The following is a 284,482-nucleotide window of genomic DNA, read 5'->3' as shown; positions in this document are numbered from 1 at the left end:
CCCTGGGCTACAACGTCTACATGGAGAAACTGGTACTGCTCCCCCATACTCCCGTGTGGGGCTCGGATGGGAGTGGGGAAGCCAGGTGTGCTGGGCGCCTGGCTTCCCAGATGCCATTTCAGCCCCACACCACCATCCCCATCTGAGCCTCGTGCTGTGGCGAGGCAGCTGCCCTGAGGCGGTGTGGGGCTGAGGCGGCATCAGAGAGGCCTGGCCCCCAGGACCCCTGGCTTCCCCACCCCAGTCTGAGCCCCGTGCCGGCATCTACCTTCTCCGAGGCACCCCCCCCTTTTTTGTTTTGTTAAAGCACTCCTCTGTTGTAATGCAACCACTCTGGTTTTCTAAAGCAAAAAACAAAGAACCTTGCGGTGGAAGGGGGCAGCAGATCAAGGTGACATGGAATGAAATGGGAGGTGGGGTGGGGTGGGTGAGGACACAGGGCATAGGGAGGAGCTTAGTGCTAGGACTAAGGAGGGGGGAGGATGGTGACGTGGGAAGGGGTGGGCACACACACACACACACAAATTGGTGGGCGCTGTGAAAACTCGTGGGAGTTTTCAGTTCCTGTCCTTCGGCCATCCTGTGGGCATACCACTTCTGGGGGCACGGCGGGGGGGGGGAGCGGGGCAACTCTCCTGCAGCTAAAGACCAGGGGGCAGCCTGGCAGAATGCCTCCTGTGCAGTAAACATGCCGGAGGGCAGCCAGGGCTGGAGGGGAGGCTGAGAGTGCGTCAGTGGCCAAGGGCACCCGGGATTCCTGGACCTCAACCGCGCATTGCACGGGCTCCGTCTGCGCAGGGCTTCTGGCTTCTGGCTGCCAATGCCAATGCCAGCGGAGGCTTGACTCCTGCCCTGAGCGCTGACAGAGGCCTGCTTCATTATAAAATAATAATGTTATTATAATATGTGCGGGCAACAGATTCCGCGATGGCTTCGTCTGTTGGTTTTTGGAGACCTCCCAGGGAACTGTTATTGCTGCCTGCCATGTGGTGGGTGCTTTCACAATGGCCTGGAAGAATAAACACGGCCATAATCATCAGCGCTCCTCATTCCTGGCACTTGGAGGCTTCCATCGCTTTTCACGGCTTTTGAAAGCGGCCTCTGAACAGGAGCCCTTGAGCCCTGAGGAGGCCTGGCTAGGCGGCCGCTTGGATCCGGCCTCATCTCGGGGAAAAGCACACGTGGGCGAGCCAAGCGAGGGGGCAGCCATTCCGCCAAGGCCTCCAGCCTCCCCTGCGGCTCTGGAGGGCAAGTCAGTCTTGTTCCCATTTTACAGAGGCAAACCCCTGCAAATCCAGGGTTGGGCATATATTACAATGGCCACTTGCCAAGGCCCCTCCCGATGAACTGGGGGCCTCCCTTCAAAAGGGATGTGGATACAGTTGAGAGGGGGCAAAGGAGAGTGACGAGGAGGATCCAGGGCCTGGGGACCAAGCCCCAGGAGGAAAGGCGGAGGGGCTTGGGAATGTTCAGCCTGGAGGAGAGGAGGCTGAGGGGGGACAGGAGGGCTCTCTTGAAGGATCTGACAGGCTGTCACTTAGAGGAGGGAACAGAGTGGTTCCTATTGCCAGGAGAGGAGACGACCTGCAGTAATGGCTTTAAAATATGTGGAAAACAATATTGGCTAGATAGCAGGATTTCCCCCCCCCCCACAGTCAGAGTAGTTCAGCAGAGGAATGGGCTTCCTGAGGAGGTGGGGAGCTCCCCCTTAAAAAGGTAAAGGTATCCCCTGTGCAAGCACCGAGTCATGTCTGACCCTTGGGGTGACGCCCTCCAGCGTTTTCATGGCAGACTCAATACGGGGTGGTTTGCCAGTGCCTTCCCCAGTCATTACCGTTTACCCCCCAGCAAGCAAGCTGGGTACTCATTTTACCGACCTCGGAAGGAAGGAAGGCTGAGTCAACCTTGAGCCGGCTGCTGGGATCAAACTCCCAGCCTCATGGGCAGAGCTTTCAGACTGCTGCCTTACCACTGTGCGCCACAAGAGGCTCCCCCTTGCTGGCCATTTTAAAACAGCGGCTGGACAGGTCCTTCTCCTGGATGCTGGAGGCTGATCCTGCACAGAGCAGGGGGTGGACTAGATGGCCTGCATGGCCCCTTCCCACTCTAGGATTCTATATGCACATTAAAAAAACAAATCAATCTTAGGAATGCAAAATATGTGCACTCTGCAAGAATCCTCACCATGGATCCGAGTGCGGAGGCTGCATTTTTTCACCAGAATTGCCTTTTACCTTGTTGTTCAACTTCTGCAGTGTTTAGAGCAATACTTTGCTTCAGGCTGTTTGATGTTCACATTGTTCTCTCATCCTGTAATTCTGGCCCTATTGCATTGTTCCCCCAGCTACTCTGTGCTACCTGATTAGACATTTTCATACGCTGTCCTCTGCCTTGAGTCTCACTGAGAAATGCTGACTTATAAAGCAAGCAAGCAAGATGATAAGTAAATAGCTCTCAATTGCCCTGCATGAAAAACACAAACAATTCACATAATACTTAAAACAGGCATTGAGTGGCACAAATGGAATCTATTCCAGCATAAACTTGAGTGAATCAGAGCTCACTTCTTCAGGAGAACAGCCCTGTTCACATATAACGGTGGAGCACGGACAAGCTGCACAAATGTGCCCCTGCCAGCTTGGAATACAGTATTCACTGTACCAGGGCTGAGTCCCTGCCTAAACCGGGAGATCTTGCATGTCCATGATTGCGGTACCCACGCTGGTATTGCAGCCCCGTGCTCTCAGTGGCTGGGCGCTCAGCCTCCTGTCCTTCCCTTCAGCATCCACCTGCCATGCTTCTTGGTGCCTGGCTGCTCCAGATGGCTAGCCCGGAGGCCGAGCTTTTGACGACAGGTGGCTGAGCCAGCACCAAAGCTTGGATAGGTTGGTGGGAGAAGGAAGGTTATGCGGGCCGACCAAGGGCAGAGGCACCAAGGGGAGCAGACAGCAGGGCCCAGGTGCAGCCTGCTCTCTTAAGGCAAGTTGTCGTATGTACCAGCGGCACAACACCCAAGAGCAGAATCCTGACTGTCCTTCTCTCAGGATCTCAGAGCAGGTGAAGGTTGGGGGCCAGGCTGGGAGAAGAAAGGGCAAAGGGCATTAACCCCTGCACAGACAGAGAGACCAGTGCGAAGTTCATTCATTTCAGAATATTTCTTCTAGGACTTGCGTGGGGAAAAGTCAGGGCTTCAGACGGCAGAGCACAGCCAGTGTCAATAAGCCAAGGGAGGAGGGGGGCTACATACTCTTTTGCTTATCTCACCTCCTTTTTGTGTGACACAAAGGAAAGTCCCCTCACCACCCCAACTGCAGAGGAGGAGGTGTGGAGCTGGGGACTGTGGCGGAATCGGCTGCCTGCTTGACAGATGCCAAGCCCTCCCCCCCTTCCCTGGGTGGGGCCTGCCTCTTCGGGTCTGTCGCTGCCACCACTCACTGACTGCAACACCCCTTCCCGTGGGGTACACAGTGAGACCCCTCGGCTGGGCTCCTGGGTCAAACACCATCCATCTTCGTGTCCCGCCTGGAGAGTTGCCAACCACTGGTTTTGCCTGGTTTCCCTCCCCTGGGCCCTCCCAAGCAGGGGAGACTAGGTGGTCCAGAGCACCAGCCCCCTGGTTATATGGAAAACTCAGGTTTCTTGAGCTATTTACAGCCAGACAGATCAATGCACACTCCCTCCAGCCCACCCCGTGGACTCCAGCCACAGCAGGAACTTAAAGGGACGAGTCAACTCTCTCCCTCCACTGCCTGCTGAAGAGGGCAGAGGCTCCTGGGGACCCCTGCCTGCCTGCCTGCCAGGCTCCCTGCCCACCGGCTTGGTGGCTGCTTCTCCTGGGGTCAGGCCAGGCCCTGTCCCTCTGCCCTCTCTGCAGAGCAGATCTGCCCCCTTCTCCCTTGGGGACCCTGGAGAGACTGTCCCCCCCCTCCCAGGAGGTATGGAGGCTAAATACCCACAGGCTCCTCCCCCTGGTGGAGCCTGACTCCGCCCTTCCATTGGGGCATGTGACCCTCTCCCTTCCCTGAGGCAATTGTAGGCAATCACAGCCTCTCTCTCCCCCCCCCCCCCCGCCCAGCACCCTTTTGAACCAGCAGGCCCAGGGCAGCCATTTTAGGGCACCCATCCCCCTCTAGGCCTCCTTTTGCCACAGGGATAAGGCGACCAGATTTTAACATTGGTAAAGCGGGACACCATTGACCGGGGAGTTTCTTGATTAAAATTTGATCCATGGACGTGAATGCTGGACGAACCTTGAAAAAAAAGAGAGATTTACGCGTTTAAATGTATATGTGCTTATTCATGGATGCGTAGGGCTCCTTTCACTGCAAGCCCTTTTGCCATCCGGAGCTTTGAAGCTTGAAAAAAAACCTGGCGATATTTTTGGGAGGTTGGGAAGAGGCATGCTTTATGGGCAAACTGGCGGGGAAAAGCATATTTTATGCTCTGCTTGGGCGGTTGTGCCCCTATTAGTTGCTCCAGGCAGGTTTTTCTTTTTTAAAAAAGAAAGCCCGTTCTGGGATAAGAGAGAGGGAAGCGTGCTAGAGCAGTGGTCCCCAACCTTTTCATCACCGGGGACCACTCAACGCCGGGGACCACTCAACGCCTTTTACTGAGGCCCGGTGGGGGGGGGGTAGTTTACTCCTCTACTCTCAACCACTGCCCTAGCGCTCTCTGATCGCTACGGTAACGTTTAAACATCCCTTCAAAATAAGATACAGACACGCCACAACAATGAACATAAGGAACATTTTATTTTCACTCATGAAAATATTCACTATTTTAACTCATCATCATGATCATCATCATGATCATGATCATGATCATGATCATGATCATGATCATGATCATCATCATCATGATCATCATCATCATGATCATCATCATCATCATCATCATCATCATCATCATCATCATCATCATCATCATCATTATTATTATTATTATTATTATTATTATTATTTAATTTTTAGACCGCGGTTCTCCAAATAGGTCTCAGGGCGGTTTACAATATAAACAGTTAAAACACCATAAAACCCCCATAAAAACCCCAATTAACATCAACAAAAGTTACATATAACATATAAGTGGCGGAGGTCACAATTCTGATCGTAGTTACCCGACTTCCCCCCAAGTTCAGCCTGGTGGAGAGAATAATATTCAGAAGAGGGTGGCACCAATACAATAGATCTAACAATGATCTCGATGTTAGAGATCTCAATATTGGAGGGGATCCTCTGATGGATTTGTGGAAGAGCTGCCCTGGCCTCAGCCATATGCCTGGCGGAAGAGCTCCGTCTTACAGGCCCTGCGGAAAGCTGGTAGATCCCGCAGGGCTCTTAGCTCTTCCGGGAGCTCATTCCACCAGGTTGGGGCCAGGACTGAAAAGGCCCTGGCCCGGGTCAAGGCCAGGTGAACATCCCGTGGGCCTGGGACAACCAGTAAATTCATACCCACAGAGCGGAGTGCCCTGCGGGGGGCATAAGCAACCAAGCGGTCCCGCAGGTAGACGGGACCCAGGCTGTGTATAGCCTTAAAGGTCAATACCAATACCTTGAATCTGATTTGGAAACAGACTGGTAACCAGTGCAGATGACGAAGCACCGGCTGAATGTGGGCCCTCAAAGGTGTTCTAGTGAGGACCCTGGCAGCCGCATTTTGGACCAGCTGTAACATCTGAGTCAAAAACAAGGGAAGACCTGTGTAGAGTGAGTTACAGAAGTCTAATCTGGAAGTGACCATTGCATGGATCACGGTGGCCAGGTGTTCCGAGGATAGGTAGGGCACTAGAAGCCGAGCTTGGCGAAGATGGAAAAATGCCGTCCGAGCTGCATTGGTGACCTGAGCCTCCATAGAGAGGGAGACATCAAATGTCACCCCCAAATTCCTGGCAACTGGTGCAGGTGTTAATTGCACCCCGTTCAGGCATGGGAGGTGCTCTTCCTGGTCCTGCCCTCTTCTGCCCAGCCGCAGGACCTCCGTCTTAGAGGGGTTGAGTTTCAGGCGACTCTGCCTGAGCCATCCAGCTACCGCTTCCAAACAACTGGCAAATGTATCCAGGGTGGAGTCTGGCCGGCCGTCCATTAGGAAGGAGAGCTGGGTGTCATCCACATATTGGTGGCATCCCAATCCATAGCCCTGGACCAGCTGGGCTAGAGGGAGCATATAGATGTTAAAAAGTGTGGGGGAGAGTATCACCCCCTGCGGAACCCCACAAGGGAGCTCACAAGGGCTCGACATACTCTCCCCCATCGCAACCCTCTGCGTCCGGTTCTGGAGAAAGAAGACCAGCCATTCAATCGCAGTCCCCCTTATTCCAGCTCCGGCGAGGCAGTGTACCAATAACTCGTAGTTGACTTCATCAAATGCGGCCGACAGGTCTAGAATCACGAGAATGGCGGAGCCGCCCCGATCCAGCTGGCGCCGGATATCATCCATGAGGACGACCAGCACGGTCTCCACCCTTTGGCCAGAGCGGAAGCCAGACTGGTATGGGTCTAGGGCCGAAGTTTCATCCAAGAAACCTAGGAGTTGGTCTGCCGCGGCCCGCTCTATCACCTTACCCAGGAAAGTCCAGTGCGAAACTGGGCAGTAACTGGCGGGGTTCTGCGGGTCCTATGATGGCTTTTTCAGTAAAGGGCGTACCACTGCTTCCTTGAGCCCCTTAGTAAACTCTCCTGATGTTAAGGAGAGGTTGACAATCTCCCTCAAGGGACCTCCTATCTGCTGGTCGCCCGATTTGAGCAACCAGGATAGACGGGGATCCAAGGGGCAAGTGGTCGCCCTCACTGAACCCAGTAACTTGTCCGGTTACAGAGAACCGCCTGAAGCCATCAAACACTAACCCCCTTGACGGCCATGGAGCTTCCAGTTCACTAACTGTATCAATCGTGGCAGGTAGGTCACGGCGGAGCGACAGGACTTTGTCCGCAAAATAGCTCGATAATGCCACACAGCTCAATTCCAATTCCCTTATCGTTTGTTGCCCTTCCTCGAGGGCGGTAAGTGATCTGATTACCTTAAATAATTGTGCTGGGCGAGAGCTTGCGGACGCGATTTCTGCGGCGTAGAAGTCTCGTTTCGCTGCTTTCACTGCATTCTCATACGCCTTCATAAGCGTGCAATGAGATGTCCTTGTAGCTTCGTCGCGAGTCTTCCTCCACACTCGCTCAAGCCGTCTCACTTCCTTCTTCCTCTCCCGAAGCTCCTGGGAGTACCATGGAGCCTGTTTGAGGCAAAGGCGGAGAGGGCGCCTAGGAGCAATCTGGTCATTTGCAGCCGTAAGTCGGGACTGCCAGTCCTATACCAAGGCCATCAACGAGGTGCCGAAGGGCATCAGGTCCTGCAGAGCATTCAGGAATCTCTCGGATTCCATGAGTCTCCGTGGGTAGACTTGAATACGTCCGTCACCCAAATGGAGAGGGGGTGGTATCCTCAGTCGAGCCTTCAAGGCATGGTGGTCTGACCATGGAACGATGTTATTCGCCACCAGATCTACCGCTACACCTGCAGCAAAGATCAAATCGAGGGTGTGACCAGCCTGATGGGTGTGACCAGCAACAATCTGCGAGAACCCTAGTGTCTCCATGGCTGACACTAGATCCAGGCCAAGTCCTGAAGACGGTGCATCCACGTGAACGTTGAAGTCCCCAAAAACTAAAAGTTTTGGGTACTGCAATGTCCAGGCAGCCACCGCCTCCAGCAGGCCTGGCAGGGAATCTGGAGGGGCAGTGGGTGATCGATACACCAACCAGAACGCCACGTTCTCAACCGATTCCCACCCAAGACCAACACAATCCCTGGAATCGTTGGCGCAGGGAGAGCCCTGAAGGAGAAGGTCTCTCTGACCAGAATTACCACCCCCCCCTACCCTCCCATGGAGCCGGGGTTGATGCAGGACGGAAAACCCAGGCGGTGCCAGATCTTTCAAGGCGACAGTCTCACCTTCGCGCACCCAGCTTTCCGTCACGCAAGCCAGGTCAGCCTCATGCCTTACAAAGTAATCCTGCAGGGTTGAGGACTTGTTGTTTATTGACCTGGCACTGCATAGGATCAACACCGGTTCCACCCTAGCCCTCTCCCCCATGAACCTGGGGATGGGACGAAGATTTGAAGGGCAACGTCCATATCGATCAGGCCACCGACTGCGGAAATTCCTTCTTGGACCTACGTACGTCGTTGCCCCCCTATTATTGAATCTCCTCCCACCGCTATGTTTGCCTTGGCCCAGAAGAACTGGAATTATAGTCCCGGGCCGGATCCCCATCTCAATAACCACACTCTCCTCCCTAGGCCACCATGTAGGGCAGTCGTTCATCTAACAATCTAATAGCTGTCTAAAAACCTCCCATCCCAATCCCATCCCAAACCCTCCCTCAAAAAACCTTCCCTCAGAACCCACCCTCAACTAACTACAGCTATACTGGTCCTACCCACTAGCTATCCAGGGTGTTATACCGAGGATCCAGCTGAATACCCAGCTGCTCTCCTCATGACAATGACAAATCAATGGGAACCCTGAGCTTGTTTCTCTGCAACGAGATAGTCCCATTTGGGAGTGATGGGAGACAAGTGTGTTGTAAAGGGCTGGGGGGGGGATGAAGTAAAGGGCCGGGGGGGGAGAAGGCATCCTTCGGGGCCCACCTCCAATTAGTCGAAGGACCACATGTGGTCCGCAGCCCACAGGTTGGGGATTGCTATGCTAGAGGGAAGGCCCTGGAGCGGAACATCTTGCTACTTCGGCCACTTTGATAAGGCACGTGTCTTTTGCAAGTGGCTTGCTGGCTGCTCTCCTCCATGGCAGGGGGAGTACAGTTTATGCGATTCCCCTGCAAGTGCTTTAAAATGGAGGATGTGGCTTGAGGATTGCTGCTGGAATGCAGGATGTTCACGATGTCATGCAAAGCACCGAAAATACGGGGCTTACAAAAGGTAAGAATTTCACTATTTTTATCGGATGCAGAATGGCTCAGAGAAATTCTGAGAGAGAACAGAGAGAAAGCAGAAAGGCTTTCTATTTGGCCTGTTTTCTCCCAGAAGAATATGGGCACACCTAGGGATGGTAGAGCCTCTTGTAGAGCCTCTTGTGGTGCAGAGCAGTAAGGCAGCAGATATGCTGTCTGAAGGTCTGCCCATGAGGCTGGGAGTTCAATCCCAGCAGCTGGCTCAAGGTTGACTCAGCCTTCCATCCTTCCGAGGTCGGTAAAATGAGGACCCAGCTTGCTTGCTGGGGGGTAAACGGTAATGACTGGGGAAGGCACTGGCAAACCACCCCGTATTGAGTCTGCCATGAAAACGCTAGAGGGCGTCACCCCAAGGGTCAGACATGCTCTGGGTGCTTGCACAGGGGATACCTTTACCTTTAGGGATGGTAGTAGGCAGGGTACAGTGTCTGGCTGGCAGGTTGACATGGACAGAAAGGTTGTCAAGATGCATTCAAATCCCCTGGGCTGGATAGTGTGCACCCCATAGTGCTCAAGAACTTTCTGAAGAGTTTGCGGAAACATTGTCCATCATCTTCAGGACCTCCTGGAGGACTTGAGAGGTGCCAGAAGACTGGACTGAATGTTATCCCAATCTTCAAGGGAGGAAAGATGACCTGGGAAACCACAGGGCAGTGAGTCTGACCTCAATTGCAGGGAGGATAATGGAGCAGACTTTAAAGTCTCTCTCTTGCCCCAGAGGGACAGACCAGAATGAATGGGATGAAATTAATTCAAAAGAAATTCCATCTAAACATCCAGAAGAAGTTCCTGACAGAGTGGTTTCTCAGTGGAACAGGCTTCCTCAGGAGGTGGTGGGTTCTCCATCTTTGGAATTTTTTAAACAGAGGCTAGATAGCCATCTGACGGAGAGGCTGATTCTGTGAAGGCAAAGGGGTGGTAGGTCACAGTAGTCAAGAGCGATTGGGATGTGAGTATCCTGCATAGTGCAGGGGGTTAGACTAGATAACCCTGGAGGTCCCTTCCAACTCTATGATTCTATGATTCTAAAGGGGTTGAGAGGGGACATTACTGTGCTCATTAAGGATCTGAAATGTTGTGACTTGGAGGAGGGCAGGTTAAGGTTTCGGATGCTTTAGGATGCTTAGGGCTGATCCTGCGTTGAGGAGGGTGTTGGCCTGTATGGCCCCTTCCAACTCTGTGATTCTGTGATTCTGTGAAGGTTCCTGTGGGCAGCAGAGGATCGGACCCACAGGATTTAACCTTCGTGGAGAACAATACCGGCTGGATATTAGGAAATTTCAAAACAGCCGTTTTCTCCAGGGGAACTTCTCTGTTACCTGGAGATCAGCTGTAATCCCAGTAGCTCTCCAGTCACCACCTGGGGGTTGGCAACACTAGGGATTTCTAGAGAGTCACTTGACAAGGTGACAGCAGTTCTGGGTCTGCGCCTGGAAGTGACTTCTTCCCCGGAAGGGCCAATTCAGTGGAGTCGCCCTCAATGATTACTGGGTCTCATTAGCTGATTAAGGGATCTTGATGCTAAGTTTAGGTAGATCCTGCCCTGAGCAGGAGGTTGGACTAGATGGCAATGGCTTGTTCACCCCAGTTGTGGCCGTGGAATCTGGCCCACCTCCGTCTGGCTTAATTCTGCCCTGTTCTGTTGGTTTCCAGAGAGAGATCTGAGGGATTTGGACCCCCCCCCCTTTGGACTGTGGGAGCTCCTGTAGAATGGCGGGCTAGCTGTGGGGTGCCATCCTCCAGGTGGGGCCTGGAGTTCTCCCCGGAGGACATCTGAACTCCAGCGGTCAGTTCCCTTGAAAGAAACCGCTCCTTCGCAATGTGCCCTGCTGAGGTCCCTCCCACCCCTGCCCCCCAGGCCCAACTGCCACATCTCCAGGAGTTGGCAAATGGGACCCTGGCTGGGACCATAAAGGGGGTTTCTCTCTGGCGTCCTCTGCCATGTCCAGGGAGCCCCCCAGCTTGTGGGAGGGGAGGAAGGAGACTAGAGAGAAGGCTCTGGGGGACTCTGACCCATCATCCCCCAGCGCCTGTTGGCTTGCCTGGTGGCGGAGCTGAAGGAGGGTGGCCTGTGAAACTGGTGCTCCTGAACGGTGTCTATCCTGCCCTTCAAACTACTGCTAGGAAAGGGTGTTGAAACGCTGGGTTAAAATTGTCTGATGTTCCACAGAGGCAGGAGGCCTTCCCTAGGCCAGCTCTGCTCTAAAAACCTTTATTGGCTAAGGCTGAGGAGGCGCCCGATTGAAGGCTGATCCCCAATTGACCTTCTCAGGGGACGGTGAGAGGGTGGTGGTGGCGGGGGGGGGGGGGGAGCAAGCAGCTCCATCCATTCCCGGAGGCCACATCTGCCCTTGACCTATTTCTACCTGGTGGTGTCTGGCCTGGGTCTGGCATGGAGGGGACTTTGGTTGCACTGCTGGATTTCCATTTTAAGAGGGACAGTGAGCAGTTTCCAGTTTATCTTTCCACACCCTTTGATATAGCCTGCCTGCTCCCTTCTTATTGGAATACGGAGATGGCATTTTGGTGGCTTCTGTCTAACCAGAAGGAAAGAGTGGAACCCCCTGGGTGGGATTTCTCTTGGGCCGTGCCACCAGGTTCTGTCCTCTCTCAGGGGGGACGCCTCTGCCTGGGCTCCGAACCGGGAAGCCTGATCCAGTCAAGACACAGATGCTGCTGCTGGTCGGGAAGGAGCGAGATTCATGGGCACTGGAGTGGTGGGGCCTTGGCAGCCCCAGTGCAGAGTCTGGACCCCCAGCCGTGCCATCTGCACAGTGGCCAAGGATGCTTCCTGCCAGCAGCACTAGGTGGCCAGTTTGAAGGGGCCAGGCCGCTCCCCGCTTGTGCAACCTCACAGACTACTGCAAGGGGCTTGGCTGCCCTCGAGGACAACCTGGAAACTAAGTTCTTGCCAGGGGCGAGTGGGTGGAAACACAGCAGCCGACCTTAAAGCAGCTCCGCTGGCTGATGGTTTTTTAAAATCCAAATGCGTCTTCAGCTGCTTATGATCTTTAAAGCGCTGTGTGGCCTGGGCCAGCATCTCTCCCAGGGAGGAACTGTGGCTCGTGGCCGGTCGGCTCTCAGCCAGGTCCCAAAGGTGCCTTCACTCCGTGGCTCCCGGGGGGGGGGGGGAGGCGGAAGGCCACCCTTAGGCTTTTGAGGAGGTGCCTCAAGGGCATTTTGTTTGCTCGGGGAAGGGGAGCTCTTGGCAGGCTTTCGTTTGTTGTTTTTGCATTATTGTGTTCTCAGGTTTGTGAACCTCCTGGAGCTGCAGGGAAAGCCAGGATATAAACATTTTAGTTACAGCAAGTGAATGAATGAATGAATGAATGAATGAATGAATGAATGAATGAATGAAGGGGTTTTAAACCGTTCTTTGCCATTGCCAGCTTGAGGCTCATTTTTTTTGCTCGGTTGTGAGAGTGTGGCTGCCCAGCACAGTCAAGGCTGTGCACGTGAGAGCAGAGGTCAACCACGGCAAAAAGCAAGACTGCTGTGAGGAGAGCACACCTGGCTGCCTCTGCGGGGGGGGGGGGTGGCAGTGCCTGACTGAGGCTCTCGCGCCCCTCCCTGCAGGTCTGGAGATGCCGCCTCCTGGGCCTAGATGGTACTTTCTGGACTCTGGTGCCATGAGCAGATTCTGCCAACAAGCAGGCCTGATGTGCTGACCTGTGTGAATGCAGCCAGGCACAGGAGGCGTCGGTCAGGAGAGTGTTGGACGAAGACCTAAGAGAGCCGGGAGCCAAAAGAATCTTGCTCCAGCTCCCACATACCTCTGCGCATGTGTGTGCGCATGCCTGCCTGAGGGGGACCTGGCCAGTCTGCCCTCCTGTGTGGATGTGGACTCCAGCCCACCGTGGGCCCAGAGGCTGCCTCTTGGCCTTCTCTCTGTGCAGGAGAGCCCTCCTTCCCGCCAAGTGGCCACCGCCTCCTCCGCCTCCTCCTCCTCCTCCTCCTCCTCCTCTGGCCCTGCCAGCAAAGCACATGAAATGCATCCCTTCCCGCTGCCGCCGGTCCCCTCCTCCCCTGAGTGTGCCTCTGTGCTGGTGAGAGAGAGCCGGCAGTGGTGAGCGCTCCTGCGGAGGATCTGTGGGGCCAGAAGACACAATGGGCTCGGTTCGAGGGTCTGAAACAGTAGACTTTAATAAAGCCACTGACAGCAACTAAGAGCCTGACCTGTGACTCCGATTACCCACAACAAGGGCTGCTTTGTGGCTCCATCTGCACCCTCATCGGGTCCCATGCGCCAGCGGCTGAAAGAACAGAGCGATCTCTGGCGGCCTTCGGTAAACACAGGAGTGGCACAAAGGCAGCCACACAGACCGGGCTTGTGCAGCTTTTCTTCCACAGAGCCGCCCTCCCACCTTTCTGTGCCCTCCCCTTCCCCCTCCACTGTCTTGGATCCTGCCTTTCCCCTGGGAGGGAAAGTCTACCTCTCGGGTCCCCAATCTTTGTGAGCCTGTAGACATCTGTAGAAATCCCATACGGGCGGTTCGCTTGATGACAAAAATGGCCGCTGCAGGAGGAGGAGCTAACCACAAAATGGTTGTGGCAGGAGGTGGAGTCACGTGCGGAGAGGGGCCCAAGTGCAGGAGATGAGTCATTTTGAGAAAGACACTGGAAAAGAGGAGCGAAAGAGGGTAGAACCAACCCCATGACGCCATTTGCTGCTGAAAGGACAGTATGTTTATCCACACAGGCCATTGGATCTACAGTGACCAATCAGAAGCCCTGCTGGACAAGGGCCCTACCTGGCCCCACCCACTTCTGGAAAAACTTGGTGGGCTCCAGGAGCCACTGGGCACCCAAGAGTCCCTTGCTGGGGGGCTGGTCTGGCCTGGCGATCCATCACACGCAGACGTCTCCAGCCAGCTTCTTTCCAGAATGGGAGGAAGTCAGGTTGCCAGCTTCCAGGTTCGGGCTGGTGCTGTCTAGTTACTAGAACTGATTTCTGTTTTGCAGAGATCAGTTTCCCTGGAGAAATGGCAGCGGGGGGGGGGGGGGCTCTCTGTCAGGACACCAAACCCTGCCCTCCTCAGGCTCCGTGTCCAGATCCAGGCTCCACTCCAGCCCTGAGTTGGCAACATTACATGAGGGCAGCTGCCTTTGGGGCCCAGAATCAGTGCTCCTGATTCAGAGCAGGGTGGTGGTGGTTCTGCCCTGGGGCAGGGAAGAGAGAGGGCCTGGAGGGGAGCAGAAGTCTTGGAGGCTTCCAGTGCAGGCAGAGCCCTGTTGCCCCCCCCTCCCCGCATACACCAGGGGCTGGCCATTCCCCTGCTGAAAGGTGGGCCAGCCCAGCCCAGCCCATCAATTAAGAGAACACAGAGCAATCTGTGAGTGCTGAAAGGGATCCCTGCAGCCTGCTCCGGGGTGGAGAGACAGGCCTTTTGTCTGCCTGTGCGTCTCAAATAGTTTCAGGGCCCGATAAGAAGACATCCCATAATGAAAGGCTGGACTTCTATGGCTGCTCCCTCGTCTGGGGGCACAGGAGGTGGTGGGAGCAGAGAGACCAGTGGCCCATTGTGCGCTAGGAGGCAAGGTAGTGACAGATGTCCGACTTGGTGGTCCCCAAGTGAAACCCACCAGCGCAAATTCCTGTTGATGGACACAGGAACTCAGCCCTCCCGGCTCTTGTGGGGTTCCCCGATCGTCTGGGGCTTTGTGGCCGTGGAGAGCAGAGCAGCAGGCCAGGCCTTTCCACAGGTGCCAGAGCGGCAAAAGACGCGCCTATCGGGGAGCTGGGAGGACCGCCATTGCTCTGAAAGAAAGAAGCGGAAGGTTAACCTAAGTCCTCTGTGGCCTGAGCAACATGAGCAACCCCCCCCCCCCCCCCGTACATCACTTAGTCCCAGGGAGTCTTCTGGTTTCTGATACTTTGGGGCTGACTGCATCTGAGCCAGTCCTGCTGCATCTGAATAAAAATTGGTCCAGAGCAAAAGATCCCCCCCCCACCCCCCCACCCCATGTTCGATGGTCAGTCGGTCTCACTTGGTTCCAATTCACTGGGGATCCATCGGCTTGTTCTGAGGCGGGACTTCCCAGGGTCAGTGTTTAAACTCTAAAAGGCAACTATGAGGCTTTTGCACACCTTTGACCTGGGATTTCCTTCGCAGTCAGTCTGCGAGCATTGGAATCAATTTGGGCACAGTTCACGGCTTTCTTTTTAAAGAAGGCACGTTTCTTTCTCCTCGGGGAGATACAAGGCCATCTCTCCACAGGAGTAGGGGAGAGAGACTAACATTTGGGGGGGGGGGAAGAAAGCTGGAAATTCAGAGCACCTGCTTAACCGATTATTACAACACTAGAATTAAAGCCCGTTGTAAATCCAGTGGGTGCAAGCATAAATGGCACCACAGTCTGGAGCCACCTGCAGGGCCTGTCTGAGGCAGGGCTCAGTCTCCAAAACAGAATGCACCCAATGGTCCATACCGGCACAAAGCTTTTTAGTCATCCCCCTATCCTGGCATCAGGCAGGGGGCTTCCTCTCATGTTGTCTATTGCTTGAGAAATTCTGTTGTTGGATCTTTGACTGGTAGGAGAAGGAGCAATCACCCCTGCATCTCTATAGGAACACAGGGACTGAAATTGCTTTCTTTTGTATTTCTTTTTTTCTGTTTGCTGATGAGGTTTGCATCACTTTCTTCTCCTTAGTCTTGACTAGCAGTTTGTCCAGTGCCTTCTCACTCCGATCTTCAATAGAGGGAGGAAGGATGACCCGGGAAACTACAGACCAATGAGTCTGTTGTGGGTAAGATAATGGAGCAGATATTAAAGGGAATGATCTGCAAACATCTGGAGGACAATTTGGTGATCCAAGGAAGTCAGCATGGATTTATCTCCAACAGGTCCTGCCAGACCAACCTGGTTTCCTTTGGGGGTCGAAAGACCCTTTCACAGGGGTCACGGCAGGGCAAGCAGCTTGCTCGGTAGGTCACCATCCAAACAACAGCTTTGCGGGGTAGATCTAGATGGAGCGTTCCTCTGTCTGGAGCAGCAGAAAAGAGCAAGATCTGCATGGTGGGACAAGAGGCAGAGCTGAACTGAGAAACCCCAGGAAATTATTCCGATCTTCAAAAAAGGGAGGAAGGATGACCCGGGAAACTACAGACCAGTGAGTCTGACCTCTGTTGTGGGGAAGATAATGGAGCAGATATTAAAGGGAGCGATCTGCAAACATCTGGAGGACAATTTGGTGATCCAAGGAGGTCAGCATGGATTTGTCTCCAACAGGTCCTGTCAGACCAACCTGGTTTCCTTTTTTGACCAAGTAACAGTTTTGCTGGATTGTGGAAATTCGGTTGATGTTGTTTACTTGGAGTTTAGTAAAGCTTTTTGATAAGGTTCCCCATGATGTTCTGATGGATAAATTGAAGGACTGCAATCTGGATTTTCAGATAGTCAGGTGGATAGGGAATTGGTTAGAGAACCGCACTCAAAGAGTTGTTGTCAATGGTGTTTCATCAGACTGGAGGGAGGTGAGTAGCGGGGTACCTCAGGGCTCGGTGCTCGGCCCGGTACTTTTTAACATATTTATAAATGATCTAGATGAGGGGGTGGAAGGACTACTCATCAAGTTTGCAGATGACACCAAATTGGGAGGACTGGCAAATACTCCGGAAGATAGAGACAGAGTTCAACGAGATCTGAACACAATGAAAAAATGGGCAAATGAGAACAAGATGCAATTTAATAAAGATAAGTGTAAAGTTCTGCATCTGGGTCAGAAAAATGAAAAGCATGCCTACTGGATGGGGGATACGCTTCTAGGTAACACTGTGTGTGAACGAGACCTTGGGGTACTTGTGGATTGTAAACTAAACATGAACAGGCAGTGTCATGCAGCGGTAAAAAAGGCGAATGCCATTTTGGGCTGTATCAACAGGGGCATCACATCAAAATCACAAGATGTCATAGTCCCATTGTATACGGCACTGGTCAGACCACACCTGGAGTACTGTGTGCAGTTCTGGAGGCCTCACTTCAAGAAGGATGTAGATAAAATTGAAAGGGTGCAGAGGAGAACAACGAGGATGATCTGGGGCCAAGGGACCAAGCCCTATGAAGATAGGTTGAGGGACTTGGGAATGTTCAGCCTGGAGAAAAGGAGGTTGAGAGGGGACATGATAGCCCTCTTTAAGTATTTGAAAGGTTGTCACTTGGAGGAGGGCAGGATGCTGTTCCCATTGACTGCAGAGGAAAGGACGCGCAGTGATGGGTTTAAACTACAAGTACAACGATATAGGCTAGATATCAGGAAAAATTTTTTTTACAGTAGTTCAGCAGTGGAATAGGCTGCCTATCTTCAAGCAAAGGTTGGATACACACTTTTCTTGGATGCTTTAGGATGCTTTGGGCTGATCCTGCGTTGAGCAGGGGGTTGGACTAAATGGCCTGTATGGCCCCTTCCAACTCTATGATTCTGTGATTCTATGAAAAAAAAAACAATTTATATACAATCATGAACAATGGATCTTCACACCACTGGTCCATTTCTATTTAATTTCCATGAAAGAACACTGGCATAATTTGATGGATGGGTGTCACCACAACATGAGGAACTGGATTAAAGGGTCGTGGCATCAGGAAGGTTGAGAACCACTGGTCTACAGAATCTTTGATGACAGTATCTCCATCTTTTGACAGAACCGGACCAAGAGTGACTACATATGACTGCAGGTGTGTCTGCCAGTAGAACTCCCAAATCTTTCATAACTTTCTCTGGAATATAGGATTCTCCTCAACAGAGCTCTGGGATGGTACACAAGCTGGGGTTGCTTGATCACTAGGCATCAAAATCCTCCCGAAAATGGCACACAGTCAATAATATGTGTTTTTTTTTTGAGGGGGGGATCCAGGGTCAAAGTATCCAGGGCAGTGCACGGGGCAGGAGAATCCCACCACCCTGCTTGGGTGGATGTGTCTCGCAGGAGAAATCAAGGGTCGGTTCCAGATGGTGGAAATGGTGGAGGCTCGGCAGGCTGGAGAGGCAGCAGGGAGATGGGTCGGTGTGGATCAGAAAACTAAACCTTGGAGTCCTCCTCCTTCTGACACAATGGTGCGCAGCCATTCCCGAGAGGAAGGCCTATGTTCGGGATGTGGAGGAGCTGGCCACTTCCTTGCTGATTGCCCCTCAAAGAAAGAGGCAAGACTGCTCCCGCAATGAGCTCCTCATCAGGATCAGGGCAACTGGCTGTCCCGACCAGGGGCTCAGAAGCCCCACGCAAAGCCGTTCGTGCAGTCTTCATGCCCTTGGTGGAGCATCTAATGCCACCTTCCTCAGGGGAGTCAGAAGAGGAGGCAAGTGAGACCCGCAAGTGTGCAGGAAATGGGGCCAGCCTGCTGTGAGACAACCCCGTCGGCAGCTCCTAGCGGCGTGAGATCAGTAAGTCCCACCCTTCTATTAATCCTCGTGACTCTTCCTGATCCACAGACAGGAGTAGGGATCCGAGTACAAGGGGTACAGTTATGTGGGTGCACCCGGATATTACCCAACCCTGAGAGGGTCCCAGCCTTGGGAGTGGGCCTGGAGGAGCTGGCAGGATGGGCATTTTTCCAAGGGAGGGGCAGCATCCCATAGCATGCCCCCCCTTCATTTAGACATTGAAGAGCATGGGGAAAAGATCCAGCCTATGATGGCCCCAGGAGTGGCTTCTCCATTTGTTTTGAGTCTGGACTGTTTGCATTGGCATGCCTCAATCAGGCACTGGCGATCCTGTGCATTGACTTTCCGTTACCCTGGTTGCTGGGACCACGGCCGCTCAGCAGCTCCAACTGAGGTTTTCTCCAGTCAGCTACTTCACACATGGCTGCTCCTGTGCTGTTGGAAAGGGGAAAGTCTTGGTCCCTATGGTTGTGCACTGACTATCGGGGTCTCAGTGTGGTTTCCACCTCCAATGTCTAACCCCTTCCCCTAACGAAGGACCTTTTGGGACCATTGGGGTCAGGTAGGGTATTCACAAAGCTCGATCTACTGGGTGTGGTATTATGATGCAGGTCTGCTATAGACCACCAGGTCAGGCAGAGGACATGGATAAGATGCTCCTAGAGCAGATTACAAAGTTCTCAGAGAGAACTTTGAAGGCAAAGGGGTGGCAGGTTGCAGTAGATGAGCGATTGGGATGTGAGTGTCCTGCATAGTGCAGGGGGTTGGACTAGATGACCCATGAGGTACCTTCCAACTCTATTATTTGATGATTCGATGATTCTAAGTGGTCATGAAGAGCCTCTTGTGGCGCAGAGTGGTAAGGCAGCCGTCTGAAAGCTCTGCCCATGAGGCTGGAAGTTCAATCCCAGCAGCCGGCTCAAGGTTGACTCAGCCTTCCATCCTTCCGAGGTCGGTAAAATGAGTACCCAGCTTGCTGGGGGGTAAACGGTAATGTCTGGGGAAGGCACTGGCAAACCACCCCGTATTGAATCTGCCATGAAAACGCTAGAGGGCGTCACCCCAAGGGTCAGACATGACTCGGTGCTTGCACAGGGGATACCTTTACCATTACCATTAAGTGGTCATGGGAAATTTCAATTACCCAGATATGTGTTGGAAGACCAGCTCTGCTAAAAATGAAAAGTCCAATAAATTCTTCGCTTGTCTTGCCTACCATTTCCCAGAAAGAGGAAGGGGCAACCAGGGGGTCTGCTGTTTTAGACTTGATCCTCCCAATAAGGAAGAACTGGTTGAGGAGGTAAAAGTTGTGGGCATGTTTGGTGGTAGTGACCATGTGATTTTGGACTTTTCCCTTGGAAATTGTATGGGGTCCCCATAACAGCTGTGGTTCCCTCCCAGCAGACTGCCTTGTCCCAGTGCTTAACCCCAACATCCATCCCCCGCTCACTCCCTTGTCTTCAGGGTCCGAGTCCACTGCTGAGTTTCCTATTAAAATTCCACTGTGACAGCCCTGCGGATGCTTTCACCTTTAAGAGCAACAAAGCAGTTTCATTCAAGGTAGGAGCTTTCATGCGCATGCTCACGTTCTCAGGTACTGGACTCTAAATTTGTTCTGAATAGAACTGTGTGAGTCTTAAAGGTCTGGACTCTAAATTTGTTCCGCCACTTCAGACCAACATGGCTACCCACTTGAGCCCAAAAATGGAAGTCACATCTAATACTAATCTTGTGGTGGCCTCGGTGGGCAGCTTCTCCACTGTTGTATGATCACGACACTTTGTTCTGTAGTACTTCTCTACCCCTTGGGGCTCTCCCCCTTTTCTTCTTTCTCAGGGTGTTTACTGGAATCCGTTTCCCTGTCTCCATGCAACAAATTAGGGCACATTACTGGCATTTCTTTGATTAGAGACATGGTTGCAGTTGCATTCTGGAAGTAATTATTTAAAAACCTGGATTGGGTGTTTGCAAGACGGACACCCTGTTGCTTCTTGTGACAGCTCCTGGATATGAGGCAGCCAATGGCCAGCATGGAACTCAAGGGTGGTGGTAGGTTTTGGCAGCGAACTGGGTTGAAAAGCAAGCCCCTCTGGATGGCCGTTCTGGGTTAGTCCCACCGCATTAGTGACTCCCTCTCTGTATTGGGGATCCAGGGATTGTGCCCCTTGGGGGTCCTCGTGAGCCCCCCCACCCCCAGCTACTCATCCTTGATTTCTAATGAGCTTCCAGAGTCAAGCAAGTGAAGTCACGAGGCCGCCATTTGCTTTCCCATTATTTTCCCCGGCTGCCTCCTTCTGTGCAAAGAGCCGGATTTCATGAGAGAACAAGAGGCAGGGAGAAGGGGGGGGGGGAGGGAGAGAGGCGCTAAAAGCTCATTTCCCTGGTAATTTACTCTTTTCTTCAGTTGGGCCCTGCTGCTCAGAAGCCTATTCCTGTTACAATATTAGATATAAACAAGTAAACTGTGTAATGGATCACATTAAGCAGCCCCTGCATCTTGAGGCAGGATTTAATTTGCATGGCAGATTATCTTGTCTGCAGTAAGAGAGACACCCTGGGGCACTGGCTGCATTAATAGGATCTAGTCTCTTAAAATCCATTAACTCAATTGAGTGGACCACTCCATAATCTCATTTCAGATACAGCATGAAAATTCTTAAACGCCGGCCCTCTGACATTGATTGCAGCCGGTAAGTGGCTCAAGGGAGGCTGGAGACCTCACTGTACCATATTGCTGCCCTGCCTGCGGCGAGGGGGAGGGGAGCCTCCCCCCCCCCTGGTAGGGAACGCCATTTGAAAAGCGCCTGACAGCAGGAGGAAGAAGGGCCCAGAGCAGGAGGCAGGAGGGAGGCAGCGAATGAGCCTGGGATGTGTTCCAAGTCCTGGAGAGCAGCTGCAATGGAAGCATCTCGCTGTGCGGAGGACTTAGGACTAGAAAAAGAAAGTTGTGGCAGAGATGGCTGCCGACTTCCTCCCTTTCCCCGCTTTCTTCTGGAGTAATTACACTTCTGCATTGATTCCTGTGCAGAGCTACTTGGCTTCTGCTTGGCCGGTACACCAGAGCTGCTTCAACATCACGGCTCTTCGTCTGCAGCGGGTTCTCCCGCACTTCTTTCTGGGACTCCAGATGCCCCACGCTGGCAGGAGGGAGGAGCCTTTGGGGGGGTAACACCCAGGGGTGGCTTCCAGACCAACAGCCGTTCACGGGGCAACAGTTTTCATGAGCCAGATGCCGGTGCAGAAAGAGCCCTCTGCTAACTCACAAGTGCTCTCAGCCGTGGCCGTTCGCCTCCATGCGTCTGGCGGAGGGAGCTCTGTCTCTAGGGTTGCCGGCCTCCAGGAGGGGGCCGCAGAACTGGAATTTTAACTGGTCTTCAGGTGGCAGAGATCAGTTCCCTTGGAGTTTGCTGCCCGGGGCTCATGGGAATTGTACTCCATGGACATCTGGAGGACCACAGGTTGGCTACTCCTGACATGGGTCACATGGAACCAGAGGCTTCAGATGCCTCTATACCTACTCCTGGAGCGTGGGCAATAAGAAGGAAGAGCTTGAGCTTCTCTCTGTGGGTTAATAGGCGCTACAGAGACTTGGTGGAATGATTCCCATGGTTGGAATACAGTAGTGCGTGGATTGTTGTTGTTAGGTGTGAAGTCATGTCTGTTAATAGTCTGTTATCCCAGTTATCTTTTGGCTTCCTACTTTAGCATTCCAATCCCCCATGATGATAAGCACATCATTTTTTGGCGTTGCTTCTAGAAGGTGTTGTAGGGCTTCATAGAACTGATCATCCTCTTCAGCAGCAGTGGTTGGGGCATAGACCTGGATCACTGTGATGTTGAATGGTTTGCCTTGGATTCGAACTGAGATCATTCTGTCATTTTGGGGATTGTATCCCAAGACTGCTTTTCCTACTCTCTTATTGATTATGAAGGCTACTCCATTTCTTCTGTGAGATTCTTGTCCACAGTACTATACCTGATGGAGTGGGTGGATATGAATGGTTAAAAAAAACAAACAGAAAAAGTTGAAAAGGTGGTGGAGTGATGCTGTATGTGGGGAGAGGGCATGCCTGTCAAGAAATACTAGAGGAGGAGGATGACAATCCAGTGGAAAATATCTGGGTGAAGATAAGGGAGGAAAAAACAAACCGTAAAATAGTTGGCATCTGCTAAGATCGCCTGACCAGGGGGAGGAAGAGGATGCTGCCCTGCTTGAGCTGCTTTGTATAATATAAGGTACATAAATGAGGCTGACTGTTGGGCGAAGACTGATTGACTCCTTGATTATTCAATTTCTAGGCTGCTGCTCCCGGCCAGCCAGCTCGTGGTGGCTTGCAACAAAAATAATAATACAGCAATAAAAATACATAAAATGCCCACTCTCCACCCCTCATCCATCATCCCAATGGAGAGATGGAGAGACTCTGACAGAGAAAAAGCAAAAAGGCTCAGAACCTATTTTGTGTCTGTGTTTTCCCAGAATAATTGTATGGACACATCTGGGGATGGTAGTAGGCGAGGTATCGTGTCTGGCTGGTGGTTGACATGGACAGAGAGGTTGTCGAGAGGCACCCGGCTGCACTGGATGACTTCAGATCCCCTGGGCCAGATGGTGTGTGCCCAAGAGGGCTCAAAGGACTTTCTGGGGAGCTTGTGGAACCCTTGTGGAACCCTCATCTTTAGGACCTCTTGGAAGACTGGAGAGGCGCCAGAAGACTGGAGGAGAGTGAATGTTATCCCAATCTTTAAAAAAGGGAGGAGCGAGGACTTGGGAAACTACATGAATCTGACTTCAGTTGGAGAGAAGATAATGAAGCAGATTTTAAAGGATGATTTGTTTATCCAGGGAAGTCAGCATGGATTTGTCTCCAATGGGTCTTGACAGACCAACCTGGTTTCCTTCTTTGACTGAGTTATGGGCTTGTTAGATCTTGAAAACTCAGTTAATGTTGTTTAACTGGATTATAGTCAGGCTTTAGACAAGGTTCCCCATGAGGTCCTGATGAGAAAACTGAGGAGTGCAGACTGGATTTTTGGGTAGTTAGGTAGTTAGGATGGGAACTGGTTAGAAAACCACAGTCAAAGAGTAGTTGTCAATGGCATCTCACTGGATTGGAGGGAGGTGAGCAGACCACTTTGGTCTGACCACACCTGGACCTTTTCACATGAGGAATATGGCCTGGGCCAGCGCTCATCTGGTTACGGGATTAATGCCCGCTTCCAGATGATGTTGGCACTAGCCCCGGGGCGTTCCTGGACCTGGAGCGACTCAGGTCCCTGGTTGGCTCATGGCAAGGGGACATGGGTTCTTCTGCATTTGCTTCCTTACTGTGGCCATCGTTAGGCCTAGGCTGGGCCAGAGCCATCTGGCAGGGAAGAGCTGGGTCCTCCCAACCTACGCCCAAGTACAGCATCCTGAAAAGGCCACAAAAATAAATAAATGTCCCAGACGGCTCTTAAAGAACGAGGTATTGCATTGCAGTGCTTGAAAATCAAAATCCCATTCTTAAAAATCAAAAACTGGCCCCCACCACCCTGGAGTGTGGTGGAACCTCACCATCCCAGCTGCCTTTTGGGCACAAATTCAGATTGGACTGGGTCCATCGGGGAAAATGCTGATTTTTGGAACCCGTTCTGGAACCCAGAATGATCGAGGCAACCTGCCCTGAATTGGACACCTGTTGGCAGCCCTGTGCAGCATCGCTGGTGCAAAATAGTTCCTGGAGTCCTGTGTGCATTTCTAGAGGTCCCACTTCAAAAAGGACATGGAGAAAATTGAGAGGGTTCAGAGGAGAAGAATGAGGAGGATCCAGGGCCTGGGGGCCAAGCCCTGTGAGGAAAGGCCGAGGGACTTGGGAATCTTCAGCCTGGAGAAGAGGAGGCTGAGAGGGGACAGGATGGCTCTCTTGAAGTACTGGAAAGGTTGTCAGAGGAGGGCAGGAAAAGGTTCCTGTTGGCAGCAGTGGATATGATCTGCAGTAATGGGTTTAAACTACAAGGAGAATGGTACCGATTAGATATGTAATGGTACCTATATTAGATATAGGGTAGTTCAGCAGGAAAATTGGGTGCCTCAGGAAGTGGTGAGTTCCCTCTCACTGCAGTGGCAGGACAGATAGTTATCCTGGATCCTTTAGGCTGATCTTGCCTTCAGCAGGGTGTTGGACTAGATGGCCTCTGTGACTCCTTCCATGGTTCTATCTGTAACTGTTAAAAAGATCTAATGACCTTTGGGCCTCACAATGACCTTTTGGGCCTTACAATTTAAGGGCCATGAATGCTCCTGCCTGCATCATCCGGCCGCCCTATCAGGCTATGTCTCCTGCCCCTTTGCCTCAGACCATGGACAGAACCGGCAGGTGCCTGGGGAATGCGCTCCCAGGGGCCAGGGGCTGCGGCCTCCCTGCAACAAAGGGTGACCACAGCCAGTGGGAATGTGGGGAAAAGAGAGTCAGTCAGTCGGAGAAAGAGACCTCTAAGGCCCGACCTCCATGTGCCATGGGAATTGTGAGGGGAAATCCCTCAATTTGGGGGAGGCTTGCAAATTCCTTGCCAAAGATTTAAATGTTGGACCTATTTTGGCAGGATGAAACAGCTGGGGGAGGGAGAAGAGCAAGTCTAGCATTGGTCTCTGAGAGCCTTTTGTGGGGTAACTTTTAAAGAACAGTGGCCTCTACCTGCAAGGAGAACTTATTATCATCACTGATCAAGTTCCCCCAGATGAGGTTACCTTTACTGAAAAGACATATCTCAAAGCGGAAGCACAAAAGAATCAGCCTTTTGGCATGGTACAAAAATCTAGCTCTTATTCTAAGGAGCAACTGTGAAAGAAGCATGTGGGCACATAACATTTTATCAACAGTAAAAAAATGGAGACAGAAGGAGCAGGGTGGACACCTGTGTACTGTGACTACCCCATGTGGATTAGGGCAGGGGGCCATTTCGGTGTCTCGGGGGGACACGCAGAACTGGGAGGAATTGATTGCCATGTAATCTCCCCCTAAGAAGAGTCTCCAGTCTGATTTTCCCTTCACATATCTGAGGACATGGCTCTGGAAAGCTCATCGGTAACCACTATGCCACAATTCCCAAAGGTCAGTCCTCTCCCACACTCGATGAACATTCCACACCACAGGTTCTTGACACCCATCTCTCCACACCCATGCCCTCATTTGTCACCACACCACCACAACCTCCCACACACCACACCACATTCAACCCCATGCCCTTGCAGACTGGACCACTCCTCCCCTTCCTCTTCCCACTGCCAAGCTCTAGCACCTGTTGTTCTAAAACCTACAAAGACTCCTGAGTGACTGTCCGTGCCACAACCCTCTGCAATCACACACCCTCTTGCCCAGCCATGCAACCACAACCCAAACAATGCACCCATGCATTCACATGTCCTTCCAGAATCAACAACTCCTGACTCACTTTTAACCACACTCTAACGCACGTTGTATTCCTGGATACAACGGGCTTGGCCCCTAGTTATTCTCTAAAGCCAGGAGTACCAGGAAAGCCTTCTTTCCTCCTCCCATCTTGTGCTGCCTGGGAGGTTTAGGGAAACAGGCTCAGATTTAAGCCCCAATGAAATACCAGTTTGAGGAAAATATCTGTGTGTTTCACTAATACTTTTAAAGCTGCTGGTGGGGGGGGGAGGGGAGGGGATGTCATTTATTATTAAAGACTGCTAAGAACACGAGGGAAGTAGGTGAGCAGGTCAGACTTACATCTCTTTGCAAAAGGTGCTGAGACCAAACACGGGAACTACAGATCTCAATGAAGCTCACACCTGTGGCAGGAAAAGTAGCTCAGGAGATCATGAAAGGCATCTAAATGCATAGAATCCTACAGTGGGAAGGGTCCTCCAGGGTCACCCTAGTCCAACCCCCCGGGTAGAGCAGGGACTCACAACGACCTGCCCACCCACCCACCCACGGTGACCCAGATTTCCTGCCCAAGTGATCCCTCCGCCAAAAATCTCCAGGATTGACTCTCTAGGATTTATTCTGGGGAGCCTCTAGGTCCTGGCTCTGATAAAATTCTTGGAAAACTGCAACAAAAAAATATGAAATGGGGATCTGAAAGGTCCTCTGAAGATGGCCATTTATATCATGGGTCCAACTCAGCATCCAACATCCTGCACAACACTAAGGTGTGTCGTGATGCTGCCCTGAGTTGTAGAAGACCTACAATTGCTAGTATTAAGTCTGCGGGTCCAGTGATCTCAGCCTCCAAGTCTTCAGAGCAGCTCTTTTTATTTAGCAACTCCAGCAACAAACTCCAAATACTGAACACAGGAAAACAGGCAAACTCAGGCACTTTTATGCCTTTCAGGCAGCCTGCTGCTGCCTCTGATTGGCTCTAAACAGAGCAATCCGATTGGCTCTAAGCAGAGCAATCTGCTTAACAGGTTCTTTTGATTGGTTAGTTCCTTTGGTGGCAGAAGCCCTCATTTGCATCAGTGGCCAAATGCCCACAGACATAACAGCTACGCTTTGGACAAAAATTAAAAATAGAATGGGCCAGAAAAAGTCAAGGGACAGCTGCATCAGAAGGAAGCTCCTGAAGAGATGTTTAGGCGGAAGGGCTGGGGCAGAGAGCCAGAGCTGTAGGGGGAAAGGGCCGGGTTTGATTCTGTGTTCCCCCACATGCAGCCAGCTGGGTGACCTTGGGCTCTCCACAGCACTGATAAAACTGTTCTGACCAAGCAGGAATATCAGGGCTCTCTCAGCCTCACCCACCCCACAGGGTGGCTGTTGTGGGGAGAGGAAAGGGAAGGCGATTGTAGGACACTTTGAGACTCCTTCGGGTAGAGAAAAGCGGCATATAAGAACCAACTCTTCTTCTTCTTCTGCAAGAGACAAACCGGGCGACCGGGGGGTGTCCCTGAAGACAGCAGCAGCTCCCGAGGAAGAAGACGGGTGCTCCACCCCCTTCGCAGCCCCCCCCCCCCCAACTACTGGAGTTTCAGTCGCCCTGCAGCAAGTCCAGAAACCTCCTCCCCCCCTCGCTTTTCAGCACGCCAGCAGCCCACAGTTTGCAAGGGGATCTTTCCCAGTCAGCGTGCTTGTTTTTATTTTATTTTATTTTATTTTATTTTATTTTATTTTATTTTATTTTATTTTATTTTATTTTATTTTATTTTATTTTTATACCACCCTTCCCTACGGCACTGCGCGGTTTACATAAAACATTTTTGAACATTCACATAGAACATTATCAAAATCAATATAACAGTATAACAATAACAACAACACATCAACTGGAACAATTAGAACGGCACTTCAACAATAACTTGACAATCCCTCAGTAGGTTCGGTCCCTCAGTCTGGGGGGGGACGGGACCTGTAGGTGTTATGGCTCAGTTGGCTCCACCAAATGCCTGGTGGAAGAGCTCCTTTTTGCAGGCCCTGCGGAACTGTGTAAGTTCTGGCAGGGCCCTGATCTCATCGGGGAGCTCATTCCACCAGGTGGGAGCCAGGACCGAGAAGGCTCTGGCCCTTGTTGAGGCCCGACGTGCCTCTTTAGGGCCAGGGATCCGTAGCCAGTTGGAGGTGGCGGAGCGTAGAGCTCTTCTGGGGGTATAGGCAGGGAGGCGGTCTCTCAGGTACACTGAGCCCAGACAGCATATGGCCTTGAAGGTGATTACCAAAACCTTAAGCTTAATCCGGAATTCAACTGGGAGCCAACCGAGTTCTTGGTGTACCGGCCAGATATGAGATCTCCATGATGTCTTAGTGAGAATCCTGGCTGCAGCATTCTACACCAGTTGTAGTTTCCAGATCAAGGATAAGGGTAGGCCTGTGTAGAGCGAGTTGCAGAAGTCCAGTCTGGAGGTGACCATTGCATGGATCACTGGGGCTGGGTGTTCTGGGTCCAGGTAGGGCGCGAGTAGTTTGGCTTGGTGGAGGTGGTAAAATGCCAGCCGTGCTACCTTGGTGACCTGGGCCTCCATTGTAAGGGAAGCATCCAGGATCGCGCCCAGGTTCCTGGCGGAGTAAAAGGGAGAGGTTGATTATTTCCCGGAGAGGGGCTCCTATTCTTATGCCTTTTTTTTTAAGGAGCCACGATGGACACGGGTCTAGTGGGGAAGTGGTTGGCCTCGTTGTTTAAAATGCCCAAAATCAAAGTGGAAATCAAATTCAGCGTAGATGGCAGGGATTCATTCGAACTGGGAGTGAGTAAAAAGCCGGCCACACAGGCTCAGCCTCACGTGTTGCACAAGACTGTAGAAAAGGTGAAGCAGAGGAGGAGAGGAGAGAACTACGTCAACCACCCGTAGCCCCTTGGAGGAGTGGTAAGATGCACTAAACAATGCCCTAAGAAAAAGGGGACATGGTTAGCCACACGAGGAGGCCGGCAGTTCCTCTGCCAAGAGTTCCTCCTGGCTCAGCTCACGTGCCAATCTTTGACCACCCAAAGTGCTGTTTTATTTATATGCAAATTGATGCAGATTTAAGCCATTCCATGGATTGATTAAGACCCCCATGCTTAATTGGCTGCAGTGTTTTTAACCAGATGAGCTCCCTCCTGCCAGCTCCAGAAGTCTGAGTCGGCCCTCCTGCTTTCCTCCCTGTTGCTGAGAGAGGGGCAGGCAGGGCTGTGACTGAACGGCCAGGCCCTTCCCGAGGTCTGGTCAGGGGGTCAGCCCCACACTTGGCCCCACATTGTGGACTGAGGCAAGCGTCTTCTGGGGCAAACTCGGCCTTGGCCACGATTATGAATACCTTTCCTAGGCGCAGGGCACATTTGGCCAGGCAGGAGAGATCGCGCTTGGGCAGTTTGTAACAGGCAATGCTCCCCTAACCTCAAAATAACATAGAAATAAAAGAAACATGTCCACAAATGTGCATTCCAAGTAAGTTACTTGTGCAGGAGAGTCCCCAGAGGGCTTGAAGTGTGGTCAGGAGGGAGCAGGGGTGATTTTGCAGCTGCATTTCAAAATCGAGGCTAAAAGGACCCCCAGGTACTGGCTCCTCTGCCTGAAGATGACAAAGCGCTAAATCTGGATTTCCTAATGCTGAGAACTGCGCTCTCAAAAAGCCCTCGGATGACCCAGTGTTGGCAGTGAACGTGCTGTCGTGCTTGTGGAGTTCCCCAAGCAAATGTGGGGATGGGTTGCTTTGCGACTGATCTCTCCTGGGCCTCTGGGGCAGAGCGATGGAGGGGGGAAGCCATGAGTCTGGGCCTTTGCAACATAGCAAGGGGGTGGAATACAATTGCACAAAATGCATTTTCAAAACAAAATGATTCCTGAAGCCAACATTTAGTTAGCAGAGAGGAGACAGAGAATTTAGGGATGAAGCTACCACTCTGTCTAAAGAGACCCCGTTTTTAAGCTCCACATAAAGCTGTTTCTATGGGATGCGAGTCCCTATAGGTGGGCAAAGAGGAGGGAAAGGAGAGAAGCGTGGGTCAAGGGGCGGGGAGAAGAGAGAGGAAAGCGGCAACTGCTGTGCTGTGTGCCTTGTGTGGGCATGGCAGAGATTTGTGTGTGTTTGTGTGGAGCAGGGACTGTTTAGATAAACAGATGGCAACAAATGGCATAAAATTATATACCCATAATGTCAGTTCATAACATTTTGTTCGACATACTTGATTTAATCGCCTAGCTGACGATTTTGCTTTTGGGCCCATATGGTGGCAAATGGCAAATGAACACTTTCACACAGCAGCTCCAATCTGGCACTTTTATCACGGAGACTTGGGGAAGAATCCAGGAAGGGAGATGCAGATGGCAGCGGAACGAGAGACTCTGTGTGTGTGTGTGTGTGTGTGAGAGAGAGAGCATTGTGTGCGTGTGGGTGTGGGTGTGTGCTGGCAGGCATATGTGCTGCTGGTAGCAGTAGGTTAGGAAAAGAGGAGACACTCTGGAGGGAGGAAGCCACAGAGAGGGAAGATCAGGAGTGTCCCTCGAGTAGCAGAGGGGGAACGAAAACTGCCAAATCAGCCTGGAAGAGAGGTCTGGCATAGCTTTAAAAGGAGGGGGAAAGAAAGTCACTTGGCATGGGGCGGGATGGAATTCAGGAAGGGGGGAAACAACGAGCGTAGCACAATGTTTTCCAAGCTGGAGAGTGAACCACTAATTTATGACCAATGTCCAACCTGCCAATTAGTCATAGAATCATAGAGTTGGGAGGGACCTCCAGGGTCATCTAGTCCAACCCCCTGCACAATGCAGGAACTCACCTGCCCACCCACAGTGACCCCAATCTCATGCCCAAGTGATTTCTCCCCCCACCAAAAATCTCCAGAATCCCGCCTGGCCTGGAGGGAATTCACCTCCCATCCCACAGTGGCAAGCAGCAATTCTCTGGGAATGCAAGGAAGAGCCACAAGAGACAAACACCGGCACCTCCCTTCCTGCCCACCCACGCACCATCTGCCTCAGTTCATAAAATCAGCATTTCTGTCAGATGGCTATCTAGCCTCTGCTTTAAAAATCTGAAAGAATCTACCACCTCTCAAGGAAACCTGTTCCAATTAGGAACCAATTCTGTCAAAATATTCCAGATATTTAGCCAAAAATCCTTGTTTTGTATTTGAAGGTGGTTATCATATCAACTCTTAGTCGTCTTCTCTCCAGGCTAAACAGACCAAGCTTCCCTCAACCGTTCCTCATAGGACTCCATCTCCAAAACCTTCAGCTTCTTCGTAGCCCTCCTTTGGGGATGGTCCAGTTTCTCTATATCTTTCTTCAGTTGTGGTGCCCAAAACTGAACACAGGACTCCAAGGGAGGTCTTTCCAGAGTGGAATAGTGGTAATATCACCTCATAGAGGTGACAAATAGATTTAAGGAATTAGATCTGATTGACAGAGTGCCTGAAGAACTATGGACGGAGGTTCGCAACATTGTACAAGAGGTAGCAACTAAAACCATCCAAAAGAAAAAGAAATACAAGTAATCAAAATGGCTGTCTGAGGAAGCTTTACAAATAGCTAAGGAGAGAAGGGAAATGAAAGGCAAGGGAGAAAGAGAAAGATACACCCAATTGAATGCAGAATTCCAGAGAAAAGCTAGAAGAGATAAGAATGCCTTCTTAAATTAACAGTGCAAACAAATAGAAGAAAACAATAGAATGGGGAGGACCAGAGATCTTTTCAAGAAAATTGGAGATATGAAGAGAACGTTTTATGCAAAGATGGGTATGATAAGGGACCAAAATGGTAGGGACCTCACAAAAGCAGAACAGATTTTTAAAAGGTGGCAAAATTATACAGAGGAACTATATAAGAGTGAGCTTAACATCCCTGATAACCACGATGGGGCAGTCACTGACCTGGAACCAGACATCCTGGAATGTGAAGTCAAATGGGCCTTAGGAAGTCTGAGCAACAATAAAGCTAGTGGTGGTGACAGCATTCCAGTTGAACTATTCAAAATCTTAAAAGACGATGCAGTAAAAGTGCTACACTCAATATGCCAGCAAATTTGGAAAACTCAACAATGGCCACAGGATTGGAAAAGGTCAGTTTACATTCCAGTCCCAAAGAAGGGCAATGCCAAAGAATATTTCAACTGCACCATTGCACTCATTTCTCATGCTAGCAAAGTTATGCTCAAAATTTTACAAGCTAGGCTCCAGCAATATGTGGACCGAGAACTTCCAGAAGTACAGGCAGGATTTCAAAAAGGCAGAGGAATGAGAGATCAAATTGCCAACATACGCTGGATCATGGAGAAAGCTAGGGAGTTCCAGAAGAACATCTACTTCTGCTTCATTGACTATGCTAAAGCCTTTGACTGTGTGGAGCACAACAAATTGTGGCAAGTTCTTAAAGAGATGGGAATACCAGAGCATCTTATTTGTCTCTTGAGAAACCTATATGAAGGTCAAGAAGCAACAGTGAGAACCGAGCATGGAATCACTGATTGGTTCAAAATTGAGAAAGGAGTTCGGCAAGGCTGTCTACTGTTGCCTTGCCTATTTAACTTGTATGCGGAGCACATCATGAGAAAGGCGGAATTAGAGGAGTCACAAATTGGGATCAAGATTACAGGGAGAAATATCAAGAACCTCAGATATGCAGATGATACCACTCTAATGGCAGAAAGTGAAGAGGAACTAAAGAGCCTGTTGATGCAGGTGAAGGAGGAGAGTGCAAAAGTTGGCTTGGAACTCAACATAAAGAAAACAAAGATCATGGCATCTGGCCCTCTCAATTCCTGGCAAATAGATGGGGAAGAAATGGAGACAGTGACAGATTTTATTTTCCTGGGCTCCAAGATAACTGCAGATACGGACTGCAGCAAAGAAATTAAAAGACGCTTGCTCCTGGGGAGGAAAGTTATGGCAAATCTAGACGGCATCCTAAAAAGCAGAGACATCACCCTGCCAACAAAAGTGTGTTTAGTCAAGGCTATGGTATTCCCAGTTGCAATGTATGGCTGCGAAAGTTGGACCATAAGGAAGGCCGAGCGTCAAAGAATTGAGGCTTTTGAACTCTGGTGCTGGAGAAGACTCTTGCGAGTCCCTTGGACTGCAAGGCGAACAAACCGGTCAGTCCTAGAGGAGATCAGCCCTGACTGCTCCTTAGAAGGTCAGATCCTGAAGATGAAACTCATGAGAAGGAAGGACTCCCTAGAGAAGAGCCTAATGCTGGGAGCGATCGAGGGCAAAAGAAGAAGGGGACGACAGAGAATGAGGTGGCTGGATGGAGTCACTGAAGCAGTCGGTGCAAACTTAAATGGACTCTGGGGAACGGTAGAGGACAGGAAGGCCTGGGGGACGCGATGGGGACGCGATGGGTCGGACACAAATTCACACCTAACAACAACAATAACAACACCTCGTGTGATCTATACCTCTTTTAATACAGCCCAAAATCTTGTTTGCCTTTTTAGCTACTGAGTCACACTCCTGTCTCAAGTTCAGTGTCTGGTTTATAAAGACCCCCAATTCCTTTTCACACACACTACTGTCAAGACAAGTCTCCCCCATCCTATAGTGATGCATGCTGTTTTTCCTACCTAAATGAAGAATGTTACATTTATCCCTTCTGAAACTCATTTTATTCATTTTCGCCCAGTTTTCTAGCCTGTCAGAAGACTTTCCTGTTTCAATGGGGGGGAAAGAGGAAGATCCGAGTTCAAAGCAATCTGAATTCAACAGGATTGACAATGGAATAAAGAAAGAAAGTGCAGACTCTGCCCCCCCCTACTCCCCATTGAAACAGGAAAGTCTTCTGCACCTTAAGGTAGTTCAGAAGGTGGGGGGGGGGGGAGCCAAGCCTCTTTCTTTCTTGTCTTGAAGGGGGGGAGAGGAGCCAGGGAGGGAGCCTCTTTCTTTTCTTGGAGGGGAGGGGGAGAGGATCGAAAAAGGCAGAGGAGGGAGGAAAAATCCAGGACCGACAGAAGTTAGAAATTAGGGGCTTCTCCTTTAAGGCAAGCGTGTCACATGACCAGGTGTGGCCTATCAGAGGTTCTCTACCACGGAGCTTTCTTTCCCAAATGGATATTGAGGATTAAAAGCACTCTGAAATATGGCACAATAAAGGTAGGGTCACTCCGGATCAATCCTTCTTGCTGCAGAAGGAAAATTAAAATCGCCCCAAATCCAAACGGAAATTGCATTCTGTGTAGAGGGCAGGGACTGAATCAATCTGGGGTTGGAATAAAAACTCCCTGCAGTTTGCACCCAGGTTGGAAGGGAACAAAACAATTTGCCTCATCTAGGAAGGCTTGAAGTCGTCCAGCCGTGTCCAAATCAGTCACCTTGCTCAAAACTGGAATGTTTGAGAGTGGCTGGAAGTTATTGAGATCGGTCATTCATTCTTCTTCTCCTTCTCCTTCTTCTCCTTCTTCTTCTTCTCTCTCTCTCTCTGTCTCTCTCTGTGGGACCTCATTTTTGCAATCTGTAGATCTTTTAAACAAAGTCACTAATATCAAGATCTTTCCTGTTTCCTCTTGCCAGCGATACAAATTCTTGCAAGCAGAGAGCACTTCAGAAGCTTCAGTGCTGCCCGTCAAATAATTCACAAATTAAATAATTGGTTCTTTGGCAGTTCGCATCCCAATAACTTTTTAATTAATTCTGAGTTTCTTCCAATAAATTTGACTATTTTCCCACTGCTCCTAGAAATGCACAAGATCTGCTTGTTCTTTTTTACGCCTGTAACATTTTGCAAATCTTAATATTCAGATTTAGCTTTTAAGATATGTTTACACTTTTAATGAATTCTGTTGAAATCTAATTTTATAAAGGTTTTCCCTTCATGTTATTCATTTCAGTGGGATATTTAGGCCTGACCAAGTTTCTATCTGTCTTGTCCAACATTGTAATTTAAATCTCTCCCCGTTTGTCCTGATAGGAGTGCCTTGCTAGGAAGTAATAATCCAGTGTCCCATGACACTAACAATCCCCTTATCATTTGCTTGGAGCAAAAGCATCTCAAAGGTTAACCAATATAAATTTCAGAATTCACACGGTGGCAGTAGATCTCACTTAATTCCTTATATGGACAAGGTTTCCCTTCTTGCATTTTAGTTCCTGCCCTGGCCTTGGCTGAGGTCAGTAAGCCAGAATCTGGTTGTTAATAAGACACATTTGAATTTTAGTGAGTTTGGCTCTACAGTTTGATTACTGCACAATGTTGATGCTAAAAATAATGTCAAAAGTTTTGCACTCAACTTTTTGATCAGTACAATGTCTATTGTTATCACTGTATTGTTGGTATTGTTATTGGTGGATGAGGGGAAGAAGAAGAAGAAGAAGAAGAAGAAGAAGAAGAGTTGGTTCTTATATGCCGCTTTTCCCTACCCGAAGGAGGCTCAAAGCGGCTTACAGTTGCCTTCCCTTTCCTCTCCCCACAACAGACACCCTGTGAGGTGGGTGAGGCTGAGAGAGCCCTGATATCACTGCCCGGTCAGAACAGTTTTTTATCAGTGCCGTGGCGAGCCCAAGGTCACCCAGCTGGTTGCATGTGGGGGAGTGCAGAATCGAACCTGGCGTGCCAGATTAGAAGTCCACACTCCTAACCACTACACCAAACTGGAGGTGGGGACCCTAGGGGGAAGTGACCATGTCCTCATAGAATTCCTTTTGAGATGGGGAGCCAAGGAAGCTGGTAGCCAGACGCGGATGTTGGATTTTCGTAGGGCAAATTTTAATAAACTCAGAGACATGATGAGTGTCATACCATGGATGCGAATGCTGGAAGGGAGGGGGGGGAATGTGAAGGGTGGGCACTACTCAAACAAGAGCTATTGCATGCTCAATCAATGACTATCCCAGAAAGACGAAAACACTGCAGGAGCTCTAAGAAGCCTATTTGGATGAACAGAGAACTTCAAGAGGAACAAGGAAAGAAAAGGGAAATGTTCAGGAAATGGAGGGAAGGACAGAGCTCTAAAGAAGAGTACCTACAGGTTGGTAGGCACTGTAGATCAATCATCAGAAAGGCCAAAGCTGAGAGTGAGCTAAGATTGGCCAGGGAAGCCCATTGTAACAAGAAATTTTTTTTCAGTTATGTGAGGAGCAAACGTAAAGGAGGCAATAGGCCCACTGTTGGGTGCAGATGGACAAACTCTAACGGAGGATGCAGAGAAAGCAGAAAGGCTCAGCGCCTATTTTACATCTGTTTTTTTCCCTCAGGTCAAAGGGTTTAGGCACAACTAGAGTTGGCTGTAGCCAAGGGATAGAGTCTGGTGGCAGGTTGACATGGACAGAGAGGTTGTTGAGAGGCATTTAGCTGTACTGGATTTCAGATCCCCTGGGCCGGATGAAATGCACCTGAGAGTGCTCAAAGAACTTTCTGGAGAACTTGCAGAACCCTTGTCCATCATCTTCAGGACCTCTTTAAGGACTGGAGATGTCCTGAAGGACTGGAAGAGAGCAAACGTTATTCTGATCTTCAAAAAAGGGAGGAAGGATGACCCGGGAAACTACAGACCAGTGAGTCTGACCTCTGTTGTGGGGAAGATAATGGAGCAGATATTAAAGGGAGCGATCTGCAAACATCTGGAGGACAATTTGGTGATCCAAGGAAGTCAGCATGGATTTGTCTCCAACAGGTCCTGCCAGACCAACCTGATTTCCTTTTCTGACCAAGTAACAGGTTTGCTGGATCGTGGAAATTCGGTTGATGCCATTTACTTGGATTTTAGTAAAGCTTTTGATAAGGTTCCCCATGATGTTCTGATGGATAAATTGAAGGACTGCAATCTGGATTTTCAGATAGTTAAGTGGATAGGGAATTGGTTAGAGAACCGCACTCAAAGAGTTGTTATCGTGAATTATCGTGGGGGTCTGCCGTATTCCCCCAGGGCAGGCAGAGGACTTGGATGAGATGCTCCTAGACCGGATTAGGGAGCTCTGAAATGGGCAGGACCTCGTGGTCATGAGTGATTCTGTTGGAAGACCAGCTCTGCTAAAAATGAAAAGTCCAATAAATCCTTGACTTATCTTGCTGAGAACTTTTTCCCAAGAAGGTGGAAGGGGCAACTAGGGGGTCTGCAATTTTAGACTAGATTCTCACCAATAGGGAGGACCTGGTTGATGAGGAGAAGGGAGTGGGCACACTTGGTAGTAGTGACCAGGTGATTTTGGAATTTGCATTCTTTGGAAAGAGAAAAAACTTACATAGACAAATATGCTGGACTTCAGGAAAACAAATGTTAACAACCGTCAAGTATTATGGGTATTACTAGCTGCAAAGGCTGTTCATAAGAACGGGCTTTGAAAAGGCCCCCTCCCAGTCCCCCGGGGGCCGGGATGCACAGCCATGTCCCTGGGGCCTGGCAAGCGCTCTCACCACCTCGCAGAGAGCACTTGGTGGGCCCTAGGGGAGGGAACTCTCCCCCCTCCCCTGCGGCCGCTTCCCAGGGGCCTGCCAGGCACTCTTGCTGTGAGGTGGCGGAAGCGCTTGCCCAGCCCCAGGGGAGGGGTCTGCTCGGCAGGTGCATGCGTGGAGTCGCGGAGAGTTGCAGATGTGGTGCCTCAAACAGCCAGGCGAGGGGTAAGCACTCGGAGAGGGAGGGTGGGAGCCGCAGGGGCTGGGCCAATCAGGGTGTCACTGGCCACACCCTGATTGGCCCTATTCTAACTCGGACAGCCGGACTCCCTCCTCCCTGAATCTGGTTTCAGAAATATAAAGAGGAGGAACCATGGATAAGGATTAAACACATTAAAGGATTTGGGGGAATTATCTGGTTTCAAAGTTAATAAACAAAAAACTAATATGTTGACTTGGAACATCTGCTGATCCCCCCCCCCTCCGGATGCCCTTTAATGACTGACCAATCTGACCTGCCCAGGGATGGTCGTTCTTCTGCCAGTAATCCTGTTCGGGCTGTCATGTTATGTGACGACTATGTTATGCCACCTGATGTTATTATTGTTATGCTTTGTTACACTATTCCAGGTAAGCATTCCACAACGTTCAATGTAAACCGCCCAGAGCCGTAGGGAAGGGTGATATAGAAATATAAACAGACAGACAGAGAGACATTTCTAAGTAACAGTGTGAGGACTTAAAAACTGTAACAGCAGTGAAAATTCAAAAAAGGTTAAATATTTGAGTGTATTTATCAAGCAAAAATCATTCTCTTTGAATTAAATTACTTAAAAACATGGGATGAAATAAAAAATTCTCTGAAAAAATGTGAGAACCTTCAACTTTCTTCTTCAGTAGAATTGCAACAGTTAAGATGATGATATTGCCCAAAATGGATAATATTAAAGGATAAGTATTTACTGGGAAGGTCATGATTTACGTCTTGGATGGGATGCATATATAGACTATGGGTGAGGTAAAACTGATAGAGAATTTAGAAACCAGTATGTAAGGGATGGCTTATATAAGGTATGGATGAAATATAAGAAAATATTTTTTGAAAAGATCCCAAAATGGTTTCCCCCCCATTAGGCTCTCATTAATAAACAATCTCTGGGACATAAAGAATTTGTAACTTATGGAGACATTCTAGATTATAGTTCTCACCAAATAAAATTAAAAAGAAGAGAATAAATATTAGTGGGAGGAGAATTCCATGGTTGGTATTAGTAGTTACAATTGGCAGTAAGAGTGAAAGTGGATTTGTTTCTCTACCAATTTGAAGTCCAAGAGAGCGTATGGGAGAAAAACGTTTGTAATAAGGAAGATCACTTGATTAAAGATATTAGATTATGACATTCAACCTGAACAAATCAAAGAAGTGTTGATCAGCTGGGCTAAAGATGTAGGACATAACATGAATAACGTTGATTTTGATGAATGGGAAAGAACTTGGGCTGAAGGAGTTAGGTTCTCCTCAAAGGTTAGGCTGAAAGAAAATGTTTACAAAATGGGGTATAGATTGTATCTAACTCCAAAATTCTATCACTTGCGTACAAATAAGTCTCTCCAAATTATTGGAAGTCTAAGGGTGGTTTTTTCTACCACACTTGGTGGACGTGCGGATATGCTAAAAGGTTCTGGTTGCCGGGAGAGGCGGGGTATAAATATAAATATAAATATAAATATAAATATAAATATAAATATAAATATAAATATAAATATAAATATAAATATAAATATAAATATAAATATAAATATAAATATAAATATAAATATAAAATGATAAGATCTATAATCAAGCTGGTGATTTGCTTAACTCCTGAAATGTGTTTCTCTGGTAAACACAAATAATCAAAAATTAGACAAATTATTATTATATATATGGTTACAGCTGCTAGACCACCAAAAATCACCAGTATCCAGCCTGGCCTGGTGGACATTCTCCTACCATCCCACCGTGGCCATTTTTAACCCCCTGGGCCCTGAGCAAAAGAGGAGGTTCGGCGGCCCACCCCACGTCTTCATGGGCTTTGCTGCATTTCCTTTCTGGCCATTCTGCTGTCACAGAAGTTGGTGTAGTTGGGTCTTTGCTATCTTAATTGTTCTGGCACCCCCCTCCTTCCCCAGGCAATGCAAAGGCACCACCAAAAACAAGGAGGCAAGGAAGCCTAAAAGGGTGAAGAAGGATTTTCATTATGAAGTTAATTAGCTTCTGAGCCAAGCTGCACCTTTTCAAGAGGAGGAATTGGAGGCATTTAATTGCTTTATCAGCCTTCTCTTTGATTTTCAGCAATCAGGCTGATTCCATTTAATTTAACTGCCACAGATGAGAAGAAAATTGATGCCCTCACCTGCCTTGGAGCAGAAAAGAGAGAGAGGGAGAGAGAGAGAGAGAGAGAGGGAGGAAAGAAAAGAGAGTCAAGAAATTGGCAGATTAATGAAAACCAGCAGTGTTTGCTCCCCATTGGTAATGATGTGCCTTGCCTGGAGGGGTCGGGATCCGTGCGTGTGCTGCCGCAGTGAGGTGCACAGTGATGCGAGACCCATCTTAATGGTGGCACTGGGGAGAAGCAGGGAGTTGCTGTGCCCTCAGGAAGTAGGGAAATGTATTCTCAAGAAGGTCGGAGACCAATTAATGAATCTCTACAAGGGTGGGGAGGAGCAGCAGTGCCTTTTGCAGGCCTGCCAATGAGGGGGCCCCCAGCCCACCCCCCAGGGCTCAGCTTTGGCTGGTTTGCCATTGGTAGGTTCTCCATCTTTCCCCACCTCAGACCTTTGACGAACACCAGGAAAATTGGGATCTTGACCCCCAACTGTATCTTGGGCAGCTGACTTAGACTTATGGCTCCCCCACTGCAAGGACTTGTCCACTTCCATTCACAGGGTCACATGAACACATGAAGCTGTCTTCTACTGAACTGGAGCACCAATTGAACTACTCAGACGGGCCGTGGCTCTCCAGCATCTCAGGCAGAAAATGGTCTTTCGCATAATCTGCTCCCTGGCTCTTTCCACTGCTGGAGGCCGCTGCTGGAGATTGAAGCTGGGACCTTCTGCCTACAAAGCAGAGCCTCTGCCCTGACCCACAGCTGCTCTTCTGAGGAATCCTTGTCGGGGGACTGAAGTGAGAGGGCCAAAGGTTATCCACTCCACATGGCCCTTGGCCATCCATTTCCATCCCCTTCTTCCTGAGCCTTTTATTTCCCTTAGACACAGGGACTCCATCTACCCATAATAGTGCTAGATAGTTAGCCAGTTGTTAAAGAATCATGTGCAGAGAGACATATCTTCACAACAGAATAATCTTACTATTCCTCTGAAACATGGAGATCCAGAGAATGTTTCAGGCTTCCTGGAAAGACAGGGCCCTGAGTGAAATGGAGGGGCCAGACTGGCCAGGGATTCTGGTTTTATTGGGGAGGGGGGCATCATCAGGGCACGGAATTGGGGTCACTGCAGGGGGCAGGTAGTTGTGAATTTCTTGCATTCTGCAGGGGATTGGACTCGATCAGCCTGAAGTTCCCTTCCATCTCTATGATTCTATGATTCTGGCAAGGCTATGGGATCACCTGTGCTCTTTGCCCAACATCCTCTTGCATTGGCCTATCATGATAAGGTGGACCACCTTTATCTCTAAGGGGTCCCTTGTTCACTCAGATGCACCCCAATGGAACCATTGTCAAACAAACAAAGCTTCTGGAGAGCTTGCAGAACTCTTGCCGATCATCTTAAGGACCTCTTGGAGATGTCCATCATCTTTAGGACCTTGGAGGACCTCCTCCAGCAAGAAGATTGGAGGAAAGAAAATGTTATCCCAATCATCAAAAAAGGGAGGAGGGATGACTCAGGAAACTATAGGCCAGTAAGTCTTACTTCAATTGCAGGGAAGATAATGGAGCAACTTTTAAAGGGAACGATCTACAGTCATCTGAGGGACAATTGGTTGATCTGGGGAAGTCAGCACAGATTTGTCTCCAGCAGGTCCTGCCAGACCAATCTGGTTTCCTCCTTTGACCGAGTGATAGGCTTACTAGCTCATGGAAACTCAGTGGATTTTGCTTACCTGGATTTCAGTAAGACTTTTGACAAGGTTCCCCATGATGTTCTGATGGGCCAACTAGAGCGGTGGTCCCCAACCACCGGGCCGGGCAATCGCCCTCCCCGCTGGTCCACAGCCTCAAGAAGTTTGCGGACCACTGAACTAGAGGACTGCAGACTGGGTTTTCGAATGATGAGGTAGACAGGGAACTGGCTAGAAAACTACACCCAAAGAGTGTTTGTCAATGGTGTTTCATCAGAGTAGAGGGAGGTGAACTGGGGGCTGCCACGGGGCTCAGTACTGGGTCTGGTGCTTTTCGACATTTTTATCAATTATCTAGAGAAGGCGATAGGTGGACTCATTAAATGTATGGATGACACCAAATTGGGAGGAGTAGCGAACACCCAGAAGAGTTCAAGAAAAGTGGGCAAATGACAACAAGATGCAATTTGTTGAGAAGTGTAGAGTTCTACATATGGGTCACAAAATGAGAAGCATGCATACTGAATGGGAGATAACAGTGTGTGTCAACATGAACTTGGAGTACTTGTGGACTGTAAGCTAAATATAAGCAGATAGTGTAAATGCAGATAATACAAATGCAGCCTTGGGCTGTATCAACAGAGGCATCACAGCAAAAGCCCCACTGTATAGCACATTTGTCCGACCCCACCTGGAGTTCTGGGTGCAGTTCTGGAGGCCTCGCTTCAAAAAGGATATAAACAAGATTGAGAAGGTTCAGAGGAGTGGGATGAGGATGATCCAGGGCCCGGGGCCCAAGCCCTATGAGGAAAGGCTGAGGGACTTGGGAATGTTCAGCCTGGAGAAGAGGAGGCTGAGAGGGGACAGGATGGCTCTCTTGAAGTAATGGGTTTTCACTATGTGAAGAATGGTACCAGCTAGATATCAGGGGAGAAATTTCACAGTCTGAGTTGTTTAGCAGTGGAATGAGCTGCCTTGGGAGGTGGGGAGCTCCCCCTCACTGGCCATCTTTAAGCAGCAGTTGGACAGATCCTTCTCCTGGATGCTGGAGGCTGATCCTGCACTGAGCAGGGGATTGGACTAGATGGCCTGGATGGCCCCTTCCCACTCTAGGGTTCTAAATGGAATTCCACCTGGTCGACCACGTTTAACACGTCATGTATAAGAGCAAGAACTCACCCTCCCAGGCCCAGGGATAGAAGGCCTCTTGTCTAGAACCCCCATCAGGAATGGTCCCAATTGACATACAGAAAAACTGCACGATCTCTCCTGCTCTCCAGAGCATTCCTCTGCTTCGTGATGCCCTCTGTTCTGAATATTGCACCATAGACACGCTACATTAAACAGCATGCACAAACGGGGCATCAGAGTTTACAAGGCTTTATTATCATCATTGGTGAAAACGCCCTGTGAAAGGAGATTACATTAATCCACCCTAAAATAAGAGGAATGATTTCATTTTAGGGATTTATATTAATGAACTATTCAAGTGGTTTGCAAAATAGATTGTTCAGAGACCCAGCTAAAATATTTAAATAATTGATATAAACAATTCTTTGAAGCAAAATAAAACTTCAGTGCCACATAGCCAACAGATGAAGAGTGAACTCCAACGGCAGCACAAGCACCCAGGGCCCACAAACAACAACAACAACATGAATTGAAGATGGTGGGAGGGGGATGGATCTCAACAGCAGCTACAGGGTTTGCTATTGTGGCCTTTTTGTTCTTTATAGTGTTAAGTGAGAGGTTCTCGCATGCACTGTATGAACACCAGCTCCCCTTGTCAGACGGTGTGTGCACTTGGGAGGGCTCAAAGAACTTTCCAGAAAGCTTGCTGAGCCTTCCTCCAATATCTTCAAGAACTCTTGGAGGACAGGAGACATGCCACAAAACTGGAGGTGGACATTATTCCAATCTTCAAAAAAAAAAAAAAAAAAGATGACCCAGGAAATGGGAGGCCAATTGGTCTGACTTCTGTTCCAGGGAAGAGTCTGGAGCAGATTTTAAAGGGGTTCATCTGCAAGCATCTGAAGGACAATTTCACCAAGTTGTCAGCCATCCTCCTCAGGCTTCTCTACCCCCCCCCCCCCCAATTCACCAGATATATCCCAACCCAGAGCTGGCAACTCTGTCAGACCAACCTCATTTTCTTCTTCAATTAGACGATGGGTTTACTGGATCATGGGAATGCCATTGGCAAGATCCTGTTGTCACAAGTTCTTGCCATGATGCTTTCATGATCTGTGCCACATTTATCCTGTGTGTTAATGTACCATTTATGTGCTGTTTTATTTCGCTGTGCTTGCCCAAGGAATGCCCAAGGAATAGAGGCTGTTGGGAAACATCTTGTGAACCTTGCAGTTAATCTCCAGGGTGTCTCTTGGCCTTAGGGAGCAGGGACTAAACTCTTGGTATGCCTTGTGCATACTTGTGGCATGGGAATATTGAGTTACAGCATCTGGTGTTTTGGCCAAAAGGGTGCTTAGGGCAGCCCTATAGATAGGCTGGCTTGTGCTAAGTTTAGTTTTGGAAAAGAGCATCATGCACCTGTTTTGCTGTCCTTATCAGTAAAGAGATTTCTTCAACCAAGAATCTGCTTTTTGGGGAAGTCAACTGGGCACTGACTTGCTTACCTCAGTTTCAGCAAGGCCTTTGACAGGGTTCCCCATGATGTTCTGATGGGCAAGCTGGAGGACGGAGGGCTGGACTTGAGGATAGCGAGATGTAAAGGGAACTATTTATTATTTATTGTTATTTATTGCTTTGATTTATATCCCACAACTCCCCATGTACCTGTGGTGGGTTACACAATAGATTCTAATCCCCATAAAATCAATAACAAGTCCCTTAAAACCATTAAAACCCATAAAACAGTGGTATAATCTCCAATCCTCCCTGATCGACAGTCAATCATCACAGGTATGGGATTCGCAGAATAACATAATCTTGTCCGGAGGAAGGGCCCTAGTTGTCCCTGAAGCCCAGCCTCAACCAACCTGAAACCCAGCCTCAACCTGGTGGAAAAGCTCCATTTTGCAGGCCCTGCGGAAATGAGAAAGCTCCTTCAGGGCTCTCAGCTCTTCCAGAACCTCATTACACCAGTTGAGGGGAGAGGAATGGGAAGGTGACTGTAAGCCGCTTTGAGCCTCCTTCGGGTAGGGAAAAGCAGCATAGAAGAACCAACTCTTCTTCTTCTTCTTCAGTTCAGGGCCAGGACAAAAAAAAAAAAGCCCTGGGCTGGGTCAAGGCCAGGCATGCTTCTCTGGGGCCCGAGACCACAAGCAGATTCATACCCGAAGAGACAAGAACCCGCCTAAGCAGACAAGGGGTCCCTCAGATAGGCAGGGCCCAAGCTGCAGATGGCCTTAAAGGTCACCTGATTCAAAATCTTGAATCTGATTCAGGCCACAACTGGCAACCAGGCTGAATATGGGCCCTCAAAGTTGTGCCAGTGAGGACCCTAGCAGTTGCATTTCGTACCAGCTGTAATTTCTGGGTAGGCACGCATAAAGTGAACCACAGAGATCTAACCTGGAGGTGACTGTTGTGTGGATCTGTCATGCTGTCTCCCGTTTTCCCTGGGAGCTTGCACTCTTCTAACCTGGTCCTCTGATTCCTGTTTTTGGTCAGTGCCTCTAGGCATTCCTCTGAAGCTCCCAGTGAGCACTGGCTCACTTCTGCTTATGTTTCCTATAGCCTTGAAGAGTGTGAAGGCTCACAGCTCAAGCAGTCTCGCAGCTGTGTAAGAGCTTGGGAACTAGATAGCTATTCTCTGTGTTTCAGGCCCTTATAGACCAAAGGGGCAGTTTCTGAGAACTAGTTTCCCCACGTTTAGATGAGGGTGGGACCCCAAGTATATAGAAGGCCGGTTCTCCTATTGTTCCCTGCCTTCGCCAATATCCTTGTACTGTGTGTCTCCTGAATATGCCTTCTCTTCTGTAATCCTCAATAAAGACTGAATCTGTTTTGGTCCTCATGGCGTGGTCTCCAGAGAGTTGCTTTCCCAGGTTCCTGACAGGATCACTGTAGCCAGACAGTCTGAGGGCAGGTAGGGTGCTAGGAGCCTCGCCTGGCAAAGAGGGTAGAATGCCGTACAGGCTACACCTACGACATGGGTCTCCACTGAAAAGGAATCACACCTAGATTTCTGGCTGAGGGTATGATGTCAAGTTGGACCCCCCGCCGGAGTGGAGAAGCCCACTTCCTGTCCTGCCTCCTTTCTGCCCAGCCATAGGACCTCTCCCTTGGAGGGGTTGAGTGTCAGGTGACTCTGCTCTAACCATCCAGTGACTGCTTCCAAATATCAGGTGGAACTGCCAGTCCCCTACTAGTGCCACCAACTAGCTGGAGAGGCATACCCAGGGAGTTGTTTTCAATGGCATTCCAACAGATTGGAAGGAGGCAATCAGTTGGATGCCTCGGGGACTCAGTTCTAGACACGGGGCTTTCCAATGTTTTTATAAATTATCTGGGCAAGGGAGTGGAGGGACTACTAATTATATTTGCAGGTGACACCAGATTTGGAGGAATAGCAAACACTCCAGAAGACATAGAATTCAATAAATGGGCACACAGTGGGAAATTGGAAAGAGGTGAATAAGAGGCAATTCAGCATGGATAAGTGCAGACTTCTACATCTGGTTAACTAAACTGGCAAGTGTTCATACTGGGTGGGAGACACATTTCTGGGCAGCAGTGTGCACGGACAAGATCTTAGGGTACTGGTGGACTGCAAGCTAAATATGAGCGGTCAGTGGGAGAGAGCAACAAAAACGCGAATGCACTATTGACAAGGGGCCTCCCATCCAAATCACAAGTGGGCCTGCTGCACAATGCTCTGGGCCAGCTGTACCAGGGGTCCTGTGAACAGTCCTGGAGGCCTCACTTCAGAAAGAATGTGAACAGAATGGGGCACGTGCAGAGGAGAGTGAGGAGCATCATCTGGGACCAACAAAGAAATGGACTGCAAAATGGAGCTCTTCCACAAGATCTTCGGCTGAGGCCAGGGTGCGGGAGATCCAGGGGGGCCCTTAGAGTGCGGTCAGTGTTAAGCGGTTAAGGGCAAAACCGGGTGCAAAACTGTCAAAGTTGAGTTCCACATAGAAAGCCTAGATTGCCTGGGGTGCCGAATAACACCTCAGGGATTGAGCACGGACCCCAACAAATTCAAGGATTTGCTTAGCTGGGCACCCCTTATAGCCAGAAGCCGTTGCAAAGTTTCTTGGGGTTTGCAAACTTCTGTAGAACTTTCATTCCTCATTATGCCCAAGTAGTCCCCCTCACAGACCTCTTGAAAATCAAGGTGTAGGGGGCTAGTGGGAAATGACCCGGGGCTCTGCTCAGATGGACAGGTGAGTTCCAGCATGCCTTTCATGAGTTGAAGGGACTGTTCACATCCAAACCAATCTTGCAGCACACTGACCCAACATGGCCCTTCACCCCCAGGTCGATTCTAGCAATGTACAAATGGGCTCCATGATCCTCCAGGCAACTCCACCCACTAGCTTGTAGTTCAAAGAAATTTACGGAGACGGAGGAAAACTCAGCTGTTTGGCAGAGAGAGGAGGCAGTGGCCCTCAAACTGGCATTGCTCACCGGGCAACATTGGTTAAAAGGTGTTGAGCCATCACAAAAACCTGCAAGCGCTATGGCACCCATGAAAACTGAATGCAGAACAGATGCAGTGAGCAGAATTTTCCCCATGCTTCTCGTTCACATTAAAGCACCTCCCAGGGAAACTGAGATTCCTGTCTGATGACCTCTCCTGCCCACCTCAATATGAAAGTAAGGCAGACCCGGTGGTGGATTCATCTTCTGTCCCTCCCATCAGGGGCTGGCCACCGTGACACATAGCAAGGCAGCACAGTCAGTCTCCACCTGGAGGGGTTTGCTTGGCCTGGCCCTGACCACCCCCGCCCCAGGGTCCCTGCTGCTTCCTTCCCTTACTCATCATCCGGGCCACTGCTGCCCACCCTCCGCTGAGGCCTGGCTTCAAATTCAGCCTTCGTGGCAGATGCCGGTGGGGCGACGTGGCACTTGGAGCTGGGCCACTAATTTTGGTGTACGGTTTGGGTGACACGATTGTGGTGCTCTTTCAGAGAGGTCTTCCCTGTAGGCTGGGTGGGGGGGCTTCCTCCCCTCTCCCCCCAACTCACAGGAGGCGAGAAGTCATCCGGCCTCCCTCTCTGAAGTCCCAGGAGAGCGGGGCGAGTGGGGGGGGGCTGAACCCCAGTCTTGGTCCTGGGGAAGCAGGAACCAGCTGTGATGATGGAGACCTTCCTTGACAGACTGGAAGTGAGCTGAGAAGCTGGGAATGGTGCTCAGCCAGGTGGTGTGGTGAGAACGTCGGGGAAGGAAGGAGCACAGCAGGGCTCCCCAGAAGAGGCCATCTAATTAACTGCCTGTGCTCTTTTCATTTCCTTCAATCTCTTTGCTCTTGCATCATTTGTTTCCTTGTTTCAGTGAAACAGCAAGATACTTTTGAAAAGTTTAATTCTGAGAGGGTGTGCTTGGGCCCTGTTGGGTGCCGTGTCCTGCGGCTCCACTTTTGTTGGACTTCTTGGGGTTGGCAAAACTCGGCAGGTTTGGGGGTGGATCTAGAGGGGTCTCCTGATGTCCCGAAGGGCTGCCTTGCCCAGCCCGCCCTGCAGCAGTTCCCCACCGCAGGCTGTGTGTTCATTCATACCCAAGCGAAACCAATACAAGAGAAGGGAACGTAATGCGCAGATGCTGCACAAATTAAGTCATCTATTTTACCCTCTATATTTCTTCTGAGTGAATTTCTCCTGTTCTTCTGAGTGAATTAAAGTCCTCATCACAGGTGGCCTTGAGTAAGTTGCGAAATATAAACTCATCCAAGCAGATTCTGGCAAGCTTTGGGGTTTGTTCTTCCCATTTTGCAAAAGCTTCTTCGTACAAAGCTTGATATGTCACATCACTCAACATGCAGCCTTAGTCTCCGGTCAGACTCATCTGGCAGCCTGGCTCTTTCTTTTATCAGAGGAAGGGACAACCCTTCAAAGCAGTCCTAAGTGCTGCCTATGGAAGCTCTCTGAAGAGAAGTCACGTGTTAAGTGTTGGCACTTTATTTGTGAAGCATCTATGCATTGTACAACCCCCCCCCCCTTCTTAGGTAGTCTTGCACTGAGTCTTGTTTCTACTTGCGTGTTGTTCCAGTGCTGTGCTTGTGTTTGTTCAGCCAGGCTGACTTTCTGACTTTGCTTTGCAGGGATCAGCTTTTTTCCTGGCAGAACACTGCAGGCAGAGACTGAACAGAGAAATGAAGTGTCAGGCAAACTACTCCTGTTGAATATCTGCCTGTCAAACCGGGGAATGGTAAGTCTCCTACAAACTCCAAACTCACCTTGGGGGGGGGACTTCAAAAATATACTTTACAATGTATAGGAAAGTTATACTGGTAGACGACATGAATGGGGACGGTTGTGAATTTGGAAATCACTATCACTAAACATCACTAAACTAAACTTTTAAAAGGATGACTGACACCATACCTGATTTCCCCCCCTCCCCAGTAGTACTCCCCCAATAGGAAATGGCCCTTGGCCAGGAATGGCCCTCCCTGGTAGTTTGCCCCAAATCAGGAGGGAGCCCTCGGCCAGGAAGAGCTAATAGTAGCTCAACTGTCTGTCCCCAACTTCCTGCCGGTTTATTAGTTTGCTGGGTGGAAGAGGAGCCGGCCTCAGTGCATGCCTCGCTGTGACTGTGGCTCATTGGGGGGGGGGGGGTGCAAGTCAGTAGGACAGCAGCCTTGGCATACTTTCTAGAGGGAGAGGCTATGGGAGTCCCAGAAATGGCTTCGCCCGAGCCCCCTGGGATGCAGGGTAGCAGGGAGAAGCCTCAGATTGGGGCCATAAATGGCCCCTGCTGGCCCTCTGGGACACGGGGCAGCCAGAAGAAGCCTCTGCACAGTATGTCCTGGATCATGGTTGCCATGCAAGGCCCAACAATGGCTTTTCAGTCCTGGCCCCAGCCTTGGGGAATGAGCTCCCGGAAGAGCTGAGAGCCCTGCCAGAGTTGCCATTTTTCTGCAGGGCCTTCAAGACGGAGCTCTTCCGCCAAGCTTATGGTTAGGGCCAGGGCAACACCTGGGTGTTTTCATCAGAGGATCCCCCCCTTCATCTGGATTAGATCTGGCCCCCGCTCCTACTATACTATAAGCGAACTGACCCTTGGGCTGAACGGGGGGGGGGGGTGAGGGTTAGAGCTCCTATAGGATTAATTCACCATCTGTCTAATTGGGATAGTTTGTAATTGTTCTTATGAGATGGGTTTTATTGTATTTACTGATGTTGGAAACCGGTGCAAGGCCGCTAGGGAATGGCAGTATATAAATCTAAAAATAAATAAATAAATAAATAATACAAAATAATAAGAACAGTTGGTTCTTATATGCCACTTTTCTCTACCCGAAGGAGTCAAATTCCAATTTATTTAATACAGCACTGCAGCCAGATAAAACAGATGGCAAAAAAAACAACAACAACAAACAAAAAACATTTCACAGCAGAAATTACATAATCAGGGAACCAATACAAAATTTAAAATATTTAAAATTGCATAATTGATAGGTACATTATAAAAAATGCATAGTAAAATTCCTCTAAAACTTACCCGAAGGAGTCTCAAAGCGGCTTACAGTCGCCTTCCCATTCCTCTCCCCACAACAGACACCCTGTGGGGTGGGTGAGGCTGAGAAAGCCCTGAGATTACTGCTCAGTCAGAACAACTTTATCAGTGCCGTGGCGAGCCCCAGGTCACCCAGCTGGCTGCATGTGGGGGAGTGCAGAATCGAACCCGGCATGCCAGATTAGAAGTCCACACTCCTAACTTCCACACCAAAATAAGCATACCAAGCTCCTTCATATGACTTGGTTTCCAAGCCCTTCAGCACCTCTGTAGTCCTCCTCTGGACACGATCTAGTTTCTGTACATCTTTCTTCTCGGTACCAAATGCGGCTGCCAGGGTCCTCACTAGGACACCTTGGAGGGCCCATATTTTGCCGGTGCTTCGCCATCTGCACTGGTTACTAGTCTGTTTCTGAGTCAAGTTTAAGGTATTGCTATTAACCTTCAAGGCCATATGCGGCCAGGGTCCTGCCTACCTGTGGGACCGCTTGGTATGCCCCCTGTAGAGCTCTTTGCTCTGTGGGTATGAATTTACTGGTTATCCTGGGCCCCCGGGATGTTCACCTGGCCTCGACCCGGGCCAGGGCTTTTTTGGTCCTGGCTCCAACCTGGTGGAATGAGCTCCTGGAAGAGCTGAGGGCTCTGCTGGAGTTGCCAGCTTTCCGCAGGGCCTGCAAGACGGAGCTCTTCCGCCAGGCGTACGGTTGAGGCCGGGGCAGAGTCCGAGCATTTTAACTTGAATCCCCCAGCTCGATCAGACCAGCCTCCACTCTCACTGGAAGAGGACGTGACCTCTGGCAGACCGAGGTGGGTCAGGACTGGGTACGGAGGATATGACCGCTGCTGCCTTACTGTCTAATTGCTAATTGAGTAATTTATGGGGTTTTATTGTATTTTGATGTCTTATTGTGTGAACTGCCGTGAGACTTATCAGGGAGCTGCGGTATATAAATTTAAATAAACAAATAAATAAAGAGATAAGGTTAGTCTAACATGACTTGTTCTTGAGACAGCCATGCTGGCTCTTAGGAATTGCAGCCATCCATTCTAGCCGCTCAAGGACCAACTGTCTGGTGACTTGTTCTAAAGTTTTGCCAGCTATAGACATCAAGCTGGGTCAGTAGTTACCTGGATCCTCCTTTTCCCCCTTCTTGAAGATGGGGACAACATTTGTCCGCCTCCAATCTTCTGTCACTTCACTTGTTCTCCATGAATATTCGGGGGATTCCCCCCCCCCCCGAATACATTTGCCAGTTGTTTGAAAGCAATGGCTGGATGGCTCAGGCAGAGTCGCCTGAAACTCAACCCCTCCAAGACGGAGGTCCTGTGGCTGGGCAGAATAGAGCAGGACCAGGAAGCCCGTCTCCCATGCCTGGATGGGGTGCAATTAAACACCTGCACCGGTTGCCAGGAATCTGGAAGTGACCTTTGATGCCTCCCTTTCCATGGAGGCTCAGGTCACCAAAGTAGCCCGGATGGCATTTTTCCATCTTTGCAAGCTCTGCTACTAGCGCCCTGCCTGTCCTCGGACCACTTGGCTACAGTGATCCATGCAACGGTCACTTCCAGATTCAGTCTACGTGAGCCTGCTCTTGTCTTTGATCCTGAATTTATAGCTGGGTTAAAATGCGGCTGCCAGGATCCTCACGGGGACTTCATGGAGGACCCATATTCAGCCGCTGCTTCGACATCTGCACCAGTCTGTTTCCAGATCAAGTTCAAGGGTTTGGTCTTGACCCTACGTGGTCAGGGTCCTGTTTACTTGTGGGACCACCTGGTTGCTTATGCCCCCCCGCAGGGCTCTTTGCTCTGTGGGTATGAACTTGCCTGGCCTTAACCCGGGCCAGGGCCTTTTCAGTCCTGGCCCCAACCTGGTGGAATGAGCTCCCACAAGACCTAAAGGCCCTGCCGGATCTGCCCACTTTCGGCAGGGCCTGCAAGACGGAGCTCTTCCGCCAGGTCTATGGCTGAGGCCAGGGCAGAGTCCCGCTATTCCATCTGGGGTCCCCTTGTCTATTGTTTCCACCTCTCGATCTGTTCCCCACTCTCGTCAGTAGGACAGTAAGAATGTTGGCCCTGGCTGGTCGAGGGGGTGAGTTGCTGGTGGGTTTACTTTCGTCTGCCATCTTATTGTTTAACTAGAAATAAAGCAAATTTTATTTTTTAATAAAATGGGCACTAGGGGCCATTCCCCAGGGAAGCCCTCGAAGGGCGAAGGCTTCCTGGGGGTCTGGGATGCAGGGGAGACTGGGCCGCGACCTGGGGCATTCTCCCGGCTGCGGGCTGGTCTCCTGGGGCCGGGAGAAGGCAGGGGCCCACCCCCCTCACCCCGCATCGTCCCGGGACCTTCTCCCGGCCCCAGGAGCAGCCTCGCTGTGTCTGCGATGCGGCAAGGCTGCTGCTGGGGCTGGGAGAAGGTGTCGGCCCACCCCCCCACCGTGGCTCGTCCCAGGGCTTGTTCCGGGGCCTTCGCAGACGCGGTGAGGCTGTTCCTTAGGCCGGGAGAACACCTCCACTGACGGCGCCCCCCTCGCCAGGGTTCCCAGGGCGGGACAGGAGCTCCTTTCTGACGGGGGAGGAGGACCCAGGCTGGAGGACTCATCGTGCGGGCTGCCAGCTCAATCTCCACGGTGAGTTCCCGGCCAGGCCAGGCGAGGCCCGGCCAAGCAGCCAATGGGGAGCCGCATGAAGCTTGGCCCTGGATGGACACTCGGAGGGCCCAATCAGGAGCCGCGAAGCGGCTCCTGATTGGGCCCTCTGAATTTTTATCCCGGACAGGGCCCGCCCTAACTCCTCCCCAACAGCCCTTACCCTTTTATTTTATCCGCTCCGCAGGAACGGTTTAAGATAATAATGTCTTAAGGGCATTATGAGGTTTTTATTGTGTTTTTATTCTTTGAATATGTAAACTGCCATGAGCCCAATTGGGAACGGTGGTATGAAAATTCAATAAACAAACAAATAAATGGTAAAAAATAATGGACAGAGGATCAGAAATTACATCTGCAAGTTCTTTTAGTAACCGTGGATGCAGTTCAACTGGCCCAGAGGATTCGGTTTTGTTTAAAGTAACTGGATGTTTATGGAGTACCCCCACAGTGATCCTAGGCCACAGCTCCCCTCCCTCATCATGTTAAATGATTTTGGCAAGTTGAGCACATTTCCTTTCCCAAGAGAACACTGAGGAAAAGTAGGAATTGAGCAGTTCATCCCCCTCTTCATCACCTCTTACAATATCAGTTTCTTATCCTAATGTATTTCAGAGGTTCAGAATCATACAGAGCTGGAAGTGACCACAGAGGGCCTGCAGTCCAGCCCCCCACCTTCTCAGAGACATACAGATTACACCCTCCTGACTCATCCAATCTCCTCCTAAAGACCTCCAGTGAAGGAGACTCCGCTGCCCTCTGAGGCAGCATAGTCCATCCACAAACAGTGCTCCCCGTCAGAAAATGGTCTCTAATATTTCAGTCGAACCTCCTTTCTCCTCACTTGAACCCGTTGCTCCTAGTCCTCGTGTCTAGAGCTGCAGTAAACAAACCGGCCTCCTTTTCAACATGTCTATTGTTGTGCATGCAGGTCAGTGGGCCCAAAGAGCAGAAACCGTTATTCAAACATTGTAATGACATTGGCTAGTGTGCAGGATCTACTGGATCATTTAAATGATCTTGGGGAACTGGCACTTGGCCAGTTACAGGAACCCGTCACTGTATATAAGATTGGGTGGTGGGCCATGTGATTTTAATAAAGAGCGGATGTTTCACTCCCTGACTGAGTCCGTGTCTTCTTGAACTTAGTGCTCAATACTGCCGACGGGAGCTGGGAAGCTGAGCTAGGTGCGCAGCCCCCACGAGCATCATCCAAATCACTGGGTTTCGACACTCCAAGGTGGAATTGCTGAAACAACTTCTCCACTTCCCGCATTCTGAGGGGGGATTGCAGAGGTCACTCTGTCCTGCCTTCTGGACACTGCTCCTCCGGCCAAGGTGGTCAGCTCAGTCGCTTTGGGCCATGCTGCCTCCTGAGGAGAGAGGAACCAGTCCATCCTGTCTGCCTGCCATGGGACCTGCACAAGGTCATCATGGCAACCAGAGGCCATACCGAAGAGTTTAACCCCGCCTTCCCAGGCAGGTGGGAATCCTACGCCACCTTTTGGCCAATGACATCACTGCTGCAGACTAGAAGCGTGACACATCCTTGAGTGTCTGTGGGCCTGCGACCTTCAAGCTGGCATAGGACCTAATGGTGCCCACCAAGGGCACCACACCATCATTTCACGATGTCACGGAGTACTTCATGCCCCAGCCAGCCGAGACTGTACACTGCCATGCGTTCTACATTCGGAACCTGCACGAGGGTGAGTCAGTGTGGGAATCTGTCACTGTCCTGCACCAGGCTTCTCAGCACTTCAACTTCGCAGACCTCAAAACCATGCTGTGGGATGGACTTGTCTGTGGCCTGAGGGATGAATAGATCCAGCAACACCTACTATGAGGGACTTGACCTTCCACTTGGCCCTTGAGGCCACCATCACAGCAGAGATAGCAGTCAGGAGTACACAAGAGGTCTATGGAATCTGCCAGATCTCCAGGCATTTCTGTTCTGCAGAATGCATGAACCATGAGGAGTTGGAGGAAGAAAACAAGGTAGACCGAATGCATACCATTGCAGCCATGTTCTCCACCCCGCACTATTGCACTACAAACCTCTGCATCAGGTGTGGTGGTGACCACATGCAGAATCACTGCAAGTTCAGGGACACCAAATGCCTAAACTGTGGCAAGGTAAGGGCTGCCATTCACCGGGGGCTGACATTCCTGTGTTCCGCTCCAAACCCAGGCTAATAAAACAACAACAATAAGAAGGAAGAGCTGGAACTTCTCAGGCTGATGGAAAGGTATGATCTAGTAGGCATCACAGAAACTTGGTGGAATGATTCATGACTGGAATGTAATGGTGGATGAATATGAACTGTTCAGAAAAAACAGAATAGATCGAAGAGGTAGAGGAGTGGCACTGTATGTGAGGAAAGGGCTTACCTGTCAGGAAATTCTAGTGAAGGAGAGCATATCTACAGTGGAAAGCATCTGGGTGAAAATAAGCGAGGGGAAAACAAACAGTGTGGTGGTTGGTGTCTGCTACCGACCGCCTGACCAACGAGAGGATGTGGATGCTGCACTTTGTGAGCAGCTTGAGACAATATCCAAGCGGCAGGACATTGTCATCATGGGTGACTTCAATTTCCCAGATGTGTGCTGGGAAACAAACTCTGCAAAGCGTCCTCATTCATTCAAGTTTCTGACCTACATGGCTGACAATTTCATGTATCAAATGGTAGATGAACCCACAAGAGGTTCAGCCATACTGGACTTAATACTGACCAACAGGCAAGAGTTGGTGGATGAGGTGAAGGAGGTGGGGACCCTAGGGGGAAGTGACCATGTCCTCATAGAATTCCTTTTGAGATGGGGAGCCAAGGAAGCTTGTAGCCAGACGCAAATGTTGGATTTTCGTAGGGCAAGCTTTAATAAACTCAGAGACATGATGAGTGTCATACCATGGACGAGAATGCTGGAAGGGAAGGGAGCATGTGAAGGGTGGGCGCTACTCAAACAGGAGCTATTGCATGCTCAATCAATGACTATCCCAGAAAGACGAAAACACTGCAGGAGCTCTAAGAAGCCTATTTGGATGAACAGAGAACTTCAAGAGGAACTAAGAAAGAAAAGAAAAATGTTCAGGAAATGGAGGGAAGAACAGAGCTCTAAAGAAGAGTACCTACAGGTTACTAGGCACTGTAGATCAATCATCAGAAAGGCCAAAGCTGAGAGTGAGCTAAGATTGGCCAGGGAAGCCCATTGTAACAAGAAAAGATTTTTCAGTTATGTGAGGAGCAAACGTAAAGGAGGCAAGAGGCCCACTGTTGGGTGCAGATGGACAAACTCTAACGGAAGATGCAGAGAAAGCAGAAAGGCTTTTTTCCCATAGGTCAAAGGGTTTAGGCACATCTAGATGGCCGTAGCCAAAGGATAGTGTCTGGGTGGCAGGTTAACATGAATAGAGAGGTTGTCGAGAGACATTTAGCATCACTGGATGAGTTCAAATCCCCTGGGCCGGATGAAATGCACCCGAGAGTGCTCAAAGAACTTTCCGGAGAACTTGCAGAACCCTTGTCCATCATCTTTGGGACCTCTTGAGGAACTGGAGATGTCCCAGAGGACTGAAAGAGAGCCAATGTTATTCTGATCTTCAAAAAAAGGAGGAAGGATGACCCGGGAAACTACAGACCAGTGAGTCTGACCTCTGTTGTGGGGAAGATAATAGAGCAGATATTAAAGGGAGCGATCTGCAAACATCTGGAGGACAATTTGGTGATCCAAGGAAGTCAGCATGGATTTGTCTCCAACAGGTCCTGCCAGACCAACCTGGTTTCCTTTTTTGACCAAGTAACAGGTTTGCTGGATCGTGGAAATTCGGTTGATGTCATTTACTTGGATTTTAGTAAAGCTTTTGACAAGGTTCCCCATGATGTCCTGATGGATAAGTTGAAGGACTGCGATCTGGATTTTCAGATAGTCAGGTGGATAGGGAATTGGTTAGAAAACCGCACTCAAAGAGTTGTTGTCAATGGTGTTTCATCAGACTGGAGAGAGGTGAGTAGCGCGGTACCTCAGGGCTCGGTGCTCGGCCCGGTACTTTTTAACATTTTTATTTATGATCTAGATGAGGGGGTGGAGGGACTACTCATCAAGTTTGCAGATGACACCAAATTGGGAGGACTGGCAAATACTCCGGAAGATAGAGACAGAGTTCAACGAGATCTGAACACAATGGAAAAAATGAGCAAATGAGAACAAGAGCAATTTAATAAAGATAAGTGTAAAGTTCTGCATCTGGGTCAGAAAAATGAAAAGCATGCCTATTGGATGGGGGATACGCTTCTAGGTAACACTGTGTGTGAATGAGACCTTGGGGTACTTGTGGATTGTAAACTAGACATGAGCAGGCAGTGTGATGCAGCAGTAAAAAAGGCAAATGCCATTTTGGGCTGTATCAACAGGGGCATCACATCAAAATCACAAGATGTCATAGTCCCATTGTATACAGCACTGGTCAGACCACACCTGGAGTACTGTGTGCAGTTCTGGAGGCCTCACTTCAAGAAGGACGTAGATAAAATTGAAAGGGTACAGAGGAGAGCGACGAAGATGATCTGGGGCCAAGGGACCAAGCCCTATGAAGATAGATTGAGGGACTTGGGAATGTTCAAGCTGGAGAAAAGGAGGTTGAGAGGGGACATGATAGCCCTCTTTAAGTATTTGAAAGGTTGTCACTTGGAGGAGGGCAGGATGCTGTTTCCGTTGGCTGCAGAGGAAAGGACACACAATAATGGGTTTAAACTACAAGTACAATGATATAGGCTAGATATCAGGAAAAAAATTTTCACAGTCAGAGTAGTTCAGCAGTGGAATAGGCTGCCTAAGGAGGTGGTGAGCTCCCCCTCACTGGCAGTCTTCAAGCAAAGGTTGGATACACACTTTTCTTGGATGCTTTAGGATGCTTAGGGCTGATCCTGCGTTGAGCAGGGGGTTGGACTAGATGGCCTGTATGGCCCCTTCCAACTCTATGATTCTATGATTCTTCACACAAGTTAGCACCAGACACTGGATGTGTGAAGACAATCCGTGAGTCTTCTAGGTTGGCATTCACCAGTACCCTCATCTGCACCTCCACTGATTCTACGGTCCAAGAAATCCAGTTCCCAGTTCAGTCCCAATTCAAGGAGACTGCCTGGATCCAGGGTTGTCCATGCACAATGGAATTCGAATTGGGGTCAATACATCATCTCCCATGACGATTCAAGAACTTGTGCTCCAGAAAGACTCTACTGCTGCAGTTGCATCTTCCAAGGGAAGCAAGTTCCCGTTCACAGCATGGCTACCATAAGGACTTTATTGGCAAACTCTGACCATTGGTTGTCAGTGGGTCCTGCACCAGTCTCCTAGGCTTGGACTGGTTTGAACCTTTGGGTCTCTGCGTGTCTGGCATTTATCATGTTCATTCAGATTTTTCCGAAGATGTGTGCCCTGAGTTCCTGAGTAGAAGAAGAGTTGGTTCTTATACGCTGCTTTTTCTCTACCAGAAGGAGGTTCAAAGCAACGTAAAATTGCCTTCTCTTTCCTCTACCCACAACAGGTAGGTGATGTAGGTGAGGCTGAGAGAGCCCTGATATTAGTGCTCAATCAGAACAGCCCAAGGTCACCAAACTGGCTGCATGTTTGGGAGCACGGAATCAAACCCGGCTCACCAGATTTGAAGCCAGTACTTCTAACCACTACACCAAGTGGGGTGACGTGTCTTTGACCAATCTCTTATTTGCTATATCAGGTTACCTGTGTGTTTGGCCCTAGACCCTGGCTGCCTCAAGACCTACCATGTCCTATTTGCGTAGAAGCCCAAGATGGATATGGAACTTGACCATTTCATTGATCAGGGCGGGTTGGGAACCAGTTCTACATGCCAAGTGGGAAACCCCCATTGTCATGTCGCTCAAGCCCAACTATGATTTGCAGATCTCTGTAACCTATAAGTTTATAATTAATAAGATTCTCCAGCATCACTTGTATCTAGTGCCTGTTATCAGCCATCTTTTTAAATCCCTAGCTGGTGGCAAGATCTTTGTGAAGCTCAACCTCACCAAGGCTTATTAATTGCTGCCAGTGGATTACACGACAGCAGAGGCCCAGGCAATTGTTACCCATGGAGGTGCCAACTGGGTCCATCAGCTGCAGTTCAGTGTTAGCACGACCCCCGGCCTTCTTTCTCGAGGGGTTACCAGGTGTCAGATGATATTCTGGTCTTGCAACCTCAGCATAGGAGCTCGCTGTTTGTCTCCGTAATGTCTTGTGCAGATTACAAGACATCAGGCTCAAAGTGAAGAGATATAAGTGTCACCTTGGTGTGCCCTCAATGGAGTTCCTGGGATTCCAGATTGATGCAGACAGTGTCCACCCCACTGCCATAAAAGTCAAGGCTATCCAGCAGGCACCGACACACTCATCCAGGTTGGAATTACAGATGTCCCTTGGAATCCGCAATTTTTATCACAGTTTCCTTCCCAACAAGAATTTGCCTTCCCAGCAAACGTAAAGTAAAGGAGGTAATAGGCCCGCTGTTGGGTGCGGATGGACAAACTCTAACAGAAGATGCAGAGAAAGCAGAAAGGCTTAGTGCCTATTTTACATCTGTTTTTTCCCACAGGTCAAAGTGTTTAGGCATATCTAGAGATGGCCATAGCCAAAGGACAGTGTCTGGGTGGCAGGTTAACATGGATAGAGAGGTTGTCGAGAGGCATTTAGCTGCACTGGATGAGTTCAAATCCCCTGGTCTGGATGAAATGCACCCGAGAGTGCTCAAAGAACTTTCCAGAGAACTTGCACAGCCCTTGTCCATCATCTTCGGGACCTCTTTAAGGACTGGAGATGTCCCGGAGGACTGGAAGAGAGCAAACGTTATTCCGATCTTCAAAAAAGGGAGGAAGGATGACCCGGGAAACTACAGACCAGTGAGTCTGACCTCTGTTGTGGGGAAGATAATGGAGCAGATATTAAAGGGAGCGATCTGCAAACATCTGGAGGACAATTTGGTGATCCAAGGAAGTCAGCATGGATTTGTCTCCAACAGGTCCTGCCAGACCAACCTGGTTTCCTTTTTTGACCAAGTAACAGGTTTGCTGGATCGGGGAAATTCGGTTGATGTCATTTACTTGGATTTTAGTAAAGCTTTTGACAAGGTTCCCCATGATGTCCTGATGGATAAGTTGAAGGACTGCAATCTGGATTTTCAGATAGTCAGGTGGATAGGGAATTGGTTAGAGAACCGCACTCAAAGAGTTGTTGTCAATGGTGTTTCATCAGACTGGAGAGAGGTGAGTAGTGGGGTACCTCAGGGCTCGGTGCTCGGCCCAGTACTTTTTAACATATTTATTAATGATCTAGATGAGGGGTGGAGGGACTACTCATCAAGTTTGCAGATGACACCAAATTGGGAGGACTGGCAAATACTCCGGAAGATAGAGACAGAGTTCAACGAGATCTGAACACAATGGAAAAATGGGCATATGAGAACAAGATGCAATTTAATAAAGATAAGTGTAAAGTTCTGCATCTTGGTCAAAAAAATGAAAAGCATGCCTACTGGATGGGGGATACGCTTCTAGGTAGCACTGTGTGTGAACGAGACCTTGGGGTACTTGTGGATTGTAAACTAAACATGAGCAGGCAGTGTGATGCAGCGGTAAAAAAGGCAAATGCCATTTTGGGCTGTATCAACAGAGGCATCACATCAAAATCACAATATGTCATAGTCCCATTGTATATGGCACTGGTCAGATCACACTTGGAGTACTGTGTGCAGTTCTGGAGGCCTCACTTCAAGAAGGACGTAGATAAAATTGAAAGGGTACAGAGGAGAGCAACGAAGATGATCTGGGGCCAAGGGACCAAGCCCTATGAAGATAGGTTGAGGGACTTGGGAATGTTCAGCCTGGAGAAAAGGAGGTTGAGAGGGGACATGATAGCCCTCTTTAAGTATTTGAAAGGTTGTCACTTGAAGGAGGGCAGGATGCTGTTTCTGTGGGCTGCAGAGGAGAGGACACGCAGTAATGGGTTTAAACTTCAAGTACAACGATATAGGAAAAAAAAATATAGGAAAAAAATATATCAGGAAACCGCCCTGAGCCTCCGGGGAGGGCGGTATATAAGTATGATAAATAAATAAATAAATTAAAAAAAAATTCACAGTCAGAGTAGTTCAGCAGTGGAATAGGCTGCCTAAGGAGGTGGTGAGCTCCCCCTCACTGGCAGTCTTCAAGCAAAGGTTGGATACACACTTTTCTTGGATGCTTTAGGATGCTCTGGGCTGATCCTGCGTTGAGCAGGGGGTTGGACTAGATGGCCTATATGGCCCCTTCCAACTCTATGATTCTATGATTCTATGATTCTGTGAAGAATAACATTGTGGAACCTCTCCATTGCTTTCTCAACAAGAAGGCACATGGATCTGGGGCAGGGCTCAACAGGATGTGTTCACTGCTGTGAAGGGCCTCCTGTCTTCCTTTATTGTCTTGGCCCACTTCGATGAGTTGCAGCCTGTTATGCTTCCCCACATAGACTTGAAGCTGTCCTCACCCACCAGTTGCCTGAAGGCTGGAAGGCTTCTATCACCTTCTACTCCTGGACCCTGTGGTCAGTAGAGTGGAACTACTTACACCCAGATAGACAAGGAGGATCTCGCCATTGTTGCTGGGTTAAGAAGTTCCATGATAATGTCTTTGGACATAGGTTCACAATCTTCACGGATCACAAGTTTCTGCTGGGACTCTTTGCGCCTGACTGGGAGACGCCTACAATCTTGTCTCTGCGGTTGCTGTGGTGGTACATTTTCTCTAATGGATATGACTACTGGCTGCTGCACTGGTCTGGTTGGGGTATGCGTAATGCTGACACCCTCACTCCTCTGCCTCAACTGTCCATCAAGGCAGATCCATCTCCTGCCCACAGGATCCTGCTCATTGAGCCTCTGCCTCAGCCCCCACTCTACACATCAGACTTTGCTGTCTTCTCTGCTAAGGGGTGCTCCCTCTCTCATGCTCTCACCTGGGTGTGGAGGGGGTGGCCTGAAGGGCAACAGGATGCCGTTTGCATGGCCTTCGCATCCCAACAGAATGAGCTGTTGGTGCACAAAAGCTTCTTGCTGTGAGGAAACCATGTAATCTTCCCCATGAAACTGAGGCTCCAGGGACACGAGGCTTTTCACAAGTGCCACACACGCATCGTGCACATGAGAACTCTTGCATGCAGCTACATCTGGTGCCTGGGCATGGGCAAGGAAACTGAGGACTGGGTCACACATCGCCAGATGTGCCATCCTGAAATGCCTCAAGCTGCGATTCAGCAGGGAGAGTCAACATGTTTGCCATGGCTCAGGCTCCACTTAGAATTTGCTGGACCCTTCTAGGGTCAAACATTCTTGATAGTGGTGGACTCATACTCCAAATGGCTGGAGGTCATACTTGTCACCAGAGTCCTCCGCTGCTGTTTGCAACCCATGGGCTGCCGGATACTACTGTGATGGAGCCCAGTTCACATTGGTTGAGTTCAGGGAATTTTTGGATGCCCAGCACCCTTTGACCAAATGGACAGGCCAAGCAGATGGCCCAGAGCATGAAGGAATGGGGTCCAGGGTGAATAGTCCAGGGTGAGTGGTTGCAGAAGCTCCAACATCCCACTCCTTCACACCTGAAGACTTAGCATCCATCCACAATTATGCAAGAGGTCCTGACTGGGTTCCAGCACTGGTCACCTGGGCTATGGGTCTGGTGTCATATCAAGGGCAGTCTGTGGATAGCCACCCTTTAGGCTGGCAAGTGGACCAGGTACAGTGACACTTGCTGGCTGCAGGGGACTCTAGCGCAGGCACTGCAGTGGTTCCTGAATCAGAAGTCCCTGAGCCTGCAATTCTGGAGCCACAACTACCTGTCCCAATCTTAGAACTGATGGAGCCAGCAGCAGCGCCTGAGACCGTCTCTCCAGTCCCGGCAACCCCACCTCCTCTGCTCTCCATGGATCCAGATCCAGCCCCAGTATCTGCAGGACCATCTGCCATTTGACAGAAGGGGTGTTGTGTAGGCAGTTCAGTGTGAACCGTGATTCACACAGTGTGGACCTATAATGGCATTGGCCAGTGGGCAGGATCTGTCTGCTGCTATTGGATCATTTGGCCCATTTGGCCCATTTGGTTTTGAACTTGGGGAACTTGTACTGGGCCAGTCACAGGCTTGGGTGGGAACCCAGCCCTGTAGAGAAGTGCAGGTGGTGGGCTGTGCTATTAGCTTAGTCTGGTGTGATCTTAAGGAGGAGCTGAGGTTTCACTCTACGAGCAACCTCATTGAACCCAATATTCAATATCTACCTTTTCATTCCATGTGAAAGCCACCGTATCATTTCCTGGGCACAAACCTCCCCCTTCTTTTGTTGGCCCCAGAAGGGTAAAATATTGGGGTCGGTGAAACATTCTACTCCCTACTCAGCCACCTCCTCTTGATTCTGGAGCTTTTTTCTTGGCTTACATGCGGAAAGTCAGCTGGGCTGGGAGAAAGTATTGGGTTCAACGGAATGCAGTCAGTCTCCCCCCCCCCCCCGCCAGTGTTGCTGAGGAAGGGACTACTAGGGCCCATTCCGCACACAGAGGATAATGCACTTTCACTGTGCTTTGGAAGCTGAATGTTCTTGTGCGGAACAGGAAAATCAACTTCTACAGTGCATTGAAAGTGCATTATCCTATGTGTGCAGAATAGGCCCTAGACTAAGAGTGAAAGAAGAGGGCTTTTCTGGATTCCCAGTCTTGCATTTCTCCCCATTCTTGGGAAGTGGGCTGGGGTATTTTATTTATTTATTTATTTGTTTGTTTGTTTGTTTGTTTATTTATCGCATTTATATACCGCCCTCCCCAAAGGCTCAGGGCTATGAGTCTGTTTCCTAGGAGGTAGATTCAGGGTGGGAGCTGTGTTGGTTTGAAAGAACACGACAAAGTTAATTGAACTATGTTGGCCAAAAAAGTGCCTCTGGACTCAAGCTTTGTTCCTTAGGAGATGATACGGTGAGCTTTGGGATCGGGTGATCTATGAATCAGACAAACTAAACCGTTTCCCATGGGAATGTCGGCTTGCTCAGTGAAACTGTCCGGGCTTTCTCTGCTAAAGGGCACCTAAGGGCCGGTCAGAGGTCTTGTGCACACCCATCACCTCTCCCTCTGGCGCAGGGGCTGGACGCAGCCCCACCTGCTAGTGGTGTGGGCCCGGGAGAGACCGCCCATCCCTCTCCGTGATTCCCCTGAAGGCCGGGACCCTGAGGGGCCGCGGCACCCTCCCTCCTGCTCTCTTGGCTGCTGAAAGGGACGGGGTGGCTGGGCACGCCTGTCTTCTGCCTTCCACTCTCCTGTCTGCGTTGGATGCTTCTTGATTAAAATGTTGACTTTAACTTGGAATTAACCTGATTAATGTAATTGAAAGTAAAACTCTGCTGCTCAGCACTTTGGGTGATGAGTGGGGATGGATTGGGAAAGAAAGCTTTCAGATTGAATCTCCTTCTCTCCCCTGGCTGTTAATTGCTCCGTTTACTGGTACCTGCCTCACTGACCGTCACTGTTTAGGCCCGTTAATGATGATACACAGGCCCTACTTTCCAGAGATAATTAAAGAGCCGTTCAGCCCGGACCGTACCGCAGCACAGAGTCTGCCCCTCTGTCGCAGGCAGAGGGGGTAAGAAGACAGCCTTCCTCTTTGGAGACAGGAGGAGCCGTGCTCATCGTCCTGTTAAAGAGAGGCTTGCCAACCTCCTCGTGTTGCCTGGAGACTGCAGGGCCTTTTCGGTCCTGGTCCCTACCTGGAGGAGCTGGGGGTCCTGGGAGAGCTCTCACCTTTCTGCAGGGCCTGAAAAACGGGCCTCTTCCACCAGGTCTCTGGTTGAGGTCACTGCGAGCAGAAGATCCGATGGGGCTCTACTCCCACACTGGTCCATTGGCATGGCGGATTGTCTCAGCCCTCTCCTAGCTGCCCTGGCTGTTAGTGGGGGCTGGGGTTGGGCGCTTCTTAGCAGACATGGTGGTCCGTGACTCGGAGTGTTGGTGTCCTTGGAGTCCATGCGGCCCCTGGGTCAAGTGGGGCTGGCCCCTTCCCCTTCTGGCCGGGGGCTGCTGCTTCCATTCTGCCCCCTCCGCTGCCAGAGAGTCAGCGAAAGAGCGTCAGAAGAGCATCGAGAGGACTCGACAGTGCTTGCCACAGCCCCCACGGCCATGTCGAGCAGCTCCGTGAGTGGGGGGGGGAGCAGTGGTCTGAAGCAGCCCCCCCACTGAGGCAGCGTCTCAGCTGCCGGCACACAGAGAGCCCTCCCGCGGAGGGGCTGGCCCATTGGCTTTTAATGGGCCCACCCTGTGGCACGGCAAGCTGGGTGCAGTTCTGCCTCACGCCCATCGTCAAAGGCGAGATCGCGGTTCCAGCAGTAAAGCCGGAATTGCAGGTGATGATGGGCAAAGAGTGGAGAAGCCAGCTGGAGAGTCTCCTCTCAGGGGCCCTGCTCAGTCTGCAGGAGGCCGCCCGTCTGGCTGCAGCTTCACTGGCAGGGCCCAGGGGGTGGGGTGGGGTGGGGTGGGGTGGGCCTTGGGCAGCTCCACCTTGACCCCCCCCCTTCAGGCTCCATGATGCCCGGCCACCAGGGACACTCTGCAGGAGAGGAGACTGCCCACGGGGAGTTGGCAGAGACCCTGGAAACATTCAGCGTGAAAAGTCGGATTGCCAGCTCTGGGTTAGGAATCTCTGATACTTTGGGGGGTGGAGATGGGGAGGGTGGGAGTTTGGCACCCAGGCCATAGAGACCCTTTCTCCAGGGGCACGGATGCCTGCAGCCCGGTGATCAGTTGTGATCTGGAGCCATCTCCAGAACCCACCAGGAAGCTGGTGAGCCTACGTGTTTTGCAGTGACTCAGCTGGCTCCCACCCATCCGTGGCCCAGGAGGAGTCTGGAAGTGCCACCTGGGTATGTACTTCTGCTATCCAGGTCCAAGGCCAGTTGTAGCTGGGGACGGCGAGGGACAGAGAGCACCTGGCGTGGGGCAGAATCAAAGCTCTGGAATGGGCCCTGCCATCTCGCAGACCTCGCCATCGCTCGGCACAGGAGCAGCAAACCTGGGAAGCAGAGTGAGCCCTGTGCCTCTGGGAAGCTCCTGCTTTTCCTTTTGGACTCGGCCACCAGCTGTAGGACTGGCCTTGTCTCTACAGGTACTTCAGCTTGTCTTCAGTCCCTGTGGGGTTAAAGCAGGGAAGGAAGGCAGCAAGAGTGAGCTTCCTGAAAATGGAGTAGAAGGGGAGAAAGAGTATTGTGGTGCCCCCCCCACAAGCAGGCCTTCTGCCTTCTCCTTCAGGGAGGGGAGTTCTCCAAGACCGGTCCGTTCACACCCCCACTCACTCCAGGCAGGGCTATGCAACTGAGTGTGCCTCTCCAGGCTGAGAGTGGACTGTCCCTTCCAGCCTCAATAGCCCCACAGCTCTAGCAGGATATTCAGAGCAAAGCTCTTCAGTACTTCAGTAAACTATTCAGTTTTCATCAAGTCAAAATTGACCACTGAGGAATCCAAGAAGCAAATTGTACAAAGGAAGCTGCATCTCCTGGGACGAATATTTATTTATTTAGTATTTATTACAGTTGGAGACAGAAACAGAGCAGGTGAAGGCCTGCATGATAAAACCAATGCAAAATTTTGGCACAAACATTTCATTTGATGAATGGGAACAATTGAATGTTAAGATGAACAAAAGAATGTTAAGATGACAAAATGTCAGATATTGCAAGAAAATTGGTATAAAATGTTTTATAGATAGCACCTTAACAGCTAATGTAATTTGTAGAATGTCAAGTCAATGTGATATGAGTGGGAGATGCCGTGATACCATGGGGTCTTTTATCATATGTGGTGGCCTGTAAAATCATAAGAAAGTTTTGGATAAAAGTCAATGATAGATTACAAATTATTCTTAGATTTAAGTTTCCTTTTGATCCAAAATTATGTTAAGTTTTCCCCCTGCAGATATACCAAACAAGCCAAAGAATTCTTTCACTCAACCCCCCCTGCCAGGCTCCAGATTGCATTGAGGCTAGATGGTCATCTGACACAAATGCTGATTTTATGAACCGAGGCAGATGGTGAGTGGGTGGGCAGGGAGGGATGTGCCAGGATTTGGCTCCTGTGGCCCTTCCTTGCAGACCCAGGGAATTGCTGATTGCCACTGTGGGATGGCAGGTGAATTCCCTCCAGGCCAGGCTGGATTCTGGAGATTTTTGGTGTGAGGGGATCATTTGGGCCTGAAATTGGAGTCACTGTGGGTGGGCAGGTAGTTGTGAGTTCCTGCACTGTGCAGGGGGCTGGAGCAGACGAACCTGCAGGTCCCTTCCAACTCTATGATTCTGTGATTCTATGACTTGAAGTAATGGGTTTAAACTACATTTAGAATGATGTAGAATGATAGAGGCTAGGTATCAGGAGAAAAAATTTCAGCCAGAGTAGTTCAGCAGTGGAATTGACTGCCTAAAGAGATGGTGACCCCCCCCCCCCCCACTGGCAATCTCCAAGCAGCAGGAGGACAGATATTTATCCTGGATTCTTTTAGGCTGATCCTGCATTAAGCAGGGGGTTGGACTAGATGACCTCCATGGCCCCTTTCACCACTATGATTCTATGAACTGGGAAACCCCTCAAGAAGTCCAACATATATACACTCATGAGCAATGGATCTTCCTGCCAGTGCAAGCTATTGGTCAGTGTCAGTTTAAGCTGACTGGATCCTGAAACCCAGACCTAACAGCACGTTGGTCAATGACCTTGCCTGCTTCAATCCTGCCTCAGCCCTCAGGCTTGGTCCTAGGCAGAATCATCAACAGGACCACCAACACAGTACCCCTTCCTCCATTGGAAGTCACTATGCAGGTGAGGAGCAAAGTCCAACAAGTACCGGGGTGCCGAATGGCTTATGGATCATGGTCGGAGCTCAGGAGCTGGGGCTGGTGTCTTACGGTCTGCCATGGCTGGCTGAGGGGCTGGCTCCTTGGGCTCAGCCTCCCTGGTCAGCTGCACCAGCTGGGCACCAGCAGGTGCCGATGGTGGTAGAGTTAGCACTTCTTCCGGAACAGCCAGGTATGATGAGGTCAAGCTGGAAGGTTCCTCGGGAATGACGCATCCTGAGTCACAGTGGCACACCTGGTTTACGGCCAGCATAGAATGTGGCCTGCCAGTGTCTCCGCCTGGTAAGACACCAGTCCCGCCACTTGGGTGATGGTTGCGGGAACCCATTGGCCAGCCCCGTCGTTCCAGATGCAGACGGGGTCATCTGTAATGAAGGAGTGAGGGGCGGCTCTTTCATGCTGGCTGGAATCCTGGGCCCATTCCACACATTAGACGATGCCCTTTCAGTGTGCTTTGGCAGCTGGATTTTCCAGGAAAATCTACTTTGAAAGTGCATTGAAAGCACACTGTCTAGCATGTGCGGAATGGGCCATGGACTGCATCGTGGTCAGGGTGCAGGCAGTTCAGTTCAGTCCAGCCCAGATTCTCTGGCCCACCAGTAGCTCGGTAGGGCTCTTTTCTGTGGCTAATGTTGGCATGACATGTTGGCACACTGATAGCCCTGCAGTCGAATCAGGGTTCCTTTGCCCAGTGTATTGCTCCCAATTAATTACACTGAGAGGAAAGCCTTTTTCATATTCGTTTTACTGCAGCAAAATAGACACAGGGTTTCCCAAATCTGCACGCAGAACAATATGATCACATGGTGTTAAATACCCTTTCCTTGGAGGCTGGGAAAGTGTGAAGATCTTCAGTTACCCAGGGAAGCAAACCCTTGACTTGAAGCAAGAGATTTCTTTTACTGAGTGAGCCAGTACTCTCAGGCAGGCATGGGATGCAATGTCTAACTCCAGACACTGCAAGCACGTGCACACGCACACACCATGGGAACCCAGGGAAAGCAGGAAGACTTCAAACAGTCTCAACAACCAAGTGGAATGGAGGTGGGTGGGGGAAGAGATGGAAGACGCAAGGGGGGGGAGGAATGCAGGGAGGAGCATCAGGGTAGTAAATGAACATCAGGGCAATAAAACATGGTGAACTGGTCAGATCAACTACAGACTCCACATAGCTGCAACTTAAATAAACCATCTAGAATCTACAGGATTCTGACAGAAAGATGATGCCTTGCAGGATGAGCCAATAGCCTGGGGTCTCTACCTCCCCACTCCACCTCCCAGGAACGGCCTCCAGCCCTCAGGCCAGCCTCCCAGGCAAGTCAGCCCTCACTAAAGCGAAGTTTTTCTCCTCTAGGGGAGGATACTCTGTCCTAGCGGCACTTAGGTTGTTTCCAGCCCAATCCTTGGCTCAACCTGCTTTACAGGCCCCTCTTTGGTTTCCTGAATCCTGTCTCAAGTCCCTCGAGAAAGTTCAGTCTAAGTTCCTGGGAGCTGCAGAGGTGTCTCAAATGCTAGGATCAGACTCATGATAAGGGTTGGGGCAAGGGTCCATCTTAGTTCACTCTACATCTGGGATGAAATTAAGGCAAAAGAAATTCCATCTCAACATCCAGAAGAAGTTCCTGACAGTCAGAGCGGTTTCTCATTGGAACAGGCTTCCTCGGGAGGTGGCGGATTCTCCATCTTTGGAGATTTTTAAACAAAGGCTGGAGAGCCATCTGACGGAGAGGCTGATTCTGTGAAGGTTCAAGGGGGTAGCAGGTGACAGTGGATGAGCGGGAGGGTGATGAGTGTCCTGCATAGTGCAGGGGGTTGGACTAGATGACCCAGGAGGTCCCTTCCCACTCTATGATTCTATTATTTTAAAGGCATTATTAAAGTATCAGCTGCTGCATCCAGGCATTGCAATTGTTTTACTGACAGTGGATTTCTAACCTCCTGTTTCGTACTACTTTTCCTTATTGTAAGCTGAATTCATTTATAAGTGTATTCGAATTTTGGTCTAAAGGACCATAAAATAAAGACATTGTCAACTTGGTCTGAATGACTGTAATAAAGTTTGAACTGAACCGACTGATTTGTAGGTCCTATGTAATTTTATTTAGGCTTCTACCTATGTGGGTCTGTCATATCATCACAGAATCATAGTGTTGGAAGGGGCCATCAGGCCATCCAGTCCCACCCCCTGCTCAGTGCAGGATCAGCATCCAGCACCCAGGAGAAGGATCTGTCCAGCCGCTGCTTGAAGACGGCCAGTGAGGGGGAGCTCCCCATCTCCTTAGGCAGCTCCTTCCCCTGCTGAACTAGACTCCTAGAATCCTAGAGTGGGAAGGGGCCATGCAGGCCATCTAGTCCCACCCCCTGCTCAAGGCAGAATCAGCCCAAAGCATCCAGGAGAAGGACCTGTCCAGCCGCTGCTTGAAGACGGCCAGTGAGGGGGAGCTCCCCACCTCCTTAGGCAGCCCATCCCACTGCTGAAATTTCCCCCCTGATATCTCTAGCTGAAACAATTATACACATAGTTTAAAGCCATTACTGTAGGTCCTGTCCTCTGCTGCCAAACATTCCCTGACCTTCTTGAAGCGACAACCTTTCAAATACTGAACCATCCCAAGTCCCTCAGCCTTTCCTCATGGCCCCCTACCCCTGGATCATCCTTGTTGCTCTCCTCTGGACCCTCTCAATTTTATCCACATCCTGTTTTGAAGTGAGGCCTCCAGAACTGCACACAGGACTCCAGGTATGGTCAGACCAATGCAGACCAATTATGACATTGTGTGATTTTGATGTGAAGCCCCTGTTGTTACAGCCCAAGACCGCATTTGCCTTCTTGACCACCGCATCACACTGTCTGCTCCTACTGAGCTTGGAGTCCACCAAGATCTCTTTCATACCGACTGCTGCCCAGGAGTGTCTCTCCCATCCAGTCTGCCTGCTTCTCATTTGTGTGACTCAGGTGTAGAACTCTGCCCTTCTCCTTATTGAATGGCATCTTGTTCTCCTTTGCCCCCTTTTCCAGTTTATTTAGATCTCGTTGAACTCTGTCTCTATCTGCTGCTCTTCCCAATTTGTTGTCACCAGCAAATTTAATGAGGAATCCCCCCACCCCCTCATCTAAATCATTGATCAAAACATGTTGGAAAGTGCCAGGCCCGGGCCAGAGCTCTTTTGCACCCCACTGCTCACCTCCCTCCAGTCCAGTGAAACACTGTTGACAACTTCTCTTTCAGGGCAATCTTCTAACCAGGCCCCTCTCCACCGGACCATCCAGTTTACCCACCAGCACCTCATGGGGAACCTTCTCCGAAGCCTTTCTGAAACTGCTTCCTTCCCTTCCCAGGGCTCCTTCTGGGGCCCAAACGCCTGCTTGGGACAGCCCAGCAAAGAAGACGCTGATGCTCTCCTGCAGCAGCCTGGTCGCCCTCAGTGCTCCCTGGGCCCGTGAGCATTCCCTGGGACAGTGGGAAGTAGAGGCGACAAGTCCAGAGCACGACAGTGACGTGTCCCCCTCGCTCTTCCACGGAATTAATAAATAAAGCGCAGGGGGACTTCTTACCCTGTGCTCAGTGCTATGACAGGGGCTGTCTCCAGTGCACTTAAGCATTAAATGACCAATTTCTGTCAGACTAACTTCCCAAGTCTCTTCTCCCTCCCTGCCTCCCGCTGGCTCTCCCTGTTCTCCTCCTCCTCCCGTTTGCTTTCTCCAGTGCAGCCCCTGCTTCCCCTCGCTCTGGGCTTGGAGTTTTTCAGCAACTGATGGCTCCTGGTTCATTTCTGTGGCATTAATTGGTCCCCAAATGAATTCTTTTGACAGGGCAATTTATCATGTGTTTGGGTTGACAGTGCCGTGTACCAGGAGGGCTGGGAGGAGGGGAGGTGCGCAGGGTGTGTAGCTGTGCGTGTGCCGTGGGGCCGTGGAGAGAGGAGGGCATCGGAGGGCGTGGAGAGAGTCTGGCAAAGGCCACTCTTTGGGCATCCTGTGCCGTCTCCACTCTTCGGAGGAGGGGTCCTGCCTGGCTGTTCTCCTCCGATTGGCCAAGATTCTCGCCAAGGGTGAAGTTCTTTCCTGACACTCCGACAGGCACTAGGCTGGGAAGAGGTCTACAGAGCCTTGATTTGTGCGTCTTGTGTGTCTTGTCTCCTCAGAGCAGCAGTGTTTCTGGGGATTGAACCAGGGACCTTGTATGTGCCAAGCGGGGGCTCTTCCCCTGAGCCCCCTCCCCGCCCCTCAAAGTCACTTTCAAGCCAAAGGGAGGAGAGCTCTCCCTGAATCATAGAATCACAGAATCATAGAGTTGGAAGGGGCCACAGAGGCCATCTAGTCCAACCCCCTGCTCAACGCAGGATCAGCCCAGAGCATCCTAAAGCATTCTGAGTTCAGCCCTCGTCTCTCCAGCGAGTCCCAGAGAGATGATCCTGCGGTTCTGCAGGCCCAAGAAGGGAAATGGGGGCAGCCTGGCCCTTGCCCCACAATGGACCCTTGCCCTGCAGCTTCCATGGCTCATTCCACACACATTGGATAAGGTACGTTCGGTGTGCTTTTGCAGCTGGATTCTCATAGAATCATAGAGTTGGAAGGGACCTCATGGGTCATCTAGTCCAACCCCCTGCACTGTGCAGGACACTCACTTCCCTCTCGCTCATCCACTGTCACTTGCCATCCCCTTGAGCCTTCACAGAATCAGCACATGCTACTGCCAAGGCATGTCTCCCCCATCCTATGTTGGTGAATTTGGTTTTTCCTACCTATATGCAGAACTTGACATTTGTCCCTATTGAACTTCATTTTATTCAGTTTAGCCCACTTCTCGAGCCTATCAAGATCATCCTGTATTCTGTTGCTGTCTTCAGTTGTGTTTGCTACCCCTCCCAGTTTAGTATTGTCTGCAAATTTAATAAGTATCCCCTCTAATCCCTCATCCAAATCATTTATAAATGTGTTGAACAACACAGGCCCCTGGACAGATCCCGGGGGAACTCCACTTGTCCCTCTTCTGCTAGAGGAGGCTGGGCCATTGACAAGCACCCTTTGTTTCATCTTATTTTTATTTTTATTTTATTTTTCATCTTCATTTTTATTATCAGGCAGCTACATATTGTCTGATGATTTCTATTATTATTTTACAGGTAAATCACTGAAAAGGATTTCTCCAAAAACGTGGTGTTAACTCAGGGACCCATTTTGGTGACCTGGCATTGCTGTAAGAAGTTTGCTAACCAGCTTTAAGGAATTGATTTGAAGACAAATTTTGAACATTAAAATTGCTTTATTGAAGAGACACGGTTGGTTCTTCTATCAGTATGAGGATCTTCTATTACCCCCAAAAGTAAACTTTTGATCTGAAAGAAAGGATTTCATGTATTGAGTAAGTAAGGTCAGTCTCCTCCTACAATCTCCTTTGAATTTGTCTTCGCCGGCCTGGTGCCTGCTCTGATCTGGAGAACCAGGTTTGATTTTCCACTCCTTCTCCGCAGGAAGCCAGCTGGGTGACCCTGGGACATTCTCAGTTCTCTCCCTCAGCCCTACCTGCCTCACAGGGAGCCTGTTGTGGGGAGAGGGAAGGCAGGCAGGCAGGTTTTCAGAATTATGAATTATGTCATAACTATGCACCCTTCCTGTCCTGCTGCTAATTCCTCAGGGAAGGGGGGGGGCTGCTCATCTGATCTTGAAAACGAGGCAGGTCTTGGCAAACCACCTCTGGGTCTTCCTTGCCAGGACAGCCCCTTGCTGTTGGTGGCCACAAGGCAGCTGCAGCCTGGCTGTGAAAGACCCACCTCCCAGCTGTACTTCCAAAGGGGCGGCTTCCCAGGCTTTGATAGGCAGGCCTGTGGCTCTTGTGCATGGGGCAGCTGCTTTTGAAAATAGACTCAAGTGGGTGGCCATGTTGGTCTGAAGTTGCACAACAAAAATGCAGTCCAATCAGGTACCTTTAAGACCAACAAAGATGTATTCAAGGTGCAAGCTTTCGAGTGCAGGCACTCTTCCTCAGACTAATGGACAGCCATCATCAGTTTGGAGATATAAGGCAAAAGCAAATTGTGACAAATTAGTAAACTCTGTCATAATATCCCTATGATACCATAGGATAATTCTTTGCTAAAACAGCTAAGCAATCCTTTTGAGTTCAATTGCAGTTCACAAAACAAAGCTGTGCCCATGTGCTCACTAGAGACACCAGGTGGTCACTGCTGGGATTGCAGCCAATATTTTAAACCATGCTTGGAATTTTCCACTCCATGTGGCTTGGAAATTCAGTTTAATCTGGGGCCTCCCTTCACATCTTGCTCTCCAGGAACAGGAGGATCTTTGCTTTGGAAAGAGGAAGGATCCTCCATTGTTCTTTGAGTTCTCTCCATCTACTTTAGTTTGGCATGTAGTTCTGCAAGCAAGCAAGCTTGGAGGGTTTTTCTTCTGTGGGTTTCTGTAAACTGCTTCAGTGAGGAGACTGAAACAGAGGAATATGATACATATTTGTATAATCTTTCCTAGTAAAGATTATTCCTTTTAGGCTTGAGATCTGGTCTAAACTGAATAAAATGAAATTCAAGAGAGACAAATGTAAAGTTCTGCATTTAAGTAGAAAAAACCATCTACATCAATAATATAGGATGGGGGAGACTTGTCTTGGCAGTAGCAAGTGCGAAAAGGATCTAGGAATCTTAGTAGACCACGCATTGAACATGAACCAGCCGTATGACTCAGTGGCAAATGGGATTTTGGGCTGTATCAAATGGAATATCGTGTCCATGTCACGGGAGGTGAGGGTACCACTTTACTTTGCTCTGGTTCGGCCTCACTTGGAGTCCTGTGTTCAGGTTTGGGCACCCCAGTTGAAGAGGGATTTAGACAAACTGGACGTGTCCAGAGGAGGGCAACAAAGATGGTGAGAGGTTTGCAGACCAAGACCTATGAGGAAAAGTTGGGGGAGCTTGGTCTGTTTAACCTGGAGAGGAGGCGACTGAGAGGGGATTGGATAAACATCTTCAAGTATTTAAAAGGCTGCCGTGTAGAGCAGAGGTTGCCAATCCCTGGGCTGCGGACCGGTACTGGGCTGCGAAACCCTTGGTACCGGCCCATAGGGGGGAGGCAGGTGCCTCCCTCTGCCCCCCACAGCGTGGTGCTCGGTGCAATCGGCCGACTGCCTCAGTGAGTGCCGCACTACAGAGGGGGGGGAGAGGGAGGCGAAACGCAGAGGCCCAGCAACTCCGTGCCTGTGCGTTTGCGGGGTAGCTCCGCGCATGCTCATTTGGCCCCACTGACACGCAGCCACCCGGGCCTCCCTCTCCCCCCCCTCCCACGGACCAGTCCCCAGCCCGAAAAAGGTTTGGGGCCACTGATGTAGAGGACGGAGCAGAGTTGTTATTAAGTCATTGGCTCCCACCAAAAGCTTCGTGGAAGAGCTCCATCTTGCAGGCCCTGCAGAACTGAACCAGCTTGGACAGGGCCCAGAACTCCTGTGGGAGCCCATTCCACCAAAGACGGGCCAGGACTTAAAACATCCTGGCCCCCACTGAGGCCAAACATACTTCTTTGGAGCCAGGCATCACCAACTGGTTGGAATGGGCAGAGTGGAGTGCTCTTCCGGGGACATAGGCAATGAGGTGGTCCCTCAGGTATGCCGGGCCCAGACTGCAAATGGCCTTAACCAACTAGGGTTGTGTGCGGCAGCCAAATTGGCAGTTCCAGCTGACACCAGTGCCGCGCCGTGGGGGGTGGGGAGGGGATGTGCGGGCGCCAGTACATCAGTTGGTTCTTTCTTATATGCTGTTTTTCTCTATCCAAAGGAGTCTCAGAGCAGCTTCCAGTCGCCTCCCCTTTCCTCTCCCCACAACAGACACCCTGTGAGGGAGGGGAGGCTGAGAGAGCCCTGAGATTAAGAAGAAGAGGAAGTGTTGGTTCATATATGCTGCTTTTCTCTACCTGAAGGAGTCTCAAAGTAGCTTACAATTGCCTTCTCTTTCCTCTCCCCACAACAGATAACATGAGGTGAGTGAGCCTGAGAGAGCCCTGGTATTCCTGCTCAGTCAGAACAGCTTTCTCAGTGCTGTGGCAAGCCAAAATTCACCCAGCTGGCTGCATGTGGGGGAGCGCAGAATCAAACTGGATTCATCAGATTAGAAATCTGCACTCCTAACCACTATCATAGAATCACAGAATATGATTCTGTGTTGGAAGGGGCCATACAGGCCATCTAGTCCAACCCCCTGCTCAACACAGGATCAGCCCAGAGCATCCTAAAGCATCCAAGAAAAGTGTGTATCCAACCTTTGCTTGAAGACTTCCAGTGAGGGGGAGCTCACCACCTCCTTAGGCAGCCTATTCCATGGATGAACTATACCAAGCTGGCTCTTCGCATTCGCATGTTGGTGCCAGCCCAGCCCAAAACTTCGGCCCACCTGTGCTGGAGGGTGCATCTAGATGTTGAGCAGCGTGGAGGAGCACAAAGGGAGCACCCACAAGGGAGCACAAAGGGGTAGGACCATTCTTCCCCCAGCCACCCTGTGTCCGGTTCTGGAGAAAGGAGATCGCCCACTGTGAGGCTGCCTTCTGAATCCTGGTGAGGCTAATGACTCCTGGTCGACCCCTTCCAACATGCCCAAAAGATCTAGAAGCACAAGGATACCTGAGCTGCACCAGTCCAGGTGGCACCGGACGTCATTCATCAAGGCGACCGGCACAGTCTTCACCCCGTGGCCGGGACGGAAGCCTGACTGATTGATGTCAGACTCACTGGTCATCTCTCCTCCCTTTTTTGAAGATTGGGATAATATCCAGTCTCCTCCTGGCACCTCTCCAGTCCTCCAAGAGGTCCTATGATGCTGGATGAGGGTTCTGCAGCCTCTCCAGAAAGGTCTTTGAGCCGTCTCGGGTGCACACCTTCCAGTTCTGGGACTGAAACCTCCAGGGCTATGTAGTCCATCCCTCTGCAGAATGCAGGAAATTTACAACTACCTGCCCTCCGAATTCCATACCCAGATGATGCCCCCCACACCCCCGAATCCCTGGCCAATCTGGCTGTAGGAAAGTTGTCTCCGGAATAGGTCTTGAGGTTTTCTGCTTTCTCTCTGTCTTCTGTCTTTCCTTCTTCAGCCAACAGTGGGCCTACTGCCTTGTTTCCCTTACATTTGCTCCTCCCGTATCTGAAGAAGCTTTTTTGATTATAGTGTGCTTCCTTGGCCGGTCTCAGCTCACTCCCAGTTTTGGCCTCTCTGATGACTGACCTACAGTGCCCAGTAACTGGTCTGTCCTTCCCTCCGTCTCTTGAACATTTCCCTTTTCTGCCTTAGCTCCTCCTGAAGTTCTCTGTTCATCCCAGTAGGCTTCTTGGATCTCTTACCATGTTTCCGCCTTGCTAGAACAGTCATGGCCTGAGCCTGCAAGAGCTCCTGTTTGAGGAGACCCACCCGTCACTTGCTCCTTTCTCGTCCAGCATTCTGGTCCACGGGATGACTCTCATTATGCCTCTGAGTTTATTAACGTCCACCCAATGGAAGTCTGACTATGAACATCTGACTATGAACTTCTTTGTTTCCCCCCCCCCACCCTTCTTATAAGAAATTCTAGGGGGACATGGTCACTCTCCCCTCTCCCAATAAAATTGTCAGCCAGACTCTGGATGCTTAGCTGAGTTTGTTTCATAGAATCCTAGAATCCTAGAGTTGGAGGGTACCTCCAGAGTCATCTAGTCCAACCCCCTGCACAATGCAGGAAATAACAACTACCTGATACCCCACAGTGACCCTATTTTCATGCCCAAGTGATTCTGCCCACCAAAAATCTCCAGAATCCAGCCTGGCCTGGAGGAAATTCACCTATGATGCCACAGTGGCGATCAGCAGTTCCCTGGGTATACCAGGAAGGGCCACAAGAGAGCCAGTTTGGTGCCGTGGTTAGGTGTCTGGACTTCTAATCTGGCATGCCAGGTTTGATTCTGCGCTCCCCCACATGCAGCCAGCTGGGTGACCTTGAGATTGCCACAGCACTGATAAAACTGTGCAGACTGAGCAGGAAAACCAGGGCTCTCTCAGCCTCGCCTCCCTCACAGGGTGTCTGTAGTGGGGAGAGGAAAGGGGACTGTAAGCCGCTTTGAGACTCCTTCTGGTAGAGAAAAGCGGCATATAAGAACCAACTCTTCTTCTTCTCCTTCTTCTTCTCCTTCTTCTTCTTCTTCTTCTTCTTCTTCTTCTTCTTCTTCTTCTTCTTCTTCTTCTTCTTCTTCTTCTTCTTCTTCTTCTTCTTCTTCTTCTTCTTCTTCTTCTTCTTCTTCTTCTTCTTCAGTAATCTCAGGGCTCTCTCTGCCTCACCCACCTCACAGGGTGTCTGTTGTGGGGAGAGGAAAGGGAAGGTGACTGTAAGCCACTTTGAGACTCCTTCGGGTAGAGAAAAGCGACATATAAGAACCAACTCTTCTTCTTCTTCAGTAATCTCAGGGCTCTCTCAGCCTCACCCACCTCACAGGGTGTCTGTTGTGGGGAGAGGAAAGGGAAGGCAATTGGAAGCCTCTTTGAGACTCCTTCGGGTAGAGAAAAGCGACATATAAGAACCAACTCTTCTTCTTCTTCAGTAATCTCAGGGCTCTCTCAGCCTCACCCACCTCACAGGGTGTCTGTTGTGGGGAGAGGAAAGGGAAGGCAATTGGAAGCCTCTTTGAGACTCCTTCGGGTAGAGAAAAGCGACATATAAGAACCAACTCTTCTTCTTCTTCAGTAATCTCAGGGCTCTCTCAGCCTCCCCTCCCTCACAGGGTGTCTGTTGTGGGGAGAGGAAAGGGAAGGCAATTGGAAGCCTCTTTGAGACTCCTTCGGGTAGAGAAAAGCGACATATAAGAACCAACTCTTCTTCTTCTTCAGTAATCTCAGGGCTCTCTCAGCCTCACCCACCTCACAGGGTGTCTCTTGTGGGGAGAGGAAAGGGAAGGGGATTGGAAGCCGCTTTGAGCCTCCTTCGGGTAGAGAAAAGCGACATCTAAGAACCAACTCTTCTTCTTCTTCTACAAGAGTCAACCCTGGCCCATCCCTTCCTGCCCCCCACTCGCAATCTGCCTAAGTTCATAACATCAGCGTTTCTGCCAGAGGACTATCAGTGTGGGCTTAGTGAGCAGGGCTGGTCCACAAGCCCTGAGATGTGTCTTTTTACTTGGGTAAAAGGGTTTTTAAAAACCTGTTTTGCGGAAGAGTGGGAATGTAACCTGGCCCCATACCGAATCCGACCACGGGTCCCTCAAGGACACTGTTGCTTACTCTCGCCAGGGTGAGACGTCTTTCACATCACCCACGGCCTGAGACTAAAAGCCACAAGAACGGGAGATGCCAGGCAGGGACGGAGTCTACGAGCCCCTTCTGCATGCCAAGCAGATTCTCTGTCACTGAACCCTGGCTTCTGCTCTGGAGAACTGGGCTTGCTTTCCCACTCCTCTTCCACATGCAGCCCCCTGGGGGACCTTGGGCTAGTGACAGTTCTCTCAGAGCTCTTTCAGCCCCACCTCCCATACAATAACTGCCCTCCCCTGACAGAGCCCCCATGGCTTCTGCTCTGGAGAACTGGGCTTGCTTTCCCACTCCTCTTCCACATGCAGCCCCCTGGGGGACCTTGGGCTAGTGACAGTTCTCTCAGAGCTCTTTCAGCCCCACCTCCCATACAATAACTGCCCTCCCCTGACAGAGCCCCCATGGCTTCTGCTCTGGAGAACTGGGCTTGCTTTCCCACTCCTCTTCCACATGCAGCCCCCTGGGGGACCTTGGGCTAGTGACAGTTCTCTCAGAGCTCTTTCAGCCCCACCTCCCATACAATAACTGCCCTCCCCTGTCAGAGCCCCCATGGCTTCTGCTCTGGAGAACTGGGCTTGCTTTCCCACTCCTCTTCCACATGCAGCCCCCTGGGGGACCTTGGGCTAGTGACAGTTCTCTCAGAGCTCTTTCAGCCCCACCTCCCATACAATAACTGCCCTCCCCTGACAGAGCCCCCATGGCTTCTGCTCTGGAGAACTGGGCTTGCTTTCCCACTCCTCTTCCACATGCAGCCCCCTGGGGGACCTTGGGCTAGTGACAGTTCTCTCAGAGCTCTTTCAGCCCCACCTCCCATACAATAACTGCCCTCCCCTGACAGAGCCCCCATGGCTTCTGCTCTGGAGAACTGGGCTTGCTTTCCCACTCCTCTTCCACATGCAGCCCCCTGGGGGACCTTGGGCTAGTGACAGTTCTCTCAGAGCTCTTTCAGCCCCACCTCCCATACAATAACTGCCCTCCCCTGACAGAGCCCCCATGGCTTCTGCTCTGGAGAACTGGGCTTGCTTTCCCACTCCTCTTCCACATGCAGCCCCCTGGGGGACCTTGGGCTAGTGACAGTTCTCTCAGAGCTCTTTCAGCCCCACCTCCCATACAATAACTGCCCTCCCCTGACAGAGCCCCCATGGCTTCTGCTCTGGAGAACTGGGCTTGTTTTCCCACTCCTCTTCCACATGCAGCCCCCTGGGGGACCTTGGGCTAGTGACAGTTCTCTCAGAGCTCTTTCAGCCCCACCTCCCATACAATAACTGCCCTCCCCTGACAGAGCCCCCATGGCTTCTGCTCTGGAGAACTGGGCTTGCTTTCCCACTCCTCTTCCACATGCAGCCCCCTGGGGGACCTTGGGCTAGTGACAGTTCTCTCAGAGCTCTTTCAGCCCCACCTCCCATACAATAACTGCCCTCCCCTGACAGAGCCCCCATGGCTTCTGCTCTGGAGAACTGGGCTTGCTTTCCCACTCCTCTTCCACATGCAGCCCCCTGGGGGACCTTGGGCTAGTGACAGTTCTCTCAGAGCTCTTTCAGCCCCACCTCCCATACAATAACTGCCCTCCCCTGACAGAGCCCCCATGGCTTCTGCTCTGGAGAACTGGGCTTGCTTTCCCACTCCTCTTCCACATGCAGCCCCCTGGGGGACCTTGGGCTAGTGACAGTTCTCTCAGAGCTCTTTCAGCCCCACCTCCCATACAATAACTGCCCTCCCCTGACAGAGCCCCCAAAGCAGCTCTAGGCCCACGGGCAGGAGAGCCCCTGGGCAGGAGAGCACACAGGAGGAGGAGGAGGGGGAGTGGCGTCTGCCCTGGCGATGTGCCTAAATGAGAAGATCCAATCAGAGGAGTCCATTCCCCGTTCTCTTGTCAACCGGCTGTTGCTTGCAAAAGATGACTTGGATTGGCAGGTGCATCAAAGTTCACAGTTTATTAGTTTTTGCAAAGGACCCAGATCTGCCAATTTAGACGGGGGAGTGACACAAAACCTTCCATCTAAATGGACTAATTTCCCCACAGGGGACTCCCCATTGGAGGCTGCCAAGGCGGAGGCGGCCCTGGCTTCCTTTCCTAACAAGGGCCGAACGGCAGAGACAACCGGCAGGTCAGGGCCCATGGAACGCCAGCCGTTGATGCCTCGCAGGGGAGCGTGGCAGGAACGGCAGGCAGGCAGGGGGGGGTCCTTGGAACCAGCTGAGCCTCGGAAGACGGGGGCTAAAGGGGTTCTCGTGTGAGTCTTTTCGGATCCTGTACTTCAGGGATCCCACAGAGGGGCTCCTGGCCCCCCAGGCGGTGGGTCCAAACACAAAGGCTCCGTCAAAGTCATAAGAGCTTTGCAGAACTCTTCCTCTGGCTGCCTGCCTTACAAAGAATGCCAAGGGCCAGAATTTCAGGCCATGCCCTGCATAGGATGCTCAACGGGCAGGCAAAGATCAAGCGGAAACGGTGTTGGGCTGCCCCTTTGATCTTCTCCAAAGAGGAAGCCCAAATGCACAAGACGGCCTTTCTCCAGGAAGCTGGTCCAGAGCTGATCTCTCTCTCGTGGGCTGATGTGGGCAGCTGGACAAGGCCTTCCGCTGGCTGCGCTTTCCACCTCAGGGGCCCATGGCTACCCTCTCTGGCAGGAGCAGGTTGGCCTCCAGAATGACTAGTGGGTACGGCCGCCCTCCTCACATCTGGATCCATGCTGAGCCACGACTTGGAAGCGTAGCCCTGCCGGGAACCCTGCCGGCATCCATGCAGGGCCTGGGGCTGAAGCTACCAAAGGTGAGACTGTTTGCAGGTCGTTTTAATGTTTTGCAGAAGGGCTTTGCCCAGAACTGTCCAGAGGCAGCCTTAAGCACTCCCTGCCAGCTGCACAGGTGACAGTTTAGCGTGGATGGAGGCCTGAGCAGTCTGGGGTGGGCCGGGCGTGGCGGTGGTGGGCCCAGTGGGCCGGGGGGGGGTGGGCGTTGATGACCTCCTAGCGCAGAGAGGCTCGTTGTGGCACCTTGGTGTGTGTGTGGGGGGGGGTGGGCAATGTGGCTCAGCACGGCTGCCAGCAGCCTGGGCGCAGTGGCGGTGCTGGTCCGGTGGGGCTCTCTGTGGGCAGTCGGAGTGGGTTTGGTGCTGGGCTTGCTTTCCTTTCTTTGTTCTTTCTTCGTGTCGTGTTTTTCTTATGGATCTTCTTCTATAGCATACTTTCCTTCTTGGGTAGTGTCCTGGTGGTATCTGGGTTTTGAGCATTGTTGTTTTGGTTTGCTTCAGTTTCTGGTGTGTTCTTCTGTAGTTGGGTCCGTTTGGTATTTAATTTATTCTTTTTTTGGTTGGTTCTGGCCAGCTTTCCAGCCAGCTGACCCATGCACGGTTGTAGCTAGAATTAAGCCACCGACCCCTTGTTTTTGCATGGCCGCCCTTTCTCAGGAATTTGTGTCCTCAGATTGCTTAGAGCAAATCAAAAGGTGCTTGTTGGAGCTGACTCGAGCTTCAGACCTGCTGTTGGGAGTGAGTGGGAAAGCAACCAGCTGAGGCAGCAGCCCTCATGTTTACCGTGATGGAGATTGTGTCATGTCCATGCCTCTCTCTCTAAGTGGCTGCTCTTCTCTTCCCCCCACCCACCGCTTTAAAGCCACGAGTGAAGACTACAGACTTCTGGAAAGCATGAACAAACCCACGGGTCTGAAATCCCTGGAAATCAGACTGGCTGCCTGAACACCAGCAGTCGTGTTGCGCTATCGAACTAAGGCCAAACTGTATGCCATGTGCCCTAGGGGCAGGGGGAGTCAACCTGTGGTCCTTCAGATGTCCATGGACTACAATTCCCATGAGCCCCTGCCAGAAAACGCTGGCAGGGGCTCGTGGGAACTGTAGTCCATGGACATCTGGAGGGCCACAGGTTGACTCCACCTGCCTTAGGGAGATGGAGGAGCTGAGGAGGCTCCTGAACGAGTTCTGCCCAGGGTTTCATTCATCCCGCCACCTGCAGTATTGCTGCCCTGGTCTTAGTTGCATTAAAAAAAAGGACGGGGCTCTGAGACTGACTCCTGGGGGCGAAATGCTGTGTCCCCCACGAGCGCCTGGCCCCTTCCCCTCATAAAGGACTTCCTCGGGCACTTGGGGAAGGGGCACATTTTTATCAAAGTTGACCGGATCGGGGCGTATTACAGGGTGAGAATAAAATGGGGTCACAAATGGAAGACAGCTTTGAATACCCCCTTGGGGCAAACCGAGTACCTCGTTATGCCGTTTCGGCTCAGTAGCATTCCGGAATCAAACTGGACTTGATTCCCCACAGTTCTCCCAGAGTTCTCTCAGCCCCACCTACCTCTGCTGTGGGGAGAGGAAGAGAAAGTGATTGTAAGCCACTTTGACTGTTTACACACTGCAGGTTTCATGCTGGGCTGCAGGCTGGAGATTTAGTCGTGGCAGGTGGCCCCACCTCTTCCTGCACCCACATAGAATCATAGAATCATAGAATCATAGAGTTGGAAGGGTCCATAGAGGCCATCTAGTCCAACCCCCTGCTCAACGCAGGATTAGCCCTAAGCATCCTAAAGCATCCAAGAAAAGTGTGTATCCAACCTTTGCTTGAAGACTGCCAGTGAGGGGGAGCTCACCACCTCCTTAGGCAGCCTATTCCACTGCTGAACTACTCTGACTGTGAAAAACGTTTTCCTGATATCTAGCCTATATCGTTGTACTTGAAGTTTAAACCCATTACTGCGTGTCCTCTCCTCTGCAGCCAGCAGAAACAGCACCCTGCCCTCCTCCAAGTGACAACCTTTCAAATACTTAAAGAGGGCTATCATGTCCCCTCTCAACCTCCTTTTCTCCAGGCTGAACATTCCCAAGTCCCTCAACCTATCTTCATAGGGCTTGGTCCCTTGGCCCCAGATCATCTTCGTCGCTCTCCTCTGTACCCTTTCAATTTTATCTACGTCTTGAAGTGAGGCCTCCAGAACTGCACACAGTACTCCAGGTGCGGTCTGACCAGTGCCGTATACAATGGGACTATGACATCTTGTGGGGGAGCCACATCTTGTGGGGGAGCCTTTGGCCCCATGTGCCTCATCTGCCCCCGATTTGTGCTCCTGCAGGGGAGCTGGGGCAGTGAAGTTCCCAGAGCATAAACGGCCTTTGAGACTCCTTCAGGCAGCAAAAAGCATGAGGGAGAACCATCTCTTCTTCTTCTTCTTCTTCCCTAAATTGTGATTTTATATTTTGGTTTCACCTATTTGATGTTTAGTATTTATTTTGTGAGTTGCCTTGAGCTCCACAAGGAAGAAAGGTGGGCTATAAGTGTCTCCAGCCAACCGACCACGGTAGAAGAACTCTGAACTCCTTTTTCTTCCTCTTTACGGAGTCAGTCTGGTGAAGGGAGCCGTGACTCCCAGGAGCTGTCACCCTCAACATCTTGGGTGGCTCCCAGGTGCTGCTGTGCTCCAAGCCAGCAAACCTTCCTGCCTCCCTGCAGGGGAGGCCCAAGCCCTTTCTCCCTTCTGGGGAGGTCTTGGGCCCTGGATGCTGGGCTTGGAACAGGGATTGACTTCATGAGACCAAAGAGCCACCCTGACAGCCCCCCCCCCCCACACGCCTGGCCCAGGAGAAGCTGCCCAGGTCCTCTGTCCCCTCCTGGCCACTGGAGGAAGGGGAAGCAAAGTAGGGGGGGGGGCTGCAGGAGGAAAGCTGAGTGTGTGGGGGAGGCAGGCCTTGAGGAAGCCCCCTCTTAGGCTGGCCTGGGTTGGGTCAGGGCAGAAGAGCTAGGACTCTCCCACGCTGTCAGGGGAGAGGAGGGAGGACCCAGGGGTGCTGTGGGCCCCTCCCCTGCACCACAGTCTGCTGAAGCCCCCACCCAAGCCCCCTGGCAGCCCCCACCCCAGGGCAGAGGCAGGAGAACCAACACGGCCGTTTTAATTCCCCAGAGAAGGAAAGTCCCCTGGCCAAGAAGCGGCAGAGCAACCAAGAAGAAGAAGAAGAAGAAGAGTTTGTTCTTTTATGCCACTTTTCTCTAACCCGAAGGAGTCTCAAAGCGGCTTCCATTCGCCTTCCCTTCCTCTCCCCACAACAGACACCCTGCGAGGGAGGGAGGGGAGGCTGAGAGAGCCCTGAGATTCCTGCTTGGTCAGAGCAGTTTTCTCAGAGCCTTGGGGAGCCTAAAGCCACCCAGCTGGCTGCATGTGGGGGAGCGGGGAATCGAACCCGGCTCGCCAGACCAAGAGCCTCAGGAAGCACCCAGTCGGTCAGCCAGAGGTTTGCCTGTCGCTTCCTGACTGAGTTGCTGCACCCAACAGCCCCGCTGAGACACAGCCTATTCTATTGGCTCCTCTGGAGATCCGTTTCACTTGGTCCCGTTTTCCGATGGGATCGGCATGTGCAGCCATGAGTGTGCCGGGGCCTCTGCTCTGCTTGCCGTGGGGCTGGTCTTTCTCCTGCTGCTTAGCCAAAGCTCCCGAAACAGGAACGCCAAACACCACCTGTGTGTGTGTGTGTGTGTAGTTTTCGAGAAGCCAGCTTTGCTTCCTGTTAATTTGTGCATTGGCCAGTCCTGAGTGGCCTTCTACAGCGGACAAGTCCTGACAAGTTGGCGGTGTGGCTTGCCTTCCTGAACAAGCCATTCACGGAGGGTGGCAGCAGGGACTGAGCAAACGGCCCCCAGCCTGCCCGCCCCCACACCCTGGGCCCGCTGTCCTGCTGAGGGCTCATAGGAAGGGGATACGAAGCCAGAGGCTGGGCCTTTGGAGATGCCTCCCTGACACTTTCCGATTGCCATTTTGTGGCCTCCGCCAGCATCCCCATGGGGTCTGCACGTTCAAGAAGGTTGGGCACTCCAGGGCTAGGCCTTCTGGGGGCTGCCCTTTGGGGGCTCGCATGGGTCAGGGTTCCCTCTACTCTGTGTGTCTGTATCAGGGGAGGGAGCCGAGACGCTTGGGCTGAGATTTAGGAGGATGCTGGAGACACAAAGGTTTCTTCTTCTGCCGGCTTGGGAACACAAGTTTCAAAGCTGTGTGTGTCGACATGTGTTTGAATCAGAGAATCAGAGAATTGGGACCTGCAGGGTCATCTAGCACAACCCCTGCACAAGGCAGGAACTCACTGCCCACCTTCAGTGATCCCCGTTTCAGGACCAAGTGATCCCTCCAGATTTGGAGCTGTCCAAGAGCAGATTCCTAGAGTGTTCCCTCCCCCTGCCCATCTCACAGGCCTCTGGTCAAAATGGAGTCGGGAAAAGATTCCTCTACTCCTTCCCCAAGCAGCCCATCCTTATAAAAGTGGGATGCCCCTTCGTGCCATCTGCACAAATGCAAGTACCAAGAGTGTGAACGTGGAGAAGGCCAAGCCAGTCAAGTACAAGTTCTCACAAAATCGCCTTTGTGTGTTTCCTCTCCCATCACCCGGTGAGTGTGGCGTCCTGAGCTTTCGGGTGTTCCACAAAGAGCAAATAGCTCAAACTTTTAGAGAGGAGATGACATGTAATTCTGGTTCTTTTGTCCATATGTTTAGTATCTTTGCCTCCCAGTGCAATGACCCTTGGGGGTTTCCTGTCACTGTCCACATGTGGGGAACAGGCTGGAGCCCAACACCAAAGCTGAGGGTGGGTTGCCCCGAAAGGCACGCTTTGCTGAAAGAACAACTGTGGCTCACCAAAAGTGCCCCTTGTGACCAAGACCTTGGTGTAGTCTGCACGGAGCTTTCTGCCCACTACTAGCTCAAATAAATCCCTCCCATCTACACTGAATTCAATTTCCACTTTGATTTGGGGTGCTTTAAATTTCCCCCCTGCAACATGCATGATTGATGTGGAGTGACCCTACCTTTCCCCTGCGATATTCAGGAGTGGATATAACCCTTAATATTTGAAAAATTGCCATCAGTAAGTGTGCAGATTTCTGCTTTTTGTGAATTAACTTATTTCTTCATTCCCCATAGCACAGCAGTCTTCCCTGGTTGGCCAATGTGTCAGTTCAAAGACTTCCTGGTTCCCGGTTGCAAGGCTAGTCTTAAAGTGACTTAAAGTGGGATTTATTCCCCCCTCCTCCCCGCCCCCTTCAAGATAAGAAAGAAGGAGCCTCCTGCTACACTTGGCTCCCGTCCCCACTCTGAGCTTCCCCAATCAAGTGCAGAACACTTTCTGTTTCAATGGGGGGGGGGAACAGAGGAAGACCCGAGTTCAAATTGATCTGAATTCAGCAGGATCCACAATGGAAAAAAACAAAATAAGTGCAGAATCAACCTTTCTCCTCCTGGCCTGTCACCCTCTGAGGGGCAGGCAGTGGTTCTGGCCAGTGGGGAAGGCTGTTGGTCCTGTCCCTCGTAGGCGGCAAGAGCCGGCAGGGTCTTCTCCCCACCAGGGAGTGACAACATAGACTTTCTACTGATTCGGAACTGAGCCGCAGAACAATACAGTGGATTGGGGGAGGAAATGAGGGAGGGGGCCAGTACAGTGAAGGGGGAGGGGAAGAGGCCGAGTCAGGAACCAAAAAGAGGGAAAAGGGGGGATGAGACAGCCCTTACCCTCATTAGGGTTCTTCCCCAAAGGCCTCCAGACACTCAGCCAAGGCTAGGAAGTGAAGAATCACAATACCCCCACCAGGTAAGGGTGTCTTTTTATTCCCATCATACAGCTGGGGAAAAACAGAAAGCACAAATTGGAGAGGCCTGCCCAAAGAAAGCCAAGAAAAGAACCGTGGAGCCTTGATCCACCTATTTCTGATGGCCGTCGGACAGCCCAGTGCGGAAGGGCAGAGAAAGCAAAGGGACAGCAGCGGAGGGAGACATCGGGGCAGCCAGAGAGGAAGGGGCTGGGCTTAGGGGCACAGATGGAAAAGACACCTCCCCCCCCCCTTTTGCATAGAGATTTTTCCATCCAATTTTTTTTTGCATTTTTCTTTCCCTGTATTTTAACTTTTCTTTTGTCATTCAGATTTTAAAAAAAAAAGAGAGAGAAAACGGCGAACCACTTTGGGTGGGGCTGCTGGAGGAGCCCAGGGAGGAAAAGGCCTCGTCGGCTGGGCTGTTCCCCCGGGGCCTGAATGGGTGCTGTGCTTTATTGGACACCGAGCTGCGTTTCCAGCGGACACAATGAGGTGTGAACAGTACAGACAGAGCGTTCCTTATCTACATGACGAGGCGAGCCTGTTATTGTTAATCACTACCATGAGGATGGCGAATGGGCTTATATACAAGAGGAATTGCCGTCACAGAACACACAGGAGTCTTCCTACAAACCAGCCCTTCCCCCCTGCAAGTAACAAAATATTAAATAAGGGGTGGGGTCCCCACATTTCCTGCCTTGTCAGTCCAAGGGAATTGACATGATCATTGGGGGCTGCTGGCGATCAGCACGCGAACCCCCCCTCCCCCCCTCCCTCCCTCCCTCCCCCCCATAATACTGCTTGACAAGGCAGCCCGCCAGCTGCAATTCAAACCAGCCCACAGAAGAAACTTTTTTGGCCAATGCAAGGCAAACATTTGCAGGGGGCTCTGGAGAGGCGGTGGTGGGAAGGCCGCTGGGCAGCCGCATCTGGGTGGAGCCGCACGCTCTCTTCGGAAGCCGGACAGCCTCGGATGGAGGAGTGACGCCAGCGGCAGCAGGAAAGCCAGGCCCGGCCGTCCCTTCCCGTGCGCCCCTAAATGTTTTCCCCAAGGGAAGGATTCTAAATGTGTCGTGCCGGTCTTCTGGGGCCCCCTCGGCCGGGGAGATGGGCTGCCCCTTGGGCCTTCACAGACGGCCGGCCACCGGCCACTGGCCCTGGCGGGGAAGGGCTTCCCAATCTCCTGGCAGCTCACGTTTACTGAAAGCCAGTGGGCCACCTTAAACTGTTCTCTTTTTAAGGGGAGTCTTTAGCTAGGATCCTTTTCTAAACTCTCAAGAGGGAAGCAGCAGTCCTAGCCAGGCAGGGAGGGTACAGGACCCATTTCAAGTGGCCTGATATTTCAGTGTGTGCCTCCCCCCCCCCCCGGAAGAGACCCAAAAGCAGATTTAGACAATGATTTTCCACTTGGAGGCCTTTGTGACATGCACAGCACTGGGGTGACGTCTGCAGGCCCTGGAACACACCAGCACGTCCCGGGGGGGCTCCTTGGCCAGAGCAGACAACTGTTGGGGGTCTTCTCTTCAAGCACAACCCAATGATTTTTAGAAGCTGGTTTGCCCACCTGGAATGAGCAGGTTACAGAGAAGGGAGGCTGTGGGGCTCCTGACAATCAGCAGGCTTTGCAAGCCCCACAGAATGGGGTCCATTACGGAAAAGGCAGAGCCCACCTACAGGGGCCTCTGGCTGCGACATGGCCCGGGCATTCTGGTGCGTAACAGAACCCGGCTGTAACCTGGGGCCAAGGGGAACTTTATTCTCCAGAAGGATAGGCCTGCCTTTTGGCATTGGGGGGGGGGATCTGCTGGGTCTTATTGCCTTTTGGGAAATGGGGGTGTCATTCTCTCTCTCTCTCTCCCTTCTTACAGACCTTCAGGACTGAACATTACAAACAGTTATATTTATAGAGCTATTTATATAGACCTCCTTTCTGCCTGGGGCTTGGCTGTTTGGTGTCCCTCTCTCCTGCTGCCGGGCTGGACCGTGGGTCTGGAGGTCTGGGGGGGGGGGGGCTGTTGGGGACCGGCTGCCAGTCGCTGGTCGGCCAGGCTCTATAACAGAACATGACGTCAGTCTTCAGGGGAAAGTGGCTCGACCCACCTCAGGGACCGCAGCACGCGAAGAGACCCTTGTGGGGCACGCACCACGCGGCAGAGGTGTCCCCCCACCCACCCCACCCCCGGCCAGACTGCCCCACACGGTCCCCTCTCTGGCTTCCTGAAATGGGGCTGCTCATTATTTTGAGGTGCTTTCGCACTGAACCTCCAGAGGGAACCAGGAATGATGGGTGGCCTTCCCCTTTGGCCACTCCTGTCGGTACCCTTTCAGAAGAAGATGGCGCAGGTTGGGTTGCTCCGATTCCTCCTGTCAAAGGACCTGGAGCCAGAAGAGCGCAGGAGCAGGCCACGGGGCCCGCCCAGTCAGTCTGTGGTGGTGCTGGAGACTGCCAGAGAGGCCGGAGCACTGGCCCACGGGGGAGCAGCTGGCTGGATGGCAAGGGTCCCACACTTCTCAGTCTGGGGGCAGGGGGGCGGCGAGGGCGCACATCCCTGTGGGGTCTGTAGTCCTAAGGAGGAGGGCGGAGGGCGGGGTGGGCAGGTGAGGGGCGTGGAGAGAGTCTCTTTGTCCTTCCCAGTGGCGGAGGAATGTCCATCAGACAGGTACAATATGGAGGCCTAGGCTGTCGCCCCGCAGCTTGACGTGGTTTCCTTGGAAACTAGTGGCGGTCATAGGCAGCGGCAGCAGCGGGAGGTGCGGAGCCCCGGGATGTGGCACTATAATAATAAGGGGAACCTGAAAGTTAACACAGGAGAAGAATGGACTGGTTGAAAGGACGAACAGGAAAACAAAATAAGAAAGAGAGAGAGAGAGAGAGAGAGAGGAATTAAAAGAAGATTGAGGGGATATTAAAAGGACTCAGGGCGGGGAGGGGATTCAACGGTGCACAGTTGTTGATCCTGTGGCCAGTCGGGGAATTGTGAGGCTACGGCCTGTGTGCCACCCCCAGGTTGCCGCCATGGTCTGTGAGCCCAAATACTGGCAGGATCCCCCCCCCCCCCAGCATGGTTGGTTTTGTACAGGTGGGTGAATGTTGGCCTCTCCTGGAGCACCTCTGGCTCCACAGAGAGGAAGCCAAGGACAAGCTCTTTGCTTTGTGAAAGAAAGATGGGGCTGCTAGAGGACATCTTGGCCACCCCAGGGCACCACGTCAATGGCTCCTAGACAGCGCAGAGATGGCCGCATAGTCTGTGCCTAGGCAGTGACTGAACGGAACACTGCTGGGTTCGCTGGCCCTGCTCCATAGTGGAAGGCCGGGGGGGGGGGCCTGAGAGCCTGCCCAGGGAGTGTTTGGGCCTTTCCCGCCAGGTCCACTCCACGCGCTCTCGGGCTGAGGCATCATGCCCCCCTGGAGCTGGGCCTGGCTCAGGGCCAATGTGCAGGTTGAATGCTCAACTCCCTCCCTGTCCACAGGGTTGAAAGTACCCGATTACCCAAGGGATGGCTCCCAGGCTAGTCAGGACCAGGGAAGAAACACGTGTCTCATTCCTGTGCGGAAGACCTGCTCCTCTCCCAAGCCTTGATTAATAGCCAGGGCTGCACACACTCTGGGAGGCCACAGACTCAAAAGGATGTCTTGGGGAGGGGACAACAACCAGGCCGTGGGAAGCAGGCCATGGAAGCGGCTGATCTGGCAGGCGGGCAGGCGGCGGAATGGAACTGGCACAGCACATGCTCTCAGGGCCTCTGCCACTGGCATCGAGGAGCTGGGCAGCGTTTATTTGGGGCAGTACCAAGAAAGGCCCTGAAATCACGGGGAGGGGAGGGGGGTGGAGGGGAGGGGGGGGGCATGGCACGGCCCAGTCGAGTTGGATCTTGGAAGCCGTGCAGGGCCTGCCTTTGGAAGGGGGACCGTCCAGGAAGGTTCTGCAGGAGACAGCGATGGCTCCTGCCCCCTGGCCTTGCTGGGGTGGCCAGAGGTTGGCTGCCACTGGATGGTGGTTCTGTACCCCTGGAAGCTCTGGGTGCACCCTGGCAAGGCAACAGAGCCATCTCTATGGCAAACCCTGCAGTGCTGGAGGGTCCAAACCAATGGCTGGCCGTTGCTCCACCAGCTTCTTTCAAGGGCCTTCAGATGGTGGTTCAAAGCCTTGGGAGGAGGAAGCATGGTCCTGCCACACGTGGCCATCCTCACAAACAAAGTGACACCCATCGTACTTTCAGCACTGGACATACCTCATAGCCCTCATTCCCTCGACTGGCAAATGAGCATTTCTGCCGGAAAAACGTTTGAACTGCAGCAAAAGGCTGAGCCACGGAGGGGCCTGGCTGGACAGGGCCTGTCTCCCTGCCTGCCTGCCTGCCTGCCTGCCTGCCTGCCTGCCTGCCTGCCTGCCTGCCTGCCTGCCTGCCTCCACGGTCAGGGTTCGCCCTGCTACGTTTGGGCTGCAAAAGTGCTTGTCGCCTGCAGTGGGTCAGAGGATGCCTGGAAAGGAAGCGCTGAGAAAGGGCATCCCATAATAGCAATACCAATGAATTAGCAATGCAGCTCTCTGGAGATTGATTCCAGTGGGCAGCTGGGTTGGCCTGGAGCAGCAGAGCAGATTTCGAGACCGGTGGCACCTTTAAGGCCAACACAGTTTCACTCAAGGTCTGGCGGGGGGGGGGGGGGGTGGCGAGAGAGGCTGTTAGAATGAGATGCTACTTCTGGCCTCAAGTGCAGCCCCAGCAGGACAGCTCTGTAGGCAGGGAGGCCCCCAAAGCCACACCCAGGCTCTTGAAGGGGGCCTTGACCCAGTGCCAGCCAAGCGCCTGACTTCCCACCGCCCAGGACGCCAGTCTCTCCAAAGTGGCACCATGCACACTTCCTAAGCTGCCATTCCTGTAACTGGGTCTTGTGGTCGCAGCTGAACGGTTCCTGGATCGGGAAGGTCACGGTTGTGGCCACAGATGCACCACCCTGCAGCTGGCTCCGGTGCCACGCCCGTCCAGTGCTGCGGGAATGCCTCCTTCTCGCTCTTCAGCGAGCAACTGCCCCTGCAGCACATGGCCTTCTCCCACAGACATGCCCTCCGCCCCGTGTGCGCACGTGCATTTGGTGTAGGGATGTGCGGCTCGGCTCGGCTCGGCTGCCCTGGAGGTCACCGAGGCCCCAGGTGGTGGGTAGGTGGCCAGCACCATGGGGCGGAGAGGAGGGGCGGCCGTGCCATGATGCTGCCCTCCTGCCTACCTGCCGCCTCAGGCTTCGGTGATTGCCGAGGCAGCCAAACTGAGGTGCACATCCCTGTTTTGGTGCTTTTCAAGAAAGAAGAAGAGCCACAACTGGGGCGAGACCCAAGTTCCTAAGAAAACTGAAGATTGTATGAGGAGGGGAGGGGGGGGGGGGCTTCCCCACAAGCGCACCCTGAATGGCCTTCTTGCCTAATCAGTTATGTGGGGTTTTGAAACCCTACAAAAAACGTGCCAAGTGTGTTTATCCTCAGTGGTTGTGGCCCGAGAGTGCCCACTGCAGGCCACTGTGCCTGTTCAGGTCACCTGCCGGGCTTGTTGAAACGAGGCCGTCTGTTTCTAGCCTCCACCAAGCGTGGCCTTTCCCAAGCTGCTCCTCCCGGTGGGCTTCCAGCACTGGCTCGACAGCCGCTTCCCATGGATGCTTGAGGTGGATCCTGCGTTGAGCAGGAGGTGGGACTAGATGGCCTCTGTGAGACCCCGACTCTTCTGTGAGTCTGTGATTAAGCTGGTGAGGAGGGGCTTTCAACAGCTCTGTTTGTACTCAGTACCCAAACGTGGACAATGCTGGAAGAAAATATCAGCCAAACACTCAAGGCTTTAGCAGGGAGGCTTTGTTTGCTTCCCGCCTGACCATCCCCTGCCCATTGTCCTGCCAAGGCCTGCCCCTGGAAGCAGCCCTTCTCCTGCCACGTCCTCCTGGCAGGCAGCCCCTTTGGGGAGGGCACCAGGTGGCCCAAGGGGGCACTCAAGGGGGACTCAGGCATCCCTCCCCAATGATGACCACCGCAGCAGGGGGGCAAGGGGGGCCTGAGCAGCAGCGAAAGTCTGGGGCGGCCATGCTGTGCGTGCATGGTGCTTTTGTGTCTGTAAGTCCGCGGGGGCTCATGGGGTGGGCAGCAGGGTCCCGCCTGAGGGGCCCATCCAGTGTCTCTGGAAGTGGCCGAGGGGAGATGCTGCTGCTGCTGGGGGGGGGGGGGGGGCTGCCAGGGGAAAATGTGTTTGAGTGTCCTGGGTCCACTGCAAAGGAAACAATGGCTCTCAGGGCACACTCAGATTCCAGGGGAAATAAGCCGCAGGGATGCGTGAGTGCTCTCAGCCCACGTCAGATGGGCTCTCTGGATGACCCTCGAAGAAGGGCAGGCCAGCCTGTGCCCCTCCAGTGGCCAAGGGGAAGAGCAAGGGGGAGGAAGGGGGCTCCTTCTCGCAAGCTAGAAACAAATAAGGAGACAAGCAGAAAGGAGAGAAAGAGAAAGAGAGAGAGAGAGAGAGAGAGAGAGATATATGGGGGGGGGGGCCAGGGGAGAGCAGCAGGTCTCAGCGGATACTCACTTAGTAAGGCAGGGTTGCTGAACCTCCAAGCCTCATTGTAGGTCGTGTACTGAGGGTGGCTGTAGGGATTTCCGGAGAATTCACTCCCTGGGAAGAGCAAGGGGAGGGGGGGGGTCATTCATTCATATAGCGCCCAATGAAGCAAGGGAACGAAGGGAGAGCAGTGAAATTCTGCAGTTGGCACGGAAGAAATAGGACCCCCCCCCCACGTCTGTATTTCTCTGGACCCAGGAAGGGAATCTCCTTTGCTGGAAGTTTTCAGGAGGAGATAGGATGAGCCCCTGTCAGGAGGGTGCGGGGGGGGGGCCCTTGGGGTGATCCTGATTCTACACTGGCCCCACGGAGGCGTGGGCCTACACAGGCTCCTTCCAGGTCCTGTCAGGGATGGCTGGCCAATGGCTTGCTGGCCCCATGGGTGCCACTTCCGCCTGCGGTGATGACCTCGCGGGAGAAGGCCCAAGGGGCCCGTGGGCCCTCCCTCAAGAGGGGCAGGGGCCTCAGCCCTCGCCATGCTGGACACAGCCTGCCCCTTCTAGATGGGGGGAGGTGAACCTGGTGGAGGTGGTGGAGGCTTGGGCAGGGGCTGCCCCTCAGGGCGGAATAACGCCGCAGAGCTCACCCGCCGGAGCTGCCATTGGCCCCCGAGGGACTGATTCTGATTTCATAAAGGATCATGCCAATTTCAGGAACACTCCAGGCAGCACCTGGAGGTTAGCAACCCCACGCCACTCTACACCAATGGGGGCCCCACTTGGTGGGCGGCAGGTGTGACAGGCTGTGTGTGTGTGTGTGGGGGGGGGGTCAGACCTCTTCCCTCCTTCTGCCCCACTGAGATTTCCCCCCAGAAGCGATGCTGACTGCCTCCATTTCGGGGCTCAGTTCTCCGGGGGGGGGCTGGGGGGGGTTGAAGCAGAGGGTGGCAGTTGCCCTCTAGGAGCAAAAGGTTGTCAGAGGACGGCTCACAAGGGACGGTTTCAGGACCATGGACTGACCCGTCCTTTGGGCTGTCCAGGTGCTTCCATCACAGGAAAGCCACAGACGCGCCTGTCGCCAGTGGTGTGGGGGGCAACTGAGTGGGTTTTTTGACCAGGTGAGCCACTGGGGAAGGAGCTCAGCTGTGACCAAGAGGAACTCAGCAATCTCCTTCCCCAGTCCCAAATGGAACACGTGCAGTTCCCTCATTGGGCCTGGATTCCCTTCAGTTCTCTTGCAGCTGGCTCTTTTTGGGGGGCCCGTTCTTGTCTGTCTTTCTGTCTATATCTTTTTCGAGGTAAGGGCCATCCCTCTCCTCACCGTCTTGGGGCAGCTGATGCAATAAAATAAGCCCAATAGAATAGATTTAGGTTTTGGAATGCATTTAGAACGATCTACCCGCATCATGGCTGCTCCTGCATGCCCTCTGCTCCATCGCCACAAAATGGACCCTGCTAAGATCCAGGATGTGCCAGGAAAATTCCCAAGGAGGAGAGAGTGGCAGGGGGATGAGAAGGGCCAGCCACAACAAGACCCCTGGCTACTGTGGGCCCAGGCAGAGCCCCAGCTATTGTGGGCCTGGTTTCTAAGGCATAACAAAAGGAAGAGCCCCTAGCCCCTCCTACGCAATCCAGGTTTAGAGCGGGTACCCCACCCGACTGGCCAACTGGGCTCCCCAGGGACGTCCCCGTTCCTCAGGATTGGTCCAATGGCCAGGCTGTCCCCAAGACCAGAGACCCGGCCATGGTGAGGGAGGACAAACCACAGGGGTAAAAATCAGAGACGGGGACTGGAATGAGGAGAGCCCTCCTAGCACACCCACATGGACAACCTCCTCACGGAAGATGGTCTCCCGTCTGCAAGAATCTGCTTTCCTTTGATTACATCCTAGCGACTTATAGCCAGTCCAAGAGCTTTTGTTTGCACAACTTGAAGCAAAATGGACTCAAAGTTTAGAACGTGTTTCCAGGCTGTTTTGGACATGTCAACATCTGACTCTCACCCTCTGACTCCTCTACAATAACCTTTCTGTGCACAGCTGTTTTTGGCATTCAGTGCATTAAGAATGTCCATGTGACAGTTTTGCTTTGTGGAAGGGCCTCCCCCAGCCGTGGATTGGAAGCAACAGCAGCAGGGAAGTCAGAGGAAGGAGCAAATGGGGGAGCCACACTGGGTGGCAAACTAGGCCCTGTCTTGGTGGTGGTGGTGGGGGGGGCCCATAAAGCCAGGAGCCTCAGCAGCACCGGGGGCTCATCTGGCTTCTAGCCTGACCCTGGCTGGAGCTGCTGCAAGGGCATCAAGCAAGGAGGGACTTACCAGGCACCATTCCGGCCAGAGTGGAGGTGGGGTAGCTGCCCTGTCCAGTTGGTGGGACGTGGGGTGGGTAGCCAGGCAGGGTGGTGCTGGCCATGTCACGACCTATCAAGGAAAAAAGGAGGGGGTTGTAAGCTGTGACTTCTTCGGGTAGTTAAAGGGGAAAAAGAGGGAGAGCTCGTTGTGGCAGAAGCACAGTGAAAAAGAGGGGCAAGCCAGGAGGCCTCCCGTCAGAGCTGACATCTGCCAAGCCACGGGGTTCGCTACTTCAGGCCGTGCTCACAACCATCATCTCCCGACGTTCCTCCAAAGCGCTCCCTTTTCCTGCCTCATCCTTGCAACAGACTTGTGAGGTTGAACACATGGGGGGGGGGGGTGACTGGCCCAAGCCCCAGCCCCAGCCCCACCACAACCACAACCCCCTGGCAGCAGGTGGCTGTTTGGCGGAACACATCTGGATAAACACCTGCACCTCCTTCAAGGGAAGAGTTACCCATTCACCACTTGACTCCATAAACACGCCAATGGGAAAGCCGGCCGTATGCGTGTTTGCCCTGAAACAAGTCAAATTCAGTTCAGCTGCTTCCCCAAGTCAGCGTGGTATAGAGCTTAAGTGGTATAGAGCGTGGTATAGAGTTTGGGCCCCCTCCTCCTCACCTCTCTCGGGGCCCGCTCAGCCTCACCCACTTCGAAGGGTGTCGGTTGTGGGGAGAGGAAGGGAAGGCGACTGTAAGCCACTTTGAGACTCCTTCGGGTAGTTAAAAACGGGATGCAAAATACGAGCTCCCAATGGCATTCATGTCCAGGAAAGTTTGCCTAGACTTAATTTATATGCCCTATCCTCAGGGCAAGACTCATATTTAGGGAAATGGTCTGCCTCTCTTTAGCCAAAAGTTGAATCAAAGAGTCCATCTATTTAAAAAAACAATTCTATGCACCCCTTCTAGCCAGGTGACTGTTTTATGAATTTCATTTCAAGCTACTCAGTGATATTTTTATGGCTTGTTTTAATATTGATGATTTTGTGAAAGTTGTTTTAATGTGTTTACTGTGAGACTTGTTTCAAACAGGCCTTTGGTGAAGCAGCACATACATTTTCTAAATAAATACCGAGACCTGCCTTAGAAGAAGAAGAAGAGTTGGTTCTTATATGCCACTTTTCTCTACCCAAAGGAGTCTCAAAGCAGCCTACATTCGCCTTCCCTTTCCTCTCCCCACAACAGACACCCTGTTTGGGAGGTGAGGCTGAGAGAGCCCTGAGATTACTGAAGAAGAAGAGTTGGTTCTTATATGCCACTTTTCTCTACCTGAAGGAGACTCAAAGCGGCTTACACTTGCCTTCCCTTTCCTCTCCCCACAACAGACACCCTGTGAAGGAGGGGAGGCTGAGAGAGCCCTGAGATTACTGAAGAAGCTGGTTCTACTGACACCAAGCTGGCTCTACCATTTTACCATCCATCCTGAGCACTACAGCGCATAAAGTCTGATATGGCAAAACCAGAATACTCCAGCTCAGTTCCTTTGGCCATCTCAAGTGATCCTACTCAATGGAGAAAGCAGTCATGCTAGGACGGGTCAGTGGAAAAAGGAAACCAGGCCGGCAAAGAACACGGTGGTTGGACACGATCAAGAGGGACCCCGGCCAGAGCACTAATCAACTAAAATAAGTGGTGCAAGATCGAAAAAATGTCGCAACAGTTGAGCCATGGGATTGTCAAAAGTCAAACACGACTGAATGGCTGACATCATCATCATCATCATCATCATCATCATCACAGCTAGACAAAATTGGCAAAAATTTACAAACTTCCTATCACTAATATAAAGTGGGGATTTTCAGGCCGCAGAATTATTGGCTCCGGAACATGTGGGTGGACCAGGATACCTTGCGCTTGGGGGCATCAGAATCCCGACGTCACCTGTCATCCCACATGCAAACACACCCTTTAAGCACCCGGGTGTCTGAGGGGGGCACAGAGGGGCAGAAGGGAGCTGGACACACAGAAAGCTCCCCTCGACTCGTTCACCTTTTTGCCCTCAAGCAGTCGTCAGCAACAGATGGGAAACCGACCTGAGTGGAACCAGACCAAGGGGGAGAAAGAACAAACTGGGTAAGAGATGGCCGTCACTTCCCAGAGGAAAACCAGGACACAAATGCACAAAACACCCTCTCCACTGTACTGAACACCCGCCTTGCGCTGAGCATCACTCTCCTTCCTGGAGCAGGAGGAAGCCCAAATTCTCCCTGCTGGAACCGGAGGCAGGTGGTGTGTTTGTCCAGAACAGCTGCAGATTCAGTGGCCTGGGATGATGGGGACACGGCTGCTATGGCTGTTGTGTTCATCTCTTGCCTACGAGTCTCATGGAGAGCCTCACTGTGGCATTGCCAGTCCTGTGCATTCGTCATTCGCTCGCTCATTCGTTCACCCGAAGGCTCATAAAACGGAAAGGATACATCCTGCAGGAGGCTGGGTCTCCCGAAATCTTTTGGGACATTGTCTTCTTCTGTAATCTTGTCGTCTCCTCCATTAAAAACAAAAACCTGTTCCCTGCTAACATCATGCTGTCTCTGCAGAAGGGACCTGCTTCACTGGCCAGAGATGTGGCTGAAGGTGGGAGACTCAGGGGGGCTCCAAGCAAACGCCTCCCCTGCTGAGAAGAGGGCCACTGAACTGGCATCGAGGCCAGCCCCCCCCCCTCCCCACAGCCAGGTTGACAGCAAGGGAGGCTTGCAGTCCCTGGAGACTTGGGGGCCAAGACGGGAGGGTGGAGGTTGGGGAGGGAGGGAGCTCATGCCACAGTGTGTGTGTGTGTGTGTGTGTGTGTGTGTGTGTGTCCCCACCCCAACAACCGACCCCCGTCGTCTGGAGACTGGCTGTGATTCTGGGGAGATTCAGCTGGTGACCCGGCCCGGGACCCCTCTCTGGGCAGGCCCCAGGAAAGGCAGAGCCCCTCTCTCAGCCCCGAGGCCCCCAGCTCCCCAATTCTCTTTGACAGCCCCACATTCTTCCTCCCTGCTATCCCTAATCCCTTCTATCCTGCAGCATTTGTCAGGCCCCTGTATAAGTGAAGCGATAATCTCCGGCAGAACAGGCTGCTTAAGCTGCTGGACCATTAGCCCACTTCAGTCCGCGGCCTGGATTTCCTCTCTGCCCACCGCCGGAGAGAGGATTTCCTCCTGAAAGGCCGTCTAAAGCCCTCCCGATGGGCCCGGCTGGGCCCAGCAAAGCCCAGGAGGCTTAAGAGACCAGCCAGCTATTTGTCCTGAGCAGCCGGAGCCTCGTTAAGGCTGATCTTCCTTGGCAGCATCTCTGGGGTGACCCGCCCGCCCAGGCCTGGCAAGGAAGGCTCTCTGGCGCTCCTCGGAGGCTTGTGGCGCGGAGGAAGCGGACAAGGGCAGGCGGGGGGTGGGCAGACCCCCAGGAACGAGTCTCGGGGGGCAAAGGACAAGCACTCGAGAGCAGGGCGATCTGGGAGGAGGGCTCTGTCCATCCAGCAGCCTGGCAGTGGAACTCCTCTCAAATCACAGGCCATCTCTGCCAACCCCTCAGAGGCTTTTCTGGAAGAAGCTACACACAGGTAGTTTGCCGCTGCCGACTCTGCATGGCGGCCCGGGGCTTCCCTGGGGGTCTCCCGTCCAAGGACCCTCCAGGATTAGCTTCCGAGACCCGATGAAACCATTCTCGCCTGGGCCGGCCAAGCTTCTGCCTCTCGGCCTGGCCTGAGAACGGCTCGGTGGCCCCCGGGCACAGGCATCCCGGCTCGAGAACCCGTCGGCTGGCTCAGTGCTTCAGACATGAAATGAGGCCTATGCAAGAAAACTCCTGTTCAAGAATCATAGAATCATAGAATCATAGAATCATAGAGTTGGAAGGGGCCATACAGGCCATCTAGTCCAACCCCCTGCTCAACGCAGGATTAGCCCTAAGCATCCTAAAGCATCCAAGAAAAGTGTGTATCCAACCTTTGCTTGAAGATTTCCAGTGAGGGGGAGCTCACCACCTCCTTAGGCAGCCTATTCTACTGCTGGACTACTCTGACTGTGGAAAACTTTTTCCTGATATCTAGCCTATATCGTTGTACTTGAAGTTTAAACCCATTACTGCACGTCCTTTCCTCTGCAGCCAGCAGAAACAGCATCCTGCCCTCCTCCAAGTGACAACCTTTCAAATACTTAAAGAGGGCTATCATGTCCCCTCTCAACCTCCTTTTCTCAAGGCTGAACATTCCCAAGTCCCTCAACCTATCTTCATAGGGCTTGGTCCCTTGGCCCCAGATCATCTTCGTCGCTCTCCTCTGTACCCTTTCAATTTTATCGATGTCCTTCTTGAAGTGAGGCCTCCAGAACTGCACACAGTACTCCAGGTGTGGTCTGACCAGTGCCGTATACAATGGGACTATGACATCTTGTGATTTTGATGTGATGCCTCTGTTGATACAGCCCAAAATGACATTTGCCTTTTTTACCGCTGCATCACACTGCCTGCTCATGTTTAGTTTACAATCCACAAGTACCCCAAGGTCTCATTCACACACAGTGCTACCTAGAAGCGTATCCCCCATCCAGTAGGCATGCTTTTCATTTTTCTGACCCAGATGCAGAACTTTACACTTATCTTTATTAAATTGCATCTTGTTCTCATTTGCCCATTTTTCCATTGTGTTCAGATCTCGTTGAACTCTGTCTCTATCTTCCGGAGTATTTGCCAGTCCTCCCAATTTGGTGTCATCTGCAAACTTGATGAGTAGTCCCTCCACCCCCTTATCTAGATCATTAATGAATATGTTAAAAAGTACCGGGCCGAGCACCAAGCCCTGAGGTACCCCGCTACTCACCTCCCTCCAGTCTGATGAAACACCATTGACAATAACTCTTTGAGTGCGGTTCTCTAATCAATTCCCTATCCGCCTAACTATCTGAAAATCCAGATTGCAGTCCTTCAACTTATCCATCAGAACATCATGGGGAACCTTATCAAAAGCTTTACTAAAATCCAAGTAAATGACATCAACCAAATTTCCCCGATCCAGCAAACCTGTTACTTGGTCAAAAAAGGAAACTAGGTTGGTCTGGCAGGACCTGTTGGAGACAAATCCATGCTGACTTCCTTGGATCACCAAATTGTCCTCCAGATGTTTGCAGATCGCTCCCTTTAATATCTGCTCCATTATCTTCCCCACAACAGAGGTCAGACTCACTGGTCTGTAGTTTCCCGGGTCATCCTTCCTCCCTTTTTTGAAGATCGGAATAACGTTTGCTCTTTTCCAGTCCTCCGGGACATCTCCAGTCCTTAAAGAGGTCCCGAAGATGATGGACAAGGGCTGTGCCAGTTCTCTGGAAAGTTCTTTGAGTACTCTCGGGTGCATTTCATCTGGACCAGGGGATTTGAACTCATCCAGTGCAGCTAAATGCCTCTCGACAACCTCTCTATCCATGTTAACCTGCCACCCAGACACTGTCCTTTGGCTATGGCCATCTCTAGATGTGCCTAAACACTTTGACCTGTGAACAAGAAGGCCTGTTTCTAAAACCACACTCAGTTAAGATGACGGCCGTTAAGCACATTTCAACCTTTCGTGATTGCTACCGATGGCCCCCAGGTCAGACCACCCGAAGTCTTCTTGCCAGGGGCCAAATCCCACCCCAGGTGGGTCCCCAGAACGGACCAATGGGAGCTCTGAAACCTCCCCAGCCAATAATGCGATTTCACCTGCATCGCCTGGTCCTCTTGAATGTCAGACATACTAATGTCCAGCGCTCCTTCCTCATTCCCAAAAAAGAGCCGTTCTTTTCCTCACTGTGGGAGGTCCCAAATCACAGCCTTTTAAAGCGTGTGTGTGAATCCTGCTAGCCTTTTTGATGTAAATGCTCCAGAAAGATTGCGTATGCTCTGGGTGCAGGCAGAACTGACTTAAAAAAAACAAGGTCATGTTCTGGCCCATAAGACACTCCTTTCAGCCAAGAACAAGGGCGTGTGAGTGACAGGCGACTCCGGGATCCACCAGGCCATGTGAGGGAGGGGTGGGGGTGGGGGCCTGGGGCAGCCGATGTTGGCGGCACCCCTACGTCGCTTCTGGGGAACGTGTCAGCGCCTGCAAGAGGTTCTGCAAAGCAGCAGCAGCAGCAGCAGCGTTGGCTCCATCGCTCCCGGGGAAAGCCCAGGGAGTCCTAGAGCATCCTGGGTCACTGCTGGGTTTCCCCTCAGAAGTGATGTAGCCATTCAGCCAACGCTGCTGTTTCCCCCCTCAAAGCTCCTCTTGCAGGAGGCCCCCCTCCCCCGCCCAGGCCTGGCAGCCCCAGTCCACACAGGCCAGAAGGGGGCGCGGGGGGGGGGGGGAGGCCCTGGCCCACCAAGCCCACCCCTCTGCCAGAAGCCTCACACCAAGATTCCATCCAGGTGCCCCCGGGAGACCCCTGCCCAAATTGCCCCGCCGTGGCCAAAATGAAGCTTCCGGCCCTTGCAAAAGGCACCGTCAGGAGGAGGAGAGCAGAGTTGAGGGGGGAGCAGGAAATGGCAGCTCCTCTTTCCTTCCTCCTCCGCCTTTCTTCGGCCTTGGCCGTTCAGAGTTTGTGCTCACAGACCCGCCTGCTGCTTCTCACAGGTCCCTCCAGCTCCTTTTCCATTCCTACGATTCCACAGGGGGCTTGTCCTTTGCCCCCCCTTCCCCCCCAATCCTTCTGCTTTGGTCTCTTCTTTCCCTCTGGCCCATTACTTTTCGACAGGTGAACGCTCCACTTTGGAAAAGGGACCGGCCGGGGCAGGGTTTTGTTCCTGCTCCAAGAGAGTAAGGTGACCAGATTTTAACATTGGCAAAGCGGGACACAATAGACCCCGGGGGGGGGGGGGGTCTGAATTAAAAATTTGGTCTATCTACATGGAGCAACAGAAAGTTTCATAGAACACAAAAATAGTATTGTAATATAAGTACTATTTGCCAGGTGCCCCCAGATGTCCCTCCAAAAGTGGGACCATCTGGTCACCTTATCCAAGATGGGGCTGCATACTTTGGGAGAATCCCACCCTGCGTTGTCTGCTCAGGTCCCAAAAGCACACCGGCTCCTCCCTGCTGTAAAACACACCGAAGCTGCCACCAGGAAGAGACAGAGACCCCGTTTGGGCGTTCCTTACAGAGGACCGGGGCCACTGTTACGAGGCCTTCATAACTGTTGCTCTTTGCTCAACTGTCTGTACTCAAGTCTTTGTTTCCCTTGCAGCTGGCAGAATGCCAAGGCTCTTTGCAAAGTGCCTGCAGGACTCCTGCAGGGAAGCCTGTGGCCAGAGGGCTGCAGGGCAGGGAAGTGGAGGCAGGAGGAGCACCAGCCAGTCCCCTGACGGGGCCACCCAAAGGGCATCTTCCATCTTCTCCGTCACAGAGCCCTTCCGCTAAGGCACCCTTGGATCTCGTGCTCAGGGTCCTTTGGGAGGCCTCACCCCCCCCCCCAAAAAAAATTCCTCTGTCCATTCCTATAATAAACACATCATGAATCATTCATCTTTAACAGATTATGCAAATTGGGAGACATAAAATCAATAACAATCAATAACTGCAGCTCTTTAATTGCCAGGAAAGACGTTTTTAAGAACGAACATTATCTGCGTCCCCGTCTTGGGTAATGGCACCATTAATCCAAGCGCTGGATCCCAGCCTAAACCCAGCTCAACCCTCCCCCACCTCCCCCTCCCCCTCATTCCCCACACCTCCCCAAATGGGTGTTCTTAATTTCCACTCGCTGCATTTCCCCCTCATTACTGCTGGCGCTCAACTCCGAGTGTTAATGGCGCCTGCTTTTTGTTGCTCGGTGCCTGATTGGAAAGTCGCCTCCAGATTGCAATGTTCGCGCTAAGCGGCCACCTGGGAACCTCAAGCTGGGCCTGAAATGAACTTCCCTCCCTCTTGGAAGCAGATGGATCCTCAAGGAGCGATCCCAAGCGGGCTGGGGCCCTTCCAGGACCGGAGCGGAGCCGGCTTCCGGGGCCAGGAGAGACATCCGCTCTGCCTGCCAAGGCCTTCCGGGGCAGCGGCTGCCGGCTGAGCAGCCAACACTTCTGCCCAGGGGCCCATCGGAGGATCCCGCAAGAGCTGCCCGGGAGCCACGGAGAGCTTGCCTGTCTGGGAGACGGTGAGGCCCCATGGCACACACACGGGCACACGTGCTGCCAACAAAGGCAAGAGGACCTGTGCTGCCGCAGCACGGGAGGAGGGGCCGGGCATCCAGAAGGCCCCGGGCTCCATCCCTGGCAAGGCCTCCAGGGGAAGGGGCCAGGCCGTCCCACGCGGCCCTCAGGTCTCAGCACCAGGGAGGGAGGGAGGGCCGCTGAAGCCTCCTGGAAGGAAAGTGGGATAGGATTTGTCTACATCTCGACTGGTTTGTCTAGATATTTATACCACACTGGTTTCTCCCACAGAGATCTCAAGCCACAGTCTACTCACAACACTATCCCTGCAAGGCAGGCTCGGTTCAGAGAGACGGGAGGAGTGACTGGCCCAAGGTCGCCCAGGGAGCTCCAGGGCAGAGGGAAGTTTGAACCCAGTTCTCCCAGATCTTCATCCATTACTTTCACCCCTCCACTATGTGGGCAAAAGAGAACGAAGGTCCACGAGAACCTTCCAGTTACATCTCCCTCGCCTTGTTTCTTGGCAAGAGGAGCCCAATTCCCAAGGTTTTAAAGCTTCTTCCATTCACGAAAAATACGCCTCATTTTGACCATTTCCCGCTTGCTCTGTGCGTTTCCCTTGCTGCTGCTGGGGAGCCCGAGGGGAAGTGAGTGGGTCGGCAGGGGTGGGCAATTAGGGCTACCCAAAGCTATTCCACGGAGCAGGGAGGAAAGACAGGTCGGGGCTACGCCAAGGAAGGGGCTACGGTCAACCTGCCCTGAGCACCACCACCACCAGCCGCACTTTGGTGGCCGGAGAAGAGGCACGGGGATGGCACTGGCAGACCCCAGACATCAATGGCTCCGTGGGCAGCGCTGCCTTCACCAGGGCAGAGAGGGCTGGATTCCACCCCCCAGGGAGTGCTGCAGCTTGGAACCCCCCCCTCCCCCCTCCCATTCCAAAACAGCTTCTGGAAGTGGGACAGCATCCAGCTCCACCTTGCATGTCCCCTGGGGTGGCCCAGAGAAGCAGCAAGGCTCTCATCCCCTCTGGCTCCTGGTGGGGGGTGGCAGAGCACACCTTCCAAACTCTGGGCGGAGAAAACCTTTGGGACTGGGGAGTGGAGCCTGGGGGGCTCAGTGGGGACACAATGCCACACGACTGCTGTTTTGTCCTCTGCAGTTTGGGGGTCTTCAGGAGATCTCCAGGTGATGGCAACCCTCTGGAGACTATTAGCAGCCTGCTCAAGGCCACAGCGATTTCCCTTCTGGGAGGGAAGTCCAGAGGAAAGGACGGAGCAGCAGGGGATCCACTGCTGGAGACAGAGGGGGTCCACTGCCCCAAGTAGGGAGTGGGGTGGGATGAACCCAGGACTCTTCACCCCCCCCCCCTTCCTCCTCCACAGGACAGGAGAAATGCTCCCATGTTAGTGGGACAATGTTTGCATCCAATGGCACAGGTGCCAGCTCTCTAATCTGGAGAGCTGGGTGGGATACCCCGTTCCTCCTCCACATGCAGCCTGCTGGGTGACCCTGTGCTAGTCACAGTCCTGTTAGGGCTATTCTCAAAGAGCAGTTCCGTAAGAACTCTCTCAGCCCCACCTCCCTCACAGGGTGTCTGTTGTGGGGAGAGGAAGGGAAGGCGATGGGAAGCCGCTTGGAGTCTCCTTTGGACAATGAAAAGTGGGGTTTAAAAACCATCTCTCCTTCTTTAAGAACAACAAAGTTTTATTCAAGGTATAAGTTTTCATGTACAGGCACTCAAAAGATCATCTGCAGCCCTAATAATACCCAGTTCATGTGTGGATACCCACTGGGCAACCCCCCCCCCATGGCCCTCAGGTGGGGGCGTGAATGCAGTAGGGAGAGGGCACTCCCCACTAAGGGTCAACCACAGGTCTTCCATGTCCCCATCCTCCTCCCCCTTCATGCCACTTTCAGGCACTAGGCAGGGAGGAGGAAGAGCTGGCAGATAGGGGTGTGTGTGTGTGTGTGGGGGGGAGGCTAGCTCCCCCTGCTCCACTCGACCTGGTCTCCCAGTTCACCTGGCTGGACTGCTGCTGTTTATTTGAGGGGGGGGGGGACTCCATGGTGCTCAGTGGCTGGGCTGCCCCACTCTGCAGGAGCCCTCCCACCCGCTGCCTCTTTCTAGAGCCTGTTTTTAAAATGGGTGTTGATGCTGGTACCTCACTATGCATTTATGATTCTATGCAGAGATGTTTCAACAGAGAAGTATACATTTAAAAAAATAGTGGGCATCGTGGGGCATTTAAAATATGGAGAAAAAGGATTGGTTGCCTGCATTGATTGACAGGCGGATAAGGCACGTTGCTCTCTTCCGCCATTTCCAGCAGCCGATGTGGAGGGTGAGACCCGCGAAAAGACAGCAGACAAAGGCGAGAGAGCAGAAAAAGTGCGGAGGGGCTCGGAGGCCCTTTGCCATTCAGCCCTGGCATAACGCTTTTTAAAGTGATGTGCGGAAATGCCTTCAGAGTTAAATGGTCTCTGAACAGGGCAGTTCTGTTTAGCTCCCCTGGACCACAGCCATGCATAGACTTTCAGTCCATTACTTTGTCTTATCACTGTAAAAGAAGTAACTCTTGTATTTATGTGTTTGTTTGTCTGTTTATCATCTCATCATGTGATCCTGGGGGATCCTGGGGGCTGACCCTCCCTGAGCAAAAGCGAACCAGCCTGTCCGTGGGTGGAGACCCCACCGACAGCGGCTGCTCTTCCAAGTGGGAGTGGGTCCACCAAATGCCTTCACCTGCCTCAACGATGAAGGTCGGCAGGACCAGGCAGAGTCCCAGAAGGCATCCTAGTTAGGCCACCGCCTCACGGAGGCTGATGCCCAGCGGGGGTGAGGGGAGAGCCCACCCAAGCCTCTCCCCCGACCACTTGCTTTTCCCGCTCCCTTTGCAGCTTGGTTGGGCACCCTCGCTTGGGGACGGTGGCTCTTGGGACGTGTTTGCGTGACTTCCGTCTGGGAAAGTGTGCATTTTGGCAGGCCCAGCCCACCTCGCCTGCTCAGCCCTCCCATGGCTGCCCTCTCTCCTCCCTCCACTTTGGGGGATTTGCAAAACTGGCCCTTGGCATATCTCTACAGCAGGGCCCTGATCCCCCGGTGGATAGTTCCTGCTTCACTTTCCCTGGTGGAGAAGGGCTGGGCCTGGGCCTGGGCCTGCAGGGGTGGGAGAGGCATCGTGGTCAGCAATCGCCCCCACCAGGCCTTGGTGCTTCCCTCTGCAGCCAACAACATGCTGATGGTGGCCGGTTGCATGCGTGGCAGTGCGCTTTAATTAAACGTGCTCAGGATGGATAGGCTCACAGGCAAGATCAACACAAAACTCCGGGCGGAGAGGGAAACAAGGCAGTGAGAACAATGGGGGGGGGGACGTCTTCGTCCTCCTCGGGACACTGTCCAGCGAGGGACTGATTCATGGACACGCTCCCAGTGCCTTTACGTTGGGACCTGGGCAATGACCCTTGGGAGTGCCCACCCCCTCTCTGTGCGGGCTCCGAAAGAGCAGGCTGGTGCTGGCCCAAAGCTCCCGACAGAGGAACCGAAGCCCTCCGCCTGCCCTGGGAAAGAGCCTGCAGGGGGAGGCCGGCAAGGAGTGGGCCCTGGCAGATGCCCCCGTGCAAGGCCTGGAGCACCGGAAAGGCCAACCTCCAGGGACCACCACAGAGCGTGAGGCGGAAGAGAACAATTCCCCTGGAGAAAATGGCCCTTTGGAGGGCAACCCCTCCCTTCCCCTCCCCAAACCCACCCTCCCCTGGCTCCACCACACAGACAATCAGCCCTAATTCCGAGAAGGGGGGGCTGCGACCCAGGCCAGCTGATCCCCTGAACAACACAGCCGATCTTTCCGGCCCCTCGGATGTGGATATCTTTGTCCAGCACACATTTTGCCCGTGGCCTGTGGGTGCTTGGGGCAGGCTCGGCTACAAGTAAAATAAAATGGGAAGACCCAACATCCCAAAAAATGGGATCTTGATCAAGCCGAGGTTTCCACTCTGTGTCGGGGAAAGCTGCTTCCTGTTGACTGTGCGGTCCTTGTTTTAACAGTGGCTGGGGTCATTTTAGGGGTTTATTTATCCCGTGAGATGCCCAATAGGTGCGGTTTGGGTCAAGAGTCAGGAGAGAAAGGATAGGAGACGCCGCATTCTCCCCACCTCACTTTTCTCTTCACAACAACCCTGCGAGGTAGGTCAGGCTGCCTATGACTGACTGGCCCAAGGGCACCCAGTGAGATGATTTCTTTTAAATATTTATTAACTGCTTCCCTTCCTTCCTTCCTTCCTTCCTTCCTTCCTTCCTTCCTTCCTTCCTTCCTTCCTTCCTTCCTTCCTTCCTTCCTTCCTTCCTTCCTTCCTTCCTTCCTTCCTTCCTTCCTTCCTTCCTTCCTTCCTTCTGTTGCTCAAGCGGCTTGTAATATAAATGACATATATAAAACAAAGTCCATAAATACACACGAGCCCGAAATTCTTCACAGCCGAGGACACCTGTCATCCTGCCGCTCTAGCAGCCCCCAGCGCTGCCTCCCTCTTTCTCCTTGGCGGGGGGGGGGCAGTCAGAATACATCTCCCGGGCCCCCACTGCCCAGGGCGCCCCTGGCTGAGCCCCTGCGCACAAGGCAGGCCACTTACCAGTCACTACGGGGTAGGTCTGGGGTCCTGATACGTTGCTCCCCAGGTCTGGATTAGCAGAGGTGGCTAAACTCGACTTGACTTCATCGAGGCCAGGCGTCAGAGCTGGGAGGGAGTATTCATTGCCCTGGGGAAGACAGAAAAGACCGCTAGCTCTCCGCGGATGGGCTGGAGGGCGGGGGGGGGGGATGCAGCCCCTGCACAGATGGAGGCAAGCAGGGAAGAGGTGAGGAGAGGGGGCCAGGCCACATTTTCTGTGTCCTCCCTGCAAATACAATGGCCCTTCCTCTTTGGCCCAATTCTCCTGGGTCCCCCAGCAGATGAAGCTGCCCAGTGGAGCAACTACGAGGGGCGGGCGGGGGGGGGGGGGGGCTGAGGCGGCCCTCCTCCTGTTCAAGTCATTTTGCCTGCCTGATGACTCTGCTGGGCAGAGGGAAGGGTGGCTGCTGGCTCCCTGGGGCTTTGGTCCTGCCAGAAGGCGGGCAGTGGAGGGGCTGTGCCTGGGTGCTACCGAGAGAGACAGGGAGGGAGGGAGGGAGCGAGCGCAGGGCTCTTCTGGCTCCCCCCAGCTCCTGTGCATTGGGGTATGAAATTGGGGCAGGGGCTGGCCACATGGCTAACAGAAGGAGGGGAGGGGGAGCCTCATTGCCTTTGAAAGGCTGTCCTGTCCAAGAGGCAGGGGTAATTGCCTTTGCATTGTGTGCCCCCCAAGCCAGACACAGGGACTGGAAGAGAGGACAAAAAAGCCGGAAAAGTTGTTCTGATTAATATTACATTAAATTAAAACTGATTTTCTGCGCTGTGTTCCTCCCTCCCCCTGGCCCCCCCTGGCCGTGCCAACTCCCTCCTGGCTGCCCTCCTCCGGCTGCCCGCCCTGGCCGGCCGCGACTGCCGAGTCATTTCCAATTCCTTCTTGTATTGATCTTGCTGTAGAAATCAGTTTTGTAATTAGCTGCAAATTAGGCTTTCTGCTGGGGGTGAGGCTGCCCCCTGATTTATCACCAGAGTAATTCGCTGTGATCGGAGAGAAATTAAAATGAACTCAATTAGGCTCTGGATTTGCTTTATGGGCCCCATTCAGACTTTCTGGGGGAAGAACGGCTGTGCTGATGTTTAATAGTCTAATGAAAGTAAATAAAGGTTATTCATTGTAATAAACTCGGGGACCTGGGGAAGCAGGAGCCCAGCGCCAGCCCAGCCTCCGCGTCTGCGGCTACTTTTTCCACTCGGGGTACTTTTAAAAGCCTTTTGATCTTTGTATTAAGACAAACTGCTTTGGGGATAAAGGCTGTGTGTCGGGGGGGGGAGAGGAGGGGAGGCCAATGCCAAGGAAAGCAGCCCGGCCTTCCGAAGCCCCCTCAGAGGAAGGAGGAGTGTGGATCTGGCCCTCCCAGGACGGAGGAGAGGAAGCCCCGGAGAAGGCCAGAGCTCCTCCTCCTCAACCAGCCAGCAGGAGGCGCCAGGAGCTCCGCCCCACCAGGGCTCCGGCCATCTCTCCTGCCAGGGAAACTGCTGGTTAGCAGCCGGGGACGGGCAGGATGAGCATGTCAGGATCCGCCCAGTGGGGACCACCTTAGAGCCTTAGATAGGAATCCGCTACTTCAGGATCCCATTGGCTTTGGAATCATAGCCTCAGGGAATCCTCGGGTTGGAAGGGACCTCCAGGGTCATCTAGTCCAACCCCCTGCAGAATGCAGGAAATTCATAACCACTGGCCCACCCACACAGACCACAATTCACGGAAAGTTCAGTCAAAATCTTTTTTTTAAAGATCTACATAGACCTGTCCGCTGCAGCAGGGCTGTCTGCAGACGTCCATCACAGATGCTTCATCCACCTTTGACTCTCCAAAGGGACCCCCTTGCGTCTCCCCAAAGCTCTCTGCTGGGGAGGGACAGGGGGTGGGAGTGGGGTGAATTCAGCACAGACTCTTCCCGGGGGGGGGGGGCCTGCAGAGCCACGCTCAGGGCAGACGAAGCCTCCAGGGGTCCCTCCCTGCAGGGTTGCTGGCCAAGAGGAGTCCGCTGCAGTCTTGGTCACAACCCTTCGTGCATCCGAGTGGCATCAAGTGGGGCTTCTTTACAAAGCCATGTGCATGCATACAAAAAGGCAGGATTCTGGGTGTGTGTGTGTGGGGGGGGGGGGTCGGCATTAGCGCGCATGTGCATGGAGGCAGGAGGCAGGAGGGGGAGCTCTGTGTCTCCAGCCAGGCCTGTACATGTGAGTGGGAAGCCCTGTTGGGCCAGACGCATGAGGCCTAGGGATTCATAGGTGCATTTCCCCGCGGGGCTGGGGAGGGGGAGGGGGAGGTGCAGACATGAGTGGGTCTGTGAGTGTCTGGAAAAAAGCGTCCTGGGCCTGGGGGGACATGGACTGGCAATGCTCTTGCCCTTCTCTACGAACGAGAAGGGGATGGATGTCAGCTTCAGCCCCATGGCTGCTCCGAGAGTCCTGCTGAGGGACTGCCTCATGCCGTGTCCATTCTCCGGACAGACACCTTGGCTGGCCAGCCAGTTCTCTGTCCAAAAGGGCAGCTCTCCTGCAGCTCCTGCTCCTGCTCCGTTGGGTGCCTGCTTGCCTGCCTGCCTGCCTGCCTCCCCCCCCCCCCCGCTGCTCCTCCCGGGGGTCACACCTGCTCAGACTTGATGTGTTCTGAGGCCTGGAAGACATCCGGGTAGGAAGGACGCTCGAAGACTCGATCTAAAGCTTCCAGCTGCTGTTGCGTGAAGGTGTCGGCACGAAGGTGTTTCCGCAAACTATCCACACTACTCTGGGAGTCGCCATTGGGGACGGAGCCCTCGGAAACTTCTGGGAGATACAGAGAGAGAAAACAGGGCTTTAGTGAGGCCTGCCCCAGCGATGTGTCCCCGTTCTCCTGGCAGGAAGGCACTTTGGGGGGCTCTGCGCTTTCCTGCCCTTCCAGGGAGGGTTCCAGGCCCTGCCGTCCCGCAGTGACCCCTTCCAGTGGGTTCAGGGCCCTGCCTCCGCCGGGGACCCTCTGGGCTGTGTCCGAGCACAGGAGGGACGTCTGGACTCCCACTGTGAAGAATGGCCCAAGGAGAGCACATCCAAGCCAGGAGCCCTTCGAGTGGCACCCGGGGCAAGCAGCGTGAGAGGCACTTCCGGGGGGCACTTCCCCGCTCTGCTAAGCCGCTGTGGAAACCACGGGCAGCTCTGTCCGATGGCTCTTCTCCCTCCCGTCCTGCCACGCCTAGCAGGGCCCTTCAGGGTCATCTGCCAGCCCTCCTCTCATTGGCTGCCTCTCTCCCGGCAGTTCTATAGGTCTCTTTCTAGGTGATTATACAATATGATATAATCAATACTGCATTATATACAGTAACCGAGTACAATATCACTTGTAAGGCCATGGACAATATTACCTATTGATTAGTCCGAGCACCTGGCCTCCCCCTCCTTGCCCTTCCCTTCCCCACCTCCTTTCCAGAGAGACCAGTGGGCGGGGGGAGGGGGGGCTGCCGACCGATGGCCTCTAAGCCACAAAGGAACTCCCTGCTGCTGTACACCAAGCGTGAGAGGCACGATCCAGCCACGGGCAGGAGTTCCCCCGGCCCCCAGGGAGACCGACGGGATTCAGGATCGCTCCTGGGCTGCAGGACCTGGAAGCAGGGTCCTCCTGGGCGTGGACAGAAGACACAGCCCCTCTGCCCACACGGCTCAGCAGGGCTACAAAAGCCCCTTCTGCCACTTTGGCCTTCAGAAAGCAAAGGCAGAAAACAGCAGAACCGCAGAAGAGCTGCAGGGGGATCTGGCTGCAACGCATGGAAAAGCCCGGGTTGAATCTTTGACAGACACCTGATCAATTTTAGACCTTTTGTCCATCCGACCCCCATTTGGGGATCGGAAATGGAGGGGGGGGGAGACACACCCAAGGAGGCCTCTATTCACCCTAGGCATGAATCCCGGCACCGAATGGCTGGTGGCTCCATTTGCAGCTGCGGCTGCTGCTGCTGCTATTTTGGATTTCTCCCGCCGCCCCCCCCCCCCCCGTTGCCTCTCCTGTGCTGGGACTGGTGGGCCGCAGGGGTCGTCCCCACTGTTATGTCGGTGGCCATTTGGCCACTGATGCAGATGAGGGCTCGGCTAGCCAAGGAACTAAGCAATCAAAGGAACCTGGTCGCTCTGCTAGAGCCAATCGGATTGCTCTGCTTAGGGCCAATTGGATGGCTCTGCTTAAGGGTCAATCGGAGGCAGCTGCTGCATGAGTTTGCCTGTTTTTCTCTGTTCAGTATTTGGAGTTTGTTGCTGGATTTGCTAAATAAAAAGAGCTGTTCAGAAGAATTGGAGGCTGTCCTCACTGGACCCGCAGACTTAATACCCACCACATAGTGTGGCCTTGCAGCAGGCTGGGCTCCGGCCCACCGTGACCCCTCTTGGTCTATCCAGCCACAAAAGGGATGCTGGGGGCCACAATGACTGCCGAAAGGCCCCGAGGGGCCTTCCGTGGCTCTGTTCCAGCTCCCACCTGCCTTGGCGGCTGCCCTTTGGCTTCTGCCTGCAAAAAAGCCCCCCCCTCCCCCTGTCTTTCCTCCTCCCAGAGAAACATGCCCTCCTGTGGACACACCCGGCAGAATGGCGGATCTTGGTTGGCGCACAACTTGGGCGGGCAAAGGGGTCACTGAACTGCCAAGCGGCTGCCTCTGGGGCGCCATGCCTGAAAAGGGGCCAGTTCCTTTTCCAGGGGCTCTCAAAGGCAAGGCAGAAGAGAAGCCCGGGAGGGAGCCAGCAGGGCAGTCGACAAGCAATGCGGGGGGGGGGGGCAGGGGCAGGGGCTGGGACTGGCGGGCAGGTACAGCTTTCACTCTGCACAGCCCGCAGCACGAGCCCTGCACGAGTCCGCAAGTCCTCCCGGCCCCCTGTGCTGCGGCCCTCTCAATCCGCATGGCTTCAGCAGCTGTGCCTCCTTTTCCTTAGGAGGGGGCCCCAAAGTGCGTGGCCCTTTCCTGGCTCACAGGCCAACGGGCCCAGGAAGCAGCCGGCACCCCAGCACGGGGGAGGTCTCCTGCGTCCGGCATCTGGGTCAGTCCACAGGTCCTAGAGGAGGCAGGGCTGCTTAAAGCAACGGGTTAGAGAGCCAGCATGGAGCCTCAGTTAGATTGACCGTCTGAATCCCCCTCTGCCAAGGAAGATGCTGGGCGACCTTCGGCCTTACCCACCTCACGGAGTTGTTAGGAGGACAAAGGGGAGGAGAGGATAACAACGTCGGGCTGCTTTGGATCCCAGTGGGGCCTAACGGGGGCTTCCAAGGAAGTGAATAAGCTACCTCATGTGGTCCTTTGCCCTGCAGCCCCTGAGGTGTGACTGTGGGAGGGAACAGGAAAGGGGGAAGGCCATCCAGTGGCCCAGGCAGGGGACTGCCGGTCAGCCGCAAGCAGGATCAAGCCCAGGCCCAGGGGGAGGAGAACAGCCAGGAGCCTCAAGGACAGTGGTGCCAGGGGGGGGGGAAGCCCCCGGAAGGAGGGGGAAGGAGCTGCTCCCTTTGGCCTCTGATATTCCCTCCACCCCACCACACAGCTCTGGTCCTGTGGGCTGTCCTGCTCGGAAGCCCCCACCCCCCGAACCCTTTGGCTCAAGGTCCCCCAGACTCTGCCCCCACCCCCACCAGCTGCTCTCTCATCACTCCTCTCCTCCCCCCAGGGCTATCTGTGCCAAGGGAAGAAAACCCCCCACTGCCCGAGACCCCCGTGGTTGGCCTCTGCTCCCCAAGGCAGTTAGGGGCTGGGAGGCAAGTCCCTGCGGCAGCAAGAAGCAAGGTCCTGACCTCATCTGCCCCCCCCACCCCCTTCCAGGGCTCCAGGAAGGAAATGGTCAGCCGACTGCAGGTTTCATTTGAACAAATCAGGAGATAATTAAGCACACAACAATCCAACTAGCAATGAGCTGAGTCCACTCCACCTCCTGCAGCCCCCCTTCCCACGGCCCCCGTCCCGGATTCTGAGCACAGCTGGCGGGGGGGGGGTCTCCTTTCACAGGCACCAAAGTAGATTAGCTCCAACCCCTCCAACCCCCCAGCCCCCCCTCCGTTGCATTGCATGCATGCACAGCCATTAGAACCACAATGTCCAGCACTAACCCCAGGATTCGAAACAGGTTCCTCAAAGGACACTCCACAGAAAGCCTTTCCAAAGGGCCCCTGAGAGGGGGCAGCTCCGGCCCGCGAGGGGGAAGCACGGAAAGGAGGCTCAGCCTGAACTGCCCAACGCTCCTGGCTTCCGTGAGGACAGCTCTGCCTAGAGCAAGGTCAGGAATGCCTGTGGCCAGAGCAGAGCGCTCCAGGAGAGGAGAGGAGAGGAGAGGAGAGGAGAGGAGAGGAGAGGAGAGGAGAGGAGAGGAGAGGAGAGGAGAGGAGAGGAGAGGAGAGGAGAGGAGAGGAGAGGAGAGGAGAGGAGAGGAGAGGAGAGGACTCCCCGCCAAAGAAGGGCTGCCAGAAACACCTTTAAGTAACCGCCCATCAGCAGTGTGGGACTGAGAAGCTCTTGGCACAAGCCGCTCAGGAAAGGGCACTTCCGCCCAGCGTCAGGAGGCCTTCATGCTCCCCCCTCCCCCCGCTTGCCCCTCCAACACCAACTCCCTTCTGGGGTCCTCGTGGACTGGAAGCTCAAGAGGAGCAGCAAGGAAGGCAAGTGCAGTCTTGGGCTGCATCAACAGGGGCATCACATCCAAATCACAAGATGTCCTAGTCCTGCTATGTACCACATGGGTCACCCCCCCCCCCCCCCCCCGGAGGCCTGTGTGCTGTTCTGGAGGCCTCCCTTCAAAAAGGATGTGGATACAGTTGAGAGGGGGCAAAGGAGAGTGACGAGGAGGATCCGGGGCCTGGAGACCAAGCCCCAGGAGGAAAGGCGGAGGGGCTTGGGAATGTTCAGCCTGGAGGAGAGGAGGCTGAGGGGGGACAGGACGGCTCTCTTGAAGGATCTGAAAGGCTGTCCCTTGGAAGAGATCAGGGAAAGGTTCCTGTGGGCAGCAGAGGACAGGACCCACAATATTGGGTTGAAACTACATATAGAACGGTACTGGCTAGATATGGGGAGGGGGGATTTCACAGGGTAATTCAGTAGTGGAAGGGGCTGCCTAAGGAGGTGGGGAGCTCCCCCTCACTGGCCGTCTTCAAGCAGCAGCTGGACAGATCCTTCTACTGGATGCTGGATGCTGATCCTGCCCTGAGCAGGGGGTGGGACTAGATGGCCTTCATGGCTCCTTCCCACTCTAGGATTCTAGGAGTCTAGTTCAGCAGTGGAAGGGGTTGCCTAAGGAGGTGGGGAGCTCCCCCTCACTGGCCATCTCCAAGCAGCGGCTGGACAGATCCTTCTCCTGGATGCTGGAGGCTGATCCTGCACTGAGCAGGGGGTGGGACTAGATGGCCTTCATGGCCCCTTCCCACTCTAGGATTCCAGGAGTCTAGTTCAGCAGAGGAATGGGCTTCCTCAGGAGGTGGGGAGCTCCCCCTCACTGGCCATCTTCAAGCAGCGGCTGGACAGATCCTTCTCCTGGATGCTGGAGGCTGATCCTGCACTGAGCAGGGGGTGGGACTAGGTGGCTTGCATGGCCCCTTCCCACTCTAGGATCCTAGGAGTCTAGTTCAGCCGTGGAAGGGGCTGCCTAAGGAGGTGGGGAGCTCCCCCTCACTGGCCGTCTTCAAGCAGCAGCTGGACAGATTCTTCTCCTGGATGCTGGAGGCTGATCCTGCCCTGAGCAGGGGGTGGGACTAGATGGCCTTCATGGCCCCTTCCCACTCTAGGATTCTAGGAGTCTAGTTCAGCAGGGGAAGGGGCTGCCTCAGGAGGTGGGGAGCTCCCCCTCACTGGCCATCTCCAAGCAGCGGCTGGACAGATCCTTCTCCTGGATGCTGGAGGCTGATCCTGCACTGAGCAGGGGGTGGGACTAGGTGGCTTGCATGGCCCCTTCCCACTCTAGGATCCTAGGAGTCTAGTTCAGCCGTGGAAGGGGCTGCCTAAGGAGGTGGGGAGCTCCCCCTCACTGGCCATCTCCAAGTAGCAGCTGGACAGATCCTTCTCCTGGATGCTGGAGGCTGATCCAGCCCTGAGCAGGGGGTGGGACTAGGTGGCTTGCATGGCCCCTTCCCACTCTAGGATCCTAGGAGTCTAGTTCAGCCGTGGAAGGGGCTGCCTAAGGAGGTGGGGAGCTCCCCCTCACTGGCCATCTTCAAGCAGCGGCTGGACAGATATATCCTTCTCCTGGATGCTTGAGGCTGATCCTGCACTGAGCAGGGGGTGGGACTAGATGGCCTTCATGGCCCCTTCCCACTCTAGGATTCTAGGAGTCTAGTTCAGCAGAGGAAGGGGCTGCCTAAGGAGGTGGGGAGCTCCCCCTCACTGGCCATCTTCAAGCAGCGGCTGGACAGATATATCCTTCTCCTGGATGCTTGAGGCTGATCCTGCACTGAGCAGGGGGTGGGACTAGATGGCCTGCATGGCCCCTTCCCACTCTAGGATCCTAGGAGTCTAGTTCAGCAGAGGAAGGGGCTGCCTAAGGAGGTGGGGAGCTCCCCCTCACTGGCCGTCTTCAAGCAGCAGCTGGACAGACCCTTCTCCTGGATGCTGGAGGCTGATCCTGCACTGAGCAGAGGGTGGGACTAGATGGCCTGCATGGCCCCTTCCCACTCTAGGATTCTATTCCATCTCAGATGTTTCCTTCTGAGCCACTGGCTGCTGTTTTGCTGCTGCTTCGTCTGCCTGATTATGAATTATTTTGTGCTTTTAGAAACTGATCTGAGCATTTGGAGAAGTGGAATACAATGTCTACAATGCATCGATAAATAAAGTAAAGAGCAGGTGGGGGAAATAAAGCTGTCAGAAATGTTAGAGTTGGTGCGGTCCAGTGAACCAACTGGGAAACGAGGCCCTAAGGAGAGTCCTGTAGGAGCCAGCCAGAGAGGGTCTTACGAAGGAGGCTCAGCAAGCAGGGCCAGGGCCCGGGGATCCAGAGGCCGGCTGCCTTGGCCAATGAAGGTTTCCTGAACTGCCCTCGGCTAGTCGGCCATTGGTGGACTGCTCCTCCTCCCTGCAAGTGTCTCGTCCCCTTTCAAAGCTGGGTATTCTCTGTGGCCACCATTATTGGTCCAGCAGAAACCATTGCTTTCCGTCTCCCCTGCACCGATTTCTCATCCCCTGGGCTGGGTATCCCTGGGGTCTCGCATTCTGGGTGCGGAGCAGCCCCTCTGCCCACTTTCTCCACCCTCTGCGTCATTTCACAAACTTTGGTGCTGTCCCTCCTTGGTTGCCTCTTTCCTCTGCCGCCCGAGTCTTTCCTCCTGCCCAAGAGCAGCTGTGCCACAAGCTTGGTTTCCTTCAGATTTTTTTTGCCTTTCCCGAGCTACGGATTCTGTGCCAGTCAAATAACACCAAAGATTGAGGACCAGCTAAGTAATGAGAGAACCCCTCTTCTTTGGAATATCCTCCCTAAGAAGCCTTGAAACAGGAGTCCTAAATCTTCTGGGCAGTGCTGCAGACTGAACCGCCATCCAACGAATGCAGCCTGCCCCGGATCTGCCAGGCCCTTCCGGGGGGTCCGTGCCGTGGAGGGATGTGTGTGAGGCGCCTGGGACCTCGCCTGTGGGGGCTGAAACCCGAGCTTCCTCGAGCCCCATAAGCTGCCCTTTCCCTTCATTTATTCAGGGCCCTTCACGTCTTGACAAATCTGTCACTCTAAATTTGCGAGAGATTATGGTCCTCTCTGTGGTACGGAGAGAGGTGATCTATGATATCTGCTGCTGCTATTGATTGCCTGATCTGGTGGCAAAATGAACTTGAAATGAACATCATGCCTCAACTCATTGTGCGCATAATACACTCCTTAATCCCACATCTCTCAGCCTCTATGGAATTCAATTGATCAATCCTGTCCCACGGAGAGTTCTGTGGCGGGGTTATGGCTGCCTGGCGTCCCACCCCTGGACCCCCAAAGGCCCCCATGCAGGCAGAGGGAGAGGACGGGGAGGGGAGAGATGAGATGAAGAGCACAGAGAGGGGTGGGTGAGTGGGGAGGGTGGCAGGGACCCCAGGAGCCGAGGAGAAGCAGAGGGTGCTCCCCACTCTGGACTACAAGAAGACCCCAGAGCCTACAGCAATTGCATTCCTGTCTGGGGACCACAGCATTGACTGATGCGGGAAAGCTCATGGACACAGCAGCACCAGCGGCATATTTCTGCAGCCCTAGGCTCCAGTGGCTGGCCTTAAGACAAGCTGGTGTGTCAGAGATGAAGCTGCAAATTAGGAGGCTTCCGGGGACCCTGAAGACGATGCCCAGCCCAATCCAGAAAGCCCCGCTCTGAGCCCAGCCGAGAATGCCTCCGAAGGAGAAACGGAGACCCTCCGAATTCTGAGAAAGGGACCATCAGGCAAGACCAAGAGGTGACCCTTTCCTGGCAGTGAGCCCAGTGTGAAGACTTGAGCTGCCCTGCTGAGGGGAGGTCTCTCCGTGACTTCCAAAAGGCCAGTTAGTACCCACAGTTGTGGTGTCACTGCAGGACCGGGTGACCTCCTGGGCTGCTGGAAACCCACGTCTTCGGCGTAAGATCCAGAAAAGCCACAGCTGTGGTCCTTCCCCTTCTGGGACCCAAGGGGGTCTGCAGGCGGTGGCCTTGATGGCTGGCTGATCCCTCAACACCAGGAAAGTAGCCCACAGACCTGCCTGGCTTGCCCCCTCTGTCAGAGTGTTCTGGAATAGCCCCTCGGCTGCCACCGTGGCAGGACTTCAGGAAGGTGTCCTTTGGGCAGGAAGCAGCTGCCAGGGCCTTCTGCACAGACGCAGAGCCAGGGTGGCATTTGGGGACCTCAGACTCTCTCCATCAAACCTTCAGCGGGGATGGATAAGATGAAGGCGGGGAGAGGGACCCAGGCCCTGAGCCCCTTGGAGGGCAGGCAGCAGACTAAAGACGCCCTGAGGCTGTGTCAGGTGCCAAGGGCAGGCCTCCAAGGGATGGCTCGTGAGAGGAGCCACTTTGGGGGACTCAGCAGGCCCAGCGTGGCCTGGGCCCCGCCGTTTTCCCAGAGCAGAAGCTGCTTGTCTGAGACCGCCTGGCTCCAAAGAGCCCCTTCTTGCCGAAATGGTTCTGTTCCTGCCAGCATCCTTCAGCCCCAACTTCCCCTTTCCATCTGTCCCCTCCCCCCCTCCCCCCGCACGTGTCCCCGAATTGCACGGGGCAGCCGGCTTCTTTCTGAGATACGCCCCGTGGGGGGCTTGCACATCACTGCCAGTTGTTGCCGTTTCAAACTCAATTGTTCTCCCTGGTACTGAGGCAAATGGAGTCATTAATTACCTTCTATCGGCTGGGACGAGTTCAGAAAGCGATCAATACGCAGCGCTTGTCATTCACGGCAGCCAGCCAGCCAGCCAGCCAGCCCCAGCAAGAACAGACCGGCACGGCTTCCCTCGGCTCTCCCGGGAGACCTCGGGCCCACGCGAGGCTGGAAAGGGCTCTCAGGCCTAGCAGCTCCCAGGAACCCTCCCTGAAGCCAAGAGATGGTGGGCACCGGTCCTTGCTTCCTCATCCTGCTCCAGGAAACCTCTGGGCAGGGCTCCCAGTGGACAGGCCTTCTGGCTCACTGAACACTTCCAAGCATAATCTGTCAGAGCCCCCCCTCCCGCCCCCCCCCAAGACTCCTGAAAGGATGCTGAGGAAGCAGGCAGCTCTTCCGTCCCGGTATTACCCGTGGCACGGGCCTGGCACTTGGCAAAACCTTGGCAACCTGCTTGCAGCCACACGTTCAACAAGCACATGCTCATCAGCCCACAACATTCTCTACCCCAGGCAGTGCTGTGTCTGCAGCTCCTCAGAGAGCCAGAGCTGGAGATCTGTGCTGGGACCCTAAAGCGCCCAATCGGGAGCCTGAGATTCCAGCGAGGATGGCAATAACAGCCAATGGGAAAGAAGGATCACTGTTGCTCTGCAACCAAGTATCCAGGAGAAGGATCTGTCCAGCCGCTGCTTGAAGACGGCCAGGGAGGGAGGGGGATTTTCAAGTGAGCTGCTTGAAGACGGCCCCACCTCCTTAGGTAGCTGAATTGTATTAAAATTGGGCTATATTAAAAGAAATATAGTGTCCAGATCACGGGAGGTGATGTTACTGTCTTATTCCGCTCTGGTTCGGCCTCACTGTGTTCATTTTTGGGCACCACAACTGAAGAAAGATGTAGACAAACTGGAGCGTGTCCAGAGGAGGGCAACAAAGATGGTGAGGGGTTTGGAGACCAAGACGTATGAGGAAAAGTTAAGGGAACTTAGTCTGTTAAGCCTGGACAGAAAATGACCAAGAGTTACTAGGTTAACCATCTTCAAATACTTGAAGGGCTGTCATATAGAGCAGTGGTCCCCAACCTTTTTACCACCAGGGACTGGTCAACGCTTGACAATTTTACTGAGGCCTGGTGGGGGGGGGGGTAGTCTTTTGTCAAAGAACGTCACTGCCGCCTGAGCCCCTGCTCCACTTGCTTTCCCGCCAGCGCCCCTGAATTCCCGCCACCCACTGGGGGGTGCTGCCAGCAGCAACTGTGCAGTGCCACACCGAGGGGGAGCCCCAGCGGCCGCCAGAGACCACCAAAGATGAGCCGGAGGCAAAGTGGCAGGGCAGCCCCCGAGGCAGCAGCCGGGGAGGAGGACGAGGAGGAGCTGCGGCCTGGTACCGACTGATTTACGAACTGGTACCGGTCCCCGGACCAAGGGTTGGGGACCACTGATATAGTGGATGGAGCAGAGTTCTTTTCTGTTGCCCCAGAGGGTCGGACCAGAACCAAAGAGTTGAAATTAATTCAGAATAACTTTTGGCTAAACATCTGGAAGGAGTTCCTGACAGTCCTTCAGTGGTCCCTCAGTGGAACTGGCTTCCTCAAGAGGTGGTGGGTTCTCCTCCTCTGGAAGTTTTAAGCAGAGGCTGGATGGTCCTCTGACAGAAATGCAGATTGTATGAACTGAGGCAGACGGTGAGTGGGTGGGCAGGGAGGGATGTGCCAGGGTTTGGCTCCTGTGGCCCTTCCTGGCATGTCCAGAGAATTGCTGTTTGCCACTCTGGGATGGGAGCTGGATTTCCTCCAGGCCAGATTGCATTCTGGAGATTTTTAGTGGGGGAATCATAGGCCATGAACTTGGGGGGGGGGCACTGTGGGTGGGCAGGTAGTTGTGAGTTCCTGCATTGTGCAGGGGGCTGGACTAGATGTCCCTGGAGATCCCTTCCTACTCTATGATTCTGACTGTGATATCTAGCCAGTAGCATTCTATATGTAGTTTGAACGGGTTATTGTGGATCCTCTCCTCTGCTGCCCACAGGAAGCTTTCCCTGCTCTCCTCCAAGTGACAGCCTTTCAAGTCCTTCAAGAGAGCCCTCCTGTCCCCTCTCTGCCTCCTCTTCTCCAGGCTGAACATTTCCCTCATAGAGCCTCCCCCCACCCCAGGCTTGACAACTCCCTAGTAACTCCCTATTATATTCAAGTGGGAACTCCGCCCCCCAAGCAGTCAGGAGTGGCACAGTCCTCATTGCAGCGTGGGTGGATCCGGACTGAATGGCTTTGGCTAGCTATGGTCACTCAAGCTTACCCCAGGGATGCATGGATCACGGGGGGGGGGGGGGGTGACAAAGCAGCAATGCGCAGGAAGGGCAGGGGCAGAGGGAAAGTTGGAGAGGGCAGCAGCAGTTTGACTCACTGCGAGAGATCAGAGACATCCTGCCTATACTACTTGTGCATAAAGTGCCATCAAGTCACAGCTGGCTTGTGGAGGCCCCAGCAAGAGCTGTTCTGTTGGAATATGCAAGATCTGGAGTGTGCATGATTCAGAAACACTTGAAGACTGTCCTGCAGGGGGCATCAGAGGAAATGTATATTTAGCATAGTGAGAATAGGAACTTCCTGGAAATTTTCAAATGTTCTTCTCCAATGTCCTGACTGGCTCTTTGGAGACTTCCTGCTCCTTTGAGCACACTTCCTCCCTTTTTGCCTCTAGAATGGAAGAATTACATCAGGCAACAATTAGAACACTTAGGTCTCTCTCTCTCTCTCTCTCTCTCTCTCTCTCTCTCTCTCTCTCTCTCTCTCTCTCCTTTCTACACAACCTGTTTCATTCCACAATAAAACTGTTTTATTATTTTAGAAGCTTGGTGCTCTACCCTTCTTTACAAATTTAAACTCTGTCCACTGGGTTAGGGATCCAATGTGAGCCTTTAGGCTGTGAAACAGACAGACAGACAGGTTGAAAGCAAAGAGGAGAAGAAGAAAAACAAACTGACAGTTTCCTGCAACATTCAGCATAACTACCTACTGGATAGGCTTGCTGGAGGCAACTGTCTAATCTGGAGGGAGAGAATGTAAAGTCACCTGCTGGAGACGGGGCTGTGACATGCTGTTAAATACCTTCAATCAGCAGATGACCAGTAGGCAAGGCAAAGGACCTGGGATTCTGATAATGAAAAGATAAGAGGGGCCATAATTAAGGGGCTGACTAATAGAGTTATTTTGAGAGACATGCAAATGCAGTCAGCAAAAGCAGTCTGGTTAGAATTAGAACAGCCGTAAATTCCTGTTTGAAAAGCCAGCTCTATCTGCAAAAGAGACTCTTTAGCATTAAAATGCCAGAGAAAGGGAACTTGCATGACTACATTGACCAGATAATTAGTCTAACTGAACAACTCTGAAATGCTGGCAAAGAGATTCCAGAGCAGTATCTGGTTGTGCTGTTATTACTTAGTTTGTCAAAAAGTTATGAAAATGCTATATCCCAAATTGAAGGAAAGGGAAACATGTCTCTCACTGAAGTAATCAGCCAACATGAAGAGACATATGGGCATAAACAGTTAAAGACTAGAATAATAAAATAAAAATTGCTGAAGAAATAGCACTAAATATAAACAGCAAAATCCGTGTAATTTGCCACTCATGTGGAAATGACACTTTTACAAGAACTGCAATGCTTCCAAGCAGAGGGGTCCCTTTACAAAAGGGAGACAAAGAGGGAGAATTTTAAGCAGAAGTGCTTTGTATTAACCTAAGTGCAACGAAAAGCAAGACATGGTACTTGGACAGTGGTGTACAAAACGTGTTGACACAAAGTTTTCTTTGAAACCCTAAATGAAGTCAGGAAAGAGACTCTAAGCATGACAGACGGAAGGTCTGTGGCTGGAGAAAGGATAGCTCAGGATTTGGAAAATGCAAGTGCCCAAATGCAACTGGGACAGTGCAAGAAGATTTCTATGCTTCAGATTCACGTATGGAAAATGCAAACCTGACTAAACGTTGCAGTCATAAGACGCTCCCCTGGCTGTGGCACAGAGGTCTTGGACACAGAGATAATAATGCTATTGCCCATCTTGTGAGATGGAACCTGACTAAGGGCATACAGATAACCAAATTAACAGACTGTTTGCAGCGCATTCACGGAAAACAAGAAGAGTTGGTTTTTATACCCCACTTTTCACTGCCCAAAGGAGTCTCAAAGTGCCTTAAACTCCCTTTCCTCTCCACAGAACAGACACCCGGTGAGGTAGGTGAGGCTGAGAGAGCTCTGACAAGACTGCTCCGTAAGAACAACACTATCATGGCTGTGATGGGCCCAAGGTCACCCAGCCGGCTGCATGTGGGGGAGGAGCAGGGGATGAAATCCAGCTCACCAGATTAGACACCACCACTTCACCATGTTAGACATGGTTTCAGTAAAGGTCATGAGACAAACCAATCAAAGTGATGTATGTGGGCCAATAAAGACACAGTTGCCTAGTGGGAATAAATATATTCTAACTTATTGATGATTTCTCAAAATATACAGTTGCCAACTTAATCAAGGAGAAAAGTCTAAGTACTGGAGAAGCTGAAGACATATGTTGCAATGGTAAGCAATGTGCCAGAGAAAACTATTGGTCATTTGCACAGACAATGGAGGAGAATATGTGGGATCATCAGCTCACTGTTCCATACACTCCAGAATAGAATGGAATAGCAGCTGTGCAGATGCATGGTCCTAGAAGCAAGCTGGGGAGAAGCGACTACCTACCTACAGAATAGATAACCCACCAAAGGTGCCAGAAGAACGCCATAAGAACTATGGTATGGACACAAAAATATGGACACAAACCAAGCATGAACCACCTGAAGTGTTCAGGTCAAAGGCCAATGCAGTCCTCTCTCCAATCTTTATGCACTCACCTGCCCAACTGATACGGAATATGCCCAATATGCGGATGACACCCAGCTCTTCCTCCTGTTGATTCTCCCCCTGAAACATTAGCCCGCTGCCTGGAAACAGTGGCAAGGTGGCACAAGCAGAGTCGTCTGAAGCTCAACCCTTCAAAGATGGAGGTCCTGTGGCTGGGCAGGGAGGGTCCAAGCAAGAAAGTGCATCTGCCCAACCTGGACAGTGTGCCACTATCAGTGGCTCACTCTGACAGGAACCTGGGCATGATCCTGGAGACTTCCCTCTCCATGGAGGCCCAGGTCCCAAAAGTAGCACAGCTGTCCTCTACCACCTTTGCCAAGTCAAACTACTAGCACCCTACTTGGTCCTGGAACACCTAGCCACAGTGATCCATGCAACAGTCACCTCTGGACTGGACTTCTGCAATTTGTTCTTTGAACTGGAAACTGCAACTGGTCCAGAATGCAGCAGCCAGGGCCCTTACAGCAGCATCATGGAGGTACCACATCCATCTGTCCTCCAACAATTGTGCCAGCTATTAGTCAAATTCTGGATCAGACTTAAGGTCTTGATAATTACCTTCAAGGCCATACATGGTCTGGGTACAGAAGGACCACCTCTCTGCCTACACCCTTCAAAGAGCTCTGCCACCTCCAACAGGTGAGTGATCCCTGGCCCCAGGGAAGCCCGCTTGAACTCAACCAGGGCCAGAGCCTTCTCTGTCCTGGCCCCCACCTAGTGGAACAAGCTCCCAGAGGAAACCAGGGCCCTAATGGAACTAGTTCCTTAGGGCCTGCAAAAAGGAACCCCACCAGGGCTTGGGTTGAGGTAAACTGAAACGAAACAACATTTGCTGGGCCCCAAACCTCTCTCCCTTGAACCCATGCGACAGATCTGACCAACCATGGGTCTGTTAGGTTTTTCAGTATGCTAGAATGTTTTTTTCTCTGTAAACTGTTATTATTACTGTTACCTTTCATGCATTATAATCCGTGAGTCTGATGTACTGTTCTGTTACGCTCTGTGTGAACTGCCCTGAACGTTAGGGGAGGACGGGATACAAATGTAATCAATAAATACATGCCTATGATCCCAATGAGAAATGAAGCAAGATGGATATGAAAATTGAGCAAGGCATTTTTGGGTGATATACCTTGGGATATAAAGGAAACAGGATCTTTGATACAAGAGCGGAAACGATAAAGATCTGTAACACAGTCCACATTGCTGAGAAGGAAAAACCTACAAATATAGAAAAGAATCCACCCTGAAGGAAGGAAGCAGGGAAGCGAGGAAAGGAGCCAGGAGCAGTGTAACTGAGCACCATGAACTTTGCAGATGATGCACCAGCAGGACCCCAAGAACCAGGAGGGGATGCAGAAGCTGAAGCTAAAATTCAACTAGAGCAAACAAGGAAGTGCCACCAAGAAATCTCTCCTATCTAACCCAATCAGAGACTGTAGCAGAATCCTCCACGTGGGAAGACATAGAGAAGATGCCCAACAGCCAAGCAGAAAAGTGAAAGAAGGCTGCGGAAGAGGAAATTAGAGCTCTGGTTGAGGGCCAGACCTGGGCATTCACAGACCTGCCTCCAGGCAAGAGAGCAGCAGGATGCAGAGGGGTTTTCTAAGAAGAATTCCAGAAGACTTTACAGAAGCAGATGGACCTTAAGGACTTTTTACACTAGACATTCCTACAGGGAGAAGGGGCCATGCAGGCCGTCTAGCCCCACCCCCTGCTCAGTGCAGGATCAGCCTCCAGCATCCAGGAGAAGGATCTGTCCAGCCGCTGCTTGAAGACGGCCAGTGAGGGGGAGCTCCCCACCTCCTGAGGCAGCCCCTTCCCCTGCTGAACTAGACTCCTAGAATCCTAGAGTGGGAAGGGGCCATGCAGGCCATCTAGTCCCACCCCCTGCTCAGTGCAGGATCAGCATCCAGCATCCAGGAGAAGGATCTGTCCAGCCGCTGCTTGAAGACGGCCAGGGAGGGGGAGCTCCCCACCTCCTGAGGCAGCCCCTTCCACTGCTGAACTAGACTCCTAGAATCCTAGAGTGGGAAGGGGCCATGCAGGCCATCTATCCCCACCCCCTGCTCAGTGCAGGATCAGCCTCAAGCATCCAGGAGAAGGATCTGTCCAGCCGCTGCTTGAAGACGGCCAGGGAGGGGGAGCTCCCCACCTCCTTAGGCAGCCCCTTCCCCTGCTGAACTAGACTCCTAGAATCCTAGAGTGGGAAGGGGCCATGAAGGCCATCTAGTCCCACCCCCTGCTCAGGACAGGATCAGCCTCCAGCATCCAAGAGAAGGATCTGTCCAGCCGCTGCTTGAAGACCCCCAGTGAGGGGGAGCTCCCCACCTCCTTAGGCAACCCCTTCCACTGCTGAACTAGACTCCTAGAATCCCAGAGTGGGAAGGGGCCATGGAGGCCATCTAGTCCCACTCCCTGCTCAGTGCAGGATCAGCCTCCAGCATCCAGGAGAAGGATCTGTCCAGCTGCTGCTTGAAGACGGCCAGTGAGGGGGAGCTCCCCACCTCCTTAGGCAACCCCTTCCACTGCTGAACTAGACTCCTAGAATCCCAGAGTGGGAAGGGGCCATGGAGGCCATCTAGTCCCACTCCCTGCTCAGTGCAGGATCAGCCTCCAGCATCCAGGAGAAGGATCTGTCCAGCTGCTGCTTGAAGACGGCCAGTGAGGGGGAGCTCCCCACCTCCTTAGGCAACCCCTTCCACTGCTGAACTAGACTCCTAGAATCCTAGAGTGGGAAGGGGCCATGCAGGCCATCTAGTCCACCCCCTGCTCAGTGCAAGATCAGCCTCAAGCACCCAGGAGAAGGATCTGTCCAGCCACTGCTTGAAGACCGCCAGTGAGGGGGAGCTCCCCACCTCCTTAGGCAGCCCCTTCCACTGCTGAACTACTCTGACTGTGACCATATTTCCCTTGATATGTAGCCGATATCTTTCTCCACGAAATCAAGCCGGTCACTGTGAGTCCTCTCCTCTGTTGCCCACAGGAACCTTTCCCTGCCAGCCTTTCAAATACCTAAAGCCCGCAATCGTGTCCCCTCTCAATGTCCTCTTCTCCAGACTTCCACGCAGGGGCCCGGCAGGCTTTCCCTGGGTGCCCTGTGCCGAAGCAAAGGTATGCTTGATGAAGCAGATGGGTGAACCCAACCAAGAGTGCCGCTACAGGAGAGCAGCAGAGTGAAATGGAGCCTACACGGGGACGTGACTCACAGCCCTGCATACACGTGCTTCATTACTATGCAGATAAGCGTCTCCGTGAAGATCATTAGCAAATAATACAAACCACATGCAGTTTACACCTGCAAACTCCGTGTCGGGAGTGAGAGAGAAAGTCTGAAGAGCGACGCTGACTTAAAGAGGACGCCTAGTGAGCTTTTGTGCCCTGTTATTAGTAGAGGCATTGCCCTGCTGTAGCTCTGGGATCCCCTCTGCTCCCTGCCCCGCGTGCTGATCACATGTGCCTGTGTCTTGCTCATCTACGTACGGCGCCATCCTATCCTGTCCCAGGCTGAGCTCGGATAGGCCCCATTCGCGGGGGAGATGCCAGGGCTTGCTCTCGCCAAGCAGAAGCTCTCTGGCTGAGACACAGACCCCCCCCCCTTAGTGGAGGGATTTCGGATTCAGTTTATTAGTCAGCCATAGGCCATTTCAAACAAATTAACAATGTACAAAATCAGTTAAAATTAAGACATAAAACTGATAAGATCATGAGGACTTTAAAAGTTGTCAATTGAGTTCCTACATGGTAATAAAAGATTACACAGATAAAAAGGAGCCACAATGATTGGGTTTTAATCCTGATTGCACAATTTGGACCTGATTTTCCTAGCGGCGAGAGCAAGGAGAGCAACTACTGGCAACGCAGGCATCAATTTCAGACAGCAGAATCACACACTCCGTTTTTGAGAGGCCTGAGGGGGTGGGGAGTTTCCTTTTAGTAAACTGGTCTCTTGGTTCCCCATAGAGGGGGCAGTCCATTGCATAGTGGGTGAGGTCTTCAATCACTCCCCTGTCACTTATGCAGGGGCATTCAGACAGGGGCAGATGAGAGAACGGACCACAATGCACCGCTACAGGTAGAGTCCCACCCCCTGCTCAGTGCAGAATGAGCTCCCCACCTCCTGAGGCAGCCCCTTCCACTGCTGAACTAGACTCCTAGGATGCTAGAGTGGGAAGGGGTCATGGAGGCCATCTAGTCCCACCCCCTGCTCAGTGCAGGATCAGCCTCCAGCATCCAGGAGAAGGATCTGTCCAGCCGCTGCTTGAGGACGGCCAGTGAGGGGGAGCTCCCCACCTCCTGAGGCAGCCCATTCCACTGCTGAACTAGACTCACAGAATCTTAGAGTGGGAAGGGGCCATGCAGGCCATCCAGTCCCACCCCCTGCTCAGTGCAGGATCAGCATCCAGCATCCAGGAGAAGGATCTGTCCAGCCGCTGCTTGAAGAGGGCCAGTGAGGGGGAGCTCCCCACCTCCTTAGGCAGCCCCTTCCTCTGCTGAACTAGACTCCTAGAATCCTAGAGTGGGAAGGGGCCATGCAGGCCATCCAGTCCCACCCCCTGCTCAGTGCAGGATCAGCATCCAGCATCCAGGAGAAGGATCTGTCCAGCCGCTGCTTGAAGACGGCCAGTGAGGGGGAGCTCCCCACCTCCTCAGGAAGCCCCTTCCACGGCAGAACTAGACTCCTAGAATCCTAGAGTGGGAAGGGGCCACAGAGGCCATCTAGTCCCACCCCCTGCTCAGTGCAGGATCAGCCTCAAGCATCCAGGAGAAGGATCTGTCCAGCCGCTGCTTGAAGACGGCCAGTGAGGGGGAGCTCCCCACCTCCTCAGGAAGCCCCTTCCACGGCAGAACTAGACTCCTAGAATCCTAGAGTGGGAAGGGGCCACAGAGGCCATCTAGTCCCACCCCCTGCTCAGTGCAGGATCAGCCTCAAGCATCCAGGAGAAGGATCTGTCCAGCCGCTGCTTGAAGACGGCCAGTGAGGGGGAGCTCCCCAGCTCCTCAGGAAGCCCCTTCCACGGCAGAACTAGACTCCTAGAATCCTAGAGTGGGAAGGGGCCACAGAGGCCATCTAGTCCCACCCCCTGCTCAGTGCAGGATCAGCCTCAAGCATCCAGGAGAAGGATCTGTCCAGCCGCTGCTTGAAGACGGCCAGTGAGGGGGAGCTCCCCACCTCCTTAGGCAGCCCCTTCCTCTGCTGAACTAGACTCCTAGAATCCTAGAGTGGGAAGGGGCCATAGAGGCCATCTAGTCCCACCCCCTGCTCAGTGCAGGATCAGCCTCAAGCATCCAGGAGAAGGATCTGTCCAGCCGCTGCTTGAAGACTGCCAGTGAGGGGGAGCTCCCCACCTCCTCAGGAAGCCCCTTCCACGGCAGAACTAGACTCCTAGAATCCTAGAGTGGGAAGGGGCCATGCAGGCCATCCAGTCCCACCCCCTGCTCAGTGCAGGATCAGCCTCAAGCATCCAGGAGAAGGATCTGTCCAGCTGCTGCTTGAAGACGGCCAGTGAGGGGGAGCTCCCCACGTCCTGAGGCAGCCCTCCCCCCTGAACTTCGCTGACAGTGAAATTTTCCCTGATATCAAGCTGATAGCACTCTGTACATCCAGATCATTGATAAAAACGTTGAAAAGTACCGGTCCCAGGACCAACCCGTGTGGCCCCCACCTGCTCACCCACCTCCACTCTGATAAAATACCATCAACAGCCACTCTTTGGGTGCGGTTTTCTAACCATTTCCTTATCCACCAAACCTCCCGAAAATCCAGTTTGCCCAGCAGAATATCACGGGGAACTTTATCAAGAAGGCTCCAGAAGTGGGCTAAACTGAATAAAATGAAGTTCAATAAGGACAAATCTAAAGTTCTGCATTTAGGGAGGAAAATACCAATATAAGATGGGGGAGACTTGTCTTGGCAGTAGCATGTGTAAAAAGGATCTAGGAGTCTTAGTAGACCACGCATTGAACATGAGTCAACAGTGTGACTCAGTGGCTAAAAAGGCAAATGGGATTTGGGGCTGTATCAAACGGAGTATCGTGTCCAGATCACAGGAGGTGATGGTACCGCTTCACTCTGCTCTAGTTCGGCCTCACTTGGAGTCCTCTGTTCAGTTTTGGGCTCCCCAGTTGAAGAGGGATGTTGACAAACTGGAGCGTGTCCAGAGGAGGGCAACAAAGATGAAGAAGTTCCTGACAGTTAGAGCGGTTTCTCAGTGGAACAGGCTTCCTCGGGCGGTGGTGGGTTCTCCATCTTTGGAAATTTTTAAACAGAGGCTAGATAGCCATCTGACGGAGAGGCTGATTCTATGAAGGCTCAAGGAGGTGGCAGGTGACAGTAGATGAGCGACAGGGATATGAGTGTCCTGCATAGTGCAGGGGGTTGGACTAGATGACCCATGAGGTCCCTTCCAACACTATGATTCTATGATTCTATGCCCAAGAGTCTTGCTGAAATCCAGGAAAGCTACATCCGCTGAGTTTCCACGATCTGATAAGCCCGTCCCTTGGTCAAAGGAGGAAACTGGGTTGGTCTGGAAGGATCAGCAAATTGTCCTTGTGATTATTGCAGAGGGCCCCCTTTGCAATCTGCTCCATTGTCTTTGCTGGACTGAGGCCCCTAATGACACGAAGAGTTTTGTGCCTGAGCGAATGCTTCTGTTTCCCACATCCCGGTCTGCCCTCTGAGGTTCTTCGGCCCCTATTCTCTCTGCCCCCTCCCCCATTTTCAAAATCGCCCTCCGTTCCAAGCCCATCTGATGCCCTAAGCCAGGAGTGCCTCTGGCCGTGTCCCACCGAAGCTGCTGGCCTGCCGCTTGCTTCCCACGTCCTCCTACCGATCGAGGAGGTTGCTGCCCACCTGCCTCCTCGCCTGCTGCTGGGCCTCTGGATCTCCTGGGTGGTGAGAGAGCTCTCAGGCTGCCCTGGGAGGAGAGCCCAGGGGCTCCGGGGCGGCAGCTGCCTCCGTCAAGATGGAGAGTTCAAAGCCTGCCGTCGTGCACAGCACTGTCAAGGTCAGCAGGTTTGGGTTCACTGAACAGTCAGCACGGCTTGAATTACTGGCGCTGCCGCCGTTTCCTCTCCCTTGCTCCCTCGCTCAGCAGCAGCGGCGGCAGCAGGGACAGCCTGCCGTTCCGGCTGTGCACGATGGATCCAGCGGAGGGGCCGGAGGGACAGTGGGGGGCGCGGGGGTCTCTGTGGAGGGGAGCTGGGTGTGCGGAGCAAGCCGAGAGGGGAGCCAAAGGCAGACCTGGGCAGGCAGTCCCAAACCAGCAGAGCCCGACTTTAACTCCCACCTCCTACACTAAGATGCACTTCTCTCTCTCTGTGTCAGCACCTGTTTCTTCCTCCTCTGGCTTCTTGCTGCTTCTTTTCTCTTCTTGGGCAGCCCAGGCAGGACCCCCGGACCACGATGGACAAGCAAGAGCTTGGGGGGTTACGGAAATGACTTTATCAGTCTCCAAGATGAAAAGGACAAACAGGGGTTGTCTACTACTACTACTACTACTACTACTACTACTACTACTACTATATTTCTAGCCCGCCACTCCCACAAGGCTTGTGGCGGGTTACAGAATATAGATACATAAAATCCCCAATAAAATTACCCCTAAAAATTATGAAAATCACATACACTACAAAAGCCCAATACCGACTAAAGAGCGCCCCCTACTACACCTACGGGGTAGAACACAGGGGAGTGTCTTGAGCCGCCAACAGATGGTCCAGAAGGGAGACTGAAGAGAGACTCCTAAAAGGCCACCTGTGACTGCAGGTGATCCCCCCCCCCCAGTACACAGTCCAAGAAACAGGGGCAGGGTCAGCCACCCAGCCAGCATGCCACGCAGGTCTCTACGAGCCAAAGGGATCCCTGAATTCATTTTGCATTCTTCCAGCAAATGTGCATCTTGAGACCCCCGTCCAGATACATGTCCAGAGCATAACACCTCCAGTGGTGGCCATGAGGCTGTACTGAATTCTGTGAGAGTATCCACCATATAAATGGCACAACGATGATCTATTTATTAATTTACTTAAGGCATACCTCACCTTTCTTCCCATAGTGGCTTACATTGTTTTCCTCTGCTTTATTGCCACAACCTGCTTGGTTAGGAGTGCAGAATTCTAGCCTGGTGAGCCGGGTTTGATTCCCCGCTCCTCCCCCACATGCAGCCAGCTGGGTGACCTTGGGCTTGTCACAGCACTGATAAAATCTGTTCTGACCAGCAGGAATATCAGGGCTCTCTCAGCCTCACCTCCCTCTGTTGTGGGGAGAGGAAAGGGAAGGGGAATGGAAGCCTCTTGGAGACTCCTTCGGGTAGAGAAAAGCTGCATCTAAGAACCAATTCCTCTTCTTCTACTACTTTAAGCGCCCTGTCAGGTAGGTGAGGCTGTGACTAGCCGAAGGTCGGCCGCCAGCTCCCATGGCAGAGGGGGGATTGGAAGTGGGCTTTCCCAGGTGCCAGCTTGACTCTCAACCCACAACACCCTATTGGCTTTCCTAGATTAGACACACCTAGATTAGAAGTTATGGTTTGTGTGGCTGGTAGACCCTTGGAGCCCTTACAGGGGAAAGTTCGGCTCCTGAAAGACTGATGCTCTGCCTCAGCACCTTAGACCCAGGAAAGGACAGGCATCCTGCATCTGGCACTTCCAGAGGCCGTGACCTTCCTGTGCAAAGATTATGAGATAAATCCCACTCCTGATTGTAGTCAGGAAAGGGACTGCTGAGGCGGCATATCACCAGATGCCCCCAGACCAGGCCTACAATGGCCGGGTCTCCACATGGTCTGTCTCTGTTTCTGCTCTGGGCTCGCCACAGGACAGGCGCCCTTGGGGACGCAGGGGAGTTGGTGGCTGAGCATCCCCTGTGTGGAAGGGGACCCACCTCAGACCATCTCAGATCCTCCAAGGCCACAGGAGGCCACAACGAGGCATTACAAGCCTTCCCAGAAACCACCACAAATGCCCCCTGGTCGGTTTTTGGACTCTCCTGCCAGCCACCAAGGCACAGAGCTTGCTCGGCCCACCCCAGGTCAGGAAATGCAGGAGCAGAGGCCAGGAGGGGAGGAAACGGCCCTTTTCCCCAGGGGAGCTGTCCTGTGCCAACTGGGGCCAGATGCCACTCTCGGGGGGGGGGGCTGGGGGGGGCAGGGGGCCTCCTCTGCTCTGAGGGTTCTGCAACAGTGCAGGAAAGCGGGGCTAGAGCCACAGACGGCGCAAGAAGAAGCAGGCCGAGGGGGCCGTTGAGTGCCCCAAGTCTGGCAGCCCCCCCACCCCACCCCCTCCTGCCTTCCATCACACAGCATGCTGGGGGGGGGAGGGGGGGCTGGTGTGCCTTCATGGGATCCAGGCTGCCTAAGCCAGCCCCGTGGCCTCCACAGCCCCACAAACCGGAGTGAGCCACGGAGAGTGTGACTCAGGTAATTGGTTTATCTCTCTGGAAGCCGAGGGAGCAATCTCCTCCCAGACAGAGGAGCTGTAAAGGCTCTTCCTTACGGCTATTTCCTTTGTCTTTTCAATTGCTTTGCACATCCCAGAGAGGGGGGGGGGGGGAGAGAGAGAGAGAGAGAGAGAGAGAGAGAGAGAGAGGGGGGAATGTTAATTTGTGAATTAATGGCTTTTCTCAGCGGAATTGTAAATTCAAATGTCACCTCACATGGTGATCCCCGTGCCTGAGCTGCTGAGGAAGAAATGATAAATCCCCCCCGCCCCCCCCGCCCCTCCCCACCATCCACTGCTGCTCCCCTCAAGAGCAAACCGGCAGGACTGGCCTGGTGGAGGACGTCTCTCTGGCCGGCCGCCCTCCACCCATCTCCCCCCCCCATCCTGCCCAGGGCCAGCCGCCGGAGAACACCACCCCTCCCCCCCCCCCCCCCGGGGAGTGGCAAGAGGGTCCTCAGCCCCCTTCCCTTCCCTTCCTTCCCCTCCAGTAACCAGGAGAATTAATGACCCTGAATTTCCAGGCAGAGCACCTCCCCTGGCCCTCCCGCCCGACCGGCTGAGGGGGGGGCAGGCTTGGCCGGTTCTGCGCAGGGGGCGGGCGATGGAGGGGGAGATTCATGGATGGAGATTGAATATGCAATTTTCTTTCACCTTGCCAAGAGCTGCCTCTGGGCTGTGCCTGGCCTAAATTCCCCCCCACCCCCACCCCCGCTTCCCCATCTCTGCCTTATCCGGTCCTCCCACCTCCCTTTCATTCTTTCCAGAAAATTACCTTCAAAATTGATTTCCACTTTTACAAACAAATATAATGGGGACATGGGATGGGGCAAGGGGGGCCAGCCCTGTGATGAATGGGGGCTGTCAGGGGCTCTTCCATTCCCCTTTGCTTTGTCTTCCACGTCTGTCCGGCCGCTGCTCTGTCAGCTGACCTCCAAGTGGGCCTGGAACCCCCCCCTTGGCATGACCCCTGAGCTGCTGCCCCTTCTGCCAGAGGAGATGCCTGCCATGGCCTTATACCACGATGACCTCCGCCCCCTCCCCCACCCCACGGCCTCCAGGGATTCCCCAACCAAGAAATGGCCACCCCAACGGTGAGCAGGGATGCCAAGTCCAAATGGCGTCGGGGTCAGGAAGGAGCCGCAAAGAGACTCCTACCTGGTCGCTTTTGCTTTGGGGCCTCCTCCCTGCCCTCAGCCGTCCTGATCACAACCCCATTCTCACAGGGCATTACGGAGAGAGAGAGGGAGACTCCTGGTTTGCAAAGGAAACCGACCCAGCAGTCACACAGAACGCCCTCTGGGCCCAACGGCACCTGTCAGACCACCAAGGTCTGTTTATGGGTATCAGAGTTACGTTTGGCTGGACCCAAACTGTGTTCTGTTGCTTCAGACCAACACGGTTGGCTCCCGTCCAGAAAAAGTTGACCCTGTCCCTCAAGAACCCCAGCTGGTTGCCTTTCTTTCTTTCTTTCTTTCTTTCTTTCTTTCTTTCTTTCTTTCTTTTTTTCTTTCTTTCTTTCTTTCTTTCTTTCTTTCTTTCTTTCTTTCTTTCTTTCTTTCTTTCTTTCTTCCTTCCTTCCTTCCTTCCTTCCTTCCTTCCTTCCTTCCTTCCTTCCTCCACAAATTGACAGATGATAGAAAAAAACGAGGTGTTTTGCTGTTTAACTTGTAGAGTCTCAACACCACTTCTCCCCTCCTTGACGGTCACGCTTCCTGCTGTCATTCACCAGGAAACTCTTTTGGAGTTTTACTTTATGCAAGTTTGTTTCACAAATACCTGGCCCACCTTAGCATGGACACATGTAGCCCTGTGTGCACATGCACACGCACACACACACACACAAGCACCCCCTAGATGTATTCCCTTCTCTCACCTTCCAACACCCTCATGGTTTGAAATAAATGCTGGATTTGCACAGCCCAAACTAGTTATACTCTCAGCGAGAGGACACAGTAATGTGCCACCAATGGCCACCACCTAAACTAACACTACAAGCAACAGGCAAGGTCTATGCGCCGCCTCAAAAGAGAAATCCCCCTCCCTGCCGCACTGACATGAGCTGCCAGACTCCTGCCCAAAGGGCCATTTCAGGTGCACAGCGACTCTTCCCGGCAGTACTCCAGCCCCAGAGCACAGGGGCAGCCTTCCTCTGTAATGTGTCCAAAATCAAGGGGGATCTCAGGCTTTTAACTGTCTCTTCCACACACCTCCGAGAAGCACGAGGAGCCCTCCCTACTTGGCCAGATTGTTGTAAAGACAACATCTGCAAGGCTTTCAGGACACTCAGAAATGCTGAGGACAGATCACCAGGCAGAGAAAAGACTTCATCCTGCTTGTTGCCCCCCCACACACACAACTCCACCTCTAGTTTAGGGGCACACAGCACACCTCAGCCTCGGTGCTCTTCCCCAAACGGGCTTGTCTGCCTGAGGTGCCCCCGCCCAGGCAAGACACAACAGGGAGATTCCTCAAGCAGACCGACGTTTATTGCAATTAGGGGATCTCAGAGGCAAAGACCTGAGAATCCCATTGGCAGAACCTGCCTAGTGGTCAGCCTCCTGCCGGGATCACGGGGTGCTGTTATTCTGTGTATTGGGGAGCGGGTTTGGGGACGCTAACGAGCTGTTTCTATGGCTTTGCATGGCTTGCTCGCTTGTGTAGTCTAATTGCCAATTTTCTCTTGGGAGGATGGAATTGCGGGAGAGGGGTGCTTGGATGTTATCGATGAGTCTGGCCTTGAGTTAGCCTTGTGTATTCGTGGAGCAAGTCAATGGGGGTCTGACAGAAACACCTTTTCTTCATGGTGTGTTTCACCCAGGTGGCATGAGAAACAGCCATCTGGGGAAGCACTGGAGGAGGAGGAGGAGGAGGAGGAGGAGGAGGAGGAGGAGGAGGAGGAGGAGGAGGAGGAGGAGGAGGAGAAGAGTTGGTTCTTAGATGCCGCTTTTCTCTACCTGAAGATGCCTCAAAATGGCTTACAATTGGCTTCCCTTTCCTCCCCACAACAGACACCCTGTGAAGCAGCTGAAGCTGAGAGAGCTCTGACAGGACTGCTTGGTTAGAACAGTACTATCAGAGCTGTGGCAAGCCCAAGGTCACCCAGCTGGCTGCATGTGGAGGAGGAGTGGGGAATCAAACCCAGCTTGCCAGATTAGAAGTCAGCGCTCCTAACCACTACACAACGCTGCCTCTCTGTCATGAGTGGGATGGCTAGCCCAGTTATGGGTGCCATTGGAGAGAGCAAGTCACCTGACCTGAATGAGTGGTTGCAGGATATCCACAGAGAGGTGAGATGCCTGGAGGAAATCACCAGGGGAGTCGAACAGCCTGACTTGGACTCCCTATGGCAAGAGATCAGCGAACTGGCCATGATAAGGACAGTGGTGGGTTGGAGCAGTGCTTGGCCTTAGAACCTCCTTCCTTCCTTCCTTCCTTCCTTCCTTCCTTCCTTCCTTCCTTCCTTCCTTCCTTTCTTCCTTCCTTCCTTCCTTCCTTCCTCCCTCCCTTCCTCCCTCCCTTTGGGGGGTAGAGGTGGAGTTGGACTACAATCCTCCCCTGTGGGTGATCATGGGACTTGGGCCAGTGGCAGGTGCTCTGCAGCTCACCAACAGTGGCAAGGGATGGAAACATCTGGGAGCTATCCGCGGAGATAAACTTCTCACAGGATGAGAGACTCTGGTGTGGTCCAAAGGTGCCACGGGGAGAATAATCTGTGACCTTCAGAGCATGAGCAAAAGGGTCCGGCTAGTTGAAGAACCAAGGCCCACTATGGGATTACTGGACACTCAATTGGTGAGGTTTCTGGGGTAATATTGATCAGTGTATTGCCTATCCAATCAGTTTCCACAAGAGTCATCCTGACCTTCATATAACTACCGCAATAAACTGCTTTTGCTGCTAATGCCAATGCTTCCCAGCAGCCGATGGCGGTCTGACACCCATAAGTAAGGCTCTAACAATGAGACCAAAAACTTTGGAACTACCAACGGAAGGGGAATGGAACAGCCTCCCTGAGCAGAACCGACCCCAGAGAACGTGGTTCAACACCATCAAATTGGCCATTGCTAGTTTGGCTTCAGCCTCTTTTCTCCCCTACGGCGTCCTCGCCATCCTGCAATTCCTCTGGGGAGGGGGAGTTAAACTGCAGGAGCCTTTCTCACTGCAGGAGTGGCTCTTGGGAGCCGCTCTGGGAATGAACAACTGACTCCTCATCAGGAGCCAAAGACTGGTGCTTAGCAGTCTGCCTGCACTCCTGGCACTTAGTGGAAAGTCCACCTCTCAGAAATGGCTCCCGTGGAAAAGTTCTGGGCCAGGCTTCCCTGGGACAGCAAGGCCTCTGCTCATGGCAGCTTCAGGCCACCCAACACATCCATCATGTCCCTGGGATTTAGAGTGCCCACGTCCTTCAAAAGCCAGTTCCTAGACTTCATGGTTGGGGGGAAAGGCTTTATTTATTTTTGTGTATTAATTGATTGATAGGCCATCTCTCTCAGGCTTGCTGTCTTGGGGCGATGAGCAACAATTAAATTAAAACATCATAAAACAATAACAATGAGATCCATAAACATTAAAACCAAGCCACGCACTTAAAAAAAACAGCATCAAAAGCACCAGTTATCAGCACCAGTGATAGTTACTGAGAGTTACTGGGATGAGGGATGATGTGGACCATTTATGATGCTGGCTAGCCTGAGGAGGGATGGGAGGAGGGACAACGGCCGGGAGGGGTGGCTTCTTGGCTGGCCTCAACCACAGGCCCAGCAGAAGAGCTCCGTCTCCGTCTTGCAGGCTCTGCTGAACGTGGCAAGCTGGAGCTCGTTCCACCCGGCAGGAGTGCGGGCCAAGAAGGCCCTGGCTCTGGTTGAGGCCGGATGTATTTCTATGGGGCCAGGGAGCCTTAACTGGCTGGAGTTACGAGACTGAAGAGGTCTCAGAGATCCGGCCCCTCACATATGCAGACCCCAGACCACGTAAGGCCTTACAGCAGCGGCTCTCAACCTCCTTACGGCCGCGACCCCAACTGCGGCGGGAGCAGCGTGCCCAGGCACGGGAGAGGCATGCGCAGGCACACGGGGGGGGGGGGCACACGGGCACAGAACAATCTGGAGGCCGCTTGGAGCTGCCGTCTGCCGCCACCAACCTGGCAGCCCCGGGGCCCTGTTTTCCATGGACACAAGCCCACCCCACGCTCTTCTTTTCAGTCCCCATTTCCCCCTTTCTGGGGTCAAGGGCAGCCCCTGGGAGTAGCTCTTTTCAGAATCAACATTCCTTCAGCTTTTCTCAGTGCTCCATTAATACGTGATAATTCAAGGTTGAGCTATAGACACAATAAGGTCAGGGATGGGCTGCCAATCTCCAGGTGGTGCCTGGAGGTCTCCTGGAGTCACAGTTGGTCTCCAGATGAAAGTGTGCTCAGTTCCCCTGGAGAAAATGGCCCTTTTGGAAGGTAGGCTCTATGACCTTGTGCCCCACGGAGGCTCCTACCCTTCCAAGACCCCGCCCTCCCCAGGGTCCCAGACCCCCAGGTATTCTCAAGAGGCAGGTAGGCAAAGGAGCTTTCCAGCAGGGGATCCTCCCAATTTCCCCCAACGGATAAACCTGGCAGAGGCTTCCTGTGTCCCATTTTATGGCTATAAAGGGCCTAATCTGGAATCTTCTGGTCAGGGATGCAGTGCTCCCTCACAGGTCTGCTCCCAGGTCCCCCCTGCAGAGAGGGCTGTCTCCCAAACAGCAGCCGGGAGATGCAGGGACAGGAGCAGCTGGTTTCAGGACAAGGACGCACAGGCCGGCTGTAGCTCTAACAAGCAGAAAGAAGGCACGGGGACTCTACCTCCTCAAGACTGCACAAACGCAATGTCAAATATCAGGCAGGCAGACTGATCCATTATCCTGTGTACTACGGGTACTCCACATCAAGTGGCACAGAGCAAAAATCCTGAGGCTAGAGCAGCTTGGTACGAGGGGTTCTCTTCTGGACCAGCCCACAGTCAGTGACCATGTGTTGTTGAACAGGGTGGCAGACATCTCTGCGCACACACACACTTGATGGAGGAAGAACTGAGGCAAAGGGCAACGTGCAGGCCGCGGCCCAGCTCTCTCCCCCAGAACACAGAATTCCCTCCCCTCTCAGGCATGGAGCCGTGACCACTGTTTTGGGTTCCTGAGAAAGGACTAGAAGGTGTCAATCACAGCAAAAACAAGACTCCCAAGCCCTGGGGGGGGGGAGGGAGGGAGAGCACCGTTCCGGCAGGTGGGCAGCCGGGGAAGGACTCCAGCGGCCCAGCACGGGGGCCCACGGGCTGCAAGAGAGAGACCCGGCAGGGTTGGCTCCCCCTCGTTTTCTGATGCTGACATTCTAGCTAGGCATGTTTTAGTTATCAGGCAAGGGGTGACTGCCAGTCACGCATGAGGCCTCTCCGTGTTTGGGGAGTTTCCATCCCCCCTTCTCCCATGTGCTCCATGGTTTCCCTGGAGCTCTCAAAACGGAGAGTGAACTGCAGTGGAATCGTGGTGAGAAAAGCTCCCCCAGGCCTCACCCCCAGTTAGGGCTGTTTTCTAACCTTTCAGAGGTGAGGCCCCTTAGTAGAGAGCAAAAGGGACTGCACAGGCAGGGGAAACAGGAATGGGGGAAGGCCAAGCCTAAAAACGTACAAATCTAGAGAGGGGGGAAAGGGGAGTGACGGAACTGGGTTGACAGTGACACAAAAGCCAGAGGAAGGTGGCGTAAATGCACTTTCCCAGCCCCCCCCCCCCCGCTTGGAGAAGGGGAACACATCAACTGCACACCTGCGTTCTCCCTACGAGCACCAGAGAGCAGCAAGCCTGCAAGTGCCCGGAGGACATTTGCCCACCGGTGAACAGAAAGGCTGACTCTGAACCGAGCCTCCCTCCTGCCCCCCTTGGTGGGGATCTCACTACCTCTGCTGAAAGCAACAGTCTGTGTGTTATGCACAAAGTGTATCCAAAGTGTTGTGGGTCCGAATCCCAGGGACACCGAGAATAGGCAAGTGCTGTAAGGACCCTCGGGGACCCCCTCGCTTCCTCTCCAGGCCCATCAAGAGGACCCCTCTGAATGCTGGGGAGGATGCTGAAGAGGACCGGAGGAGCCCCGGAGAAGAAACAGAGGGTGCTAATTGTTGTCTCTGTAGACCTGCCGAAGACCTACGCTTGAGGTCCAAACCAGAATCTTAATCCTGCTATCCCGAGTGGCCGACACGCAGCTGGACCCTGACTGCTGGACCCAATGGGTTGGACCAGAAATGGACCAAGAGCACGCTCTGGTGAGACTCTGCGATTGCTCTAATCTGTACCTAAGTGGGCACTTTCAGGGGGCGTCCTCAGTTCAGCTTTGGTTCTCTGTATCTAGACCTGAGAGCTGGGATCAATAGAAAGCTGAAATCAACTCCCAGTGACCTGGTCACTGAACCCACAGGTTGAACACTAATGCCGAGAAGAAACTGGCGATGCCCGGGATGTGGCCTTTTGAGCATCATGACGATCACAGTGAATGGAGGACCATGAAGGTTTCCGTCTTCAGAGGCAGTGAACAACAACAGGAGATGCAGATGGCTAGCGGGGAATTTTCTTTTTTAAACAATGTGTAGACAGCTTTGCTTAGAGCCTTTTGTGGCGCAGAGTGGTAAGGCAGCTGTCTGAAAGCTTTGCCCATGAGGCTGGGAGTTCAATCCCAGCAGCCGGCTCAAGGTTGACTCAGCCTTCCATCCTTCCGAGGTCGGTAAAATGAGTACCCAGCTTGCTGGGGGGTAAACAGTAATGACTGGGGAAGGCACTGGCAAACCACCCCGTATTGAGTCTGCCATGAAAACGCTGGAGGGCGTCACCCCAAGGGTCAGACATGACTCAGTGCTTGCACAGGGGATACCGTTACCGTTACCGTTAGACAGCTTTGCTTAGCATTTAAGAGTTCTGGCTTCTAATCTGGTGAGCCAGGTTTGATTCCCCACTCCTCCTCCACATGCAGCCAGCTGGGTGCCCTGGGGCTCATCACAGTCCTGTTAGAGCTGTTATCATAGAGCTGTTCTCTCAGTGCTCTTTCAGCCCCACCTACCTCACAGGGTGCCTGTTGTCGGGAGAGGAAGGGAAGGTGACTGGAAGCCACTTTGAGACTCCTGGTAGACAAAAGCAGGGTATAAAACTAGCTCTACTTCTTCTAGCCTGCATTTTTCATATAAAAGGCTGAAAGCCATGTTTGAAATCCCTGTTCCCCAGGAATCCTTCCAGAGCTCCAATTTGGCTCCTGGGCCAGTGGGATTCATTCACCCACCGTATGCACTGGCAAAACCAAAAGCAGTGCCTGTGGTCTAGGGCAGGGGTAGTCAACCTGTGGTCCTCCAGATGTTCATGGACTACAATTCCCATGAGCCCCTGCTAGCTGGCAGGAGCTCATAGGAATTGTAGTCCATGAACATCTGGAGGACCACAGGTTGACTACCCCTGGTCTAGGGGAGGACTGCGTACAAGGAGACAGGGCAGTCCAGTCACAGGTAACCCAAACTGTTCTCAAGACAAGAAATATTCAGAGGTCCTGTGCTGTTGCTTGGTTCTATGTAGCAAGTCTGAATTTCCTTGAGGGGTCCCCCGTACAGGGCCAACCCTTGCTTCTCTTCTGAGATCTGATCCTCGAATCCTAGAGTGGGAAGGTGCCATAAAGGCCATCTAGTCCCACCCTCTGCTCAAGGCAGGATTAGCCTCCAGCATCCAGGAGAAGGATCTGTCCAGCCACTGATTAAAGACCACCAGTAAGGGGGAGCTCCCCACCTCCCTAGACCACCACCTCCTTGAAAGGTAAAGATGACTCCTTCTGATTCGTCCCACTGAAATGTAATTGGTTCTGTTTGAGTTTATCTTTGTGGAACATCCTTCAAAATTATTGCTTCTTTACCATCAATCTTAAATTTGGTCTTGGAATATTGTTGTAGGTTTCTGTCTCTATTATTATTATTATTATTATTATTATTATTATTATTATTATTATTATTATTATTATTATTATTATTATTATTATTTAATTTTTAGACCGCCCTTCTCCCAATAGGTCTCAGGGCGGTTTACAACATAAATAGTTAAAACACAATAAAATCCCCATAAAACCCCCAATTAAAAGTTACATATAACATATAGCGGCGGTGGTCACAATTCTGATCTTAGTTCAGCCTAGTGGAGAGAATAATGTTCAGAAGAGGGTGGCACCAATACAATAGATCTAACCATGATCTCGATGTTAGAGATCTCAATATTGGAGGGGATCCTCTGATGGATTAGTGGGAGAGCTGCCCTGGCCTCAACCATATGCCTAGCGGAAGAGCTCCGTCTTACAGGCCCTGCGGAAAGCTGGTAGATCCCGCAGGGCCCTTAGCTCTTCTGGGAGCTCATTCCACCAGGTTGGGGCCAGGACTGAAAAGGCCCTGGCCCGGGTCGAGGCCAGGCGAACATCCCGTGGGCCCGGGACAACCAGTAAATTCATACCCACAGAGCAGAGTGCCCTGCGGGGGGCATAAGCAACCAAGCGGTCCCGCAGGTAGATCTCTTCACAAAGCAATACAAATATCCCTTGGCGTTTTCTTTATTGCTGTGCAACTAGAATTCACTTTGTGAACAGAGTCTACTTCCATTTGCATAGCTTCTTCCAGAGGTTCAAGGAGATCTGCAAACGCATTAACCACTCCTTGTCTTAAATGCTTTCCTTTTTCTATCTGTAATATATTTCTTGGTCTCAGGAAATGTTCCTTCTGTTTAAGCTCCAAAAGCATCAAGTTGCCCAGGCTTGATTCAAATTGTGTGTTGTCCTCCTCCATTTTTGTTTCTAGGGCTAAGTTTTTCTCTTTAGCCAATTGAATTTCCTCTGAACAATGATTATACAGTTCTCAAATTTCTTGATATCTTCCTTGATTTTAAGTTAAATAGTTTTAAAGGATTCTTATAAACATTAAAGATTATTATTAATTGAAGACTGGTATCTAATTTATCCAATTTCTGGTCCATTTGTATCAAAAATGTCTGAAATGTGTCCACACTTGGTAGTCTTTTTGGAAGGCATCTCCCCGCTCCCAACTTTGCAATATCTTCAGCTGCCACTGACGGTATTTGCCCACTCCATGGGAGTATTGCGTCACAAATGAAAATAGCACAGTGGCAGCCAGCCAACGAACAGGGAGATACCTTAGTTTACATTCCAAAGTATTTAAAAGCGATTTTTTCCAGGGCAGTTAGACTTAGCCTGGATACCTTGCATGGATTATAATTTCTTATAATTTCTTATTTTAGGACAGATATGTGCCTCCTGTTTTAGATTAATAGTGCTTTATATGAAAGAAAGGTCTTGAATCAGTTCTATATTAATAACATTTCATTATTAGTATAGTTTTTTATCTGAAGTTGGTAAAGGAAATGAGGTAGGGTCTGAGTCAAATTTTACTGCTCGTGTTAAATTTAAAGAATTTACAGATTTTTTAATATATCCCCCCCCCCCCATTCCCCTTTGCATATCTGAGTTTCATCTAAGCTGGGAAAGACCAGAACGCTAAGGGTTAATTCTTTGCTGCGGCTGGCAGCTTGAGGGTCAGGCTGCTACAAGCGCTCTGATTGGCCGGCAACAGTTCTATGTGAGCTGTGAACTGGAGGGATGGTGATTCTGGCAGAGCCCCTGTTTGGAAGACCAGGAGCTGCTGAAATGTCTGCGCTGCGGAAGATTTAGTCCGAATTTTGTCTAACTGGTTCTGCACATACAAGAAAACGGGGGAACAGTGTCTGGCAGAGTAAACTCAGCACCAGATCGAAACTTTCAGAGAGGGAAACTGGGGCTTCTGTGGGAGGGAGACTGTGCTGACCGAGGGGACCAGCCTCCTAGAAACCCAGGGGAGCTCCAAAAGAAACACACAGAGGTGCATTGGAAAACACAGGAGCAAAAGCCCCTCACTAGAATGCATAGAATCATAGAACCATAGAATCCGAGAGTTGGAAGGGACCTCCTGGGTCATCTAGTCCAACCCCCTGCACTATGCAGGACACCCACAACCCTATCGCTCATCCACTGTCACCTCCCGCCCCCTTGAGCCTTCACAGAATCAGCCTCTCCGTCAGATGGCTATCTAGCCCTTGTTTAAAAATCTCCAAAGATAGAGAACCCACCACCTCCCGAGGAAGCCTGTTCCACTGAGGAACCACTGTCACTTCTTCCAGATGTTTGGACGGAATATATTTTGAATTAATTTCATCCCATTAGAGAGAACAATTCTGCTCCATCCTCCATATGGCAGCCTTTTAAATACGTGAAGATGGTTATCAGATGCCCTCTCAGTCGCCTCCTCTCTAGGCTAAACAGACCAAGCTCCTCTGTAACTCGCAAAACCTTTTACCTATTTATTTATTTTATTTATAATTTAATTTATACCCTGCCTCTTCTGACTGAGTCGTCTCTAGGTGGCTCCATAAAAACATACACCATAAGAACCCATAAAACAATAAGACAAAATTCCCTACTACAGGATTATCGAAGCCAAGAAATCCACAAATGGCGGCAAAAACCCACGGTTACTCTCCGGCCAACCAATGGTCACCATCTTCCACGCCCTACTTAACTAACTCCTCCGTGCTCTGGTTTATTGCACCGGGTGTTTTGCACACTTCACTGGGCGGGACCCCACTTAGTCACTCCAGACACTCCCCTTAGTTTTCCGCTACTGAAGAGCTGAACAATTTACAGCTACTGAATGTCTAAGTCAGGGGTAGTCAAACTGCGGCCCTCCAGATGTCCGTGGACTACAATTCCCAGGAGCCCTTGCCAGCATTCGCTTGCAATAATTAACCAGTAGAAATATAAAACCTGTAGAAACATTTGAACAAAGTTTGAGTCCTGTCAGGCACCTGTAAGAGCAGTAAAGTTTAACCCTGAGAATCAGCTTTCCCATGCATGCACACGAGAAGCAGTGTACCAGAAGAAGTGTGTGTTCACACAAAAGCAGCTTCTTAGAGGTCCTTGAACGGACTCAAACTTTGTCCTGTTGCTTCAGACCAGCACAGGAAGGAGCCCGAGGGGACGAGGTCCAGGCCTCCCGGGATCAGGACAGTGCTGAATCCAGGCCTGGCCTTCAGGCCCTCGTAGGGCTCACTTGCTGGGAGGGGGTGGTCCAGGGCAGAGAAGGTGACCGACTCACTGGCTGGGCAATTCCTTAGGATTTGGGTGGAGGGGGGCGGCTGGGTAGGGGGGCCCTACCCAGTGGGGTATATGGTCCCAGGGCCAACCCTCCAAAGCAGTCCTTCCCTCCAGGAGAACTGGACCCTGTCATCTGGAGACCAGTTGTAATTCCAGGAGATCCCCAGGCAACCCCAAGGCTGGACCACGCAGGGTACCTGGGGTCCCCATCTGCATCAGTCTCAATCGATGTGCTTTCCAAGCGGTGCTCGCAGAAAATGTCTGAGGCAGCAGAGCAATTATGCATTTCTGTCAGGGGACTGCATCCCCCTGGGGGCCTGGACTGATGCTGTTTTACTTAATTCTTTCCCCACCGAGCCGCTTGACTCAATCAAGAGGGAGCTTTGCAAACGTTTTTCCTGAGCTTTGTCTTAATTACATTTGGCCTGCGGGCCAGAAGTACGCCCAAGCAGGGATAGCTGATTTCTTGATCGGGGGGAAGCAGCGATTACGAGGAGAGGCCCAGAAGGTTGGGCCTGTGCAGCTGGGAGGGCAAAGGGTGACCCGATGGCTCTCTGAAGGGGGTCTTGCTTACTGCGGACTCCTTCGCTGGAGGTCTTTAGGAGGAGACTGGGTGAGCACCTGTCAGGAGGGCGTGAGTTTTGAGTCCCCAAGAAGGTGGGGGCTGGACTGGGGTGATTCTTATTACGAAGGTGCCTGTCCAAGCCTTGGCAGACTTACCTGAACTGAGGTTGTGCTGCTCCTGTGAAGTACCCTATTTGGGGGTCCCGGTTCTCCCCCACCTATCAGTCAGAGACAGCCATATTTCCCCTGGCACATTAATGCCTCACCTGAAGGCCAGCCTGGCCTCCCCCTTATCTGAAGCAATTTCTTATTACTCAAGATCTCAGCCCAGATTCTCAATAGTTACAGAATCATAGTAATTCCCTGAAGGTGGATGACCCTTGTGGCCCTTCAGAGTTGGCTGCATGTATGACGGGCCTTGAGCCTCTTGTGGCGCCGAGTGGTAAGGCAGCCGTCTGAAAGCTCTGCCCATGAGGCTGGGGGTTCAATCCCAGCAGCCGGCTCAAGGTTGACTCAGCCTTCCATCCTTCCGAGGTCGGTAAAATGAGTCCCCAGCTTGCTTGCTGGGGGGTAAACGGTAATGACTGGGGAAGGCACTGGCAAACCACCCCGTATTGAGTCTGCCATGAAAACGCTGGAGGGCGTCACCCCAAGGGTCAGACATGACCCGGTGCTTGCACAGGGGATACCTTTACCTTTACCTTTTTATGACGGGCCTAAGATGCTCTCCTTCCCTTTCTCCGCCCTCTGCTGCTGCCCTCAATGGGTCTGTCTTCACAGGAGGAGCCCAGCAGCTCCCCCCCCCCAGAAAGCTGGAACCCCTCCCTTGCCCCAGGGCTCGCTCTTTCGGCCTCACAACAGATGCTGGCAGGCACCAGCCAGGATCTGAATAAATAATAGGGACAAATCATGACCAAACATTGTGGCAGGTACCCTTTAGTGAATAGAAATGGTATCTCTTTACTTGTTTAAATGATTGTTACTAGTTGGAAACCTGTGAAGAGCTACAGGCCTCATCTCTTTGCGTTTGTTTCTGGTCTCCAAGGGACTCTCACTCCTAGGGTTGCCAACCTCCTGGCAAGGCATGGCTGTCTCCCAGGATCATAACTGGGCTCCAGTCAACAGGAATCAGTCCCCCAGGAGAAAATGGCTGCTTTGGAGGGGGGACTCTATGAAATTATCACCTTCAGAGGTCCCTCCTCTCCCAAAACTCAGCTCTCCCAAGGCTTCATCTCCGCTGCTCCAGGAACATCTCAACCAGGAGCTGGCAGCCCTCATCTGTCCCCAATGTTTGGAGGGCCATGAGCCCCCTTTCCTCTCCCTCTCCCCCCAAGCCCTTTCCTGCCTGCTTAGTGATTCCCCCAACGGAGCAGAAGCCCTGAAGGTTCTGAGGCCCGTTTCCTTGCCAGCCACTTTGCTAGCAGGGAGCAACATGCTTGGGAACGCCGGAAAAGTCATAAGGAAAGGGGAATAAAGGACATCCCAAGTCTCCACCGACAAGAAAGGGAAATAGAGGACATCCCAAGTCTCCCCCGACAAGAAAGGGGAATAAAGGACATCCCAAATCTCCCCCGACAAGATTTGTAAGCTCTCAGGGTCTTGAGTAGGAAATGTCTTTTTTCTCTTCTAATTTCCCCTCTTACTTGTCTCTCAGTTCCTAAGTGCCTAAGTCAGCCTTTTTCAACCTTTTGACCATGAAGGAGCCCCAGAAATAAATGGGGAAGTGATGTCAGCCTGCCACGCCTCCCTGCCACGCCCCCTGGAAGTGGCACACCCATCCGCATCCCTCACCCTCCCCTCACTCCCTCTCCCCTACTTTACTGCTCCTACGTTGGCCTTGCCTCATGTTGTCCAGAAAGAAGGGCGGGGGCTGAGAAGACAGCCCAGGACCCCCCCACACACACACCATGTCAGAACCGACATGATTTTCACACCAATGGCCTACCCACCAAGCCCTTTGGCCAGAGGCAGAGCATTCCCAAGTCTATTCAGGCAGATGGGAAAAGGCCACGGACCCCCTCTGGAGCTCCTGTGGGCCCCCAGGGGTCCACGGACCCATGGATGGGAATCCCTGACCTAAGTACGCAATAGGAAGACTTCCTCTTCCTTGTGGCTTGCCAACCTCCCGGAGGTCTCGTGGAATTACAGCAGATCCTCAGTTCTCTCAAAGAACATGGCAGCTTCGGGGGCTGGGCTGGATGGCAGTACAGTGTATCTGGTGGACGTCCCTCCCTTCTCCAAGTGCCAAAACCTCCAGCCATTCTCTAGCCTGGGGTTGCAACTCCAAGTTGGCCAGAGGTGCTCTGGGAGTTCCACCTTTAGGACTGTGATGAGGCGGACTCCGACCCGAAGCAGGTCAGGACCATGAGGCATGAGGAGCTGGAGTGCCCCCTTGCCTTGCCCCCCCCAGGAAAGGGCCCTGGAGAGACCTCTTCTGTGTGCTGATGGGTGACACAGGAATATCCCCAATGGGAGAACACTTGGCCCCTCCCTTTCTGGCTGGGTTAGAAAAGTCATAAGTTCCCTCCCTGCCCTCTTCTGGATTGGCCCAAGGAGGCCCAGAAGTCAAGCTCAGCACACGTGGACACATCTGTCGACACAACTGGAGCAGAGTCGGGGGGGGGGACACAAGAACTGTGTGATGTATGGCAAGGACTAGCTCCTTTGCTCTCAAAATCCTTTGCTTCTGGGAGCAGGCTCTGTTCTCACCAGGTCCTCATCATGGAAATGGGAAGCAGTTGTTTTTTTCTTTTGATTTACACCCCCTTCACCCCCACATATCTGAGGTGGCCCCCTGGGTCTTGCCCAGGCACTGCTCTTGCAACGGGCACAAGACCCCCGCTTGGGCTCTCAGAGACCCTTGCAATGGTGGGGGGCCCCGTGGTCTACAGTGCGTAAAGGCCAGCAGCATCTTAGGCAAGGCTTCCGGTGCAAAGGGCAAGCATACGGAAAGCAAATCCCCCCCACACACACACACACACACGGTCACACTTTTCGTCCTCAGGCTCCATCTGCAGATCCCCCAGCCATCCTCAGTTCTCGCAACCAGTGCCCTAAGGCAGGGGTAGTCAACCGGAGGTCCTCCAGATGTTCATGAACTACAATTCCCATGAGCCCCTGCCAGCTTTTCCTTGCAAGGGCTCATGGGAATTGTAGTCCATGAACATGGGTTGACTACCCCTGCCTTAAGGTGTGGTGGTTGTTGGGATACTTCCTCCACCTTGTGAATGCACGGAGCACGTCTCTCACCCCTAACTGTTCCCCTCCCTGGGAAGGTCCTGATGGAAACCCTACTGAGCCTTGTTTCAACTACAGAAAGGCCCAACGCAAGAGGATTCTAGGGCAGGCCGGTCTTTTCAGGGCTCCCCTCCTGCTGGGAAGCCCGCCAGCCGCCAGCCGCCCATTCCATGCTCAGCCTGCCAAGGGAGGGAGCCTGCCCCCTCCATCCCAAGGAGGAGGAAGGGAAGAGCCTGCTTTGGGTGCCCACCAACCAGTTGCTCTGGAAAGCCTCTCTGGGCTTTTCCCAGGCTCCCTCCCAGGCCAGAGCTCTCTGGGGCGGAGGAGACAGAGCCGAGGGGGGTGAAGGGGAGGAGAGAACAGCAAAGAAGCCGGGAGGATGAGCCCCTCCCTCCCCCTACCTTCGTCACGTTTCCTCTTCTCGCCATTCGACCGAGGAATCCCCAGGATCCCGTTAATGGAGTAGGAACCCACTGGATCATTGGAGGCACTCGAGGTGGGAGGGGACGCTGTACTGGGAACTGGACAAAATGAAAAGGGAAAAAGGCCCATGAGGACGGCAGCCGCTACACTCGAAAGCAAGACCCCTAAGCCTCTCCTGAGGGGACCTGATCGCCTGGCCTGGCCCGGCCTGGCCCCGGATGACGCCCCAGAAGCATCGTGCCTGGCCGTGACCTCTTTGCAAGCCCTCTCCAGGTAGCAGACCCCAGGGCACGGGGGGGGGACGGGGGGGACGGGGGACGCAAGCCACTGCTGGCAAGTCTGTCCCTGAACTGACAGGGCTCCTGAGGCCAGCCAACCCCCAGCCAGAGCTCTCCCTCCTGTCCGATTGGAGGGTGGCCCCGCCCAGCCAGTGCTCCGGATCCAGAGGGCAAAGCTCTGCAAAGAGGACAATGGACCCCCCCCCCGGGCCCTGGGCTCCTCCTACGGCACAGGCAGCAGCTCTGAAAGGAGAGTCCCATTTGGTGGCCTTGAGGGGGATTCGGCTGCAACACTCAAAGGACAGAGAGGGAGGGAGGGAGGGAGAAGATTTGGATCAGTCAACAGTTAAGTCCTACAACTGCACCTGGCCTAACAGGAAACCTACTGGTGCCCTGCTCCTTTCCTCAAATTAATGACAGGATGGGAAAGCTTTCAGCCAGCACATGTTCCCAAACCTTTACTGGTCGAGTTGCCAACCTCAGGTTGGGAAATCCCTGGAGATTTGGGGCAGGAGGCTGAGGAGGGAGAGGTTTTGGCCAGGGGAACTGACCTCTGTCAGTTTGGGGTGAGGAGGGGGCTCTGCAGGATGCGCTCAGAGTCCCCCCAACCTCCCAAGCAATGGTTTTTCTCCAGGGGAACTGATCTCTGGCCTCAGGGGATCAGGGCCAATTCCGGGAGAGCTTCCAGCCCCAGGAAGAGCAGCCGACCCGTGAAGCAGACCCAAGGAAGGAATGGCAAAACGGCTGCAAAATAAAGTCCTTCCCGTCCAGCCTCTCCGGTTTCAAGGGCTCTTTCTCCAAATGGCAGCCCAGCAAGCCTTGTTTCCATAACGGGCCATCTCAGCAGCAGCCCTGGCGACGCACAGCATCAAAATGGATCCTCACGTGACTCGGAATATTTAGGGTTCTTAGCCTCACCTGTGGGCCGATTGGCATTTTGATACTTGAAATACATCTGGAGGCATTTAGAGGCAGGCTGTGCACCTGGCAAATGCGATGCTTCCGTGCGGAGGTGGCGTGTTGTGGAGACAAGTGTAGCTGCGCACCTCGTTCCAGCTGTGCTCCGGTTTGAAAAAAGAACCTGTGACACCTGAGACGCTGGAAGGGAGAACTTCATTTTACAGCCGTTTGCCCTTCCCAGCTGGGGGTTGGAAGCCGGATTCCTGGCCTTGGATGGCGATTGCCCCCAACCTCGGGCCAGGAATCTGGAACTAGGGCAGCCCGATGCAAGAGAAGCCATTGAGGTACTTCCCACAGTTTACAAACAGGTATCCATTATAGTGATTCTTGCAGCTAAAATATTATGCTGTTTAGGATTGTAATGTTATCAATAATACTTCACTAGCGTGCTTTTATTATAGGAATCCCCCATCTGCTTCACCATTCAGCTTTGCACCTGCTGAGGCCAAGATGAAATGGGTATTTCTACCCTACTTTCCAGCTCTCCCTGGTAAAGTGGCAGGTAGGCTACCTCTGAGTTCGGGTCCTTTTAGAGATCAGCCTTAAAAACAAACAAGCCCAGCCCCCATGACCCCCCCCCGGGGGGGAGGGGAAGGCAACAACTTGCAAGCAGGAAAAGTTCCGGCATAAAAGGAAAGGAGAAGGAGGAAGTCCGTGTCCAGAGGCCCCTTGCAGATCCACCATCAGCTCCCACGTGGCCCCGCCCTTTCCAGACCCCGGGAGGAAGAGGGCGGTGCACCTCCTCCCTCCTCCCTCCTCCCTGCCTACCCCTGAAGCTGCTTTCTCCCAATGGGAACTACAGCCGGAGTTAACTTTTATTATTGTTATTTCCTTAGATTTATTGACCACCCTTTCTGCTGGAGTGCGCTCAAGTTTGCATTTAATTTAGACGTTCCTCTCCCCTCCCCTCCCCCAGCCCCCGGCCATGACAGACACTTGTATGGTAGCCCCGTCACGGTTATTAGTCATAGTAACAACCAAATGACGGCTCTGCATTCTGGATCCCAGGGGCGGGTGGCAGGGCCACAGGGAGGAAGCCACAGCAGTCCTGCTCCTTGGGTGGGCTCCTGGGAGGCAGCTGCTCAGAAGAGGATGCTGGCCAATGGGGGTCTCTGGGCCCCGGGGTCCGCTTCCACTCTTAGCCTGACGTTTGCCCTGGGAGAGGGGAAGGGCAGCCTTTCCTTTGTGCACATGGCTGCCTACCTCCTACCTTCTTCCGCCCCTCCCTGGCCTGCAAAAATGGCCTACCCGGATCCTCCTTCCAAACACACCGTCTCCCAGCCTGGAGGTTGGGGGTGGAGATCAAGTGGAAACATTGTGGGATTACGTGGCGGACAGGACACCATCTGCGGGAACACTCTGCAGCGTGAAACCACGAGGCACTTCATTGAACGAGAGCGGACTTTGTTTTCCAAGAGCCCCAAAGGCAAGCTACAGGGCAGGGCTGTCCAGTGGGCTTTTGCGTGTGCCCAGCAGAAGCCCAGCCAGAGAACCACATGCCTTCACACACCACCACACGGGAATGCGCGGAGAAACATGCCAGGAGACAGGGGCAGGGCCTGCCCTTGCCCTGCAAACAGTCAGGAGAGCTTCCTTCTCTCATACATTGCCCTGCCCCGTTCTTTTGCCACTTGCATCAGATACCCCCCCCCTTCCCCAGAGATTTCCTCTTACCTATGGCGTGTCCAGGTGCCGACACTCCTGTCCCGCTCCCGTCTGGTGTCGGGTGGAATGGCTGCTGCACTTTGGTTCGGATGATCCTGTTGGAGTAGAAGCCAGCAGGCTGGTGAGTAGAGGGCCAGGCAACACACTACAGCTGTGAGGGATGGGGACCGGGGCAGGGGGGCAGGGGGGCAGGGGGGCAGGGGGGCAGGGGGGCAGGGGGGCAGGGGGCTGCTCTGGTTTCCCACTGGTTGTTGCGACTGGACTGGAAGAGGCATGCCAGCCGGGTCATTGGCTTCATTGTAGCAGGCAAGCTGTTCTTATGACCCGTCTCCTGGGCTGCAGATCTGAACAGTCCAGGCTGGAAAGTTGGACTTTGTGACCTGAGAAGGGGGAACCCCTTCCTCGCCGCCTCCTCCCCCCGCATGGCTTTTGTCTTCACAGCGGCCTCAGTCCCTTTCCCAGGGTCAAAAGAGGCCCTTCGTCTCTCAGCGGCTGGTGGGAAAGCCTGCCACTTCCTGGGTCTCAGTGCAGAACTGGCCTAGAAATGTGGCCCAGTTGAGAAGCTCCCATGATGGTGGGGCCATTGGCCCTGGGGCACGATCGGCAAAAAGGTAACATGAAGTCCCACTGTGGGGGGGAAGGGGGGCAGGAGGGACTGTCACGGCTCTCACCAGTGGCAGATTCACGGATGTGCTACCGTCATGGCTGGCGGTGCTGCCAGGGGCAACATGGTGTCTCTATCTCTCTCTTGACGCTATACAGCATGATGTCAGCAAGGGGTAAGACGGGAGTTTGGAAGCCAGTCAGAGGTCTGCCCTGGGATCCCCCTTCTCACAATCAGACTCAGGCTTGCAAATGCTTCTTTGGGAGCCGATTCCCCTTTCCCCGTGCCAAGGCCTTTGGCGTGTTATTTTTGCATTTACTGTGCATAATTGAAATAACAACATGCAAATGGCAGAAGAGAGGCTCAAATCCCAAAAAGAACTAGGGAGGGGGAGGACGATGCAGCAAGGCCAGCAAGCAAACAAACGAAATGCGGGAGAACATCCGCAGCAGCCCCACCTGCCCAGCTTCCTACGACTTCCTCAGCAAGCAAGAGGGACTTACTTCTGAGGAACTAGGTCTAAACACCTGGAGTCAGCACAAAGCACCTCACCAGTGGGCATCCTTGTGGCTCCCTCCCTGCCCTCCTCCAAGACTTAGGTTTCGGGGGGGGGGGATGCAGGGTTTTGTACAAGACATGTGCTGAATGGGTATGGGCTCTCTAGCACAGGGATTCCTGGTCTACTGTGTTATCTCCACACACGGTGTAACCCTTTGGGGGGGGGGGGTTGCTCCTCCAAGGACTGACCCCTTCATATTCCATGTAAAAATGCTACTCAAAAATATACACATTATTTACAGCAAAATAAAATAAACCCAAGCAAAATGTTTCCTGCAGTAACCCCTCCCCACTCTCTAAGCAGCAGTAGGAAGCCCACGGGGGAGGGGGAGGCAATCACCTCCTTGCAGCCTACGAAAAGACGTTTCTGTGGTGCAGAAATCTGGCATCAATGCTGGCTGCCTCTTACGGGAGGACGGGCCATTGAGCTTCAAATAAATCAGGGTGACCCCAAAAAGCTATGCCTTAATGGGTTTTCCACACCCGGGAGCAGCACGAGAAGTTTACTGATGGGACCTTCCTTTACACCAACCTTATTGAAACAACACTGGCTAACTTCCATGCTGGAATAACAACTGGTTTCCAGACCTCAGCAATCAATTCCCCTGGCAAAAAGGGCTGCCCAAGAATCATAGCATCAGAGAATCCCAGAGTTGGAAGGGTTCTCAAGGATCATCTAGTCCAAACCCCTGCACTGTGCAGGAACTCACAACTACCAGATCACCCACAATGACTGCAATTTCATTCCCAATTTCATTCCCCACCAAAATAATCTCCAGAATCCAGCCTGGCCTGGAGGAAAGTCACCTGCCACCCCCCAGTGGCAATCAGCAATTCCCTGGGCATGCAAAGAAGGGCCACAAGAGACAAGCACTGGCACACCCCTTCCTGCCCACCCACTCACCAAGTTCATAAAATCAGCATTACTGCCAGTTGATTATCTAGCCTCTGCTTAAAAACTTCCAAAGAAGGAGAACTCACCACCTCCCAAGAAAGCCTGTTACACTAACCATTCTGTCTATATAATAGCTCCTCAAGTATTTGAAGATGGTTATCATATTCGGATCGATTTTATCCTTTGCAAACAGAGATGGCGGGGCTCCATCCTAGCAGTAAAAACATTTCCTGGAGCAGATTGTGGCTCTGATCACGAATTGTTGGTCGCCAAGTTGAAAGTCAGATTATGTAATATCAAGAAAAATGTACCCCCAAAGAAGTTTGATGTCAGCAAAATTCCACCAACATATGCCATAGAAGTGAAGAACAAATTATGCCAAAAAGTCTGGGAAACTGGCACATGGCCAATAGACTGGAAAAGGTCTGTTTTTATCCCATTACTAAAGAAAGGTGATGCTCACATCAGCTCAAACTATTGAGCCCTGATCTCCCATGCAAGTAAAATCTTATAGAAGATCATCCAGAACCATCTCAAATCAACCATTGATGTTCAGCTAGCAGATGTCCAGGCTGGTTTTCGACATGGCCATGGCACCTGAGACCACATTGCATGAGCAGAGCCAACCCGCCCCAGTCCAACTGATGATGGAGGTCATACATCAGGGTGACTAGCACCATTTCTACTCCATGGCCAGGCTGGAAACATGACAGAGATGGGTCTAAGACTGAAGTGTCTTCCAAGAATGCTAACGGTTGGTCCATGACAGTACTTTCAAGCGTCTTTCCAAAAAATGCTAAGTGTGAGTTGGGATGAGTTGTTGGGCTCTCACAGGTCCAGAGATAGTTGTTTAAGCAACGGGTGAACCACTGCCTCTTTTATTCCTTCCAGGAAATCTCCCATTGATAGGGAGAGGTTGATTATCTCTTGGAGGGGGACCACTATTCTTATATCCGATGTCTTTAGCAGCCATGATGGGCACGAGACTAAAGGGCAGGTGGCTGGCTTTGTTGCCATTAGCATCTTGTCTGTTACTCAGTGTCCTCTCCAAAGATGGTCAAGGGGCCTCTAGTTCTCTTTCTATATCTAAGGTTGGAGGGAGGTCACGGCAGAAAGTCGAGATTTTGACTTGCAAATGTCTCACTCTGATGTCCAATTGGCTACAGTTTTGGTGCCCCTCTGCCAGTGTAGTGAGAGATAGAACTAAACAATTGCACCAGGTGTGACTTTGCAGATGTGATACTAGTCAAGTAAAAATTGCATTTTACTAACTTCATCACCTCTCATAGGCTTTCAAATGCATTCTATGAGATGTTCTAGAAACTTCATCACAAATCTTCCTCCAAACTCTCTTTAGTTGTCGCAATTCCCATTTTTATCACAAAGCTCCTCACTGTACCAAGGAGCCTGCTTTATATTGCGGCAGAGAGAAACTCAAGGAGCCATCTCAGCGATATCAGCAATATGTCATGCCAGTCACTGACCACACCATTTAGAGAAGTGCTGAGGGACATCCCATAGTGCAGGGGTAGTCAACCAATGGTCCTCCAGATGTTCGTGGACTACAATTCCCATGAGCCCCTGCCAGCATTTGCTGGCAGGGGCTCATGGGAATTGCAGTCCATGAACATCTGGAGGACCACAGGTTGACTAGCCCTGCCATAGAGCATTCAAGAATCCAACTGGATCCTAAGTCTCTGTGAGCAAGCTAAAATCTGCTCGTCACCCAACCTAAGGAGGAGATGGCAGCCTTAGACGAACCTACAGGGCATAGTGAACTGACCATGGCATGGCCTTAGCCAAGACCAGATCCACGTTCAACCCCATGCCAAAAAATGAGGTCCATGGTGTGACTTGCCTGATTGGTGAGGCCAACAACAATTTGTGAGAGCCCTAGCATCGCCATGTCTGATACTAGGTCCATCCCATTTCTGGAGGGTGGCACCTCAGCGTAGAAGTTAAAGTTCCCCAGAATTAAAAGTCTAGGGAACTGTAGCATACAGCCTGCTACCTGCTCCAGCAGGGCTGGCAGGGCATCTGGAGGTACATTGGGCACATGGTACACCAGCTAGATGGCCACGCTCATGTCCCATCCAAGGCCTACACATTCAATTCCTGGGATTGACGGCATGGGGAAGCCCTGAAGGGGAAATCCTCTTGGATTAGGATAGCCATCCCTCCTACCCGCCCCACATTCAAAAACTGATGGAAGACAGAAAACCTCTCTAAGGGCAACTGTTTCACCCACCCTGACCCAGGTTTCCATCACGTATGCTAGGTAATGGTATGCAAGGTAAATGTTTTGTTGTTAATCAACCTGGTGTTACACAGTACACAGTGTCGGAGGTGATTTATTTCCTTCTGCCTCCACCCTAGTGTCCTGAGGGATGGGACAGAGGTTGGAAGGGATCCGAGCATGTCTGTATCTCAGATTCTCCATCTCTTTTAGAGTTACAGTTGGTTCTTATATGCCTGTCATGTCCTGAACCTTCACAAAATCAGCCTCTCCGTCTCATGCTATCCACCATCTGTTTAAAAATTTCCAAACATGGAGAACTCACCACCTCCCAAGGAAGCCTGTTACACTGAGAAACCACTCTGTCAGGAATTTCTTCCGGATGTTTAGATGGAATTTCTTTTGAATTAATTTCCTCCCATTTGTTCTGGTCCATCCTTCTGGGGTAAGAGCGAACAACTCTATATGGCTGCCTTTTGAACACTCGAAGATTGTTATCAGATCACCTCTGACTTGGCTCCTCTCCAGGCTAAACAGACCAAGCTCCCCCAACCTTTCCTCAAACATCTTGGTCTCTAAACCCCTCACCATCTTTGTTGCCCTCCTGTGGACACGCTCCAGTTTATCTACATCACTCTTGAATTGTGGTGCGCAAAACTGTACTCCAAGTGAGGCTGAACCAGAGCAAAGTACCATCACCTCCTGTGATGAGGACAAAATACTCTGTTTGATACAGCCCAAAATCTCATTTGCCTTTTTAGCCACTGAGTCACAATGCCGGTTCATGTTCAATGTATGGCCTACTAAGACTCCTAAAACCTTTTCACACATACTACTGCCAGGACTAGTCTCCCCCATCCTATATTGATGTAAATTATTTTTCCTACCTAAATGCAGAACTTTAAATTTCCCTATTCAATTTCATTTTATTCAGTTCAAACTCGTTCTCGATCCTATTAAGATCATCCTGTATTCTGATTCTGTCTTCTGTTGTGTTTACTAACAGTCCTAATTTAGTATCGTCTGCACATTTAATAAGTACCCCATTTAATCCCTCATCCAAATCATAATAACGTTGAACAACACAGGTCCCAGTACAGATCCTTGGGGCACTCTACTTGTCACTCTTGTCCAAGAGGATGCTGAACCATTAACAAGCACCCTTTGGGTACAATCTGAAACCACATGACAGTTGGAACAGAGAGCTGTGATTTCTAAGATTCAGCATGGGTTTAACAAGAACAAGTCAGACCAACCTTATCTCTTTTATCGAGAAAGTGACTACCTTGCTGGATCAGGGGAATACCATGGACATAGATTACCTTGATTTCAGTAAAGCTTTTGATAAGGTTCCACATGATATTCTTGTTGACAAGTTGGTAAAATGCGGTATGGATCCTAATTCTGTCAGGTGGATTGATAACTGGCTAACAGATCATACCCAAAGGGTGCTTGTAATGGTTCAGCATCCTCTTGCACAAGTAGAGTGATGGATATGATTTTTACTACCTAAATGAAGAATTTTAAACTTATCACTATTGAAATTCATTTCTTCATTTAGTCCAGTTTTGTAGCCTGTCAACATCATCTTGTATTCTGATTCTGTCTTCTACCCCTCCCAGTTCAGTGTCATCTGCAAATTTAATAAGTACCCCCTCTATTCCTTCATCCAACTAGTTTATACATATGTTGAACAACACAGGCCCCAGGACAGATGCCTGAGACACTTCACTTGTCACTCCCCTCCAAGAAGATGATGGACCATTTACAAGCACCCTTTGGGTGTGATCTGTCAACCAGTTCTCGATCCATTTTAGCCCTCCTGTGGAAATTTATAGATCCAACTGGATTCCTGAATACTCTGTGGGACCCAATGCCTCCCCGTGACTCACTGGTGGTACTAGTGGGGGACTGGCAATCCCGACTGACGGCCGCCATTCACAAGATCAGTCCCCAGGGCCCTCTCCACCCTCCTCTCAAACTAGCTCCCTGGTATATGTGGGATCTAAGGAAGAGGGAGGTGAGACGGCTACAGTGAGTGTGGAGGAAGTCTCACAACGAAGTGGCATGCTCATGAAGGTGGATGGGATGGTTGTTAGGGCAGCTAAATAAGAGTTCTATGCTGCCTCAATCGCGTCTGCTATTTATTTATTTTATTTATTATTCTATTTATACCCCAACTCTCACAACATAGTCGCCTCGAGGTGGCTAACATAATAAAACCATAAAAACAATACATTCCATAAAAACCCATTAAAAACAACAATAACATTAGTCACAATATCCCTTAATTAAAATGGCGATAATAGTATCCCCCCAGTCCCTGCCAATTCCAGCCAAGTCCATGTCTTGATCTAATTGATCCTGTGTTGAGCCAGGGGGTTGGACTAGATGGCCTGTATGGCCCCTTCCAACTTTAGGATTCTATGATTCTATTCTATGATTCTAATTCTAAACCTGGGGTGCTCAGATAGGGCGGGACCCCCAGACAGAAACCCTGAACATCCTTTCCGGGCCTCAGCCAAATGCCTGGCAGAAGAGCTCCATCTTGTAGGCTCTGCAGAACTTAGAAAGCTCCATCAGGGCCCTTAGATCTTCTGGGAGCTCGTTCCACCAGGTTGGTGCTAGCTCTCGCCAAGCCCAATTTTTTAGGGTAGTTCAATCTTTGACCATCCTTGAGGAAATGTACCAAAATGTTGGTCAACTGACCCTTGGCTATGAGACATTAGCGAGCCTTTTTGCAGATAAAGTCTTGTCACTCAGCTAGGTCCTTCCTGCCACTTTTGATGGGGCTCATGGAAATTGTAGTCCACGAACATCTGGAGGACCACAGGTTGACTACCCCTGCATTAAAGGAACTGGAGGCCCCTTGGCTGCCTCGGGGAGATATTTGATGGCTTCAGGTGGCTCTTGGAACCCGAAGTAGACAAGTTGCTGGGGTCTGTGAAGGTGACCACCTGCCACCTTACCCCTGCCCATCCTGCTTGCTCAAAATGAGGGATCAGCAGATAGGAGGCCCTCTGGGAGATATTATCAATCTCTTATTGCTAATTGGGGAGTTCCTGGAGGAGCTAAAGGAGGCAGTGGGCTTTCCCTTAATGAAAATAACATCGCTGGACCCACGAGATCTGGCCAGCTATCGCCCAGTGTTGCATTTGCCATTCCTGGACAAGGTGGTTGAGAATGTCATGGCAGACCAGCTCCTGGCTTCCATCCCATCCAGAGGGTGGAGACAGGGCTGATTGCCTTGATGGATGATCTCCAGCAGCAGCTGGATCGGGGCAGTTTGGTCATCTCAGATGACTCTGTCAGCTCTGTATAATGTAGTCAACCACAAGTCGTTGGCCCACCACCTCACCAGGGTTGGGATTTGGAGGACAGTGCTTCAATGGCTGTGCTTCTTTCTCCAGAACCAAACACGATGGTTGTTGGGAAGGAGTTATCGCACTCCTGTCATAGAACAGAATCACAGAATCATATGTTGGAAGGGACCTCCTGGGTCATCTAGTCCAACCCACTGCACTATGCAGGGCACTCACAACTAGGGTTGGGCGCTTCAACTCCCTTGTGGGTCCCACAGGGGGTGGTACTCTCCCCCATGTTATTTAACATCTTTACACACTCTCTGGCTCAGCTGGTTTGGAGTTATGGGCTGGGCTGTCACCAATATGAACAGAGAACTTCAAGAGGAACTAAGAAAGAAAAGGAAAATGTTCAGGAAATGGAGGGAAGGACAGAGCTCTAAAGAAGAGTACCTACAGGTTACTAGGCACTGTAGATCAATCATCAGAAAGGCCAAAGCTGAGAGTGAGCTAAGATTGGCCAGGGAAGCCCATTGTAACAAGAAAAGATTTTTCAGTTACGTGAGGAGCAAACGTAAAGTAAAGGAGGCAATAGGCCCACTGTTAGGTGCGGATGGACAAACTCTAACGGAAGATGCAGAGAAAGCAGAAAGGTTTAGTGCCTATTTTACATCTGTTTTTTCCCACAGGTCAAAGTGTTTAGGCACATCTAGAGATGGCCATAGCCAAAGGACAGTGTCTGGGTGGCAGGTTAACATGGATAGAGAGGTTGTCGAGAGGCATTTAGCTGCACTGGATGAGTTCAAATCCCCTGGTCCGGATGAAATGCACCTGAGAGTACTCAAAGAACTTTCCAGAGAACTTGCACAGCCCTTGTCCATCATCTTTGGAACCTCTTTAAGGACTGGAGATGTCCCGGAGGACTGGAAGAGAGCAAATGTTATTCCGATCCTCAAAAAAGGGAGGAAGGATGAACCGGGAAACTACAGACCAGTGAGTCTGACCTCTGTTGTGGGGAAGATAATGGAGCAGATATTAAAGGGAGCGATCTGCAAACATCTGGAGGACAATTTGGTGATCCAAGGAAGTCAGCATGGATTTGTCTCCAACAGGTCCTGCCAGACCAACCTGGTTTCCTTTTTTGACCAAGTAACAGGTTTGCTGGATCGGGGAAATTCGGTTGATGTCATTTACTTGGATTTTAGTAAAGCTTTTGACAAGGTTCCCCATGATGTTCTGATGGATAAATCGAAGGACTGCAATCTGGATTTTCAGATAGTCAGGTGGATAGGGAATTGGTTAGAGAACCGCACTCAAAGAGTTGTTGTCAATGGTGTTTCATCAGACTGGAGAGAGGTGAGTAGCGGGGTACCTCAGGGCTCGGTGCTTGGCCCGGTACTTTTTAACATATTTATTAATGATCTAGATGAGGGGGTGGAGGGACTACTCATCAAGTTTGCAGATGACACCAAATTGGGAGGACTGGCAAATACTCCGGAAGATAGAGACAGAGTTCAACGAGATCTGAACACAATGGAAAAATGGGCAAATGAGAACAAGATGCAATTTAATAAAGATAAGTGTAAAGTTCTGCATCTGGGTCAGAAAAATGAAAAGCATGCCTACTGGATGGGGGATACGCTTCTAGGTAACACTGTGTGTGAACGAGACCTTGGGGTACTTGTGGATTGTAAACTAAACATGAGCAGGCAGTGTGATGCAGCGGTAAAAAAGGCAAATGCCATTTTGGGCTGTATCAACAGAGACATCACATCAAAATCACAAGATGTCATAGTCCCATTGTATACGGCACTGGTCAGACCACACTTGGAGTACTGTGTGCAGTTCTGGAGGCCTCACTTCAAGAAGGACGTAGATAAAATTGAAAGGGTACAGAGGAGAGCGACGAAGATGATCTGGGGCCAAGGGACCAAGCCCTATGAAGATAGGTTGAGGGACTTGGGAATGTTCAGCTTGGAGAAAAGGAGGTTGAGAGGGGACATGATAGCCCTCTTTAAGTATTTGAAAGGTTGTCACTTGGAGGAGGGCAGGATGCTGTTTCTGTTGGCTGCAGAGAAGAGGACACGCAGTAATGGGTTTAAACTTCAAGTACAACGATATAGGCTAGATATCAGGAAAAAGTTTTTCATAGTCAGAGTAGTTCAGGAATGGAATAGGCTGCCTAAGGAGTTGGTGAGCTCCCCCTCACTGGAAGTCTTCAAGCAAAGGTTGGATACACACTTTTCTTGGATGGTTGGACTAGATGGCCTGTATGGTCCCTTCCAACTCTATGATTCTATGATTCTATGATTCTATGATTCAATATGCTGATAAAACGCAGCTCTATCTCATTATGGACCACTGCCCAGACTCCACCCCCCCCCACGATACATTTGCCTGATGTTTGGAAGCGGTTCCTAGATGGTTAGAGCAGAGTCACCTGAAACTCAGCCCCTCCACAACGGAGGCCCTGTGGCTGGGCAGCAAGGAGGCAGGACGTGTTTTTCTCCACTCTGGCTGGGGTTCAGCTTAACATCAACCAACAATTTTGGTGTGATTCTGGATGCCTCCCTTTCGATTGAGGCCACAGGTGTAGCCCACATGGCATTCTACCATCTTCACCAAACGAGACTGCTAGTGCCCTACCTGCCCTCAGACTGTCTGGCTACAGTGATCCATGCAATGGTCACCACCAGTCTAGATTTCTGTTATTCACTCTATGCAGGCCTACCCTTGTCTTTGACCTGGAAATTACAGCTGGTACAAAATGCTGCTGCTAGGGTTATCAGTGGTACATCTTGGAGGGCCCATATTCAGCCTGTCCTGAAGTAGCTGCATTGGTTGCCAGTTGTGACCCGGAGCAGATTCAAGGTTTTGTTATTAACCTTTAAGGCCATCCACAGCTTGGGCCTTGCCTATCTGAGGGACTTCTTGTTGCTTATGCTCCCCCCCCCCCCCGCAGGATTCTTCGCTCTGTGGGTGTGAATTTGCTTGTGATCCCTGGCCCCAGAGAAGCATGCTTGGCCTCAACCTGGGCCAGAGTTTTTTCAGTCATGGCACCGACCCAGTGGAATGAGCTCCCGGAATTGCTGAGGGCCCTGACAGAGCTGTTTCAGTTCCATAGGGCCTGAAAAACGGAGCTCTTCTGCCAGGTCTTTGATTGAGGCTGGGTTTCAGGGACAACTGGAGCCCCTCCTCGGGCCAATGCTATACTACTCTGCAAACCTATACCTGTGATGGTTGACTGTAGACCAGGGAAGACTGGGGACTTTGTCACTGTTTATGGGTTTTTATGGGATTTTATGGTATTGCGGGATCTATGATTGATTTTACTGGGGGTTTAATCTATTTTTGTGTAACTCACCATGAGTCCATGGAGAGTGGCGGGATATAAGTCAAAGTAGTAGTAGTAGTAGTAGTAGTAGTAGTAGTAGTAGTAATGATAATAATAATAGAAAAAAGAGATAAGGTTAGTCTGACATAACTTGTTCTTGAGAAAGCCATGCTGACTCTTAGTAATTACAGCCATCCGCTCTAGCTGCTCAAGGATTGAATGCTTGATGATTTATTCTAATATTTTGCCAGCTACAGATGTTGTTGTTGTTGTTATTATTATTATTAATTTGATTTGTATGACCGCCGCTCTCGAAAACTGGCTCGCAGAGGTTCACAATATTTCAATACAAATACATTACATTAAAACCCATTAAAATTCCCCATTAAAACCTCTTTAAAACAATGACTCAGTCACAATGATGACGATTAAGAAAAAAACTATTCCCATACAGGCCTACTGGATGAGCAGAAGGGAGCGGATGGATAACTTCATGGGTTAATAGTTATGCAGATTCTCCTTTCCCCCCTTCTTGAAGATGGGGACAATTTGCCTGCCTCCAATCTTCTGTCACTTCACCTGTTCTCCAAGAAGTTTCAGAAATAATGGACAGAGGCTCAGAAATTATATCTGCAAGTTCTTTTAGTACCCCTGGATGCAATTCATCTGTTCCAGAAGATTTGGTTTTGTTTAAAGAATCTTGTGAAATGATTTTGCCATGTTGAGCATATTCCCCTTGCAAGAGAAGACTGAGGAGAAGTAGGAATTGAGCAGTTCAGACCTCTCATCATCACCTGATACAAGGTCACCTTCTTGTCCTCACAATTGTCCCACCATGTCCCTATACTTTTCCTTACTTTGAAAATAACGAAAGAACCCTTTTTTGTTCTTTTTAGCATTTTTTTGTCTAAGCTCATACTGAGCTTTAGCTTTTCTAACACTCCCTTCATGCATTGGTTCTTTGTTTGTGTTCCTCCTTTGTTATAAGTTCCTCCCTCCATTTCCTAAATGAATCTTTCTTATTACTCAATTCTTTTGAAAGCTGTTTATGGAGCCACCCTGATTTCCTTAGGTTCCTCCCAGTTCTCCTTCTCAAGGGAATTGTCTGCAATTGTGCCTTCATTATTTCACTTTTGAGAAAATCCCAGCTTTCTTGGACTTGGATCTCCTTAACTTTTTTTGACCATGGGATTCTACTCAACATAGTTTGATAAAATTTGCTCTCCTGAAGTCCAGCCTGTTTGTGTAACTATGTACAGCTTTTCTCTTCCCCAAGATCATAAAGTCCAAGATCACATGGTCACGACTACCAAGTGTGCCCACAACGTTTACCTCTTCAACCAGTTCTTCCCTATTGGTGAGAATCAAGTAAGGCTGAGAGAGCCCTGAGATTACTGAAGAGGAAGAAGAGCTGGTTCTTATATGCTGCTTTTCTCTACTCAAAGGAGTCTCAAAGCGGCTTACGTTCGCCTTCCCTTTCCTCTCCCCACAACAGACACCCTGGTAGGGAGGGGAGGCTGAGAGAGCCCTGAGATTACTGAAGAAGAAGAGTTGGTTCTTCTATGCTGCTTTTCTCTACCTGAAGGAGCCTCAAAGCTAAGGTGCCCATCTGTCCCGCTTCCAGGCCACTCGCCCCACGTCCTGCAACGTTGCTTAAATTGTCCCACGACGGCACCCAGCCTGTCGCAAGGCGAGGCGGAGCGAGGCGGCACAGGGTGAGACGGAGTGGGGAGAGGTGAGGTGGCACAAGGAGAGGCAGCATGGGGCGAGGCGAGGTGGCCAGCCCTATTGAGCTGGAGGTGGTGGTGCCATGCGGCAGGCCAACCCAGATAGGGCGGGAGCCCAGGCAGCTGCCTCGGCCCTGCCCCCAGCTTTGCAGGGCAGCCTGGATGGGGCAGGCGGCTGGGCAGCTGCCTCAGCCCGGCCCCAACCTTCGAGAAGGCAGTCTGGCGTGGGATCTGGTACGGCTACCCACCAGGAGGAGAGCAAGCTGGGAGTGGAGGGGACCTTACTCAAAGCAGCTTATTCACCTTCCCTTTCCTTCCCTTTCACCTTATCTTATATGCCCCTTTTCTCTGCCCAAAGGAGTCTCAAAGTGGCTTACATTCGCCTTCCCTTTCCTCTCCCCCCAACAGACACCCTGTGAGGGAAGTGGGGCTGAGAGAGCCCTGATATTACTGAAGAGGAAGAAGAAGAAGAGGTGGTTCTTATATGCCTCTTTTCTCTACCTGTAGGAGACTCAAAGCGGCTTACATTCGCCTTCCCTTTCCTCTCCCCACAACAAGCACCCTGTGAGGGAGGGGAGGCTGAGAAAGCCCCGAGATTACTGAAGAAGAAGAAGATTTGGTTCTTAGATGCCGCTTTTCCCTACCCGAAGGAGGCTCAAAGTGGCTTACAGTCACCTTCCCTTTCCTCTCCCCACAACAGACACCCTGTGAGGGAGGGGAGGCTGAGAGAGCCCTGATACTACTGAAGAAGAAGAAGAAGAAGAAGAAGAAGAAGAAGAAGAAGAAGAAGAAGAAGAAGAAGAAGAAGGAGAGTTGGTTCTTATATGCTGCTTTTCTCTACCTGAAGGAGCCTCAAAGCTAATCTCTCCCACTTCTGGCAGGACTGCCCCGCCTCCAGGCCACTCGCCCCGCGTCCTGCAATGTTGCTTAAATTGTCCCGCAGCGGCGCCCAGCCTGTCACGAGGCAAGGTGGGGCGAGGCAGGGCGGGGTGAGGTGGAGTGGGGAGAGGCGAGGTGGCACGAGGAGAGGCAGCGTGGGGTGAGGTGAGGCCCTATTGAGCTGGAGGCGGTTGAGCTGTGCAGTGGGCCAGCCCAGATGGGGCAGGCGCCCAGGCAGCTGCCTCGGCCCTGCCCCCAGCTTCGCAGGGCAGCCCAGATGGTGCTGGCCAGCATGAGAGCAAGTGGGAGTGGAGGGAACAGGAGGAGAGCACCCCCGCTGCCACCGCCAAGCAGGAACTGCCCCCTCTCATCACCGCCCCCCCCGCAACCACCAAGCAGGATCCATCCCCCCACCACCCCTGGTGTCCCGCCTTAGGTCCCTCACAATCTGCTCACCTTACTCAAAGCAGCTTATTTGCCTTTCCTTTCCTTCCCTTTCACCTTATCTTATATGCCGCTTTTCTCTACTTGAAGGAGACTCAAAGCGGCTTACAGTCGCCTTCCCTTTCCTCTCCCCACAACAGACACCCTGTGAGGGAGGGGAGGCTGAGAGAGCCCTGAGATTACTGAAGAAGAAGAAGAGTTGGCTCTTATATGCCGCTTTTGTCTACTTGAAGGAGACTCAAAGCGGCTTACAGTCGCCTTCCCTTTCCTCTCCCCACAACAGACACCCTGTGAGGTGGGTGAGGCTGAGAGAGCCCTGATATCACTGAAGAAGAAGAAGAGTTGGCTCTTATATGCCGCTTTTGTCTACCTGAAGGAGTCTCAAAGCGGCTTATAGTTGCCTTCCCTTCCTCTCCCCACAACAGACACCCTGTGAGGGAGGGGAGGCTGAGAGAGCCCTGAGATTCCTGCTCGGTCAGAACAGCTTTCTCAGGGCTATAAGGTCGCCCAGCTGGCTGCATGCAGGGGAGGAGCGGGGAATCCAACCCACATCACCAGATTAGAAGTCTGTGTTCCTAACCACTATACCAAACTGAACACTGTTTGGGTTCTTTCACCCAGCCAATTACAAATAAATTTATTGTGACCTTGTCCATCCCAGTTTTTACTAACTTTCTCACAAGAATATCGTGGGGGACCTTATCAAAGGCCTTGCTACAATCTCTCCTGTCCCCACTGTATTTCCAGCATCTGCTGAACTAGTCACTCTACCAAAAATGAAAGAAAGAAAGAAACCAAGAAAGAAACCAAGAAAGAAACCAAGAAAGAAAGGAAGAAAGGAAGAAAGAAAGGAAGGAAGGAAGGAAGGAAGGAAGGAAAGAAGGAAAGAAAGAAAGAAAGAAAGAAAGAAAGAAAGGAAGAAAGAAAGAAAGAAAGAAAGAAAGAAAGAAAGAAAGAAAGAAAGAAAGAAAGAAAGAAAGAAAGAAAGAAAGAAAGAAAGAAAGAAAGACTAGAGAGGGAAGGGATGCCCAGTCTTCCCCCCCCCCCCGTCCTGTCTGTGGGGAGGCGAAGGTGTCAGGCCCATTGATCTTTTCCTCTGGGTGGAGAAAAGCGAGTGGGGGGGACGATTTCCTCATCAGGAAGACCCCCGAGCAGCATGGGCAGAAGGCCTAGTACGGCTGAGAAATGTCATCACAGAGATAAGACTTAACACTGTCCTACATGGAGGCCTCGTTTTCACGGCCGCTGTGCCCATCTTAGTGCTCTGGTCGCTTAACAGCCTCTTTGCTTTGTCTGTCTCCAACCATCCTGGGAACCATTGAAGCAACGGATCGATCGCTTTGCCTCGAATATCCACGCCGGCAGGGCACCCTAAGGATTAAGCACTCTTCCCCTCACCCCGCTGCTCTGATTCCTTCCGCCGTCCTGCCACATGAAGCAAAACCCTCCCTGCTCATTCTGTGCGCTGGCAGAGGCAGCCTCTGCCCCCTGCGATTCCCAAGGCAGGGCTGCGAAGGGCCACAGCTCTGGGGCCCAGAGGGGTTATTATGGGACAAGGAAAGTCTCCAGGACCTGCTCTGCTGGGGGTCAGAGAGCCACCTGGCAGCTCCTGCCTCTAGTCCTGGGAGCCATTCGCTGGGGAGTTCGCCCACACGGCTGCCCTTGAAACCCTCCGTGGGCCAGGTGTGGGGGGCTGGCAGGGAACCTAGCTGGCAGGCTGGTAAGAGTGCAGGCCTTGGCTCATTCCCCCAGGTGGGCTCCAGGGCTGAAGAAGCCCTGGTTCTGGCAGAGGCCAGGTGCCCCTCTCTGGGCCAGGGACCACCAGTCAGTTGGAGTTCACAAAGTAACAATCTCTTCGGGGGGGGGGGGATGTACACAAAGAGGTGGTTCCTCAGGTAGGCTGGGCCACACCACGTAAGGCCTTGAAGGCTAAATTCAGCCCCTTAAACCTGATCTGGAACTTAATCAGCAACCAGTGCAGCTGCTGGAGAACAGGTCAGATACGGGCTCTCCACTGGGTCCCTGTGAGGACACGGGCAGCTGCGTTCTGCACCGGCTGCTGTTCCCGAGTCAGGGATAAGGGAAGTCCCACCAAGAACACGTGACAGTCACCTGGCCTGGAAGGGACCGCTGTGTGGGTCACTGTGGCTTGGAGAGACAAGATTCTGCCTGCCAAAAGCTCACAAAAGCCTCACGCTTAAAGCCAATTGACTACTATTTGAGAGCCCTTCTGTGACGGGGGTGAGAGACCAAATTCCCCTAAACAACCGAGCGGGGCGTGGTCCGCGGATGCAACGGAGCTGTGAAGAAGCCCCGCTTGATCGCATCCTGTAAGATGTTCTTGCTCCTGGCTCACTCCTGCTGCCTCAGCTCCCGCTGCTTCCCTTTCGGCTCCCCAGCATCCCAGGAGGCTGACTTGAGAGGAGGGCAGGGAGGGCACTGATCCCTGCGGTCAACTAGGTCAGCGGGGCTCAACCGGTTCTTCACCGCGAACCCAACTCTGGCTGCGGCTGGTGCGATGGCGGCAGCCTGCTGGCAGGTGGCGCGTGCATGCGTGCGCATGTGCACAATGATTGATGCGCACCCATTGCTATCCCTTCGTCCACCTCCACTGGCTGCCGGCAGCCGCCTCCACCCGCCACCGCTGCACGCCTCTCGCTGCTGCCTCCACCGCTGCTGCCTGCCGCCACCTCCGCTGCTCGCTGCCCGCCCCCCCCCCCACGCTCAGGGCCACCGCCCACCCCCTGCTGCTGACGCTGCGGCAGGCAACCTGGCGACCCCAGGGTTATAATCAATATCTGTGACACAAGGCAGAAGTACCATTTCAGAGACCTCCCACAGGGTTCAGCACCTGGGCCTGGAATGGTATTCTGACAGGAAATATGGGTGCAGGGGCAATGTTTTGTAGAAACCTATTTTAAGAAATGACTGTATTAATCTTGCAGTAGAATCATAGAATAATAGAGTTGTTAGGGACCTCCTGGGTCATCTAGTCCAACCCCCTGCACCGTGCAGGGCACACACCCCAATCGCTCATCCACTGTGACCTGCCACCCCCTTGAGCCTTCCCAGAATCAGCCTCTCCAGCCTCTGCTTAAAAATCTCCAAAGATGGAGAACCCGCCACCTCCCGAGGAAGCCTGTTCCACTAAGAAGGGTTCTAGTAATTGCTACGCTTGACTACTGAAGAATGGGTGGGGTCAGGGCTGCATTTGGGACCTATAAGAATTTTTATCTTCTTTATACACATATTTTTTTCTAGATTTGATCCTGTTATATGTGAGCTATTGCATTCCTGGGCCCATCAACAGCTTCTAGCCATGATGACTCCATAGAACCTGGGCGTTCAGAGCCAGTCTCTCTCCCTCGGGGGTTACAGCCCGGCAGCCCAGGCGGGTCCTCTGCTGCACCTCTGCAAGGGGCAGATCGACGGGGAGGGGGTGGCAGAATGAGCTGGACCTAGAGTTGCCAGCCCCAGCTTGGAAAACTCCCAGAGATTTGGGGGTGAAGCCTGGGAAAGGCAGCGTTCAGAAAGGGAAGGGACCTTGTATGGCAGGGGTGGGCAAACTGTGGCCCTCCAGAGGTCCATGGACTACAATTACCATGAACTCCTGCCAGCGAATGCTGGCAAGGGCTCATGGTAAGTGTAGTCCATGGACCTCTGGAGGGCCACAGTTTGCCCACCCCTGTTGTAAGGTATCATGCCCCCCAGGTCTGCCTTCTGCAGCAGCCGTTTTCTCCAGAAAAACAGATCTCTGTGTTCTGGACATCAGCTGTCATCCCAGCAGATCTCCGGTTAATTGTTAAAACTGCTCCCTTGCCAGGGGCCTCGACGGGAAGCTGCTTGGAGCTGTAGATCCCTCAGTACGGCTGCAGTATTCTTGCGGGGCCTGTGCTGAAGGGGGCGAGTTCTAGAGTTACCCTGCGTGGCGAACAGGGAGGGGCAGGCATGAGCTCTGGAGCCTTCCTCGTCCCCTCCTGAAGTCACGCCTGTGTGAGTCTATTGATCCCTCCCAACGCAAGCCCCCCCCACGCCCTCCCCTCCCCTCCCCCCCCACATGCCAGCCCCAGGAAGCAGGGGTGGGAGGGCAGGCAAAGGAATGGAAGTGGAAAGCTATAAATTATTTGTGACAGGAAAGCAATAGTGCCGGAGAGCTGAGCACAAGTCCCGTGTCACTATTAGATTCCTCTTAGCTTGATGACACTCTAAGAGGGGTTAAGCGTCTGGTGAAATCCTCTACCTGGCAGGGCAGGGCCGGCTGGGAGCTGCACGGCCAAGGGGGGGGGGGAGCGACATCAATTCTGCAGACCAATAATATCCCCCTCATTGATCACAGCCCAAAGTTCAGAAATCTCATTACAGCCAGGCAGACCTGGAACTTTTCAGAAATCAATAGAGTGATATAATGTATGTATACTTAGTATAAATGTATCTATTCATCAGTCCATCCACCTGAAATCTGCCTAAGGGGCCCTGAACGGAACGCGTCCAGCTCTATTGTAATGCCCTCCCTGTAATGAATTGCATCTGAAATCTCCCCGGCAGCCCTGGGTGATATTTCCCACGCTTCCCTCTCATTTCCCACGCTTCCCCAGCACCCAGGCCCTCCCGAGCACAGCGTCACTCCTGCTGGGCTGGCAGCACACCTGAGCCGTTCCCCGCCCGGACATCCGGGACCAGGCTCCTGCATGCCCTTTCCGAATCCTTCTGTGCCCAGAGGCAGAATGCCCGGGAGGGGGGGGGGAGAGCGCCTCCCTGCCCTACGAGTGAATGTTTGGGTTGGCCATGGGTTGGGAAACGAATTCTGGGCTTAGTCCACCCACATATGGCATCCTTCTTAGTCTATCTATATGCGGCTAAGTGCCACCACTTGTCCCCATGCAGATAAACAAAACCACGCAATGGGGCCACCTACGACGGGGGCACAGGAAGACCCGGTGGTCATGCAAATGTTTAAATTTAAAAAGGGAATAAAAAAGAAAACAACCTCAAAAATTGTACCACTGCACTGGAGCAGAGAGAGAGAGCACATTTGGACAGCCTGCTGAACACACATGAATCTTCCTCCCACTAATTCATTCATCGTTTCCTACTCAGAAGGACGAGGTCTCTGGACATCTTTTGCATTGCCGACCCCCTGGCCCTTTTAACTGGCAATACCAAGGACTAAGCCAGGGCCCTGCTGCATGCCAAGGAGATGCTGAACCGTAGCCCCAACCCAGACAGGGTGGGCATGGCGTGCCACGTGAACATGTGCTGACATTGACTGCCATGAGAAGGGGAGGCGACCCACCCTGTCCCAGGAACGCCCCCTCAGCTGGCTGGTGCTGACCCAGGGCTCGGCTCAGACCCAGCCAGCAGTGCTGCAGGCCCAGGTGGGGTTCTGCTCTCCCCTTGTGCTGCTGAGAGGCAGGACTGAGCCAAGCCCATAAAGAGCACCAGTGTCCTCCCTCCTCAGGGTGCCCTCAGCAGTCTTAAGGGTGGCTTGGCCAGGGAGCTCTCTCTGCCTGCCTGCCTGCCTGCCTGCCTGCCTGCCTGCCTGCCTGCCTGCCTGCCTGCCTGCCTGCCTGCCTGCCTGCATCCCCATGGGCTGGAAAGTTGAACAACACAGGCTGGCCAGCAACACCTGAGAGTCCTTCGGCTGAGGACTGGTGCCCTGGAGTGGCTTTGGAAGGACCCCAATTCAAGGGCTTTGGCACAGCCCTTCACAGACTGTGGTTACAAAAAACATAGAATCCTAGAGTGGGAAGGGGCCACAAAGGCCATCCAGTCCCACTCCCGCTCAGTGCAGGATCAGCCTCAAGCATCCAGGAGAAGGATCTGTCCAGCCACTGAGGGGGACCTCCCAGCCTCCTTAGGCAGCCCATTCCACTGCTGAAATACTCTGACCGTGGAAATTTTCCCCAGTACCATTTTCCACATAGTTTAAAGCCATTACTGCGGGTCCTGTCCTCTGCTGCCCACAGGAATCGCTCCCTGACCTCCTCTAAGTGGCAACCTTTCAAATATTTAAGAAGAGCAATCCTGTCCCCCCTCCTCTTCTCTAGGGTGAACATTCCCAAGCCCCTCAGCCTTTCCTCCTGGGGCTTGGTCCCCACGCTCCGGATCCTCCTCTGAACCCTCTCCATTGTGTCCACATCCTTTTTGAAGTGAGACCTCAAGAACTGCACACAGAATTACAAGCGGGGTCTGACCAGTGCCGTATGCAGCAGGACTATGAGATTGTGTGATTTTGATGTGAGGCCCCTGTTGATACAGCCCAAGACTGCACTTGCCTTCTTGACCACCACATCACACGGTCTGGTCATCCACAAGTGCCCCCAAGGTCTCGTTCACACACAGTGTTACCTAGAAGCGTATCCCCCATCCAGTAGGCATGCTTTTCATTTTTCTGACCCAGATGCAGAACTTTACACTTATCTTTATTAAATGGCATCTTGTTCTCATTTCCCCCTTTTTCCAGCTTATTCAGATCTCATTGAACTCTCTATCTTCTGGCATGTTCGTTATTCCCAATATTAATGAGAAGTCCCCCTAGCCCCTCATCCAGATCACGGATAAAAATGTTGAAAAGTACCAGACCCAGGGCCAAGCTCTGTGGAACCCCACTGCTCACCTCCCTTCAATTTTATTGTTATTATTATTCATTTGATTTATAGCCTGCCACTCCCAGCCAAGCTGGCTCAGTATTTAAATGAAGCACCATTGGCAACCCATTCCCTGTCCACCAAACCATCTGAAAACCCAGTCTGCAGTCCTAGTTGACCCATCAGATCATCCTGGGGAACCTTCTCAAAAGCCTTTCTGAAATCCAGGTAAGCAACATCCACTGAGTTTCCACAATCTAATTAGCCCATAACTCGGTCAAAGAAGAAAACCAAGTTAGTCTGACAGGACCTGTTGGAGACAAATCTGTGCTGACTTCCCCAGATCAACAAATTGTTCTCCAGATGTTTGCAGATTTCCCCCTTTACTATCTGCTCCATTATCTTCCCTGCAATGGAGATCAGACTCACTGGCCTGTAGCTTCCCGGGTTCTCTCTCCTCCCTTTTTTGAAGATTGGGATAACGTTCACTCTCCTCCAATTTTCTGGCATCTCTCCTGTCCTCTAAGAGGTCCTGAGGATGATGGACAAGGGTTCTGCGAGTTCTCCAGAAAGTCCTTTGAGCGCTCTTGGGTGCTCGAGGCATTCCAGGAGGAGCTGTTTATGGAATTCTCCACAACAGTCTCCAGTTGGCTGTGATGGTATTCAGGCTAGAAACTCTATAGGCCAGATTGTCCTTCTAGACCAATGGTTCTCAGCCTGGGGCAACCCCTTTGGGGGTCAAATGACCCTTTCACAGGTGTCGCGGCAGGGCAAGCAGCTTGGCTGGGGAGGGGGGGCACCAGCCTTGCGGGGTAGACTGAGATACAGTGTTCATCTGTCTGGAGCAGCGGAAAAGAGAGAGATGGGCATTGTGGGACAAGAGGCAGAGCTGAACTGAGAAATCCTGGGGGGGGGGGAACCAATTCATATACCATCATGAACCATGGATCTTCACACCATTGGTCAGTTTCGGTTTAATTTCTGTAAAGGAACATTTGTATAGTTTTATGGTTGGGCATCACCACAACATGAGGAACTGGATTAAAGGGTCGTGGAATTAGGAAAGTTGAGAACCACTGGCCTAGACTCAAGTGTCCAGTTGAAAACAGTTTGAAATTTGAGGAAAGGGCTTACCTGACAGGAAATTCGAGTGAAGGAGAGCATATCTACAGTGGAAAGCATCTGGGTGAAAATAAGCGAGGGGAAAACAAACAGTGTGGTGGTTGGTGTCTGCTACCGACCGCCTGACCAACGAGAGGATGTGGATGCTGCACTTTGTGAGCAGCTTGAGAAAATATCCAAACGGCAGGACCTTGTCATCATGGGTGACTTCAATTTCCCAGATGTGTGCTGGGAAACAAACTCTGAGAAGCGTCCTCAGTCATGCAAGTTTCTGACCTGCCTGGCTGATAATTTCATTTATCAAATGGTAGATGAACCCACAAGAGGTTCAGCCATACTGGACTTAATAATGACCAACAGGCAAGAGTTGGTGGATGAGGTGAAGGAGGTGGGGACCCTAGGGGGAAGTGACCATGTCCTCATAGAATTCCTTTTGAGATGGGGAGCCAAGGAAGCTTGTAGCCAGACGCGGATGTTGGATTTTCGTAGGGCAAACTTTAATAAACTCAGAGACATGATGAGTGTCATACCATGGACGAGAATGCTGGAAGGGAAGGGAGCATGTGAAGGGTGGGCGCTACTCAAACAAGAGCTATTGCATGCTCAATCAATGACTATTCCAGAAATACGAAAACACTGCAGGAGCTCTAAGAAGCCTATTTGGATGAACAGAGAACTTCAAGAGGAACTAAGAAAGAAAAGGAAAATGTTCAGGAAATGGAGGGAAGGACAGAGCTCTAAAGAAGAGTACCTACAGGTTACTAGGCACTGTAGATCAATCATCAGAAAGGCCAAAGCTGAGAGTGAGCTAAGATTGGCCAGGGAAGCCCATTGTAACAAGAAAAGATTTTTCAGTTACGTGAGGATCAAACGTAAAGTAAAGGAGGCAATAGGCCCGCTGTTGGGTGCGGATGGACAAACTCTAACGGAAGATGCAGAGAAAGCAGAAAGGCTTAGTGCCTATTTTACATCTGTTTTTTCCCACAGGTCAAAGTGTTTAGGCACATCTAGAGATGGCTGTAGCCAAAGGATAGTGTCTGGGTGGCAGGTTAACATGGATAGAGAGGTGGTCGAGAGGCATTCAGCTGCACTGGATGAGTTCAAATCCCCTGGTCCAGATGAAATGCACCCGAGAGTACTCAAAGAACTTTCCAGAGAACTTGCACAGCCCTTGTCCATCATCTTCGGAACCTCTTTAAGGACTGGAGATGTCCCGGAGGACTGGAAAAGAGCAAACGTTATTCCGATCTTCAAAAAAGGGAGGAAGGATGACCCGGGAAACTACAGACCAGTGAGTCTGACCTCTGTTGTGGGGAAGATAATGGAGCAGATATTAAAGGGAGCGATCTGCAAACATCTGGAGGACAATTTGGTGATCCAAGGAAGTCAGCATGGATTTGTCTCCAACAGGTCCTGCCAGACCAACCTAGTTTCCTTTTTTGACCAAGTAACAGGTTTGCTGGATCGGGGAAATTTGGTTGATGTCATTTACTTGGATTTTAGTAAAGCTTTTGACAAGGTTCCCCATGATGTTCTGATGGATAAGTTGAAGGACTGCAATCTGGATTTTCAGATCGTTAGGTGGATAGGGAATTGGTTAGAGAACCGCACTCAAAGAGTTGTTGTCAATGGTGTTTCATCAGACTGGAGAGAGGTGAGTAGCGGGGTACCTCAGGGTTCGGTGCTCGGCCCGGTACTTTTTAACATATTTATTAATGATCTAGATGAGGGGGTGGAGGGACTACTCATCAAGTTTGCAGATGACACCAAATTGGGAGGACTGGCAAATACTGCGGAAGATAGAGACAGAGTTCAACGAGATCTGAACACAATGGAAAAATGGGCAAATGAGAACAAGATGCAATTTAATAAAGATAAGTGTAAAGTTCTGCATCTGGGTCAGAAAAATGAAAAGCATGCCTACTGGATGGGGGATACGCTTCTAGGTAGCACTGTGTGTGAACGAGACCTTGGGGTACTTGTGGATTGTAAACTAAACATGAGCAGGCAGTGTGATGCAGCGGTAAAAAAGGCAAATGCCATTTTGGGCTGTATCAACAGAGGCATCACATCAAAATCACAAGATGTCATAGTCCCATTGTATACGGCACTGGTCAGACCACACCTGGAGTACTGTGTGCAGTTCTGGAGGCCTCACTTCAAGAAGGACATCGATAAAATTGAAAGGGTACAGAGGAGAGCGACGAAGATGATCTGGACCCAAGGGACCAAGCCCTATGAAGATAGGTTGAGGGACTTGGGAATGTTCAGCCTGGAGAAAAGGAGGTTGAGAGGGGACATGATAGCCCTCTTTAAGTATTTGAAAGGTTGTCACTTGGAGGAGGGCAGGATGCTGTTTCTGCTGGCTGCAGAGGAAAGGACACGCAGTAATGGGTTTAAACTTCAAGTACAACGATATAGGCTAGATATCAGGAAAAAGTTTTTCTCAGTCAGAGTCGTTCAGCAGTGGAATAGGCTGCCTAAGGAGGTGGTGAGCGCCCCCTCACTGGAAGTCTTCAAGCAAAGGTTGGATACACACTTTTCTTGGATGCTTTAGGATGCTTAGGGCTAATCCTGCGTTGAGCAGGGGGTTGGACTAGATGGCCTGTATGGCCCCTTCCAACTCTATGATTCTATGATTCTATGATGTCCCTTGATAAAGCCATGCAGCAAACTACCCTGGGATTGATTAAGAATTCTGTTTATTACAGTATTTATTGAAGACTCCCTGGACTTCTTCATCAGGCAAATCTGTACGGTTTGAAATGATTCAGCCACTCAGATTACAGTTGCCACCCTCCAGGTGATGCCTGGAGGTCTCCTGCAATGATAAGTACAGACTACCAAGGTCAGTTCCCCCGGAGTAATTGCCTGATTTGGAAGGGGGGGACTTAGAACACGCTGAGTTTTCTGCCCTCCTCAAAATCTCCAGGATTCCCCCAACGTGGCTAACAACCCCACATCTCTTTTGGACCCCCTCCATTCCAACGTCCTCTTTGTCCATGGGAGTACTTGGCTTTGATGCATGTTGGAAATGTAGTCTCCAAGTGGATTTCCCATGGCTCATCCAAAGGTACCATCGCCAAGCAACCCCGTGGAGATAAAAGAGGTTGCCACGTCTGCCGTTGCTTGGGTGCCACCTTCCCTTGTCTCTAGAAACCAACAGCCTGCCAGCAACAGCACAAAACACCCCCCCCCCACACACACACACACAATAACCCCCACTTTCCCCCTAGAATTCTGCATGGTGCAACTTGCAGAAGCAGAGAAATGTTCTCTGACCTGTTTATTGGAGGGACAGCCTTGTCAGAGAGAGAAGCGCCGGGAGGGAGTCTGAGGCACAGAGCCCGTGCAAAGAAAGGCCAGCAGGAGGTACCAGCCAAGCAGAGCTCCCTGCAGGGCCTTCCCCCAGTAAGGTGTCCCTTCCTAGCCCCGAGCAAGTAAAGGGAGAAGGGGCAGCGGGGCGGATGGGGCAGCCTGCTCTCATCCTGTTGCCGTGCCGTGCCCCATGTACTTCGGGTGCTGCCGGCACGCTGCCACACACACGGCCTTAGAGCATGGCACGTACAAACCCCCCACAGATGCAGACGGTCGGAAGGCTTGTCCGCCTTGGTCATGTCCTCAGCAGGATCTGGGGAGAGCGGGGGGGGGGGGAGGCCAGCAGACGTGAGGCGCAAGGAAGTGCTGGTCGACTTGGCCTGCCTGCACAACACCCCAGGGCTGCTTCTCTGGCCCTTGGGCCAAGGGCTGCCCTGGAGCAGGTTGGCCTCTCGCAGCCAGTGAGGTCTGGTCTGGTCAGCCTGGTTTGCGCCTTCCAGAGCCGGTGGCTGCAGAGGGGCCGAGGCTGCTGCCTGCTTCTTCCCTTCCCTGATTTGCCTTGCAGAGAGCCCCGTCCTCCTGGGGCCTGTGTTTCCTGTAGCTGGGAGAGCCCATCTGTATGGGGGGGGTCCCTTCACAAGGGTGAGGAAGAATTACGACAGGCACATGAATGTGCCACGGATCCCATTGATTTTTCAGACTCCAGCTTGTCTTCCATCTCCTCCTGTTCCTTATCCTGGGGGCATGGCAACAAGCCCCTATTTTAAATAACTTTGCTTCCCCCCCCCCTCCAAAAAAAAAAAGTGTCAATATTTTATTTGGATTTTTAACTTCACTCCATAACAGTTGTTTGACCTCCTGACTCATACGAGTCACATAAATTCTGAGACTTTATTCAGGAGCCCTGTTCGTGCTATTGAATAAGCAATTTGGAAGGATGAATTAATGACTTGTGCTCTTGCCGGAAAGTCCCTGAAGAAATATTAAAATTGCTTGCAGACTGAATCGATACTCACTGAACACCCAGCATGAGGACTTGGAGGCGGTGTTTTAATGGTACAAAAAACCAGAAGGCCTTGGGAGAAGGGGGGGGGGATTTCTGAGTGCCCCACAAACATTGACACGCTGCAGACCCCTCCCTCCGTTCCTTCGACAACAGCAGGCCCACCCTCCGGATGCTCCAAGGCTGGAGGACGGGGCCAGAGCTGAAGCCAGCCTCCAGAGACGGCTCTTTGCTCGCCTGGGGACCTGGCCCACCCCAGAGAGGCCTTCACTTCCCTGGCTGCAGACCAGCCTCTGGAGCAGGGGTAGTCAAACTACGGCCCTCCAGATGTCCATGGACTACAATTCCCAGAAGCCCCTGCCAGCATTCGCTGGCAGGGGCTCCTGGGAATTGTAGTCCATGGACATCTGGAGGGCCGCAGTTTGACTACCCCTGCTCTGGAGGATTCAGCGGGAGGCCGGGCTAAAGAGAGGGCCAGGCCTTCCAGCCCAGCCGGCACATCACACAGGCTTGCGCATGCTGCACAGCAGTGGAGAGAGAGACTGCTTAAGATCCCTGCGTGGACCTTCGGGGGTCCTGGATCACATCCAGCCACCCCTTTGCCTGGACTGCCTTTTCCAGGGTCTCTTCTCGTCAGGTGACCAAAGGGCAGCAGTGTTGGGAGGCAGCAGAGAGCCAGCAGGGTGCAGGGTGCAGGGTGCAGGTGGGGGGGGGGAGGGCAGCAGCCTCTTGCCGCTTGCTGCAGGGAGCCTTGGTAGCTGGACCCAGCCGCCAGGAGCACAAGCCGAGGAGGGGAAGCAGGTGATAGCTGGAGGGGATCCGAACCCGCCTCCTCCTCCCTGAATTGCTCCAGGTGGGGTCGGCCAGGGGACACAGGAAAGAGGGTCCGTGTGATACAAGATGGCCAGCATCATGCGCTTCCCTCTCAGTGGTACTCCCAAGGCTTCATTCCAGACCTGGGGAGGCCGGCTGCCAACCACTGGATGGAGCTTGGCTGGGGGATTCCTAGGGATGGGTGGGGGCACCAGGAGAGGAGAGGGCTCGGGGGATAGGAGGACCCCAGCATCTGCCCTCCACAGCAGGGGAACAGACCTCTGTTGTCTGAAGGTCCACCATAATTCTGGGAGATCTCCAGGCCCCCTGCCTGGAGCTTGGCAACTCTTGGCTGGCCTGGCAGGCCACATGGAAGCCGCAACAAGGGCCAGCTGATGCCAGGGCCTCATAGCGGAGGCAGCCCTCAGGTGGGAGCTCCCTGTCCGGGAAGCCGAGGCATCCCCTTCCCGTCTCCAGCCACACGGTGATATGCAAAGGGGGGAGGTCCCTGCCTGGCCGGAGAAGCCTGTGGCACAGGGAAGGGGGGCCCCATGGCCTCCTTCTGGGGTTGCTGTGGGGATCCACCCACGTGCTCTGCCCAGAGGTCCTGCCTGGGTGCAGCCGCCGAGTCCCCATCCCGAGGTCAGCCAGCAGACAAAGGCCCTCTCTGCCCAGGGGGACGGCCTCCCGTTCGAGCCTCTCCCCGTCAACCCCCACTTCTGCCATGTGCTCCTTTCTGTGCTGAGGCCCACGGCTGCTCTTTTGTGCTCCAGCCTCATTGATCCTATCAATATTATTTTGTAGTTCTGTCTCCAGCATTGACCGAGCAGCCAGTCCCAGGGCTGAGCCTATTGAGTGATGATGGCACACCTTGGGCCGGCTGATTTGCGGCTCCTGGGCTCACAGCGGGGATCGGGCTCTTCCAGGGAGTAGAGGGACTCCAACGCAGCCGCCTTTGCCTCCCCACTCGGGGGAGGCTGCACATTGCCGGGCATCAATCCGTGAACATCCAAAGGTCACTTGACCGGCTCACGTTCCTGCGGGTGGGTCGGCTTCCGTTTATGCTCTGCCACTGGCACGTTCGCGTCTCTGTGCCGGTGGGGATAACCAGAGGAAAATGGGCAGGAGCTAACAGTCGATGTCTCAACACTTGTTGTGACGCTGACTGTAAAGTCTCCTGCATACTTTTCCAGGAGGCTCTCTGGATCCCAAATGCTGCTGCAGCCTCCCTGCCCTCCTCTTCAAAGGCTTCAAGGGAGCCATTACGTGCCCTCTCAGCCTCCTCTCCTCTCCTCCAGGCTGAACATTCCCAAGCCCCTCAGCCTTTCCTCGTAGGGCTTGGTCCGCAGGTCCCGGGTCCTCCTCGCTGTCCTCTGTACCGCTCCATTGTGTGTGTCCTTTTTGAAGCCAAGCCTCCAGAATGGCTTCGCACATGCAGGGGGTGTGATGCCACAGGGTTTACCCTCTGACATGGACATTTTCTCCAGGGGAACTGATCTCCGTGGCTGCAATTTTGGAGAAACTCCAGGCTCCACCTGGAGAATGGAAAATCTAGAGTTCCTTCAAATCAGAATTCAGTAAACAAAACAGAACAACTAACAAAGCTGCTGGAATGAATCGCCTTAGTCTTAAGGTCTGAGTCCAAAGGAGTGCACACAAAGAAGCTTGAGGAAAACTTTGTTGGCCTTAAAGGTTCCCCTGGATTCAAACTTTGTTCTAGACAACATAATCCTGCCTGTTATAATGCCCCCGACCCCCCCCCCCCGGTGGGAGGCTTGAGCCATGTGACTGCACCTTCCAAAAAAGAGGGTCTTTTCAGGAAGCACATGGCAGCCCCTGGTGCATCTCTAGGGGTGCTGGAGATGGCCAAAGCCAGCAAAAAGATGCTACGTGAGTGAGGCCTAAATGAAATGGCACAGAACAGCCAGGATTGTGTGGCCACAACTTCCCTTTGGAACTATCAAATGAAGGGAGGGGCCCTCAAATTTCACATCAACAGGCATCATGGGGAGGGGGGGCCTAATCTTTCCCCTCCCCACCTTATCTCCCTAGCTCTACTGCCTCCGTTTGGCTTACCTTGGTCTCAGACCAGGCCGAGAAAGACGGGGTTCAAGCCACGGGCTATAGACAGGTGGGGTGGGACTGGATCCCTTCACCCACATCCCCTGCTGGAGCTGAACATTCGGTACCCCACCCCTCCCACCTGTCAGACCCCCATCAACTTTCTCCATTAACAGATTATTGAGGTAGCTATACACAGTTCGTTGAAACTTATTTGATAGGGAATATACTGATCAAGGCAGGTTTCCCCCATCCCCACGGAAAGGCAGGCAAACGTCCTGTGGGCAGAGGTCCATGACATCATTCCGCCACGCCTGAGTCAAGGCCAGCCTCCTGGATGACATCACACCCCCTCCCCCACTGTCCCTTCCCTCCCATCAGCACAAACCAGCTATAAAAAAGATTTACATTCAGTTGACTTTGAGGCCTGATCCCCACTGAGAAATGACAATACACAGAATTGACAGCTGACAAGGTGACCCCCCCTCCCCTTGACAAATGGAAATATCAAATCATAGAATCATAGAATTGCAAGGGAACTCAAAGGTCATCTAGTCCAACCCTCCTGCACAATAAAGGAACTCACAACTACCTGCCCACCCACCGTGACCGCAATTTCATGCCCAAGTAACCCCCCCGTACACACACCAAAGAATCTCCAGCATCCAGCCTGGCGTAGAGGAAATTCACCTACAGTCCCGCAGCAGTGATCAGCAATTCCCTTGGTCTGGCAGGAAGGGCCACAAGAGTCAAACCCTGGCACCTCCCTTCCTGCCCACCCACCCACTCACCCTCTGCCCAACTTCATAAACTCGGCATTTCTGTCGATAGATGACTATCGAGCCTCTGCCTCCAAAGAAGGAGAACCCACCACCTCCCGAGGAAGCCTGTTCCACTGAGGGACCGCTCTGACTGTCAGGATCTCCTTCCGGAGGTTTAGCCGAAAATTCTTTGCTCCACCTTCACTCTGGCAGCCCTTCAAGCCTTTGGGGGTGGTCCTCAGATCCCCTCCCAGTCGCCTCCTCTCCAGGCTGAGCAGACCAGGCTCCCTCCGCCTTTCCTCACAGGACTTGGGCTCCAAACCATCACATCTTCACCATAAACTGTATTCTCGTACCCGGCACCCCCTGGTGCCTCAGGGCAAGTAACAACAGCGATTAAAACAGCCATCATCAGCTTGATATAAAAACGCATCCAGTCAGTCAAGCATATCCATATCCTCCGTCCCTTCAGTTGAACTTGGGGGGGGGGGCACGGACGTTCCAGAACATTCTTGGGGGGGGGGGCAAATCTCCCTTCTAACCTACCAGTGAGGGCAGCACTAACTATTTGTTTGTTTGTTTGTTTATAACCCGCCACTCTCAACAATGTTGTCTTGTGGCAGCTTACAATATAGGACCAGAATACCGAATACCAACAGAACACCCCCTAAAACATTAAAACCAACCCATAGGCCTGGTGGAGCCGCTCTGTCCCGCAGGGCCCCGATCCCCTTTGGCAGAGTGTTTCACCAGGCCAGGGATCCTGGGCAGGCCTTGGTCTGAGGACCTCAGCACCCTCCTCTGGGGTGTGTTGCAGGAGCCGGTCCCAGACCTGGGAGGACAACACTCACAACTACAACGATCGGATTGAGGGGTACAACTTATTTAAAGTGGACAGACAGATAAAGAGTGGGGGGGGGAGTAGCACTATATGGTAAGAATGGATATACTTGTGAGGAAACACATAAGAGTTCAGTTGAAATAAATGGAGTAGGAAATAATAGTGGTTTTATGGTGGGGTCTGCTGTAGACTGCCAGGCCAGGCGGAGGACTTGGGTGAGATGCTCCGAGACCACATTACAAAGTTCTCAGAGAGACAGGACCTAGTGGTCCTGGGAGATTTCAATAAATTCTTCACTTCTCTTGCTGACAATTTCATTCCCCAAAAAGTGGAAGGGGCAACCAGGGGCCCCGGTGTTTTAGACTTGATTCTCACCAATAGGGAAGAACTGGTTGACAAGGTAAAAGTGGTGGGCGTGCTTGGGAGTCGTGACCAGGTGATTTTGGAATTTATGATCTTGAGAAAGGGAAAAGCTGTACATAGCCACACATGTAGGCTGGACTTCAAGAGAACAAATTTAAACAAACTTGGGTTTGTTTATGTTGGGCACAATCACAAACAATTCCCTTGAGCAGGAAAACTGGGAGGAACCTGAGGAAACCAGGGTGGCTCCATACACAGCTTTCAAAAGAACTGAGTATTAAAAAAAGTCATTCAGGTAATGGAAGGAGGACCTTATAACCAAGGAGGTATATAAGCCAATAACCAAGGCTTGTAGGGAGAGTGTTAGAAAAGCTAAAGGTCAGTATGAGCTTAGACAAGAAATGCTAAAAGCAACAAGAAAGGGTCCTTTAGTTATATTCAAAGTAAGAAAAAGAATAGGGACATGGTAGGATCATTTAGGGGACCAGAAAGGGACACTGTAACAGGTGATGAAGAGAGGTTGAGCCGAAATACTCCTCGTCATGGCAACGATCCTTTTGCCTGCCCTCCCTCCCTCCCTCCTAGCACTCTCCCACGGTGACCTTGGACATGTGCCTTGCTGGCCCAGCTTCTGCTCCCCCCCCCCCCGCCCTGAGGGGTGGCAACCTCCCCGAGAGGACTTGGGCAAACACCGAGGAGGGTGGCTTCAAAATAATTGGAGGCTGTTAAATGGAGGAGCCGGGCAGATCACGCGGGCGGGAGACATCAATCCCCTAGTATTTGCATTTTAATTTTCCACATAAACAAAGGCCCAGAGCCTGCCTGCTTCGGCGGAATTGGCGGCCAGAATTTAATTAGAAATGAAAAGTTTATAGGGTCCTCTTTAATGCGATTAATGCACAGTTAACATTTATCACATACATATGCAAGAATCGCCTTTTCTAAGCAGTCACAGGCCATGAACTGAGTTTCTTTTCAATGTTTTAAGAACTTGGGAGTTAGTCAGGGTGGGGGAGAGAGACAGGTCCCCAAAGAAGAATGGATTTTTATACTCCACTGTGCACTGTCCAAGAGAGTCTCCAAGCGGCTTCCAATTGCCTTCCCTTTCCTCTCCCCACCACAGACACCTTGTGAGGTAGGTGAGACTGAGAGAGCCCTGAGATTACTGAAGAAGAAGAAGAGTTGGTGCTTATATGCCGCTTTTCTCTCCCGAAGTATTCTCAAAACAGCTTCCAATCGCCTCCCCGTTCCCCTCTCCACAACAGACACCCTATGAGGGTGGTGGGGCTGAGAGAGCTCTGGGAGAACTGAAACTGGCTGGAGGTCACCCAGCTGCATGTGGAGGAGGACTGGGGACTCAGACCCGGTTCCCCAGGCTAAAGGCTGCTGCTCTTAACCACTGCACCATGCTGGCATTCAAAATAATGCTCTTGCCAGTTTTTTGGCCAAGTGCAGGAGACCAAAGGCTTTTAACCACCAAAGCAAAGCTCATGGCTATGGTTGCCAGCCTCCAGGAGGGACCCAGAGTTCTCTTGAAATTACAATGGATATCCAGACTACCAAAGCCCGTCCCCCTCTGGGGACATAGCCTCACATCCCTTTCCCCTCCCCTCCCCAAACTCAACCCTCGCCAGGCGCTGCTCACAAGTTGTGGGGCCTCGTCCACCCTGCAGTCCTCAGCCCGGCCTCGCAGTTCCAGCCCGCTCAACTAAGCTCTTTCTGCACATCGAGGGATCTTTGAGGGTTGCCCCTGTTGAAGGAGAAGGACCTTCCGCTTTCTTTCCAATGTACAATGATGCAGGTCACATTCCAAAACATGTGCCGGTTAACATGAATTAGCATTTGCAAGTTCACAGTGAGCTCCCTAAAAGTATAGAATGAACTTTTTGTGTTCCTTCCCTTAACACAGAATCACTGAACTCAGTTCCGAAGCCAACTGAGTTGGGAAATTCCTGGAGATGTAGGGGTGGGGTCTAGCGAGGGACCTCTGTAGGATTCAGCACCAGAGTCCAGCCTCCAGAGCAGCCCAGGGAACCGGAGACCCCACCTGGAGGTTGGCAACTCTAGGATAGCCTGGCATTCAGGTTCCCCATGTCATTTTCTTATCTTTATGGCTCAGGGGTGGGAGGCCACAAGGGCACAGGCACAGTGCCAGAGACCAAAGGCAAGTTCCTCTTCCCCTTCTCCATCGGATGAAGAGCAGTCTGATCCATCTTCCTTCTCAAAGAAAGGGCAGACACAGCACAGAGGCTCCCCTACCCCAGGGGCCCTCGAAAAAGAAACGCAAAGCCAGAAGTGATGCCCGTTCAAATGGCTCCTGTGGGTCAGAGGCGGAAGACACCCAGTCAGCTGTTACAGCAGGGCCAAGTACAGCCACACAAGGACCAAGGTGGCTGTCCGGTGAGGAATCTGGCAACAAGGAGACTCCGAAAGGGCTTTTCCAACTGAACATGTCCAGAGATTATGAACGAAAGTGACCACACGTGTTAATGAAGACGGACAACATGGCAGCAGAAGCTCCCATCAATAGACAAGGGGCTCAAGAGCTGTGACTCTGCACAGCGAAGCAATGAAGACCCTTCAGTGGACAGAAGGGAATGTCTTGGACCGGAAGGCCCAACAGGTCAAGGCTGCCCAGAATCCCCAGGCAGGCTGGCTGAGGCCAAAGGACATGAGCACAGCAGAGTGGTCAGTGAGCGATCAGGTCTTCGAAAGGACAGTGAAGCAATTTGGGAAACCTGGCCTGGACTTCTGTGCAAAAGCACAGAACCCGGAAGTCAGAAGATTCTTCTCAAGATTTTAAGAAAAGACAGCAGAAGGGATGAATGCCTCAGTATGGGACTGGCCGTCGGGCCTGCTGTTTGCTTTCCCACCCGTGCAGTTGCTAAGCAGAGCAAAAGGCAGAAATAATAGTTCTTGCTCCCCTTTGGCCAGGAAGACCTTCGTTTCGGATCTGGTACAACTAGCTGTGGAGAAGCCTCGGCCACTTCTGGTGACAGGGACTCTACTGACGCAGGGTCCAATTTGTCATCCAGCATGGAGACTGAGCAGAAGACTCTAGTTAATTCTGGCCGACCCAAGGATGCGATGCTCAGGCTAGACAGCCGGTCACCAGGAAGATATATCATCATACCGGGCTGACCTTTACGAAATGGGCAATGAGGAAAGGCCTTAACCTGCTAAAGCCATCATACCATGAGATCTTACTATGCCTTCACGATGGGAAGACAGGAGGTTCGAGGCCAAAAACTTCATGAGGCAGGGGGCTGCTTTAGAGACAGGCCTAGAGGTTAAAGCAGGGGTAATCAAACTGCGGCCCTCCAGATGTCCATGGACTACAATTCCCATGAGCCCCTGCCAGCGTTATAGTCCATGGACATCTGGAGGGCCGCAGTTTGACTACCCCTAGGTTAAGTGAATAAAGTGACTGTCAACTAACAGAGAAGGAGAAACCCGCCCATGCCACACAGATCCCCTACCTACATGGTGTTTATCTTCCTCTAAGGTCATAAAAGCCTTCGTTGAGCCTCCACTGGAACCTTTGATGGCCATGGATTTAAGATATCTGTCCTGGCAGGTGGCCTTTCCAGTGGCCATAACATCTGCCCGAAGGGCGTCTCAACTGGGAGCCCTACCTGCAAGCAAAGACCTGTGGGTCTGCAACAAGGACAATGTAACTCTGAGAACAAACCCTTCATTTGTTCCAAAAGTAAAGAAGCTTTCTGCATAAATCAACCGACAATACTTCCCGCTTTTTGCCAAAAACCTACCAACAAAAGGGGGGGGGGGAATTGGCACAAATTGGACGTTCTCCGTGTTTCTATTAAAAGAACAAGAGCAGTCGGATTGTCCGGGGCACTGTTCGTCTCACTTGGGTGAAAGTTTTCAAAAACTTCTGTGGCAAATTGGATTAGGATGTGCAGAAGGCAGGCTTTTGAACTGCAGGGACTCAGACAGCCCCCCAAAATAGCCGCACCGGAGACCCACCAGAGCAGCAGCAGCCACGCTGGCTGTACTCAGGACGAGAGCATCCATAAGAGAGCTGCGCAGAGCTGCTCCTTGGGCCTCATTTTCAACGTTTGTTCAGCACTATAAGATTGACCAAGAGGCAACTTTTGGTATGAAAGTCGGTCAGTTCAGCAGGTGTGTGAGGAGGACCGTAGGGAGACTCAATCTTCACCCACCCTGAATAAGCTGTCCTACGTGCCCCGTCTGGGAGGCCTTCCCCCACTGAAGGAGAACGAGGAACTGGTCTCACCTGAAGACCTCTTTTCAGAGGGGGCAAAGTCTTCCAGATATATATATATATATATACACACAGTGTTGATGTTGAAATGTTTAAAGTTACAGTTGACAGAATTAATGAATGACATTGATTACAATCAGTGTTGTACATTCTGAGGAGCTTGACTGAGGAGCTTGAAGGGACGGCCTTCAACAGGTTAGGACCTGCCTGGAATGGGCTGGAGGCGTGACCTAACCAGTCTGGGAGGACTTTGTCCCACTGAAGAGAAGAAATCTTCAGCTAAGACCAATTTCTCATTACAATAACATTCCAATAACTGGTGGTAATAAATTTAACATATTAACTGTGATCTCCCTGTTGGTCAGTTCATGAGGAGGGGTTCTGGGGGGCCCAGTAGATGTTACTGGTTTGGTCAACCTTAACCAAATGCCTGGCAGAAGAGCTCCTTTTTGCAGGTCCTGCAGAACTGTGCTAGCTCCCTGATCGCTTCTGGGAGCTCATTGCTCCCTGGTGGAGGCCAGGACAGAGAACGATCTGGCCCTGGTTGAGGTCCGGTGGGTTTCTTTGGGGCCAAGGATTGCCAGCCAGTTGGACGTGGTACAGCATAGAGCTCTTTGAGGGACATAGACAGTGAGGCAGTCCTTCAGGTACACGGGGCCCAGGATGCATTCTTGAGATGCATATCTAGTGTGGAACATTGGTGACTATTCATTAGGGTTGCCAACTTCGGGAGGGGGGGACTGGAGATCTCCTGGGATTGCCATTGATCTCCCGGTGACAGAAATCTGTTCCCCTGAAGAGGGTGGGGTCCCTGGCACCGTAGTCCTTCCCTATCTTAAACCCTGCCTTCCTCGGGCTCCATAAAATCTCCAGGGATCTCCCAACCCAAAGCTCTCCCAACCCTGACCCTAACCCTGCTCTAGTCATGGTCAAATCCCCGGCCACTTTGAGTTTTGGACCTTGGATTGCCAACCTCCAGGTGGGGGCAGAGCTCTTCTGGGATGACAGGAAAAGGGGCTCCTTTGGCCCTGTGGGCCCCGTGGAAGGGGAGGGCTGTTTTACATCAGGTTACTGAATGTTTAAAAATGCTAGTAGTTTGGCAGTGATCAAAGGGGACCCACTAGTATTATCGCCATGCTGCCATTTGGGAAAACCTGCTCTGAACCCAAAGAGCCTGCCTTCTGCCCTTGGCGTCAGGGTCACAGACGAGGGCCCCGGAGACCTCAGTGGCGTGACAGGCGATCTCCTGCTTGGGGAAGGGGACTCTGACCCGGCACAATCAGAAACTGGCCCGTCTCAAAGACTTTCCCCATTACTGGTGACCTCAGCAGCCATGACGGAGGAGGAGGAGGAGGCCGTCGGGCAGGAGAGGTTCACCTGCCTAAGTGAGACATCTCCTTCCCTGGAAGTTCTTAAGCAGAGGCTAGAGAGTCAACTCGCAGAGATGCTGATTCTGTGACCTTGGGCCGGTGGTGAGTGGGTGGGCAGGGCGGGATGTGCCAGGGTTGGTCTCCTGTGGCCCTTCCTTGCTCTGGGGCTGCACGGCTGCTCTCCTCCAGCTCTCTGCTGCCTCAGGCTTCTGGGGCGGGCGAGCTGGGGCAGGCACCAGGGCCCCCGTTGCCACTCCTGGCACTCAGAGCAGAGAAGCAGCAGGAAAGGAAATGCAGCCCTGCCAGATCGGCTTCAGGGTCAGGGCCTCGCCAGGGGGCCCCGGGGGGGGGGGTCTTCCACTATTGGAACGGACCTCCCGAGGGCCCCGCTCTATTCTCCTGGTGAACATGGCTGCTGGGGAGTGGGAGCTCTGTGGCCCCCACCCTTGCCAAGGGCCGCTTTCCCAAAGGCTGGCCGGCCGCCCTCCCTCCTGGGGACTCCTGAGCACACAGCAAGGGCAGTGGAGCCCTCGAGCAAGCCCAGGGGAAGGACGAGGAGAGGGAGGTTCTAAGCTCCTTGACTTCAGGGGCCAGAAGAACAGCCGACAAGGCCTGCTGGGTCCAGCCAGGGAGGGTCCATCCAGTCCAACCTCATGTCTCCTGCAGGGGCCAGCCAGTTCCCCTGGAGGCCCAAACAATCACTGCACAAAGGCCCAACACTGCTTCCTGGCTCTGGGATTCGGAGGTTTAGTGCCCCTGGATGTGGAGGTTCCCCTCCATCACCATGGCTCATAGCCACTGATAGACCTCTGTCTTTTCCATGAATCTGTCCCATCCCCTTTTAAAGCCATCTATGCCTGCCGCCATCACCCCCCCCCCACCCCCAGCAGCAAATTCCACATTTTATTCCCTCTCTGTGTCTGTCCTGAAGCCACTGCCCATCCGCTTCCTGGGGCAACCTTGTGCTCTCGTGTTCCAGGAGAGGGAGGAAAGGTTTACTCTCTTTAGGATTTGGTTGAGCCGAATTGCAAAGAGGTCCTTGTGTCAGTTTGTTGAAGGACCGGAGGCCAAAAGCCCAGCAGGGCCTTACTGGGTAACAACACTGCTTTCAATCTGAACTTTTGTGAGTCACAACTGCACTTCTTCAGACAGTGTGTGAAAACTGCAGGCCAGTGATGTCTGTGAACTCTGTTTAGGATGGCACTGAAATAAGCTAAACCTTTTAAAGACATGCACAGAAATTCCAATTCACCATTATTTCATTGCAATCTTAATTTATCCGGCACCAGTCCTAGGCCCACACGCCTCTGCTTTCAGCTGGCACAGCCCCCTAACCCTCCTTCCACAACGGCAACAAGCACACCCGGAAAGCTCCAAAGCGGACCCCGGGGAAGCCCACGGCACGCGAGGAGCGCAAAGCGACCCCCAGGCAACTCCACCTCTGCAATGACCGCTCTGCCGATCTGGCCCGAGGGGCTGTGGAGCAGAGAGATGGCAGCCCTTCCTCGCAGGGCCCAGGCCGGGTCAAAAGGCCTCACAGCCTCCCTGGCTGAATCCCCACCTCTCCGGGAATTTGCCCACCCGGAACCGGCAACCCTGCCAATGACAGAGGGGCCCCTCCCCAAATGCACACCTTGTGCTCTCGTGTTCCGGGAGAGGGAGGAAAGCCAGTTTTTCCAAGGCCCGCCCTGTCATCTCTGTGTTCATGAGGAAAGGCAGGCAGGCAGGCAGGCAGGCCCACAGTTGTGTTAACGTGGCATGGCTTTCCAATAAATGGGACATTTCAAATGCTTGCCAGCCTGCTTGCTGAGAAATGCGCACGCACATGCACACACCAACAGGCATCGCTGCCAACATGCTCACTGCCGGGTGCCATTGTTGTGTGTCTCCCCCCCTCCCCCCCCCTCCACATCCTTCTCTGCTCCTCTGCCTGCTGTGGAGAAGGACGAGCATCCAGGCCGGTCTCTCTCCATCTCCACCTCCCGCCCAGCCCCCCAGCAGTGGGGCTGCTCACAACTGCTGATGCTGGTGGGGTTGTCCCTTCCGCCACAACAAGAGCTCCTGTGACAACAACAAAGCCATGGGTGGCTTTTCAGGCAGGGGGATGGGCTCGCACAGGGCTCCCCACCCCTGCCCCACCTTGGGACCCTTCCTCCTCTGCAGGCCCAGATGGTGGCCATGGGGGAGGACGGTGGGCCTGCAGGGGAAGAAGGCGCACCAGCCCCCTTGGCAGGGCTGGCCCTGTGGGCCCTGGACAGCCATCCATCCATCCAGCCTGGTGGAGAGCCTGTGAAGGCCACTGCTGGGCTTCCTGCTCCAGGTCTAGCTAATGGAGACCTAAGAGCCGCGGGATAACTAAGACGGAGCAGTGAAGACACTAAGAAAACGCGAAGGTTCACAATCTCTGAGGAAGTTTGGGGAAACGGGAGATTATTGACCTAGGAACCCGTTTGGGCTGTGATTTAGGATTTTGGATGATTTACAAAGTTTTGAAATATTATAAAAAGAAGAAATAAAAAGATTCATTAATGATTTGAAGTAGCCTGGACAATTCCTATACATTTTGTTTGGACTGAAGTTGAATCCATCCAAGATGGAGGTACCCTTGCTGGGTCAGCAGGCAGAGAGGCAGCTGGCACACACCCCAGCTCTTGACGGGGCCCAACCGACCGTGGTCTTCTGGCAAGAGCCCGGGCATGATTCCAGATGCCCCCCTTGCAATCACAAATGTCACCCGCCTAGCATTTGGCCACCTACACAGAGCATGACGCCTTGCATCCTCTCTCTCTCTCTGCCCTGGACAGAGCCAGGGTGATCCATGCAACAGTCTCTAGACCAGCCTCCTGCCACTCGCTCTGGGCAAGGCCTCCCCTGAGACCGCTCCAGAAACCCCAACCGGGTCAGAACGTGGCCAGTGCTGGTCCTCACACGGGCCCAGGAGAGGGCACACATGACACCAGCTGCCTTGGCTCCAGATCGGAAACCGGATTAAGTTCAACATTGTGGTATTAAGCCCTAAACCAGGGGTAGTTCGTGGGAATTGTAGTCCATGGACATCCGGAGGGACATCTGGAGGGCCCCTGCCCTCAACAGCCTGTAGGACCAGCTTTCCCACTACACCCTCCCAAAGGTCATTGAGATCATCGGACCAAATCTTGCTGGGGATCCGAAGAAGACGGAACTGGCCTCGTCAGGGACAGGACCTTGTCAGTCTTGGCCCCGGCCTGGTAGAGCGCTCTGTGAGGAGGGATCAGGGCCCTGCGGGGCCTCAGCCAGTCCCTCAGGGCGTTCAAGACACAGCTGTTGCACCAGCCCCTGACCAGCCCCACTGCCACGGAGTCTTTAAAGATTGGATGCCCCCCCCCATCCAAATCTGAATTGGTTGAGGGTTACAAACGTGGAATGGTTTTGCTGGATTAATATTGATTTTAAGGTTTCATTGTTTAATAATTGTTACCTGCCCGGAGCATAGGAAGGGGATGTTATTTTTTAAAAAAATATGATGATGATGATTAGTTTGTACCGAAATGCATCCCTGCAAATCATTATTGTCATCATCATCATCATCCTTTAATTTATATCCCTCCTCCCCCCGGAGGCTCAAGGCAGGTCACATAAAATCAATCCCCTAAAAACAGTAACAAGAACAATAAAACACGGTACACCAATCACAACAAGGCAAGGCAAGAATGGCGGCCAGGTTCATGCAACTAACCCAATTTCCATAACCCCACTAAAAGGAAGAAAAAAAGCGGGGGGGGGGCTGATGGCACACGCAACCGCCACATTTGTGAGGGGGGGCGGATCTCCCTTGCTGCCTGGCCTCAACCAAAAGCCTGGCGGAAGAGCTCCGTCTTGCAGGCCCTGCGGAACGTTGAAAGGTCCCGCAGGGCCCGCAGCTCTCCCGGGAGCTCATTGCAGGTCGGGGCCAGGACCGAGAAGGCCCTGGCCCTGGTCAAGGCCAGGCGAGCTTCCTTGGGGCCAGGAATGACCAATAGGTTAGCCCCACAGAGTGTAAGGCCCTGCGGGGGGCGGGGGGCAGTAGGCAGTCCCTCATAGGCCCAGACCACGGATGGCCTTGAAGGTCAAAACCAAAACCTTGAGCCTGATCCGGAGCATAACCGGTAACCAGTGCGGCTGCCTCAGCCCTGGCTGGATGTGGGCCCTGCAAGGTGCATCTGTGAGGCTGATGGCGGAACACAGTGGTGGGAAAGGCTCTGGTTGCCACTAGGCCCACCAGCCTCCCGCTTCGTCTGTCGGCCACTGAAGAAAGTCAGGGGGGACCAAGAGGGCAATTTCTGCACTCCTCGGCTCCGCATTTGTCCACCAAAGAGAAATCTTTCCTAAGAGATGCTTTTTCATCCCCTGCTATAGTGAGAGAATGGGCCTGGAGGACCTCTCCATGATTCTATGATTCTGTAGCTGCAGCACAGAGGAAGAGCCTGCAAGTCCAGACCAGATGCAGCCAGACACAGAGGACTCCAGTCATCCAGCAGGGGTGCCTGCAGATGTTCCAGATGTTGCACCTGTTCCAGAGGAGGACAAATTCAGCAGGCAGAAATTCCAGTGGTGTCCTACCTCACAAGAATGGCAGAACCAACTACACCTACATCAAGGAAGGCAGTCTCGCTGCTTCCACTGGCAGAAGCACGGAAATGGAAGGAAGCAGCTTGGGAGGAATATGCTCTCCCCACGAGAGTAGCACAGGGACACTGACAGAGCTGCCTCCAGGAAGGAAAGCGATTGGCCGTAGGAGGCTTTTTAAGCTGAAACTTGACGCAGAACGTGAGACTCAGAGCTACAAAGCCCGACGTTGCTCAGGGATTTGCACAGAAATATCGTGTGGACTTTGATGAAACTTTTGCTCCAGTTGTGAAACACACCCCAGTGAGGACACTAGTCTTAGGCGTGGCAGCTAGCAAGAACATCCAGGTTGACCTCCTGGATGCCATAACTGCTTTCTCGCAGGGTAGTTTGAAAGAGGAAATCTACCTGCAGTCACCGCCAGGCTTCATAGATAGAGACCAAGCAGATCTCGCTTGCAAACGGCAGGAGAGCATCTGTGGGCTCAAAGCCTCTGCCAGAGCCTGCAGCATGAACCTCAGTGGCATGTGGCTGCAAGCAGACTTCAGAAGAAGTGAGGCTCACCTGTGCCTGTACACCAAGTACAAGAACGGCAAATGGACTCATACCTTGGCTTATGTAGGTGACTTGATTCTGGCTTATGGAAATCCAGAAGACAGTGAGCAGATTGTGCATCATCAGAGCAAAGAAGCTGAGAGAAAGAATCTCAGACCAATAAGCCTCTATCCAGGATTTCAAGTACAAAGAGGAGAATATGGGAGTTTTCTCGCCTACCAAGAGCAGAAAATTAAAGTCTTGGTGACCCCTTTAAACCATCAAAATTCCTCCCATGGAAGCCACCTATGTGAAGCAAAGAGATGTGAGTGCACTGCTGACAATGTCAGATATCGTCAAGCCCTAGAATCATAGAACCATAGAACTGGGAGGTCCCTCCAAGGTCACCTAGTCCAGCCCCCTGCACAATGCAAGAACTCACAACTACCTGCCCACCCACAGTGACCCCAGTTTCATGCCCCAAAATCTCCAGCCTCGCCTGGAGGGAATTCACCTACCATCCCACAGTGGTGATCAGCAATTCCCTGGGTATGAAAGGAAGGGCCACAAGAGACAAACCCTGGCACATCCCTTCCTACTCACCCAATCACAATCTAAGTCCATAAAATCAGCATTTCTGTCAAATGACGATCTAGGCTCTGCTTAAAAACTTCCAAAGGAGGAGAAACCACCACCTACCGAGGAAGCCTGTTTCACGGAGGAACTGCTCTGTCAGGAACTATTTCCAGATGTTTAGCTGAAAATCCTTTTGAATTTATTTCAACCTATTGGTTCTGGTCTGGCCCTCTGGGGCAACAGAAAACAACTCTGCTCCATCTCCTATAAGACAGCCCTTCATGTATTATCAGATCACTGCTTAGTCACCTTCTCTCCAGGGTGAAAAGGCCAAGCTCTCTCAACCTTTCCTCATATGACTTGGTCGCCAAACCTGTCACCATCTTCGTAGCCCTCCTACAGATACGCTCCAGGTGCTCAACATCCTTCTTCAGTTGTGGTGTCCAAAACTGAACCCAGGACTCCAAGCGAGGCCGAACCAGAGAGGAGTAAAGCAGTAAGATCACCTTGCGTGATCTGGACACGATACTTCTTTTTAGACAGCCCAAAATCCTGTTTGCCTCTTTAGCCACCAAGTCACACTACTGACTCATGTTCAGTGTATGATCTGCTAAGACCTCCAGATCTTTTTCACACGTACTACTGCCAAGACAAGTCTTGCTGATCCTATAGTGATGCATCTGATTTTTCCTGTCTAAATGAAGCACTTTACATTTATCAGTATTTAAATTCATTTTATTCATTTTAGGCCAGTTTTCCAGCCTGTCAAGACCATCCTGTATCCTGATTCTGTCTTCTGGTTTGTTTGCTACCCCTCCCAGTTTAGTGTCACATGCAAATTTAATAAGTATCTCCTCTATTCCTTCATCCAAATGATTCATGAATATGTTGAACAACACAGGGCCCAGCAAGATCCCTGAGGCACTTCAGTCATCACTCCTCTCCAAGAAGATGAGGAGCCATTTACAAGCACCCTTTGGGCATGATCTGTCGACCAGTTCTTGATTCACCTAACAGTAATAGGATCCATAATGCATTTTACCAACTTGTCAATAAGAATATCATGTGGGACCTTATCAAAAGCCTTACTGAAACCAAGGTAAACCAAGGTAAACTGGATTCCCCTCATCTAGCAATGTAGTAACTTTCTCAAAAAAAGAAAAGAAAAGAAAAGAAAGAAAAAACCATGCTGACTCATAGTAATTACAGCCATCCACTCTAGCTGCTCAAGGACCGACTGATTTGTTCTAAAGTTTTGCCAGCTATAGATGTCAAGCTGATGGGTTGATAGTTATCTGGATCCTCCTTGTTCCCCTTTTGTAAGGACAGAGACAACTTTTGGCTCCCTCCATTCTTCTGCCACTTCACCTGTTCTCCAAGAATTGTCAAAAATAATGGGCAGAGCCTCAGAAATTACATCTGCAAGTTCTTTTAGTACCCTTGGATGTAATTCATCTGGCCCAGAGGACTTAGTTTCATTTAAAGAAACGAGGTGTTTATGGACTACCCATAAAGCAATCCTAGACTTCTACTCCCCTCCCTCATCAAGTGAAATTATTTTGTCATGTTGAGCACTATTCCCTTTGCAAGAGAAGACTGAGAAATAGGAACTGAGCAATTCAGCCCTCTCATCATCACTGTTACGATGCTACTTTCTGTCCCCGCAATGGTCCTACCTTGTCCCTATTCTTTTTCTCACTTTGAATATAACTAAAGAGCACTTTTTTGTTTATGGAGCCACTCTGGCTTCTTTAAGCTCCTCCCAGTTTATATTCTCAAGGGAATTGTCCGTGATTGTGCCTTCAGTACTTCACTTTTGAGAAACTCCCAACCTTCTTGGGCTTCCATCTGCTTAAGTTTTTCTGACCACAGGATTCCACCCAACATAACTTTAAGTTTGTTAAAATTTGCTCTCTATAGTTCCAGCCTGTATGTGTGACTACGTACAGCTTTTCTCTCCCCCAAGTCCAAGATCACATGGTCACTACTACCAAGCACACCCACAACTTTTACCTCATCAACCAGTTCTTCCCTAATGGTGAGAATCAAGTCTAAAATATTGGACTCCCTGGTTGCCCCCTCTACTTTCTGGGAAATGAAGTTGTCAGGGAGACAAGTGAAGAATGTACTGGACTTTTCATTTTTAGCAGAGCTGGTCTTCCAACAGATATCTGAGTAATTGAAATCTCCTGTGACCACTCGGTCCCCACTTTCTGAGAACTTTGTAATGTGGTCTAGGAGCATCTCATCCAAGTCCTCTGCCTGGCCCCGAGGTCTATAGCAGACCCCCACCATCATACCACTATTATTTCCTATTCCTTTGTTTTTGTTTTTACCCCAAAACTGTCAGCTGAACTGTCATGCTCACACTTTTCTTTATTTGTCTGTCCCTTTATATAAGTTGTACCTTTCAATCCTATTATTCCAGTCATGAGAGTTATTTATTATATGTATTATATTTATATACCACCCTCCCCGGAGGCTCAGGGCGGTTTACATAAGAACAAAGAACAATACATAAAACAGTCTATAAACATGTGAATAACCTTACAATTATAATTATCCCAAAAGGTTTCTGTAATGCCTATTAGATCATAGTCCCCTTCCTTTATTAGGACTTCTAGTTCATTCCGCTTGTTTCCCATACTCTGTGCAGTAGTATAGAGACATCACAATCCTTCATACGAGTATCCCAGGCTCTTCGTTTTTGAACTTTCCCTGCATATGTGCCATTCCCTTTACATCTGCAGTGCTCCCATCTACAGTTATCGTCATTGAATGTACATCTCGCTCCACCATTGGACTTTGTCCTCCTCACCAGGTCTGCAAGACTCTTTGCAAAGACATTTTCCCCCACCCTTGTGAGGTCCAAACCATCTCCTGATAGAAGCGCCTCATCACGGTAGCATGATCCACGGTCCCAAAACCCAGACCTTTCCGACGATGCAGCCAGTCATTTATCTGCATGATTTTTCTTTCCCTTCCTATGCCTCGGTCATTAACAGGAAGAACCGACAAGAAAACATCATCTGTGCTCCCAAGTCCTTCACTTCCCCTCCCCCTGAGGCCACCTAGACTCACTTCATAAGCTCCACTCTGCACTGGGCAGTATCCTTCGTCCCCACGGGAATGAGCAGGAAGGGACATCTGTCCTTGGGCTGTACAAGTCTTTCCACCCTTTCTGTGACATCCTTGATTCTGCCACCTGGTAGACAGGTAAGCTTCTATACATATCCATGATCTCTAGAACAGACGTTTCCACTGCAGCAGGTTGTTTGTGCAGAAAGACAGTATTGCTCTTAAGAAAAATGCTCAATATTTAAAGGGAACTGCAGAACTTAAACTACCAACTAGTTGCAACCCCAAACTGGGACCTTTACTGACACTGATTGGGAAAGTGATCTCTCAGATGGAAATCAACAAGTGGCTACTTGATCTTTTGGGGCCTTATCAGCTGGGCCAGCGCCAAGCAAGAGACAATGGCTAAACCCACCTCAGGCGCAGAAGATGCATCTGCTGCCCACGGCTGCCAAGAGCTACCATGGATTCCACAGCTCCTAAAGGGCTTGGGCACCGACGGAACCCTGCTGAGGCCACTGCCTGGGCAACAAAAGCTGTATCCATATAGACCTCTAAGCAAGAAGACGCCCAGAATCAAACCAAGCACATTGATGTGAAGGACCCTCTCGCACACAACATGCCCACTGAAAGATAAGCTGTTAGATGTGAAGACCAACCCAGATTCAGAGAACTTAGAAGACAAACGAACCTTGAGTACTAAAGTCAAGGAGTCATTGGGGGGGGGGTGTTAGCTCTCTGTGCAGTAGATCCTCACTGGAGACTCTGACAGGAAACTCTCTTTCCCATAGAGTGCCTGAGACAGATAGGAACACTAGCCCCTCACCTTTCTCATCTCACTGACCTTTCCCTAGAGGGTAATTTCCTGTTGCCTGAGAGTCTCTCTCTCTCTCTCTCTCTCTCTCTCTCTCTCTCCCCCCCCCCCCCCATCCTCCCTGCCTACAACATGGAAGGCACAGAGATGCATTCTGCATCTCTTGCCATCCGGCTATTTAGAACAGGAATCTTTTGTTTACCTTTTTATGTGTGATATTAAGTCTGTTAATAAATAGATCTTACATTAGTGAAGTTCAGCCAACCGGAATGCATTTTTCTTTCTTTGTTGTTATGTGACCACACACACTCAGACGCACGCTGCACTTCTCAGCCCAACCAGGCACTCCACTGACGTTCAGGATATTAAGACTTTGACACAAAGTCAGCCTATTAATATCCTTCACTGGTTCAGTTTGTGTGGTTCATGAATCAACAGAATGCCCTGCCTGGCATGCTAAAGTCACCATCCTTGCAGGGGATCTCCGGCTGATTGTCTTCTACCTGCCCTTCAAGTCTGGTGAGGATTCACTTCATGGGGTCTGAGTTATGCCCCCCACCCCCACCCCCACCTCTACCTCCTGATGCACGCAGGACAATTTTTTCTGGAGAAATTACAGTCATGAGTTCAGGGGCTTCAGGAATCTATAGAACAGATCCTATATGAGCTGGAGACTTCAAAGTTGCAGGGGACCCCTGGGTGCTCTTCTAGCATACCCCCCAAGTTCTGCCTCCCCAGTTGCTTTAGTTTGGACAGAAACTGTCGGTCTGGAAATATATCTGTTCACAAACTATGCCTCAGCCAACATTCATCACAAACTTTTGTCCACGAGTTGCTTCATGCCCATCCCTAACCATTACAGTCTTTGGGGTCAGGGTGAGCAATTTTGCTGCTGTCGCTGACCATGAGATGGACGGTTTCATCTTGTTGGTTTTGTTTACAGATTAATAACTGAGAGATTAATAGCTGAGAGAGCCCTGATATTACTGAAGAAGAAGAAGAAGAAGAGTTGGTTCTTATATGCCACTTTTCTCTGCCCAAAGGAGTCTCAAAGAGGCTTTCATTCACCTTTCCTTTCCTCTCCCCACAAGAGATACCCTGTTTGGGAGGGTTCTTAGATGCCACTTTTCTCTCTCTGAAGGAGTCTCAAAGCAGCTTCTAGTCACCTTTCCTTTCCTCCCCCCACAAAAGGCACCCTGTGAGGGAGGGGAGGCTGAGAGAGCCCTGAGATTACTGAAGAAGAAGAAGAGTTGGTTCTTCTATGCCGCTTTTCTCTACCTGAAGGAGTCTCAAAGCGGCTTTCATTCGCCTTCCCTTTCCTCTCTTCCACAGACACCCTGTGAGGGAGGGGAGGCTGAAAGAGCCATGATATTACTGAAGAAGAAGAAGAAGAAGAAGAAGAAGAAGAAGAAGAAGAAGAAGAAGAAGAAGAAGAAGAAGAAGAAGAAGAAGAAGAGTTGGTTCTTATAGGCCGCTTTTCTCTACCAGAAGGAGTCTCAAAGAGGTTTACATCTGCCTTCCCTTTCCTCTCCCCACAACAGACCCCCTGTGAGGGAGGTGGGGCTGAGAGCAGACTTTGGGCTGAGTAGAAGGGAGAGCTCCTTTCCTGTCTGATTGTGAAGGGGCCCGTATACAGGCTCACCTTGGCGGTCCTGACTGGGCAGAAAGGCAGGGCAGAAATCTTGTAAATCAATAGATATTCAGCACAACTCTTTTCCATGTAGGGACTGAATATTTTTCTTTGCATTCACCGACACGTTTCCCAAGGAGACGAGGTAACCTCCCCGGAACTGTGATCCTTTCTGAATTCGGCAGTCTGGCATTTGGGAGTCTCCCCCGTCAAGGGACCTCCCCCGTCTCCCCCGTCAAGGGACCTCCTTGTGCTCCTACGCTGTAACTGGCTGCCCCATTTGCTGTCTGTGTGGCTTTGCTCAAGGACCGGACCTCCTTCCCTCTTTTGTCCTGCCTGCTGTGATCCCAGCAGCACGTCCAGATCTTAAGCCCCCCCCCCCCCCCCCAGCCTGGCTCTGAACTCTTAGGAGAGGAAGCAGAGCACGGAGCACTGCCCCCTGCTGGGCAAAGCCCGGTAAGACAACCCCCTTGCTCCCCCCCCCCCCCGCGCCTTCTGCCCTGGAACCTTCTGGATCACCCATGGGGGGGGGAGGGAACGAAATCCAGGGGGGGGCTCTTTATTTCACGGCCCTGGGAATCTCTTGTGTTCACAAAGTCACACAGTCACCCCCTCCAGACAAGTCAGTATAGTTTGGAAACTGGAAATGGCCCATCTTCTTGCAGCTCAGTCTGATGTTTGTTTCCTCAGAGCTGCTTCTGAGGGGATTCTCCTCCCCACAAAGACAGGTTCAAAGGGGCAGCCGTGTTGGCCTGAAGCAGCACAATAAAACCAGAGTCCAGTCAGGCACCTTTAAGATTTATTCAAGGCGTGAGCTTTCGAGTGCAAGCACTCTTCGTCTGACTCAAAAGCTCCCACCCTGAGTAAATCTTTGTTGGTCTCAAAGGTGCTCATGGACTCTGGTTCTATTGTCCTCCCCACAAGGTAGATGTAGGCCTCTCCTGATATCCTTGCCCATTTCCTACCCCTCTTCTAGGCACATTTCACACCTGTCTTGTGCCAACCTGAACTCAACGGTTTGGGAAGAAGCACACTGTACCCAAGAGGCACAGGACTGCCGCATGCCATGCGCAGGCCCTGCAGCTCCTCCCAGGCTTCCAGGGATGCAGGAGCCCTTGTTGCAATTGTGGGGGGTGGGGGAGGCCCAGGATTTCCTGCGACAAGCCCCCTAAGTAGCCCATTGACCCCCTACTAGCAGTTTGCCCTGGAGGTCAAGGAGAAGGCAGCCATGCTGTTGGACACCCAGGTTTTCGCAGCCAGCACCCAGGCAGGGGGCAGCTACGGGACCTTGGCTCCCAGGACAAGGCCCGCAGTGCCCAGCCATATCCCTGCCCCACCCAGTTTGTGCCCCATCCCACCGCTTGGGGCCCGCCCGCCCGACTGGCCATGCTAGGCAAGCTCCCCGCTTTGTGGGAGCCCAACCCGGCTGGCCCCACACACCAGTCCAGGGGAGGTTTTGCACATCAAGCTGGGGCGGGAGGGAGCTCTATCCTCACTGCAGCACTGTGGCCCAAACTCTGCTCTTGGCAGCGGCGGTGGAGGGGGGGGAGGGCTGATCCAGTCGCCAGAGAGGCATCCCAGGTTTGTCTGCCTGCCTGCTTGTTTTGGAGCCACAATGCAGGAGAATATTTCTGGTGCCCCCCCCCCAACCCAAGCAACCTGTTCCACCCCCACAGCTGCACGAATGCCCTCATTCCCCTAATTCACCCAGAGGGGTCCCTCTACAGAAAGACTTTTGCGGGGGGGGGGTCCCTCTCCATCACTGTGGCTCACCTTCACTCCTGCTTGATAAACACTTGACTGCAAGAAGTCACCCTGGACTATTAGGGAAATTGCAGCAGCTGGAACATATCTTTTTAGGGGCGGGGGGGGGGGGAACCATAAGTCCCTCACTGTAGGGACATTCAGGTTTCCTGTTCCTCAAGATGGGCAGCTTAATGGCTGGTGGAATTAGCATCTCCCCCCCTCCCCAACACACACTGAGTTTTGCAAGAAGCACAGGCCAGGTCGATGCCTGCCTGTGCGGGGAGGCGGGGGAGGTCTGTGGCAAGGGCCGCCACTTGGGTGTCTCTTCCTCCTATCCCAAGCTGCTCTGCAAACCATGGTGAGCCAGCTTGGTGTCCTGGTTAGGAGCTTCTAATCTTGCAAGCCAGGTTTGATTCCGCACTCCTGCCCCACCCAGCAGCCAGCTGGGTGACTTTGGGCTCCCCACGGCACTGAGAAAGCTGTTCTGACCCAGCAGGAATCTCAGGGCTCTCTCAGCCTCACCCACCTCACAGGGTGTCTGTTGTGGGGAGAGGAAAGGGAAGGCGACTGGAAGCCACTTTGAGCCTCCTTTGGGTAGGGAAAAGTGGCCCATAAGAACCAACTCTTCTTCTTCTTGAGATGGGGATTCTTTTGCCAACTCTCCCACAGGACAATGAGTGAGCAGCAGCCCCCCCCCCCTTGCTGCCAGCCTGGCCAGTGTGGTTGCACCCTTGAACTGTCTGGGACAAAGGGAGCCCTGCCGGCGCCCAGGTGGCTCGAGCCACAGCTGCTGCCTGCTAAGGGGGCACCCAGCCGCCGCCGCCGCCGTGGCCCAGTGTGCTCCGGGATCCGGAGGGGAGAGCGCGGGCTGGCAGGGTGGGGGTTGGGTCGGGGGCAGCTGGCCGCTCTCAAAGGGCAGCGACGGGGCGGCCCTGGAAGCCTGTCCCTTCGCCAGCGGCCCAAGCAACGCCCGGGGCCAGGGAAAGAGGGGAGTGGGGGCCCGTGAGGCGAGTCCGGCTCAGGAGGGACAAGCAGCGACACTGAAGGCAGCCGGGAAGTGGCCCCGTTGCCCGGGGTGGGGGCGGGGGCGCCGGCCATGGTCTCGGGAGGACTCCAGCCGGCCTGCCCTCGTGGTGCCCCCGGCACGGGCCGGAGTGTGGCCTGTGCACCCCAGGGAGTCCCTGCCTGCCTGCCTGCTTGCCCGAGGGCAGCGCCCGACTCCTCGCTCCCAAAGGGGCACCTCTTGCAGAGGCCAGGCCTGGGGGCCACCGTGAGGTGTGAGGCTCTGGCTCCTCAAGGCAGAAGGAGCCCGTTGGAGGAGGCTCAGCCCAGACCCCCAGCGGGGCGACCCTCGCCGGACACTCCCGTCTCCAGACAGGTGGCCCATGAGGCAGAGGCAGACGTGGCCAGATGTCGGCGCCATCCCCGCGCAGGCCGGGCTGGCCAGGAAGCCTCAGGCGTGGTCCCAATCCCTGCCTCGGAGAGATTCGGGCGGAGCAGGCTGGCCATTCCTCGCGAGGAGCTGAAGGACACCGCAGATGGGCGGCTCGAGGGACAGCGAGGGACGGGGGGGGGGGGAGGGGAGCTGGAGACGCAGGCGAGAAAGGATCCCCACGGAGGCTCAACTGTGCCGCCAGCCCCACCCTGCCCCTGCCCTCGACTGGGGAGGGGGAGGGAGAGTCACCTCCGAGGGGAAGGGTGTGGGGGCATTTCTAGCGTGCCCTTCCAGGCCTTGGCCAGGGGTGCCGGCCGCATCCACCTCATTTCAGGGCAGGTTGGACAAATGCCGTCTCCCCTGAGCCGGAGCCCGGCGAGAGCCCGGGAAGGACCCCCTCGGCCACCCACCGGCCACCCATTGGGGTCAACACGGGGCAGCGACCAAAGGGAGAACGGGAAGGGGCTCGTCCCCCGCCCCAAATGACCCACGGTCACAGCTGAGGGCTGCAGCATCGAGAGATGGGCGGCACACAATTGCCGGGGCACCCGGCAGCTAAGGAATAGTTTGCACCTGCGGTTGCCACACCGCCTCTCCCCCCCTAAACACTCCCTCTCACACACACACGGGGGGGGGGGGGCGTGCCCTGGGTACAGCAGGTCTCCTCCTCACAGAGTGGCAGAGTGCGCACAAGTCCCCCGAGGAGCCCCGCATTGGCCGCTTCCCCGGGATGCCCCCTCCGCCACCCGCCCGCCCGCCGGCCCCCCTTCTCAAGCCTCGGCCACTTTTCTGCCCCCGGCCAGGAGGGTTCCCAAGAGATCCATGGCCGCTGGCTCTTCTGGAGAGGAGCCAAGGGCTGCGTTTCAGGAGGGGGCCCAGAATCCGCCCCCCCCCCCGTCTTGGGTCCCTCCGCCCATCGCTTACTCGGCCTTTGCATTCAGGCGGCCCCGAGCAGAGCATGACGACCGTCGACGGGACGTTCCCCCATTTAATTTCGCCGGCTGTTTTTGAGGGGATTCGGGAGAATTCCACCGTTTCCCAAACCGCTAAGCTACAGCTGGAGGATGTCAGCGAGGAAGATGCCTGCCAGCGCCCCAAATTATTCCACTGAGACCACAGGAATTAAAATGCAAAGCAAAAGGCCCGGTTCCCCGCCTGACCTGGCTCAGCAGGACGCCCAGCCGCTTCTGCCGCCCGCCCCGCAGGGAACACGCAACGCGGCCCTTCCGCCCGCACGGCCCAACACCTGCAGAGAGCGCGCGAAAGGCCCGGCGGCCCCTCCCCGCAGCCTCACGTCTTCCGACTCCCCCGCAGGCCTGTCCCGACGCCCCAGCCACAAGCGGCGACGCGCCAGGCTCGCTCTCCGCTCCCACCGACGAGCTCCCTGCCCTGGCCTGCCCCGGCCGCCACTCGGGCCTCGCTCCGACGGGCGCCGCAGCACGAGGGCGGCCGGCAGGGGACAGCGAGGGACGGGCCAACCCCACACAGCCGCCCCCGCCACACACGCGAGAACGGGGGGGGGGGGCGTTCCCGAGGATTTCCCTGTCGCCAGCAATCGACCGAAAGTTGAGCGAGCCCAACGCCGCCCCCTCCCTCCCCCCCTCCCTCCCTCCCCCGCCGGGTCCGGCGCAAGCAAACCGAAGAGGCCCACCTGGCCAGACAGTCCCCGCCGCCGCCCAGAAAGCAAGCACCACGCCGCGCCGCCTGGGAGAGGGTGAGGGGCGGTGGGGGGTGGGGGTGGGGGTGGGGGCCTCGGCCCCCTCCCCCCGTCCCCTCCCCTCCCCTCCCTTCGAGGCGAAGCAGAGGCCGGGCATTCCCCGGGAGGCGCTCCCGACGGACCCTCGTGCCTCGCGGCGGGGGCGGCCCAGAAGGGCGCCGAGCGAGCCCGAGCGCTGCAAAGGCGGGCCGGGCCGGGCCGGGCCTCTTACCTGTTAATGGAGGAGACGCTGGGGACCGTGTCGTTGTCGCAGATGCCCTCGGCCAGTAGCCGGTCGCGAATCTCCCAGGCGAACATGGTGGGGTTTTGCCTCTTGTATTCCGCAATTTTATCCACGACTTTGGGAGTGGCCACCTTCGGCTTGGAGCCGCCGATGACGCCCGGCTTGATGCTGCCGGTCTCGTAGTACCTGCCGGGGCAAAGCGAGGTCAGCCCGTGCGCTCCCAAGACGGCCGCCTGGCCTCAGACGCTCCCGACCCCTCGCGAAGAACGCTCGCCCGGACCTCGGCGCGGGAGGGGAGGGGACGGTGGCCCCAGTAAGCTTGCGGGCAGACTCCCGCGCCCTGGGTCGGAAGCAAAGGCCCTCCCTGGCCCTCCAGGCCCCCTGCAAAGGAGGCCCTCTCGGGGGCGGGGAGAGGGGGCGAGGGAGCAGGGGCCCGCCCGTCCGCCCGGTGGCTCAAGAGGGGCTCTTTGATTCCAGGCCCCCGCCCACCCCCGCCACGACCCCCGGCCCCTCCTCGGCGTTCCCTCCCCCCTTCGCCAAACGAGCGCCTCTCCTCCTCTCCTCCTGGGCACAGGGGTGTGGGCGTGTGTGTGTGTGGGGGGGGGGGCTGTGTGTGGCATGGCCAAGCGGTCGGGGTCTGTCCCTGGCCGGGGTCAACTCCTCCCCCCGCGCCCCCGCGCTCTCGGGCGCCTCCCCCTCCCCGTCCTCGGAGCTCCGCTCTGCCAAAGGCCGGCGGTGACCCGGGGTGGGCGGCCGGGCGGCCGCTGGGTGCTGCTGACCTGGGGGCGGCGAGAGAGGAGGGCGCGGGGAAGGGAGACTTGCCGGATGGTCTCACAGCCCAGGGGGTGGCGCGCGGTTCGGGTCTGTGCTTTTCGCCCTCTTTCCGAACCCGCAGCAGGAGCCTGTTTCAAGATAGTGCCAGACAATTAAAGCGGCGAGCGGCGCCTGGCCTCTCGCCGCCGCCCCCCCCCCCGCAGCAGCAGCCCCGGGGCAAGGCGGACTCGCGGCGGCTCGCACGCGCGAAGGGGCCCGGCGGCGAGGGGCCCGGCCTTACCTGCCCAGGATCTTGCTGACGCAGCCGTGGCTGACCCGCAGCTGGCGCGAGATGTCGCAGGGTCGCACCCCCTGGTGGGCCAGCTCCACGATCCTTTGCCGCACCACGTCCGGCAGGGGCCTGCCGTTCACAAACACCCCCCCGAGCTGGTTGACACCCCCGTGCCCTGCTGGGGAGAGAGAACAAAACGCACACAAAGCCAGGCACGCCACACGCAAGCCCACACGGGGACACAGGGACGGACGGACGGACGGACAGACACGCGCGCACGCACGCACACACACACACACACACACAAACAGCCGTTAGTCGGGGCAGCTCTTCGGGGGGGGGCGGGAGGGGGCGGAAGGAAGGAAGGAAGGGATTTGGCACCCTCCGGAAGCCTTTTCTGCCCAGCCGGGGGACTCTCCCTTCCTGCATCTGAGGTCCCCAAGAGGAGGAGGATAAATCTCCCCCCCCCCCAGCCCCCATCCACCCCACGGCTCCCGCCGGCACAGGCGGAAAACCCGCCGCAGGCCGCCTTCCTCTCGGGGCCGGTTCGGGGACCCAAAAGGCCAGCCGGATATTTTCGCGTGTGGAAAGGCCCGCTCAGCTATGCAAACCCCCTTCCCCGCGAATTTAATATTTCCCTGCCTTACAGAATGGCGTATTAAATGACGCAGAGATAAAATTGGATGGAAGCTGTTTACAGCTTGTTTCGACACCATGCCCGTCCGTCCGTCCTTCCTTCCTTCCTTCCTTGTTGATCATATATATAAGAAGATGCCAGAATATATATATAATATATAATATTTATATATATTATATAATTTATATATATATATATATATATTATATATATATATATATAACCCGGGGAGAGGGGGATAATCTAACGCATAGTCGGCATGCTCTGTTTAATTTGTAAGGAGTTTCTTTTCCTATTTTGTTTATTTTAAAACCCCTTTCTTTCTTTCTTTCTTTCTTTCTTTCTTTCTTTCTTTCTTTCTTTCTTTCTTTCTTTCTTTCTTTCTTTCTTTCTCCTTCACAATCTGGGTGCTTTAAACATGTAATAACTCAGATTGGGTGGCTCCGGAGCGAGGCCCGAATTTCCTAGAGGCGATTTGGAGGCCGGATTTTGGGCGAGGGTCTGCCAGGCTCGGGGGGGGGGAGGGGGTGCTCCTCCAGCCTTCGGTTTTCTGTCTGCCCGCCTGCCCTTGGCCTCGGAGGCTTCACGATGCGCAGCCCGATCCGCCGTCCAAGCGATCCGGGGGACGAGGCGTCCCGCCTGCTGAAGTGGGCCGGCTTGGAGTAGCGATCTGTGCGTATGGGGGGTGGGATGTCTCTGGAGCGACCCCCCCCCCATCACCCTAGCAGAGCCCTGGCCTTACCTCGTTCCAAGGGGGGTGGGAGAGCGGTGAGAAAAAAGAGAGATCTCACTTCGCGTTTGCGGCTTGCTGAAAAATGACTTGTTTGTATTTTTCGGAGTCCCTCTTGCCGGCCACCCCCCCCCCCCATGACACTGACTTATGGGCCCTCTGAACTTACTGGAAACTCGCAGGGTCCCCGCGATCGATCCCGGCCCCTTCTGCGCGAACCGAGTCCCCCCCCCCCCGCCCACCCCACAGGCCTGGCCCGGCATCTCCCTCGTCTCTTTCTCCTCCCCCCCTCCGCCCCGCTTTGTGTTCGGTGTCCCGGCACTGGGAGGGTCCAAAGGGAATTTCAGATCGTGTTCCTGAGTGGGGGGGGGGGTGGAGCGGCCCGGCTTCCTGCCCGCCGGTCCCCTTCATTTGTGTGGGTTCCCGCTTGCAGATGTCGCCTCTAAAGTTACCGGCAAGCAATTTCTCCCGCGCCTCCTGCCTGAATAATTCAAAGCACCTTTGATAACTCGCGTTACAGAGTATTAACAGGCAACAGATGCAAAAAAGATTAAGGGATTAATAATTCAGATTATTTGCACCTGCGTCTCCCTCGCCACACACTGCGGGGTGCTTTGAATTCACCTTGGCCAGGTGAAGACCCGCATTTCGGCTCTTGTCCTTCCCTTTGTACTAGAGGCGCCCATCGGCTCAGCCAAGGAGCCGAAATTCTTCTTCCTGCTCCGAAGGGCACTTGGTCAAAAGGGAAAGCTCAGCTCCAAGGACCTGCGGCATTAATGGGGAAGGATTCCGGATGTCAGAGTGCAGGGATCAGGGCGCTGAGCAGATTTTCAAATTCAATTATATAGACATTTTAGCTCCGTTTTGTAAAACGGGCGACAGTCAGGCACAAAGACATCTCTACGCAGTTAAATAGAAATGGGCTTCAAAATATATTCATTTTTTTAAAAATCCACACAGCGCTGCTTAGGAAACCATTTTATCAAAGGTATTCGGGTTACTTGTGGCCTGATTTCCAAAATTTTCCTCTCTTAAAATTCATATAAATCTGAACATTTTCTTTCTTTCTTTCTTTCTTTCTTTCTTTCTTTCTTTCTTTCTTTCTTTCTATTAATTTTATGCTTTAAAAGTTACAGATAACAAAACTTACAAACTGATCTTAATTATTCATTTTCTGGCTTGGTCCTAGCCGTCTCTCCCTCTTTTTATGTTTTTAAAACTCCATAAACGGATTCCTTCTTTGCCTTTGTTTTTTAAGTGTAGAAAAGGAAAAATTCGATCACAGGAATAAAGATCGAAAGTGAATGCGGCGAGTTTCACCTCTCTGCAGTCGGCCTTAGACCGAAACGACTCCGGAGTGTGTCAGAATGCAGGTGAAATAGAGGCCACGGAGGGGAGAATCTAACGCAGCCCCCCTACCCCTACCCCCCGCCCCAAAAAAACAAGGCGGGGGAGGGAAAGCGAGAGGGGCCGGGCTGCGGCATTGAGCGGACCGGTCTTGAACTCCCTTTTCGGACCCTTCTCGGCGGCCGAGGCGAGGGGGCCTGGAGATCTTGGGCAAGGGAGCGAGGCCGTGCGGGATTCCTGGCGAGGGACGGCCTGCCCTACACCTGCCACCTTCCGCCAGCGGGGAGGCTTTCCGCGCTCCTCTAAGCCGCGGCTCGGCTCAGGGCGCCGGCCAGGCAGGAGCGGAGGGTCGGCGGGGCTCGGCGCGCGGCCTGGGGTTGGGGCCGGAGCCGCCTTCCGCCAGGTGGGCTCCTGGCGCAGAACGAAGGCCGCGTCTTCGGAGCGGGAGCGGGAGCGGGCCGGGGCGGCGGGGAGGTCGCCCGCGGGGGCTCTCCGGGGAGGCTGCGGCCGGTACTCACGGTGCATCGCGGAGAAGGGGTCCGCCTTGCAGTGCATATCCATGGGGAGGCAGAAGAAGGGGAAGAAGTCGGCGGATGCCGCCGTGTCGCCGCGCCGGTCCAACTTCAGCACTTGGGGGAGAATCGGGTCGCAGGGCAGCCGCCGCGGGAAGCGGCGAGACGCAGCCAGGCGAGGGGGCCGGCAGGCGAGGGGGGGCGGCGGGAGGCCTCGGACGGCGGCGCCCTGCCCTGCCCTGCCCTGCCCGGGGAGGCGCAGGAACTTTCGGCGGCGCTCAGAGGCCGGCGGGGCCGGGGCAGGTGCGCGACATTGCGGAGGCCGGCGGATCCGGGCCGGGGCGCCTCTTCCTCTTCCTCCTCCTCCTCCTTCTCCTTCTCCACTTGGTCTTCCTCCTCCTCCTCCTCCTCCTCCTCCCGAGCCTGGCTGTCCCCTCCCGCCCCCTCGCCTCGGTCTCGGCACCAGGCGGGATGTGCTTGCCACGAGCAGTGCCGGGAGAATGGCGCGCCCGCCGCCAGTGTCTCTGGCTCTAAAAGCGGCAAAGCCCCCGCCAGAGCGCCCCCTCCCTCCCTCCCTCCCGCCCGCCCTCCTCTTCCTCCTCCTCCTCCTCCTCCTCCTCCTCCTCTCGCCGGGCGGGCGGGCGGGCGGGCGGCGAGATGGATGACTTGTCAGACAAAGGCAATAGATTCCACCACTCTCTGATTCGTCCGGGCGCCGCGCCCCGGATTGCCCCCCCCCCAAAAAAAGTGCCGGGGTGAGAGGAGGGCACGCAGCCTCCCCCGCCCGCCCGCCCGCCCGCCCGCCCGCAGGCCCGAGCCACTCGCTCCGGGAAGCTCCTCCGGACCAGGCCCGCGGAGCTTCAGCCGCCCGCCATGCCCGGCAACGCGGTCCGTTTGGGGCCTCCGGCTGCGGGATTCTGCCGCCCCGGGAGCCCCGTCAGGAGCCGGCCAGGCAGCGCCGCGTCTCCTGGGCCCCAGAGGGCACCTTCGGGTGGGGCGGGGCTCAGGATTGGGCGGGGGCCCCGAAGTTGGCGGTTCTGAGCAGCCCCGGTCCCTGCGCCTCGGCTCGGCCTTCGGGCCTCGGAGGCGCGAGGGGGCTCCCGCGGAGGGGGGGGGCTTCCGGTGCCCCCTTGAAAAGCAGCCAGGCCTGAAGCGGGGCGCGCGAGTGAGGCTTCCTTCCCGTTTGACTGGGGGGCCATGTTGACGTGTTCCCCCCCCCCACTTTTGTGGCCCTTCCCCCCCCCAAACGCCGAGGTGTCTTCGCCCCCCGCGGGAGGGGTCCGGAGCCCTGCCGGCCTGCTAGTCCCGGGCCCTCCTGCCTGCCCCCCCCCCGCCCCCAGTCAGGCGCCAACGAACCTCTTTGTGGGACGACCAGAGGAGGCGAGAGTGGCCCGCACGCAAGATGGGCCTCCCGGGCGGCTCTTCGCTGGCTCCGGCTCGCCTCCGTTCTCGGGGCCGGCCCTTCGGCCGCGGAGTTCGTGGGGCCTCGGCGAGCCACAGCAGCCCCGCCTGCCGTCGGGGTCGCCGGCCGATGCCCAGCCCGGGAGGGACCAGAGCGCCGGCTGAGGAGGCCGCGGCCACCCACGTGCGGGCGGTGCGGGGGGGGGAGAAACCCACTGTGCGGCCACGGCTGGGGTCTCTTCTTCTTACACATCCACACAAACATGCATGCTCATGCGCCTGTGTCAAGCACGCGGAGGCGCAAATATCCGGGCCCACGAGGGCAAAGGAAATGGTCTGAACGCGCAAACTTTTCATCTAACGAAGCTGCCAGCGGGCGCGTCTGGTTCACCGGAAAGCAATTTGCAGATTCTCCCGGGCGCCCGGCCCTTCGCCTGCACCTCTGCACAGCCGGAGCCCCCCACCCCCGCCCCTCCAGGGAGGCGGCCTTGAGGCGGGTAGACCGAAGGTCCTTCTCCCGTCGCCCTGCTCCCGGCCAGGCCGGGGGGCGACGTGGGGAGGGGGGCAGCCTTGGTCCGGCTCGGGGGGGGGGCAGGCGTGAGGAGTTCCGAATCCAGTCCAGGCCGGGGAGGGCAGGAAAGAGGACGCGGGTCTTCCCCAGCTGCGCCTGTAGATGGCGCTCCGCGGTTTGATTTTTGTGGAAGGGCCGCCGCAAGGCGATCCAGAGGGAAAAGTTTCAGACTTCTCCTCCGAAAAGCCACTTAAGACAGACTCACGCCAGTCGTTGGGCTGGGGGCGGGAGGGGCAGACTCCGACCTATCCCGCCTCTCCGAAAGGAAACTGGGGCACCCCTTAGACGGAGCGGAGCGTTTCCGACTTGCTCGCCAGACCACGGCAGGGCCGCCTCTTACCGCCCCCGGCCCCCCCCTTCCCACGCCGCCCCAGGCCAGCCACTCCGAGGAAGGGCCGGTCCTCCGTGTCCGGAGGGGAAGTGGGGCGGACCAGTGGGGCTCGTCAGGGCGGCGGCCCGAGACGCGGATGGGGCTGAGGCAGGCAGGCAGGCAGGGGGGCCGCCAGGCTCTCTCAACGCTTCTCTCTCAGCCGGGCCCGCTGCCCAGGCGGCCCTTCCGGAGCCAGACGTCCCAGAAGGAAACGGGAGGGCTCCATTTCAATCCCCGAAGGCACTGGGTGCCCCCTCCCCGCCTCCTCTGCTCAGCCCCTTGGGGGGAATTCCCCAGTCCCCTCCACACACCCTTTCCCGGCCCGTCAGGCTTGGCTGCTTCGTGTCCCCCCCCCCCCCGGATCTTCTTTCTCTGTTTTCAAAGAGGGGTCTCCTGGCCGCCCTTTTCATCCCTCCCCTTCCAGCTTGGCGGATTTGCACTTCAAAAGAGGCAGCGGAAATTTCCAGGCGAGGAGAAAAAGAAACCTCGGAGGCAGTTGGGGGAGAGCGAGCCGCGCCTCGTCTTCGTTACCGCCCCGGCCCAGCGGATCAGGCCCACTCGCCCGGGATCCACCCAGCGCCCAGCCCCACTGCGGGCGGCCAAAGCGGCCCGCATCATGCCCGGTGTCAGACCCCGACCCCCTTCCTCCTCGGACTCGGACCCCCGACCCCGACCCCGACCCCGCCCGCCGCCTGGAAGCCTTCCGAGTTGCCCCGTGCTCCGGCCTGGACTTGCTCCTCGTCCATCTAGTGGCTCTGCGCAGGGGGGAGGCGGGGAGGGCAGGTGAGGCTGTGCCTGAGACGCCGCCGACCGGAAGCGGGGCCCGTCCCCATTCACTCGAAGCCGGCTCTGCAGGCCTCGAAAGACACGGGGGCGGCTGTGCGCTTTCCGGGGAGTCAGCCCGCGGGGGCGGCTCAGAGCAGACTTCTGAGTCAACAGTCGCTCTCTTCGAGGCCCCAGCCCGACCGGGCAGGGCAAGGGTGGCGCGGGTCCTTTCCACTCTGCTTCAGGACTCCTGAAAGGCTGGAGCCTTTTTTTCGAGAAAGCCCCCCCCCACCCCCCTTCTCCGTGCCGCCTCTTACTGCGCTGCCCCCGCGGTCACGTCGGAGGAGGAGGACTTTGGGAGAGCTTGTGGTACAATATGGTGCTCCACGGGCTGCAATTTCACACTCCAGAGCGCATTCCCCCCGGCTACTTGCTGCTTTCCTCGCCAAGCAGCCGCCCCCCTTCCCGCCCGCCTCTCTTTTGTGACTCCCGGGTGGGTTCCGTGTCCGGGGGGGGGGCATCCTGGCACCGGGCAGCGGCAGTTGAAGGGGAGGGGGAGGGGGTCTCGCCTGCCGCCCCCCACCCCGTCATGGCTTCCTTTTCCCCGACATTGGTTCGGCCGTACTGGGCCCACGGGCGGCCTCTTGGTGCAGCCGCCACGCGACAGCTTGACCCCGCGGCCAGGGAGCCGAACCGGCTTGGTGGGAGAGGCAGGGAGTGGGAGATCGACTGGGAGCGCGGGGCTAAGGAAGGGGTCTGACTGCCCGCGTCCGGTGGTCTGTACCAGGGGCCGCCGTCTGGGGTCTGTAGTGGGGGCGCGCCGGGGGGGCCAGAAAACCTCCACACCTCCTTTGCCGTGGCTTTAATGTCCCAGAGGCAGCGGGGGAGGGGGGGAGAAAGAGCCCCCCCAAAAAAATACCCTTCATCGCCTGGGCAGCCTTTGAAGGGCCCCTCTATCCCTCTTCCTTCCTTCCTTCCTTCCTTCCTGCCGTTTCTCTCCCTCTTTCTTTCTTTCTTTCTTTCTTTCTTTCTTTCTTTCTTTCTTTCTTTCTTTCTTTCTTTGAAACTCCCAATGAGGGAATTAAATACTTATTAAACTCTCCTTTTAATCAGTAGTAATGAGATACCCTCCCCGCCCCTTCAGTCTCCCTGTCCCCCCCACCCCGTCCGTCCGTGGGTGGGTGCAGGGATAGTTCGCCTCGGGCCTTTTGCAAATGTTTGTCTCATGCCCGAGACGCCCCTAAGAACGGGGAAGAGCTGCTTCCCCGTTGGAGCCCTCCGCAGGGGCCAGGGGGGCCAAGACAACGACGAGCGCCGGGAATTCAGAGAGCCCCAGTCGACAGGCTTGGCGGAGGGGGCAGCTCTCCCCTCCTCCGAGAGGTCCACAAGTCTGTCTGTCTGTCTCATTTTGTGCCGCCTCGTTGTGGGCAAGCTCCTTCCGAAGGAGCGTCATGTCAAGCGGATCCTTTTCCATTTCCTTCACGCGCTGTGGAGTCTCTCTGGATCCAAAGAAGGCTTCCTTTTTCTATCCACTGCAGAGGTTACCGGCGATGCGGCGTCATTTTAAATGACGGAATTATTGAATATATATATATATATTTCAAGGCCTTTTCCCTCGCAGAAAACCAGCCAACAAATTGTACAGAGTGTTACAGAAAGCTGCAGTTGATTGCTGGAATATCCCCCTCCCCACCACAATCCCCCCCCCCCCCGCAAATGGTCCCTGCGGTGAACTCCGCGGCTCCTGTTTTATAACCTGAAGGAAATCCGTTTAGGGCGACCTTTGTTTGTGGCCGGAAGGAAGGTTTATTTTCGACCCCAAACAAAGCCGAAATATGCCTTCCTCCCCAAACACGCGCAGGTGACAAAACAGACCTGGCAGAGGGAATTCAGCGCCAGGGGAACTTCGTCGGAGGCGCTTCCCAGCGAGAGATAAAGGAGGGTTTGTTTCCCTTCTCCCCTCCCTCCCCCCCCCCCCGTTTATTCTTTCCTTTGAAATTCTGGAACCAGGTAAAGCTCGACTCTGAAGACTAATTAAAGCGGGTGTCAGTTCGAGTCACTCGTCTTTAACAGGGCTTGCTAATGGCCTCTGTGTGTTGCGAGGGGGGGGTGCGCCTGCCCGCCTGCGTGTGTGTGTGTGTGAACGCGGGAGTCGGGGGGAGGAGGAAGAAAGGGGGAGAATTATTGAATTATTCACCATGAAAAGGACAAATTGGTCGGGGCAGAGTAGGAGGAGAGGGCGAGGACAGGAAAAGCCGGAATTCAATTAAATGCTCCTAAGTTGGACCCCAAAGTTCCTGGGCAGTCTCCTACAGACACGGTCAGGAGGGGCCCCCTGGGCAGGCCGAAGCAGGGGGGGAGCCCAATGCTGGAGGCAGAGGAAGAAGGTGTGCGCGTGCATTTAACACTACATCAAGGCACCGGTTTAAACACGGGGGGGGGGCGCCAAGGGACGGGAGCTGCCGTCCAAGCCCTCCGCGGCAGAGTCGCCGTGTCCCTCCCCCGGGGAGGCAGGCAGGCAGGCAGGCAGGCCCCTGTCCAGGCAGAGACCCTCTCCCAGCGAGCGCCAACGAGGCTCCCAGTGCGGCGGCCTCCGCTCGCCTTCCCAGCCTGGGCGAGACCCGACCGAGGGGGAGAGCGCGGGGCGGCGGCGGGCGTGCCGAGCCGAGCCGAGCCGAGGCGAGGCGGAGGGCTTCTCAGCCGCTGAGCGAGCCGGGCCGGGCCTCGCCACTCCCCGCCTCGGTCGCTTGCCGCCCGGCTGCCTTGGGCGCTCCCTCCGCTCGCGAGAGGCCTCTTGCCTCTCTTCCCCCCCCCCCCTCCGGGGTGTGCCTGCGTGTCTCTGTGTGTGCCGAGGAGGACCGCAGGGATTGCGCTGCCACCGCGCGGGCTCCCAGCCCTGCAAACCTGGCGCTTGGCGGCAGCGGCGCCGGGAGAGAGCCCCGGGCCGAGGAGTTCGCACACACCGCCCCCCTGCCCCCACCCCCGCCGCGAATCGCCCCCGCAGACCTTCCGCTTGCCAAGCAGAGGACGCCTTTCCTGCCCGGCGCCCGCTGGCCTCGCCGGAGTCCTCTCAGGTAAGGAGAGGGAGGAAGGAGCCGGCGGGGTTCCAGTGTCGGGCACCGGCTTAGCAGAGGGAGCGGGCGGCGCCCCTTGGGCCCGGCTGTCCGGACGGAGCTCCCGCCGGGGAAGGACGAAAGCAGCGCCCCGTCTGCCGCCTGTGCTTGGCCGGCGGCTGGGAAGGAAAAGGATCGGGGGGGGGGGGGCACAGACACACGCGCGGCCCACGGGTTGCAGCGGCCGAGGCCGCCCCGTGCCGCTGTCCTTCTGGCCCTGGAAACAGGCTCGCCCCAGGATTCCCTCTCGCGGGCCAAGCGGGCCAGAGGCTCCGGAGGCCGAGAGCGAATGGGCAGCTGGGGGGGTCGGGCCCGCTCTTCGAGCTTCATCCTGGCCGTGAACCGGCTCTGGCGCCGCTCTCCCGGGCTGTCCGCAGCCTGCCGGAGCCAGGCCGCCCCAGCCCCTCCCGGTGACCCCCACCCCACCCACCCCACCCCCGCCGGGCCTTCCCCTTGCTCCCCGAAAGGCGGGCCGGCGTTTGGCGCTGCGCCTGAGCGTCGTTCCCTTTCCTTCTTTTGCAGGGGGCGAGCAGGGGGCGTCAAGTGGCGGAGCCTGGCCGGAGGCAAAACCGGAGGGGATGAGAACTGCTGGACGGGGAAGGCCTGGAGGGCAGGTAAGTGGCTGCCTGGGGGGCGCGCGGGGGGGGGGGGAGGTCTGGCCCGCCGAAGACGCGACCCCACTGGAGAAGGTCCGGCTGGGCTCGATGGGGCGGGGGCGGGGTCCGGGGTCCGGCGAAAGATGGAACAGACTTTTCGAAGGGGATTTGAAGGAGGCACACAGTACTTGTCGCCGCCCCTCCCCAACACACGCCGCACCCCGGGGCTTCCCGCGTGGGCCTCATCCTCCCTCCAGAGGGGTCGCTTCGGGGCCAGCGCCTTTGTGGTGCAGAGCAGTGGCCACGTTAAACCGATAGCTTCTGCAGGGCCGGCCGGCGGCTTGGCGTGCCGGGCCAGAATTCACGGCAGGCAGCCCGCCCGCCCGCCCGCCCGCCCGCCCATCTCGGGGTGGGGGTGGGGGTACTCCCGAGTTTGAGGTTGGGGCGCAGTCCCGTGACTACAATTCAACTAGGCTCCTCGGGAGCAACGGTCACCCTCTCTAGTTGGGTCTCTTCGAAGACGTTTCCGTCGTGGGTCCCTGAAAGCCAGCCCGGGGCGGGGGTCGCCGGCTGCAGGCTGGCTAGAAGGAGGGGGAAGACCCCCCCCCGCACTCCCCTCCGACTGAGCTGCGGGATCCTCGGACACGTATTTCGCCCCCCAGGGATTCTCTGTGCACCCCAGGGAAACGGAGCCCCGGAGGCAAAGAGCCGTTTCAGGAACCGCTTTTGCAACTTTAGACTTCAGGGGGCGGGGGGGGGGGGGCTCGGCAGGCTGATCCCATTAGCTCCGTCCTTGGGCTGCCTATTTATACGGTCGAGGAGGTGAACAGATGGACTATCAATTTAATTCCATCTTCAACACCATCAGAGATTGATTTTCTACTCGCTTTTAATTTTGCTATAATTAATTAGATCATTACAACTGTTTTCTATTGATCTCCCTATTTAAACCTCAGATGCAAAGGGACTTCAGCAGATCTTTTAGAGACACAGAAGGGAAATGGAACAGAGGGGACTGCTGGGGGGGGGGAGAGGGGGGCGATGTCCCCGCTTCCTTTGGAGAAGCCTTGTGTGGGAGACGGGCAAGCTGGCCGGGCCGTGTGTGGGATGTGCCAGGCGTCTCAGGCGCCGATAATAATGTCGCTTAATAATACACGTATTTATTGCGGCTTGTGTATGCCTCGCCTTGCTTCTTCTTTTAAAATTAAGCTTATTAATGAGAGGATTTCCAGCGATCTGGGGTTGGGCTGTGAAATGTTTGCCTTGGAATTAAATACATTCGATTTTTATTTTGTACAAAATGCTTCTAGTCCCAGGCCGCGCGTCACTGGGCCTTTTCGATGGCACAAGCCGAATGAATGCCTGGCGACGCGTCCGGGTGGGGCTGGGGAGGACGAGGCGGGAGGAGAACAGATCCCCGTCCCCAGCGGGCCAAGCCGCCCCCAGGCCCTCGGGCCGCCCTCCTGCGCAGCAAAGCCCGCCGGGCCAAGAGGAAAGGCCGCAGCCCACTCGGGAAGGGAGGCTTAACGCCTGGCACGGCGGGGAGGGGGTCCGCCCCGAAAAGGAACGATTCCTCCTTAGCTAAATGGGTTTTTTGGGGGGGGGTAGGAAACTGGGGCGCTGGGTGGGGGCAGAGGCTCCCTTCCCACGCCCCCGGGAAAAGTCGTCGCCGCACCGGCCAAAGAAATCCTTCGTGGCAACAGCGGGCCGGACGAGAAGGGAGAGGGGGCCAACGAAGGGAAGGCGCGCCCGCCGCTGCGACGCCCAGCCAGCCCCCCCCCCCCCGCCCCTTCCCCGGCCAGCCGCCGTCCCCTGACCTGCTCCCCGCCCGCCGGAGCCGTGAGCCGGGGCCGCTTGGCCTAATGGCGCGTCTCCCCCGCCCGCCCGTCGCGGCCTTCCGCTTGCCTCTCGGCCGCTGCCCGCCTCGCTTGGGGGCCCTGCCGGCTTCTCCCCGCTGACTTCGGGGCAACCGCCCAACACTAAACGGTTTCCATAAGGGGAGGGGGTGACTCTTCGCTCCCTCCCCGCAAGGAAAAAAGGAGCAGCCTCGGCGCAGATGGAGGGGCTGCTCCGCCGAGCCGGGACTGGCCGACGTCGGGGGCGTCCGCATGAGACTTCCCCGAGGGGGCAGCGGCAGGGAGCGGCGAAAGGTTCGGGGGCTCGGATGGCCCGTCGGTGGAGGTCGACGGCTGCCTCACCAGGCCCCTGGGCGTCCCGGGAAGCTTGCTGGGGGGGCACCCCTCCCTCCCTCCCCGTATCCCCCCCCCAGCCCTCCCAGTTTCGCTGGGCAGGGGTCGGGGGCTTCTTGCAATGGGTCGTTCAAGGACTTCCTTCGAAGTCTGGCCGTGAGATCGGGTGCAAAGAGAAAGGCCGAGTTCCACCGACCTGTGGAGGGGGGGGGGGAGTTCAGGAGCCCCCCCCCCCACTGGTCGGGCCCCGCCCCAGAGAGCGCCCAGAATTCAGATTCTCAGACTACAGAAAGGAGCCGATGGGGCTTGAGGTGCTCCTGCAGCCGTGGGGTGGGGGTGGGTGGTGGGATCCAGTTTGGCCCGTTGACCCGGCGCCTCCCCTCGCAGGGGTGCCCCGAAGCTGGACTCCCTGGACCCGGGGCGAAAAGGCGAAGCTCCCCCCCAGGCCGCCCCCCGCCGTCGCCCCATTGATCGAAAGCCTCGCAACTGCAACAGGGACCCTCGGAAAAATGAACCGCTGCTCATCGATTCTTCATTAAAATTACATTTCTGGAGGGGCTAAATTGGTTTTAAAATGCTTCCCCTGTTATCGTTGTCTTGTCAACTCCGACGCGGCTCCGGACAAACGGCCTTCCCGCAGCCCGCGGCTCCTTCCGGGGGGGGGGAGGGAGGGAGGGAGAAATTCCGAACTGCGGCTGCCAGATTGTGGGGCGAGGGGGGGGGGGTAGCGTGGGAAGTCTTCAGGAACAAACCAGGACACTGGTCTTTCGCCCCCCGCCCCCGCCCCCCCCCCCTTCGGAAGCAACTCCGGCTTCCCTGCTGGAACTGAGCAAAGGGGTCGAAATCGGTTTAGGTCCCTTGACCAAACTGAATTTGGATTCTCCCGTGAATCTTGTTGGAAAGCAAGAAGGGGGGGGGCAGCAAGTTAATCCTTCGCGAGGGGGCACGTGGCGGTGAGAGCGACCTCCGCCCAAGTAGCTCCGGAACAAGCACGGGTATTGGGGGGGGGGGAGGGTTGGCGGCGAAAAGAAGCCCCCACCCGCCCTCCGGGGCCTGGCGGCGCCTGACCGAGAAGAGCCCCCTCGCTCCCGAGCCGGTCCCGTTCCCCCCTTGCGGGCGGCGGGGCGGGATGGCCAGGCGGATCCGGCGGCGCTGGCGAGGAGCGGCGGGCCCCGCGCACGTCTTCCCGAGGTGTTTATCCGCTAATCAGTTCATTAGTTATAAGCAACATGACATTAGAAGTTAGGCGGCGGCTGATATTAATTTTTATTTAACTAGTGGATGTTGAATCCGTCACGCGCGGCTGCCTGGGCGGGCGCGAGCACGAGCGCGAGCACGAGCGCGAGCAGCTTGAGCCGGGTGGGACTTCCTCCGCCGAGAGCCGGGCCCCGGGTGGGGGGGGGGGTCGGGCGAGGGGCCCGAGGGCCCTGGCGAAGAAGGGGCGGGGCAGGGAGAGGCCGGGGACGGGAAAACCCCGCGGGACCCGCTCCGGGACGCCGGCCTCCCTTCCTGCCTTCCTTGCAGCAAGCAGGCTTCGGAAGGCGCTCAGCCGCTCGGGGTGGGGCAGGAAGGCCGAGAACGGGCCTCCCACCGCCCCGGAGAGCAGGACGCCTCTGGGACAGGCCCGCTCGGAAGCAGCACGGGCGGGGGGGGGAGCCCCCTCGCCGACGCCTCCTTTCTTTCCCAGGAGGCTTTGTTCAGAGTCGGGGCCTCACCGACGAGCGACCCCCAGCCCCACCCCGATTTGGGACTCGATGGGTGGCCCCAAGGAGGCTTCGCTGGAGGCGGCAGAAGCCCAGACGGAAGGGCCCGTGCAGGGCCTTTGAGGGGCCCTTCCGCTGATTGCGCTGCCCCCGTCGTTTGGGGTTCGGGGGGAGGTCGCGGGGGGGGGCTCCGATTCTTCCTAGTGATCTCTGGCCCTCCCCCTCCACAGGGGCGATCTCTTTGAAATCTATATATCTCCATATTAATCACTCGACCTGTCCGTCTGTAGCATGAAGGAAATACTTCGCATTCCCAAGAAAATTGCCCGTTCTGCATCGGTTAATCGTTAACTCGAGAGGGGGAAAGTTCCCAGGGAGAGAGAGCGGGAAAGGTGAGCCGGCGGGGCGGCGTCCTCCCAGGTGCGACCCGTCTCCCTCTTTGGGGGAGGCCGCGGTGGGGCTGGATCGGTCGCCGCGTTGGTCTGAAGGAGCACAACCACACGGAGCCCCTCCGGCCCGCTCAAGACAGACCCAGCAGGACGGCGTCAAGGCACGAGCTCCGTGTGCACGCCCTCTTCCCCAGACCAAGCGCGTGCACGCGAAAGCTCGCGCCTTGGATGCCTCTTGGTGGGCCTTCACGGGGCCCCTGGGCTCCATTGTGGTCGGGCCACGAGAGGCGGCCCCCAAGAACGCAGGGCCCATCTGCCTACGGGTTTTTCAAAAACTACTCGCTTTGGATCGCTCTTCCCATTCATGTGGGTGTGATGCAGACCCCGAATTTAGCCAGTTGCAACGTGACCGCCGCGTGCTGGCTCTTCCTTACAAGCAGATGGAGGCTCCTGCCCTTCCCCGCCGACGCCGCCGTCCGTTTCAGGCCGCCCAAACGGCTGCACAGGTTACACTCGCGTCGGGTTTTTCACACGTGACACCTCTCACCTGCAGCCCCCCCCCCCTCAGGCCCTGAGTGCTTCGGAGAGCGCGAGAGCCCGGCCAGGGGTGCCAGAGGCTCCGGCGCACTTCCGTTCCGGGCGGCAGCCTCCCTTTCCCGGGAAAGGCCCTGGCGCCTGTGGGCCGCGGAGCCTTCTCTGGCCGGCAGCCGCCGAGGGTGGCCATGGCCCGGGGCGCGCTTGGAAACAGAGGCTCAGCCCAAGCCCGCATGGTCTCCACCCGGAGGCCGGCCACCGCCCCACGGAGGGGGAGAAAGCAACAGCCCCGCGGCGCCCGCCTCGATCCCGAGCTGGGACCCCGGCGGGCAAGTCCCGGGGAGGATCCGGGCTTCGGCCTCGGCGGGGGAGGTCGCACCTGCCGGGAAGCCAACAGGCAGGCGGAGGGAGGGGCTCAAAGCGCCAAGCAGACAGCGGACCCCGCAGAAGGGCCAAGAGGGGCGGGGGCCGGGCGCCCGCTTCTTCCCTTCGCCTCAGCGTCCGCATCCGAAGTCAAAACCCCAAATGCTGACGGGAAACCAGTTATCCGAGAAGAGGATCAGGTTTAAATGGTGACCGTGGGCACCCGGAGCCCAGAAAGACCCCTGGGACTTGCCATAGCTGGTGGGGGTAGGGGGTGGAACAGAGATTCCCCCCCCCCCCTAGCAATCTGCGGGTCTCCGAGACGGAGCAAGGCAGACCGAAGGTTCGCCAGACGAACTGACTTCGGTTTTAGGAAAGCCATTGCAACGGGCTTCAAAGGCATTCGGGTTAGAGAGACGCCAATACTTCTGTGCCATAAAACCCCAAAGCCCGCCAGGGCCTCCGAAAGACGCGCAACGGGTGTTTCAAGAGGGGTCCCGCGGGGTCCGCAGGGCCGGCCCTGCCACCTCCAGCCGGCCGCTTACTGAGCCTTCTTCGGCGGACATGGACATCGGCTTAAGCCACCAGTGGGAAGTTAACCTTAGAGCAGATCGGACAGAGAGCTCCAGATCGGCAGCAAAATGGTGTAAACACGAAGGAGACCCGCGCAGGAGGGGAAGGAGGAACTGGTTAAGGCCGCAGCCACGCCCCACTCCCTGGCAACCCCAGGAAGGGAACAGGCCAAGCGCCACGAATTGAACCGGCGTGTACTACCGAATGAGTGGTCCGAGACCTAAATCGGAAGCTCCTAAAAACTCAGGCCAAGGTGGATTCCGCTGAATGACGGCAGCCTCCCAGTTCCTGCTGAATTCACAACGCGGCATTCGGAGTAGGTTCCCCCTTAGTGGTTCCCCCCTGGGGATCCACAGGCACGTGTCCGGTGGTGTCCGGAGGTTACGAAACCCACCTGAAAAGGCTTTGAAGATGGCCCAAGGGCCGGCATCGGGTTCAGCCTCCTACTGGGCAGGGGCCCTTGAGGCCCCTGAGGGGACCGGTCCTTCGCCCGCCCTTCTCCCCTTCCAGGGCCTCCAGCGGCCCTGAGCGAGGGAGAGGCGGGGCCCTTCCAGGAGAAGGGACTCTGCTGGGCAGCCCTCTTGGCCTGAAGCAGCCGAGCAAGCGGAGAGTCCAGCAGGGGCACCTTGAAGACCCGCCTGTTTCCTCCAGCTTCCCTGTGCACTCCCGCCGAGACAGTGGGACGGAATGGGAGTCACCCGTTCAAACGTTGAAGGGCTGCGTGAGAGTAAATGAACATGCAGCCTAATGAAAATCACAACCATTTTCGTCATACTGCCTAATTTATTCTCACACTCTGCCTAGACGCGTTCCACCTTATTGTATCTGAGGAGGGAGTGGGCGTGCACACGGGGCTCCTACCCTGGAGGAAAGGGCGTGGGCCTGCGCAGGGCCTCTGCGCTCAGGACAAGGTTGCCCAAGTACTGCAAAGCGATCGCGATGTTACACCCTTCAGTGCCTCTTGACCGGTGAAGTTTCTGCCTGCGCCTCTTTAGGATGCGACTTGCTGCTGTTTCCTCTCCCCCCTCTCAGACATGGAAGCATTCCAGATGCAGTCCTACGGTGTAACACATTTATTATTATTATTATTATTATTATTATTATTATTATTATTATTATTATTATTATTATTAACAACCGTCTGATATTTGACTGGTAGATGGTGTTGTGCGACTTGAGCTCCAGCCAAGTGCTTGTGATCTGCAGATGTTTCTTCGCAGGATTCTTGCTGCTCCAAGCAATGTGGCCTTCAGGAGCTGAGCTGGGCTCCTTTGCTCCCTGCCCCAGATGTCCAGGGGTCTCTTGGGACTTCCAGGCACTGCTCCGAGGGCTCCAGGGGCCACGAGCAGGATGCTGGCGCCTTTCTTCTCCCAGAGGCTCCCTATTTCTAGGTCTTGATATTTTGTGATCCTCCTTTCTTTCCCATTCTGCTGTCTCCTGGGTTTGCAGAATCAGTGATCCAAACGTTCCCCCCCCCCTATAATTGTGACATCAGGGGGTCCCCAACACTCTCTGTTTCATCATTCTCCGTGACCAGGCCTGGTCTGGTTTCCCATGAATTTCGGAGGGATGGCAAGCCACAATTTGTGCAAGGCAGCTGCAACTCTATGACGCCGGTCCTTCTAGCCCAGGGGTTGTCAAACGGCAGCCCTCCAGATGTCCATGGACTACAATTCCCATGAGCCCCTGCCAGCATTCACTGGCCATGAACATCTGGAGGGCCGCAGTTTAGTGGGCACAGGCCACGTGGTCGACTGTTGTATGGTTTGCTTGGGAAGCCCACTTTTGCTGTCCTCACAGGTCTTCTGAATCCTGACTCCCAGACGCTTCTTTGAGATCCCTGCTCTTGTGCAGCCAGCCCAGGCCAGAACGAGTTCTTCCGTTCTGGAGGCCATTCCAAGTATTTTCACAATCCGGTAGATTCTCTGCGTCCTTCAAATACTGTCCACGCCTGAGCTTCCCCTTCAGGCGGCCAGCCTTCTTCTCAAGGCTTTTTTTCCTGTGGCCTGACAAAAGCTGCCTGTGTACATTTCATAGATAGAATCATAGAATCATAGAGTTGGAGGGGGCCATACAGGCCATCTAGTCCAACCCCCTGCTCTACGCAGGATCAGCCCTAAGCATCCTAAAGCAATTTCCCGCAGAAGCTCTTCTTCGCTTTCCTTGGGGTAGCCGTCCCCCACTCCTTTCTTTTTGTCGGCTGTTGGCTTCGCTTCCAGGGGATCTCTTCCGGGTGAGCGAAGACCACCGAGGCCACCTCGAGAGGGGACCGGCCGGGATCGATCTGAGGCCGCCCCGACCGCCTGCTTCGGCCGTTCCCGTCCCATCGTGGCCGCTGCGGGGTTTAGAAGCGGGACTGGCCGCCAGTTCGTGGCGCTTCCGGCTGGGCCTCCCTTGCCGGCCTTCGGAACTCTTGGGTGCTGTTTTTCCTTCTTCCTTCTGCTTCGAGTATTCAGCGCCAGCGCTGCCCGTTTGCTGCGCAGTGGCTTCGCCTCCTGGGGCTGTGCCGCTGAGAGCGGATTTGCGCAGCGGTGGCCTCCGGAGGGCCTCTTGTGGCGCGGTTCCTCCCTGGACGGGGCGGCCCCGGCTGCTTCCCGCTCTGACCTTTGGGAGAGGAGGGAGGGCGGGGGGGGGGGCGGACGCCTGTCACGTCTCGTGCTCTGAGGATGCACGCGTGAGAGAATGAGCCCAAGGCCTTCTCGTCAGCAATGCAAGCAGATTTGGGGTGGGCCTTTTGCCAGACCCTTGCACCAAGGGCCGGCTCCGGTTGTGCCGCTCAGCCAGGCTGCGCCGCTCCACCCCCGCTTCTCCTCCACCGCTCTCACCGCCCCCCCCCCCCCGGCGTCGGCGCAGGACAGGCGGTTCTGCTCTGGGGGCTGCAGAGAAAGGGAGGCCCGTGGAAGGCCGCCGCGGCCCGCTCGCTGGTTCTCCACTTTTTCTCGGCCTCTTGCAGAGAGCCGCCGCACGCTTCGCGGGGCCACTGCAGGCAAAGGCCGAGCGCCGGGAGCTGCTGTCCGAGAAGCCCTCCGACTTGGCACGGCTCTCTTCCTGGAGCTGCAGCGGCAGGCAGGCAGGCAGGCAGGCAGGCACAAACCAGCTGCACGGCCTGGAGCCCCACATCCCACCCCTCTTCAGTCGCGCGGAAGGAGCCCCGTCTCTCTCCCACTTAGAAGGTGCTGGAGCCACTCTCGGGTGCCCCGGCCGTCCCTCGTAGCGGTTCTCTGGAAAGGAGCCCAAGGCTCCAGGGATCCCCTTCTTTTGCCTGTCTAGACTCAGTCTGGCCTCCCCACGCCCACCCCCCGCGGGGCGTGTGAGGAGGTGGAGCGGCAGACTGGCGGCAGGCAGCATCCCCGCGCTCTACACGCGCTCAGAGGTACCGTCTCCCAAGGCGCCTGGGCCTAGTGGCCGAGCCAGAAGCCTTGCCAGGGTCGGATGCTGCCGGGGCTCGCGTGGCCCCGGAGGCGTTTCTCGGCAAGTCAGGCCTTGGCCGCCGCCCCCGCCCCGGGATCTCGGCGCCTCCTGACCGAAGCGTTCTTTGCGGGCGCTGGAGTAGGCCGCTCTCCCGCTGGAAAGGCCTCGGAGGTGGAGGAGGAGGTGACAGAAGCCCCCCCCCAAAAAAAAAACCTCTTCCCCGGTGAATAAAAATGCCCTCGCCCGCATTTAAGCGTCCAATGGTTTTCCGAAGAGGAACCGCACCGGATCGAGCCCTGACAATGGCGGGGCCTGAGATCCACAGGGCCAGCCTCCCCCTTCTCCAAGTTCACGAAAAACGGACTCGCAGCAAGGCTTGCTCAGGGGGCGGCGGGTCGGTCCTGGGGAAGCAGAGGCCGCCGGGGAGGGGCCGTGCGAGAATGCCTGGAGGCCGGTCCAGCCCGCGGAGGGGGCTGCGAGGACGGCGGAGGAGACAGTTCGAGGCGACCGGAACGAGCCACGGAGATCTTTGGGCCTCTCCCGGCGCCGAAGACGGTCTCAGGATCAAGACTCCCGAGGCCCATCTCTCCCCCCTCCCCCAGCACAGCGAGACTGGGGGTCTGCTTGCCAACTTTGGGCAGAATTTTATTGGCGATTTGGTGAAGGATTCTGGGGGAGGTGGGGCTCTGGGAGGGGAGGGAGGGGCGGTGTCCTCCTTCCAAAGTTGCCCTGTTCTGAGGGGTCTCTGGGGTCTTGAAAGGATTGGGAATTGCGGGAGAATTCAAGGGGCCACCTGGAGGCTGGCAACCCCAAGGCGCCTTCCCGACGTCTCCCCCCCCCCCCTCCGCTGGAACGTCCGGGGGCCGCAATGCTGATGGCCAGACTGCCCTGGAGCGGCAAGCGCCGCAGAGATCAGCCGGAGTTGCAGGGCCGAAGTCCCCTCGGCCGGCCCTCTGGCCGCTCTCCCCCGTCCGTGTGTGTGTGTGGGGGGGGCATCTGGTCATCCGTGGTTGCCGGGACCACTGTGGACACACGCCCCACCCCCGCCCGCTAGGCTCTTTGTAAGCCGCCTGCCGCAGGCTTCTGGCGAGGCGGCCCACGGCCGTGTGGCAAAGGGCGCCCTGGGCACCAGGAGCGGGTCCTGCCAAGGCGAGGCGAGCGGGCTCGGGGGGCGGAGCGGCCGCTGCCGGGCAGGCCTTCCTCCTCGTGGGACACTCCCCGCTCCCCCCCCCCCCCGACGGGCGCTGGCGAGCTCTGGCTCCCGGAAAGGAAGGCGGCCGGGAGGGCGGCGGGGCAAGCTGTTTCAGGCGGGCCCCATCCGAGTCTGATTTCATTCGTTTGCTTTCTCGCCGAGGCGGCTCTCCGGGCACGAAGCCAGGCCCTGGGGCCACCCACCACAGCCCACGAACGACGCCGGAGGACCAGGCCCGCCGACCCCGAGGAAGGAGCCACGCAGGGCGCTCGGGCCCTCCCCCCCCCCGCTCCTCCCCCAAACCGCCCGGCCCGCGAGCCACGACGAGGGGCCCCGAGGCTGCTCGGACGTCGCTTGGCCCCTGGCCCCCCGGGGCGCGCTGGGAGGAGAGACGCGCGGGGCCGCGCCGGCCGGATTCGGGTTGCGCTCATCGAACGCCCGAAATGCGTTTGGGATCATCAGCGGCCCCGCGCCGTCCTCCTCCTCCTCCTCCTCCTCCCGCCGGGATTTCCTTCCAGGGGTAGGATCTGTGAGCTCTATTAATAATCATAAAAATCCCGCTCACCCTCTTTTTAAAATTAATAACTCTGTAATTATAATAATTTTATGTGCTTTTTTATACGAAGAGGTTAATGTTGTCACAGTGTGGGGACAGGAAGGGGAAGTCAAGCGCGATGCCGCCTTCTTAAACTGACACCTTCCCATTTTATTAGGAGACATTATTATTATTAGACATCTGCAGGTAGAGAATTAAAATTAAAATCGCTTTCAACAATTCAATACACTTTTTATCAACCATCTATCTGAAAATCAGGGACATTCATCATCGGAGGCATTCTCCCTGAAAACAAGAACCCATTCAAATTTTATACAAATTATCATATTTATCATAGTCGGAAAATCTGGAGTAGCGTCTCCACAAACTGTCTGCCGGCTCCCCGGGGAACTGAATCGCACTTCGGAGCAGCTAAAGCGATTCTCTCCCCCGCCCCTTCCCCCATGCACAAAACTGACGGAAGCGGGGGCGGGGGCGGGGGCGGGGGGAGACTCGCCCAGAAGGCAGCTTTGCTCTCTCCTCCCCCTCCGGAGGCCACCAAGCACCGCGTTCTTGAGTACGCGATCGATCCCAGGGCGCAGCCGGGTGGGTCTGAAGTCGCGCAAGAAACGCAGAGTCCGCGAGCGCCTTGAAGGCCGGCCACGATTTGAGTGCCGGCACCTTGAATCAAGCTGGGTTGCTCTTAAAGTCAGGCGACCAGATAGATGGTCCCCCTTTTGGAGGGACATCTGCGGGCCCCTGGCAAATTGTACGTATGTTGAAATTAAATATATATATATATACACAATACTATTTTTGCGTTCTATGCCTTCTATGAAAATATAGACCAAATTATATGTATAGACCAAATTTAAAATCAAGAACCCCCCCCTCCCCCGTCAATGGTGTCCCGCTTTATATCAATGTTAAAATCTGGTCACCTTATCTTAAAGGAGCTACAGGACTCAAATTTTATTGAATATATGAGTCATTTTGAACCTTGCTAAACGCCCCCCCCCCCCCCCGGCCGAGCTCCCCCCCCCCTTCGAATCAGGGCACATTTGAACCCCCAGACTCCTTCCGGCAGCCGCTCCCCTTCCCTTCTTTCTAACAGCCCTAATCAACGGGGAGGGGGGAAATTCAGCGAAAGAAAAGGCGGCGGGATCGGAGAAACGGAAAGAACCCATCAACGGATATCTGCAAAGACGGCTCGGTGGAACCTCCATGTGCAAAGGCAGAATTCCGCTCGGGCATTGCGGCTGGGCGGGGCCTTCCCTGTCTGGTCTCTGGCTGGGAACGAACCAGGCTCCGGGATCTCTCCCTCCGGGAAGCCAAACTCTTGTTCCTGACGCGATCCTCAGCAGCGTCCGCCTGGACTCCCACCCTGGCCAGGAAGAGCAGGGATACAATAAGGGCGGGCCGAAGGGGCTGCAGGCCGCCCCTCGGGAAGGTTCTTTGCCCGACGGGGAAAACCCGCCGCCCCCTCCCTCCCTCCCTCCTGCCGGGGGTCTCCCGGGCCCGCGAGGCGCTGCCGCCGGGGAGCAGGCTGTTCTCCGAGGGCGGCCCCCCGTTTGCCCCCGACAGCGTCCCGCGGAGACTCCTGGGCCCGCCCCGCCGCCCGCTGGCGCACGGGAACAGCCTGGCCCCGAGGGCGGCGGCGAAGGGCCAGGCGCAGCGGCGAGCCGCATTTCCCGCCCGACAAACTCCGGGCTCAGCCCCGACGGGGCTCTCCACGCCGCCCTCCGGCGCCCTCTGGCCAGGGGAGGCCCGAAAGGGAGCGGGGCCGGCCTGGACGGCGGGCCGAGGAGCTCCGGACGGGGCGACGGAGAAGAAGCCCGGACGCCCCCTCCCCCGACCGCCGGAAGCACGGAGGCCTCGGCCCTCTCGCGGCTGCGGCCTCCCGCCGAGTCTCCCGGCCTGCCCAGAGTGGCCGCGGAGAGATGCGCGCTCCCGCCCGCCCGCCCGCCCGCCCGCAGCAGCTCTGCCCGCGATCCGGACGCCGGCGTGGGGCGAGGACAGCGGCTCCCCTGCCCCGAGAAAAAAGTAGTTCCAAGACGCTGTTTGTTAACTGGGTTATCGCGGCTGTAGAAGATTTTAATGCTGAATTTTATAGCTTTACCACGCTCTACCGTCCTTGTGAATATTGTAATATTGCATTTTTTACAAGTTACTCTTCTGTTAATGTTCCAGCTAGTAACTTTTATAATCCTCCTCAATGAAATTTTTTTGTATTCTTCCGCACCGTTAACCTCGATGGCGGCACCTCAGCCCCTGGCAGCGGCGGCGGCGGCGGGAGGGGGAGGGGGAGGGGGAGGGGGGCAGGGGCGAGGCCTCTCGAAGCAGAAACCGGCCGAGGCCTCAAAGAGGCAGGCGGAGACCCGCCCTCTCGGCCGCCTCCCTCCCTCCCTCCCGCCCTCCCTCCCGCCCTACTTCTGCCTTCTCCCGGGCCGGCCGGGAGCGGCGGCAGGAAGCGCCAGTGGGCTCAAGGGGCCACGAGGCCTTGGCCATCTAATGGGCCGCTCCTTGGGAGGGACCGGGCATTCCCCAAATCCAACTGATCCCCCATTACAGGGGTCATCTGCTCGAGAGAAAGCCAGCTCTCTGGCACTGCACCCCACTGAGGTCCCTGTGCTCCCAGAAGCTCCAGGGAGAGCCCTTTCAACCCCCCCCCCTCCAGACCTCGCCTTGGCCCCTCTCCCTCTGGGCCCCCCAGCCCCTTGAGAAAGGAGTGGCTTTTGAGGGGCTCTTTCCTTGGCCCCCCCTGCAGCCCCAGCCTGCCCCCTTCCTTCCCCTCTGGGGAAGGCCTTGGCAGGGGAGGGGGGGAGAACCAGGGAAACCCACCCAGAGAGCACAGAGGCTGGCACTGACCAGGCTGGCTGGCTGGCGGGCTGTGTGTGTGTGTGTGTGTGTGGGGGGGGGTGCTGGAGGGCTGGGGTCAGAGGGCCAAACTCACAGATCCTGATATGGACTGTACACACACACACACACACACACACACACAGTTTCCCCACTGACTTTGAAATGAAAGTAATATTTGGAGGCTACCATCAATGAAAAGAGAATAATTTTTAAAAAACGAGAAAATCAAGTTCTCAGTGGCACAGTGCCTCCCCTCCCCCTCCCTCCCCCCCCCCTCTCTTTCGTTTCCTCCCCTCCCTTTTCGTGCTTATGTGCCACTTTCCCAGAGGCTCAGGGTGGCTCTCCTAATGTAAAACATGATAATACATATAAATACACCTAAAATGCAAAATTCATTCTTGTCCATTCAGAACCGTTGATCAATATAGAAACAATAAACGGTATCCATCTGCTCGATCTGTCTCAGGATCCCGGGAAACGGCGTAAGGGGGCGAGGGAGTCTCCGTGAGAATGGCCAGCCATAAATGGCCGGAGCGACAAAGATTCCCGGACTGGCTCTCCAGGTCCGCTGCCCTTCCGCTTCTGGACCAGGTAGGAGTTGGCTCCAGTCATCCTAGCATTCATCCCATCGAGGTGAGATTTCTCAAAAGGCATCTTTTGGTTTTTAAATCCATATTGTCATCAAATTTATTTTGGTCATGCACATTTTCGCAAAGGATTATGGGAATAGTTGTCTCTTCCCCCAAGTTAATTACCAGACTTGGCCGTTCATTCATTCATTCATTCATTCATTCATTCTCCCAGGGGAGAATCCACTTCACTTTCTACGGAAATGCAGCAGCAGTCAGAGATGGAGCCCAGACCCTCCGGCCCCTGCGTTGCTGCAAAGCTGCTCGGTGGCTCCCAAGGACCCCTGGCCACTGAATCCGACACATTCCTTCGGCTGGATCGTAGAACCATAGAGTTGGAAGGGACCTCCAGGGTCATCTAGTCCACTCCACTGTGACCCCCTATTCCATGTCCAGATGATCCCCCCCCCAAAAAAAAATTCCTGGCCAGTATTCCTTGCTAGTCTGGAGAAAATTCGCCTTCTGACCCCAAAGAGGCCATCAGTATTTCCCTGAGCATGCAAGAAACGGCCAGAAGAGCCAAGCTCAGACACAATCCCTTCTGGCCACCCCTCACCATCTGCCCTCTATTCCTTCATCCAAAGCATTTCTAGATATGTTGAACAACACAGGCCCCAGGACAGATCCTGAGGGAACTCCACTTGTCCCTCTTCTGCAAGAGGAGGCGGAACCGCTAACAAACACCCTCAACAAAAAGATCTTCTTGTGGCAACATTCCCCAACACCCTCCATCCTCTGAATCCTGCAAATTCCACTCTCCCAACCTGAGAAACACCCACATCACTTCACCACGCTTTTCGCCAAGCAAGGAAGACCCGGGAAAGCTATAGGTCCCTTGTCTCCCAGGTTCAGGTGCCAATCACTTCTCCTGCACAAAACTGTTGCCCCTCCCTTTCCTCCCCAAATGGCCTCGATGGGCTTGGAGGGGCCCCGGGTGGGCATGCCCACAGCTCTGCTTCCTGACCATATCCTGGGGTGTCTCGAAGCCTGAAGAATGTTCCCGGGGTTTCTCAAGGGTAACGAAGTTGAGAAAGGATGCTGCAGTGCCTGAAGGCCAGCAAGGGGGATGTTCATTTCTCACAGACGCTTCTTTGGGATTCCCCAGCTACTTTTCATGTTTATGCTGCTGAAAGATGTCAGCTCTGGGAGTGATTCTATGACTCTTTTCATCCCGGCAGCCTTGAGGGCGTGGCCTGGCTGGGGTGGCTCTCTGAGTCTCCCAGAATGCCTTGCAGTGACTGAAGAAATGCTTCCTCCTCCTTCCCAAACACAAACAGTTCATTTCCGCAGCTGAGCTGATAAAGATCTGATCCTCATTCAGGGCCATGAATAATTTGTTGGAGTCTCAGAGCTCAAAGGTTAATTTAATAAAAGGATCAGCTCACACTGATTAGAGATAGACAGATCCATTGAACTTAGCTTCATCAGCCAATGAAGTTCACAGTTTTCCTTTTAGCTTAATTCTTTACTAGATAAATGAACAGAATAATAGGAAGCTATTTAATTAACATTAACAGCCAGGCTTTATTTTATTTTTAAAAGAATCCACATCATATCTGGAATTCATAACAGCTTATCAGAACAGTTCTCTTTGATTAACTAATTTGTGTGCCTGCTATTTAATTGTCTATCCTTCTCTTGTTCGTTATTTTTTTGTGTATTTTTGTGCATCTTTCTATATTTGCAAAATAAATCTTTTAAGAAAACCTCTTTCTGCTCAGATGTCCTTACTGGGAATGCACTTACAACAATGGCAATAAAGTGTTGTCATTATTAGATCCTAGGGCAGCGTTGGATCTAGTGGACCATGAGCTGTTAGATCACCGCCTTGCCATCCAAGGGATCCGGGGGTCAGCCGTGGAGTGGCTGGTCTCCTTCCTCCAGGGTGGGGGGCAGAGGGCAGCAATCTGGGACGAACCGAAGCACTTATGGCTCCCTGGGGGCCTCCTGCAGGATGCGAGTCTCTCCCTGCGGTTATTCAACACCTACATGAGCACAGCTAGTCCGCAGGCGTGAGCTGGGTAGTCCCCCGCATACTGACAACGTCCTGCTCTACCTGCTGGTGAGCGGCCGGCCAGATCCAGCCCCAGCTTCCCTGGTTGAGTGTCTGCCTGGGCAGTTCTGGCAGATCCAGTGGAGGCGCAGTCCCTCGAAGGTGGACCAGACGGCAGCGCTGTGAACATCTTCATGGAGTGATCTTTGATGCCTCCCTCACTATAGAGGCTGAGATCACAAACGCAGCTCACCAGGGGTCTCACCATCCATGCCAAGTGAAGCTACAGGCACCCTATCTGTCCCCTGAAGACCTAACCACAGCAATCCATGTGACTGTCACCTCTGGACTAGACTACTGTCATTGGCTCTGCATGGGCCTGTCCATAGTGTTGATCTGGAAATTATAGCTGGTGCGAAATGTGGCTGCACCAGTGCTGACAGGGACCCCACGGAGGGCACCTATTCCACCTGGGCTCCCTCAGTTGCACTGGTTGCCAGGAGAGTTCCAGATCAAGTGGCTGTGAACCTTCTAGGCCTTGCAGGGTCTGAGCCCCACATCCCTGTGGAGAGTCAGCACGGGGCAGTGGTTCAGAATGGCAGCTTCTAATCCGGAGATTGGATTGCTCGCTCCTCCACATGCAGTCAGCTGGGTGACCTTGGGCTGGTCACAGTCCTGTTAGAGCTGTTCTCACAGAGCAGTCCTGTGCCTCTCACAAGCATGTACTGCTGATCTATTCAGCCATGACTTGCAACGGGGGAAAGTATTATAGAATCATAGAGTTCGAAGGGACCTCAGGGGTCATCTAGTCCAACCCTCCGCACAATGCAGGAGCTCACAACTACCTGCCTATCCACAGTGACCCCAATTTCATGCCCAAGTGATTTCTCCCCCCACCAAAAATCTCCAGAATCCAGCCTGGCCTGGAGGAAATTCACCTCCCATCCCACAGCAGCAATGAGCAAATCCCTCTGTATGCCAGGAAGGGCCACAAGAGACAAACCCTGGCACATCCCTTCCTGCCCACCCAGTCACCATCTGCCCAAGTTCATAAAATCTGCATTTCTGTCAACTATTGAGCCTCTGCTTAAAAACCTCCAAAGAAGGAGAGCCCACCACCTCCAGAGGAAGCCTGTTCCACTGAGGAACCTTTCCTCATACTACTTGGTCTCCAAACCCTGCACCACTTTTGTAGCCTTCCTCTGGACATGCTCTAGTTACATCTTTCTTCAGCTGTGGTGCCACAAACTGAACCCAGGACTCCAAGTGAGGCAGAACCAGAACAGAGTAAAGTGGTTACATCACCTTGCATGATCTGGACATTATACTTCTTTTAAGACAGTTCAAAATCCTGTTTCCCACATTAGCCACTAAGTCACACCGCTTACTCCTGTTCAGTGTCGGTCTGCTAAGACCCCCAGATCCTTTTCACACGTACTCCTGCCCAGACAAGTCTGGATCATCCTATAGTGATGTACATATTTCTTACCTAAATGAAGAACTTTACATTTATCACTATTCAAATTCATTTTAGCCCAGTTTTCTAGCCTGTCAAGATCATCCTGTATCCTGATTCTGTCTTCTGTTGTGTTTGCTGCCCCTCCCAGTTTAGAAGAAGAGAAGTAGAAGAGTTGGTTCTTATATGCCACTTTTCCCTACCCGAAGGAGGCTCAAAGCTGCTTACAGTCGCCTTCCCTTCCTCTCCCCACAACAGACACCCTGTGGGGTGGGTGAGGCTGAGAGAGCCCTGAGATTACTGAAGAAGAAGAGTTGGTTCTTCTATGCCACTTTTCCCTACCCGAAGGAGGCTCAAAGTGGCTTACAGTCGCCTTCCCATTCCTCTCCCCACAACAGACACCCTGTGGGGTGGGTGAGGCTGAGAGAGCCCTGATATCACTGCCCGGTCAGCACAGTTTTATCAGTGCCATGGTGAGCCCAAGGTCACCCAGCTGGTTGCATGTGGGGGAGCGCAGAATCGAACTTGGCATGCCAGATTAGAAGTCCACACTCCTAACCACTACACCAAACTGGCTTTAGTGTCAAAACTGCCTGTGGATATGAATAAGCTTCTCTAAAATGTCCTTGTTGAGGAGTTTTTAGCCTGCGGGATTCCATGCTTTGTAGACCAGGATTAGTCAAAGTGCGGCCCTCCAGATGTCCATGGACTACAATTCCCATGAGCCCATGGGAATTGTAGTCCAAGGACATCTGGAGGGCCACAGTTTGACTACCCCTGTTCTAGTCTGTGCAACGACTAACCGCAACAATGCCCCCAATAGAGCCTGCTTCCTTTCCCCTTAAGGGGCCCTTCCTTCAATTTAAGTGGCCCTTCCAAGAGGAAGAATTCTTAGACGGGGAGACTTCCAGCTGGGAGTGGGAGACTGCTCCAGGGGAGGGGTAGGATAGAAGTACGATTTCCCCCAATATTTTCGACAGGAGACCGTTCACACAGTCAGCTGAGGGTCCTCCAGTGTTAAAGACGCATGGAGTCCAGGAGATGGGGGGAGACCATGACACATGTACTGATTTCCCCTGTTTGTAGTCCCCCTTTCACATGGCTGGGCAGCGTCTGATTCGTGCCTGGAAGGAGGACGGCCCGGGGACCCTGCCTAGAGGACCTGGAGTTGTGGGAGGGAAGGAAGGGAAACAAATGAGCAAACAGTATTAGTTGATGACGTTGCATACGTGACCAACTGGGTAGGATCAAGCAATTTCTGCATTGCCCTCTATCTCAACAGGTTTGGAATATGCCCACAGGCTCTGTTTTGGGATCATGCCATATTACCTCAGGGACTAGTTCCTCATCAGATCATCTTGTTCTTCTGCACTGTGATCCTGTTTTTACAGTCTGTGCTTGGCTGCATTGTCCTGCCGAGTTCAGGATTAATGATGCTTCCATTTGTATCCTCTTGACTGCCCTGTAATCCTAAAGTTTGCTCTGATGCATAACACGTCCAGGCCACCTTTCTCGGGAGCTCCAGGGACTGGCCAGGCCACCTCTGATTACTTTCAGAATATGGAACCATATCACTGAGGTCTGGTGGCCCTAAAGCTCACAAGGAGCCCTTTCTAGCTAAGCTGGTCAGTTCTGTCCCATGAGCCCCTCTGATAAGTCATAGAATCATAGAACTGGAAGGGGACTGACAGGCCATCTAGTCCCACCCCCTGCTCAATGCAGGATCAGCCTCAAGCAGCCAGGAGAAGCATCTGTCCAGCTGCTGCCAGTGAGGGGGAGCTCCCCACTTCCCAAGGCAGCCCATTCCACTGATAAACAACTCAGACTGAAATTTCTCCCCTGATATCTAGCTGGTACCATTCTCCACATAGTGTAAACCCATTACTGCGGGCTCTACCCTCTGCTGCCCACAGGAACCTTTCCCTGCTCTCCTCCAAGTGACAACCTTTCAAATCCTTCAAGAGAGCCCTCCTGTCCCCCCTCAGCCTCTTCTTCTCCAGACTGAACCTTTCCAAGTCCCTCAGCCTTTCCTCACAGGGCTTGGTCTCCAGGCCCCGGGTCATCCTTTTTGTTCTCCTCTGAGCCTTCTCAATCTTGTTTATATCTTTTTTGAAGTGAGGCCTCCAGAACTGCACACAGGACTCCAGGTACAGTCTGACCAATGCGATCTACAGTGGGACTATGGCATATTGTGATTTCGATGTGATGCCCCTGTTGATACAGCCCAAAACTGCACTTGCCTGCTTTACCACCACATCACACTGTCTGCTCATCCACAAGTACCCCAAGATCTCGTTCTCACCCACTGCTGCCCAGGAGTGTCTCTCCCATCCAGTCTGCCTGCTTCTCATTTTTGTGACCCAGATGTAGAACTCTGCCCTTCTCCTTATTGAATTGGGGGGAGAGGAGATGAAAAGACATAAATAAAGTGGCTTCCTGTGTGGCGTTTTCCACTATACCATAACAGAAATCCAATATTTCTTAAAACAGATCCAGTTCTTTTCAATTTTTTTCTTTAACTGATCCATATCTTACTGAACAGAGAACCGTTCAATAGTAATGCATCCCAACCAGATCCTGCTAACATGCAAAATAAGGGAACGTCTTGTCTTCCAAATATGTTGAAGGATAAACTTTAGGGTCCGGGGCCAGTTTAGTCACACTGATGTCTGTGCTTCAGCCTGGTCCTTCACCCTGGTCTCCTCGATCTCCTGACAATGAATAAAATCCAGCACTCATGACTACTTTGCCAAAACCCTTTTGTCTGTGAGAAGGAATTCAATGTCATTGCATTGCCATCTATGCTGAATGTATATTCATTTCTTGACTTCAGTAGTTAAGTGCAGATATTAGCTGCAGGCTTCAGCTCCCCTTTCTCTTTCTTTTTTTTTTTTAATAATTTTATTGTTTATTATTATATAAAGCATTTACAGAGAAATTGTGAAGAAAAAGCGACCAGCTGATATGGTTTGCCATCTCTTTTAACATAGATATTTAGTTCCCATCACATATTATTCCTAATCTAGAAGTTTTTACCATTTTTCTTAGCCAAGTGATTGTTAATACATATGAGAGTATGATCTGTTATAAGAATACATTCTGTTATTATCTTAAATGATATTAGGTCAGTCTCCTTCATAAATTGGCCCTGACCCAAGAATTACTACTGCCGTCTTGTTAATGCCTATGAAGTATGGTTTGTCATCCTCTTTTAGCATATATATTGACATACATATTCAATTCCCATCGCATATTAATCCTGATCTAGGAGTTATTACCATATTTCTTAACAAAGTAGTTGTTGATACATAGGAGGGTATAATCTATTATAAGGATATATTCTATTATTGTCTTAGATGATATAAAGTCAGTTCCCTTCATATATTGGACCTGTCCTAAAAGTTACTGCTGCTTTCTTTCCCACAGGAAGCCAGGAGAATACTCCATTGTTCAGCTCATCTTTCAGGTGGTCGCAGAAAATGAAATTGTGTTTTTTTCCATAGTAGAGTGTTTCTGATTGTCCTTCTGTCAGGGCCAAAGAAATCTCTTACTTGATTCTTGCTTGTAGTCGCCTTTGAGGAGGCTCTGAATCCTTTGTCAATCTGAATCTCTTCCTCTGGTCGCACAGGAATATCTCCTGATAGCTTCCTAGTTGCTGTCGCTTTTGAATAGACTCTTTTTATTTTGCTGATCCAAATCATTTCCTGCTCTGAATAGACTTCCAGGTTTTCGGTACTTTCCTTCCTTGAATCTGTTTTTCCAGGTTCTTCAAAGGTACTTTGGGTTTTTACATCTCTGGCACTCTCTCCCTCCAGTTGATTAACTTCCAGACATTGAAGTTTCACTTGATTTATTGTTAGCTGAGCTACGTCATCAGCTGGTCTCTCCGGACCATGGGCTCCATCCAAAAGCTCCCCCTTAGTCCCACGAATTTCCTTTTCCAGCTTATTGACTGCTTTCAGTATCTTTGAGTTTCCTTTGCATAACAAATGGAAAAGCTGTGCCTTAGTTAATTCTTCCATAGTTCTAGGCAGTCACAAACTATAAACAGAAAGTCTCGTGAGGTCTCGCGGGAGCATGAGCGATCCCAAATTATCAGTTTGTCGATCTCCGTATCAAGTCAAATTCCCCCACTGAATTTTCACCAATAAATCTTCAAAGCACTCTCTTTGTTTGGTTAATGGGTATAATTAGCTGGGAGTCTCTCACTCTGCGAAAGAAGGAATTCGCTTGTGAATTGGTTGGGGGGGTGAGGGAAGAGCTTGTGGGAGAAGAGAGAGAAAAGCCAGAAAGCTTTCAATTCTTACTGTTGCAGATTCCAGCTTCTGTCAGCTTCTGCTCCTGTCGATCTGGTAAATGATGGTCTGGGAAGAATGTAAGGTCAGCTGGTCGTTTCAAGCTTGTAAAGTTGTTTGCGACAAAGACGCCATCGTGACCTTGAGCACAGGCCGCTATTAATCCGGGGAGTTCGGTCTTCCTATCTCCCCACGGATCTGTAGGACCCTCAGGATGCCGTTCCCGGTTCCTGGGGCGACCGGTGAGCAGATTTGCGTATCTGCTCAGGTCAGCCAGGTGCAGAAGCTCCTGACCCTCGGCATGGCTTAAGAGCTGAACAGAAGTCCAGCTTTTTTATGGCGCCATCTTCAGTCGTCTTCCTTCCCCTTTCTCTTTCTTGAATGTGATCTTTAATTCCTGCTTGTCATAAGAGCCTACATTCCCTGCACACTGAATTTTTTGAGCTTTCCAGGATCATGTTGGAGTATTCTAGTATTTTCTCTGTTGGCCTACACTGAAAGAGATATAAAATATTTCATCTGGGTCATTTAATGTCCTTTCTTTCTTTCTTTCTTTCTTTCTTTCTTTCTTTCTTTCTTTCTTTCTTTCTTTCTTTCTTTCTTTCTTTCTTTCTTTCTTTCTTTCTTTCTTTCTTTCTTTCTTTCTTTCTTTCTTTCTTTCTTTCAACAGCTCCAGCAAACGTAAAGTAAAGGAGGCAATAGGCCCACTGTTGGGTGCAGATGGACAAACTCTAACGGAAGATGCAGAGAAAGCAGAAAGGCTCAGCGCCTATTTTACATCTGTTTTTTCCCACAGGTCAAAGTGTTTAGGCACATCTACAGATGGCAGTAGCCAAGGTAATGTCTGGGTGGCAGATTGACATGGACAGAGAGGTTGTCGAGAGGCATTTAGCTGCACTGGATCGCCGGTAATGGGCCGCTGGCAGCCATGCCTGCCTCTCCCCCCCCCCCTGCAGTAAGAAGCTCACCAGACCGCGAAAGGGGCCCAGCTAGCTTCTTGCTGCGAGAGGGCAGGGAAGAGGCAGGTGCGGCCGCCGGCACACACAAACGTGCATGCGCGGAGCTGCCCCCTGGTGGGGTAAATGGGCATACGTGGCAGCTCTGCGTATGCACGCTTTCACCACCAGGGGCGCTAACACGCGCACGGTGCCCAGGCCACCGGCTCTTCCCCACCTCCGGAGCCGGTCCTCATCCATAAAAAGGTTGGGGACCGCTGGTTTAAACTACAAGTATAACGATATAGGCTAGATATCAGGAAAAAAAAATTCACAGAGCAGTTCAGCAGTGGAATAGGCTGCCTAAGGAGGTGGTGAGCTCCCCCTCACTGGCAGTCTTCAAGCAAAGGTTGGATACACACTTTTCTTGGATGCTTTAGGATGCTTAGGGCTGATCCTGCGTTGAGCAGGGGGTTGGACTAGATGGCCTGTATGGCCCCTTCCAACTCTATGATTCTATGATTCTAGTTCAGCAGTGGAATAGGCTGCCTAAGGAGGTGGTGAGCTCCCCCTCACTGGCAGTCTTCAAGCAAAGGTTGGATACACACTTTTCTTGGATGCTTTAGGATGCTTAGGGCTGATCCTGCGTTGAGCAGGGGGTTGGACTAGATGGCCTGTATGGCCCCTTCCAACTCTATGATTCTATGATTCTAGTTCAGCAGTGGAATAGGCTGCCTAAGGAGGTGGTGAGCTCCCCCTCACTGGCAGTCTTCAAGCAAAGGTTGGATACACACTTTTCTTGGATGCTTTAGGATGCTTAGGGCTGATCCTGCGTTGAGCAGGGGGTTGGACTAGATGGCCTGTATGGCCCCTTCCAACTCTATGATTCTATGATTCTAGTTCAGCAGTGGAATAGGCTGCCTAAGGAGGTGGTGAGCTCCCCCTCACAGGCAGTCTTCAAGCAAAGGTTGGATACACACTTTTCTTGGATGCTTTAGGATGCTTAGGGCTGATCCTGCGTTGAGCAGGGGGTTGGACTAGATGGCCTGTATGGCCCCTTCCAACTCTATGTTTCTATGATTCTAGTTCAGCAGTGGAATAGGCTGCCTAAGGAGGTGGTGAGCTCCCCCTCACTGGCAGTCTTCAAGCAAAGGTTGGATACACACTTTTCTTGGATGCTTTAGGATGCTTAGGGCTGATCCTGCGTTGAGCAGGGGGTTGGACTAGATGGCCTGTATGGCCCCTTCCAACTCTATGTTTCTATGATTCTAGTTCAGCAGTGGAATAGGCTGCCTAAGGAGGTGGTGAGCTCCCCCTCACTGGCAGTCTTCAAGCAAAGGTTGGATACACACTTTTCTTGGATGGTTGGACTAGATGGCCTGTATGGTCCCTTCCAACTCTATGATTCTATGATTCTATGAATGAGGACAATGTTTGACTTTAACCAGAGAGTCCAAGGGTTCAAAAACCTATTCAACAAGAGAATGAGAAAACATGGCTACATTTGAGTCTAATGGCAAAGGTCCCCATAGCACAGGAGAGCTGGGATTGAAGAAATGGAGGGACAAAACCCTCCCGGGTCCGCCCCAAATACCCCTTGAATCGATCCTGGAGCCTAATCAGTAGGTAATGGCATATAGAATCATAGAATCATAGAATAGAATCATAGAGTTGGAAGGGGCCATCCAGGCCATCTAGTCCAACCCCCTGCTCAACAGAGGATCAGCCCTAAGCATCCTAAAGCATCCAAGAAAAGCGTGTATCCAACCTTTGCTTGAAGACTGCCAGTGAGGGGGAGCTCACCACCTCCTTAGGCAGCCTATTCCACTGCTGAACTACTCTGACTGTGAAAAACTTTTTCCTGATATCTAGCCTATATCGTTGTACTTGTAGTTTAAACCCATTACTGCGTGTCCTTTCATCTGCAGCCAACGGAAACAGCATCCTGCCCTCCTCCAAGTGACAACCTTTCAAATACTTAAAGAGGGCTATCATGTCCCCTCTCAACCTCCTTTTCTCCAGGCTGAACATTCCCAAGTGCCTCAACCTATCTTCATAGGGCTTGGTCCCTTGGCGATGATCATCCTCATCGCTCTCTGTACCCTTTCAATTTTATCGACGTCCTTCTTGAAGTGAGGCCTCCAGAACTGCACACAGGACTCCAGGTGTGGTCTGTCCAGTGCCATATACAATGGGACTACAACATCTTGTGATTTTGATGTGATGCCCCTGTTGATTCAGCCCAAAATGGCATTCACCTTTTTTACCGCTGCATCACACTGCCTGCTCATGTTTAGTTTACAATCCACAAGTACCCCAAGGTCTCGTTCACACACAGTGTTACCTAGAAGCGTATCCCCCATCCAGTAGGCATGCTTTTCATTTTTCTGACCCAGGTGCAGAACTTTACACTTATCTTTATTAAATTGCATCTTGTTCTCATTTGCCCATTTTTCCATTGTGTTCAGATCTTGTTGAACTCTTTCTCTATCTTCCGGAGTATTTGCCAGTCCTCCCAATTTGGTGTCATCTGCAATTCACAACAGATATCTTCACTCCAGATCGTGAGAACCCGTCCCCCTCCCCTGATGCTGTCTCCCGGGGGTCCACAGCTGGAGTGCGGCATCCCGCTGCCAGGCTCTCTGGTTGCCCTCCTGCTCCTGGACTGTGGGGACTCTGAAGAGGAGCTCACCACCCATCTCTGCTCAGGATTGTCCTGGTTCCAGTCCACCAGCCTTCGAGTCAACAAAGAAAAGTGTCAGCTGGGGGTGTCGTCACCCAGGTTCCTCAGATTCCTGACTGATGCCAGGGGAATCCACCTGGCACAGTCTAAGGTCTGGGCAATTCAGCAGGCCCCAGTGCCGAACTCTCGATTGGCTGGTAACATTTCACTGGATGGCATCGGCACCATTTTGAGTCACTGCACTGCAGATGGCCGGGAAGCCCTGGTGGCCTTTCATCCCTAGACGCGGTCTTCTCCTGAGCACAATGATGCACAGATTGACAAAGAGGATCTGCCCATCATGGCAGAGGCCAAAAAATGTAATGATTTATTATTTATTCATTTATGTTTGGCCATCGTATATGAGCCTTCGGGGAAGGTGGTATATAAATACAATAAATACAACAAACAAACAAACAAACAAATACTTTGACCGCCCGCCTTCATCAGGCCTCTTTGCATTAGACAGACAGACCCTGCAGATTTTGTCTCCGAGAATGCTGGGCTGGTCCACCTTCCTGACTGGCTGCCAGGATTCTCTGCAGCGCTGCCTGGGCAAGGACATGGCGGCACCTTCGGCTGCCTGCTGCTTCTGGAGCTCCACTCCAGCCCTTCCCTGGTCCATCACACCCTGCCCCTGGAAGACTTGCTGGAGCTTCCACTCCACACCCCTGACATCCTGTCTCTTCCTGCAGGGACAAGGTTCTGGCACTTGTGTGGAATTGGGTGTGGAGGGGTGGCCGAGGGGTCATCCGGCCAAGGAGTCCGCCCCATTTGCATCAAGGCAGCACAACCTGTCTGTGCACAGGGTTACCTGGTCTGGGGACATCAAGTCACGGTCCCCCACAAACGACAGTCCTGAATGTCATCTCTTCCCCACATGGGGCCCCCCAGGATCATTCCCATGAAACTGCTCCCAAGGAATTCTTTCTGGTGCAAGTTTCCAGGGGCAGCACCATGTGGCCCAGAGGTGGGAGCAGCTTCCCACCTTTGAAGAAGGCACGCCATGGCCTGCTGGCTCACCATTCCCAGCACCCGGTGACTTTGACCAGGATAACCAGCCCTCAGACAATGATGCCAAGTCCGTGGCCGCTGCAACCTGTCTTCTATCATGGCCACTACTGTGGCACTGTGACCCTCAAGGTGGCCCATAATGGAAGGGGGCCTCACACAGAGACACCTTCACACACAGAAGCCCATGGCTGGACTCTGAGCAGGCTGGCAGAGGCTGACTGTGGAGTCAATGGGCCCCTCAATAACCCTTGGAAGCTAGGCCACGTCTCCATCTTGTTCGGCTTCACTAGATTTCTGTCTCTTGCCTAAAAAAGCCAGGCCAGATTTCCATCTGGTTGAGCTGGACTGGAACCTCATCTTCCATTTCCTGCTTGCTCAACTGACTGAGCTAAATGTGCACATTATGGAAATCACCCCCCCCCCCAGCCAAAGACCATTAGGCTATCAACAGGAAAGGAATATCCCTTCCAGGTACTTCCTGCAACTTCTTGTGTCTCCTTTGTCCAGTGCAATTTCTGCTCTTATCCCTCAATGACTCCCATTCCGCCCCCCCCCCCCCGCAACCCTTCCTGATTAAACAATGCAGGGCCATTGGTGACACATCACACCTAGCCAAGGGCGTGTTCTGCTTGATGAGCTTCCTCCATAGCTCCCACTACAGTGACCTCATATGCCAGCCACCCTATCAGATTCATCCATCATTCACAACAAATAATTAATCAGGTACCTCCTAGTGGGCAGTCACTGGCCTGGCCTGGGATTTTCAAACATTATATCAAGCCTTGCACACCACCAAAGTGTGTGTGTGTGTGTGTGTGTTGTGTGCTGATCCCTCCACACTCAGGATGTTGTCAACCCTATGTCTTTGCTGCTTGGATCCAAGACAGGTGCAGCATCCCTTAACCTTTCCCCCTGAAGAACTCAGTGTGTATATGAGGGACCGCCTATCGCCCTATGCCCCCCACAGGGCCTTACGCTCTGCGGGGGCTAACCTGTTGGTCGTTCCCGGCCCCAAGGAAGTCCGCCTGGCCTCGACCAGGGCCAGGGCCTTCTCGGTCCTGGCCCCCACCTGGTGCAATGAGCTCCCGGAAGAGATACCTTCCAACTCTATGATTCTACGAGATCCAACTCTATGATTCTATGATCCAGGAGGTACCTTCCAACTCTATGATTCTACGAGATCCAACTCTATGATTCTATGATCCAGGAGGTACCTTCCAACTCTATGATTCTACGAGAAATTAAGCCTGCTGTACAAAAAATACAGCGGGCGCTAGCGGGGTGGGTGGATGGATACAAAGAAGGGAGAAAGGAAGAAAGGCATGAAGACAGAATGAGAGGAAGTGAGAGGGGGAGAAAGAGGCAGAGAGAGAGAGGCAGAAAGGAGAGAGAGAAATGTAGGAAGGAAGGAAGGAAGGCAGGCAGGCAGGCAGGCAGGCAGGCAGGGAGGAAGGAAGGAAGGAAGGAAGGAAGGAAGGAAGGAAGGAAGGAAGGAAGGAAGGAAGGAAGGAAAGAGAAAGTGAATGCTGGGAGGAAGGGAGGAAGGAAGGCAGGCAGCGAGGTAGGTGCCATGAAAGGGGACGGGGCAGGAGTGGAAGGAAGGGGGGGAAGGGTTGGGGGGTCGAGTCACAAGGGGGGGTCGAGTCACAAGGGAGGGAAGAGTCGAGGGTACAGAAGGGTGGGTGGCTGGGAGTCTGGGTGTGGGGAGGTAGAAAGGAAGAAAGGCAGAAAGAGAGGAAGGAAAGTGAGCAAGTGAGAGGGAGAGAAAGAGGGAGAGAGAGAGAGGCAGAAAGGAGGGAGAAAGGAGGGAGAGAAATAGAGGAAGTCCAGAAGTCAAGAAGGAAGGAATTGGGAAGGAAGGCAGGCAGGCAGGGAGGGGGACAGGAGGGGGGGTTGTGAAGGGTCCGGGGGGGAATTGTGAGGGGGGGTGTGAATTGTGAGAGGGGGTAGTGAGGGAAGAGTGTGATGTAGAGAGTGGTGGGTGCGTGGGTGTTGGGGGTGGGGGAAGCGGCAGCGATCGCAAGGGCGACTTCTGGCGGGTGGGCAGCGGAAGACAGTGGCGGGTGGGTGGCTGGGTTGGGGGATCCGCGGCAGAGGGGGGCAGCGCAGGGGGGGTGGGCGGGGGAAGGGTGCGGTGGGTGGGAGGCAGCATGGACGGGTTGGGGTGTTGGGGGGTGGGGAAGCTGTGGCGGAGCAGCAGCAGTTCGCAAGGTTAATGTGGGGGGCGGGTGTCAGAAGAGCGTGAAGGGTGGGTGGGGGGGGGCAGCGGCAGGGGGCGCAGGGCCCCCCAGGGGGAATGGAAGGGTAGGCCGCGGGTCGGCTTACCTTGGGTGTGGTTCCTGGGCGGGGCTGTTGCGGTGCTGTCTCGGGCGGGCGGCGTCCAGGTGGCAGGCAGGCTTCGTGGGCGGCAAAGGGACAGGCCCGGCATGTCAGTGATGCGTCAGGGCTGTCTGTTTGCCGGGGCCAAAGGCTCCTTTGGTGGGGCCCTGCTCCTTTCCCACCACCCCGCCCAATGTCCCTGCCTCGCCTGCGGGAAAGGAGCAGGGCCACCACGTCGAGACACGGCGTCCCTGCTCCTTTCCCGGCGGCGAAGCCTCTCACCAGGCAGCCTAGGGCGGGCCAAGTGGCCACTGGGCCCCAGAGTGACAAGCGGCTCCTGATTGGCCCCTCTGAGCTTTTATCACGGACTCTCCCCGCCCCTTTCTCCTCCTACCTACCCCTTACTGCTTTATTCTTACTTCTCCGCAGGAGCGGTTTACAGATGTTTCTATGACTTTGTATGTAATTTATTAAGTGCCTCTATATTGGGGAGGTGGGATTATGTATGTATGTGAACTCAATAGTGCTAATCATGATCAGAATTCAAGTGGCGAATTATAAATAAACCAATCACAGACTCTTTTTGAAGGACTCATGAACCAATGAGTAGCCTGTGATAAGGACCAATCAGGTTCCTTGGAGGGCTAGTCAAACTGTCTAAAAGTTTGTGTTGTGCCTGTGTTTTCTGTTTAGCGTTTCCAGTTGGCTGCTGGCAGGAGAGATGAATTCAGGAGGCTAATTGCAGATTTTCAATGTGCTTCTAGACAAGATAAGGAAGTGTACAAGGTGCAACGATGCAAGCGACTGGAAGAGGAGTGTACTGGAGGCCACACTGGAAGCCTCTTGGCTCAGGTGAAACAAGTCCGGAGCACCTTCACTGCTCGTAAAGAGACCATCAAAGACAAGAATGGAAAAGACTTGACTGACCAAGCCAACATCAAGGATCAATGGCAACAATATGCAGAAGAATTATACGCAAACACCAAGGTGCCTCAGTCACCCGCCAAAAACACCCGACACGAATTGGAACCGCCTATACCGGAAGAAGAAGTGATCTAGGCTCCGAAACAGCTCCCAAATAATAAGGCTCCTGGCACAGATAACATCCCAGTGGAACTACTCAGGGCTGTTCTACCAGGAGCAATCACAGCATTATGCCAAAAAGTCTGGGAAACTGGCACATGGCCAACAGACTGGAAAAGGTCCGTTTTTATCCCATTACTAAAGAAAGGTGATGCTCGCATCTGCTCAAAGTATCGAACTATACCCTGATCTCCCACACAAGTAAAATCTTATTGAAGATCATCCAGAACCATCTCAAATAACCCATTGATGCTCAGCTACCGGATGTCCAGGCTGGTTTTTGACATGATCGCAGCACCCAAGACCACATTGCAAATTTGCCCTGGATTCTTGAAAAAAGCCCATGAATATCCAAAGGCCATCCATCTAGGCTTCATTGATTATTCTAAAGCCTTTGACTGTGTTAATCACAAGAAGCTAAGGGATGCCTTACATGAATTGGGAGTGTCGTCCCACTTAACCCGCCTCATTGGACACCAACCAGGAGGCCACAGTATGAACAAGATATGGAGACACGGATTGGTTCAAGGTCAGCCAAGGAGTGAGACAAGGGTGTATCTTATCACCCTTTCTTTTTAACCTTTATGCAGAGGTAATTATGCGGAAGCTTAATCTGGAAGAATCTACGATCGGAGTCAACATTGGAGGTCGTGACATCAGTAATCTCCACTTGGCAGATGATACAACACACCTTGCTGAATCGGAGCGTGATCTGAAGACCCTGATAAAGAGACTAAAAGAAGAAAGTGAAAAGATGGGACTGCACCTAAATATCGAAAAGACCAAGATCATGCCCACTACTGGCAGCAGCACCAAAGTCATGATTGACGACGAAAACATTGGATGTATTGATGATTTCATCTTTCTTGGCTCTGTTGTTGTCAGGTGCGAAGTCGTGTCCGACCCATCGCGACCCCATGGACTTGTGTGGGTTATTGTGGCCCAGATAAATCGAGTGGTGATGTGAATTTATCTTGTAGGTCACTGCCTCAAAGACACGAACCCAAAATGTTCAACTACGTGGCTGTCATGGCAGGCCACCAGCATGTGACCCTGCAGGGTCTCTGACGTGCAAACCCCTTGCCCCTGATAGAACAGTCCATTTACCTTGGTGAGGGACCCCCACAATTTTGGAAGTTCAGGATCCTTATCCAGAGCCTCTCTGAAAGTGTCCTGGCCCACCTCCTGCAGGTCCGGGTGTGGGGTGTTAGAGCAACCTTGGTTTTACTCTGGGTCTGGACTATCAAACCCAGTTGGGTCGGCCAGAACTTCCTGCTTACATTCATGTTGGGGCAGGTAGGACAGGGCAACAGCCAGAAAGTTTAATCAGCCAGGGATGTGGCTCATAGTAGGCATGTACACCCCCGATTGGACCGTTTTGGGTTCAGAAGAACTCGATTCAGGCCGTTTAAAACCCATTCAAAACAGCTGTTTTGGCTTCAAATAATCTTGGAGCTCTCTGAAATGTTGTTTTGTCTATTAAAGTCAATGTTGCCATTAAAGAGAATGGGAATTTTCCTATTTCTGTCTTCTCTGAGGCCTGGCATGGTGGGGAGTTGAGTTAGAGGCTTCAGTGCAGCTTAAGAAACCTCTTATCCAAAGGCTCACCAAGTTTCAAGAAGATTGGACCAGGGGACCAATTTCTAGAGGCACCAAAAGAGGAAGTCCCCATCCTGTCCCATTCTGTCCTGTGATGGGGAAAGGATATAATGGAGCCGGAAGGGATACCCTCTTTAGATATGCCTAGAACTGGACCCCCTGGCTGAAACGTCTTGAAACCCGGGGGAGCCTTTGGAGAAGAGGATCCTGAAGCTATTCCAAAGGTTTGGAGCCTCTCAACCCCCCCCCCCCCAAGCCATGGAGGAAACAGAAAGTGAAAACTGCCATTGACTTTAATGGAAAAGTGAACTTTAAGGGCCATTTCGCACGGGGATCTTTGTTGCAAATTGTTTGCGGAATGAAAAATCGCCATTTAAAATAGTGGAATTCGTCGTTTTGCACACCTGGCTTTGTAGTGGAATCAGTTGCGTTTTTTAGCGTTTCCCACAGGCTTCCGGTCTCGGCAGAAATCGCTAGAAAGGAAGCGCTATTGCCAAGCTCGTCCCGCCCCTGGCCGTCAAGCAGCCAATGGGCAGCCGTTAGCATGCTCCCAAACAGCCGCTTTCCCTTTAAGGAAGGTTTTTAAAAAAAAAAAACAGACCCATAGCAACGAATCTGTGTAGATTCGTTGCTACGGAGAGACCCATCCAGCTGCCTATTGTGAGCTATCGTTTGATTGTATGATCGTTTGCACGCTGCCTCGAGTGATAAAAAAAAATTCCCCCCCCCCTTCTCACGGGCTCGATTTTCGGCTGAATTTATGTGTAAAAAATAAAGGGACTTTATTTCAGCAAACGGGCTTTTAAGTGGTTTGTGCTTAGTGACTAAAGGTGAAGGACTGAAGCCAGGGAAGCCTCTAAACAGAAAGAGGCTCGCCGGTGCGTTTATCCCCGCTCGCTCCGAGAAAAAAAAATGGCGATCGCTTCGCCGGAAGTTTGGAGGAGAGATCCAGGGGGAGGGACTTTGAAGAACCAGCTACAATGGTAACGCACAGGTCTTTAGCGCTAGTGTTGCAGATTGGTTGCAGGAGTGTATCGCTATCCGGAGGGTGAATCCAGTTTTCTGGATTCCCCTGAAAGCGCCACAACGAAGCGCTTATTGCTGATCGGTTTCAGGATTGTTGCAGATTGTTGACGACGTCGTGCGTTATGGCAAATTAGTAGCGTTTTCAATCGGCAACCATTGTGCTATTTTTAAGCCGTGGGAAATGCCCCTAAGAAAGCAGGGGAATCCCGCACTCAGGTCTAGCCTGCAGATGCCACTCTCCAGACAGGAGATGATGGGAACAAACAGGAATTACAGCTCATCTTCGCATAGAGCACTTCCCATTCACCTCCCTTGGAGAAAAGGGGGGCATGCCAGAGCTGCAAGGGGGAGCTGTGCCTGGCTACTCCATCAAAGCTAGGTTCCAGCCTCCAGGTGAGAACTGGAGACCCTCTGAAATAACACCACACAACTGACCTAGTTCTCATGGTGAGGAGGGGACGCCTGCAAGAAAAGTGTGTATCCAGCCTTTGCTTGAAGACTGACAGTGAGGGGGAGCTCACCACCTCCTTAGGCAGCCTATTCCACTGCTGAATTACTCTGACTGAATTTTTCCCCCCTGATATCAAGCCTATATCGTTTTACTTGAAGTTTAAACCCATTACTGCGCGTCCTTTCCTCTGCAGCCAACGGAAACAGCATCCTGCCATCCTCCAAATGACAATCTTTCAAACACTTAAAGAGGGCTATCATGTCTCCTCTCAACCTCCTTTTTTCCAGGCTGAACATTCCCAAGTCTCTCAACCTATCTTCATAGGGCTTGGTCCCTTGGCCCCAGGTCATCTTCGTCGCTCTCCTCTGTACCCTTTCAATTTTATCTATGTCCTTCTTGAAGTGAGACCTCCAGAACTGCACACAGTACTCCAGGTGCGGTCTGACAAGTGGGACAATGGGACTATGACATCTTGGGATTTTGATGTGATGCCCCTGTTGATAACAGCCCAAAATGGCATTCACCTTTTTTACCGCTGCATCACACTGCCTGCTCATGTTTAGTTTACAATCCACAAGTACCCCAAGGTCTCGTTCACACACAGTGTTACCTAGAAGCGTATCCCCCATCCAGTAGGCATGCTTTTCATTTTTCTGTGTTCAGATCCTGTTGAACTCTGTCTCTATCTTCCGGAGTATTTGCCAGTCCTCCCAATTTGGTGTCATCTGCAAACTTGATGAGTAGTCCCTCCAACCCCTCATCTAGATCATTAATAATTATGTTAAAAAGTACCGGGCCGAGCACCGAGCCCTGAGGTATCCCACTACTCACCTCCCTCCAGTCTGATGAAACACCATTGACAACAACTCTTTATTATTATTATTATTATTTGGATTTATATCCCGCCACTCCCCGTAGGCTCGTGGCGGGTCACAGGAGTCCTATCCCCATTAAAATACCCTTTAAAAGACTTTAAAACAATCCCAACATGGCGGAACGTATTATTCCCACCCCTGCTATCAGAGCGGCAGGGAGGGTGGGGAGGAGATGCTAAGTCTGGGGGGGGGGGGAATGTTGGCACTCATTCGCTGACCCCGGCCTCAACCAAAAAGTTTGAGTTTGAGTGCGGTTCTCTAACCAATTCCCTATCCACCTAACTATCTGAAAATCCAGATTGCAGTCCTTCAATTTATCCATCAGAACATCATGGGGAACCTTATCAAAAGCTTTACTAAAATCTAAGTAAACGACATCAACTGAATTTCCCCGATCCAGCAAACCTGTTACTTGGTCAAAAAAGGAAACCAGGTTGGTCTGACAGGACCTGTTTGAGACAAATCCATGCTGACTTCCTTGGATCACCAAATTGTCCTCCAGATGTTTGCAGATCGCTCCCTTTAATATCTGCTCCATTATCTCCCCCACAACAGAGGTCAGACTCACTGGTCTGTAGTTTCCTGGGTCATCCTTCCTCCCTTTTTTGAAGATTGGAATAACGTTTGCTCTCTTCCAGTCCTCCGGGACATCTCCAGTCCTTAAAGAGGTCCCGAAGATGATGGACAAGGGCTGTGCAAGTTCTCTGGAAAGTTCTTTGAGTACTCTCGGGTGCATTTCATCCGGACCAGGGGATTTGAACTCATCCAGTGCAGCCAAATGCCTCTCGACAACCTCTCTATCCATGTTAACCTGCCACCCAGACACTGTCCTTTGGCTATGGCCATCTCTAGATGTGCCTAAACCCTTTGACCTGTGGAAAAAAAAACAGATGTAAAATAGTCACTGAGCCTTTCTGCTTTCTCTGCATCCTCCGTTAGAGTTTGTCCAATCTGCACCCAACAGTGGGCCTATTGCCTCCTTTACTTTACATTTGCTCCTCACATAACTGAAAAATCTTTTCTTGTTACAATGGGCTTCCCTGGCCAATCTTAGCTCACTCTCAGCTTTGGCCTTTCTGATGATTGATTGATCACTTTTGTTTCAACTCACGTTTTATTTTTAAACTCACTTTCAATTACTCTTCGAGTTTCTGTGGGTGGGTGGGGGTGCTTTGGGGATTCTTTGGTTTTTTTCCCTTGTATTCTTCTTTTTTTCTGTTGTGGGCTGCTGTTCTGTTTTGCTGTTGGTTGCTGGGGTGGGCACTGCTGGTTTTCTGGGGTGCTGTTACTGCTGACTGTCTAAACTTTAATCTGTTCTCTTGTTGTTGTGGATTGTTTGCTTGGGAGCTGTTGGGTTCTCTGATCTGGGGAGTTGAGTTTGATAACTCACCTGTGTTCGATATGTGGTCAGCTGGGTGACCTTGTCTAACTCCTGTCAGTTGTGGGTTCCTGCTTTGTGTGTGTGTGTGTGGGGGGGGGGGAGTGTTGGACTAGATGGCCCTGGATGACCCCTTCCAACTCTTTGATTCTATTATTCTAATCCTTGTTTTTTCCCATCATCTCCTGTCTGGAGGGTGGCACGTGCATGCTAGACCTGAGTGAGAGACTCCCCTGCTTTTTGAAAATTCATCTTTTCATTAAAGTCAATGGCAGTTTTCACTTTCTGTCTCCTTTGTGGCCTGGGAGCGGGGTGGTGGTTTGAGTTAGAGGATCCAAACCTTTGGTGCCACTTCAAGACCCTCTTCTCCACGGGTCCCCCGAGTTTCAAGAACTTCGGAGTGTCTAATTCTAGGGGCATCCGAGCAGTGTGTCCCCTTTCGGCCCCATTCTGTCCTACTGGTCTAAGACTGAAGCAGAGAATCTTTCCCCCATCAGAGAATAGAATGGGGCAAGAACAAGCAGCAGGTGTACCTTAATCCAAGGACAAGATAGTGTTTTCCCTCTCACAGGACTTCCTGAAAGCAGGACCAAGGCAACAGCACCATGACAATGGAGAGGAGAGCGTGGATCGGAGGGACCCACCAGCCCTGCAAAACACAGGGAAGATTGGCACCGTCTGTGACCATGACCATGAAACGCATCATGGTGGTGGGGCACAGGATGCCAGGGCAGGGTGGGTGGGGTGTGCAAACAGCAGCCGCCATGGGTTGCCAGCAACTTTGGGCACATGGGCCCTGTGGAATCATGTCTGGATGGCGCCTGACGGAAGTCTCAGGCCTCACAGCAGCTCCTGAGAAGCAGGCCACGTTGGCCAGGATTGAGGGAGGGGGAGGGGGAGGGGCTGGGGGCGATGACTACTCTCTCCTCCTGCGGCCTCACTTCGTCCCACGCTGGTTGGGTGGAACTGTGCAGAGGGAACAGCAGGCCTAAGTCGCTCGGATGTAGCAACAATTGTTGTAGTCAGTCATGCAGGCATGTCCGACTCCGGGAGATCCCGTGGCATGGCTGTCACCACGATCCCTGGCCCCACACCGCCCCCCCCCAGCCGTGCCAGGTCCTGGCCAGCCTCAGTCCCAGTCCTGTTTAGCCACCATGTTTCCTTTCTCCGCTCACCAATCCTACCACAGCTGCTTTCTCCACTGAGATGGTTCACATGATCCGGCCACAGTGAGTGAGCCGGAGGTTCCTGATTTTGCCTACCAATGACAGAGCAGACTTTATTCACTGCAACGTGTCTTTGTTTGTGACTTTGACTGTCTTTGGAACCCACAGAGGCTTCGCCAGCCCCAGAGGCCAAAGGGATCGCTTCTTCTCTTGTCCGATTTCAGTAGTTCGTGTTCAGTGTACTGAATTCCAAATATCAGAAATGCCTAGAATGGTGAATTCTGACTGGGAGAAGATGGCCATTTGCATGAGAAACATGTCAGCAAATGTTCCCGGATGCCCCTGTTCTCATGGGGGTTTGGGGAGAACACACAGGACCGCTTCCAAGTTTTGGGTGCCCCGAGCAGGCAGCCCCCTGCCCCCTGTTCCTTCCTTTCCAGCATCCTCCTCATGCTGGCAAGCCCACCCCCCACCTGTGGCCTCTTCCCTGGCTGCACTAGCCAGGCTGTGCCGGGGCCGTCGCCCCCCCCCCCAGGAGTGCTGCCCCTGGGCTCCCTCCAGATGGCCTCCCTCAATGGTGCCGCACAGGGGAGGTGTTTGGGTGGGGCTGAGTGGCTGTGGACCCCACCAGAAGCCCTGGGCCCTGGCAACAGCCCCACCTCAGGGTGCCCTGAGGACCCCGCCTGGTTCTCCCTCTCAAGAAGAGGTCTGGGTGCATTCCGGCCCTTCTTTCCTTCCGCCGTGACTCCACTGAAATGAAGCAGGCCTGGGCGTCAGAGACTGGATGGGCGCTCAGTGGAGATCACCTGAACATTTGTGGGAGGAGGAGCCAGACCACCAGAAGACAAAACCTGCCAAATGTGGCATCTGCTTGTTTTTGTTCCCCCCCGCCCCCCGCCCCCCCCCGGCACACATGGTGCACCAGGAAAGGGTTAAGTGCTTCCCCATGGCTGCCTCCCTAGCCAGCTTTGTGTGTTTAAAGTGAATAAAGGTTTAATTACAAAATGATGAGAGTGTCATCTGGTTTTGGTGATGGTGCGTCGCACCCGCTGCATGCAGAAGAGGGGAGACAGCGAGGGGCGGTGGGGAAGCTGAGAACGCCAAAGACAGTAAAACATCTGCAATTTGCAATTCATTGGTGTTCACTGATTGCTCATGGATTAAAGATTAAAATCTATTCTCTGGCAGATGGGTGCGAGAGAGGAGACTCTTATGAGCACATTTTGCATCTGCATTTCATTCTGCTCTCTTTGCAAGAATCAGGGACGGCGAGGAGGGAGAGGCAGTCTGGGTGGGTGGGCTGGCAGGGAGATGGCGTGGCCACAAGTCAGAGCTCTGCGGAGGGGAGGCCAGGGAAGAAGGAGCCGGAGAGGGGAAGGGCGGTGCAGTCAGCGGCCCCGGGGGGCCCCAGAGAACCTGCCAACTGACGAGAAAATGCCCCCCTGGACTCTGAGCCACAGGTGGGGAGACCAGAATGGCCTTCTCGTGTACTTTCTGTCCCTACCTGAAGTGGCTATGAGCATGACCCTAACAGAGGCAAGGAAGCTCTGAAGCTGGCTGTGGGGGGAGGAGGCAGCCCCTCCAGACACTTCACCTGCCCCCCTGGAGGCTTCCACCCACCCTGCTGGGGGGTGGGTGGGAGGAAGGGGGCATGGCAGGAGGCTGACATGGATTGGGAGCATGGTGTGAGAGTGTGCAGGGGTTCCTAGAAGTATCCCCATGCTGCAGGGGGCTTCCCGAGGGTCCAATGCTAATGGAGCACCCTGAATCTGGGTGCTGGAGCTCCTGGCCCCATAGCTGGCCCTCATCCGTCCTGCCCGCCAGGAGAGGGGACTCCCACACCATGTGAGCACAGCAGAGAAGCCAGGCTGTTTCAGGCCAGTGGCCCTATTTCTCCCCCCCCCCGTGCCTAGCTGCTTGGGGGCAGTGCCCAGGGAGGCGGGGGCCCTTGACAGAGATGTGATGTTTCTTCTGGACTCTCTACTGCCCTGAAGGGGCCACCCTCCAAGCAGGCATTTCCTCCAGGGGAAATTTTAGGGTTGTGCGCGACGGCGTCCCCGCCCGATTCAGACACTGCCGTGCACAACCCTAGAACTGATCTCTGTAGTGTGGAGATCCTTCTGAATCCTGAGGGCTCTTGAGGCCACACCTGGAGGTTGGCAGCTCAACTTTAGACGAACAAGGCCTGGAGAGGAAAGGCCAGCAGCCACCCTGGGCAGCTCAGTCTGTGATTTCCTCTCTTCGACTGTGCCACCCCCCACCCCCATCTCTCCATGCTCACCCCACAACAGCCTTGTGAATTCACCCCATTGCACCCGACAGGCCCCAAGTCTTCCAGCCAGAGGCCTTTTGCGTGTTCAGATGGCATCTCAGATGTCCCCTCCCCACATAGCCAAGCTCCCCCAGCCGCTCGGGGCAGTGACGTCGACCCCCCAGGCAAACAGCACCCGCAGAAATAATGTTTGCCTGCATCAATCATTTTTATAACTCCAGCTAATCAGACGCCGTCCCTTTAATGCCCACAATGAGCTCTCTCTTCCTCTCTCTCTCTCCTCTCTCATTCTGTTGCTCTCAATGAGAGTTTCTCAAGTGTGCAGAACATTAAAAGAAAAATGGATAATAAAACTGCAGATGGACAGCCGGATCCGGCGTGGGGCTGAGCGGCTGCAGTTCGTGCTGACGGCTGCTTCATCCGCGGAAGGGTCCGCCTGGTGCGCCTGCGACCGAGCTCTGGCCACGGGGCAAGGGGAATTACGGCCGGCTCAGAGGCCTCCTGGCCACGGTGGTGTGGGGCAAGGGGCGTGTGAGCAGGGGCAGGGAACCCTTGCATGCCGCAGACCAGCCATTTGCACCCCAGAACCCACAGGAAGCTCTCGGGGGTGGCCTCACCAGCCACACGTGTTCGTCCCCTCTCGGCCGGGTTCGGAGAGCTTAGCCACACCCTCACGCTCCAGGATCCGGCCCCGTGGGGATGCTACTGCAGCTGCCGGCAGCGGGGCTGCCTGGAGCCGGATGCCAATGACTGGGAGTCAAAGCCTGGGGCCTGTGAGGCCGTGACATTATTCCAAGTGCGGCGTCAGTCCCAAGGGCCCACGTCAGCCCATCTCGTTCTGTCTGTCTGCTCAGGGGAAAGTCGAGTCCCCCAGGGGTTCGGTGGGTGTTTGGGGCCGGTGAACACCTCAGCCTTGGGGCTGGGTCCCTTTCATGTTAGTATCTGCGTTGATAGCCATTATACTGTTATTGTTATATATGGATATTGTTCTCTGTAAATGTTCTATATGTTTTATGTAAACCGCCCAGAGCCGTAGGGAAAGGCGGTATACAAATCTAAATAATTAAAATAAAATAAAATAAAATAAAATGTTCACAGAGACAATGGTGGGAAGAGCCGATCTGGGGGGTTTTGTGCCCAAACCGGAGGGCAGGGCAGGGCAGGGCAGGGCAGGGCAGGGCAGGGCAGGGCAGGGCAGGGCAGGGCAGGGCAGGGCAGGGCAGGGCAGGGCAGGGCACGGCAGGGCAGTGCTGGGGGAAACGGGCAGATAAGGAGGTTCTGTCCCACACTGCATTTGCCTTATCAAGAGTTGAGATTTATTATTTCTTTTTTTATTTTAGTTCCAATAAAAAATTCTTTTTAAAAGCCTGGGAATTTTAATTGGGAATAAATGAATGGGGCTTCACACTTTGATGGCACAACAGCAGTGCTGTGAGGAGGCCGCCCAGGACGCGGGGGGCTTGCCTGCTGGGCAAGTAGGGTGGCAGGAGCAGCCTGACCTCCCTGAAAGGGGACCCACCTCCCGGCAGAGCTGGGGCTCCCACTATGGATCTTCTCCAGACACCCTCCTCTCCCCGGCCTCCATCGGGGTCACGCCAGGGTGCTCATTCTGCCTCCTCGGGGGCGGGGCCGTATGTGTGCCTGGGGGACAACTTCTCATCCAGCACCCGGGACGGTCCTGGCAGCAGCGGGAGGAATGGGGGAAAGCCCAGAGAGCGGGCGGCAGCCCTTCGGTGGAATCTGGACAAGGATGGCGAGCGGGCAGTGCAGGCAGAGGCTCTTACCAGTGAGGCCCCTTCCGCAGGGCAACTCTTGCGAAAGGCTGACTATACAAAGGCTGCCCTTTGCTTGGGGGGGGGGCAGCTGTGACTTTCGTGCAGTGATTGCTGGGGTCTCTAAACGCCTGGTGGGCCACGTAGGAAATGAGATGGTGGGCTAGATAGGCAGGAAGGTGGCAGTTGCCTTGAGTGCTGAAGAACCATGGGCCCACCCTGGAATGGTCTCCGTACCAAGAACGTCGTACTTGAAGGTCGCCATGTATCAAAGGCTGGCCAGGTACATCCATCTTCGGGAGCTTCACCATCACCAAGCAGGATTCACCTGGAGCCCAGGCATGCTGGCAAAGTTCTGGGAGAGAAGACATTTCTCTACTGCTATGCCGCTAGCAGTCACCAAATCCTGGCCCTGAGCAACCAAGGAGGATAAGAAAGGTGGGACCGAAGTCAGTCACAAGGATTCCTGCAGCTCTGGGACTGTAGGACTGAGGAGGGATCCAGCGTGAGGGATCCCAGGTGCAAAAACCTCAGAGGCCCCCTGCAGGGAAGGATGCCTGAGGGACAAAAACCTCTGGCTGGCCGAAGCGGGTTCTGCAAACACATGAGAAATGTTGAAGCAGGTTTATCTTCAGAATACATTTCTTTAGAAGCCTGTTTGTCCCTCCCTTGACAACTTTGCTATAATTATATGAGGGATATGACCCAGGGCCATTCCGCACCGGGATCCATGTTGCAAATTGTTTGCAGAACGAAAAATTGCCATTTTAAATAGTGGAATTCGTCGTTATGCATACCTGCCTTTGTAGTGGAATCCAGTTGCGTTTCTATCGTTTCCCACAGGTTTCCGGTCTCGGCAAAAATCGCTAGAACGGAAGCGCTATTGCTAAGCTGTGTCCTGCCCCTGGCCGTCAAGCAGCCAATGGGCAGCCGTTATCATGCTCCCAAACAGCCCCTTTCCCTTTAAGGAAGGTTTTTTAAAAAAAACACACACACACACGTTGCAACGAATATGCATTGATTCGTTGCAACGGAGAGACCCATCCAGCTAGCAGGTGATGTTTGAGCTGCCGTTTCATCGTTGCCACGCTCCCCCCGAGTGAAAAAAAAAATCCCCCCCCCCGTCACGGGCGCGATTTTCGGCCGAAAACAGTGTGAAAAATAAAGGGAAAATAAACCAGCAAACGGGCCTCTGTGTTGCTTGTGCTTGGTGACTTTAAACAGTGGGACTGCAGCCGGGGAAGCCTCACTGGGTAAACGAAGGCTTGCCAGTGCGTTGATCTCCGCTCGCTCAAAGAAAAAAAAATGGTGATCGCTTCGCCGGAAGATCAGAGGAGAGAGCCAGGGGGAGGGACTTTGCAGAAACCGCAACAATGGTAACGCACAGAACTTTCCCGCTAGTGTTGCAGATTGGTTGCAGGAGTGTAGCGCTTTCCGGAGGGTCAATCCACTTTTTGGGATTTCCCTGAAAGCACTACAACGAAGCGCTTTTTGCGGATCGGTTTCAGGAGTGTTGCAGATTGTCAACGACGTTGTGCATAATGGCAAAACTGTAGCGATTTCAATTAGTAACCATTGTGCTATTTTGGATGAATGCGGAACGGCCCCCACACTCTGCAAACATAGGGATAGGGATGTTGCAAATGTTGCAGATGTTGAAAATATGCATCTTTGGGTGCCTGAATCTTCCTCCTCCTTTTTCAACTCTGCCTGTCAACCCTGCCATTGAGGACTGACATAACAGCCCTCTTAGAATTAACCCTCTGCGCAATAATGGATCCTCACTGGAGACTCTGACAGTAAACTCTCTTTCCCATAGAGTACCTGAGACAGATAGGAACACTAGCCCCTCACCTTTCTCATCTCACTGACCTTTCCCTAGAGGGTAATTTCCTGTTGCCTGAGAGTCTCTCTCTCTCTCTCTCTCTCTCTCTCTTTCTCTCTCCTCCATCCTTCCTGTCAGCAACATGGAAGGCACAGAGGTGCATTCTGCATCTCTCGCCATCAGGCTATTTAGACTAGAATAAGAATCTTCTGTTTACCTTTTTATGTGTAACTAGAAATTAAGCCTGCTGTAGAAGGAAGACAGCGGGCGCTAGAGAATGGGGAGGCAGACTGTAGGCAAAGAAGGAAGAAGAGGAAAGGAGGGATGGGAGGGAGGGAGGGAGAAAGAAGGGCAGGGGTGGTTGGTGGGATGGCTAGAAGGGAGAAAGATAGGAAGTAAAGGAGAGAGACAGGAAGCAAGTGAGAGGGAGAGACAGAGAGACAGGAAGGAGAGGGAGAAATAGAAGAAGTCAGGAAGTAAGAAGGAAGAAAGGAAGGCAGGCAGAGAGGGAGATGAAAGGGGAGGGGACAAGGGGTGTGTGAAGGGTGGGGGGGAATTGCGAGGGGGGGCAAATTGGGAGGGGGAGGTGGCAAGGAAAGAGGGGGTAGAGAGGAGTGTGTGCGTGGATGTGTGGGGTGGAGGAAGGAGTGGGAGAGTGCGATGGGTGGGAGGCTGTGTGTGTGTGTGTGTGCGTGCGCGCGTGTCTGTGGGGGCGGGGAAGCGGCAGCGGCGCGATGGGGGGCGGCCAGGGGGGGTTGTTTGTATATGTGTGTGTGTGTCTCTGTGGGGCGGGGAAGCGGCGGCAGGGCGATCGCGGGGGGCAGCCAGGGGGGTTTGGTTTGTGTGTGTGTGTGTCTGGGTGCGGGGAAGCAGCAGCGGCACGATGGGGGGGGGGGCGGCCAGGGTGTATGGGTGAGGGGAAGCCAGTGGGGGGGGGGACTCACTGTCGGGGAAGGCTGCTTCTCCTTGTGTGCGGTGAATCCCTGGCTGGGCAAGGCGAGGCTGGGCCAAGTGGCCAATGGGGAGCTGGGTTTCGCACGGCTCCCCATTGGCTGCTTGGCCCTGGAATGACACTCGGAGGGCCCAATCAGGAGCTGCTTTGCGGCTCCTGATTGGGCCCTCTGAGTTATTATCCCGGACAGAGCTCGGCCTTTCTCCTCCCCCTTAGGGCTTACTCTTTTCTTTATTCCACTCCGCAGGAGCAGTTAAAAACTAGCTTCAAAGCCCGTTCCTAACAACGGGCCTTGAAAGGGTCCCCTCCCCTGGTCCCTGGCCAGGCAACTTAAGGTGGCCTTGGGCCGCAACTCACAGCCGGATCAAATGGGGCGGGTGGGGGCTGGGCAGCTCGTTAGCAGGGCCAGGACAGTCAGCTCCTTTGCAGTCCTTAACGAGCAGTCAGCAGGCCTGGAGGCCCTCATCAGCAGGCCCAGCCTAGCAGGGCAAAAGGCCCTTGTTAGGAGGCCCTCCACCATGATCCTTTGTCCTTACTTGCTGCTGGCTCCAGGCACTGAGGTGTCTGAGAGCAAAGAGGCTAGAGTCCAGGGACGGAGGGCGGGAGCTGCAGGGGCAGGGCCAATCAGGGCAAAGCTGGCTGCACCCTGATTGGCCCTATTCCAACTTGGACAGCCGGACACATCCCACCCCCTAGGCTATTTCATAAATACACAGAGGAACAACAATGATTAAGGATATTAAGTCTGTTGATAAATATTTCTTATATTAGTTAAGTACAACCAAGCAGAACATGTTTTTCTTCAGAATCATAGAGCAGACTTGGAAGGGACTTCCTGAGTCATCTAGTCCAACCACCTACACTATGCAGGACACTCACAACCCTATCGCTCATCCACTGTCACCTGCCACCCCCTTAAGCCTTCACCGAATCAGCCTCTCCGTCAGATGGCTCTCCAGCCTCTGTTTAAAAATCTCCAAAGATGGAGAACCCACCACCTCCCGAGGAAGCCTGTTCCACTGAGAAACCGCTCTGTCAGGAACTTCTTCTGGATGTTGAGACGGAATTTCTTTTTCATTAATTTCATCCCATTGGTTCTGGCTGTCCCTCTTGGATGGACACTTATAAAATTTGTACTTTCTATATTGGGATTTGTTCTATTTTATCCTCTCCCATCATTCTCTAATGTTATTATTGTTATCATGTTAAAGTTATTGTTGTTATAATGTTATTGCTGTTATCACCTGTTGTTACCATATATTATCTGTATCTTTTTCCTGTTTCCTGTAAACCTTCAGGGATGGCGGTATATAAATAAACAAATGAATGAATAAATAAATAAATAAATAAATATACTATTGCTCTCATCGAGGACCATTTAATTCAAGAATTTAACTGAACCTCTCTTAGTCTAAACTTAGTTGCCAGCCCTGCAAATAGTTAATGACACAAGTCAGGAAGAATGTCCTCTGTCCTGGGACATGGTATGCTGTTCCACACAGTGTGGTGTGGCAGTCTTGGTCTCCAAACCCCTCACCACCTTTGTTGCCCTCCTCTGGACACACTCCAGTTTGTCAACATCCCTCTTCAACTGGGGTGCCCAAAACTGAACACAGGACTGCAAGTGAGGCCGAACCAGAGCAGAGTGAAGTGGTACCATCACCTCCCGTGATCTGGACACAAGACTCTTTTTGTACAGCCCAAAATCCCATTTGCCTTCTTAGCTTCCAAGTCACACTGGTGACTCATATTCAGTGTATGGTCTACTAAGACTCCTAGATCCTTTTTGCACATGCTACTGCCAAGACAAGTCTCCCCCATCCTATATTGCTGTAGATGGTTTTTTTCCTACCTAAATTCAGAACTTTACATTTGTCCCCACTGAATTTCATTTTATTCAGTTTAGCCCAGTTCTCAAGCCTATCAAGATCATCCTATATCCTGATTCTGTCTTGTGTTTAGTATCATCTGAAAATTTAATAAGCATTCCCTCTAAACCCTCACCCAAATCATTTATAAATACGTTGAACAACACAGGCCCCAGGACAGATCCTTGGGGTTACTCCACATGTCACTCTTCTCCAAGAGGATGCGGAACCACTGACAAGTACCCGTTGGGTACAATCTGTCAACCAGTTATCAATCCACCTGACAGAATTAGGTTCCATACCGCATTTTACCAGCTTGTCAACACGAATATCATGTGGAACCTTAACAAAAGCTTTACTGAAATCCAGATAAACTATGTCCACAGCATTCCCCTGATCCAGCAAGGTAGTCACTTTCTCGAAAAAAGAGATAAGGTTGGTCTGACTTGTTCTTGTTAAACCCAATCACAGCTCTCTGTTCCAACTGCTCAAGGACTGACTGTTTGATGATATGGTCGAAAATTGTGCCAGCTACAGATGTCAAGCTGACAGGTTGATAGTTACCCAGATCCTCCTTTTTTCCTTTCTTGAAGATGGGGACAATATTTGCCCATCTCCAATCACCTGGCACCTCACTAGTTCTTCAAGAAGTGTCAAAAATAATTGACAGAGGTTCAGTGATTTGATCTGCAAGTTCTTTTAATACACTTGGATGCAGTTCATCTGGCCCAGAAGACTTTGTTTCATTTAAAGAAACTAGGTGTTTGTGGACTGCCCCAACAGTGATTCTAGGCCACCATTCCCCCCCCCGCCTGTTGTGATATGTTTTTGCCACACTGAGCACCATTTCCCTCACAAGAGAAGACTGAGGAGTTGAGCAGTTTAGCCCTCTCTTCATCATCTGTTATAATTTCACTTGTAGTGGTCCTACCATATCCCTAGTCTTTTTCTTACTTGAAATACAATTGAAAAACCCTTTTTTTACTATATCAGTGGGTATGGAACCGAGACTTGTGTTTCTCATCCAAAAACTTTATATGTCCACCTCCTGCCAAGTCCGGTATTCTTCAAAGGGAGACTTAACCTCTAAGATTTCAATGACCATTGGAGTTAAGCAAGGCTGTATTCTGGCCCCCTTGTTGTTCAATTTATTCATTAATGATTTAGCGTTAAAACTGGAACCAATTAATGGTCATCCCCCAAAACTTGGTTCCCAGCATATTCCTTTGTTGTTGTATGCCGACGATACTACAATACTCTCATATACAAGGGTTGGCTTACAACGATACTTATCCACCTTTTACCAATATTGCCAAGATAATAAGTTAGTAATTAACTATGGTAAAACAAAAATTTTGGTTTTCTCTAAGAGCTGGCATGCAATGACTTGGTCTATTGGAGGCACTTCAATAGAACAAGTCAAAACATTTAAGTATCTAGGTGTTACCTTCCAGTATAACCAGAAATGGAGCTCCCACTGCCAACGAGCTATCAATCTGGCCAAATCCTCATCTTCTTTGATAAAACAGTTCTTTTTCTCTGCGAAAGGTAACCAATTTATCCCTGCAGCAATTAAAATTTTTAATGCCAAAGTAATGTCCCAGCTCCTGTTTGGATGCCCCTTATGGGTTCCTGCCTTTAATAAATCTATTGAGGGTGTTCAATCTGCTTTCTATAGGCAAATTGCAGGGGTGTCCAATTGTGTCTCCTACCATGCCATTTGCGCAGAATTTGGCCAAATTAGGGTAGAGACAAGGGCCTGGATAGCTACTTTTAAATTTTGGGTCAGACTGTTTTTTAGAATAGAAACTGGCAGCCTTTTAACTTGTCTAAAAAGTGACCCTCTTAAATTTCAATGGTTCCAGGCTGTTGAACAAAAATTAGTCTCCATTGGCATCGATCTGAACTCCCTACTACCTCTGGAAGAAAAATGTATCTTCCAGATTATTAAACAGAGAATTTTAGACCATGAGCAGCAGGAACTCATACCTACCCAGCCTCGAGTCTGCTCACCAGCATTCTTTGGCATCATTATGCAGAGAAATATTATGCCTTCATATTTGCATCTCCTTGATGTCCCACCCCTGAGAAGAGCTTTTCTCCTCGCACGAATGAATGCTTTCCCCTCAAAGGTCTTAGAGGGAAGATTCCACCATATCCCATACCATGCGAGACTCTGTCCGTGTGGTTCTGGTTGCCCTGACTCTGTCTCACACATTTTGTTAGATTGCCCCTTATATGAGCAGTGTCGGGATGACAGCTTTGTCGCTTTGCTGGGAAACAAGCCTTCTGGAAGTAAATCTATGACCTTGCAATTTCTGCTCTCTGACAAAAACCCAGAGATAACCATTTTAGTTGCCAGAGTTTTAACTAAGATGCTTTTATAATATGCTGCCTACCTTGTATTTTATCTCTTATAGTTTATTTAATCATTTTAAGATCTGTTTGGTCATCTTTTCTTCTCAAGGGGATTGTTTGTGATTGAACCTTCAGTATTTCACTTTTAAGAAACCCCCAGCCCTCTTGGACTCCCATCTCTTTAAGTCTTTCTGACCACGGGACTCTACCCTTGGTCAGACTACTTTGCCCTGCAGGCCCGGCTTTGGATACCACCCTTCCCTGCTGGGGTGATGGGTACATTTTAGCCCATTTTATTTATGTGGGGTGTTATTCTTTTTTAAAATTATGTAACCCATCATGAGATGATTCCCTGATAGTAGCAGGAAATAAATTGAATAATTAAATAAATAAATAGAATACCATTTTTGTGATCAGGTTGGGCACAAGGCAAAATCCTACACCCCACAAAACATTCTGTGTTAGTCTGAAACAAACCAATGAGAGATTCTTGATTCAGATTTCACAAATCATATAAGCAGTGATATTGGTCTGTAAGCATGTGGTGATGATGAGTTCATGCCTTCTTTGTATATGAGTGTTATCGACGTTTGCTGCCACGATTTGGGGAGTGATTTTCCAGAGTTGTCCACTACCGCATTCAATATGTGATTTAATTTCTTATAATAGGTTGCAGAAAGGCCATCTGGGCCTGGAGCCTTGTTTAAATCCATAGCTGTTACAGCTTCGGACAATTCCTGAACTGAGAATCTCTGGTTTAGTATCTTTCGTTGATCATCTGTAAAAGTTAAGGATGGGATACCTTCAAGGTATTCCATACAGTCAGGTATGGTTCCTTCATCTGTTTGGTATAAATTTTGGAAAAAGTTTGAGAGACGTTGTATTTCCGGTTCTTTGCGAAAGTGATTGTCTCCACATTTGAGGCTGGATATGACACTTTTGTTATGATTCCCTTTTAATTTATATGCCAGCCATTTTCTCGGTTTGTCAGCATGTTCAAAGTTCTTTTGTTTTAGCCAATCCAATTTTTTCCTCATATCTTCGGTTTCCAATGCATCTCTTTTTAGTCTTAGAAGAGTTGTTTGTTTAGCTATCTTCTTGGATGTTGGTGTTGAAGTTCTAGTTGCCGAATTGACCACACAATTTCATCCAGCTCTTTTTCTTTCTTTTTCCTTTTGGCGGTGTTCAGACTTATCAGTCTTCCTCATATATATGCTTTACTCGCATCCCACACCGTAGATAAAGGAATCTCTTTTGTGCAGTTAATCTCGAAGAATTCTTTTAAGTCGGTTTCACAAAGATTTAGATTCTCCATGTCTTCTAAGATATATTCATTCATTCTCCATCTTTACATGCCAGCTCTGCAAAAGGAGAATTCTGCCCATATTGGGTTATGATCCGCAAAGGTATTAGGGAGTATTTCCATATTTGCCACTTTTGGTAATAGCGATTTTGAACACCAACATTGATCTATTCTGGAGTAGGAGGAGTGTCGAGAAGAGTAAAAAGTGTACTGTTTCCTTTTGGGATGGAGTTCTCTCCAAGGATCTATTAGTGAATTGAGGTGAATGTTGCACTTGGCCGATTTTGGAAAGTGTGCTCCCAGCCACTTATGTGATTTATCCAAAGAAGGGTTCATTACTGCATTAAAATCTCCAATTATAATCCACTGTTAGGTGGAGATTTCTGTGTGCTTCTGAAAGAATTCTTGGAAAAACTTATCCCTTGCATTGTTGGGTGCATATATGTTTGTCAATATATATTTCTGACCATCTGGTAGCTGTATATCGAGTGTTGAAAAACGCCATCATCATCTTGAATTTTCTGATCAGCCTTGATGTTGGGGTTTGCGATATAGATTATCACCCCTGTTTTTTTCAATGTGGCAGAAGCTGCAAATTCTCTTCCTAGTTTTTTTGTTATTAATAAGTTTAGATTTTTCTTTCACACATGTGTTTCCTGGATACAGTAGATGTCTGCTCTCAGTTTTTTCAGTTGATTAAAAAATTTGGTATGTTTAGCCAGCGAGTTCAGACCATTGGCATTAACGGATAGCACCTTTAGCTTCTCCATCCTTTTGTGTTGATGTAGTTGCTCCTTGTGCTCCTTGTGGAAGGGTGGCTTGTATTCCTGTTGCTTGTGTTAAATGGGATGATCTGTCATCACAAAGTTGAACTAATTGGCACGTGGTTTCCGCTCTTGTTGGAGAGGTCTTGGGTGATCCTGCCCCTGAGGAGCCTTGAGATAAGTTGTCCGCAAGCTCTTAAGCCTGTTGAAGCGTTCAAATAGTTTTTCTTCCTGATGGTAATATCACTTCCAAGGCAAATGGAATTCTCCAAAAATATCTTATCTCTTTGGCAATTAGAATCTGTCGCAAAAAAATGGAATTGTGCTCTTTTCCGTAATGTATCTGCTGGTAAGTCTTGAAAGATTTGTGCTTCATGATCCGCCAGTTTCAGCAGTGTCTCCCGATGCGTTTTGAGTAAATTATTTCTTACTACCTTGTTGTCAAAGCTTACAAAGATGTCTCTTGGTTGTTTCTTGCGTGCGGCCGCCTTTGAATACACTCTATATACTTTCTCAATCCGGATCTCTTCCTCCTCTAAATAATCTTCCAAGCTTTCAGTGATTTCCTTCCTCAGGTCTGTTTTCCAAAATTCTTCCGAAACGCCTTTGATTTTTACATTCCTAGCTTTGGATTCTACTTCCAGGACTTCAAATTTGTCTTCTGCCACTCTCTCCTGCTCCTGCTGATTAACTTGCAGACGTTGGATTCTCGTTTGGTGTGTTGCCAGCTGAGTTGTGTTTTTATTAACTACTTTTTTCAAACCATCAATTCTGTCTGAAAGCTCTTTCTTGGTGTCTTGAACCTCCTTTTCAACCTTTTTGACTGCTTCCAATATCTCTGAATTGCCCTTGCATAACAGGCGACACATCTGTGCATTGGTTAGGTTTTTTATATCACCTTCCTTCTCTCCTACTTCTGTTCTCCCAATCTGTTTCTTTTTTTCCTGCTTCTGCCTCCTTCCTTGCTTCAGCCATCTCCTTTTTCCACTTCCAAATATTGGTTATAGTGGCTTCTGATTCATGAGATCTGGTTTGCTTTGGGTGAGGTCTTAGTCTGTCTGTCATCAAAGATTTTATTTTGCTCAAAGGCCCACAGTGTAATTTGACTTTAAAACCACTTTCACAGTATCAAGACAGTAAACAGAGTTTTAAATACAGCGTTACAGATTAATGTATGTTGCTATTGTTTCTTCAAATTTGAGGACTTGCTTTAACACATTACTATAATCATAAGATCAATACTCTAACAGAATATCAGCCTAGACATTCATACACTCTGTTCACCTATTATCTGTGAACCCTACTAAACTTTTCAACCAATGAGATGAGCTTAATTCGTTGATTCCATCAAACTTCTGGTTGGTGGGACCGGCTCCTTCTTTAGAACCTGCAGGTAACAGAACAAAACAACAAAAAAAGCGTAGGAGAGAATGGGGGAGGGGATAAGGGGGGATAGAAAAATATGTCCTTCCAAACAGACTGTAGTTCCAAAAATAGGTTAATCCACCAGGCATATAATAACGTGACAAGAGATATTGAAAAAATTTAAAAATATTATAGAAATAGCAGCCACAAACAAAAAGCAACTTCATCAGAAAAAAAAGAAGAAGAAGAAAAAAAAGAGAGTAGAGATAAAAATAGAAGTGTGTAAAAAATAATTAAAATATCCCCCCAAAAGGTTTAATGCCCAACCAATTAAATCCTGGAATATTATACTAAAAAGGATAGTGAGAGATGTGTGTCAAAAATGTGTGGGCATAGAAAAAACAGGGGGGAAACAACAACAACAACAAAAGGCAAAATCAGCAAATTAGAATCCAATCAGGCAGGTGCAGGTTAGACTAAGATGGGTCCTTCCTTCATTGTAGTATTCATTAACTCTGCAGGATACATACACCAACAGATCACAGACAGGGCGTCTCGCGAGAGTTCAGGAGTTCAGAAGTTATCAGTTAGTCAATCTCCGTGTTTTGTCAACAACTCCCGCAGGGCTCTCTGTCGTAAGATGCTAAGCTCTTTTAACAAGTGTGTTTAGCTGGCTTGCCTCCTGTCCGAGGAAATAATTCCCTTGCAAATTGGTTAGAGGGAGGAAGGGGGGCTAGTGCCTGGCTTTAAAAGAGAAAGCGAACAGAGAACTCACAGCCTTTATGCTGATGATTCGTCAGACTGCCGCTCCTTGCTGGGAAGAGATAGCCTGAGAAGAACACAGGATTTTATGCAGCTGATCGTTTCAGGATTAGGAAGTGGTTTTCGATAGCGGCGCCATTAAAGCCCCGAACACAAACCGTGGTGATCTGGAGAACTTAGTCTCCATGGATCTGTAGGACCCTCAGGATGCCGTTCCCGGCTCCTGGGGCGACCGAGGTTTGTGCACCTCGCTCAGGTCTGCCAGGTACTTCTGTTCCTGGCCCTCTGTTTGGTTCGGGAGCCCATTGCAGGACGAGCTAGTACAACGCCATCTTCCTATTGTCCTGCATGCTTTTCATTTTTCTGACCCAGATGCAGAACTTTACACTTATCTTTTTTTTATATAATTTTATTATTTATTATTATATGAAGCATTTACAGAAAAGTGAAGAGAAAAAAGCAACCAGCTGATATGGTTTGCCATCCTCTTTTAACATACATATTCAGTTCCCATCACATATTGATCCTGATCTAGAAGTTATTACCATCTTTCTTAGCAGAGTAATTGTTGATACATATGAGAGTATAATCTATTATAAGAATATATTCTATTATTGTCTTAGATGATATAAAGTCAGTTCCCTTCATATATTGGTCCTGTCCTAAAAGTTACTGCTGCTGTCTTCTCCACAGGAAACCAGGAGAATGCTCCACTGTTCATCACATCCTTCAGGTGGTTGCAGAAAATGAAATTGTGTTTTTTTCCATAGTAGAGTATTTTCAGAGCCAAAGAGGTCTCTTACTTGATTCTTGCTTGCAGTCGCCTTTAAATAGGCTCTGTATACTTTGTCAATTCGGATCTCTTCCTCTGGTCGCACAGAGATATCTCCTGATAGCTTCCTGTGTGCTGTCGCCTTTGAATAGACTCTATTTATTATGTTGATCCAAATCACTTCCTGCTCTAAATAGACTTCCAGGTTTTCGGTGCTTTCCTTCCTTAAATCTGTTTTACGTCTCTAGCTCTCTCCCCCTCCTGTTGATTAACTTCCAGACATTGTATTCTCGTTTGAAGTATTGTTGGCTGAATTGTGTTTTCATCAGCTGTTTTTTCCAAACCGTCGGTTCTGTCTAAAAGCTCTTTCTTAGTCTTTTGGATTTCATTTTCCAGCTTGTTGACTGCTTTCAGTATCTTTGAGTTCCCTTCGCATAACAAATGGAGAAGCTGTGCCTTAGTTAATTCTTCCATAGTTCTAGGCAGTCACAGATTATAAACAGAAAGTCTTGTGAGGTCTCGCGGGAGCTCGAGCGATCCAAAATTATCAGTTTGTCGATCTCCGTATAAAGTCAACGTCCCCCACTGAACTCTCTCCAACAAATCTTTAAAGTCTCTCTTTTCCTTAAGCTCTTTCTTTGTTTGATTAATGGGTGTGATTATCTGGGAGCTCCCACTTAACGAAAGAATTCACTTGTAAATTGGTTGAGAAGGGGGGGAAGAGCTTGTGAGGAAAAGAAAGGAAAAACCAGAACACTCACAGTCTTTACTGTTGTAGATTTCAGCTCCTGTCAGTCTGGTAAAAGATGATCTGGGAAGAATGTAGGGTCAGCTGGTCGTTTCAAGCTTAGAAAGTTATTTACGACAAGGGCGCCATCATGACCTTGAGCACATGCCGCGGCGATCCAGAGAGCTTAGTCTCCCTCCCTCTCCACGGATCTGTAGGACCCTCAGGATGCTGTTCCCGGTTCCTGGGGCGACCGGCAAGCAGATTTGGGTATCTGCTCAGGTCTGCCAGGTGCGGTTGCTCCTGACCCTCAGCATGGCTTAAGAGCCGGACAGAAGCCCAGCTAGTACGGCGCCATCTTCAGTCGTCTCCAGCAAACAAATATATCAACTTTACACTTATCTTTATTAAATTGCATCTTGTTCTCATTTCCCCATTTTCCCATCGTGTTCAGACCTCGTTGAACTCTATCTCTATCTTACGGAGTATTTGCCAGTCTGCCCAAATTGGTGTCATCTGCAAACTTGATGAGGAGTCCCTCCACCCCCCTCATCTAGTCTAGATCATTAATAAATATGTTAAAAAGTACCGGGCCGAGCACTGAGCCCTGAGGTACCCCGCTACTCACCTCCCTCCAGTCTGATGAAACACCATTGACAACAACTCTTCTTTAACCAATTCCACTGATACATTATCTTCCCCACAGAGGTCAGACTCACTGGTCTGTAGTTTCCTGGGTCATCCTTCCTCTCTTTTTTGAAGATTGGAATAACGTTTGCTCTCTTCCAGTCCTTCGGGACATCTCCAGTCCTTAAAGAGGTCCCAAAGATGATGGACAAGGGCTGTGCAAGTTCTCCGGAAAGTTCTTTGAGCACTCTCGGGTGCATTTCAACTGGCCCAGGGGATTTGAACTCATCCAGTGCTGCTAAATGCCTCTCAACAACCTCTCTATCCATGTCAACCTGCCTCCCAGACACTATCCTTTGGGTACTGCCATCTCTAGATGTGCCTAAACCCTTTGACCTGTGGGAAAAAAACAGATGTAAAATAGGCGCTGAGCCTTTCTGCTTTCTCTGCTGTTCTGAATCTTCCTATCTGTGAATCTAGTTTGATCTCCAAAGCAATGGGAGCATCCTTTCCAAAGAAGAGTGAAAGCAGAGCTGGAGAGCCGCTTCAGATAATCCAGACTGATATCTGTGATCCAAAGCCAGATACTGTAGGTAATATGAGAATAGTTGATGATTTCTCATGCTGTTGTGTTGTTATTTGTTAAGGCACAAATCAGAGATGGTGGCAGAGGCGTGGCAGCTAGCAAAAAGATTTTGTGGCCATGTCAAGCAATAATTTCTTAAGGTAACCACACGTACTCTGGTCAGGCAATGTGGGATACATATTGTCCAGAGAAGCACAGCTGTACCTGAGAAGGGAAGGGATCCAGTATCAAATGACTGTTCTTTACAACCCAGAACAGAATAGAGTTGCAGAGAGGAAGAACAAGATGCTGGATGCAGTAAGGACTATACTGACTTATGCAGATCTACTGGTACAACTCTGAGGAGAGATAGTTATGAATGCTGCATATACACAAAATAGTCAAGCCACAAAACAGTACAGTAAGGCCACTGGGTGTACAACCTATGAACTGTGGCATGGGTGCAAGCCGTCTGCAGAACACTTGCTTACTTTTGGGTGCCTTTGCCCACGTACCAGTAAAAAAAATGCACAAACTAGGGCTAGAAAGAGCATAATGGTGGGCTATGCAGCTCAACCAAGGACATAGAGAATCCTTGACTCTGTCATTAAAGAGGTAAACCATCTTGAGATCAGTTCACTTCGAGGCCAGCGACCCCAAGGGGGCAGCCATCGAAGCAGGAGACCTGATGGTATACCCAGACAACAGCTACAGCACAGAGCAAGAGACCAGATGCAGCCAGATGCAGAGGGCTCCAGACATCCAGTGGAGATCCCTGCAGATGTTCCAGACATTGCATCTGTTACAGAGCGGGACTTGACAGAGGACGTTTACGCAGGAAACAGAGGAGGCCTTGGGTGAAACACCAGAGATGTCAACCAACATGCAACTCAACACAGAAACCCAGCTGAGGAGATCCAAATGCTCCAAAAAGAATGTTTCACCAGACAGACTGTCCTACCTCACAAGAATGGCAGAACCAACTACACCTACATCAAGGAAGGCAGTCTCGCTGCTTCCACTGGCAGAAGCACAGAAATGGAAGGAAGCAGCCTGGGAGGAATATGCTCTCCCCACGAGAGTAGCACAGGGACACTGACAGAGCTGCCTCCAGGAAGGAAAGCGATTGGCCGTAGGAGGCTTTTTAAGCTGAAACATGACGCAGAACGTGAGACTCAGAGCTACAAAGCCCGACGTTGCTCAGGGATTTGCACAGAAATATCCTGTGGACTTTGATGAAACTTTTGCTCCAGTTGTGAAACACACCCCAGTGAGGACACTAGTCTTAGGCGTGGCAGCTAGCAAGAACATCCAGGTTGACCTCCTGGATGCCATAACTGCTTTCTCGCATGGTAGTTTGAAAGAGGAAATCTACATGCAGCCACCGCCAGGCTTCATAGATAGAGACCAAGCAGATCTCGCTTGCAAACGGCAGGAGAGCATCTGTGGGCTCAAAGCCTCTGCCAGCGCCTGCAGCATGAACCTCAGTGGCATGTGGCTGCAAGCAGACTTCAGAAGAAGTGAGGCTCACCTGTGCCTGTACACCAAGTACAAGAACGGCAAATGGACTCATACCTTGGCTTACGTAGGTGACTTGATTCTGGCTTATGGAAATCCAGAAGACAGTGAGCAGATGGTGCATCATCAGAGCAAAGAAGCTGAGAGAAAGAATCTCAGACCAATAAGCCACTACTTAGGAATTCAAGTACAAAGAGATGAAAATGGAAGTTTCCTCATCGACCAAGAGCAGAAAATTAATGACTCAGTGACATTTTCCCCATGTACCTATGCCCATGAATATAGACCACACAAAGCAAACAGATGTGAGGGAACATTAGATATCATCAAGCCTTCGGTCAGCTCCTAGACATAGCCACACTCTCTAGACCAGACATTTCCACTGCAGCTGGTCATTTGTGCAGAAAGACAGAAAAACCCACAGTTAAAGACTAGAATTCTCTTAAGAGATTTATCAAATATTTGAAGTGTACTGTAGAGCTTAAATTTAAACTACCAGTTTGTTGCTACCCCAGATGCTGCTTAGGCAAGTGATTTTTCAGACAACTAGTAGTTACCTGATCTTTTATGGCAATGGCCTTATCAGCTGGGCCAGCGCCAAGCAAGAGACAATGGCTAAACCCACCTCAGGCGCAGAAGATGCATCTGCTGCCCACGGCTGCCAAGAGCTACCATGGATTCCACAGCTCCTAAAGGGCTTGGGCACCGATGGAACCCTGCTGAGGCCGCTGCCTGGGCAACAAAAGCTGTATCCATATAGACCTCTAAGCAAGAAGACGCCCAGAATCAAACCAAGCACATTGATGTGAAGGACCCTCTCGCACACAACATGCCCACTGAAAGATAAGCTATTAGATGTGAAGACCAACCCAGATTCAGAGAACTTAGAAGACAAACGAGCCTTGAGTACTAAAGTCAAGGAGTCATTGAGGGGGGATGTTTAAAATAAATAGCCATCTGGCTATTTAGAATAGGAATCTTCTGTTTACCTTTTTTTGTGATAGTAAGTCTGTTAATAAATAGTTCTTATATTAGTTAAGTACAGCCAACCAGAATGCGTTTTTCTTTCCTCTAAGCACACGCACTCAGTCACATGCTGCACTTCTCAGCATTCTGCTAACGTTTGCCCCCCTCCCACCACCACACACTCAGGAGACTAGAAAGACACATAAACACGCGTGGCCACACAGGATGCTGCCTGATGCTGAATCTGACCCCCACCGGGTCCCTTGAGGTCAGTCCGGTCTACCTATACTGGCCGTGGCTCTCCAGGGTCTCAGGAGGACTTCTCAGTCATCGGCTGCCTGGTCTTTTTAAACTGCAAATGCTGGGAGCTGAACTGGGGTCCAACTCTTAGGCTCAAGTTCCAAAGATCATTTTGTAGAAATAGAATTATGGTAGGCTAGGCAAGGGTGCTGAAGGCAGCTGCAGCTGTTGGCATTAGGGGTGCTCAAGAGAAAGCCAGCTCAGCTCATGTTCACCAGCCACACTCAGGAAGCCATTTTTTTAAAAGGGTGTGTGTGTGTTCCAGTTGTTCATGAACAGGGTGGGCTATTAGTGGGTTACTTTCTTCCGGTTCAGGCCATAGGGTCCAGTGCAATCAGCAGCATCTGAAGCATGTTCAATGTCCTCCCTCAGTCCCACAGGAGTTATAGTCCCGCCGACCATAAACCAAAGACCTGCTGGGGCTCCATTCAGTTCCACAGACGGTTCTTTAAAGAACGAGCAAGCAAAGCAGTCACTCAGTTATTTATAAGCACTTTGCATCTGGTTGTTGAGGCTACTTGAAGTCTTCCTGCTTTCCCAAGGTGTCCAAAGTTATATATTGTATCCCATGCTATTTGCCTCAGTTTCAACAATGCCTGGCTGAGTGTACTTGCTTAATCAATCAATGACACCTTTTTTTGCTTTCCCGGGTAACTGAAGATCCTCACACTGGGGTACCTACCTGGATCAGGAGGGCACTGAGCAGAGCTTTTAAATAGCAATGCAGATAGAGTGCTAGCATGCTGGCCCTCCTAATAGGAGATAGTTCCTGGAGTCAGCTGGGCTTGGGGGTTCAGTGCACCCTGGAGAGCAGCTCTAACTCTCAAAGGTCCCCAAGTGGGACAGTGTGTGTGGACCAGCAGTGCCAGTCCATCGCAGAGGGGCTTTACTGGCCAAGATGGGGGCAGCTGTTTCAGGAATGAGCAGCCTGGTCTTCCAAGAGGCATTGCCGCTGGCTGTCACTCTATGTATGCAAGGAAGGATGCAGGCCTGTTTCTTATGCCTCCAGTCAACTTCCAAGGTGCTTTCCTTGGAATGGAGTGAGAAGTGGGCAGGGAGAGCATCACGCAGTGAAAGAGGGATATGGGGGAGGGGCTGGAGCCAGGAAGCCACCGGCAGAATGAGACAAGTGAGGTGTCCCCTTGTCAGCTGCATTTTCTCTAGAGCAGAGAACACCAGTCTCCCTCCCTCCATGTTCCATCGAGCAAAAAAAAGGATGAGACAGAACAGGAGAAAGATCAATGGGAAGAAGGGGACAGCGTGGCAGATTTAATTAATTACTGTATATTAAAATGTTTGTTTACAGAAATGAACAGCTACAAGAGGTCTGGTGTTAATTAATTTACAGCATTCTTCTCCCGGTCCCTGTGCTGTGCCAGCCATCACAGAGGTACCGCAGTGGCAGGTAAGGGACGTCTCTTTGGATTTCAAGCTGCTTCTGTGAGGGAGGAACAAGAGCCAGCTGAGTTCCCACTCGTTGCCTTCCCACGGAGGAAGGAGGAGGCCCAGGCCCAGCAGAGCTGGCAGGGGAAAGAGGCAAATCTTCTGTGGAGTCCATCTTGTGTGCCACATCTCACGAGTAGCAAAGGGCAGAGCAGAGGGGTCCCTGCAGCTGTTCTGTTCCCGCCATAGTTGTTTGCTTCAGGCCTCCCACCTGCCCACTGCTTGCTTCTCCTGCTTTCTGTGCAAGCTGGTCCCTTTCTCAGAGGAGGGGAGAGAGGGAAGAGGAGCATTTCCTTGGGGGCAAAGCTGGAGTCTTCTTCACTGAGCAGCTAGCTGAAGGGCGAGCTTGGCAGGCAGGTTACTGATTCAGGATTGTTATCTTTTCTTGAATAGCCTAAATTAATTATTAGGTTTATTGGCCACCCCTCCCTAGAATAGGCTCAGGGCAACAAACATCAATAAAATACAAATATTTAAATGGGCAAGAATCATGCTTGAGTTGTACTGAAATCTGTAATTTAGTATTATTCCTAAAATCTGTGTACTTCTAACAATTTGTGGGTATCTTGATAACTTACCCAAAGATGGAGCGGGGGGGGGGGGAGGGAGATGATCTTGGAGAGGCCTCCCTGATAGGACTCCTTCATTTTGCAGGGTTTTGCTGTTTGGTTGGGCAGCCAACACAGAGCGAGAAACAAGGAAAGCCCCCCCCCCAATGATGTCTACTGGGTAAACAAGCCCCTGGAGTGGGAAGGGCTAGTGTCTCCCTCTCATAAGGGTCCTGGTGGGATGACCAGCCCCCCCCCCCACTTTTACTCATTCTCAGTATTCACTGTTTTTATACTATGGAGCCCAAGGTTGGCAGTCATGGAATTCCAGGAGATCCGGCATCCCAAGCTCTGAGCATATCTGAACCTCCCCAGAGTTCTAGAAGGAGAGAACTGAAGGGTCCATCCAGCCATCTAGTCCATGCAGAATCAGCCTCCAGCATCCAGGATAAGCATTTGTCCAGGTGCTGCTTGGAGACCACCAGGGAGGGAGGCTCCCCACCTCCTGAGGCAGTTGATTCTTCTGCTGAGCTACTCAAACTGTGAATAACTTCTCTCTAGGGACTGTGCGTGTGTGTGGCTGCAACCTGTCTTTAATATCCAGTGGGCATCTTTCCACCCTTATTGCAAGTCCTCCTCTCCTCCCATGCAGAGCAGAGGATATCTGCAGCATAGCTGATTATTGGAGGTTCCTGCCAACCGTGTCTTGGGGCCTTTAGCCGTAATCAGCAGGAGATCCAGTGATGAGAAGAGCAATGTGGGCACACGGTGAGAGGCAAGGAATCATATCCTTATTAGTGGACACCCCGGCTACTCTCGCACCAGGTCTCTTCTGGTGCCCCTGGCAGTGAACATGCAGAAGGACACAGCTCGTTATGGGGGGTCGAACCATTGTTTTCTTTATTTACTTCCTTTTACTTCATTCTCTACCTCATTATTTTATGTATTGATTCCACCTACCCTGAAATTACCCAGCAAAACTTGCGAGGCAGAGTAGGGACTTGAACCAGGGTCTCCCAGCAGCTAGTCCAACCACTGCACCAGGCAGTCTCTCCTTGGAGTCATTCAGGAAACTCAGGCTAGTTTATATATGTTTATATTTATAACCCACCCCCCTTGGGGCAGCTTACCACAGTATAAGCAATAAACAATAAAACCATTAAATACATAAATACATTTTAAAATATTCAAAATTTTTAAAATAAAAAACGAATATTGCAAACTGAATCAGTGTCTGATATCCCTTCATAGAAGGGTGTGTGTGTGTGTGTGTGTGTTCTAGTTCTTCCATGCATGCTGGCCTCAACCATGTGGCTGGCAAAAGGGCTCCATCTTGCAGGCCCAGCAGAAGTGTGCAAGCTCCATCTGGGCCCTGATGTTCTCTGGGAGCTCCTTCAACCAGGCAGGGGCCAGGGCCGAAAAAGCCCTGGCCCAGGTTGAAGCCAGTCACACGTCCTTGAGGCTGGGGTCTACCAGCTGGTTAGCCATAGATGACTGCAGCATTCTCTGGGGGACATATCCTGACAGGTGGTCCCTTAGATATGCAGGTCCCAGACCACGTATGGCCTTAAAGGTTAACATCAAAACTTTCCTCCAAACCCAGAACTTTGGGAGCGAATGTAGCTGTTGCAGTATTGGCCTTATATGGGTCCTCCATGACCTTGCCTCTGTGTCTCCCACAGACCCAGCACGTGAGCCCCACGGGGACAATTTATTGCAGGGTACAACCTTCCAGAGGAGTAGCTGCTTGCCAGCTCCGTCCTGTGACCCTGGGTCTTCCCTTTGCATTGGGCTAGTGTTTCCAAAATGAGAGAGCTCAATGCGGTCATGGCCAGCTTCAAATTTATAAAAGATTTGTTAAAAGAACTAGATTTTTTATAAAAAAAACACCTTTATCATAGCACAGAGACAAAGGAAACTGGATGAAATGCAATCCTTCTGTCCCTCTGCTAAAACATACCCTATCTGATATTAAATACAAATTAGGCATTTTTCCCATGGCATGGTCAGTTCACCTGGCAGCCACATGGTTCAAGATGGCTGCTCAACTCTTCTCGTAAGAGCAAGCTCCTAGTTCCATGGTCAGCAGACAAAAGAGCTCCCCCTCCTGTGGTCAGCAGCAGATGCACCTCCCCTCTCAAAGGAAGCTCCTTTCTCCTAGGGGATTTTGGGAAGAAGTCTGATGTGTCATGATCGCCCTCCTGATGTCCTTGGGAGTGTTAGCTTAGAGGTTCAAGGGGCCTGCAGGCCCTTCATCCCTCCCTAACCCTCATGTTCCTTTTATTTTTCTTCTCTCCCCTCCTCCATCCCATGGTTTATGACCTGTAAAGACTCTCCCCCCCACCCCCTGCAAAGAGCTCTCCCTCATCTCTCCTCCTCCTTGGTTCACATAGGAGGGGTTGGAAATGGCAGAGAATGGCCAGGAATGGCAGAGAAAGCAGACTGGATGTCTCCTAGATTCACACCTTTCAGATCAAAAGCCTCCTCCATGGGAACTATTTTCCCCGCTTAAACTACCCTCCTATAGATGGACCCGAGGGGGCCATCTGTGCTTGTCTCTGTCAGTGTCCCTGTTCTTGCCATGCTTTGTCCTGCTTCGCCTCGTGGAACCCTTCAAGAAAGACTGACTTCTTTGCCCGCGCGTGTGTGTGTGCGTACGGAGCAGTCCTCTACAAGGGGGACTCTTCGGGTCAGCCAGACCAGTGACAAGATGTTTGCTTCCTGGTTAAGCCAATTAGCATCTGAAAGGAGGTAAGCAAGGGAATAGCTGCCCCTCCCTCCTCTCCAAAGCACCAAAGAAAAAAACCTGCATCTTTTGAAATAGCCTGGGAGGGAAATTTGGGGGGGGGGGATTTTGCTACAAGAGGGAAGAGAGTTCTGTGAAAATATACTACCAAACTAATTGGGGTCAACAGGCTAAGTGAACTCCAGGACATCACGTGGCAGAGCTGGACAAACAATCCAAAGGAGCGGCGCAGAGAAACAGGGCAGAGAAACACAACAATTCCCTTGAAAACACGTGAGCTTGAGAGACTGGGACCCAGTTGGCTGCTGGTCACTCATGGCATGAAAGACCACTGGTTGCTTTTTTTGCCTGGATCCAAGCCCACCCTCCTTCCAGCCCTGCCCCAGAGAGTCTCCCGGGCGGCTTGGATAAAGAAACGGCTTGGATAAAGAAGTCACCATCTCAAGGCCATGAGCCCATCAAGGTCAGGTTTGTCTACTCAGACTGGCCGTGGGTCTCCAGGGAGTCCGGCTGGGGTCTTTCACGCCATCTCCCCCCACCTGCTCTTTCAAACTGGAGGTGCTGCTGGGGATTGAGCTTGGCATCCATCCAAGGTAGAGCTGAGCAGCTGGGGAAAAGGCAGAGAGCACATGGAGAGCCGTAGCACAAGAAGGGACTTCCCCCCTTCTTCTTCTTTTGTCTCCTCTAACTGATGCAGCTGTGTGCGTGCGCATGTGAGGGAGGACAGTATTTGTGGGTGAGTGGGTGTTTGTGTAGCCTGCTAATGTGCACTTTGTTGTCTGAAGTATTGTAAAGAGCTTTTGTCTGTGCCTGTGCTTCATTGAGCAAGCATGTGCGGGGGGGGGGGTGAGCATCAGGGGGATTCCAAACCCTGCCCTGTGCTGGGCTGTGACCCTGTGAGCTACAGGCTCCTCCTCGCCAGAGGTGCAAGTCTTTGGCAAGAGCTAAGGGTCTCCTGTCCTGGGCATCACCCTAACTAATTTACCCAGAAGATAAAGATTCTAGAGTCAAGGGATCTATTTCCGGAGGACACGGATACTCAAGGCCCACCTCCAGTCACCTGCCAGGAGTCGGCCATGACTGTTTTCATCCCTGAAGACGGGAGGGACTACACTTCTCGTAATGCGGCAGCTAGGGTCCTCACTAGGACACCTTGGAGGGCCCATATTCAGCCGGTACTCCGTCATCTTCATTGGTTACCAGTCTGTTTCCGGGTCAAGTTTAAGGTGTTGGTATTAACCTTTTAGGCCATACGCGGCTTGGGTCCTACTTATCTGCGGGACTGCTTGGTTGCTTATGCCCCCCGCAGGGCTCTCCGCTCTGCGGGTAAGAATCTACTGACTGTCCCGGGCCCCCGGGACGTTCGCCTGGCCTCGACCAGGGCCAGGGCCTTTTCGGTCCTGGCCCCAACCTGGTGGAATGAGCTCCCGTAGGAGCTAAGGGCCCTGGCGGAACTACCATCTTTCCGCAGGGCCTGTAAGACGGAGCTCTTCCGCCAGGCATGTGGTTGAGGCCAGGGCAGAGCCCGGGTTCCATCCGAGATCCCTAATCCATCGGCCAGACTTTCTCTCCTCTCTCTCTTACAGAATCAACGCCCGGCCTCTCTCTGAGCTAGCAGGGAAAGTGGGGAAAGTTATAGAATAGAAGGCCATCTTTTTTATTGTAATAATGGGGTATTTTTGGGATTTTATGTGATTTTACTTTGATTTTATATTTTATTGTGAACCGCCGTGAGATCTTTTGGCGAACGGAGGTATATAAATCCAATTATAAATATAATAAATAAATAAATAAATAAGTGTAAACTGGTGGGGCTTTTATTAGGGGCCTGCAGCAGAGGATTAAAACGCTGCAGATCAAGCAAGGGGAGGATTTCATGGAAAGGAGCAGCACAAACCTGCATATGGAGGACGAGAACAGTCTAAAGGAGAATGGGAGATTTGGCTTCCTGCTGCAACACGAGCCTGAAGGCCACGGGCAAGGCCACGTTCGGAGCCACTGGAGCTCAGAAACAGACTTCAAGCCCTTGCAAAGGAGAGCAGGATCCAGCACAGAGGAAGAGCCTAAAGACACTCAAAGGCAGAGGGACAGGAGGAAAAGGCATCTGAAGGAAAAGGAAAGTGTTGGTCATCAGGGACGCTCGGCTGAGAGGCATGTGGCTAGGCCTGACCCCCTCGTTCCAGAGCTGTGTTGCTTGCCAGGGGCAAAGATTACAGACTGAATGCCAAAACTGAGAAAACTGATGGATCCCGACCCATTTGTGATGGTCCACGTGGGAACAAATGACCCAGCCATCCACACAATTGCCCGTCTTAAGGCTGACTCTGAAGGTCTTGGGAGGCAGCTGACCAAACGGGGGCACAAGTGGTTTTCTCTTCGATCCTGCCTGCCGGGGGAAGAGGAAGTTGTCAGGAACTGGAGATCATGCAGGTAACCTGCTGGCTGCATTGGGGATGCCGGCAGGTAGGATTTGGATTCTGGGACCATGGGACAGGTTTTGTAGAAGAAGGCCTGCTAGGACAGGATGGGCTGCACTCATCCCGGTTGGGGAAGAATGTGTTTGGCAGGAATCTGGGGAGATTCATCAGGAGAGCTTTAAACTTAAGTCACAAGGGGAAGGAGATGTCCAATACAGGGATTCTTACATAAGATAGCAAATGCCGATGGCCGACTTGGGAAGGATGGGTCAAAAAGAACCAAGGGCAAGAGGCTTCAGGTGCCTATATACCCAACACATGGGCAATAGAAAGGAAGAGCTCAAGCTTCCCATATGGACAGAGAGAGGTGATTTAGTAGGTATTACAGAAACTTGGTGGAAGATTCTCCTAACTGGAATGCAGTAGTGGTTGGATATGAGTGGCTCAAAAGAAACAGAAAAGGTCGAAGAGGAGGTGGAGTGGCGCTGTATGTGCGGAGAAGACGTGCCTGTCAAGAGATACTAGAGGAGGAGATTGACACTTTGTTGGAAAGTATCTGGGTAAAGGTAAGGGAGGGAAAAACAAAGTTTAGTGGAGAAGATGGGGACACTGCCCTTCTTAAGCTGCTAGATAGACTATCTGGGCAACAGGACCTTGTAATTACAGGTGACTTCAATTTCCCTGAGATGTGCTGGGAAACAAGCTCTGCTAAGTGTCCTGAGTTGGGCAACTTTCTCATCTGCATGCCTGACAATCTCATTTATCAAATGGTGACAGAACCTACGAGAGACTTGGCCGTATTCAACTTAATACTGACCAACAGGCAAGAGCTGGTGGATGGGGTGAAGGAGGTGGGGACCCATGGCGGGGCGGGGGGAGGGCAGTGACCATGTCCTCCTAGAATTTCTTATAAGATATCGGGCCAAGGAAGTTCGTAGTCAGACATATCAGTCAGACTTTAGTAGCGCAGACTTTAATAAACTCAGAGACATGATGAGAGTCATCCCATGGACTGGAATGCTGGAAGAGAAAGAGCAAGTGATGAGGGGGCTCTCAAAAGAGGTTTTTCATGCTAAAGCTATGACTGTTCCAGCAAGATGGAAACATGGTAGGCGATCCAAGAAGCCTATTTGGATGAAAAGAGAACTTGTTGTTGTTGTTATGTGCGAAGTCGTGTCCGACCCATCGCGACCCCATGGACAATGATCCTCCAGGCCTTCCTGTCCTCTACCATTCTCCGGAGTCCATTTAAGTTTGCACCTACTGCTTCAGTGACTCCATCCAGCCACCTCATTCTCTGTCATCCCCTTCTTCTTTTGCCCTCAATCACTCCCAGCATTAGGCTCTTCTCCAGGGAGCCCTTCCTTCTCATGAGAGGGCCAAAATATTTGAGTTTCATCTTCAAGATCTGGCCTTCTAAGGAGCAGTCAGGGCTGATCTCCTCTAGGACTGCCCGGTTTGTTCGCATTGCAGTCCAAGGGACTCGCAAGAGTCTTCTCCAGCACAAGAGTTCAAGAGCCGCAATTCTTTGACGCTCGGCCTTCCTTATGGTCCAACTTTCACAGCCATACATTGCAACTGGGAATACCATAGCCTTGACTAGACGCACTTTAGTTGGCAGGGTGATGTCTCTGCTTTTTAGGATGCTGTCTAGATTTGCCATAGCTTTCCTCCCCAGGAGCAAGCATCTTTTAATTTCTTTGCTGCAGTCCCCATCTGCAGTGATCTTGGAGCCCAGGAAAATAAAATCTGTCACTATATCAATTTCTTCCCCATCTATTTGCCAGGAATTGAGAGGGCCGGATGCCATGATCTTCGTTTTCTTGATGTTGAGTTTCAAGCCAACATTTGCACTCTCCTCCTTCACCCGCATCAACAGGCTCTTTAGTTCCTATTCACTTTCCGCCATTAGAGTGGTATCATCTGCATATCTGAGGTTGTTAATATTTCTCCCTGAAATCTTGATCCCAATTTGTGACTCCTCTCATCCTGCCTTTCTCATGATGTGCTCCGCATACAAGTTAAATAGGCAAGGCGACAGTATACAGCCTTGCCGAACTCCTTTCTCAATTTTGAACCAATCAGTGATTCCATGTTCAGTTCTCACTGTTGCTTCTTGACCTGCATATAAGTTTCTCAAGAGACAAATAAGATGCTCTGGTATTCCCATCTCTTTAAGAACTTGCCACAATTTGTTGTGCTCCACACAATCAAAGGCTTTAGCATAGTCAATGAAGCAGAAGTAGATGTTCTTCTGGAACTCCCTAGCTTTCTCCATGATCCAGCGTATGTTGGCAATTTGATCTCTAGTTCCTCTGCC

At 52.7% G+C, this 284,482-nt stretch overlaps 2 protein-coding genes across 14 annotated transcripts; one reads left to right on the top strand and one right to left on the bottom strand.

Annotated features, from left to right (window-relative positions):
- Nucleotides 1-88,004: 88,004 nt before the first annotated feature.
- PAX2 (paired box 2) lies at nucleotides 88,005-213,340 on the bottom strand. 13 transcript variants are annotated; one of them, XM_077351103.1, is made up of 11 exons: nucleotides 212,144-213,329; nucleotides 207,571-207,739; nucleotides 207,296-207,418; nucleotides 206,505-206,702; nucleotides 153,725-153,810; nucleotides 150,791-150,910; nucleotides 111,434-111,609; nucleotides 108,802-108,928; nucleotides 96,059-96,160; nucleotides 93,770-93,856; nucleotides 88,005-89,985 (listed from the first exon to the last, which is right to left on the bottom strand). In XM_077351103.1, exons 1-11 carry the CDS (start codon nucleotides 212,451-212,453, stop codon nucleotides 89,864-89,866), a joined length of 1,620 nt encoding a protein of 539 aa, XP_077207218.1. In that variant the 5' UTR covers nucleotides 212,454-213,329; the 3' UTR covers nucleotides 88,005-89,863. The 13 variants fall into 13 exon arrangements, with proteins under 13 accessions (XP_077207218.1, XP_077207219.1, XP_077207220.1 ...); XM_077351104.1 differs by having other exon boundaries at nucleotides 207,571-207,736; XM_077351105.1 differs by having other exon boundaries at nucleotides 88,005-90,004; nucleotides 212,144-213,328.
- A 1,143-nt stretch (nucleotides 213,341-214,483) lies between these two features.
- On the top strand, nucleotides 214,484-233,644 carry LOC143844041 (uncharacterized). The gene is made up of 6 exons (XM_077350995.1): nucleotides 214,484-214,595; nucleotides 215,082-215,282; nucleotides 216,176-216,968; nucleotides 217,530-217,621; nucleotides 231,818-231,984; nucleotides 232,156-233,644. Exons 1-5 carry the CDS (start codon nucleotides 214,484-214,486, stop codon nucleotides 231,835-231,837), a joined length of 1,218 nt encoding a protein of 405 aa, XP_077207110.1. The 3' UTR covers nucleotides 231,838-231,984; nucleotides 232,156-233,644.
- The last annotated feature ends 50,838 nt before the right edge of the window (nucleotides 233,645-284,482 follow it).

The sequence above is a fragment of the Paroedura picta genome, chromosome 8, assembly GCF_049243985.1.
Source record: "Paroedura picta isolate Pp20150507F chromosome 8, Ppicta_v3.0, whole genome shotgun sequence".
Classification (NCBI taxonomy): Eukaryota; Metazoa; Chordata; class Lepidosauria; order Squamata; family Gekkonidae; genus Paroedura; species Paroedura picta.
This window is presented reverse-complemented; position numbering and strand designations above follow the sequence as displayed.

What these genes read in the sequence shown, in the direction of transcription:
- PAX2 (XM_077351103.1), bottom strand. Translation starts at nt 212,453, where the DNA reads ATGTTTGTGTGGATGTGTAAGAAGAAGAGACCCCAGCCGTGGCCGCAC. An exon ending in TCTGGTCGTCCCACAAAGAG is followed by an intron (nt 207,740 to 212,143) that starts GTTCGTTGGCGC and finishes CTCTCTCCCCAG; the next exon opens with CAGGGCACGGGGGTGTCAAC. An exon ending in GACCTACCCCGTAGTGACTG is followed by an intron (nt 96,161 to 108,801) that starts GTAAGTGGCCTG and finishes TTTCCTTGATAG; the next exon opens with GTCGTGACATGGCCAGCACC.
- LOC143844041 (XM_077350995.1), top strand. Translation starts at nt 214,484, where the DNA reads ATGGCTTCCTTTTCCCCGACATTGGTTCGGCCGTACTGGGCCCACGGG. An exon ending in CAGGGAGCCGAACCGGCTTG is followed by an intron (nt 214,596 to 215,081) that starts GTGGGAGAGGCA and finishes GGGTGGGTGCAG; the next exon opens with GGATAGTTCGCCTCGGGCCT. An exon ending in CTCCTCCGAGAGGTCCACAA is followed by an intron (nt 215,283 to 216,175) that starts GTCTGTCTGTCT and finishes AATGCTCCTAAG; the next exon opens with TTGGACCCCAAAGTTCCTGG.